The 282,857-nt window shown below is 50.7% G+C and overlaps 6 protein-coding genes across 20 annotated transcripts; 3 read left to right on the top strand and 3 right to left on the bottom strand.

The window, feature by feature from the left end:
* Positions 1-32,185: 32,185 nt before the first annotated feature.
* POU4F3 (POU class 4 homeobox 3) lies at positions 32,186-33,920 on the top strand. Its single transcript, XM_069867592.1, has 2 exons — positions 32,186-32,349; positions 32,966-33,920. Exons 1-2 carry the CDS (start codon positions 32,230-32,232, stop codon positions 33,872-33,874), a joined length of 1,029 nt encoding a protein of 342 aa, XP_069723693.1. The 5' UTR covers positions 32,186-32,229; the 3' UTR covers positions 33,875-33,920.
* A 101,688-nt stretch (positions 33,921-135,608) lies between these two features.
* On the top strand, positions 135,609-148,499 carry LOC138726268 (endothelin receptor type B-like). Its single transcript, XM_069867888.1, has 8 exons — positions 135,609-135,640; positions 139,487-140,014; positions 143,608-143,720; positions 144,163-144,367; positions 144,815-144,964; positions 145,723-145,856; positions 146,454-146,562; positions 148,288-148,499. Exons 2-8 carry the CDS (start codon positions 139,565-139,567, stop codon positions 148,435-148,437), a joined length of 1,311 nt encoding a protein of 436 aa, XP_069723989.1. The 5' UTR covers positions 135,609-135,640; positions 139,487-139,564; the 3' UTR covers positions 148,438-148,499.
* Positions 148,500-150,259: 1,760 nt separating this feature from the next.
* On the bottom strand, positions 150,260-158,947 carry LOC138726291 (DNA-directed RNA polymerases I and III subunit RPAC2-like). The gene is made up of 5 exons (XM_069867933.1): positions 158,877-158,947; positions 154,554-154,651; positions 153,357-153,433; positions 151,928-152,010; positions 150,260-151,607 (listed from the first exon to the last, which is right to left on the bottom strand). The coding sequence occupies exons 1-5, from the start codon at positions 158,913-158,915 to the stop codon at positions 151,560-151,562; spliced, it is 345 nt and encodes a 114-aa protein (XP_069724034.1). The 5' UTR covers positions 158,916-158,947; the 3' UTR covers positions 150,260-151,559.
* Positions 158,948-159,207: 260 nt separating this feature from the next.
* On the top strand, positions 159,208-179,878 carry VAMP7 (vesicle associated membrane protein 7). The gene is made up of 8 exons (XM_069867927.1): positions 159,208-159,298; positions 164,009-164,167; positions 167,009-167,066; positions 167,679-167,816; positions 173,847-173,937; positions 174,454-174,521; positions 177,095-177,187; positions 178,021-179,878. The coding sequence occupies exons 2-8, from the start codon at positions 164,022-164,024 to the stop codon at positions 178,087-178,089; spliced, it is 663 nt and encodes a 220-aa protein (XP_069724028.1). The 5' UTR covers positions 159,208-159,298; positions 164,009-164,021; the 3' UTR covers positions 178,090-179,878.
* A 1,587-nt stretch (positions 179,879-181,465) lies between these two features.
* LOC138726248 (SLAIN motif-containing protein-like) lies at positions 181,466-209,213 on the bottom strand. 2 transcript variants are annotated; one of them, XM_069867836.1, is made up of 9 exons: positions 209,196-209,213; positions 204,918-205,642; positions 193,319-193,455; positions 190,464-190,613; positions 185,921-186,061; positions 184,225-184,542; positions 183,897-184,034; positions 183,270-183,588; positions 181,466-182,599 (listed from the first exon to the last, which is right to left on the bottom strand). In XM_069867836.1, the coding sequence occupies exons 2-9, from the start codon at positions 205,622-205,624 to the stop codon at positions 182,533-182,535; spliced, it is 1,977 nt and encodes a 658-aa protein (XP_069723937.1). In that variant the 5' UTR covers positions 205,625-205,642; positions 209,196-209,213; the 3' UTR covers positions 181,466-182,532. The 2 variants fall into 2 exon arrangements, with proteins under 2 accessions (XP_069723937.1, XP_069723938.1); XM_069867837.1 differs by lacking the exons at positions 190,464-190,613; positions 209,196-209,213 and having other exon boundaries at positions 204,918-205,745.
* A 2,889-nt stretch (positions 209,214-212,102) lies between these two features.
* Positions 212,103-262,065, bottom strand: ZNF185 (zinc finger protein 185 with LIM domain). Of its 14 annotated transcripts, none has more exons than XM_069867809.1 (31): positions 261,872-262,064; positions 251,665-251,740; positions 250,278-250,416; positions 249,671-249,730; positions 247,184-247,222; positions 246,417-246,491; positions 245,285-245,359; positions 244,561-244,641; positions 242,874-242,957; positions 241,123-241,161; positions 240,415-240,498; positions 238,416-238,490; positions 237,237-237,317; positions 236,642-236,710; positions 234,960-235,043; positions 232,697-232,741; positions 230,762-230,845; positions 229,434-229,532; positions 227,347-227,445; positions 226,158-226,271; positions 225,290-225,370; positions 224,526-224,627; positions 223,308-223,466; positions 220,899-221,012; positions 220,188-220,283; positions 218,976-219,077; positions 216,795-216,863; positions 215,668-215,748; positions 214,905-215,007; positions 214,106-214,204; positions 212,105-213,292 (listed from the first exon to the last, which is right to left on the bottom strand). In XM_069867809.1, the coding sequence occupies exons 2-30, from the start codon at positions 251,687-251,689 to the stop codon at positions 214,106-214,108; spliced, it is 2,457 nt and encodes an 818-aa protein (XP_069723910.1). In that variant the 5' UTR covers positions 251,690-251,740; positions 261,872-262,064; the 3' UTR covers positions 212,105-213,292. The 14 variants fall into 14 exon arrangements, with proteins under 14 accessions (XP_069723915.1, XP_069723913.1, XP_069723919.1 ...); XM_069867811.1 differs by having other exon boundaries at positions 223,308-223,463; XM_069867810.1 differs by lacking the exon at positions 261,872-262,064 and adding an exon at positions 256,005-256,027.
* Between the last annotated feature and the right edge of the window lie 20,792 nt (positions 262,066-282,857).

Here is a 282,857-nt window from a genome sequence, read left to right as displayed (position 1 = left end):
AATGCTCAGGACGGAGTGAAAGGAAATATTTCTGCACTGGTCCCCAGGGGAAAAAATTCCCCCTGGCTTGTGTCTTTTTGCAGGGAAATGTTGTTTTGTTGACAGCGAAACTGAATTCGGGGCTGGCAGGAGAAATCTGTTTGGATGAAATTTCAGTTTGGAAACAAACAGACAAATAAAAATGAGCAGAGTTGATGACAATGAAGTTCTGTTCACTTAGTTAGAATATGATATTTTCATTTTATTTCCACATCGACTTTGTTCTAATTCATTAAACTTATTTTTCTTTTAAATTTTTCTTCTTTTTTTTTTTTTTTTTTAGGCCCAGTGAAAACACATGCATTAGAGAATCACAGAATCATTAAGGTTGGAAAACACCTCTCAGCTTGTCCAGTCCAGCTGTCAGCCCAATCCCGCTGTGCCTGCTAAACCACATCCCCAAGTGCCACAGTTACATGATTTTTGACCCCCTCCAGGGATGGAGACTCCTGGTCTTTCCTGCACTGAGGGGCCCAAAACTGAACGCAGGATTCGAGGTGCAGCCTCTCCAGCACCAAGTCCAGGGGGACGATCCCTTCCCTGCTCCTGCTGGCCACCCCATGGCTGATCCAAGCCAGGATGCTCTTGGCCTTCTTGGCCACCTGGGCCACTGCTGGCTCATGTTTGGCCACTGTTGACCAGCGCCCCCAGGTCCTCTTTTGCTTGGCTGCTTTCCAGCCGCTCTTCCCCAAGCCTGGAGCTGCGCAGGGTTGTTGTGACCTGAGTGCTTAGCTCAGTTATAGTGCTATTGAATTGGAATATCCCGTTCAACCCAAGTACTGAGCCAGTCTCCCCCCCTCCAAATATTTCTCCAAATACCATCTTTTGCAGGATAACCCAATCTTAGCCTTTTCCATCAAACAGAAATTCAAGTTCCTGCATGTTTCTCACCAATGCACCTGTAGAATTAACTGTCCCAAGTAGCCAAGACATAAGAAAGCATCAAACCTCCTCCTAGAAGTGGGGCTTCTGGCAGCCCCAGTGGTGGAACAACATCTTATTGCTACCAGTTCTTGTCACCCAAGCTTTGGGCTGGATCAGTGCATCTTTCACTCTGGTTTCCTCCATCTCTCTTTCCATTGGAGACTGGGATGTGGAGCAGGAGAAGAAGATGGGAATGTGAGCACGACATCTGGCTTTGCAAGGTTTTAAGTGCTGCTGCAGATGAAAAACCCTGGAGAGACTGGCAGTCTCGAGATCATCACGTCTGTGGAGAAATGTCCACTTTAAACCAATGGTGTTTCCCCAAGGATTTAACAAAACTAGACCTCCTGATCTTCTCTCCTGATCTTCCAGGGGAGCCTGGTGGGGCTCATAGGCTCCATCCGATTCCTGCTCCAAGGCTTGCTTCCCAGATGGACCTGTGCTTGCAGAAGGACTGTGTTGTCCCCTTCACACTGCGCTGTTTGGCTTCCCCGCCTGAGTCTTGCTTGCCCTGCGTTTTATTTCTCAATGGACAAGCTTAACAGAGATGTCTTGGGTTTTTAAAAATAGTTAATATTTAAATATTAATTGAGCCATTAATTACATCTGAGCCCCAGAACAAAACAGCTGTGAATAATTAATGAGAGGGCCTATGGTAAATGCCTCTAATAATTCACAAAGCAACAGAACCAGGTATTTTCAGAGCATTCAGTGAGAGGAGAAGTGGGGGAGAAGGAAGGCAAGCAAATGCAAGCACCTTGAGGTAAGGGGCTGAAGAGAGAAATGAGGCATTATAGGCTGTCTGGTGCTGCTATTCCAAGGCTTTCTCAGCATCATGCGTCTCTGTAGCATCCAGTTACTGGGGAGGTGATTTCCTCCAGGATTTGTAGTGGGGAAACTGAGTCACGGGGAGGCTGAACCTCCCACAGATGCAGACTTAGGAAGATGACCAGGACTCCTGGCACACCCTCCGACAGCTGCATCTCAGGTGTTTTGGACTATAGCTCTCTGAAAAACATCTCTGGCAGAGGTCTTGGTCTGCACAGAGGTGGCTGCTGTCTGAACAACCTGCACTGCAAAAGAAACCAGCTCGTGAGCAGGAGGAAAGCTTTTTTCATAATTTCCCTTCTCCCTTCCTCTGAGGTCATAGAATGATAGAATGGTTTGCTTGGAAAAGACCTTTGAGATCATTGAGTCCAACCATCCCCGTCCGCTACTAAACCAGAGCCCTGAACAACTCATCTGCCCGTCTTTTAAACCCCTCCCCCCGGGATGGGGACTCCACCACTGCCCCAGCAGGCGTTCCAGTGCCTGAGAACCCTTTTGGTGAAGCATCTTTTCCTAATACCCAACCTGAACCTCCCATGATGAGGGGAGCTTCACGCGCCCACTCTGGAGGCTGCAGCAAGGAGGATAATGCTCTGTAAATACATGCACATACTTTGCAGGGTCCGGTAACAGACCAGCATAGGATATTTGCACTTAATAATTGTAATACTTAATTATAGGTGGTTTGAGCCTCAAGTGAGGCCAAGGGCGTCAGCACTGAGCACACATGGCCAGACGACGATCCCTTCTCGGCCTCCCGGAGCTGGGCATCTTAATGGTCTCTTTGTGCTTCGGTTTGTTTGTGCAGGAGAGTGTGACTAATGACCCCATTCACGGACCAGCTTCTCACTGGTGCTGGCGAGGTCTTGGAGGCAGAACTATTTCACCTTCTGTAACCACCTGCAAGTCTCAGAGGCAATTGCTGCATCTCAGTCCGTGGCTGCTGGAGGGAGGATTCATCCCAGCTGCCTCAGCAAGGCACAGATCATGCTCTGGCAGCACTGATCTCGCTCCATAGCTGAGAAAGCCCAGGCAGCAAGTTTGGATTTACCTCTAGGCACTGCCATTACAATCCAGAATTCAACTTCTGGCCCCGCAACAGGCAGCGTAGGGCAGCATTTTATTGCTCTTGGCTACAGTGAGTAACAATTGCATCTCTGGCAGAAAGCAGGCTCTCGCGTATGCTTCATGACCCCATTTTCCAGTACCCCAGCCTCTGCTGTTGAGTAATAACCCCATCCTCACTCTGTGGTTGATTGACAACCATTAAATGAGGGCAGGTTGCCATCCTCCTTGCGAGCCCTATAGATACATGACACACACGCCACTGATACCAAAGCAGCCTCTCTTTGCAAGGGCTGAAAATGATACAACTCACCATGTGCTTGAAAATTGTGACCCTATCAACCATTTTAACAACCGTGTAATCAGTGAGCATCAGGACCTTGCGAATGAAGCGGTGCTGGTCTCCCCAAACCACTTAAAGTGGTCGCTAAATGTGTCTTTGTTCCTTTTAACAGATGAAAAATACACTTCTTCCTTAGCTTATTGACCTCCTCCCAGTCCGAGAGAGAAGGGAACAGAGCCCTTTCTGTCTCTAACAGCACGATATTCACAACTTCAAGTAATATAGGGAATAACCAACTGGATTGGAATAATTATTATCAATGTCTGCTTCTCTATCTGCGTGGATGTAGCGTTTATAAATTAACCAAAAACACTTGCAAATCTGCACAACCAGTTCCCTGTGCTTCTAATGCTTTCAATTTATCCTAATAGACATTTAATGAATACTTTATAAAGCCTTAGATGGGGGAATTTTAAAATCAATGGTGCTATTTTATTGCTGTTTGTATTATCTTTATTTGGATGGTGTCTTAGCACTCTGATGCCCATTGATTTGAGGCCCTGATCGATGAAACAAGGTTTCAGCTTAAATACATCGAGTTGCACAAGAGAAACTGGATCTGGGGTTAAAGGGTTCTTTCCTAGGTCAGGCATGGCCGAATCCGTGCTCATGGCTCAGCCTAAGGGTAGCACGGGGTGATGCTGGATTGGTGATGGTGGTGATTGTCCTTGCGTGGCTCTCCTCTTACCTCGTGGCTCCTGCAGCCTCTGGGGTAACAACAATCCTCAAAGCAGACAGGGCAATCAACAGATCTGTGCCCCTTCTTTTGCTCAAGCTGATTCAGTCCTAGGCTGCTGGCAATGCTCGGGTGTTTTATCCACTTTCAAATCATGGGTATTCTCCTAAACACCTCTGAAAGCCTTGTGCGAGTGCTAGCTCAGCAGCACTTATGTGTTGTGGTGACTATGCCCAGAACTGATGGATAGATATGAAGCTTGACATCTTCTCCCATCAGTATCAGCTCATTCAGTTCCCCGTTCATCGATTTCCCTTTTCTGTCTCTGGTTCCCTCCAATCTGGCCGAGGGTAGGGGAATCCTATAATGAAATGGATGAGGTCCACAGTAACACCAGTGGGTTTTGGATAGGTTTTGAGGAAAAGCTGTCTGAGCTAGGAGATGTCATGGAGAGTCTTTCTTGGATTTGAAACCAAACTGCAAGGACACCTGATTTTTTTTTTCCCTAACTGGAGATTACTCGAAATTTCATAGAATCATAGAATATCCTGAGTTGGAGGGGAATCACAAGGACCATCGAGTTGAACTCCTGTCCCTGCACAGGACACCCCAACATTCACACCGTGGGGCTGAGGGCTTTGGCCAAATGCTGCTGCAATATTGTCAGGCTCGGTGCCGTGACTGCTTCCCTGGGAGCTGTAACAGGGCTCCACCACCCTCTGGGGGAGAACCTTTTCCCAGTGTCCAACCTACCCCTCCCCTGGCATCTTCCTGCCTTCCCTTGGGCCCAGAGAGAAGAGCTCAGCGCCTGCTCCTCCTCCTCCCCTGGTGAGGAAGCTGCAGAGTGTGATGAGGTCTCTCCTCAGTCTCCTCTTCTCCAGGCTGAACAGACCCAGTGACTTCAGCCTCTCCTCACACAGCTTCCCCTCTAAACCCTTCACCAGCTTTGTGGCCCTCAGTTTGTCAAACTGGGAAGCTGTTACATGAAGTATGACTGTTCATTACAAGAATTATTATTAATTTCTATTTAAAGAATGGAAATATGCAGAACTTAAAGCTCTCTGTGACAGGTTCGTGCAGCTTTGCTGTTCAGCTCATTGTATCACTCATGCAACAGTTGTGAGCCCTTAAAACCATTTTCTGGCAACTTAGGAAGTGTCCTGAATGGTTGTCAGCTACAGAAATTTGAATTACAGGCTGTAAATAAGGTTTAAACAGCAAAACCATATCCCTTTTGTTCTCCTTGGCTCATTTGGGACCCTAGGGTCTCAGTATAAGGTGTGTACCATAAACTTGAGCTTTGGTCTGAACAGCATTGGGGATGTTTGGCTTTGCACTCCATGTAGCAGGGAAGTTTCCTTAAGGATGTGTCATATCCTACCTTAGATTGCTTTAAGCACATCCCTGGACCTCAAAACATGCCAGGCACTTCCCATTGAAGCAACACTGGCCTTCTTGGTAACCTCTAATCATTCCCCCTCATCCTCTCCCTGCCCTCCCTGATCCAGAGCCCCTCCCCAGGTTTCCTGGAGCCCCTTTCAGCACTGGAAGCTGCTCTAAGGTCTCCCTGCAGTCTTCTCTTCTCCAGACTGAACGACCCCAGCTCTCTCAGCCTCTCCTCAAACAGGAGGTGCTTATCTCTTTTAGAAGCCAATACCAGCAAAAAGAATAGAAAGAGGTGTGCCCCTTCCCACCAGGGACAGGTAAAATTTCTCCCTCAGCCAAGAGAAGCTGCTGCCTGTTGATCTACATCTACAATCCTCATTACATTTCAGGAGGTGGTAGTGATGCACTTCCCTGAGAGATCTCATTAATTTTGCACTGAAAATTCACAAGAATAGGGACTGAAAAGGAGGTGTCTCAACTGCCGGACTCAAGTCACGATCACATGCACCCTGGTGTGGATATGGAATTATTCCCAGCCAAGTGGAAGAGCTTTCACAGGAGAGGAGAGGTCTGAGCCGCAGAATAGCCTGAGGTCAGGATTTAGCTCTAGCCTGAGTGACCTGACTTTAAGTCCCTTCAGGAAGTGATGGGAATCCTGCTCAAGGCTTCCCCTGGGATAGTGAAGCTTTCCATTATGAAAAGATAATCTTTTCTCATTGCTGCCCATGTGAACAGCATGTACCTTAGTCCTGTCCTCCATCCACCCTCTTGCTTTCACCTGCTTTACTTGGCCATGCTGGTTTGACTTGATGTGGTAGGTGATTAGGCTTAGGCAAGAAAATCTCAAGTCAGCCCATTTCGGAAATCTTGCTTCTACAATCTTGCGGCAATTTCTTAGTTCAACCCTGTAGCCCCTGTCTGGAGAGCCCGACACTCATGTCGGGGCTGTGGCTCAGCTGCCGCCTCGCGATAATGCATCACTGAGGGCACTAATTAAGGCTCCCAGGAAGGGGTGCACAGCAGGCTCAGCCCATCGCATGTCTGCAAAGCTTCGTGCAAGCCCTCCCTGACCTCTGGACAGCAGCTTTTCCATCTACCTCAGCCTGCTGCTGAGCTCCTTGCTGGCTTGTGGAGCTCTAGGATTGCCCTCAAAGTCCCATAGAATCACAGAGCACGTTGGGTTGGAAGGCACCTCAAAGCCCATCCAGTCTCACCCCCTGCCATGGGCAGGGACACCTCCCACTGCAGCAGGGGCTCCAAGCCCCATCCAACCTGGCCTTGAACCCCTCCAGGGATGGGGCAGCCACCACTGCTCTGGGCAACCTGGGCCAGGGCCTCCCCACTCTCACACCAAAACATTTCTCCCTAAGATCTCATCTCAATCTCCCTTCTTACAGCTGAAAACCTTTCCCCTCATCCTGTCCCTGCCCTCCCTGATCCAGAGCCCCTCCCCAGCTTTCCTGGAGCCCCTGTCAGGACTGGAAGCTGCTCTAATGTCTCCCCACAGCCTTCTCTTCTCCAGACTGAACAACCCCAAATTCTCTCATCCTGCCCTGGTATGGGAGGTCCTCCAGCCCTTGGATCATCTCCGTGGCCTTCTCTGGAGGTGCTCTAACAGCTCCATGTCCTTCCTGTGCTGAGGACTCCAGAACTGAATGCAGGGCTCCAGGTTTGTCTCACCAGAGCGGAGCAGAGGGACAGAAGCCCTTTTCTGGCCCTTCTGGTCCCACTGCTTGGGATGCAGCCCAGGACACAGTTGATTTCCTTGCTGCACTTGCATATTGCCAGCTCATGTTGACCTTCTCTTCCCCCAGGACCCCAGTCTTCTCCTCAGGGCTGCTCTCAATCCACTCTCCTCTCAGTCTGTGTTTGTGCTTGGGATTGCCCTGAACCAGGTCCAGGACCTTGCACCTCACCTTGTTGAACTCCATGAGGCTTGCATAGGCCCCTCTCCAGCCTGTCCAGGTCCCTCTGGATGGCATCCCTTCCCTCCAGCATGTCAACCGCACCATCTCAGAGCTTTCTGCACCTCCTCAGGGCAACCTGTCTCCTCTGGAGTTGCTGGGACCCCCTTGGGAATACATGAGCTCCAAGGGCTGGACCTCTCTCTTTCAGAACAGAAAGCTGATGTACCTGGTTAATGTTCTCCACTGTCCCTGCACACCCTTTCTTTGCAGCTCTCTGGACTTGTTGTCCCTCCAGCCTTTCTCTGCCTCCTGCATGGACATGCAAACATTTTGGAATTCAAAGATCTGCCTCTCTCTCCCCTGCCCTTCATCTCCAAAGTGCCTGCAGGGCATAGACCAGGTTAATCTTCTGGCTGCTAATCTCCCCAGTGGCAAGGGATGAGAAAAGGGGCAATATGGAAAGGTCTGAGGGTCAGCCCATGGCCTCGAGGACTTTTAACCCTTTCCTTCCCGAGGCATCCAGACTCTGCCTGGAAGAATTCTGCCTGTCAGAAAGGACATAGAAGATTTATGAATGAAGGTCAAATAAACCACCCCACTCAGATAAATAGCAGGTCAAGGGAAGGGATTCTGCCCCTCTGCGCTTCTCTGATGAGACCCCATCTGGAGCCCTGTGTCCAGTTCTGGAGTCCTCAGCACAGGAAGGACATGGAGCTGTTGGAGTGAGGCCGGAGGAGGCCACGGAGATGATCTGAGGGCTGGAGAACCTCCTGTACAGGAACAGGCTGAGAGAGTTGGGGTTGTTCAGCCTGGAGAACAGAAGGCTGTAGGGAGACCTTAGAACAGCTTCCAGTCCTGAAAGGGGCTCCAGGAAAGCTGAGGAGGGGCTCTTGATCAGGGAGGGCAGGGAGACGATGAGGGGAAAGGTTTTGATCTGCAAGAGGGGAGATTGAGATGAGATTTTAGGCAGAAATGTTTTGCTGTGAGGGTGGGGAGGCCCTGGCCCAGGTTGCCCAGAGCAGGGGTGGCTGCCTCATCCCTGGAGGTGTTCAAGGCCAGGCTGGGTGGGGCTTGGAGCCCCTGATCCAGTGGGAGGTGTCCCTGCCCATGGCAAAGGTTTGGAACTAGATGGGCTTTGAGGTCCTTTCCAACCCAAACCATTGCATGATTCTACAATATTACCCTCATTATGTCCCTCCACCTGCCTTCTGAAAATTATTCCCTTGCTAGACACTTTCCTCTCCGATGGCTAGAGAAGATCTCAGGGGCTCCAAAGGCATCTTGACACTTTATTGTTCCTGCTGTTTTGGTGGTAAAATAAAAAACTCTGTCTGTTGTGCATCCAAGTCCGAGTCCCTGCCACGGTCATGGAGGTGCCTGTGAACTCTTGACTGAAGCTGACCTTGCCTGACCTGAGTCTTCTGGCTGCCATTGTGTGCTTGCTGAACTTAACAGCTTGCAAGTCCCTTGCAAGCAATGAGCCCATTTAAGATGGTTTTCTCTCAAACTTCACATCACTTTTCAGCAAAGCTAGCTGTCGTCTCATGGTCCAAGAGCTCCTGCAGGCAAACTCAGGGGAGATGCTCCTAGGCCAGGTTGTAGGGCCGTTCTACAGACGGTCAGTCACCTCTAGGCTGCTCACCTGACTGCTATGAGGAGCATCTAGGGAGATAAAGTACTGAACATCAGGCTGTAGGCAACTGAAGCACCAGGGAGTGCACTGGGAGTGCTGTTGCCCTCTATGAGCAGAAACAGGGGGTTAAAAAAGAGGGGATAAGTACCTGAGACATGGGGTTGCTTTGATCTCATTCCCCAGGAGATGCTGTCAAAGCACAGACAGCTTTGTCTCCTCTGAAAGGAGCCAAACCTGCTGAAGGGGTAAACTTTCCCTGCTTTAGATGCCTCCTCTCCACTTGGCTGACGCCTTGGGCTTGTTTCCCCGGGAGAAGTGGGGACAAAAGCTGCTCCTGTCACCAGATAGCCTGGCAAGGGGAACGGGCAACCTGCCTGGCCCTGGCCAGCAGCTCGGGGAGGGTTTGTTGGCAGCCAGGCTCTCACCGCCTGGAAAACCCGGCTGAACTGCTGCCCAAGTGCAATTTCGGCTGAGCCCTCCTTTGTCCCCAGAACAAAACCAGCCTGCACCGTACAGCTGCTGCCGCACACTCACAGGCCATTGTCACTGGGGCTCTGGGTTAAAATTGTCTCTTGTTTCCCACCCACGGCTGTTGGCGCTGACCCTGCACCTCCGGAGTAGCCTGCTTGGACCACCTCACCCCTTGACCAGGCTGGGCTTTTCCTCCTCCGTGACCTTCAGGGGTGGGAGAGGAGAGGGAGCAGGGCTTGGGGGTGCCGGGCAGGGGGTCAAGGGTGGGGATAAGCGTTTGGAACAGCAGTGATAATACACGAGTGAGTTGTGGAAGTATCTGGGACTGGGGGATGAGAAATTTATACATTCAGGCAAGCATTTCTGCCTGCGGGTCTCCCAGAAGCAAAGCAATTTACTCCAGTGGCTTTGACACTCAGAATTATGCTTTGATTTTTATTCTTTTTTTTTGCTAATTTCATAGAATCACAGAATCATGGAATGGTTTGGGTAAGAAAGGACCTCAAAGCCCATCCAGTCTCACCCCTGCCATGGGCAGGGACACCTCCCACAGCATCAGGGGCTCCAAGCCCCATCCAACCTGGCCTTGAACCCCTCCAGGGATGGGGCAGCCACCACTGCTCTGGGCACCCTGGGCCAGGGTCTCCCCACCCTCACAGCAAAACATTTCTCCTTAAGATCTCATCTCAATCTCCCCTCTTACAGCTCAAAACTGTTACCCCTTGTCCTGTCCCTGTCCTCTCTGATCCAGAGCCCCTCCCCAGCTTTCCTGGAGCCCCTTTCAGGACTGGAGCTGCTCTAATGTCTCCCCACAGCCTTCTCTTCTCCAGGCTGAACAACCCCAACTCTCTCAGCCTGTCCTCATACAGGAGGTTTTCCAGCCCTCAGATCATCCTTGTGGTCTCCTCTGGCCTCACTCCAACAGCTCCATGTCCTCCCTGTGCTGAGGACACTGGGCTCCAGGAGTGTCAGGGTTCAGGACACTCCAGTGGTTCTGCAGGGCCAGCCCCTGCCCCCAGCCTGGTGCAGCTCCTTAAACATTCACTGCAGTGGGTCCTGGTGACGTTAGAGGATTTCAGATTCAGCCCATGCTGGAGATGCTCGCTGGATGCATCCTTTCCATCATAGCCCATGCTGTCAAGGTGAACAGAGGAATTGTCTAGCCCAGGCAGGAAAGATATTCCTGTTTGAGGTGGTCTCAGTGAGGCTGGCGTGGGTTTGGTGTTGGTGAGTGGCCACTGGCTATGGCTGAGGGGGTAAGGGCAGAGTGTGGGGAAGAGACGCAGTGAAAGTGTATTTGCAGTCAGCTGGACTCTTCTCCCAAGTGACAGGGGACAGGACGAGAGGGAATGGCCTCAAGCTCCACCAGGGGAGGTTCAGACTGGACATCCGGAAAAAATATTTCATGGAAAGGGTCATTGGGCACTGGCAGAGGCTGCCCAGGGAGGGGATTGAGTCCCCTTCCCTGGAGGGGTTTAAAGGACGAGTGGACGAGGTGCCAAGGGGCATGGATTAGTGATTGATGGGAATGGTTGGACTTGATGACCTGGTGGGTCCTTTCCAACCTGGTGATTCTATGATTCTATGATTCTAAACACCTGCAGATTCTTCTCCCCAGCAACAAGTGGTTGGATGAGAGGAAATGGCCTCAAGTTGTGCCAGGGGAGGTTTAGATTGGATATTAGAAAAATGTCTTTACTGCAAGTGTGGTGAAGCCCTGGCAGAGGCTGCCCAGGGCACTGGGGGAGTCTCCCAGATCTTGCCTCCATCCAGGAGTGTCTACAGGGCTGTGGACCTGGGAAGGCTCCACAGTCACAGCACAGGCAGCACTCTCAAAACAAGCACAGGCAAAACCCTCTGGATGAATCTTTGCCAACACAAAAAGCCACTTTGAATGCTGACATGTCCAGATTCAATGCTTTTTTTGACAGCACATGTTGGCACGTTTTTCATTTCCCAGTGACTGCAAGAACAGAGCTTGCTGCTTCTGATCATAAAAACATTCCAGGTAGCTGGAAAAAAGTTGGAATGGAGGGAGCAAGTTTCTAAATGATCTTATAAGCTTCATTTCAATCCCATATCATTTACATATAAGCTTTTTTTCTTAGAATCATAGATTGGAATCATAGAATGGTTTGAGTTGGAAGGGACCTTAAAGATCATTTAATTCCACCCAGGGAATGGGTGGGCAGGGGCACCTCCCACTGGATCAGGGGCTCCAAGCCCCATCCAGCCTGACCTTGAACACCTCCAGGGATGGGGCAGCCACCCCTGCTCTGGGCAACCTGGGCCAGGGCCTCCCAACTCTCACTGTGAAGAAATTCCTCCTTACTGCCCCTCTCCAATTTAAAGCCATTCCCCCTCATCTTATCACTACAAGCCTTTTTAAAAGTCCGTCCCCAACTTTCTTGCAGCCCCCATCAGTTACTGGAAGCTGCTCTAAGGTCTCCTCAGAGCCTTCTCTTCTCCAGGCTGAACAACCCCAACTCTCTCTGCCTGTCATGCACATCTGGGTTTTCTTTTATATTCTGTTTAGAAACTACAAAAAAAAAGAAATCCAAACCTTACCAGTTTTCCTAAGGAATAGAGAATCCAGTTCAGAGAAACATGAATTGTTTGTGTATGTATGGCTGAGATAGTTTGGGCATGTAAAGGACCAGGATGACCTGTCTAAGGAGCCCCAGAGAAGTGAGTTTTGTTCATGTAAAGATGTTTCCTCTAGTCTAGCTGCAAGGTGGAGTGGAAAGCCCAATATTGGAACTACGCAGGAAATCAAAATAATTATTACTTTAATTAAATCATCACAAACTGACATATCTTGAGTAATTAAAAACCCAAAGACAAATTTTATTTCAGAAAAAAAAAAGCAGCGGTGAGAGAGTAAACATGGGCTAGAGGTCAAAACCTATTTGGTTTTAGGTTCTTGGTTTTCCAGTAAAGAAAGGAAGTTTTTTTAAGGAATCAGTGTTTCCCATCAATATTTCTATTTAATCCCAAGAAATTAAAACTGTTGTGGAGAATGTTTGGTTTCCCACTTACACAATTTCTTCAGGGGCTCAGGCTGGAAATAATCAGCTTTCTAGGAGGAGGACTGGGAGCATTTTGGCCAGCCTTACAGCTGGGGGTGGATCTCTAAGGTCAGGATCCAGGGCTTAGGTCCTGGTTTGGAGGTTTCTGAAGCCAAATCAACTGGGAAAGGGTGCAGAGGGGCTGCCCACCCTGATGTGTTTCGTGGTCTGTGTGGGATTTTCAATCCAGCTCAGAGTTGGCATCAGCAGAAGGTGACAGGGATGCTCTCACATCACAGAGATGCTTTTGTACACAGGGGATGCTCTTGTAGGCAAAGATGCCCTGAGGGCGCACCAGGGATGTCCTACAAGGACCAGAGCAAAGGATGCTCTGATTTAAACCCATCAGCCCTGCTCCTGTTTTTTGGAATCGTACCCTGTCAGAGGGGATCTCCCTCCTCCCTGCCAGCTTCTCCTCCCTCCCTGCATGGCCTCCTCCTCCCCTCCCAGGAGCTGTGCAAGCCCCAGCTCCTCCGAGGGGTAATTGAAGCAGCACATAGAGCATATGGCCAAGCAGGGATTCCTGCTGGTGCACCAGCTGTGAACTGGGTGCTGGGAGAGAGCAGGCGGCGAGAGGCTCCCGTCTCCCTGTCTGGCTGCCTCCCTCTGCCCAAGCAGTTTTTCAGATGACACCTCTTAAGGAGGTTCTGCCTTTTGGGGTCTCACTGGCTGTCTGGGTGCTGAGGGAGGAGGGATGGGAAGCACTCAGGGGTTGATTCTAGGCATCTCTGCCTTGCTTTCATCCCCTGGCATTCAGGTCCCCCTTGATAGCATTGTTTTCTCCCCTGTCCCCCAGCCCAGCTGCTCTGTCCCCTCTCCTGCACCGTAGCAGCTCTGCTATGGGATTCAGGGTCCCAGGTGGGGCTTTGGGGCAGCTTCTGGGTTTGATGGGCACCTATATCCTCTATGCAATCCCACAGCTACCTCTCTGTGCTGTGAGCTGCCAGGGCAGGGAATAACGGAGGATGAGGGACACACGGATATTACAAGCTCTCAGGACACACCAGGGAACATCTTTCAGATGTCCCCATGGGGCCTCCTCAGACACAGCAAAATCTATTACCATGGAATCAGTTTTGGCAGCAAAAGAATTTTGCAGGAATGGCAAGAGCTCTTCATGCCAAATTTACCATGTCTGGGACATCTAATTAAAATGAGTGCTGCCCCCGCATAGAGGGGCTTGGGAGGTGGCCACCCTCCAGCATCCTGCCCTGTCCTCTGCCCCACTCCCCAAATAACCTTTGTCTTCAAGGCTGCCCCTCTGCCTTAGGTAAGGACCCATGGAAGGAGGGTCCAGGACAAGGAGGACAGCAGCCCAACACGCACCGCGGGCTCTGTGTCCACGGAATCTGCAAGGACAGCAGTGCTGGCTCAGTGCAACGGGGATTAAATTAGGACAGTGGGTGGAGAGAACACCTACCCTCCTGCCTGGCAGAGAGGGGGTCATGCTGTCCTGGCAGGGTCAGCAGGCTTTCTGGTGTCCCTTTTCAGATGAGACTGTGACACTGGCTCTGTCTGGATCCAGCCACCATTCAGCCTTGAAAAACCACAAGGGTTACCAGGGAGTGGCATTTTACCACCAGTATGTGAGATGGTTTGAAAGATCGTAGAATCATAGAATGTCTTGAGTAAGAAGGGACCTCAAATATTGTCTAATTCCAACCCCCTGCCATGGGCAGGGACATCTTCCACTGCATCAGACTGCTCAAAGCCCCGTCCAGCCTGGCCTCATGAAGAAGATGGGGAGTGGGTAAAGCCAGGTAAATCGAGGCCTCAAGCCTGCCAGCACTAGCTCCCCTCCTGCCCTGCTCACCTAGCTGCAGAGGACCTCTGGGCGCAGAGAGGTTCGGGGGAATCAGACCTCCTTCCAGCCCAGAGAGGCAGGTCCTGACCTAACCCGTCTTCTTGCACAGCTGTGAAGATATGGTGGGCTGGTCAGTCCCATTTCAAAATGGGACACGTTTATATGTGGAGATGGGGATGGTGGTGGTTCTCCAGGGAGTGGATCAGAATTTGGAATCTCAGATGCTTACAGGTGGTTGGGCAGTGTCAGTGTTGTCCTGGTTCTCCAAAATGCTCATAGCACCGACCTTGACATGCACACCCATCTCCACCTGTATCTTGCTGCTCCTACGAACCTTGGGGAGCTCATGGGTGTTCTGCTGGTCACTGACATCACCTCTGACTCCTACCTCCTCGTCTGAACAAGAAAATACTGTAAAGTACTAAATGCTTGCCTGTTCCACTCCTGTGACAAGGAGTAAATGGCTCATAGGGTTTCCCAGGGTGACAAAACAAGATCCCTGCTCACAGTTGCCTTGCCTGTTCTGCATTGCTCTAGCCAAGCCATTCAGCCACCAGATGCTTAGGAGCCGTCCCTAGGAGACACACCCTGACCTGAGGAGCTGTTGAGGATGGATGTCACCACCCTAGGTCCCCCCAATCAATGTCTGCAAGAGTAAGGTCTGTGTGAGTGCTGGCGTAGGAAGGTGGGAGCTTTTCCCTGAATCCTCCAAAGAACTTGTCTTTTTATTTTTCAGGATAGAGATCAAATCTTTCCTCACTCATTGCCCTGAATCCACTTTTGGCTCTGGTGCCTGTCTCCAATGGAGGGACATTCCTTCCATTTCCAGGGATACCACAGCCGTCCCCTTAGCCACTGCTAATGGCTTCAACTTCTTGGTCAGATCTGGGTTCCCTCAAGCAGTGAAGACTCCCTTCTCCCATCTTCCATCACTCTCATCTCTTCCTGTCCCCAGGACTGGGGGCTAGGGCGGTTGGTTCTTCTCCCCTGTTGCTCAAATGGCTTACCCTGGGAAGGATGATCTAGTATTTCACCACTTCCATCCTCGCTCCACCACTGTTTGGGCAGCGTTGAACTTCCTGAGTACATGTGATATACTCTTAAACCCATCAGCTGGTGGTGCCATGGCCTTGTGGACTATGAGATGGAGGTGGGTGGTCCAAGACATCCAGGAACCAAACCTGAACCACCTGGCTCACAGCATAACTGCAATTCCCTCCGAGGTGGAAATATTTGGAACATCTGTAGTCTTCAGGATCAGATCTCTGAGTCCTGACGGGCTGAGGAAGCAAAAAAGACTCCAGTTCCTCCAGCATCTCATCTTCCAGGCTGATTGCAGAGCTTCTCCCTCTGGGTGGAAGGACAATGTCACAGCCACCCATTCTGGCCTCCCAGCTGGTTCCCCATGTAGGGGAGGGGGCAGGGGGAGACTCTTTATTGAAAGGAAAGGGGCTTCATTTGGACCAATTATTCTCAAACTGAGGTGGAGGAAGCCGTCATTTCAGCGCTTCCTTTTTTTTCCCTCCTTTTACATTTGTAGTACGTGTTTTTTTAACACCCTGGCAATGGCTGAATATCACACAAGTGCCCTGTCAAGAGAGATATTCAATAAACACTTGACACCCAAGCTCAGGAATACATGGCCCATGGCAAACATGAATTATTCAAATGGAAATCAAGATAATTTTGCTTCTAACTCAGAAAACCAAGACTCTCTCTTTCCTTCCTTATTTTGCCTCTCTTCCTCTATTCATTTTCTTCCTTTTCTTCCTTTTCTTTCTTTCTTTCTTTCTTTCTTTCTTTCTTTCTTTCTTTCTTTCTTTCTTTCTTTCTTTCTTTCTTTCTTTCTTTCTTTCTTTCTTTCTTTCTTTCTTTCTTTCTTTCTTTCTCTCTTTCTTTCTCTCTTTCTCTCTTTCTTTCTCTCTTTCCCTTTCTTTCTCCCTTTCTTTCTCTCTTTCTCCCTTTCTTTCTCCCTTTCTTTCTCCCTTTCTTCTCTCCATTCTCTCTTTCTTTCTCTCTCTTTCTTTCTTTCTCTTCTTCTTTCTTTCTTTCTTCTTTCTTTCTCTCTTCTTCTCTCTTTCTTCTCTCTTTCTTTCTCTCTTTCTTTCTCTCTTTCTCCCTTTCTCCCTTTCTCCCTTTCTCCCTTTCTCCCTTTCTCCCTTTCTTTCTCCCTTTCTCCCTTTCTTTCTCCCTTTCTCCCTTTCTTTCTCCCTTTCTTTCTCCCTTTCTTTCTCCCTTTCTTTCTCCCTTTCTTTCTCCCTTTCTTTCTCCCTTCCTTCCTTCCTTCCTTCCTTCCTTCCTTCCTTCCTTCCTTCCTTCCTTCCTTCCTTCCTTCCTTCCTTCCTTCCTTCCTTCCTTCCTTCCTTCCTTCCTTCCTTCCTTCCTTCCTTCCTTCCTTCCTTCCTTCCTTCCTTCCTTCCTTCCTTCCTTCCTTCCTTCCTTCCTTCCTTCCTTTCTCTCTTTTTCCTTGTAATTTCTTTCTTAGTGTTTCTTTCTGCACCTCCCCTCTACACCTGCCTTGCTGGAAATCCTAACTGCATTAATTTCTAGGGATCTCCCTTTGCTGAATAAACCAAGGTGAGGACCATAAGGAGTCTCCTTTGGATGAGGACACAGTATGCATGTTTGTCCCCTGTGGCTGCTGTATCCCCTCAGGTAGGGCTCATGAGCAGTGGGACCCCCATGGCCGGGTGCCATGGAGTTGTCATTGCAGCTGGAAATTGCAGCATCCAGCCAAAAACTCACCTCGTAGTCAAACGTAACTCGTTTGGGAGAAGTGGGAAGTCACAACTGGCCTTTGGGGTGTCTTTCCTTCATGACTGGGCCTTTCCTCCGCTCAAGTCAGTCTCCTGTCAGCAGTGGGATTTGGTAGAATGGGGTGGGCTTACGGCACAAGAGCTCTGGGATGCTGGAGTTTCATGGGCAGAGCTGCCTGGGGAACCCTGCTCTAGAATGGCCCAGGTTAGACTCATGGAACTGAGGACTAGCAGCAGGCTGAAGAGCTGGAAGAACGTGCAAGAACTGGACCACAAAGAAGAAATAGGAGTGACGCCCAAAGCTAGAGGAAAAGAGGGGATGCCTATTCCTGCCTCCGCTCACCATCTCCCTTCCCGTTCCTCTCCCTCTACCTCTCTTATTTCTCAGAAACGTGGTTTCCAGCTGACCAGCACAAGGTGGTACCAAAAGCATTGGTTTATGGAAGCTCTACCCCAGTTTGGGATTAATGGGACACTGAAGCCCTGTTGTTTACTGAGAAGAGCCAGCAGTGACTCTAAGGAAGAATTTAGAAACTAGATACCTTGACAAGAATTATGGGCAGCAGAGTGGGCATTGTTTCCTCCCACCATCTGGAAGGTCAAGATAGAACTTCTAGGCTACACACATTTTGAGGTGTGCAAACAGACAAAGCAATACTGTTCCCATCAGTAAGTGCAGTGCTTTAGGAACAACACAGCTGTGAGATGAAGCAGAGAAGTATTCCTAGAATCATAGAATAGGTTGGGTTGGAAGGGATCTCAAAGCCCATCCAGTTCCACCCCCTGCCATGGGCAGGGACACCTCCCACTGGATCAGGGGCTCCAAGCCCCATCCAACCTGGTCTTGAACCCCTCCAGGGATGGGGCAGCCACCACTGCTCTGGGCAACCTGGGCCAGGGCCTCCCTCCCACAACAGGAACACATTTCTTCCTAAGATCTCATCTCTATCTCCCCTCTTACAGCTCAAAACCATTCCCATCATCCTCTCCCTGTACTTCCTGATCAAGAGCCCCTTTCAGTACTTGAAGCTGCTCTAATGTCTCCCCACAGCCTTCTCTTCTCCAGGCTGAACACCCCCAACTCTCCCAGCCTGTCCTCGTAGAGGAGGTGCTCCAGCCTTCGGATCATCTCTGTGGCCTGCTCTGGACTTGTTCCAACAGCTCCATGTCCTTCCTGTGCTGAGGACTCCAGAACTGGATGCAGGGCTCCAGGTTTGGTCTCACCAGAGCAGAGCAGAGGGGCAGAATCCCCTCCCTGTCCCTGCTGGTCCCACTGCTTGGGATGCAGCCCAGGACACAATTGGCTTTCTGGGCTGCACTTGCACATTGCCAGCTCATGTTGAGTTTCTCACCCATGAGCTCCCCCAAGTTCTTCTCTTCAGGGCTGCTTTCAGTCTCATAATCCCACCAGCATTGAGTGAGGTCTCAGTCACCAGGTCCTGGCGGACCCTTATACCAGGTAGGACAGTGAAGACACTTTCCATGGCTGCTTTCATCTGGTTAAAGCTGTTAACTATTCTATGACTCCTCTGCCTCTTCTCTGAAGTAACATCTCCCCTGGGTGGGGGTAGGCTCAGCCAGCTCCATCCTTCCTTCCTCTCCATTTCTCCAACCCTGCTGGCAATGCTGGAGTTTCCCCACTCCTAGTGAATGGCCGTGGTTACTTGTGAGGTTGGGACTGGCTGTCAGCCAATCACAGCCCAGCAGCAAGGATCTAATAGCCCCGGCGCCAGCCATTTAAGAGGAAGGAGAATATAGGTCATCAGTGACATCATCTCTCGGAAAGGTTGGGGGGGGATTGATAGGAGAGGGGGAAGCAATCGTTTAAATTTGGAGAGGAGCTAACTGGAAATTTGGGCCATCAGGAGAATAATGGAACGAGAGGAAGAGATGGGGATATTAATAGAGCTGGTTTCTGTAAGAGCTGGAGCGAGCAGCAAGTGATGGAGAACCACAACGAGCCTCGGCAGGCATGTATGTGCCAGAGCAGGCTGAGTGGCCCCAGGGGTCTAGGAGCATCAGACTGGATTCCTGAGTGGCCGTGCAAAATCTCCCTCTGCATCCCAGGAGCCCAGCAGGTCTTTCCTTCCGCTCCTCACCCAGTGGTCTTCCATCCCCCCTCCAACCCGTCCTGACCAGCTGCCCCTGCCTCCTGACCAAAGCAACCACTACCCCAAGAAACCATCTGAGAAACCCCAGTGAGTCTGGTGTGGAGCTTGGTGTGGGTCTCACTTGCTCCTTTTTGCCCAACCACTGGTGCCATCCGAGCCCAGTTCCCTTCCTCCACAGCTCCGCCGTGTTTGCACGTGAACTCAGGCAGATACAACACCCCAGGTGACTTTGAATACATTTGTAGATCAAGATCCTCAACAGCCTCTCCATGGTCACTCAACAGGGAAACAGACAGATTATGGTATCTCCTCAGAAACGTTCAAACTTCACTATACAAAGCCCTGACCAACCTACTTTAACTGGCTCTCCTTCAAACAGGGTGCTGGACCTCCAAGTATTTCTTCTATACCTGCAACTCCATGTCCCTTCAAAGGGAGGAGGATCTGCAGACACCATTCCTCCTGGAACGCAACTTGGACATCCTTTTCCAGAGGGTGAAACAGCTCCAACTTGCCCCATCTCCCTCGCTTGATAGACATCTGAGAGGTACATGTCCCCTTGGAGAGGGGCTCTTGATCAGAGAATGCAGGGACAGGATGAGGGGGAACAGTTTTGAGCTGAAAGAGGGGAGATTGAGATGAGATCTTGGGGAGAAATGTTCTGGTGTGAGGGTGAGGAGGCCCTGGCCCAGGTTGCTCAGAGCAGTGGCGGCTGCTCCATCCCTGGAGGGGTTCAAGGCCAGGTTGGATGGGGCTTGGAGCCCCTGATCCAGTGGGAGGTGTCCCTGCCCATGGCATGGGGTGGGACTGGATGGGCTTTGAGGTCCTTTCCAACGCAAATCGGATTCTATGATCTCAGAGCAGAGCTGTGTGTCTGGCTGTGTCACTCAGTGGAAGAGCACTGGAGATCAGCTCTCTTGGGTGCAGAATCTCTCTTGGCAGCATCATATACCACCCGCGCACTCCCTGGTGTGGTTTGACCCGAATCAACTGGTACCCTGCCACAGGGAACTGGGGATGCACTTGGGGCATAACTCAAATTCCAGAAAGCAGCCTGCATAAGCCAAGGGTGTCCAGCAGTGAGACCAAACACCAGTCACAGGTACATTAAATGCTCTTCACTTCTACCAGGTTCTCACTGTGCCTGATCTGTGACAGCCTCAAAGATTTGCCCACCACCTGAGTCTTTGCATTGCTGCGCTGCTGTTGCATCACGATGGAGGAGAGGGAGAGGGGCAGTGCTGCCAGCTGAAAGAGGTGGAGGAGTTGAATATGTATGAAGAGGGCAGGGAGGAAGGAAGGGGGTGTTCCCCTTGTTAAATATTTACCATCCCAGCCGCATGTTGTGATATTTCCTACCCTCTAGGAATTCCTAGGGACTGGCAAGGTTGACCAGAGAGGAATAGGGGTTTTCTCCCAGCCTTCTCTGAGCAGCAAAATCCTGTCCCCACACCAGAGGTTTTGGGGGCAGCACTGTCCCTGGAAAGGTCTGGCCTTTTGGGGAGGACACAGAGGCAGTTAATCCTGCTTGTCAAGGCAGCTGGTGGTGCCAGGGTGGGCTTGGACAGGCTCTAGGAGAGCTGGCCAAAGCAGGGACCTGGGATTCCCTCTCAGCTGCAAGGCGAAGGAGAGAAGTGCTTTTTTCCTTGTGGAAGAAAGTCTAATGGGGCAGAGTTTATGAGTTCACTTGTCCCTTTTCCCTTCTCCTTTCTCAACCCAATAGCTACAGCAGTCATTGTGGACTGTCTTCTGCTTTGACTGAAGGAGGAGTTCAACCATCTCTTTCCTTTTCTTCATCAGCATCCTCCAGTGACCTCCAAACTCTGTGTACAAATATCTGCCCTTTGATCCTGTACTTGGGTAGAGCCAGTGGCCCAACTGGAGCTGCTTGGGCACATGGGGTGGGAATCACTTTTGGTGTGCATTTAAGTACTACTGGTGTATTTTTTTTACAGTGCTAACTTCTGTACTCTTTGTCTGACGTGGAACCTGGGTCAGTCATTGTGGATCTTAGTTGCTCTTTGTTGACCTCAATGTGGTTAACCGTGAGCACAGTGAGTTCCCAACTAGCAGTGCTGAATTCCCCAAAACCCAAAGTCACAAGGATGTGAGTCAAGAGTCCAGTTGACAGACTCAGGACATGACCAGAAATGTTTCACTCACTGGCTTGTCTTGATAGAGGCATCAGGACATCACTTCATCTATCATTTTCCAGCCTGTATAGAGGAGCTTTCCAAGCTGAACAGAAATCTTTGATTGCCTCTTTTCTGCTAGAGGAGGTTTCCTGGTCACTACATGGGGTTTGTCACATCTTTGGTGGCTTGTTCCTCACTGCTGCATCTCTTTTTCCTGCTTCCAATTTCCTGGTGTTTCATGAAGGTAATGGTCTGAGGTCTTTGTTGCTGTTCCTTCCTTCATGGCCTTAAGTTGCATCAGGGGAGGTTTAGATTGGATATTAGGAACAATTTCTTTACTGACAGAGTGGTGAAGCCCTGGCAGAGGCTGCCCAGGGCGGTGGCGGAGTCTCCATCCCTGAAAGGGTTCAGAAACTGTACAGATGTGACACTTCAGGACATGGTTTATTGCTCACAGTGGGGTTGGACTGGATGAGCCAAGAGGTCTTTTCCAACCGTAACCATTCTATGATTCATGTTTAATTACTTCAGGAAGGGGGGCAGTACTTGACAGCCCTGGTCGGTACACTGGGCTGTTGAATTGCTTTCTGAACGTGACTCAGGAAGGACACGGCTCAGAAAAGAGAAGGGAGATGGTGGGAGCCAGGCTGGCACTGCAGTCATTTGCAGTGTAGATGTCACCAAACCAGCTCCCTGCTCACAGTCATTCCCTGAATTTTCCTGCTGGTGCCAGCGTACCAAAGACAGTAGCATAAAGTAGAGAAAGAGATGCTCCACAGCCCCTTCCCAGAGGCTCTGCCAAGTTAATTGTGTTAATTTGTGCCACAAATACACATGAATAATGAAAAGAGGGGGAATATCCCACAAACCAAAATAGTCCTCAAAGAGGGAGGGATTATGTGAGGTGGCTTTGCCTGCTCCTCAACATTTCATCAGGCAGCAGGTTTCAAGGTCCCCTTGCAACCAGGGAAGCGTTTTGCATGTTTTCCCTTAGTTTTCCAAGAAAACTGAGCTGCTGAACTGTGCAAAGGCAACAGCACGAGCTAGGGCAGATCCCCAGGACAGGAAGCAGATCTTGTAAGCACCCAAGCATCTCCCAGGGGCAGATTGCTCAACCACTTGCTGTTCTCTTTGCTTGGGCTAAGGGACAGTTGTCTTCTTGGGAACAGAACTGCTAGTAACAAAAGCTGTAGTGGAAACAGCCAGAAGCTTTGCAGCATCGACTACTGCTCTTTTTACTCGGTCTTCAGGCTGGGCTACACTGCTGTGTGGAGGGACCAGGGCTGGATGTAGCTGTGGGGGTGAGGAGGAACCCAATCTGTCCATCCCATGGAGGACAATCAAGGAGAAGCATGTAGGGTAGAAGTAAAACCTCTTGTGCCTCTCCTCACACACCTCAGCCATACCCAGCTCACTCAGAGTTTGTCCACCTTGCACGCTAATCATGTAAAAGCTTTAGGAGGCTGGTGTGGGGCTGGGCTGCACAGGCTGGGTCCCTGCAATTGTTTGCACGCCACCTCTGCTGGTGGCCACAGGCCCCTCTGCTCTCCTTTGCACACCCCACGGATCCCCATCCCGCTCGTTATCCCACAGCCAACATCCAGGCCAAGGCCAGACCCTCCTGCAACTGAAGGGCACCTTTGCACAACCACCAAGACCCAGGGCAGGGTGGGTCAACACCTCTAAACCATGGACATGGTCTCAACAATAGCAATAACTGCTTTTCCTTGTGGGCAACTGAGGAAAATGTCCCCTCTGAGGCACAGAAAAAGAAATTTTGACTTTTTATGTAAAATAAAACTGTTGCTGCAGGGGAAGAACCCCTGTTTTCCAGTGAAGAGCACAAGTTCCCATAGAACACTGCCCCTCTAGTCCACTCTGGTGAGACTCCACCTGGAGCCCTGCGTTCTGTTCTGGAGTCCTCAGCACAGGAAGGGCATGGAGCTGTTGGAGCAAATCCAGAGGAGATCACAAGAATAATCCCAGGGCTGGAGATCCTCCCATATGAGGACAGGAGTTGGGGTTGTTCAGCCTGGAGAAGAGAAGGCTGTGGGGAGACCTTAGAGCAGCTTCCAGCACCCCTGAAAGGGGCTCTGGGAAAGCTGGGGAGGGGCTCTGGATCAGGGAGGGCAGGAAGACCATGAGAGGGGAATGGCTTTAAGCTGCAAGAGAGGAGATTGAGATGAGATCTAAGGAAGAAATGTTTTGCTGTGAGGGTGGGGAGGCCCTGGCCCAGGTTGCCCAGAGCAGTGGTGGCTGCCCCATCCCTGGAGGGGTTCGAGGCCAGGTTGGATGGAGCTTGGAGCCCCTGATCGAGTGGGAGGTGTCCCTGCCCATGGCAGGGGGTGGGACTGGATGGGCTTTAAGATCCCTTCTAACCCGACCCATTGTGTGATTCTATGGGGCTTCATGGTCAATCCTTGATTCCTTGATTCTATGAACACCTGCACTCCCCATGAACGAGCTAAAACCTGCCCTTTGCAGCCTGTCTGGGCTTCAAACGAGTGTGCTGAGCACCAGTTACACAATAGAAAGGGCTCAGGTACTCTCTGGCTGCAAATACATTTGATACACTGAAAGGGTTGCAGGAGCGTATCAGACGAAGTTCCTTACTTTGCTCAGGCAGCCCATCAAATATTTAACGGGCTGCCATAGGCAATTACATTAGAGGAGAGAGTTAAACACCCCCTACCCTAGGGCACCCCCCTGCAATGTAAATCAAACAAATTGGACTCTTTTCACAATTGACACACACGATTTTACTTACTGTAAATAATTTAGTATTAAGAAGTCGAGCTACACTTTGCCCCATCTGGGTTTTCTTTTCCCCTGCTCTCTCCCGTGCTCCGCAGAGGTGAGCGGCGTGGACTCCGTGCTCCTAATGCAATAGATGGAGTGGAGGAATTTTGCTGCCTGGGTGAGCTGTTATAAGATTCCCATTTCCTAATGGAAGAAACCACACTCAGGAAACTTGTGAAGTTGCCCATTTAAAACAGGCAGAGATGTTCCCTGCCAGCTAAGATGGGATGGGAAAAACCCCTCCCTCCGGAAGGAGTTTGTTCGACGGCTGCTTGGCATCTCCTGGGGTCATAGCAATCTCCTATAAAAGTTGGCTAAATGGCTGCACTTTTTAATTAAAAGCTATCTTTCGTGATTAGGCTCAGCGGGGTTTTAATAAGGATTTTTACAAGCTGGCTTGCAGAACTAGCCTGCATGGAGAGTCTTTCTCTTACACCTAAAGTGCTAGACCTGTGCATTAAATTACGCTGTGCTACTCAGGCTAAGGAAGAGCTCTCGTTATCATCAGGAGCTATTTCTGTATTCCTCTCCCAGCCTCCAGGAAAACAGGTGTTTTGAAAGCATAATATTTTGAACCACAATTTGATGTCTTTTTCTAATTCCAGCATAGAGTTTGGGCTCCCCTGAGCCTTCTGCCACACCACTGAGTCACACGAATCATAGAAACGTAGAATCATAGAACCATTTGTTGGAAAAGAACTTTGAGATCATCGGGTCCAAGTATACCTGTCCACTATGAACCAGATCCCTGAGCACTTCGTCTGCCCAGATTTTAAATTTCTCCAGGGATGGAGACTCCACCACTGCCCTGGGCAGCCGTCCCTGAGCCTGAGAACCCTTTCCATGACGATTTTTTTCCTAATATCCAATTTAATCCTCCCCTAGCGCAGCTTTAGGTCATTCGCTCTCACTATAACAGTTGTTACTTGGGAGAAGAGCCCAGCACCCACCTCACTCCAACCTCCTCTCAGCGAGCTGCAGAGAGCGATGAGGTCTCAGCCTCCTCTTCTCCAGGCTAAACAGCCCCAGGTCCCCCAGCTGCTCCTCATAAGGCTTGTTCTCCAGCCCCTTCCCCAGCTTTATTCCCCTTCTCTGGGTGTGCCAGACACGAGGTATTGCTTCAGCACGTCATGATTGTGCTTGTGATCTCAGACCTAGTTTAAATCAGCACAAGAACCCTGCGTAGGTAAAATGTTCTCCTAGATGCTGTGGGCCTCTCTCAGAAGTGAGACAGATTATAGAGTTTAATTTAGGAACACTGTGGGGGAGCTCTGGATCAGGGAGGGCAGGGACAGGATGAGGGGAACAGTTTTGAGCTGAAAGAGGGGAGATTGAGATGAGATCTTAGGAAGAAATGTTTTGGTGTGAGGGTGGGGAGGCCCTGGCCCAGGTTGCCCAGAGCAGTGGTGGCTGCCCCATCCCTGGCGGGGTTCAAGGCCAGGTTGGATGGGGCTTGGAGCCCCTGATCCAGTGGGAGGTGTCCCTGCCCATGGCAGGGGGTGGGACTGGATGGGCTTTGAGGTCCCTTCCAACCCAAACCCTACTATCATTCTGATTCTATGATAGTTAAAAAGTTCTTGGGGCTTGATTTTCTGTTCCTACACTCAAGCAGGCAAGTCAACCTGATGATGGGGTGCAGACCTCTGGCAGGTGGAGCCACTTACACATTTTCTGACAAAACCACTTTCTGTCAGAAATCATCCATTCCAATGAGACTGAAGCATTTAATCCCTATACATCTTAATTTTGATGGATGGATTCTCCCTAGGGTTTCCACCGATGATGTTGGGCTGTGTCAGAGCTGCCAAGGAGAAGAGCAAGGCTGAAGAGATGTGCTAACATGGTCCATAGCCCTGGGACAGCATGGATGCTGCCAGAGGCCTTGGAAAGCTGCAGGCAAGGATGGGATGGCTGCTGGTAGTAAGAGCAATTGGCTGTTTGGGGCTGAAGTTAAGCCAAAATTCCCAGTGCACTAGAAATTCACTATTTTTTGGTTAATTCCACTTGCTCAGGCCTTGGGAAGGACCAGAAAGAAAGAGGAGAGGCTGAGAGAGTTGGGGTTGTTCGGCCTGGAGAAGAGAAGGCTCCAAAGAGACCTTATAGTGACCTCCCAGTACCTGAAGGGGGTCACAAGTTATCTGTAGAGGGACTTATTACAAAGGCCTGGAGTGATAGGATGAGGGGCAATGTCTATAAACGGGAGAAGGGAAGACTTAGATGGACATAAGGAGGAAATTCTTCACAATGAGAGTGGGGAGGCCCTGGAACAGGTTGCCCAGGGAAGCTGTGGCTGCCCCATCCCTGGAGGGGTTCAAGGACAGGTTGGATGGGCCTAGGAGCCCCTGATCCAGTGGGAGGTGTCCCTGCCCATGGCAGGGGGTGGAACTGGATGATCTTTAAGGTCCCTTCCAACGCAACCGATTCTATGATTCTATGATTCTATGATTCTATGATTCTATGATTCTATTTACAGCCTCAGGTTATAGCAGGGAAGGTTTAGATTGGATATTAGGAACAAGATCTTTACTGAAAGAGTGGTGAAACCCTGGCAGAGGCTGTCCAGGGCAGTGGTGGAGTCTCCATCCCGGAAGGGGGTCAAAAAACATGTGGCCGTGGCACCTGGGGACAGGGTTTAGCAGGCACGATGGGGTTGTGCTGACGGTAGGACTGGATGAGCTGAGAGGTCTTTTCCAATGATTCTATTACTCTACTTGTCACACTAAGCAGATGGAGGGAGAACCTCCATGCACTGATTTCCCGATCGCTGCATCCCCACACAGCAGCTTTTCCAGGATCTGTCCTGACAGCCAGTCCATACAAGAGGGCAGCTGTCCCCTACTGTCTCTCCCCACACCTTGGGGTGATGCTCACCCTAAGCTGCCCACCAGCATCGTCACCTTTCCCAGCCCGTTGCTGGCAAACCTCTCTCAGCTGGCATGGAATGAGCCAGCCCTCTGCTGATGAGAAGAAAGTGGCAGCGGTCACCTGGGGACAGAGCCACTTGCAGCCAACACAGCTGCCTGCATGGGAAGGGCCCCTGTGCTCTGTTGCTCTGCAGAAAGTCCTGTCCCTTTTCCACAGGATCCTCTCCAGTAGACAGAGGGGAAAGCCATCCCCTCGGCTGTGTGTTAGTGCTGGGAGCTGTTAATCGCTGCCAGCTGATTTAATTGGTAGCTAGAACACACAGACCCCATTAAAGCCCACGAGGGTGCCAAAGGCTCTCATTCAGGCACAAATGAAGGAGCAATCAAACCCACTTAGGTAATAAAAACAGCTGGAGTCTGGAGGCAACTGCCTGAGGCATCAAACCACATGGCAGGCAGGACAATTCTCTAAAAGTCTGCATTGAGTTGCCCTTTGATTGAAAACGTGGGGATTAGGTGGAGCGTTGAAAGATTTTATTGGTTGGAGACTGGAAGCCAGATGGAGAAACTATGGGTCATCTTCAAAAAGCAACAGCGAGATGGTGTCTTGAGTGCAGACCTTGCTGGCTGGAGTCTGCAAGATTAGATTCCAGTGGGAATGACAAACAAGAGCATCTCTTGCACTGGCTGTGGATGTCACGATACTCACAATATCCCTGACCCCTTTTCCTAATTTTGTGGCCACAGCAGATGACCACAACCTCTGACCTTCACAGGGAGAAATGATGGCATGAAGAGCTTTCTGGCATTTCATTTCTATATAGGGATTTGTCACAGGAGGGAATCCCAAAGCCACCAGCCAGGCTGGGGTGGCAGCTCTTGGTTCCTCTGAGAGAGATTTCAAAGGATTCATTTCAGGAGGCTCTTTATTCAGTGGTTTTAATTGCTCTTAATCACAGAGATCCTGACTCTCCTCTCTTTTATCCTGAGTATAGTGAAATACCTCCTTCTTCACAGGAGTTACTGGCACGGGTGGATGGGAGAGGGGAGTCTAGACGATTGCCTTCATGGAGCGATTAGGAAGGAAGAGACTGCATTCAGATTGTTTAGTCTGGAGAAGAGGAGGCTGAGGGAGACCTCATCGCTCTGCAGCAACCTGAAAGAAGCCTGGAGTGAGGTGGGTGTTGTTTTTTTTCTCCCAAGTATCAAGTGATAGGATGAGAGGAAATGGCCTCAAGTTGCACCAGTGGAGGTTTGGAGTGGATATTGGGAAACATTTCTTCCCTGAGCGAGCGGTGAAGCCCTGGCAGAGGCTGCCCGTGTCAGTGGTGGAGTCTCCATCCCTCGAGGGATTCAAAAAACATGTAGTTATGGAACTTTAGGACATGGTTTAGCAGGCATAGTCTCAGGCTGGTCTGACAGTTGGTCTGAATGAGCTGAGAGGTCTTTTCCAACCTTAACAATTCTATACACATTGCAGGGCTGCCCCACGTACCTCAGGAAAGCCAGAGCTGAGCACCAACAATCACCCAAAGGTTTGGTCCCTTCCTTGCCGAGTCCATTGTCAAGATTCAGAAGCTGAAAGGGCTAAAGAGACAACCAGCACACCCTTGCTGTGAAGGTAGTCTAGACCTTAGTTATTATCACTGCTGGAGAAACCTTCCTTTTTCTTTGGTGTTTCACTTTGATTTTGCCCATCCTGGTTGTACAACATCATTTTTTCCCAAGGCAGGAGGAACCTGATAACCCTGCTAGGGCCAGCCCACAAATCCATGTAGGAGCTGGTAGGAGGACAGGTTCATCCATGGAATAGAGCTGGTGGCCCCCTGTGTCCCTACTTGTGCATGCACACCTGTCTGTGTTTCACTGTCGGTGCTTGCTGGGGGAGCATCTCTTGCTCAAAATGTTCATTGCCAAGATAAATCCAGCCGAGGGCAGGATACTCAGAGGTGCGATAAGGAGAGACTCAAAGAGTGGAGACTTGGCCATGTGGAAAAGAAGGTATGTTGAACTCTGTTACACAAGGGAGTGAAGGAGGGGGAATGCCATTTACTTCATCTGTTTCTTATCTAATTTTCCCAGGTGAGCACCCAAGAGCCAAACATAGGACTGGCCTGGGACTTCTCTTCTGCTGCTCCACCAGTTGTTTCAGTGGTTGCAAGTGTGAAAAATGAGATCAGAAATGGCTTCATACACTGGAAAATGTATTTCTGTCCTGCTTGCTGAGCTTGTTAGCCTTGTGCTGTCCTTGGGGTCTGAGTTCATTCAGGTCCTGAGCTTCCTGAGGTCGTGGAAAACCAGCTGCTGAGCCCTTCAAAGAGGAGTCACATGTCTGATTTCCCTCTGCTCCAGCTGACTCTTTGAGTGATGTGCGGAAGAGGAGCGTGCCCAGGTCTAATCCCTGAGTCCCCACATTCTGGGGCAGAGTCTGAAGCCAGGTCCTTGCAGCCAAACGCAGCATGGCACGAGGTGTGCTTCCTTGGGAAGAGTTAAATCCAGGGTTGGGAACTGAACTGCTCTCTCCAGCCTTCCTTCTCTGAGCTGCTGACATGCAGAGAGTGAGAAGAAAGGAGATTGAGGGGTTGCTGAGGAAAGCCTAGCGAAAGGAAGCAAGAAACACCCTGGCTGTCGTAAGAGAGTTAAGAGTCTTCTGAAAGGGAGAGAAACTACCTGGGACCCTGCAGAGGACCCAGGGAGGACAATTCCCCTTTGCAGTAATTCAGCCTGGGTCTCCATTGTACAGAAAGCTTCCAGGGAACCTCTCTTGCAGCGGCGCTTCTCTGCCTATCACCTGATGCTGCAATCTCTCCGCAAGCAGCAGAGAGGAGACCATGACTCAGAGAGCTGCGCCGATAGAAGGGGAAGAACCTTCAGAGCTCCTGCCTGCTCTTGCCTGGGGGTGTCAAACACGGAGCGTGTTGGCAGGTCACACTGCAGGGCCTGGCAGCCTCTGGCAGGTGTAGGATGCTTTAATGAGCAGAAAGATTTAATGAGCTCCACACCTGGACCATGGTGTGGAGAGACTGCCCAGTGAACTTCTCCCAGCTCTCACACCACTAGGAACAGGGCTCTCCTTACAGACCACAATGCTGACAAGGTTCTTCCCCGCAAAAGACCACTTAGGGGAGGTTCAGATTGGATATTAGGAAAAACTTCTTCACTGAAAGGGTTCTCAAGCGCTGGAACGGCTGCCCAGGGAGGTGGTTGACTCTCCATCTGTGGAGGGGCTTAAAAAACGGGGAGATGAAGTGCTTAGGGGTATGATTTCGTAGTGGACAGGTACAGTTTTACTTGATATCTCAAAGGTTTTTCCTACCTAGAGATTCTATGATTCCAGAGACAGGGTTTAGCTCCCACAGCCTCTCCTCCATCCCTCTGCACAAGCAACGTGCCACATAGGTCTAGTTTAGGGACCTCGCTGCTGCAGAAACATCACTGTTTGCTGGCCATTCCTGTAAGACACAAGGAAGAGGGTGATGGAGCACTGGAACAGCTGAGCCTGACAATATTCCAGAAGCATTTGGCCAAGTCCCTCAGCCCCACGGTGTGAACGTTGGGGTGTCCTGTGCAGGGCCAGGAGTTGGACTCGATGGTCCTTGTGGGTCCCTTCCAACTCAGGACATGCTACGACTCTATAAGACTGCGATGAGGTCTGGATTTTCTTTTCCTCATGACGCTTGCCAACCCTGTCTGGCCCAAGGTGCCCAGTAGGATCCCCATGAGCAGGAACTGGGTGGGCTTTGAGGTCCCTTCCAACCCAAACTATTCCAGGGTTCTATGATTCACGTCCCTTTTGGCAGGGCTGGGAGCAGTCAGAGCAGTCGGGGCAACCACGTAACCTCACCCTCGGTGACAGGATCTGAGCTCGGTGGCCAGAAGGGAGGAGAGGGAGGGAAAGACCATGAGCAACAGGCAGCCTGGGAATTTATTTGGATGGGTAAATCCAGAGGCAGAAAGACCATCAGTGATGAACTGGAGAGGGGAGGATGGAGAGATTAATGGCAGGAGGGTTTGAGTTATCAAACCAAGCAGCTTCAGAGAAACAGGACAAAAAGGAAGCTGGTGAAATTTTTCTGTATTTTATTGTTTTTTCTTACAGTTTTTAACCTAAGGTACTTTTTCTCTTTGGAGGGGTCGGGGGGCTCAGGGGTTGGGAAGGCTCGGGGCTGCTCTGCTCCCAAATCCTCCCAGAGCCACGGGCAGAGCTGGGCTGGGATTGGGCAGAGTTAGAGAGGAGATGGACAGGGATCGGGCAGGGACTGGGCAGCGATCAGGAGGGATCGGGCAGCGTTAAATGGAAACGGGCAGAGACCGGGAAGGAGCCAGGCAGGGACAGAGCAGAGCAGGACAGGGATCGGGCAGGGATCAGGTAGAGCAGGGCAGGGATGGGAATGGGATGAGGCAGGGATGGGGATGGGATGGGATGGGATGGGAATGGGACAGGGAAGGGATCAGGGATGGGGCAGGGATGGGAATGGGACAGGGAAGGGATCAGGGATGGGGCAGGGATGGGGATGGGATGAGGCAGGGATGGGCATGGGATGGGATGGGATGGGATGAGGCAGGGATGGGGAAGGGATGGGACAGGGATGGGGAAGGGATGGGGCAAGGATGGGACAGGGATGGGGCAGGGGTGAGGCAGGGATGAGGCAGGAGGATGAAGCTGCTGCTCGACTGTGGCTTGACCTCTGCCCTGACAACCGGCTGGGGAGAGGATGAGCCTTAGTTTTTGGGGTTACAACCTGCTGAGGTGGGGGGGGATAAGCCCCAGTTTGGGGGGTACAACCAGCTGGGGCGGGTGGGGAATGAGCCCCAGTTTGGAAATAAAACTGGCTGGGGGGTGGGTGGGGGTGAGCCATAGTTTGGGGGGTACAACCGGCAGAGGGGGGGATCATTCCCAATTTGGGGGGTACAACCTGCTGAGGGGAGGGTTGAGCCCTAGTTTTGAGGTTACAACTGGCTGGGGGTGGGGGGAGAATGAGCCCTAGTTTTGGGGGTACAACAGGCTGAGAGGGGGGATAAGTCCCAGTTTGTGGGGTACAACTGGCTGGGGGGGGAATAAGCCCCAATTTTGGGGGTGCAACCTGCTAAGGGAAGGGGGTGATCCCCAGTTTGGGGGGTACAACCGCCTGTGGGGAGGGGGTGAGCCCCAGTTTGGGGGTTACAACTTGCTGGGGGGTGGAATGAGCCCCAATTTGGGGGGTACAACCTGCTGAAGGGGGGGTGTGAGCTCAGTGCCCGGGGGCGGGCGGTGGGAGGTGCCTCCCCAGGCCCGTCCAATGGGGCTTGGGGGGCGGGGGGGCCGGGCTATAATGCCATTGATGCCGGGCGGCGGAGGAGACAGACAATACCGCGCCCCCCCGGAGCCGGGCAGCCCCTGCCCCGCTCCTTTCCTCCTCTCCTCCTCTCCTCTCCCCACCATGATGTCCATGAACAGCAAGCAGGCGTTCAGCATGCACCCCATCCTGCACGAACCCAAGTACCCGCACCTGCACTCCAGCTCCGACGCCATCCGCAGAGCCTGCCTGCCCGCCCCCCAGGTAAGATGCACCTGGACTGGGCTGGGGGGGAGGGCTCCCCGCGTCCCCCCCCGGCTGGTTTCGGGGGCTTCACACCCTGCGCTGCTCCCTCCTCGCTTCCCCGACGGCTGCCGTCGGGGATCACCTGTCCTGTAGCTTTGGGGGATGCTCTGGGAGGGGGTCTAGGGGTGCTGGGAGGCGGTTTAGGGGTGCTGGGAGGGGTTTTAGGGGGGATAGAAGAGGGTTGGGGGGGCTGTTCCTGCCTCCGAGGGGGTCTCACAGCGGGGAGAGGGGCTGGGGTAGCCAGGAAAGGGGCTGCCAGCTCCATCCTGGGGGAGCAGAAGCTCTGCGGGACCCCCGACAGCTCCATCCCTGCTCGCATTCTCCCATTTTCTGGGTGTGCTGGGGTCCCCGCTCGCAGATCTTCCAGTTTTGGGGAGGTCTTCCCCAGAGGGAAAGGTGGGTCCTGGGTGTCCTGCACTTCGCTGCTGCTCCTTTGGGCTTTTGGGGGGACGGGATGGATTCGGCTCATCTTCCCCGTCCGGGACCTCTGTAACACTGCTCTCCTCATAACCTTCTTTGGCTCTTTCGGTTTGTTCTCGCTCCCGCTTTATCTCCCTCTTCACCCCGTGTCCAGATCCAGGGTAATATCTTTGCGGGCTTTGACGAGACCTTGCTGCGAGGCGCCGAGGCTCTGGCTGCTGTGGATATCGTGTCGCAGAAAACTCACCCCTTCAAGCCAGATGCCACCTACCACACCATGAGCAGCGTGTCCTGCACTCCTACCTCGTCCTCCGTCCACCTGCACCACCCGTCCGTGCTGACCACCCACCATCCCCACCACCACCACCATCACCAGCCCTCGCAGGGCCTGGACGGCGAGCTCCTGGACCACCTCAACTCGGCTCTCCCGCTCGGAGGGGTGCCGGGGCCGGAGGTGGGCTCCACGCCTTCTCACCCTCACTCCCACATGTCGGCCATCAACCACATGGCCCACCACTCCCAACCCATGAACATGTCCCACCCCCACGGTCTCGCTTCCCACGCTGTCATCTCCGGCCCCGAGACGGAGACGGACCCCCGGGAGCTGGAGTCCTTCGCCGAGCGGTTCAAGCAACGGAGGATCAAGCTGGGGGTGACCCAAGCAGACGTGGGCTCCGCGTTGGCCAACCTGAAGATCCCCGGGGTCGGCTGCCTTAGCCAAAGCACAATCTGCAGGTTCGAGTCCCTCACCTTGTCCCACAACAACATGGTGGCCCTCAAGCCCATCCTAGAAGCCTGGTTGGAGGAGGCTGAGAGGGCCCAGAGGGAGAAAATGACCAAACCCGAGATCTACACGGCGGGCGACAAGAAGCGTAAGCGCACGTCCATCGCCGCCCCCGAGAAGCGCTCGCTGGAGGCTTATTTCGCCGTGCAGCCACGACCCTCTTCGGAGAAAATCGCCGCCATCGCCGAGAAGTTAGACTTGAAGAAGAACGTGGTGCGCGTCTGGTTTTGCAATCAGAGACAGAAGCAGAAAAGGATGAAATTTTCTGCCACCTACTGAAGAAAAGGGCTGGGAGGGCAGAGGAGGGGGATGCCTGACCCCCTTCCAGCTGAGGTCCTGGCCCCCAGCCCCTCCGAAACGGGAAAAGGTTTGGGGTTGTTGTTTGGGTTTTTTTCTGTTGTTGTTGTTTTATTTTGTTTAAAAAGAAAATGGGGGGGGAATAAAAAGGAAAAAAAAAAATCTAAAAAAAAAGGGAAACCTGCCCAAAGTGAAGCGAACAGTTTGGTGCCTGCTCCTCACCCCCTGGGCGAAGCGGCCTCACTGTTAGGACTGGTACAGACTGCTTTTGTAGATAAAACTGGAGAGAAAAAAAAGAAAAAAAGATGGAGAAAAAGGAAAAGGCAAAACGAGGGGGGAGTTTTGGGGTGCCCGGAGTCAGGGCAGCAGCAGCAGCAGGGTCTTTGTTGCAGCCCCTCGCCCCTTCCCAGTGTGGCTGGGAGCTGCGACACTGCTCTCAGTGCCCGCTCCTCTTCTTTTAATTATTTTAAAAAGAGAAAAAAAACCACCGTTAAAAAAGAAATAAGAAAGAAACGGAGCTTGGAGCCGCCCTCAATGGCTGTAAATGTGGGGGTGCCGGCCCGTGCCCCCACTCGCTGCCGGGGTCCCCCCTGCACACTCGCACACACACGCACTTGCATGGTTTTGTTTGCTCGCCCTATCGCATTTTTGCAATAATATTTCTGTTTCTACCTCATCGGCTAAATCAAAAAAGAAAAAAAAAATAGGGGGGAAAAAAGGATAACAAAAAAAAGGAGAAAATAAAATAAAGAGAAAATTAAAAAAGAGAAAATTAAAAAAGAGAAAATAAAAAAGGAGAAAATAAAAAAAAAGAGAGAAAAGAAAAAAAGAGAGAAAAGGGAAAAAAAAGAGAGAAAAGAAAAAAAAGAGAAAATAATTTTAAAAAAGGATAAAAAAAGGAGAAAAGAGTTAAAAAAAAAAAAAAAGAAAGAAAATTCCGGCACGTCCCTGGAGTCACGGTTTGTTCGGGGAAAATGGAGATTTCTTTTTGCTTTGGTTTCGCTCAAACTGTTCGATCCCCGAACGGTTTCACTGTTAAGGATCCTTCGCTTCGACAATCAAAGTCTTTTCGGGCTCGAGGAGCGGCGGGACCGGCCCGGGGCGGCGGGGGCGCGGCAGCCCCGGCCCCGTTCTTTGCGAGCAGAGAACTCTGCACTTTCTAAGGCAAGAATATTATTTTTTTTTTTGGCTGTTTTCCTTGCATATTTAATAGAGAACTTTGCCTCCGTTTCCTTTCCTTTTTTTTTTTTTTTTAATTTTAAATTAAACGATTATTTTTTTTCGTTTCGCTGTGTGTGTGCTGAATGAAATTCGGTGTCTGTGTACGCTGCAGCATTTCAAATAAATCATGCACGTTTTACCTCAGCCTCCCGGCCTCCTGGAGTTACTGGAGCCCCTTTCCCGGGAGGCGGCGAGCTCCAGCCCGGCGTCCCCCTCCTCTTCCGCGGGGAAAGCAACGAAATTCAACTAAAGGGACGGAAACGCATCTAAAGGGAAAGAAACTCAACGCGAGGCAACGAAAGGGAACGAAAACCGGGACGGAGCCGCGTTCCCCGAGCCGGGACGGAGCGAGGGGCGAGGGGCCCCGCGGGGCTGCGGCCGCGCTGGGGCTCAAGCGGGGTCCGGCGCGGAGTTTGTGGGTGTTTTCTCGCTTTCCCCGGCCAGGATTAACCCAGAACGGGCGTGTTTCGAAGCTCCACGTGTCTGTCCCGAGGTGGGATTCACTTTGGAGCCCGGACGGCCCCCCCCCGGGTTAAATTCGTTGAAGCGGACCCCGCACCGCCCGGCGCTGCCGCTAAACGATTGCGGGGCCGGGCGGCGCCTCTCGGGGCCCCCCGACGCTTTCCCGGGGGGACCCTCCAGGCAGCTCCCCGGCTCTGACCGGGATGCGACTTGAGACGGCTGGGAAAGGGATAATTTCCACTCCCGGCTCCGCAATTCCTTGAGTTTCCTCTCCCGCAGCTGCTCGCATGGAAACGGCTCCCAAACCGGAGGGAGAGGAGGACCCATCCCCTCCGATCCCGGGGGATGCGTGGAGAAAGGAGGGGGCTTGGTTTGTTTTTTGGTTATTTTTTGTTGTTTTATAACTTATTGGAAGCGGGGAAAAAAAAAAAAAAAAGAAATACCCAGCCGCAGGGAGCTGGAGGCGGAGGGGGAGGGAGTGAGGATGATGCGGGGCTGCATCCCGACGGCTGCGGGACGGAGCCGCTCCCGATCCCGCAGGTTTGATGGGGAAAAGGATAAATGAACCAAAAGAGAGGTGGTGGTGGAGAGGGCAGGTGCAGCCGTCGGAAGAGTCACTTCACCTGAGCGAGCGGGGTCAGCTCGGCGAGGGGGGACCCTGCGCGCCCCCCCCCCCGGGCTCGGACACCCCCGGCCACCCCGCTCTGTTTCCTGGGCGCTTGGCAAACCCCATCCCCGCCTTTGTTCTTCCGCTCCGCTCCTGTTTTTTCCACGAAGTGGAGAGCGCATTTTCATAAATAGACCTTGGCCAAGTGCTGGCGATGAAATTTTAATGAAGGCTGGATGCTGAGTGCTGCCCGGGGGGGCCTTGGAGAATCAGCTCCGCGCAGCATTAGCAGGGCCCTCTTCGCTCTCCCCCTCCTCTCCCTCGCAGACATCACACGCTCCACTCTGCTCCTCGCCTCCCCGTTCCCCCACCCTGGTCGCCCCCTTCTTCGAAGCCCGGACCCCCAAGTCCTGGCCGGGATGGGGGCGATGGGGCTGGGGTCTCCGCGTGGGGCTGGGGTCGGTGCCCGGGGCTGGCGGCTCGCAGATGCCGCTCTGCCCCCGCTCTTAAAAAGTTTGCGAAGGCGAGCGATGCAATATTTATCACCCGCGATCATAAAAAGGCGAGTCGGTATTTCCCAGGCACAAATGCAAAGCGCTCGGCTCAGGAGCCGGAGAGGCGCTGGGCAGCCCGGGGCTCCCCCACCAGTGGGGAGCAAAGCCCCCGCTCCTCGGACGCCACTGCCGGCCGCCAGGTAAGGGGGCATCCAGCCTGGGAGCAGAGCAAAGGATGGGACATCCCTGGGCAACGAGCAGCGGGAGCCATGGCCACCGAGCTCCAGTGGCTGGGAAGGGTGGGCAAGCGGCACTGGGAGCGGTGATGAGACCTGGCGAACTCATCACACCCAGGGGACCAGACGGGAGGCAGCCTGGGGCTTGATCCTGCTCCTGTTTCTGCTCCAGCAGTGCCCTCTGTGCCCAAGTCGGGCTTCGGGATGCACGGCATGGGGTGGTCTGCGAGGAGGTGGTCAGGGAGGCTGAACCACGCAGCCTGATTTCCTCACCAGGAAGGGAAACAAGGTGAGGAAGGATGTTGACAGCTGGGACCATTAGTGGTCCCATCTCTCCATCCACAAAGCTTGTAGCTCTAGTCCTCCTGCAGAGCTTTAAATGATATGAGGAATCGGCAAGGTGGTCACCTTTTGCATCCCACCTCCTGCTCCTGGATAGGCAGCTCCTGGGCACAGGTCAGGGAAAAGCTGCTGGTCCTTCCTGGCGGCAGGTGTGGGAGCCAGGACTGCCCAGGTACAGGTCCCAGCTGTGGTCCTGCGTCTCCATTTCTGTGTCCAGCTCCTGCTTTCCAAGGCATCATGGCTGGGGAAAGGTTGGTGGGAAGGGGTGGTGAGGGAGCCCACCCCAGAGGGTGCCGAGCTTCCCAGTTGTCCCCTTTCTGGGGCAGCACATGCAGGTGCCACCGCAAGCACTCCAGCTCAGGCTAGATACCTAAAGGGAACCCAAACACCTCTGAATTCAGCCTCTTTGAACAGGGTGAGGCTGAGGAAAACTCCAGGACAGGGACATCAGGTAGAACCCTGGAAGAAAGAAAAAAAAAAAAGACACAGAGGTGTCACAGGCACACACCCAGTGCCTGGAGTGCAAAGGACACCCCTGGACCGGGATCCTAGGGCCAAAATAGCATTAAATGAAAGGAATATTGATTGGACTGGACACTCAGCTCTCACCTTCTTTTCTCCCTTTGAGGTTTGATATCTGAACTCACCTCAAGATTTACCAAACCAGTCACTTTGGCAGCAGGTCCACCTCTAAGCATGCTCATCTACCACTGATGCTGGCCCAGAGCTGAGTGAGAAGATGATGGTCACCCTAGAGGACTTGGTTCCTAATCTGTCTTCAAGCTGGTGGAACGGATGGGGATGGGGTGGGCCAGACCTTCTCCCTTCCCACAACAGTCCAGCCAGCAGATGATTCATCCTGGGAACTCAAAAGCACCACACACAGTTAATTTACCAGGGATTTGAGCATTGATACAAATGCATTTGGGGCCCTCAAAGCGTGGGGTACAGCTGAGTGTAGACCTCTAGGTTCCCGCTGTGGTCAGTGGAGTGGGACCGAGGAGTCTACAGCGCAGTTCATCTCTTTGTAACATCGACTTCCGAAGCGGGGTAGGTGAATGGTACTATAAAGTCATCTTACTCACCTTAAAGACTATAAAGATGCTGAATGACCAGCTCAGATGGAGACATCGATAAATGGGGACATGACAGCTTAGCAGATATGAGTCCTAGTGCTGCAGAAGCTTTCTGAGGAAAGTTGCCCGCCAGTTCTGGGCTGCTGAAGCTCTCAGACATCACCCTGGGAGCTGGTGCATGATCCTGTACAAGGGTGTCTCCTGCAATACAGTGCTTACTTCCAAGCTCTTTAACTCCATATCACACTCTTTTATTTTTTTTCCCTGCTATAAAAGCCAAGACCCTCCAAGAATCTGGGTCTCCACGACCCTTAAGCATACAGATAAATGATCCAGGCCAGCGTGTCCATGCCACCGCTCACCAAAGTGTGCAGGGAGGTGTTTAAAGTTACCCACGCTCTGCTGAACTTGAACTCCAGGCAAAAGCAGGTGTGTTTGAAGAAACCTTGGGGGAAGCACTGTCCTCCTTTATGCTGTAGAGCAGAGTCATTTGGGATGGAGCATGGCTGTAACTCTGCACCCGATCCCTTCCACTGCACCTCCTTTCACAGGCACAGGGGCCGTGGTTCCTAAGCTACTGGGTGACAGCAAACGAGACCAGCACAGCTCTTGTGTTGGTATCGAATCACGCAGCCAAGGGGCTGATTTCCTCACCGGGAAGGGAAACAAGGCAAGGAAGGTTGTGGATAGCTGGGCTGTCTGGAGACCATTACTGGATCCCATCTCTCCATCCACAAAGCTTGTAGCTCTAGTCTTCGTGCAGAGCAGTAAAGGATGAGAGTGGTGAGGCACTAGAACAAGTTGCCCGGGGAAGTTGTGGCTGCCCCATCCCTGGAGGTGTTCAAGGCCAGGTTGGATGGGGATTGGAGCCCCTGATCCAGTGAGAGGTGTCCCTGCCCATGGCAGGGGGTGGAACTAGATGATCTTTAAGGTTCTTTCCAACCCAAACCATTCTATGAGTCTATGATGCTATGCTGGGAATCAGCAAGGTGGCCAGCACCATCATCCATCCCCAGTAATGGCAAAAGGCATTGCCTGATCCCAGAGGGATAACTCCAGACTAACAAGGGTGTTGCAACCAGGGATACATGATCCCCTTCATTCAAATATTGCTAGCACGTCACAGCTTTGCACTCAGCTTTGGGTCTGGAGGAGAGAAAACGCTCCATGTTCTTTAAAAGATTCCTGCCTTTGAAAGCCATAGAGGTAAAGGGTGCCCCTGCTGACGGACTCTCTTCTATTATTCTATGTGTTTTAGTGCAGTGCAGAGCAGATGTATTTTTAAAGAGGCCGGTGCTTGAAGTAGGCTCTATTCCACTACAGGGGAAAAAGGAGTAAAGCAGTAATTACAGGCTTCATAGGTGCCCGAGCAGGGAGGAGGACAGCCCGGCTGGAGGGGGAACCCAGCAAGAAGGCTTGCAATTACCCATCTTTGGAAATTGTTTGGGAAACAGAGCAGGGCATGGCATGGGGCAACCCCCATGGGTAACTGCGGGGTAGGGAAGCAAACAGGACAATTACCATAGAATCATAGAATGATTTGGGTTGGAAGGGACCTCAAATCCCACCCAGTTCCACCCCCTGCCATGGGCAGGGACACCTCCCACTGCAGCAGGGGCTCCAAGCCCCATCCAGCCTGGCCTTGAACCCCTCCAGGGATGGGGCAGCCACCCCTGCTCTGGGCAACCTGGGCCAGGGCCTCCCCACCCTCACACCAAAACATTTCTCCCCAAGATCTCATCTCAATCTCCCTTCTTTCAGCTGAAAACCATTCCCCTCATCCTCTCCCTGCACTCACGGAGCAAGAGCCCCTCCCTGGTTTTCCCGGAGCCCCTTTCAGGGTTGTTGTACATCAGTGAAAACACGCTCTGCGAAACACCCACCTACATTCATAGGTAGCAGGCACAGAACAGTTGAGTAAGAGTTTCTACAAACACACATGCTTTTTTTTTTTCTTGTGCAAAACAAACACCTTCCTTGTCTGGTGTAAATAAAACATCATTCTTAATTGACATTTTCATATTTCTCAGAAAGCTCTTCTCTTCCTATAGCTGCTGGAAATGTTGGTGAGATGCTGCAGATGAAATATAGATTTTAGCTCTGATCCCACCGTCCTCAGGATCCTAAAGTTTCTGCAGTCCCCTCTGAGTTTCCCTCCTCTCTGATCCACCCGGTGATCCAAAGCCAAATCCCACAGCCCTTCCTTAGAGCTTCTGGCTAAAACTGAGGGGCAGTTCCCATAGGGTTTTAGTGGGACCGCTGGTAAGCAGAGTGCTATTCCTGCCAGTGAGGGCTGGGGAGAATAAGATCTTGGTCTCTGCATGGGAAAAGCACTGGATTAGGCTTATTAGGATCCCTACTTGTCCCTGGGATGAGTGTGTGGAGCATGGAGCTCTGTTTTTGCATCAGAATCAAATGCTGAAGCTGCTCATACTGCTGGCAGATTGAGCGCCCTAACTCCTGATTTTGGTAGCAAGAGGAGGATGCTCAGAATGCGAGGCTTGGAAATGCAAACCAGGAGATGCCATCTCAAAGATGAGTGTCAACCAGCTCTCTCTGTTGCTTTCTGGAGCTCCCACCCTCTTCTGACCAGACTGGGTGGCAAGCGGCCTGATTTCTGTGGTGCAAAATGAAATACCCAGGGCATCAAAAGCTGAAGTCCAGGATTATTCACCCACATTTGAGTGTCAGGATGCAGTAACACAGACAAATCCCTCCATTTTAGCTTCCCCCCACCCCCGCGAGCTCTTCTCTCCCTGTGCATCCCTCTGCCCACTGAGATGTTTCCTCTTCTCTCCCTCCTCCCCTTGCCACAGTGCCCTGACTTTATCTGACAGCACGGAAAGAATTTCCTCACCTGGCATAGCTGAGCTCTGGTGAGAACATACAACACAGGGCCTGATGCTGCACTCCCTGCTCAGTTAAAATCCCCAGCAACTTCCCCAAGCTGGGGAAGGGGTTTGGTAGCAGAGAGACAAGAGAACACACAGGAAACCTGCTGCATGAGTGAAGAGCAACTGATCAGTTGGGGATGATCCAAGGGCTGGAGAACCTCCCATCCAAGGACAGGCTGAGACAGTTGGGGTTGTTCAGCCTGGAAGAAGAGAAGGCTCTGAGGAGACCTTAGAGCAGCTTCCAGTCCCCTTTCAGGACTCCAGGAAAGCTGGGGAGGGACTCTGGATCAGGAAGGGCAGGAACAGGGCGAGGGGGAATGGGTTTGAGCTGCAAGAGGGGAGATTGAGATGAGATCTTAATGAGAAATATTTTGTTGTGAGGGTGGGGAGGCCCAGGTTTCCCAGAGCAGTGGTGGCTGCCCCATCCCTGGAGGGGTTCGAGGCCAGGTTGGATGGGGCTTGGAGCCCCTGATCCAGTGGGAGGTGTCCCTGCCCATGGCAGGGGGTGGGACTGGATGGGCTTTAAGATCTCTTCTAACCCGACCCATTCTGTGATTCTATGATTTCCCATGCAGGACTTTCAGTACTTGCATTCCAGACACTGGGGATTTTGACTGGGGTCTTGACTAGCCCATCCCATGGGGCATGGTGGCAACGTCTCCTAGGCTGAGCACGGCTCCTGTCGTGCCACAGTCTGTGCCCCAGGACACACCAAAGGGTGTTTCCCTCCCAGGCTCACCCATCTTTCCAGGTGTGGGGGACACACATCTAGAGGGGTTCCCTTTTCCTGCTGCGAGGACCATTTGCTCCTTCAGAACGACCCTTCGGCACAGACCCACTCAAATCTCCCTGCATGGAGGGAGCAGATGCCGAACGTGCCCGGGCTTTGCTCCGCTCTCCCATCTCCAGGAGCTGGGGCCGAGTTGCTCTGCTCGGGCAGACCAACCAAGAGCAGAGAGGCACTGAGAGAGTCTCAGGCTCCAGCCTCTCCCAGGAGAGACCCAAACCTCCCCGCAGGGAGCCAAGGAGGCAGCTCAGCCTCCCTTGCCTGGGCTAATGGCTTCTGATGGCTCTTCCCGGAGCTGCTTGAATTGCCTTTGCCTCGGTTTCTCCCTCACAGGCTGCTCTGCCCAGCTCCTCTCAGGCATGGTTTCAGCTCTCTGCATCTCCTGCAGCCAGCGGATGGGAGTGCTGATGACCTCCGGGTTCTCGCATGGATTTTTTCCTTACCCTGGCTGTGCCGTTTGGTTCAGATCTAAGTGAGCTTTTCAAGCGCGCTGCTTGTATGTCTTTATTTAGAGGCACAGCTTAAGGAGGGGGTCGGAGGGGAAACGGCTCAGCTCTGGATGCACTCTGTAGCCAAAACCATGGGAATCTTCTGCTCTACAACTGTTCACAGCCCCCAACAGCTGCGCAGTACAGCCAGCCCCGTCAGCAGGACACGGGGTCAGTTCTCTGGCCGTGACTAATTCATCCCGAAGTGCAGCCCCTCTGCTTGTTACCTTTGTGCTGCTGTGTCCTCTGGTGCAAAGGCAGGTGGACAGACAGGGACACATCCCTGAGGGGGATGAACCAGCCAGGGGGCAAGGGGAGGGGGGTGGGCAAGCTGATGGAGAAGCTGAGCTGCGTTTCCCATGGCTCGAGGAAGAGTCCAGCTCTGTTGTGACACAGGGAGTGAAAAGTGGTCTGTTGATTTGTGATACCAGCTTATGAGATCAAGGTTTCCCCTGGCAAACTTTGAAGCCTGGATTGAGTTTTGTTCTCAGCTACGTTGAAATCGTGGTGATCATTCCAGGCGGCACGGACATTGCCAAAAGCCAAGTCTCTGGGAGTCTGTCGGCCTGTCGCTGGGATGTGCAGCCGCCTCTCGAGCACAGGCAGTGATGCCCAGGGTTACTTGGCTCCCGGAAGCAGGGAGTGAGCAGGGTTCCAGTATCTGGGCATGGATCTCCAGGCTTGACTTCTTGCAGAAGTTGCCAGAAGCTCCTAGTGACTGTGAGGGATCAGAAAAGTAGGCTTGCCTTTCACCCGAGAGCAGGTGTCCCATCAAAGCAACACGCTTTGTCCATCATGATGCCACAACAACCCAGCTGAGGGCAGGGACTTATAGACAATCACAGAATCATGGAATCGGTAAGGTAGGAAAAGACCTCTCAGCTCCTCCAGTCCAACTGCCAGCCCAACCCCTCCGTGCCTGCTAAACCACATCCCCAAGTGCCACATCTACACATGTTTTTTAACCCCTCCAGGGATGGAGACACCACCACTGCCCGGAGCAGCCTCTGCCAGGGCTTCACTGCTCTCTCAGGAAAGAAATTGTTCCTAATATCCAATCTGAACCTCCCCTGGCACAACTTGAGGCCATTTCCTTTCACCCTATTGCTTGCTACCTGGGAGAAGAGCCCAGCATCCTCCTCGCTTCAGCCTCCTTGCCAGGAGCTGCAGAGAGTGATGAGGTCTCCCCTCAGCCTCCTCTTCTCCAGGCTAAATAGCCCCAGGTCCCTCAGCTGCTTCCACAACCCCTGGGCTTCAGCCCCTTCCCCAGCTCCGTTCCCTTCTCCAGACACGCTCCAGCCCCTCAAGGTCTTTCCTGTGCTGAGGGGCCCAAAACTGAAACAAGGATTCAATGTGCAGCCTCACCATCACCGAGACCAGGGGACAACCCCTTCCTTGCTCCTGCTGGCCACCCCATGGCTGACCCAAGGCAAGATGCCATTGGCCTTCTTGGCCACCTGGGCCACTGCTGGCTCATTTTCAGCTGCTGTTGACCAGCACTCCCAGGTCCTTTTCTGCAAGGCAAAATGGACTTATGGGCTTATCTCTGTGATGTACCTACGCTCAAGTTCTGATCAAAGACTCTCGACCTTCTGCTACCCCAAACCAACCCTACAATCCAGTTTAAACTCAACATTTTCCTTTGCTCCTTGCCTGGAAGGGGGCTGTTAAGCAGCTGCCATGCTCTGCACCAGAATCAGCTGCATTAACCACTCCTCTTGCCGGGGGAAGCGGCTGATTTTTGCCACGATGGCTGCGCATCCCCCTGTGAACGACTGGCTATTGTCAGATACTGACTGAGCCAGCCACATGCTTCATAATGTCAATTGTAGTTCAGTGTTAATTATTTATGATAAAACTTCATAATGTGCTGTTAAATGGGCTGCAGGATATTTTGGTTAAATTAAGGGAACCTTCAAGCTCCCTCTGTAGGGCCGTGCTCTTCAGGCCTTGCTGAGAGCGAGGGTTCAATTAAAGCTCAGGCGTTGTGGCCCCTGCGTATGGCCTCTGATTAGTGAAGCCGTGGGAGCGTGGAGATCAGTTCAATATCTCAGCTTTGTTGTTTCCAACAGTAAAATTCTGAGGGAAGCAACGACTGAGAAGGCTCCAAAGCTGGCTCTGCAGAAACTTCTTGAGTCTGCAGAGAGCCTGAACCACCACTTGCGCCACCTCCTGAGCCTGGGCTTGTCCCAGGTGCACACAACCCATGGCCAACCAGCTGTGCTTCTGCGTACCTGAGGATGCTGCTGTGGAGAAAGTGCCCGCACACACCTTGCATTGCCTTTGCATGGCCAGCTCTGGGCAAGCAAGCCATCCTTGGTCCCCTGTATGGACTGTTCTGTCAGCCTGAACTCCAGCTGCTCTTATACCACACGGATGCAGCCCAGTGGGGACACTCCTGCTGCCTTTGGCTGCTGAAGGCAACTGGTCTCCAGGCAGCTTGTCCTGCCCTTCTCGGGACACAAGTCCTCGATCCATCTCCCCACGGCTACCTCTGCCAAGCTAAGGAGTGAGCACTTGGTCTGCTTGGCCGTGCAGGGCTCAGATTCATGCAGCGGCCCTTGCATAGAAGTGAGGATAGATGATGCTTCACCAGCCCTGACAAGCTGGTTAACTGGGCCCCTCACCACAAGAAGGATGTTGAGGCTCTGGAGCAAGTCCAGAGAAGAGCAACGAAGCTGCTGAGGGGGCTGGAGAACAAGGGTTAGGCGTTGTGGCTGAGAGAGCTGGGGTTGTTTAGCCTGGAGAAGAGGAGGCTGAGGGGAGACCTCATTGCTCTCTCCAACTCCCTGAAAGGAGGTTGTGGAGAGGAGGGAGCTGGGCTCTTCTCCCAAGGGACAGGGGACAGGACGAGAGGGAATGGCCTCAAGCTCCACCAGGGGAGGTTTAGGCTGGACATTAGGAAAAAAATTTTCACAGAAAGGGTCATTGGTCACTGGCAGAGGCTGCCCAGGGAGGGGGTTGAGTCCCCTTCCCTGGAGGTGTTTAAGGGATGGGTGGATGAGGTGCTGAGGGACATGGTTTAGCGATTGATGGGAATGGTTGGACTCAATGATCCGATGGGCCTTTTCCAACCTGGTGATTCTATGATTCTATGATTTGTTCACTAAAATCCTCAGATGCTTGGAAGTCCTTCAAGTCCAAGATGTGACCTCCTCTCACCACCCCACAGCTGAGAGGAGGCACTGGGGTTGAGCAGCTCATAGGTGACTTTCTCCCCAGAGGGGATTTGATTCTGTCCATAAAAGAATTGCAGAGAACAGGGGAACCAGACCTGTGATCAAAACTAGCGCTCAGGAACCAGACTCTGCTTTTACAGACGTTTACTTCAGTGCCCGCTTTCTTTAAATGCAGCTTGCCCTCAGTTTTGAGAAGGGCAGATGAGAGCCCCAAGGAGGGAGGAGAGGTTCTGGGTGTCTGCCTGTCCTTCCACCACAGCCTTCCTTTCCCAGAAGGATGAACTTCATACCCTGCACACTCAGACAGCCCTGGACCTTCCTGCATGGTGACTGGCAAGGTCTGAGCATCAGCCAGCTCTGTCAGGGCAGTTCTTCTTGTCCAGCACTCCATGCCCATTTCTGAGTGAAGCCACCTCACCCAGGCTGAAGCGAGGTCCACACAAGCCTCTCCACAGTCCCTGTTGCAGCTTTCAGCCCCTCACAAACCTCCCAGCTTGCTTCCCCAGCAGCACCTGCACGCTGGCCTTGCTGGCCCTGCTGACCCTTGTCGCTCGAGTTCTGCACGGCTCTCACACCAAGTGTTTTGGGGACCAGAGCTGCCCCTTGGGTGGCCCCTGGCACAAAGTGGCTGTCGCAGCTTGGCTCCCTGGCCACCTGCTGTGCTCTAATTGCATTACAGGGCGTGTTTGCTGCACTTTATAAAGCAAAAGGCTCCTGCTCTGCCCTGCCTGCTGTTATGCAGCATGTATCCAGGTAGGAGCCCTAGCTGGGAAGGTTTAGAAGAGTCCGTGGCTGATGCTCTGCTGGAGGTGGGGTTGGTATAACACCCTGGGATGGGGCATGAGGTTTAACAAGGCCAAATGCCGGGTCCTGCACTTAGGGCACAACAACCCTGAGCAGCTCCAGACTAGGAGAAGTCTGGCTGGAAAGCTGCCTGGAGGAGAAGGACCTGGGGGTGTTGGTTGACGGCGACTGAACATGAGCCAGCAGTGGCCCAGGTGGCCAAGAAGGCCAATGGCATCTTGGCTTGGATCAGACACGGCGTGGCCAGCAGGTCCAGGGAGGTTCTTCTCCCTCTGGACTCGGCACTGGTGAGACCGCTCCTCGAATCCTGTGTTCAGTTCTGGCCCCTCACCAGAAGAAGCATGTTGAGGCTCTGGAGCGAGTCCAGAGAAGAGCAACGAAGCTGCTGAGGGGTCTGGAGAACAAGAGGAGCGGCTGAGAGAGCTGGGGGTGTTTAGCCTGGAGAAGAGGAGGCTGAGGGGAGACCTCATTGCTCTCTGCAACTACCTGAAAGGAGGTTGTGGAGAGGAGGGAGCTGGGCTCTTCTCCCAAGTGACAGGGGACAGGACGAGAGGGAATGGCCTCAAGCTCCACCAGGGGAGGTTCAGGCTGAACATCAGGAAAAAATATTTCATGGAAAGGGTCATTGGGCACTGGCAGAGGCTGCCCAGGGAGGGGGTTGAGTCCCCTTCCCTGGAGGGGTTTAAGGGATGGGTGGACGAGGCGCTGAGGGACATGATTTAGTGTTTGATAGGAGTGGTTGGACTCAATGATCCAGTGGGTCTTTTCCAGCCTGCTGATTCTATGATTCTGTGATTCTATGATTCTTTTCTTGCCACTTTGCTGAAACATCCTTTTCAAGCACCTGGATCACTGAACAGACGCAGGTGCTCAACAGGAATCTAGGGTCTGTCTGTGAAGCAGACACCTCAGGGTGAGGTTTTATAGCATTGAAGTGTTTAATGGGACCCTACAGCCCAAAGCTCCGTGGGGAACTCAAACTTAAGTTTAAGTCACCTTCCCTGGAGGTGTTTAAGGAACGGGTGGACGAGGTGCTAAGGGACACGGTTTAGTGTTTCATAGGAATGGTTGGACTCGATGATCCGGTGGGTCTCTTCCAACCTGGTTATTCTATGATTCTATGATTCTAAGAAGGGCCCTGAGGGCGACTCCCACACTTCAATCCTTTCCATCCATACTTTCACTTCATTTTTTTGACAGAACTACGTGTTGTGCCAGGGGAGAGTTAGGTTGACCCCAAGGAAATGTTCTTCCTCCAGTGGGGAGCCCTGGAACAGCTCCCAGGGAAGCAGTCCCAGCACCGAGCATGACAATATTCCAGAAGCCTTTGGCCAAGTCCCTCAGCCCCACAGTGTGAATGTTGGGGTGTCCTGTGCAGGGACAGGAGTTCGACAAGATGGTCCTTGTGGGCCCCTTCCAACTTAGGACATTCTATGATTCTACAATTCTGCGATGCCTTTGGTGACTCCAGCCCTCACCACCCTTCAGCAGCTGGCGTTGAAGCTCAGGTTTGCTCCCAGAGTCCTTTCTCTTCCTCATTTATGGACAGATGCATTGGATTTAACTCTTGCCTGATCAAACGCTTTCCAGCAAATGGTTAAGGAGCTGTTTGTAGGGCTTGTAGCTCTGTTCAGTGGTTAATGGTGCTCTGCTCTGCCTGCTTACTGGTGGGTTTAGACCATGACATCCCAGCTCCCTGCCTGGAAAGGGGCCCAAGCCATGAAGTCCTCTGAGGGTAACTTGGTAAATGCACCTTTCATCAATCCCCCTGCAAACTGGGCCATACCCCAGTGCTCCCCCTGCTTGCTGGGAAGCCTGTGGGGGTGCAGACGAAAACAGCAGTGAACCCCACGTTGAGCTTTACTCCTGCAAATACCTAAACACTTTCGTAGTGACCTATTTGCTCTAGCAGGGAGCACCATATCTGGACTTGATTTTAAGCTACTCCAAAGCCTCCAGTGGGCAGCCACCTGCACTGCAATGTTCATTTTCAGAGTCTGCTTGTGACTCCTATCCTGTGAGGAGACACAGCTGGCACAGGGAAGTTGGAGGGGAGTATGAAAGACCTGAACTTCCAGTACTGACAGCTGGGGAGGGGCTTTTGATCAGGGAGAGCAAGGAGAGGATGAGAGGAACAGTTTCAGCTGCAAGAGGGGAGATTGGGATGAGATCTTAGGCAGAAATGTTTTGCTCTGAAGGTGGGGAGGCCTTGGTCCAGCTTTCCCAGAGAAATAGTGGTTGCCCCATCCCTGGAGGTGTTCAAGGCCAGGTTGGATAGGGCTTTGAGCGACCACATCCAGTGGGAGGTGTCCGTGCCCATGGCAGGGGTGGAACTGGATGAGCTTTGAGGTCCCTTCCAACCCAAACCATTCTATGATTCCATGATTCTGTGATTCCATCTTTCTCTGTGAGACTTGGTCCAACTAGAGCTATGCTGGGCTGGCACAGATTTATGAGGGGACAGAATCCAGACATTGAAAAGAAGAAAGGATAATTTCTTAGAGTCATCAGGGAGCACCACAGAAAACTACTTCTTCCTGTAGCTGTTCCCAGCATGATAGCCTTCCTTGTGCATGTCATTTTGCTCACCCAAAAGCCTCAGCCTTCTCCTGCCACAGGTTTCACCCCATAGTATTCCCAAGGTCTTCAATCCTTTGCCATGAGTTTTCCATGGGAGTAGAAACTAATCGAGTAAAGCATGCCATGTCCCCAGATGGAGAGCAGGGAAGGAGATGAAGTGAGGTGGAAGGACCCTAAAGGAGGCTCTTCTGTTGGGTCAGTCTCACACTCCTTGAAGCATCATGAGTTTCATGCCTTGGAGCATCTCAAGCCTACTATGAAGTAGGGGAGAAGCAGCTCCCACAGGCATTTGTCAGCAACATCATCTCTTGACCACGGAGGTGAGAGCTTCCTAAGGCTGACGCTGCCACCCTGGCACACTCAGGTCGGCAATCATAGCCTGGTCAGTGTTTGTGCTTGTGGGTCCTCAGCAAGACGTGGTGTTCCCACAGGGCTGAATCAGGCTGGTGCTGCAGAACTAAGGCCCCAACTGTACTGCACTTGCTGTGATGGCTACAGTAACCCAGAGTGATTTTTAGGTGCTCTAGGCAGATGTTTTTTGAAGTCTCGTTAAAGAAGCCGATTGACACAGCTCTGACAGAAGAGGCATTTTGAACTCTTACCCGAGTATCCCCTTCGGCCATGCAGTTTCTTCCCATTCTCCCGCCATTTATTACTAATGTATTGAATCGACATGGCTTGCTATAGCGCTCATGAATGAGGGAACATCTCTCTCCCACGACTGATGGATCAATGTCCTTTCAGACCAACTTTCACGCCTACAATTTCTGCCAGCCTTGCTGTTTCCTTGCAATTTCTACTGCCAAGAAAACTACTTGATTAGTACAGGTTTGAGTCTACACCATGAAATGAGGCTTCCTTTGTGCAGGTGAGAATATAGAATCATAGAATTATAGAATAGTTTGGGTTGGAAGGGACCTTAAAGATCATCTAGTTCCAACCCCCCTGCCATGGGCAGGGACATCCCACTAGATCAGGCTGCCCAAGGTCCCATCCAACCTGGCCTTGAGCACTTCCAGGAATGGGGCAGCCATGGCATCCCTGGGCAACCTGTTCCAGTGCTTCACCACCCCCATCTTGAAGAAATTCCTCATATCCAGTCTAAATCTGCCCTTCTCCAATTTAAAGTCATTTCCCCTCGTCCTATCACTCTAAGCCTTTGTAAACAGTTCCTTCCCAGCACCCTTGTAGCCCTCTTCAGGTACTGGAAGGTCACTATAACGTCTCCTCAGAGCCTTCTCTTCTCCAGGCTGAACATAATGCGAGAACATCTTCTCCACTGGTGTTTACCCACCTACCTTCTTTGCAGTCAGCAGCTGGGCTGGAGCTGCCCCTTGTTCCAGTGGGTGTTGTGGTGGCATCACTCTAGAATGATGTCAAGGTCCAACTCACCAGCTGTGACCTGGAGACTGTGGCTTGGGGAAGGCAAGGACAGGGGGAAGCTCACCCTGTGAGGAGGGAGGATGAAAGGGAAGCTGCGTGTCTCTTTTCTAAGCACTGATGGCATGCAAAGTGTTGGTGGCCAGGGACACATCACAGTGTATCGTACTCTTCTTGCTGCGTGAGGTTGGAATCGGGCAGTCACTTGCATGTCATAAGCCATGACAACCAGCACAAAGGATTTGATAAAAACCCACTGCCGGGCATATTTTCAAAGGAGGGAACGTAGGGGAGAGAGGACCTGGGCTGATTGGCAAGGAGTTGGTTTTTGCTCCCACCACATCTTCCATTCTGGCAAGGCAGCTTGCTCCTGAAAAACAAACAGGACCTGCAAAGGGAGTGTGGATACAGAGAATAGAGGGATCCACTTAAACTGGGAGGAAGTTGCGAATGAGTGACTGTGCACTTTGCAGGGAATGGAAATGCAGCTCGCCTCCACGCCAAGCCTTGATGGCTTCATTCTGCTTTGTAAGGCTCTTAGCTCCTGCGGGCTGGAGCCAGCCTTCCTCTGAGGGCTGAAGAGGGAGAGAGGGAGCCTCCTGCAAGCCACACCAAATATTCAACCTAGTAAAAATCTCTCCTGTTCCCAGGTCTCAGTTCTGCTCTAGGTTATCAGGGCAATAGATGCTCTTTGCCCTTGGAGGGATCCAGGTGAAGCAAAATGCTGCCAAAAGCAAATACCTGCCCAGTGCTCCAAGTCTCCCTTCCAAAACACAGTCACTGCCTCGGTATTGCCCTCTCATGGGAAGAATAAAGGGCCTAGCAAACATTTCCATAGAAAGATCTTCTGCCCTCATGAGCCTCTGCTAAAATCTTCATTAGATCGCAACGCTCCCTGATGATCTTAATTCATCAGTTCTGAAACCTTCCCATGAACAAAAGGAGATATTGAGGGGTACAGGGGAAGAGGGGTGACTGAGATGAGATCTTAGGAAGAAAAGTTTTGGTGTGAGGGTGGGGAGGCCCTCGCCCAGGTCGCCCAGAGCAGTGGTGGCTGCCCCATCCCTGGAGGAGTTCAAGGCCAGGCTGGATGGGGCTTGGAGCCCCTGATGCAGTGGGAGGTGTCCCTGCCCATGGCAGGTGTGGAACTGGATGGTCTTTGAAGTCCCTTCCAACCCAAACCATTATGTGATTCTAAAAGAACTGGGCATGAGAAGTGCTGCGGGATTTGAGCTGCTGGGTTTAATTACTGCTTGGTGACACAAATTAGGGTAAATGCTGGTCCACGGCAGTTTTTGATGAAAGCAGCCCTCCCACAATCACCTCGCTATCCCCCTCCCATCCTCATTGCAGCCCCAGGGAGCACACGTACAGCCAGAGATGTGCCTTCAGCAGATCTACACCACATTTTGACCGCCAAGCTGAGCCCAGCTGGGCACTGAGGTCGTGGTGTCAGGAGGAAAAGCAGGTCTTGGAGGCTTCCTTGGAGGTGGCCAGTGCAGGAGATCTGTGGATGTCCCATCTGTGTCTAAGCCTATTGATTAAGGTCTGACACTGCCCCTCATCACAGAGGTGCTTTTGATCCAACATCTGAAGTCCTGGTTTATCCCTCATAATCATGAACCAAAAAAAAGATTATTAACTGAGGAAGGCAAGGCAAGGCAAAAAGCATCCTCAGACCGCTGCAAAAGAAGAGTTCCTGCCTCCCACCCCTCTGGGAGCCCCGGCATTTGCCCATCCATGCTTCCATGATGCACAAACCTTTCCCTCAAGCTCCCATCTCAGTGCAAGAGAACTCAGTCTCGGTAATATTTTAGCAGCTCTGGGTGGAGCACAGCCCTGGCCAACAGGGACACCTTCTGCTCTCACCATGCCCAACTTCAGGTCTCTCTTGGCTCCTTCCTACTGTGAGTATTTGTGTGGAAAGAGGAACTCAGAGCAACACAGAAGCTCTGATGGGAGACCAGCAAATGGCAACTGCTCCAGCAACAGCCCCCTGATCCGCTGTCTATGTGCCTCATCGCAGCTATGGAAGAAAAAAATGCTCCCACCGATGGTGCCAACCCCTTCTCATTTTGGAGAGCTCTTTCCTTTCTTTTTCTCTTGCCTTTTCTTTTTTTTTTCTCAAGCTTTTCTTGTCCTCTTTTTTCCTTTTCTCTTTCTTTTCTTACACCCCCCCTCTTTGCAGCCTCTGTTCTTCATCCATTATTTAGACTTTTCTGACTGTAACAGCAACATTCGCCTTGTATACCTTGTGTGGGGTTTAAAATATAGATAAAAGCAGAAGGTCAGACTTGAAACACAGATTCTGACGGTTGCTGCTGACTTTGTCTGGAAGCTACAAAATCTGGAGCTGTCTGTGCCCAGTGATGGTATCGGTACAGTTGGATGTTCTTTTTTTTTTTTTTTCCCCTCTGGTTGATATTCCTGCAATCTGTCTTGGTATTTGATGTTTTCATTCAGCCTTTCAGTTTCTAAAAGTTCTGGGGCTCGGCTGCCTGCAGGACAGGGGAGCTGCACTCAGGCAACTTTTGCTTGGAGGCTGCGGATCTAATCCTGACCAAGAAGAGTAGCTCCTGCAAAGGGCTGCGGCTCTCCTGTCCGAAACAAGGCAGGGAGGAACAGGCAGGTGTCTCCATCCAGGATCCAGCAGCCCCTAATTGGCACCTCCAGTAGGAGACTCAACAAAGCTAAGGACTTTCCCTTTCAATTATAAATGCCTCTGTTTCTTTTATGTTGGCGTTCTTCAGCCATTGAAGTAATTGGATTTCAAGGACAAATGTTTGGGGGAAACAAGTTTCAAAGTCAATGTGTGAACGGTCCCAAAAAACATACTTTCTGTTTGAACGGCACCAGGGCAGCCGGGGAGAGAGTCTCTCCTTCCAACCAGGAGCGAGAGCTGTGCCATGTGAGAGAGCTGACCAATTGCAAATGAGCTCCAGGTTTGAATACGCATGATGGACCCAGAGATCTGCTAACGAGACTGAGAACAAGTGATGAACAAGGGAATCGTTCACCAGCTAGAGACATTCCTCCAGTACAGAGAAACAGAGGAACATCAATGAACAAATTGTGATGATGTGTTATTCACTTATGTTTGATGTTCCAAAATATAGAACCATGGAATGGTTTGGGTTGAAAGGGGACTTAAAGCCCATCCAGTTCCACCCCTGCCATGGGCAGGGACACCTCCCACTGGATCAGGGGCTCCAAGCCCCATCCAACCTGGCCTTGAACACCTCCAGGGATGGGGCAGCCACCACTGCTCTGGGCAACCTGGGCCAGGGCCTCCCCACCCTCACAGCAAAATATTTCTCCCTAAGATCTCATCTCAATCTCCCATCTTGCAGATCAAAACCATTCCCCTCATCCTGTCCCTGCCCTCCCTGATCCAGAGCCCCTCCCCAGCTTTCCCGGAGCCCCTTTCAGCACTGGAAGCTGCTCTAAGGTCTCTCCACAGCCTTCTCTTCTCCAGGCTGAACAACCCCAACTCTCTCAGCCTGTCCCTGTACAGGAGGTTCTCCAGCCCTTAGATCATCTCCTCTGGCCTCCTCTGGACTCACTCCACCAGCTCCATGTCCTTCCTGTGCTCAGGACTCCAGAACTGGATGCAGGGCTCCAGGTTTGGTCTCATCAGAGCAGAGTAGAGGGGTGGAATGCCCTCCCTCGTACTGCTGGTCCCACTGCTTGGGATTCAGCCCAGGGCACACTTGGTTTCTGGAGTGGGAACAAACATTTCTGGCCCATGTTGAGCTTCTCACCCACCAGCACCCCAAGTCCTTCTCCTCAGGGATGCTCTCAGTCCATTTTCTGTCCAGCCTGTATTCGTGCTTGGGATTGCCCTGACCCAGGGGCAGGCATTGGCCACGATGAACTTCATGAGGTTCACACAGGCTTACCTCATATACAACACGTAACATTAGAAACAAGGAGGCCCACCCTCCCAGATCCTAATATCTTCAAGTTACTTGTATCTGAGTCCTTTATTCACTTTACTGATGCTTGAATGTGAAAGCTTCTTGGAAGATATCTACACTGCAGAGGGACCTGAGTGAAGAGGCTTTATCTTTTGATGGTTAAGAGAAGTCCTAGGGAAGAAATCACCTTATAAGCACTATCAGATGTCAAAGCACTGAGCAATTTTGAAGGGCAAGAAAAGCTCATGAGTCGCAGGGAGCACCCAGAGGAAGAGCTGCAACTAAAATGCAAAATGGGGTGGTATTCCTGTATAGAATCATTGCATCGTTAAGATTGGGAAAGACCTCCAGGCTCATCCAGTCCAACCGCCAGACCAGCCCCACCGTGCCTGCTACACCATGTCCCCATGTGCCAAATCTACATGGTTTTTGACCTCCTCCAGGGATGGAGACTCCACCACTGCCCTAGGCAGCTGTTCCTGTGCTTCACCACTCTCTTAATAAAGAAATTTTTCCTAATATCCAACCTAAACCTCCCCAGTGGAACCCGAAGACTTTTTTTCTTGTCTTTTCACTTGTTACTTGGGAGAAGAGATCATCACCCCCTCACTATAACCTCCTTTACAGGAGCTGCAGAGAGTGATGAGGTCTCCCCTCAGCCTCCTCTTTTCCAGGCTAAACAGCCCCAGGTTCCTCAGCTGTTCCCACAATCCCTGTTCTCCAGCCCTTTCCCCAGCTCTGTTCCCTTCTCTGGACATGCTTCGGCCCCTCAAGGTCTTTCTTGAACTGAGGGACTCAAAACTGAACCCAGGATTTGAGGTGTGACCTCACCAGTGCTGAGTCCAGAAGGACAATCCCTTCCCTGCTCCTGCTGGCCACTCCATGGCTGATCCAAGCCAGGATGCTGGTGGCCTTCTTGGCCACCTGGGCCACTGTTGGTTCATGTTCATCTGCTGTCAGCCAGTATTCCCAGGTCCTTCTCCTCCAGGCAGGTTTCCAGCTGCTCTTCCACAAGCCTGGAGCTGCACGGGGTTGTTGTAACCCAAGTGTAGGACCCAGCACTTGGCTTTGTTGAACCTCATATTATTGGCTTCGGCCCATGGATCCAACCTGTCCAGGTCCCTTTTCAATAATATAAGCTTAGTGACAGAGGGATGAGGGAATCCTCAGCAGGGCTGATGGTCAGCAGTAGATGTCTGGCTGCTTGGTCTCCAAGATGGGGCAGCAGGCGAATGTGATCCTCAGAAAAGACATTTGTTTTTCATGTCAGTGCAACTCATGTAGGTAGAGAAATGCACTGAATAAAAGTCAGGAATGTTCTCAGAGTTGGCTCAAGTGCCATTTTAAATGAAGATATTGATGGAGGGACACCAGCCATGCCAGCCAGCATTTACTAGGAACTGGGCGGGAGGGGGTTATCCTGTGTTTTGCCTTCTGAGAGGTTAAAGGCACGTGTTCTTACCCTGCACAGAGTATTTATTCCCTCTGTACTCGGCACTGGTGAGACCGCGCCTCGAATCCTGTGTTCAGTTCTGGCCCCTCACCACAAGAAGGATGTTGAGGCTCTGGAACGAGTCCAGAAAGGAGCAACAAAGCTGGTGAGGGGGCTGGAGAACAGGCCTTACGAGGAGCAGCTGAGAGAGCTGGGGGTGTTTAGGCTGGAGAAGAGGAGGCTGAGGGGAGACCTCATTGCTCTCTCCAACTACCTGAAAGGCGGTTGTGGAGAGGAGGGAGCTGGGCTCTTCTCCCAAGGGACAGGGGACAGGACGAGAGGGAATGGCCTCAAGCTCCGCCAGGGGAGGTTTAGGCTGGACATCAGGAAAAAATTTTTCACGGAAAGGGTCATTGGGCACTGGCAGAGGCTGCCCAGGGAGGGGGTTGAGTCCCCTTCCCTGGAGGGGTTTAAGGGATGGGTGGATGAGGTACTGAGGGACATGGGTTAGTGATTGATAGGAATGGTTGGACATGATGACCCGGTGGGTCTTTTCCAACCTGGTGATTCTATGATTCTATGATTTACAGATAACAAAGGGATTGGCTCTCTTAAAAACAGGCCCAAGACTTCCACTCATCAGCCAAGACAGGAGCTATCTCAAGAGCTGTCTCTCTCCTCAACCTACACCCTTTATTATCACTATCGGTTGGCTCAGGCAGCGGTTGCATTTGCAGCGATCTGCAGCCTAGGTGCAAGTTTCAGCCCGCTTTGTGGAGGCAATTGTGTAATGGAGCTGGATATTTTAATAGCAGGTATTGTTAAGGTGTCTCTGTAGCCCATCTGGCACTCTCAAAATAACTTTTTTTCACACTAGCCTAAGGGAAAATGTATCTGTCAGGATACAGCTGGCTGTGGTTCCCTTCCAGGCACTGTCCTTATCCTAGCAGGATTTGGAAGGAAACAGAGAACGTCTCCTCAGCTTTGGTGGTCGTTGGTGAATACGGGGGCACCGCTGACCCCAGCGAGACAATGGCAGCTGGGGTGAGTGAAAAAGTCTGGACAGTCCTGTTCCTCAAAGGTAGCAACTGCAATCTTTGTGTCTGAAATGCATCATCCAATACTCTAACGGTCAAATTGTGCAGGAGTTGAGTGATATTTGGGACATAGATCAGTCTGTGCTGTGTGGTTCCAGTAGCTCTACTGATGAGACCCATCCGTGAACAAGTCCATCACCGGGGAGTCGGACTCCTCCTTTTGGCATCCTGAATATGGAGCGTTTCCTTCACTGTGCCTACAATGGCAAGACACCTGGCAAAGTCTTTACACTGGACATGAGAGAAAATGCAGATATACAAACACAATCATTTACGAGAGCAATAGGGAAAAAAAGGCATTATGAAAGTGTGTCCCTCAGACAGAAGCTGTCAAGCCAAAATCTCTGGACTGGGGGACCATAACAGCATGACATGAATTGAAATTGGCCTGTTGTGGGTTTATGGGACCTTCAGAAAGAGCATCGAGGAACATCTCTACAATCCTCAAGTTGATATCAACAAGTTGGCCTAGCCTCCACAATTTTCTCTTCCCAGGATCTTAAATATTTAAAGGATGTTTGGTCAAGCATTGGACCAGGCTGCCCAGGGCAATGGTGGAATCCCAAACCCTGGAGGGGTTCAAAAACCATGTGGACGTGGCACTTCAGGATACGGTTTAGCAGGCACAGTGGGGCTGGGCTGGCAGTTGGACTGGATGAGCTTAGGGGACTTTTCGTACCTTAATCATTCTATGATTCTATAAAATAAAGAAGTAAGACTTCCAATAAATCCAGGAACCATGGCTCTGCTTATCAGAATTGATAAAACTGACATCACTAAACCCAGAAAGTTTTGTGCTAGGATTAGGGGACTCTTTATCAACACAAATGTCTCCTTTCAAATCTCACTAAGTTCTTGGCCTCAGTAGCAGGCTGGCACTGAATAATTTTCCACTTTTTAAGTGTCTTCGTTCTACCAGTGCTCAGCACATTTGGGAATCCATTTCCATTCTGATGCGTTGAGCGTTGCCTTTCTGACACTTAAAGCTCAGTGACTGTCCCTCTGCTTCAACACTAAAATATAAAACCCACCGACCATCCTCCTGCTCCTGACAAGGCTGATGAGGATTGCCAGTCCCTAGTGCTATGGGAAGGAAACTTGGAATTTTTACCTAGAGAACTTTCCTCTGGATTTGGTAACGAATGCCCAATGTTGCAAGTTGAGCCTCATTTGTCTCCTGCTCCCCATCCTGACAGATACCAAGTGGTCCTGCTGCTGGCTGTGGGCACTGTGACACCCCACTTTTCCAAGGTCAGGTCCTCTGCGGCCAATAATGTCTTAGAAGCCGATAGTTACTTCTGTTTTCTTCCACCGGTACTGTCCATTTTGCCTTTGGCAAGCATTGATTTTCCGCAATTCCCCGAAGCCCTTATAAAGCAGCTGCCAACACGGCTCCCTCGTGGGCCACTTCTTTTATTTGTTGAACAAAAGAATCATCAACATTGTCTTCAGTGATGTTTGGGGAGTGGAGTCTGGGACTAGGATTCCGAGCTCCCTCTCCTGGCTGCCGGATCAAAAGGAATAGCTGAAAAGTCCTGCGCACTTAGCAAATCCGAATTGCCGGACCCCGGCTGAAGGAGGAAGAGCCCTTCCAGATGTTTTGCAGAATTTCAGTTTTCAGCATCTTTCTTCCCCATTAAATACACTGGAAAAAAGTTCAGGTGGAACATTTTGGAGAGAAGAATTAATGATCCATGTGCTGAGCCCTTTTCTCTCATCTAAGCGAACAGATCTCAGTGGGGAAACAGCATTGAGAGGTCCTGCAAGAAATCCGTGGTTGTATCTCACTGTCAATTATTGCTGAAATCTCCCTCCACGGAAGAAAGTGTGGAGAGTGTGGAGAAGGAGACTCACGTCTTGACTGTTCTGGCTTAACAGGGCAAAGAGAATCCCCCAATTCCTCAGAATCACAGAATCACAGAATCACAGAATGGTTTGGGTTGGAAGGTACTTTAAAGCCCATCCAATTCCACCCCTTGACATGGGCAGGGACACCTCCCGCTGCATCAGGGGCTCCAAGCCCCATCCAACCTGGCCTTGAACACCTCCAGGGATGGGGCAGCCACCACTGCTCTGGGCAACCTGGGCCAGGGCCTCCCCATCCTCACACCAAAACATTTCTCCCTAAGATCTCATCTCAATCTCCCCTCATGCAGATCAAAACCATTTCTTCTCATCCTGTCCCTGCCCTCCCTGATCCAGAGCCCCTCCCCAGCTTTCCTGGAGCCCCTCTCAGTACTGGAAGCTGCTCTAAGGTCTCCCCACAGCCTTCTCTTCTCCAGGCTGAACAACGCCATCTCTCACAGCCTGTCCTCGTACAGGAGGTGCTCCAGCCCTTACATCATCTCGCTCCAACAGCTCCATGTCCTTTCTGTGCTGAGGACTCCAGAACTGGACACAGGGCTCCAGGTTTGGTCTCCCCAGAGCAGAGCAGAGGGGCAGAATCCCCTCCCTCCCTGCTGGTCCCACTGCTCTGGATGCAGCCCAGGGCACGCTTGGTTTCTGGGCTGCAAATGCACCTTGCTGGCTCATGTTGAGCTTTTCATTCCTCAGCACCCCAAGTCCTTCTCCTCAGGGATGCTCTCAGTCCACTCTCCTCCCAGCCTGTAATTGTGGTTAGGATTGCCCTGACTCAGCTGCAAGGCCTTGGCCTTGTTGGACCTCAAGAGTTTCACGCAGCCCCACCTTGCCAGGTCCCTCTGGATGGCATCCTTTCCCTCCAGTGCATTGACCGCACCACACAGCTTGGTGTCATCTTTGAAACAACTTCACTGTTTCAGCCCCTTCTCAAACAAGACCTAGAAGAATGAGGAGTAGAGACAGAAGTGATAAATACGGCCAGAGGTACATAATCACCTCCTCTTTAGAGTAATTAAGCTGCCATCCTTCTTCCATCAGATATGGTAACCTTGTGGTGCACGATGGCCATGAATCCTCCCACTGCTCTCCTGTGACTGTCCAGTACCCTACATCTCTCAACTCTTCCCTTTCTGCTGCAACAACTCACTCTCAGCCACCTGTTTTGTCCTCTGGCATCTGCTTTATCTTCTGTATCCCACCTCAGGACTCATTTTGAGGCAGAAAGGGCCCAAAGAGAACTGTGTGAGCTGGAAGTGGATGGATGTTGGGGAGAGGGATATGTGCTCATCCTGGAGCTGGGCTCAACCATGGCATTCCATGAATCATAGAATCATAGAAACACTAGGTTGGAAAGGACCCACTGGATCATCGAGTCCAACCGTTCCCATCAATCACTAAACCATGTCCCTCAGAACCTCATCCACCCGTCCCTTAAACCCCTCCAGGGAAGGTGACTCAATACCCTACCTGGGCAGCCTGCTCCAGTGCCCAATGACCCTTTCCATGAAAAAAATGTTTTCCTAATGTCCTGCCTGAACCTCCCCCGGTGGAGCTTGAGGCCATTCCCTCTCATCCTGTCCCCTGTCACTTGGGAGAAGAGCCCAGCTCCCTCCTCTCCACAACCTCCTTTCAGGGAGTTGTAGAGAGCAATGAGGTCTCCCCTCAGCCTCCTCTTCTCCAGCCTAAACACCCCCAGCTCTCTCAGCCATTCCTCATAAGGCCTGTTCTCCAGCCCCCTCACCAGCTTCGTTGCTCTTCTCTGGACTCGCTCCAGAGCCTCAACATCCTTCTTGTGGTGAGGGGCCAGAACTGAACACAGGATTCGAGGAGCGGTCTCACCAGTGCCGAGTACAGAGGGAGAAGAACCTCCCTGTTCATGTTCAGTCGCTGTCAACCAACACCCCCAGGTCCTTCTCCTCCACGCAGTTTCCAGCCAGACTTCTAGTCTGGAGCTGCTCAGGGTTGTTGTGTCCCAAACGCAGGACCCGGAATTTGGCCTTGTTAAACCTCATCCCATTGGTCTCAGCCCAGCGGTCCAGCCTGTTCAGATCCCTTTGGAGCCTCCCGACCCTCCAGCAGATCAACACTTCCACCCAGCTCAGTGTCATCTGCAGACTTGCTAAGGGTGCACTCAATCCCTTCATCCAGGTCATTGATAAAGACATTGACCAGGGCTGGACCCAGCCCTGAGCCCTGGGGACACCACTTGGAACTGGCCTGGAGTTAACTCCATGAGTCACATTGCCCATCTTCAAGCCAGATCCAGAGCAGGTAGACAAGGTGGTGGATGCCGATGGCATGAGTTACAACCGCCTCTCACTGGTGTATTTCATGACCAACTCCTACTTGAGAGAGACTTGTTCTGACAAGACGGGAAAACGAGCTTCACAGTGCGGTGACGGGTGGCTCAAAGGAGGAAGAGGCTGCAGATGTAAAAGGGAAACGAGAACTTAGCAACAAGGTCACCTCCACTGCCTCAGGCAATCTGAGGGATGACAAAAGTTGAGACATGTAGCACATCATCAGAAGACAAAAGCCATCCCTGGAGGGCAGAAATACAGGAGGAGTGCACAGCATACAAGAAATTTAATGTAGGGGAAGCTACAAGGATTGCTGCCATTTAAAGGACATGGTCCTGGGTGGATAATAAAGCATAATGGTTCACAGGAACCTTGACAAGGGTTCTTCGGAGACATTTATGCTCCAGATCTGGCACTGAATCCTCACCACCTCTGATGAAGAGCACATAAAATCAAAAATTATTGATGGGATTATTCTCCGAGTACAGAACATCTTTCTGCTCTGCCCACATCACCCAAGTCCTTTGGAGCTGGACGGGGATTTGTAGTGAACCAAAACACAAGGTTCAGTGAATCTTTCCCAGCACCTGAGCTGCACAAAGTACACAGGGAAGCAGCTTGTCTTTGTCTAGGAACTAGATTAGTTCTCTCTGCTGAAGACTTGTGACTGTCCCTTTCCACATATCCAACAGTTTCAGCCTAGAGAAGGCTCTGGGAAGACCTTAGAACAGCTTCCAGTGCTGACAGGGGCTCCAGGAAAGCTGGGGAGAGGCTCTGGATCAGGGAGGGCAGGGAGAGGATGAGGGGGAACAGGTTTCAGCTGCAAGAGGGGTGATTGAGATGAGATCTTAGGGAGAAATGTTTTGCTGTGAGCGCAGGGAGGTCCTGGCCCAGGTTTCCCAGAGCAGTGGTGGCTGCCCCATCCCTGGAGGTGTTCAAGGCCAGGTTGGATGGGGCTTCGAGCCCCTGATGCAGTGGGAGGTGTCCCTGCCCATGGCAGGGGTGGAACTGGATGGGCTTTAAGTCTCCTTTCAACCCAAACCATTCTGTGTTTCTATGATAAGTGCAAATGGCCTTAAAACCAACAGCATGCGAGATGCCGCTGGCTCTAATGTGGGAGAGCAGCTGGGATGTGCACAGGTTTTCCAGAGGCACAGGGGAAAAGCAAATGGAGGGTGTCTAGATCTGTTCTGCAAGTTCTAGCAGAGCAGAAAATCGGACATTATTCAGTGCAAAGTGCTTGGCACAGACAGAGTAACTGGGAATTTGCTTCAGGGTAGCATTGCAAGCTGCATCAAGACACTGCATCTGGAGTTGGTCGGAGTCCTGGGCACACAGGATGGCCCTCGTTGTCTTATTGCTGCAAAACAGAGTCATCCAAGCTCTTCTCCAGAGTGATGAAGAAAGGCACTCTCGGAGGCATTGAATCAGTGCTTCCCAGCCACAAGGGAAAATATAAAAATTAGGAAAAATTCAAGTCTGAAACCTATGGGCTGCCAAGACATCCTGCGCTGGGTGCCGGTGACTTTCTTCAGCATCTTGGGGCTCTGCTGGCTCCAAGCTCACTTGGCAGCACTGGATGAGCATCTCTCACTCATACCTTGGGTGGGTGCAGTGTGTTAGCACAGAGGTGTCTACAAAGAAAAGTAGGTTTGCATTTCTGCTGGAACCTCCAGGATGGAGCATCTCACCTCACAACTGCCTACAGACAATGGTAAAGGCAAGATTCACCTAAGGGAGATGGATTCTGAATAGCTGGAGCATTTTAGGGGAATTCATTCAGGCATGTGGGCAACTAAGAAGCATTAAAATCTTCCCATCCTTTCTTATCAACCCTGTTCTTTTGAAATCCCTCTCCTGGGTGCCTAATTCTCGTGGGATCCTTAAAGATCCCACCACGGAACAAAGGTGTCTTTCAACTGCAAACAAAAGCAGAGTTCAAGTGATGTGTGGGCAGCTTGGAAGCTGGAACCACAGCAATATCTTTCAGTGAGGCAGCTGTATTTCCCCTTTCTATCACATGCATTTAAAAGCTTTTAAGAGAACAATCTATCCCCTCTGCTGGCAAAACCACGGCAGGGCTGTTCTTCAGGTCCTTAAATCATTCTAAAATATAGAGCAATATTGGTTTAAAAGCCTTTGCTCTCTCCTGGCTGCAGGAAACCTCAGCACAGCTCAGCAAAGCTCCCTGCACTTGTGAGACACCAGCTCAGGGGCTTCCTGGGGATCCATTAGAAGCCAGGAAAGGGCTGGGCACTGCCTGACAATGACAACGCATTGGTACAAGCAAGGGTTTTCTTGCTACGTCACTTCTGGACAGTCACGCAGGACTGCATATGTAGCCCAGACATTCTTGTCTTTGTCCTTTAATATGTTACATTTCTGTGCTTAAGGTGGTGTTTTATACTTGCCGAGCTGCTTAAGGACAGGAATGGCTTAGCTGCAAATCCCAACTTCAGAGTGTGTATGTACCCAAATTCCTGGTTATTCAAGCAGAGATTTGGCTGCAACTTTCTTTATCCTGCCAATCTCACACAGGCTTTGTTTCAAGCCCAGGTACTTCAGTTCTCCCACTACAGAATCATAGAATGGTTTGGGTTAGAAAGGACCTCAAAGCCCATCCAGTTCCACCCTCTGACATGGGCAGGGACACCTCCCACTGGATCAGGGGCTCCAAGCCCCATCCAACCTGGCCTTGAACACCTCCAGGGATGGGGCAGCCACCACTGCTCTGGGCAACTGTTGTGCAATACATTGCCGTGCGCTCTCAGATAGAGGGACAGGGCTGGTTAACTGGGAACACTGGGAAGATCCAGAGGGCAGTACCTCCTGTCCAGGGATAGGATTGCATCTCCCATTTTATCTTCCCCTTCCCAACATCTGAACCTCATGGCTGCTTTCAGTCCCTTTGGCAGCGCTCGGCAGTGCACAAGCCAGCATGGTCCTCCTGGGAGAGTCAGCTGCCTCTCGTAGTGCCAGAGGTAGAGTCAAGATTCAGCCACAGGAAAAAAACCTAAAAAACTTTGCAGAGTTCTGGATATACTTCTTGCAGGCTTGTTGTAAGCATGTTGGGGACCTGTTCCTGGCCAGTTGAAAGAGTAGGCATAGCCTGGGTGGAAGGAAGAGGCTGGAGGAGTCATCAAGGACATCAGGATGTAACCAAGGGCATCAGGATGTCACCAAGAACATTAGGTGTCCTTGCCAGGGCAGCAGTGCCTCTAGATGCCATCCCTTACTGTCTGGCCTTCCCAGACCATCCAAGACATGTCGTCCCTCCTGATTTCCTGGCTCCCTTCCCCTGTTTGTGCAATATAAGATACAAGGGAAGGATGACAGGAGAGTGCCTCTAGTGAAATATGGTCAGGCCATGTCACCTACCCAGCACATCCCTTACAGAGAAGTCGAGTCCTTTACCTACTCACCAGTCAGGTGAGGAGAAAAAATGCTTGCTGTTTTCCTAATCAGCCCTGGAGTCAGCCCATCTTCCCTGTGCAGCAGGGAAACTGTAGCCTTTGGTTTGTTTCTTTTGGGTTTAAACTCTGGGGTCCTGCAAGAAGCCTGCATAGCTGCTGCCTCCTAGGAGATCAGGATGCCTGTGCAGAGCAACAACAGACCCTGAGAGCAGGGCTGCTGTCGTGTCTCAGCTGCCCAAGGATGCTCTGCCTCTGGGTTCAGGGCTCAACTGAGATTTCACAGCCTAGAGACTCCATTGCAGGTCTGGACAATCATAGAATCAACTCCCATTTGATCAGGAGACTCCAAGCCCCATCCAACCTGGCCTTGAACACCTGCAGGGATGGGGCAGCCACCACTGCTCTGGGCAACCTGGGCCCACAGCAAAACATTTCTCCCTAAGATCTCATCTCAATCTCCACTCTTGAAGCATGAAACCATTCCCTCCATCCTGTCCCTGCCCTCCTTGATCCAGAGTCCCTCCCCAGCTTTCCTGGAGCCCTTTTCAGGACTGGAAGCTGCTCCAAGGTCTCCCCACAGCCTTCTCTTCTCCAGGCTGAACAACCCCAACTCTCTTAGTCTGCCCCCGTACAGGAGGTTCTCCAGCCCTCACGTCATCTCCGTGGCCTCCTCTGGACTCGCTCCAACAGCTCCATGTCCTTCCTGAGCTGAGGTAGAGAAGCCTCTTTTCCCATTTCATTCCCCACGACATCCTTGGATCACAGAGGAGCGCTGGAGCATCAGTCTGGTGAGAAAACTGCCTTGGTTATGGGGTGCAGCGTGGAAACAGCCCATCTCAGGCTGGAAATGGGGCAGAAGGGGCCATGAAGCTTAACAAGAGAGAGGAGCAAGAGGATGGTTCTGCCACTTGCAGTCAGAGCTGCACTCACTAAACCATCCTCTGGCAGGGAGTGAGGAGTCTGCTGCAAACGCAGCCCAGCACGGCAGATGCAGAGGGTCTCTCCTGCTCACCTCTGGGCTTTCCTGCACCCCAGGTTGTTTGCTGAGTCAGGCAAGGTCACCTTTCCCTTCCTGCCCCCTTCAAAAGGGCTTTGGATGGACCACAAGGTCTATCTCTGCCTGACCTCATCTCCAAGTTGCTGAACTTTTTGGGCTTAGCCGTGCCGCTGCCAGGGATCCTCCCTCTCGTCAGCGCTCACCGCTTCATTTATCTGCAGGATCAGTTGTAGCCGTATTGATTTTCCTCTCTCCCTCTCCTCTCTGTGTTTGCTTTTTGAATTATGCAGCGGTGCAGTTTTTCCTCCTTGCGAGGAGCGAGTGAATTGCGGAGGATCAATTGAGCCCTGACATAGTTTAGTCAGGAATCCCCAGTAGGGGCCAGAAGAGAGAAAGGAGAAGGGAAGCTAATGAAGACAGGGTCGATCAATCCAATCTTGGTGCAAAGGAAAGAAAGGAAAAGAAGAGAGAAAGGGGTTTGAATAATCAGCCAGGTTTCCTCCTGCAGTTCTCAGATCCCCCAGTCTCAATCAATAATCAACTTTGACACTCATTGCTTTAGAAACAAACACAGAAAAATCCCCTTAAACTCAACTAATGTTAGGCTTTATAGCATGAGAACAGCCAATGATGCCCTGGTAAAGATGAGGATAGGGATAAGATTTCTTCCTCTTCCCTTTTAAAAGTACATATTATGAAGGCTGGTTAGATCTTGGCTGAGCTGAGATGAAAGGAGTGCAAACAGGGCTTTTAGTAGTTTTGTTGTTGCAATTATTTTGCCAATAGTAATGATTTCAAGACAGGACGGAGGATCTTTGATGCTATGCTGGTGACATGGAGGGGTGGACAGAGAGTTGTTGGGTTTGTTCCAGCACTGCATGCAAATCTAGAAGGAAATTGAAACCTCCCAGAGGTGTCCAGACAGTAGCTTTGTTCAGCTTAGAGCATGCAAATGAAACACAAGAAAGTGTCTAACTGAGGCATAGGAACTACAGCGCGCAGGATGAGAGAATGTCCCGAGTTGGAAGGGACCCACAAGGACCATCGAGTCCAACTCCTGTCCCTGCACAGGACACCCCAACATTCAAACCATGGGGCTGAGGGCCTTGGCCAAATGCTGCTGGAATAGTGTCAGGTTCATGTTCGTGACTGCTTCTCTGGGAGCTGTTCCAGGGCTCCACCACCCTCTGGGAGAAGAACCTTGTCCTCATGTCCAACTTAACCCTCCCTTGACACATCTCCCTGCCATTTCCTCGGCTCCTGTCACCGGTTGCCAGGGAGAAGAGCTCAGCACCTGCTCCTCCTCCTCCCCTGGTGAGGAAGCTGCAGAGCATGATGAGGTCTCCCCTCAGTCTCCTCCAGGCTGAACAGACCCAGTGACTTCAGCCACTCCTCACACTCCCCCTCTAAACCCTTCACCAGTTCTGTGCCCTCCTCTGGTCCCTCTCCAGCATCTTTAGATCCTTCCCATACTGCTGCACCCCAAAACTGCCCCCAGTGGTCAAGGTGGGGCTGCCCCAGTGCAGAGCAGAGGGGACAATCCTCTCCCTCGACCAGCTGGTGATGTCATGATGCCCCCCAGTTACCATCTGCATGTTGCGATAGCACACAGCAAGAGATACTTAACCATTTTCTTAAATACTGTGCCTGGAAAGCTTATTGAGACTTTCCTGTCTGACAAGAGTTTCTGCACTAAGTCTCCACAAGCAGGAAAAGAATTTCAAGAGGTCTTTGGAGATCCTGCTCCATCCACATCACTGCTGACTCCAAGAGCAGTGTGAATTGTCCAGGTGTGCCTTGCAGCCAGCAGTTACCTCCCATGAGCAGCCAGCCCTGCGGTCATGCTGTGCCCACCACAGTTCCCTGGAGCTTGTGGGAACCAAACCTGTGAGTTCTCCAGGCTTTGGAAATCAAACCTCCCCAAAGCCCTGCTAGGAGTCCTGTGGGAGAGCGTACCTGCCTCTAGGCTGCGTTGTATCCAGAAGGATAGGCTGCTTCTGGTTTTTCATTAGTAATAGTGCAACTCAGGTCAAGTTCAGTTCCTAAAGATGTAGGGACCCAAGATCTGAAGCTACCAGCAATGGCCTCAAGCTGCATCAAGGGAAGTTTAGACTGGACATTAGGAAAAACTTCTTCACAGAAAAGGTTATCAAGAACTGGCAGAGGCTGCCTCAATCCAGTGATAGAGTCCCCATCCCTGGAGGTGTTTAAAAGATGGGTAGATGAGGTTCCCCGGGGACATTGTTTAGTAGTGGGCAGGTACGGTTGGACTTGATGATCTCACAGGTATTTTCCAACCTAATGATTCTATGATTCTGTGATCTGTTGTAGAACTGTAGGAAACCTTGGAGGACCACCAACATAAAGGTCATGGGACAGATATCTCTACAGCTCCGTTCCTGAGTTTTCAGTCCTGCTGGGAGCAGCACTCTGGTTTGAATCCATTAATTTGCACTCACAGTGGCATCAAAATATCAGGTAAGCACTGCAGGCATAGGTGGGAATTCTGGACTACTGACTGTGGATGCTTGGTCTCTGTATCAGGGACTCATGCCAGAAGACAACTGAATTACTAGGAATCAGAAGGTTTTCTTTCCTTCTCCAAAATAACTTTAGCCAAATAGAATCTCTATTTTTGGTGACAAAAATGTTGGGAGAAGACCTTATGCAATTTTTAGAAGAAATACTGATATAAATAATTATTCCTTTCCCTGTCATCCACACTAGAACTGACAACCAGGAGCTGTGTTTCCCATCCCATTCAGTGTTTCCCATGATGCAGGAGCTGATTTAGTCCCTCTATTCTGTATTCACCTCTATTCTGCAGGAACATTATAATCCCTGAGACTCCTCAACCCAACAGCCTGACTTCAGCCAGCAGGTTCAGAAGTTACTAATGAGAAAGGCTGAGCCTGGCAGACTTGAAGTCAAAGCTATTGATGGGAGGCCAGAATGGGTAAGAGAGGGGAGCTAGCAGAAAAATAGTTCAAATTCAATGGCTTCCCTGATTAGACGCTAGGAAAAAAGCAATTTCAAAGATCTGTGCTTCCTCCAACATTTGCCTCATAACATGATCCAGCAGTTTGCCCAGGTGGCCAAGAAGGCCAACAGCATCATAGAACCATAGAATGGTTTGGGTTGGAAGGAACCTCAAAGCCCATCCAGTTCCACCCCCTGCCATGGTCCCCCACCTCCCACTGGATCAGGGGCTCCAAGCCCCATCCAGCCTGGCCTTGAACCCCTCCAGGGATGGGGCAGCCACCACTGCTCTGGGCAACCTGGGCCAGGGCCTTCCCACCCAAATCATTCTATGATCATGTACTGAAATTCAACCTTTGCTGGTGTCACTCGTAACATCCTCGGACCTTGCTTTCCTGTAGTGCCAGAGCCAAAATTCAGACAGGGAGTAGTGACCCTTCCCCCTTCAGCAGATTAGGCACCGAGACATTTTCTTGGACACCTTCTGTCACATCTGGCTGGTGTTTTCCCTGCTGGCCATGACCTCTGGCATTCAAATGATTCCATCTCCGTTGTCGTATAGCTTCAACAGGCTTTCCTCTCAGCTTCTTGCCCAGTCTGTCCACTAAGGGAAGGTGACCTCCAACTCATCCTGGGAGCATTAATCACTGGACTACGGATGCCTGAGGAAGGCAGGAGACCAGGCTGGTCCTCAAGCAACGTTACGGAAGTAGCTCCTTCCTCGCCTTCTCCCAGAAGTTGTTCCACATTTTCTGCTAATAAGGGCAGGGGGAGAGAGAGAGAGACAGAGAGAGAAGAGGAGAAAAACTGCTCTAAATTATTCATCGACAATATCATTATGTGTCATAACAGTGTGTCTGTGATGGGAAAGAGTGAGTGTGGCAGGGGCTGGGGTAGCACAGTCCAGGCTGCACAATACCGAGATCTGATTAAATATTGATGTGCACTAATTGGCTACAGGGTTTCAGGACAGCTTGGGCTTTGTTGGGATCATTTGTATTCTTGCTTTGGAAATGGACCCCCACACACACATAAACCCAACATTTTCATGTGCAAGTCTTCTCCCTCCTCCTCCTCTTTTCATCCACCCTCCCTCTCTCCCTCCCCTGCTTCCAGTCCTCCCGATCCCCCTGTGTGTGTACAAATTAACATGATCTTAACCTCTCCTGATTTTCTACAGCACTGACATGCTGCCAACACCTCTGTGCAATTAGGCTAAGCTTGCAGAACTGCTTTTTGGTGCAGAACACAGGCCTTGCCCTTGTGGACTGTCCTCTCTCTGCATCTGTGCCTGGCCTCTTCTCTTAGCCCTTTTCCTGCTCTCACCCCCAGAGCATGTGGAAAGTCCTTCCCAGGCATTTTTTCCTTCTGCAGTGCTCCAGGCCTTGACGTGGAGCCTCCTATGGCTGCCCCCATAGGTCTGAGTGCAAGCCTGGCAAGTGTGTGCGGTGTGAGGTGTAGTAGCTTGAAATTTATGAGCCAGGTCGTTTCATGGTTTAATATAAACATCACAAAGTCTCCAGCGCCTGGGCTGCTCTGCCCACATCTCCAGCTGTTCTGAGTGTCTCCAATAGATCCATCAACCAGTGGTACAACAGTAAGGTCCCTCTGCCTCTCCCCTTGCATAGAATCATGGAATGGTTTGGGTTGGAAGGGACCTTCAAGCTCATTCAGTTCCACCCCCTGCCATGGGCAGCAACACTTCCCACTGGATCAGGGGCATCAAAGCTCCATCCAACTTGGCCTGGAATCTGGCATCTAATAAGCGGGTTGTTGCAACCTTGATTCTCTGCCCGTCGGCCATTCCAAACCAAGAGCTGCCCTACAAACATCAGCTTTTCAGCCACAAGGATGCTCCCTTCAGGACGCCCCATTGAGACTCATAATCATACTGAAGCCCTTTCTCCCTCTGACACCATCATAAAAGAAAGGCTGAGCTGTCTGGAGCCAGTAGATGCTCCTAGCACAACAGTCTCAAAGCAGGGGATACCTCCTGCAATGCTTCATGCTTTGCTAAATGCCTCTATCAAGGCTTTTGGCATTTTAATGATGATGTTTTCAGAAAAAAACATCCAGGTGAACATCCCAGGATCAGATCAGATGGGCTAGAGACCTTGCTAAGGAATTAACTGGAGCTGATGACTTTTTTTTTCCAGTTCTCTAAGTTCCTGGTTTTTGATAGTTCTGATTAAATTTTTAAAGAAAGAACAGCACGCATGATCTACACTGTCTTTCAGCTGAATGGCTGAGAGGTATAGTTTGGGGAAAGGTATTTGCTAAAGGTAAAATCATAGAATCATGGAATTGCTTGGTTTGAAAGGGACATTAAAGCCCATCCAGTTCCAACCTCGTGCCATGAGCAGGATGCTTCCCACTGGATCAGGTTGAGATATAGATGGAGATATACATATATAAAGATATTTCCCAAGCTGCTTTCAAATAAATCAGATGGCACAGAATGAAGTGAGGACTGGACAAAACACCTTATGTGTTATGTGCTGTGGTGTCTGCTTTGCTGAACATGTCCAGGAACACCCTGCTCAGTTTTAACACCAGTGAATGATTACAGGACTACCCAGAGGGGTCTGGTTAATTCAGCCAGTACATAAAGAACAAGGCGTGTGTTCATGAGAGGATGGTGTATCAACATAAAATGACTTGTATCTTGGAGTCCACGGTCATTTTCACAGAGGTCTTGCTTCCATCGAGATGAATGAGGATTCTCACTTTAGTAAAGCACATTGGAATAGGACTTGGGCAATCATAGAAACGTGGAATGGTTTGGGTCAGAAGGGACTTCAAAATACATCCAGATCCAACCCCTGCCGTGGGCAGGGACACCTCGCTCCAACAGCTCCATGTCCTTCCTGTCATCTCCTTGGCTGTCCCGGGTCAGGATACAACTGTAGGAATCAGGATTGAAAAGAATCAGCCAAGATTATCAAGGGGTTTTAGCAGTTTATCTAATGTCTGCTATGGAAAAAAGTACCTTACCATGGAAGTACTTTGCCTGGTTTATTCTTCTCTGGATTCCTAGTAAAATTATCCAAAGTGTTCATTGATTTTCGCACTGATTTATACTAATATTATCTTTTATTTTACCAGATCGTTCTTTTTGTGTTTTCTCTTTATTCCACCTTTGGGTACCTCTCCTGAACAAGTGATGGCACAGTTCTGGGGGTAGGTTGTATAGAATCACATTGAGGTTGGAAAAGACCTCTCAGCTCATCCAGTCCAACTGTCAGCCCAACCCCACCATGCCAAATAAACCCTGTCCCCAAGTGCCACAGCTACACATTTTTTGAATGCCTCAAGGCGTGGAGACTCCTCTAAGCCCTGGGCAGCCTCTCTTTTTGTAAAGGAATTTTTACCAATATCCAACCTAACCCTCCCATGGTGCAACTTGAGGTCATATCCTCTCATCCTATCACCTGATACTCGAGAGAAGAGCCCAGCACCCACCTCACTACAACCTCCTTTTAAGGAACTGCAGACACTGACGAGGTCTCCTCTCAGCCTCCTTTTCTCCAAAAATCAATTAATTAATATCATTTTTGTTTGAAGGTATGTGTGGAATATAGAGGCATCTCAATAGAGTTATTCTTGTTAGGAAGCATGGAAAATGGATAATAAACAAAGCATGGGGAAAATCATGCTAGTAGATTGTGTGTCTGGCTAGTTCAGGCTATGACTCATCAGCCCATCAGATACAGGATAGCTTCAGCCTGTAGATATTCCAGATTTTGCAAGGTAGCTAAATCCTAGGGAAACTAAGGAATAGAAGCACATGTCCAGGTCACTTAGCAAAATCAGTGACAAAGCTAAGAATTGAGCGCATATTACTGTGAGGGTGGGGAGGCCCTGGCCCAGGTTGCCCAGAGCAGGGGTGGCTGCCCCATCCCTGGAGGGGTTCAAGGCCAGGTTGGATGGGGCTTGGAGCCCCTGATCCAGTGGGAGGTGTCCCTGCCCGAGGCAGGGGGTGGGACTGGATGGGCTTGAAGGTCCCTTCTGACCCAAAGCATTCTATAATTCTATTAATCTTCCCTGCTGATCTCTACTGCCTGATTTGGCTGATCCCCTTTTGAACCCACGCAAACATTTACCATGAGCACTGCAGCTTCACTCTGCCATGTGAGTTATCATGTCCTCTCACTAGTTTCAACCATGTCACCTACATGAGGAGGATCCCAGATTTCTTCTAGAAGAGACAATGAGCAGGCATTCCTGCATCCAATCCATGGATGGTGGTTTGCACGGAAAAGGAGGAGGCAGCTCCAGTGTACACGAGGGATTTGGCCAGCCTCTGCCTGACCCAGGTGATTTCTAAAGCGCCTGTGCTCTTGGGATGAAGCTTGGGCTGTTTGTTCTCTTCTCTTCAACGATCCTTCTCCCCCTTCTTTGAAATGCTTTGCATTATTCCTTATAAAAAAAAGAGTTTAGTTAGTTTGTTTGTTTATTTATTTAGGTCTAACCCTTCCCTCCCCTGTCAAATAACGCCTGTTCAAAAGAGGCCATGGGCACGAGTCTCTGGTGGATCCCACGATGTGGGGGAGGTGGAGAAAATGCCTGATTGATGATCAGAAAGGAGCAATGTGAGTTGAAAAATAGAGGGTTGGGATTAATTTTCAAGAGGAACAGGCCCATCTCAGCAACTGAAATGCTACCAATTTTTTATTTAACAGAATCTTTTCAGTAGAAAATATGAGCTCTTCTGTCCTGACTCGTTCACTTGTGTTTTGTTTTTTCTTTCCCCTATTCCTGCTTGCTGGCACTGCATGGGGAGGTTGTGCTTTTCCTCTTTCGTTCACACTCTTGAATTTGGTGAGAGGTGTGGGGTTAAATGAAGACCGGGACTTCAGATGTCTGAACATGTGTTTAAGGCTATTACTGGTCTACCAAGCATTGCAACATGTTTAAAGCTATGGTGATGGCTTCTCATCAAAAGGTCTCCACTCTTTTCCTCTCAAAATGTTTTCCTCAATCAACACAAAAGCCCCTGGCAAGGATAGGGCTGGGGAAAGCAAGGTTTGCTCTCCACATCTTCTGAAGAGCTCCTGGGTGACCATTAGCCATTGTTTCCAGCTCCTGCCAGTGGTGAATGAGAGTTTCTGTCTTGCATCTCCCATGTCTCTTGCTCACTAATTTAACAAGACCAAGGCCCCTAGGTGAAATTGGAGATTTAAAAAACTTTTGAGATGTAATTTTTTTCTTCCTATGCGTATCTTGCTACCCAGCACAGCAGAACTCTGGGACATTGAAGCTCCTTTATTATAAAGATCTGGACGTGACATTAGCCTCCTCCACTTACTCTGGAGCAAGACCATCTGAAGAATGGAAAGAAGAATGTGCTGCATGATGCTGCTCGTGAGAAGGGTGGACGATACTGGGTTATAGAATCATAGAATCTTTATGTTTGGAAAAGTCCTCTCAGCTCATCCAGGCCAACGATCAGCCCAACCCCAGCATGTCTGCTAAGCCATGTCCCCAAGTGCCACATCTACATGGTTTTTGAACCCCTCCATGGATGGAGACTCCACTACTGCCCTGGGCAGCCTCTACTAGGGCTTCACCACTCTTTCGGCAAAGAAATTGCTCCTAATACCCAATCTAACCCTCCCCTGGTGCAGCTTGAGGCCATTTCCTGTCATCCTATTGCTTGTTACTTGGGGGAAGAGATCAGAGCATCCACCTCACTCCTCATGGGACTTGTTCTCCAGATCCTTCCTGAGCTCCATTCCTAACAGGAGGGCACTGGCACTGCTGTAACTGATAGGGGAGTGGAAGAGCAGGAGGACCTGTTGCTGCACTGGAAAGCAGTCAAGAAAAGCCACAGGTGTGGTTAGAAACCGTAAGGCTTGGACTCCCCATTTTCAGCCTGGACCATCAAAGGCATGTTGCAGAGGTGAGCTGATCAGGTACAGCAAATGCCTGCAGCAGGAAAGAGTTGTCTTGGTGAAGAGATAGAAGTTATAGCTGGGGAGTGTGGAGAAGTATAGCTAGGAAGGAAGTGGAGGCTGATGCAAAGATCAGTCAAAATGTCCTGCCACCAATATGAATGACAGCTGGCATCCCAGGACATGTCATCAGGATGTATTGTGTGCCCCAGTGTTGGTGTGGAAGTCAGTGGAGTAAGAACAAATGCAAAGTCCTGTCCCAAGAAGAATTCTATGATTCTATGATTTCCAACCACCCCAAAAGCAGACTGGCTAAGATTCAGAGCTGCTTTGGGCTTAGCTGGCATTACAACATCACTGGAGATGCTTTAAAAGTCACCTTCCATGTACTATAAAATATACATATAGTGCAGTTTCCCCATCTTACTTGGTGCCGTGTTACAATCTGTACAACAACTCCTTTTTCTGCTCCCAACCTCTGCCTCGCTTCCCGGTGGGATTTCTTTATTTGCAGGTTTAGAAGCAGGTCCCATCACCTGAGCAGCCCCAACATTGCTCAGTGCTTCTGCTAAAAGGTTAGCAGCGTGGCGGCCGCCTCCAGAACCAGTGCATTCTAAGAGGGGTTTGTACAAGCCCCTGCACTGAGGCACGTCAGAAGAGCTCAACACGTCTCAGCTCATCTATGGAGACAGCTGCCCATCTGCAGCAGGCTGGCACCTCAGTGGATCACTCCATCCCAGCTGGAGTCTCTCGGTCTGCCCTGTGTATGTGGGCAGAAGGCAAGTTATTCAGTAAAAAGGCCCGTGTGGGTGACCATGATTTATTCTAAAACATGGTTTCATTTATAAACCATCCCACTGGTTTTGTGGTGCCTGTGCCTGACAAGGAGCAACCCAACATCTGCATCAGATCTGCCTCTGCAACCACCAGCACAGCATTTGCTGCAGTTTGTACAGATCGACGATGCATTTATACACTTTGTTCACTACTAATGCTGCTTAGCAAGAAATTGAATGAGAGAGTGTTATCCATTTGGGTTAAAACCACCAAAGTGTGAAGATAGCAGCTCATTGGCAGGTACTGGTATGTGCATGTGGGGCGGACTTGGAGTAGGTCGAGGGCAGGGATTCTGCCCCTCTGCTCCGCTCTAGCGAGACCCCACCTGGAGCATTCATCCAGTTCTGGAGTCCTCAGCACAGGAAGGATATGGAGCTGTTGGAGGGAGGCCAGAGGAGGCCACAGAGATGATCCAAGGGCTGGAGAACCTCCTGTACGAGGACAGGCTGAGAGAGTTGGGGTTGTTCAGCCTGGAGAAGAGAAGGCTGCAGAGAGACCTTAGAGCAGCTTCCAGTGCTGAAAGGGGCTCCAGGAAAGCTGGGCAGGGACTCTGGATCAGGGAGGGCAGGGACAGGATGGAGGGAATGGTTTTGAGCTGCAAGAGGGGAGATTGAGATGAGATCTATGAGACTTTGTGCGTGTATGTGAACACGGGTTTGTGGTCCTTCACCCACGTGTTCTGCTGCGTTGATGTTGTGCGTGTGTTCATGTGCATGTGTTTGCATGCATGTGTTTGTGCCTTGACATGCTGCTTCCCAAGCCATGGGGAGACAAGGACACGACCCATTTCAGCTGTGCGCTATGTTTTTGTGTACGTGCAAGTGCTGGGCTTCTGTATTGGGCAATCTGTGCGTGTGTCAGGGGTATTAGAGATGCGATGTACAAGGAGGCTGGTGTTTCTCACAGGGGCAGGCTCTCATCTGCTGCATTACAGCTTTATCCACAAGCTCCCAGAGTGGAAATCTTGCTACGACTCCAGAATGTACCAGGGAAAAAAACCCACCGACAACAATGCATGTTTAGGATCCATTTACCAGGGGGATTCTTTTTCCCCCCTTCTCTTAATCCCTCTTGAGCTGAGCGAACGTGAGCAAAAGAATAAAAAACACACACACACAAAAAAGAAAGGGCGAGAGCGAGGGAGAAAGAGGATTTCCTTCCAATCTGCTCTCTCTGCCCGTGATGGAGTCTCATTCCCATAATCATTTTGACAGGTGTGCAATGGTTGAAAAGTTGGGGGGTACAAGGGCGAGGCGGGGAGGGGGAGTGCCAGAACCCCACTTGTGCGGCGCAGGCGGCCCAGTGCGCCCAGTGTGCTGATTAGACATGACAAGCACACCTGCCGTCCCTGCCGCCCCGCAATTAAAGCCTCTTTGAGGTCCCAGGAAGTGACCGCATTAGAAAAGCCCCTCGCAACCAGCTCCTTAGCATATTTCCAGTGTCATTAACGAAGCGGCAAAGGCAAGGCACATCGGCGGAGGGCTCTGACATGACCCGTGCTCCCTTCCCGCTCGGGGAGGGGATGCAAAGTGACTTTTAAAGAGGAGTCTTTTTTTTTTTCTCCCCCTTTAAATTTTATTTCCAAGCCCCTCTTGCTGCTCCCTCCCTCCTGCTCTTGGAAATGTTCCATCTTCACCAGGGTCGGCAGGGGGAAGGGAGCCAGAATTCATTAAAGACAGAAAAGGACTTTGCTAAAATGGGGCGGCTTCTGAGAGGAAAAATCACTTCTGGATTCCAGTGTGTATTCTTGCTCTGCTTTCCCTTCTTCCTCCTTTTTCTTGCATCCTCTTCCACTCCTCCATTGCCTCCCTGTCCCTCTTTCCTCTCCTGCATTCTGCTCTTGACATTTCCCCCCAGTGTCCCTTGTCTGGCTGGTTGTGGCCACTGCAAGTGGTGGGGAGCAGGTGGTGACTACCCAGTGCACATCCAGGAGACCCTGGTGGAAGCCAAGTCACCTTCGGAGCACCACGCGAGGCCGGTGTTTCAGGCATCCACACCAGGCATCCATCCATCCACCCATCTGTCCTCCAAGGGCAGCCCAGCCTTGCAACTCCTCTCCAAGATAGGAGAATTCCCCAGGGCCAGACCCACTTACCCTATGACATAGGAGATGTCCTATGGTTCACATGGCCAAAGGACGTTTGTGAGCTTGTTGTACCCCCAAGACTTGTGTCCATGTAAGCCGAGGGGCTTCCAGCAGGGGTTTCTTCAACGTTCATAAGACTTCTGGGTAAGGGAGGCTGCGTTCCTTGAAATTCCTCATTCTTCATCACAAGTGAACTCCTAGACCCATCTCTGTTTTTATTCCTTTCATGCTCTTTCATGCATCTCCTGAGCTTGCTGGAATCCCTTGCTGGCTTTTGCACCCAGCACTTTCTGCCACGCTGTAGAAGATACTTAGAAGATGCTTTCCCTTTCCTCCATAAGCTGTTTTCACCTTCAGCCTCTGGCCTGCCCTGCTGAATGTTTTCCTCACTTCCCTCCTAAAGCAGCACTGACTGCAACATCCCTCGCTTGTGTAGGCACCCGGACCTTCTCTTTGGCCAAGAAACACCGTGATCCACCATGACCTTGCCACACTCATACCAACCCCTCTACCACTGCAGGATGGGGCCATGTATCAAAGGCCTGAAGTTGCACCAGGGGAGGTTTAGATTGGATATTAGGAACAATTTCTTCACTGACAGAGTGGTGAAGCCCTGACAGAGGCTGCCCAGGGCAGTGGTAGAGTCCCCATCCCTAGAAAGGTTCAAAAACCATGTGGCTGTGGCACTTGGGGACTTAGTTTAGCAGGCACGGTGGGGTTGGGCTGCATGAGCCTAGAGGTCTTTTCCAACCTTGACAATTCCATGGTCCTATGGTCTGCAGCACTAGAGCTGTGAAGGCATCGTATCACCTGCAGCGTGTGGTGGGCAGGTGAGTGTGACTATTGAGAGTAACAGTCCTGACAATAATAAATAATGCACAGGGAGCTTTCCTGCGAAAGCATTCAGGGTTGTTGGACACAGCTACAAAACCCAGGCCTTGACAGCAGAACAAAAGGGTCCCTCAGGGAGCGTTGCTGATTACTTTGTGAGCAGTGGGGATTAGCAAAGCCATTTTAGCAAAGTACTGATAGGTCCTTCAGCTCCGGAGTATTGGAGCACTGCAGAGGCTTTAACGGACTCGCACGCCAGCGCTGCAGAGGTGAGTTTGGAGCTGTCTCCATTTCACACAGGCAAATAAGAAGCACACAGCAGCTTAAATAACTTCAGGGGTAGAGCCCCAGGGTCATATCCTGGCATAACTCAGGGCTAAGGCAGTAGCTGGTGTCACTCTACTCAAGGACACGTCTTCAGTGAGTGGCACTCACTGTGGAGCAGCATCCAGCTTCACCTTGGCAATCCCCAACCCTCTACCGATTAGCATCAATGTGTCTTCTGGTGATATTGGTGGCACCTAAGCAGTAAGACAGGGCTGTACAGTGCTGTGGCATCCCCTGAGCCACCAGTTCCTCAGCCTGAATTAAGCACATGGGTGTCTAGGGAAATTATATTGGTAAATGATGTGCCTGACTCTGCCTAACAGCCCCTGTGAGGCACCGCTCTGCTTCCAAACAATACCAGCTACCCCCTTGGTCCCTTTCCCTTCCAAAAGTTGAAGGTAGGCTCACAGCAAACTGGTCTATTGGTGGGGTGGGAATAAGGGGCAAGGAGATACCCTGCAATGGGATAATAATGGGCAGAAAGAATCCAAAACGTTGATTTGTTGAAAGTTCAAATATCCTTGCTCATTTTTTTTCTCAATTCCTTCGAAGTATCTGAGCATAAATCTTGAAAAATACTTCAAGCATCCACCTTGAGGCTTTCCCTTTGTGCCACCAGGGCACTGAGGACAGCAAGCACTGGCTCCAAGCCTAACAGACCCAAACCGTGCTGAGTGAAAGAAGGAGAGGAGGGAGAGTGACAGCTGTGGAAAGAAATAAGGCCACGAACCTGAAATAATAGCACCAGAGGGATGGTGCCCAACGCCTGCAACTGCGGATGGAGGCTGGCACAGCAGGTCCCCAAAAGTGACTTCAGCTCATCTACCTCCAGTGGTGAATAGTGAGGAGTCTAGTTGATTCCCTTCATACCCAGTGAGAAACAGCTCCAGGGACCTGCCAGGGAACCCTCTGAGGATGTCCCTGATGTGACAGCTCTCTCCTTAGATCATGAGGGAAAAAAAAAAGCAAGTTCAGTTTCTCACACATCATTGGAGAAGTGAAGGTGAAACCCACCCTCCAGGTACATAGACAACCCCACTGCATGGCCACCTTCAGTCACCACTACAAGCTCCCTTAGGAGAACCCTCGGGAAGGGGAGCAGGGATGCACATCAAGCAGAACCTGCCAGTGTGCAGCCACAATACTCTGTCATAGTATAATAGAATAGAATCTCAGAATGCCTTGCATGGGAAGGGACCTCAAAGTACATCAAGTTCCAACCCCCTACCCTGGGCAGGGACACCTCCCACTGGATTAAGTTGCTCCAAGCTCCATCCAACCTGGCCTTGAACACCTCCAGGGATGGGGCAGCCACCACTGCTCTGGGCAACCTGGGCCAGGGCCTCCCCACCCTCACAGCAAAACATTTCTCCTTGAGATGAGATCTTAATCTCCCCTCTTGCAGCTGAAAACTCTTCCCCCTCATCCTCTCTCTGCCCTCCCTTATCCAGAGCCCCTCCCCAGCTTTCCTGGAGACCCTTTCAGCACTGGAAGCTGCTCTAAGGTCTCCCCAGAGCCTTCTCTTCTCCAGGCTGAACAACCCCAACTCCCTCAGCCTGTCCTCGTACAGGAGGTTTCCCAGCCCTCGGATCTTCTCTGTGGCCTCCTCTGGACTCGCTCCAGCAGCTCCATGTCCTTCCTCATGCTTCCTCCAGCCTGTCCTTTGCTTGGTGACAGAAGAGAAGAAGACAGAAGACTGAACAGGAGCAAGAGGTGGATCACAAGATGAGCAGAGAAAACAGAAGACGAAGAGGAAAGAAAGAAGTGAATGGAAAACAAGAGCTAGAGGAGGGGCGCATAGTGCAGGAGGAGTGAAGCAGAGCCTGAGGATGAGCTCTGGGCCCACATCGTCACTCCAGGTCCCCCCAGGGGACAGGTATCCAGTCTGCCCAGCCGCTGTTCCACAGTAATGGTTAAATCAATGTGTTTACGGATGATGACACTAGAGTGACACACAGTGGAGAAGCCTCATGAAAAAATAAACAGGTAATAATCACACTGCGATGCGCACACTCCACTTCTCATTATTGCAGGGAAAAAAAAAAATAAAGCCCATCAGCGCTTCAGGAGATTAACCATTCGCTCCCTGGATTGGGATCCTGCCCGTGGGGGCGGGAAGGGGAGGGAAGGGAAGGGGAGGGAAGGGAAGGGAAGGGTTTGGAGAATAGCTGGTCCTTGTACAGGAGGTGCTTCAGCACTCAGATCATCTCCGTGGCCTCCTCTGGGCTTGCTCCAACAGCTCCATGTCCTTCCTGGGCTGAGGACTCCAGAACTGGACTCAGGGCTCCAGATTTGGTCACACCAGAGTGGAGCAGAGGCGCAGAATCCCCTCCCTCCCTGCTGGACCCACTGCTTGGGATGCAACCCAGGACACTTTTGGTTTCTGGGCCAAAGCGCATGTTGCTGGCTCATTTTGAGTTTCTCATCCATCAGCACCTCAAGTCCTTCAGGGCTGCTCTCAATCCATTCTCTGTCCAGCCTGTAACTGTGCTCTAGAATCACCATTACCTGTTCTACAGTAGACGAACAAGAGACACTTGATAAAATTATCACCAGATAGCTTAAGAAAAAACTGGTGCTTTCATGCAAGAGTGGAACTCACTCTTGTGTGCAAGAGTGCAGGATCCTGGGGGGCTAGAGGCAAAAATGAATTCAAAGACGTTATTGGTGTGTTGGAGAGAACCCGTATCACAGTTTGTCTATCCACTACTCAGTCTTCCCAACACAACTTCTTTAGTTTTGAGTATCTGAGAAGATGCTGGCTGTGATGGTTTTGTACCCAGGGCAACACCAGCTTCCTCAGGGTTGCAGTTCACTGTTTGCACACTGACAGAGTGTGGTGGTGTGGAAACAGGACTGGGAAAGGACACTCAGCTCAGCTGCAAGCAGTCATTCAACTGGTCCTGTGACCATCAGAAAAGACCACATCTCCCCACTCACAACAAACCCCACCCATTCTGCAGGCATCCAGACACTGTCTCACCCTCCAACAAGCTTAAAATTTGCATACAACAGTTCAAGTCCCCAAACCTGTGCGTTTCAGGAGGAGAGCAAGGGAGACTGAGAGCATCACAGTTACCGTGGAGTGAGACAAAAGCTGATGTTTCTTATGCTGCCCCCACCTCTCTGCCTGCTGTGATTTCAGGATATGAGGTCTTTACTTTGCTAGGGAACATTTAGATCTTAAATAGTAAGAGGAAAACGTGGAATATCCACCCAGGAGTCAAGTTACATGGTGAGAAGGGGGTAAAAAATCCTTCCTACCCTCAAAAAAAAGCTTCAAGAGAAATACTAAAACGTGGTGCTTTTCAGAATAAGTGGGATGTAAAATGGCAATAACTAAACCATGTCCCTCAGCACCTCGTCCACCCGCCCCTTAAACACCTCCAGGGAAGGTGACTCAACCACCTCCCTGGGCAGCCTCTGACAGTGCCCAATGATCCTTTCTGTGAAATATTTTTTTCCTAATGTCCAGCCTGAATCTCCCTTGGTGGAGCTTGAGGCCATTCCCTCTCGTCCTGTCCCCTGTCCTTTGGGAGAAAAGCCCAGCTCCCTCCTCTCCACAACCTCCTTTTAGGTAGTTGTAGAGAGCAATGAGGTCTCCCCTTAGCCTCCTCCAGGCTAAACACCCCCAGCTCTCTCAGCTCCTTCTCATAAGGCCTGTTCTCCAGCCCCCTCACCAGCTTCGTCGCTCTTCTCTGTACTAGGGAAGCTAGAGAAGGGCATCACACCAGCCTCACATCAGCCTCAGGAGAGCTGTGTCCTGTATAGCCCATAAGGAAGGTCTGGACAGCATGGACAAGGGCAAGAAGCCATCGATTCTGTTGCCTGCAGTTACCTCTTTGCCTCCACCCAGAGCAAGCCCTGCCGTGAACGTGAGCAAGAGCAGAGAAGGACTCTGCAGTTCACCCAAGCATCCCTCAGTGTCACCATCTCTGGATAGTGCTGGAGGCTGAAGGATGACCTCTCCTCCCCTGCCTGCAGCTGGGAAGCCGTGTGCCCGTCTCCTTCCACTTGTCTCATTTCTTGAATCCGTTGACTCTGGAACAGCTTCAAAGTGTCAGTGCTGGCCGTCTCCCAGGGAGAAGGAGCGTTTTGTAAAATGTTAACCGTGTCCCTATTCATTATGAAGCCATGAAAGGCCCACAGCATGGAACAATCACTTTGCTGCTGCGTAATGGAACAGCTTCTCCGCTTGGGCGGCCGAGACAGTCAGCTCGGGCCAAGCTGAGGGGCACGTAGCCGCTTTCCTCCAGCACAGACACCGCCCGGGGCACTGCTCCTCAGCCCACTGGCATCCAGGGCGGGGAAGGGTGGATGGGGACAGCAGTTGAGCTGTCTCTCCTCCACCTGAAGGTGGGTGGATGGAGGGTGGAGGGAGAGGGAATCATAGAATCATAGAATCATCAGGTTGGAAAAGACCCACTGGATCATCAAGTCCAACCATTCCTGTCAATCACTAACCCATGTCCCTCAGCACCTCGTCCACCCATCCCTTAAACACCTCCAGGGAAGGTGACTCAACCCCCTCCCTGGGCAGCCTCTGACAGTGCCCAGTGACCCTTTCCATGAAAAATTTTTTCCTGATGTCCAGCCTAAATCTCCCCTGGGGGAGCTTGAGGCCATTCCCTCTCGTCCTGTCCCCTGTCACTTGGGAGAAGAGCCCAGCTCCCTCCTCTCCACAACCTCCTTTCAGGTAGCTGTAGAGAGCAACGAGCTCTCCCCTCAGCCTCCTCTTCTCCAGGCTAAAACAGGGAACAGAGGAAGAGGTTGAGCTACAGCTCCTTATTTGTTTAACCAAGATAACAAATATTAGACATAATATTGGTTTGTGGCAGGAACTGGCAGCTGCCGCATCTAAGAAGCTCAGATGCCACCATGGTGTGCGAGGGCTTGTGATGTACCCATACTTCAACTGGCCAGCAAAAACATACATGCAGGCACATGCCCTCTGCTTTCTTGGCTCCGAGCTCTGCTTACATCCCTGACAAGCACACAAGCAACGTGGCTTCACACAGATTCTCAAGACAGGACTGGTTTGCCCCGTATCATGGCTGGTTGCCACTGGCATCAGAGGCGGTTGTAGTTCTTGACTGCAGTAGAAAAGCATTCTGCATGGAGAATTTGGACCTTGCCCTGAATCTGCTCAGATGCTCCCACCCAGGTGCTGTCCAGGCTGTGTGATGCCCTGGAGGATACAGACTGTTGCCCACTCGTGGTCTTACTCAAAGGTTGAGCTCGTTGACTAAGGTTCCCCCGGCTCACCGCACGGGATCCTTTGAGTTCAGCCCCACACTACGATACGGTGGAGGAGCCTCAAAGCCTAGAGAGGGGCCTGTTAGCCGCTGAAAAGCAACTGAAATCCAAACACACCCTGCCCTGAAGCATCTATGTCAGCTCCTTTTGGGAAGGATTTTGTTGAAGCGGCGGGGATTACATTAACGGCTCTCATATGCAGCACTACTTTGTTTGGGATGTTAGACAAGCAAATCAATCAGCCTCAATCCAACCCTGAGGAGCAGATAAACGTTTCTTCCCTTTATTGTGAAGAGCGGGAAACTGAGGCACACAGGGATTTAAGTGGCTTTAAAAGAAAGAAAATGAAAGATGATAATCACAGAGCGAGTCAGCCACAGAGAGAGGGATTGAACACAAACCTCCTGGGTGCCAGCCATCAGCTTCAACGACTTCTGACTGCCGGACGGGGCTGCCCAGCTCTGCCAGAGCTGCCGAGCGCTGCTCCACCGCGGGCTGAGATCAGCGTCCAGCTTCTGCTTCTCCTTGCAAGATGGGCAGGTGGGCAAAGGGCTCCTGGGCAGAGACACACGGGCAGGCAAGACAAACAGACAGGAGAGCTCAACGCCAATTCTGTCTCAGCACGAAGGGGAAGGTGGCGGGGAGAAGACAAGGTTTTGTTAAGACAGTGGCCGGACCCTCAGGACCGCGAGCTCATCCATATTTCAAATACCAGTTAGGCAAACAAAACAAGAACCAGAGAGGCAAGCAAGGAGCCCGTTTGTCATATCAAAAGGGGTTTCAGTGGTACCTTCCTTGCCCTCCTGTCCCCTTGAAGTTTGTAGCTGGGGGGGAGAAGGGACAGCTCCCTCTCCAGCCGAATGGCTCCCTGCCACTGCTGGAGACGGCCTGTGTGTAATTAACCTCCAAGCCAATCCCCCAGTGGTGGCTGCCAGGCAGATCAAAGAACTCACACATCTTTGTCTGAAACCGGCAGCCAAGGGGAGCTGGGAGGAAAGCAGAGTAGGAGTGGGAGAGAGAGCAAGAGAGCGCGCGTGTGTGCTCCTAATTGATAAAAAGGGAAGAGCGTCTTCCTCCGAGAGATCTCAAGCCCCATCAAAATGCAGGAGGAGAAGAAGACAACGAAGGGGAAAGAAAAAAAAGCTTTCCTTTCCCTTACAGGAGCACGCCAAAATCCAACTGCTTTCAAGAGAAGAAGTGGTGGCTGCTATGGGGGTGAGGTGACCCCCTAGCCAGGGCAGGGAGGAGAGAATCATAGAATCACAGACTGGTTTGGGTCGGAAGGGACCTCAAAGCCCATCCAATTCCAGCCCCCCGCCATGGGCAGGGACACCTCCCACTGGATCTGTGGAGAGGAGGGAGCTGGGCTCTTCTCCCAAGTGACAGGGGACAGGACGAGAGGGAATGGCCTCAAGCTCCACCAGGGGAGGTTCAGGCTGAACATTATGAAAAAATTTTTGACAGAAAGGGTCATTGGGCACTGGAACAGGCTGCCCAGGGAGGGGGTTGAGTCACGTTCCCTGGAGGTGTTTAAGGGACGGGTGGACGAGGTGCTGAGGGACATGGTTTAGTGATTGATGGGAATGGTTGGACTTGATGATCCAGTGAGTCTTTTCCAACCTGGTGAGTCTATGATTCTATGATCGGGTAGAGAGGGCACTGGAGAGGGCAGCATTGGTCGTGGTGTTGCTGCTGCTTGGTGGGTGCGTAAGCCAGGATGTTGGCTTCCAGTTTTGCTCAGGGTGGTGAGCGTGGAGGGGCTATTCGCGATTTACTGCAGGGATCCATTGCGAGGCAAAGATCTGCAGGAGCACTCAAAAGGACAAGGTCAGCCATCTGCCACATCTTCTCTTGCAGCACCAGTAAAACAGAAGGGTAAAAAGCAGCACGGTCTACATCTAACCTTGCGTGTTCTGGCATTGGGTTTAGTTAATTTGTTTTCCTCTCAACTGCATTTTTTCAAGAATTTCTCAAACAAATAACTAGGCCACTGATGAGCTTCTGGCTGGAGCTCAAACTACTGGTCTTGACAGAAGGAATCACCAGATGCGAGAGGCACCAGTGTCAGAAGATGCCAGAAAGAAAACTACGTTGTGAGAGATGGCTGGATTTGACAGGTAGGTAAAGCAGCTTGACATGAGAAATGGTTGAACTTCGCAGATAAATGGAGGGAACTATTGGTGCAGCTTCTGGGTCCAACATCTTGGTCGGACTGCGGCACAGGTGTCTGGGCTACTTCTGCAGTCAGGATGATTGGGAGGGAACATATTGCCTTCCCCTGATGGGACAGATGGTGCATCCTGGTGTCTCCAGGCATCTCCCCAGTCAATTCTAGCACTGAGAGTGCAGGCCAGAGGTCTTTCCTAGAGCCTCACAGGCAAAATTCACCTCACACAGATTCATCTATCCAAAACCAAAGCATTTGAGTCTGAGCACTCCTTTGCGACTGGTGGAAAGGGATAGCAGTGCTGCCCAAAGCTAATACATTCACTCTGAATTTGAAGTGTGAGACAGAAGGGAAAAAACACCTGCCAAAGGGACTGCTCTTTTTCTATTAATTGCAACAAAAAAACTTGGACTTCCCAAGAACTGGAAGATACATCATACACAACACAGACCATGATATTTTATTGAGTTGTTCCTGAACCGAGTTGGACAGTTTCTGTTTGGCTGAAACACAATTTCAATAAACAGAGTATTCCTTGATCCACAGAATTCAGTGAGGTTGGTCTCATCTTGGCACCATATCGAGGGCTACATCCACACGAAAGTGTAGAGATGTAGGGATGAAAATACAGAAATCTCCATATGGAACCTCCTCAAGGGCAGGGCAGTCCTACAGCCCTGAGCATTCTTGGGTGGCACAGATATGGTGGAGGAGAAGCTAAACATGAGCTGACAACTGTGCACTTGTAGCCCAGAAGCCAACTGTGTCCTGGGCTGCATCCAAAGCTGTGGGACCAGCAGGGACAGAGAGGGGATTCTGCCCCTCTGCTTCACTCTGGTGAGACCAAATCTGGAGCCCTGCATCCAGTTCTGGAGTCTTCAGCCTAGGAAGGACGTGGATCATGGGAGTGAGGCCAGCAGAGGCCACAGAGGGTGGGGCCCAGCCCACCAAGCTTCCCAGAGGAGTGGTGGCTGCCTCATCCTTGCAGGTGTTCAAGGCAAGGTTGGATGGGGCTTGAAGCAACCTGATCCAGTGGGAGGTGTCAATCCCCAAGGCCACATTGGAACTGGATGGGCTTTGAAGTCCCTTCCAATCCAAACCAGTCTGTGATTCTATTGCTCTAGGCATGTACCCCAGTAATTCCTCACATTTTCATTTACTCTTTGTTATTTTGATATAGACAAAGTCTCACTTGGGATCAGAGCAACCTGATTTGGTTAAGTTTTAATTTCTTAAAATGCACTAAATAAAAGCAGTGAAGGAAAAATATCGATTATTTACTGTAATGAAAATTGGTGTGAGAAGCACCCCACATCCACCTGCCTCAGGGAAGTGAAAGTCAGTTCATGAAGAAGGAGAGAACAGGTTTATTATCTCAGTTGGCCCATGTTTTCCAGGGCAGGAGTCTCATACTTTGTTTTGCTTTTAATTTAAGAAGACACAAGTTTTAATAGAAGCTTGCTGGTGATCATGTATTATTGTATTTAGACCATCAACACGGGTGTAAGTGATTGAGAAGGGAGAAAGCAGGAGTTGTTTGTAGATATTGTGCCCTGGAAATATGCAAAGAACCTTCAAAGGGACTGCATGACCTGATAAAAGAGCATATTAAAACGGGGCAACATGTCAGGTTACGTGCACGATGTGTTAATCAGAAGCCTTCGACTGATGGACGGTCTCAGCTAATGCTGAAGAAGGGGTCACCAACACACTTTAAAACAAAAGCAGCAGCCTGAAGCTTATGCAGCCTCTACCACGTGGATCTGAAAAGAAATAGAGCTGAAAACCAAAAGAAATACACAGATGAGTCCTCAGCACATCCCTGTGCATGCGCACGGTTGTGGGGCACAGGTTATGCAGAGTGTCCCTTCTTCCAGTGTCTGGTTTTTCAGCTGGGGAAACCCATATGTCTATTCAGCTTCTTGTGGAGGGCAAAAATGCCATGATGAAACCCTGACATGCATGGCAGGTACGTGGTTTGATGGTGCCCAGGAATACACTTAGAATCATAGAATGGTTTGTGTTAGAAGGGACTTGAAATCCCATCCAGTTCCAACCCCCTGCCAAGGGCAGGGACATCTCCCACTGGATCAGGGGCTCGAAGCCCCATCCAACCTGGCCTTGAACACCTTCAGGGATGGGGCAGCCACAGCTTCCTTGGGCAACCTGGGCCCAACCTCCCCACCCTCATCGTGAAGAAATTCCTCCTTACATCTAGTCTAAACCTGCCCCTCTCCAGTTTATACCCATTGTCCCTCATCCTATCACTCCAAGCCTTTGTAAAAAGTCCCTTCACAGCTTTCTTGTGGCTTCCTTCAGTTACTGGAAAGTTGTTATAATGTCTTCTCGGAGCCTTCTCTTCTCCAGTCTGAACAACCCAAACTCTCTCTGCCTGTCCTCATATGGGAGGTGCTCCAGCCCTTGGATCATCTTTGTAGCCTCCTCTGAACCCATTCAAACAGTTCCATCTCTTTCTTATGTTGAGGATTCCAGAACAGGACACAATCCTCTAGATGAGGTCTCACAAGAGAGGAATACAGGGGCAGAATCACCTCCCTCAACCTTCTGGCCACGCTTCTTTTGATGCAGCCCAGGACACGTTCACCCTTCTGGGCTGTGTGTGTGCATTGCCGGCTCATGTCAAGCTCCTCATCAATCAGTGGGAACTGCTTTTAGTCATAAGATTTCCACACACTGTGCTTTTGCCTTCAAAATCTCTTCTTTGCCCTGCCCAGGTCTGGGTTAAGCTCATGCTCTGCTCCTTCAAGTCCAGAGCACCTAATGAGGTTGTGCTCTGACTGCGTTTTTTCCTCCTGTGTTCATCCTGCCCCACTCCAGTGATATTGCAATAATAGATGCCGTAAGGCTTTCCTGACCCTGAGATTCCCCCAGGCAGAATTTGTCAAGTATCCATTGTAAACCATATTAATGAAACAACTTTTATTTCATTAAAGTCAATTATTGACTCTCCCATGTGCTCAGCATTGCTCACTCAGTGACTGGTATAAAATGATTGGATTTTGCATCAAACCACCTGACTCAGAGCAGGGACTTCAGATATTAGCTGGCTTTCTGAAATCAGGGTGCTGTTACAGGGTAAGCAGCCAGGCTTGTGGTGAGCTAGGAGCTTGCGGTCATTTGGGTATTTGTACTGGGCACCTCCGAGGGGCACAGGGGTCAGGTAAGAGCAGGTATTTGCAGTTCCGAGAATTTAGGGCTGCAGTTTTCCTTCTTTATAGCAAATCTGCAGTAATGTCATTATAAACTGTGTTCAGTTTTGGGTCCCTCACTACAAGAAGAACATTGAGATGCTGGAGCGCATCCCGAGAGGGGCAACAAAGCCAGTGAAGCAAAAGAAGAGCAAAAGAACTATGAGGAGTGGCTGAGGGACCTGAGGATGTTTAGCCTGGAGAAAAAGAGGCTGAGGGGACACCTCATCACTTTCTACAACTACCTGAAAGGAGGTTGGAGCAAGGTGTGGGTTCATCTCCCTGGTAGCCATGGACAGGACAAGGGGAAATGGCCTCAAGATGCACCAGTGGAGGTTTAGGTTGGACATTAGGAGGAATTTCTTCACTATAGGGTTTGTCAAGCATTGGAACCAACTGCCCAAGGAGATGGTTGAGTCCCCATCCCTGGAGGTGTTAAAAGGCAAGTAGATGTCATACCTGGGGACAGGGCTAAGCAGGGCTGGATCAATGGTTGGACTCAATGATCTTAGCCTTCTCCAACTAGAACAAATCTATGATTCTATGAAGCTTCCTAATGAACTTAATCAGAGCTAATATTTGGGCTGTGGACGTGCCTGTGGAGGACAAGAAGACCAGGAGGCAAGCAGTCTGCAGGTTAGCAGGTAAGAGGTTGGGGTTTGGGTGGTGTTTTTCTGTTTCTTTGTATTTTGCAGGAATAATTTTTATGCTCTAAACTAGCAAATTCCAGAGGTTCCTTCCCATTTGTGCTGTGGAGTTATTTTTCTATTAATTAATCATAGAATGTGCTGAGTTGGAAGAGGTCCACAAGGACCATCGAGCTCAATTCCTGTCCCTGCACAGGACAACACCAACATTCACACCATAGAACTGAGGGCACTGGATAAATGTTTTTGGAAATGTCAGGCTTTATTTAGTCTCATTTCTTCCCATGAACAAGACTCATACTATACAAAAGTCTCATTTCAGCATTTCTCTTTAAAAAGAGGGCATCTGTTTCTCTAGACTCACTAGATGCCCCTTCCAACCAGCCTGAGCGTCACCTCCCTTGCCTAGCCTGAGGGCTCAGCACCCATCCAAACAGCCGTATCTCAGATCCCCTCCCCACGGGCTTCCAGTGGGGCTGTCAGATAAAAGAGGACTTGTTCTCCCACCGTTTTGTAACAGCACCCTAAACCCTATCATCAATCCAGCCCTTTGTTCCCACAGCTCGTGCCTGCAAAGAGATGAAAGGTGCTCCAAGAAAACAAGTTACTCCACAAACAGAGGAACTAATGAAGCCCAATTCCCTGCAGGTTTGCCTCTTGTAGATGGATTCTCTGATATCTGGATCAGTGTGAACTCAGACTAGAAGATGTCCCACACCTAGGGTTTTCCAAGCGTCTTTCTTCTCCCAGGTGGATTCTCCAGTGTCTCATTAAGGTTGAACATGTGCTGCAGGCTTCCCCCCTTGCAGGCTGTTAGTAGGGGTTTGGTGTTACCTCTGTTTGCTTCACTTCATCATACCTTTTTAGACCACATTTATCAACCACAGCTAAATGGCGTTAACGCTGGCCAAAGAGTTCAAGTGTTTCTGCATGGAAAGGCTGGTGGTAGATGCACACACTCAACTACGTGATTGCATAGATCTTTTCTCCTTGGAAAAGAGATTAAATGTAAATGTTCTGTTTATATGCCTCACAGACTTGCAAATTACTCCTGTTTCAGGCTGGCCCCAAACCAAATGGACACAAATTTTCAGCTCAGCCCATGAATATAAGACTTCCCAGCCATGAACAAACTCAAAGCATGGTCCTCTCCCTCCCTCCAGCCCCATCAGGGATTGCAGCTCCAGCAGGACATGAAGATGTTGGTACCAGCAAGTGCAACCACAAACGTGGACTCAGGAGGGCAGAGCAAATGAAGATATTGAAGCAAAGACAAGTCTTTATAAGAGTGTTTGCACAAACCAGCTTATAGGCAGGTGGGAGATCAAAGCCGATATTCATCCATAGCCCTTACGCTGTGGATACTGCAGTCAGTGTGGGTCTGGCCAGGCTCATGGTGCTCAGGGATGGTACTTGTTGCAATCTCATTAGAAACCAAATGCTGAATTGTAGATTGAATCTCCTGGTGAGAAAATAGCATCATAGAACCGTTAAGGCTGGAAAAGACCTTTAAGATCATCCAGTCCAACCATCAACCTAACACCACTGTGGCTACTAAACCATGTCCCCAGGTGCCACAGTCACTGTTTTTTAACCCCTCCAGGGATGGATACTCCACTACTGCCCTGGGCAGCCTCTAACAGGGCTTCACCACTCTGTCAGTGAAGAAACTTTTCATGGAATCCAACCTAACCCTCCCCTGGTGCAACTTGAAGCCTTTTCTTCTATTCCTATCACTTGTTACTTGGGAGAAGAGACCAACACCCTCCTCACCACAACCACTTTTCTGGGCACTGCAGAGAGTGATGACATCTCCTCTCACCTCCCTTTCTCTAGACCAAGCAACCCCAGGTCCCTCAGCTGCTTCTCATAGGACTTTTGCTTCAGCCCCTTCCCCCAGCTCCGTTTGCTTCTCCAGATGCACTTCAGCCCCTCAATGTCCTTCATGGAGCGAGGGGCCCAAAACTAAACCCAGGATTCGAGGTGCAGTCTCACCATCGCCGATCCCTTCCCTGCTCCTGCTGGCCACCCCATGGCTGATCCAAGCCAAGATGCCATTGGCCTTCTTGGCCACCTGGGCCACTGCTGGCTCATGTTCAGCCTCTGATGACCAACACCCCAGGTCCTTTTCCACTGGGCATCTTTCCAGCTGCTCTTCCCCAAACCTGGAGCTGCACAGGATTGTTGTGACTGAAGTACAGGACCCGGCGCTTGGGCTCGGTGAACCTCATCCTGTTGGTCACAGCCCATGGATCCAGCCTGTCCAGACCCCTTTGCAGAGCTTTTCTGCCCTTGAGCAGATCAACACTCCCACCCAGCTTGGTGTTATCTGCAGACTGTCTGAGGAAGCCCTCAATTCCTTCATCCAGATCATGGATAAAGACATTAAACAAGACTGGTCACAACACTGAACCCTTGGAACACCGTTTGTTTCCAGCTGCACATAAATAAAAGGGCAGAGAGCTTCCAGTGGCAGTCACAGTTGTACGGGAGGGCTCTCTCTTTTGCTGGAGCAGAGTAACATGGCTCATGTGCATGGTGTGTGGAGATCAGGAGAGTGCTCGCAGTCACAGGCGACGATGGTGGGGTGTAGCCCTTCCACCGGGGACGAAGGAATCAGTATCAAAATCAATAGCTCTTCTTCTCTGAGAGGAGAATTATCTAAGCGGGGAGAAGTGGTTCCCTTGCAGCTGGTTGGTTTTGGTAATCCATTATTAATGCTTGAGTTACAGGCCTGGCACTCTCAAAGGTCATGTTGGTATAAGAGCACATCAATTGTTTCCAAACATTTCCCCCTGCAGCACCTTTGCCATGTTCAGTGGGGTTCACGTGGCAATTCTTGTTAGCCTTTGCCTGTGGTTTTGCTCTGTCAAGGTCTCCAAGAAGCCTTCTTCGCTATATTGTGATAAAATCTCGATCCGAGGGCAAATAGCAAGACACACCCCATCCCTTTGGGGCTGCATTTCATCCGTGTCAGAGAGAGGAACCTGCTGAGAAGAACTTTGTCTTTCTTGCTGCACTGAGGTGTGGGTTACTGAACAGTCTCAAAGGGAATCAAAGGTATCATAAGCAGGAAACCTGAAGGGAAAAACTAAGGATGCAATTTAAAGGAAGGATGCTGAATTTGGATGGAGTCGTGGTTTAGTTTAGAAGTTGTGATACTGTTTAGATCCAGACTCAGCCATATTGACATCTAGTACTCATGTGGCTTTGAAGAAGGTGAGTGAAGCTATCTTACATCATTTACTCTGGGAAGATTCCTGCCTCTTTGAATGCATATCTCTGAAGAACATCTCTAATTCTCTGAGAATAGCTGTAGCACTGCATGGAATAGCTCTGAAGCCAAATCCCAAACCCAGATCTACCTTCAGACATGAGCCTGCATCTCAAACCCATCTTTACCACTGGTCAGCCCCAAAGAACCTGAACCCTAAGAAAGGGTAACTGAAGTTTAACTGAGAAAAAGATGATAGAAGCTCAAAGGAGCTCTCCTCCACCAATAAAAAATGAAATCAGTCAACAGTCTAAGGAACTCTCCAGAGTCAATTCTGAAGCCACAATGGGATACTCGAGAATTTCCTTCAATATGTTTTATGGTATTAAATATTTACCCTCACCTGTAACACTCAGAATAGGATAGAAAACATTTGCTTTTGTACCCAACATTGCAATAAAATCATCACAGAATTACAGAACAGTTTGGGTTGGAAGGGACCTTAAAGATCATAAGGTTCTAACCTGCTGCCATAAGCAGGGACACCTCCCACTAGATCAGGCTGCCCAAGCCCCATCCAACCTGGCCTTGAACACCTCCAGGGATGGGGCAGACACACAGGCAGCCACCTGGTAACTTGGGCCAGGGCGTCAACACCCTCATCATGAAGAATTTCTTCCTAATGTCCAGTCTAAATCTTCCTCTCTCCAATTTAAAGCCACTCACCCTCATCCCGTCACTACCTGCCCTTGGAAAAAGTCCTTCCCCAGCTTTTTCATGGCCCCTTTCAGACACTGGAGGGTCACTATAAGGTCTCCTCGGAACCTTCTCTTCTCCAGGCTGAACAACCCCAACTCTTTCAGCCTGTCCTCATAGCAGAGGTGCTCCATCTTTGTAGCCCTCCTCTGGAACTGTTCCATGTCCTTCATATGTTGAGGATTCCAGAACTGGACACAGTACTCCAGGTGGGACACAATATTCCAGGAGAGAAGTTCTCCTGCAGTCAGGCACCTCCTTCCCAGTGAGCGCAGAGCAAGGCTCTCTTTAGTACTCAAGCTACATGCAGGGCAAGTGCCTCATCTGGGAAGGACACTGAAGAGAAGGTGATGACATCTTCAAACTGAGCAAGCGCTCCTCTCAGCCACCAGATAAATGAAGTCTGCTCTCCAATGGGGCTGGAGTCTCTGATATCTAATGAGCTAGAAGGGAGGTATTTGGGGTATTCAGAGCCTCTGCTGGGTAGATTTCCAGGTGTCTTGAGGGCCAGGCTCAGACTGGAGCCCATCAGTGACCAAGCATGCATCTTGCAGGAATGTTTGCAAAGCTACAATTACTCCAAAGTGCATGTGTGAATTGTAGATTTTTGTGGCCGGTCTTCAACTCAGTCAGGGCGCATGCACGACTCTCTGGCACAAGGATCATCTTCAGGATGTGTGGTTTAGTCCCTCTTTCTGTTCCAGTTGAAGTAGGTAATGTGAAGGTCACGTTCTCATGGAGAATTCATTTCAAACAAAGTCAAATTCAGCCAATTTATTTCAAGAAGCCACAGGCTGGCACCTTGAAGATGCTACATGGTGGAGATGCAATAGGGACTTGCACTTCTACAGAGCTCTCAAGACATACTCTGTCTGTATGGAAGGTTGAAATTCTCCTACCTCAAACTGCACTTCCCTACATCTTCTCCACAGAAGTTTCCATTATGCTAGAAGCCACCTCACTCCCTTCTTAGCCATAGAAGGCAAAGTCTGCAGTGCAGCATGTGGAAAAGGGGGAATGGTTTTGAGCAGCAAAAGGCGAGATTGAGATGAGATCTTAGGGAGAAATGTTTGCTCCGAGGGTGGGGAGGCCCTGGAACAGGTTGCCCAGAGCAGTGGTGGCTGCCCCATCCCTGGAGGGGTTCAAGGCCAGGTTGGATGGAGCCCCTGATCCAGTGGGAGGTGTCCCTGCCCAAGGCAGGGGTGGGACTGGATGGGCTTTGAGGTCCCTTCTGAACAAAATCATTCTATTGTACCATGATTATACCATGAAGTTGGACATAAATAAAGGGCAATTCAGATAGTGCTGAACTAAACTTGGCATGAATAACGGGCAAGGTCATCTGTGGCATATCCTGAAGAACAGGTGAGACACAACTTCAGCTGGTTATGGTTTAGGCTTGATCCACCTTCAGAACAAAGGATGAACTTTCCGAGGCCTCCCTCCAGCATCATTTACCATAATTTTACTGGGCTTCTATATGTGCCCTCTATAAAACTGTTCCATCTCCATCAGCATTTCATGTGCTGCTCCCCTATCCTTCACAAAAGCATTTACTCCTGGAAGTGGTGGAATCCATATGGGATGGGGAGACAATCTGAAATGAGATATCAGTGAAGTCTCCTTTTTCCGTGGACAAGAAGAGAACATGGATGAGAGCAAATTCCAGCAAACTGTATGAGCAAGGGGGCCCGGCTCCATTTTTCCAGAGGATCTGGTGACCTTACCAATAGCTGTGCTCAGAATTGTGCTTTTATCAATAGCTGAATATACTCAAGCCAGCATTTAAATGACTCACATTAATGTCTCTGTTCCTCCTTTGCCATGTCATGAGGTCACCTATCGCACATGTTAATGACCCCCAGGGTGAGAGAGGGGGTTCTGGTGTCTGGCCCACACTCCTCTTTATTCAGTCCCCGTGCATGCCCCAGGTTTTCGCCCTTGTCACTTATTTTATTCTGAATCCAAACACTGGCACACAATGCACTTGACCTTTGCCCTTGAGGGAACACACTTGGGATGAAGGAAGAATTCACTCTTTATTCCTTTCTAATTCTAGTTGTTACTCTACCAGCATGGACAAATCCCCTCTCACACAATAGAAATCAAGTCGTCTGTCCTTGCTGGTTCTGGGACTTTGGACAGGGGTTCCTCTTCCTGCCTCAGATGGTCCAGCCTTTGCTTGTGTCCGGTTGTCACATTCTACAGCTGCAGCAGCAGCTTCAGAAGGGATGAGCGGGATGGGGTTTCTGCCCCTGCCACCCTGCTTGTGTGCGCCAAGAACCTGGCAGAGGTGGGTAGCTGTCTTGACCTGCACGTGTGGCACATTTCACAGCCCAGCACGACTTCTTGCTTCTTTGTGGGTTTCCTGAGGATGTTCATCCACCATCGATGTGTGGCCAATGTGGGGTGAGCTCTGGGCTGCAAACATTTTATGAGGGAGATCCAGCTTTCAGAACAGGCAGGCAGCCAAACCATGGTGGACACCTAAGGAGAAATAGTAGGTTCAGGCTCTGCCATTTCATCCTATTTCCTCAACAGTCCAGACCCCTGGGTTCTGCACCCAGGACACGGCAGACCTGGCTGGATGGACAGACTGGGTATGAGAGGCTGGAGAGCAGCCCTGTGGGAAGGGACCTGCTTGTCCTGGTCCTGGTCCTCGATTGCAAGTTGAACATGAGCCAACAGTTCCCTGGCAACCAAGGGGGGCAAATATGTCCTGGGGCACATCCAGCACGGCATCGCCAGCCAGGTGAGCAAGGGGATTGTCCCCTCTGCTCCGCACGGTGGCCCCAGCTCGAGCAATGGGGGCAGTTTGGAGCAACACAGGATAAAAAGGATGTGAAGCTGCTGGAGAGTGTCCAGAGCAGGGCACGGAGTTGGGGAAGGGCTTAAAAGGGAAGAGTGTGAGGAGCTGGAGTCACTGGGTCTGTTCAGCCTGGAGAAGAGGAGACTGAGAGGAAACCTCATCGTGCTGTGCAGCTTCCTCACCAGGGGAGGAGGAGGAGCAGAAGGTGCTGAGCTCTTCTCTCTGGCCACCAATGACAGGACTTGAAGGAATGGTAGGAAGATTTGCATGGGGAGGGTTACATTGGGCATGAGGACAAGGTTCTTCCCCAGAGGGTGGTGGAGCCCTGGAACAGCTCCCAGGGAAGCAGTCACAGCACCGAGCCTGACAATATTCCAGCAGCAATTGGCCAAGGCCCTCAGCCTCACGGTGTGAATGTTGGGGTGTCCTGTGCAGGGACAGGAGTTGGACTCGATGGTCCTTGTAGATCGTTTCCAATTCAGGACATGCTATGGTTCTATGAAATGAGCTAAGATCTATGCGTACTAAGAGCATCACAAATACTGAGTGCAGAGATGATGCCTAGATTAGAGTATCTACCCTCACGCATAACAAAAAGCAGCGTATAGAAGGAGATAAACTGAAAAATAAGTTCAACCTGTGGAGAACACAATCAGTTTGGAGAACACAGTGACAGAACAACCACCATCACTGCTCCTGAGAAAGTGTCCAAGCAAAGAAAAGCTTGCAAGAGGACAAGACAGAGCTGCAGGGATGCTCATCTGGACCTTCTCTAGTCTGCTGGGACTCACCTGTGTCCACATCAGACAGAATCATAGAACCATTAAGATTGGAAAAGACCTCTGAGCTCATCCAGTCCAGTCTTCAGCCCAACCCAACCGTGCCTGCTAAACCCTGTCCCAAGGTGCCGCAGTCACATGCTTATTGAACCCCTCCAGTGATGGAGACTCCCCCACTGCCCTGGGCAGCCTCTGCCAGGGCTTCACCACTTTTTCATGAAAGAAATGTTTCCTAATATCCAACCTAAACCTCCCCTGGCACAACTTGAGGCCATTTCCTCCTATCCTATCACTTGTTACTTAGAGGAAGGACCAGCACCCACCTTGCTACAACCTCCTTTCATGTAGTTGTAGAGGTCTCTTCAGCCTCCTCTTTTCCTGACTAAACAACCCCAAAGGTGGGTGGGAATGCCCCAGATATCAGCCCACACCTTGGGCCATTCCATCTACACCAAACCAGCACATGAAGAGCCTCATACACTCCTTGACTTTTTAGCTGTCCATCATCTGCATGGAACACCCCAAGGGAGAGACTCAGCTGGAGCCAAATCACTTAACCCTCTGATTTCCCTGTTTTCCCAGAGAACCAGCGAGCCGCCTTCACCATCTACAAGCATTTATTCATTCTTTCTTTTTCTTTTTTTTTCCTTCCTGTTGTGTTAACAGAGCATCTAATGTGACTAAATAGGACAACCTGCTCTCCCATCCCCATGAAAAATAAATGATGTTCTTTCTCTTGACTACCTTCCCCCTCTCGCCCCCTCCTGGCACTTTTCCCACCAGGCAACACTTGGACTTGTCCTCCCTTGGACAGAGCTCATGGAGGGGCCTGGGAACCTCCCCCAGCCACATCGCAGCGGTGGGAGCCATTGAGCCAACCAAGTGCGATGGAGGCAGCAGTTTGGGGGGAGCCAGAGCAGGGTGGGAAGGAGGACGAAGGAGGTGTGTGCACATGTGGGGGTGGAATCTATGTGCAGAAAGCAGCCAAGTGGCAGCTTACCCTGTTAAATATTAATCATCTCTGCTTCTGCAATTTCGGCAATGCGTCTAGGCCCACCACTACTGAATATTTCATTAACACCACTCACTTCCAACTGCACTTCTCCCACTTTTCTTTCTCCCTTCTCCCACCCCTGCCCCCTCTTCCTTCCCCTACCACTGCCAGCCATGGCCATGACATCCATCCTCTAACCCCACACCTTAGACGTCCTGCTGGTGAGCACCAGCCCAGCCCTGCTCCATCCAGAGTCCACCGATGGTGGTGCCTGTGCAGGGAGAAAGTGCTGAGGCTATTCAGGGGAAAGAAGATCATCAACTCCACTGGGAGAAAAATATAAGTGCGCATCAACAAGTCCCATGCTAAATAATACATGAGGCAGGTCAGGGTAGAAATGCTGACTCTGGGCTGGGAGCTTTTTAAACCACATAGTCTATGTTTCTTCATCACTGGCTCACTCCGTGAGAGTACTTTGGGAGTGCAATCAAATGTGCTAGGGTGAGCTTTGCTGGGCCTGAGCAATTTTCACCTCAAACTCCTAATTGCAGTTTTCCCCTGCCCACTTCTAGCAGAGGAGCCCACATGGTCTACAGAACGGCGTGTGGCTGCAACCAGACAGGTCACTGGCAAGGTCTGAGACTAGAGAAGAACCATGCAGGAGATACAAAGCTGTCTACCAGGGGAACCAAAGCAAGACAATGTTCTGATGCTCTAACCCAGACTTGACGGCTCAGTGTGCAAGTTTAGCCCTCTATTGTCCCCAGACACAGGTGCCTCTTACGAACACCTGCTTCACAGAATCACAGAATCAGAGAATGGTTTGGGTTGGAAGGGACCTTCAAAGCCCATTCAGTTCAACCCTCGGCCTTAAGCAGGGGCATCTTCAACTCAAGACCTGGTCTTACCTGGTCTTACGAGGAGCGGCTGAGAGAGCTGGGGGTGTTTAGTCTGGAGAAGAGGAGGCTGAGGGGAGACCTCATTGCTCTCTATAACTCCCTGAAAGGAGGTTGTAGAGAGGAGGGTGCTGGCCTCATCTCCCAAGGGACAGGGGACAGGACAAGAGGGAATGGCCTCAAGTTCCACCAGGGGAGGTTTAGGCTGGACATTAGGAAAAAATTCTTCACAGAAAGGGTCATTGGGCACTGGAACAGGCTGCCCAGGGAGGTGGTTGAGTCATCTTCCCTGGAGGTGCTTAAGGGACGGGTGGACGAGGTGCTGAGGGACATGGTTTAGTGTTTGATAGGAATGGTTGGACTCGATGATCCGGTGGGTCTCTTCCAACCTGGTTATTCTATGATTCTATGATTCTATGATTCAATCAGATTGCTCAGGGCCCCATCAAACCAGGATACCTCTGACCTCACTGAAATACCTGGATGCAAAACATTTCAGCCTGAGCTGGTCCTCTTTCCTTCCCCACCACAGGTCACGCCCTGTGCCAGTCAAAACCAGGCATCTAAGACAGGTTACATGGGTCTCATTTCTCTCCACTAGCCTGGGGTGTTTACCTTGGACTTGGACATCTACTTTTCAGATATCTCATGAAAGGTAAGACAAACCACCCTAAGATCATTAGCCTGGGTGAAAAGAGGTAAAAAGGAGCAGGCAATTATTATATCTGAGGTACTTGAAAGACTTTCTACCTGCCACTGCTTCTATGCCTCCTCAGATCACAGAATCATAGAATGTGCTGAGCTGGAAGGGATCCACAGGGATCATCGAGTCCAGCTCCTGTTCCTGCACAGGACACCCCCAACATTCACGCCGTGGGGCTGAGGACATTGCCCAAGTTAGCCACCCCATGATGTGCAGTGACATTGCTGGTGCCACATCACAGACTCACCTGTAGAAAGACACTCGGGCATCGGCTGGTGTCATTCATTCCTCCCAGACAGGTTTTAATGCTGTGATCTGTCAAGAACCAAATAAAAACCCAGATCTTAATCAACATCTGAGGGAACGCCCCAAGCCAATGGTACATTTGTTGCAAGAGAGGGTTTTATGTGCAAGTCTCATCGAGGGATGAAGCTGTTCCGTTTGTGTAATATATTAAATAGAGAGTGCGCTAGAGAAGTCACTTGAAAATATTGAATGAGATAACTTCATCTGATTAATGTAGCATGCGTTTTCCCCCCTTTTTATTAAAAATTCACAAGGCTTCCCATCCCTTATCTCAATTAAGCAACTTGTTTGTCAGGATTATTTGTTACGCATTTTCATAAACATTTGATGAATTATATGCAAACATCTCACTAATGTATTAACAAGGCTGAGGTTTTAATTACACAACACTCGAGGAAAGTGGGCTTAAGGCTCCTCCAGTGAAGTTAATTGTGCTTCCTTGCATGTCTGTGCATTGCAATGGGAATTTTCCTCTGGGGGAAATCACATTACAGTCTATAATGGCAACACACCCACCCAGCCTCTCTGCTAGCACCAGCTGGCCAAGCGTCACTCGAGTCACCCCCTACAAGAGCTTCCCCAGCCTTTACTGCAAATTCAGCTCAAACTTTGGTAGTGAGAAGAGGAATTGATACAATCAGTTCTACATCAGTTCTTTCTCATTATAAGACCTGCACTTGGGTCAGGGCAATCCAAGCACAGACACAGGCTGGGTGGAGAATGGACTGAGAGCAGCTCTGAGGAGAAGGGTGTGGGGCACAGGGGAAGGAAAAGCTCAACATGAGCCGGCAGTGTGTGCTCCCAGCCCAGAAACCAACCATGTCTTTGCTGCTTCCCAAGCAGTGGGACCAGCAGGGAGGGAAGAGATTCTGCCCCTCTGCTCTGCTCTGGGGAGACCAAACCTGGAGCCCTGTGCCAAGTTCTGGAGTCCTCAGCACAGGAAGGACTTGGAGCTGTTGGAGCAAGTTCGGAGGATGTGAGGGCTGGAGCACCTCCTGTATGAGGACAGGCTGAGGGAGATGGGGTTGTTCAGCCTGGAGAAGAGAAGGCTGTGGGGAGATCTCAGAGCAGCTTCCAGTGCTGAAAGGGGGTCCAGGAAAGCTGAGGAGGGGCTCTGGATCAGGGAGGGCAGGAATAGGATGAGGGGAATGATTTTCAGCTGCAAGAGGGGAGATTGAGGTGAGATCTTAGGGAGAAATATTTCTCTGTGAGGGTGGGGAGGCCCTGGCCCAGGTTGCCCACAGCAGGGGTGGCTGCCCCATCCCTGGAGGGGTTCAAGGCCAGGTTGGATGGGGCTTGGAGCCCCTGATGCAGTGGGAGGTGCAGTCAATTTCAGCAGCTAAACCCAAGCAGCTTGACTCCCAACTCCCTTTTCCCGGCTTCGAGGGAAAGGGAAAAAGAAAATGAGAGGAAAAGACTTGCATGTTAGAAACTAAATCTAAAACAGATTTAATGAAATAAGGATAAGGATAAGGATAAGGATAAGGATAAGAATAAGAATAAGAATAAGAATAAGAATAAGAATAAGAATAAGAATAAGAATAAATTAAACTATAATGATTGTTATTTTAATTATTATAGTATTGATAAGATAATAATATGTCATGTACAAATATATCAAATCATGCCCCTACGCCACCCCTCGATGAGTCCATGTCACCACAGATGCTGTAGAGCAGACATACTAAGTGGCAGGAGGGAGCTGGGCTCAGGAGCACACGGATCCAGGATCGCGGCAAAAAGACAGACGAGTCCCTCACTGGACATCGGGCATCGAAGAAGAGAGCGAGAACCCGTGATCCCTCAGTTTTATCTCCTGTATGATTTTCATGGGGTAGATGCCCCAGGGTGGACTTGGTTTCTGTCAGAATAAGTGTAAGCAAAGGCGTCTCTGCACCCCCGTGCTCCAAATTACCCCTTCTAGACAGAAACAGCATCTGAAACACACGCTGCTCCCTTTCAGAGAGTGAAGATGAGACTGAGCTCAAGTGAGAAAACAGATTCTGCTTCAGCTCAAGCCTGAACACCTGATTTTAGACAGGCAACAATTTCAGATGTCTTTTCTACAACCAGCTGCCCCCTTAAGTAGCACAGAGCCCTTTTCTCATTCTCTCTTTTGGAAGTAATCAAAATGTTTCTTTGTTTCTTTAGGTCAATGACTGCTACTCCCTTTGATTAATATAGTGAGCATGTAATGCTAATTAGAATATCAGCCATTCATTATCGTGTCATTTGTTTTGTGACATGTAACCAATAACAGGTCTTAGAGTACTTGTTCTAAACCTCACGCATTTCTCTTGCGGATTTGTCATGGTAGCACATGCATTCAATTACTGCTTTAATCCAAATAAGCAAAGTTTTAATGGTGCTTAAGACAAAATTAAAAAAAAAAATAAGTTGTTTTAAGATTCCTGTTCCATGGACCAGCAATTCCCCTTTCCCGGCACAGCTTATCCAAGTTTTGAAATGCCTGAATTTTCCCGCTAAGGGTGGTGACGTGACCATTTTTGCCATCACAGAGACACACATGAATGTCCAATTTCAGCATGGGAAGGACATGGATCTTTTGGAGTGGATCCAGAGGAGGCCACAGAAATGATAAAAGGCCTGGAACACCCCACCCCTATGGAGAGAGGCTGAGAGAGTTTGGGTTGTTCAGCCTGAAGAAGAGAATACTCCAAGCCGACCTTTGAGCAGCTTCCAGTGCTGAAAGGGGCTCCAGGAAAGCTGGGGAAAAACAGGGGCCTGTAGCAATAGGACAAGGGGTTGTGGTTTTAAACTAAAAGACGAGAAGTTTAGACTAGATCTCAGGCAGAAATGTTTTGCCTTGAGGGTGGGGAGGCCACCGGCGCAGTGGTGGCTGCCCCATCCCTGGAGGGGTTCAAGGCCAGGTTGGATGGGGCTTGGAGCCCCTGACCTAGTGGGAGGTTGTGGAAATGGATGAGCTTCAAGGTCCCTTCCAACCCAAACAATTCTATGATCCTATGCTCCAAAAGGTGCTGTATTTCCATTTTAAAAGTAAATCAGAATTGTGAAGAATGAACATCAGGCACAAACTGCAGGAGGGTATGTTGAGCACAGTTCTATGAATCCATGAAGGAGGGATTCACAGCTGATGTTGGTAAGAGGCATAAACAGAGGAAGTCCCAGAAACTGTGAACATCTCCACACTCTTAATATGCTGCTGAAACCGCTGTGAGGGGAATATGCTGATCCTGACCTTGATGGAAGGAGGACTTGTTTCTCCGGAAACCTTACAAATCCTAAGAATTTTCTGGAGAGGGAAGGGAAGAGTCTACCAGGCGTTAAAGTGTTCAAGGCCAGGTTGGATGGGCTCCTGAGGAACCTGATCCAGTAGATTTCCTTACTCACTGCAGGGGGTTTAGACTGGATGACCTTCATGGTCCCTTCCTACTGAAACCATTCCATGATCACTCTGACACCAGGAAGGGGGACAAAATCAGTCCCTCTACCTCCCAGACCCCTTCCTGCTCCCTCCACCACCTGGATGCCAGGACTCATTGCTCCCTAACGAGACCAACAGCTTCCGTCTAGGCGTGAGCTGTATTTTCCTTTCCCATTCCCATTCGTGGCAGCCAGCGAATACAAATCAAGAGCGTTAATATTCTCATTACATTTCAACGTAATGGGCTTTTTTAACATCCAGAATCAAAGGCACTTCTCCACCAGTAGATATCTAATTTTTTCATCTCTGCATTTCATCACGCTCTTCGTCCTGCTTTCTTTTTTTTCTTTTTTTGTTTATCTTATATTTTTTCACTTCCAGCCAGGCAAAACCACCAGGGAGGGTCCGTGCCTGGAAAGAAATGCCACTCACAGAGGGGCTGGGAGGCCTTCACATCATTAGATGATGGTGAACTCTGAACTTGTGATTTGGAGGCTGTGTTTGCGGGAGAGGAGGCTGCGGTGGCAGCAGGGATGAGGCCAGGGTGGAGCGTGGGGGGAGCTTGATGGGGCCTCTCTAGCGGATTGCTGGCCTACCCAGCACAGGAACGCTCAGGACTTCAAATCGGCTCCAGTCACTTTGAAGCTCCTCTCTCTTAATCTCTCTCTCTCTCTTTCTCTCCCTCGCTCTCTCCGTCTTTTTCCCCCCTTGCATCTATGAATCATTCATGGCTTTTTTTTTTCCCCCTCAGAGGTTCCTTTGCAATAAAAAAAAAGGAAAAAGAAGAAAAAGAAAAGGGAGAAAAAGACACACAGGCTAACACAAAGCCCTGCCTGTGTTTATGTTCTTCTTGCTCTGTGTAGCTTATTATCACCAATGTTGAACAAATTACTTACACGATGTTTGTGATGCACTGCCTTCCCTCGGAGTGATGCTTGTGATAGGGCCGACTATTCTGTTTTAAATGTTAATGTTCAGTGGGGCTCCACGTTCAATGTAAATATGTGGTGAATGGTATTTACATGGAACAAGGAAAGGAGCCCGGCCCAGGCGCTGGAGCTGCCTAATGCAAAGAGGAATTTGCATATGTGTTTGGCTAAATCCAAGGATCCAGAGACTGGTGCGCACACAGTGATCACAATCGGGTGGGAGAAGAGCTTTTTGCTCTATGTGGGTACCTACAGACCCAAAAGAAAGATTTGATAGCCTTTGGGAGTAGCAGTGCAAGCACACAAACAACACAATACCTAGTCCTGAACATGAGGTGCTTTGGCTTTCAGAACACATCTATGCTCCCAAACTAACCTAGGAAGGGGTTTGGTCCCATGTTTATGCTTGCACCCATGTTCACTCTTGGACTTTGTTGAAAAGAATGGTTGAACCTGACTTGCCTGTGGAATCAGTCCCGGGTGTGAGCCACCCCTGATGCTGCTTGGATCTCACCTTGGAGAGCAACAGCGTGCACAAGGCCAACAAGAATCATGATAGTTCAATTGGAAAAGACATTTGAGATCATTGAGTCCAAACGTACCTGTCCACCATTAAACCATAACCCAGAGCACCTCGTCTGCCCATTTTTCAAACATCTCCAGGGATGGTGACTCCACCGCTGCCCTGGGCAGCCATTCCAGTGCCTGAGAACCCTTTCAGTGAAGACATTTTTCTTAATACTCAATCTGAACCTCCCCTGGAGCAGCTTGAGGCCAAAAGTGAGAATTCTCCTTGTCTTCAGAAGGATGAGTCCACAAGTACATCCTATAGAGATTGCTTCTTTCTGGTAGCCCAGGACTGGCTCCTGTTCTGCAACTGGGATCAGGCAGGGGAAGAAATAAGAAAGAGCAAAGGCCATTGGTAGGTAGACACTCACCAGAAGGGCTGGAAAGGCCCTAGTTCCCTTGTGAGGAAGAGGGGTTGGGAGATGGGTTCAGAGAAACCCATCACCTCCGAGTAGGTGAGTAGTGGTGTTTAGCAGCAGGGGACCTTAAAGGGACCAGCATCAGTTTTCAGAAGGATCCTTTGGGTCTTGGCCACCCCAACATCTGTTGATATCAATTGCCACCTCTTGTGGTTGTAGCCAATACCGGCACTAAGGCTCCCAACCGCAGCAAACCTGAGCTTAGGAGTTCACAGAGCTGCATCAGAGGCAGACTTGCTCAGGAGCTGCAGCTCATCACTCTGAAGAATCTGAGCGTATCTGATCTACCAGAAAGAGTTTGCTTTCAGAAACCCAACTGACTTGCTGAAGTCACCAAACAAAAGGCTCTTCACCACCCTACAAGACTGGTTCAAATGCTCACATGTTGTTCACATGTCTCATGCTTCCCTTCTCCGCCCTCTAACAAGTCTAATCCTGGATTTGCAAGAGACAGCTAATGCAACATTCTGTTTGAGTCCTGGAGCACCCCTCACGTCCTCAAAGCGAAAGGACACTCCAGGGGATCCACCTCTCAGGCTGATGCAGAAAACACTGAGATGTGAAGGGTGGATGTGGTTGCTCAACGTCACCCAGCTGGAAGAAAGTCATCTCTGGTGCCTGGTGTGGTACTTCATGCTGCTGTGAGGTTAGGAATGGGGGCTTCACTGCGTTTGGAAGGAAATTTAATGAGGATACCCAGCTTTCCTCAGCTCCTGGAAGGCCAAAGTAGATTGATGGAGGGTTAATGCCACTGGATGGAGATTTTAAAATGCAGGGGGCTTCACACAACACTTGTTCCCCGCCGACATCCAGACTTGGCAGCAATTAGGTCCTGGTGCACTTAAGCATACAGCTACCTTCAAAATTTCAGCCTCTGAAGCTCGTGAAGCTTTGTAGATATTTGCTTAATGATATCTCTGAAGGGGGGAAAGAGCATTTGCCATCACCATGTGCCTCCCAGTCACTTTCAGGATCCCCAAGGGCTGGTTGGTGCAATCCCATTTCTAGACTGAAGCCCAGTCTAGGTTAAGTGGTTCATCTATCTTGACATGGGGAATCCCTGGATGGGCTCAGACTTGAAACTGCATCCTCTGCTCTGAGCTCACCACTTGGTCATATTTCTAGACCACATCCTGCGAGACACCAGAAGAGGCTTATAAATGAAGGAGACTCTTTTGGCACTCTCACCAAAGACCATCATTTCTGAGTAGCACAGTTTGCCCAGCCCAAGCAGAGACTCCTATGTTCCCACTCTCTGTTCAGACCTCAAAAGCAAAAGCTTTCTCCAGCCCAGCGGAGCCAGCCCCATACGCAGTGGTTTTATTAGATGAGATATATGACCTATTTAATATGTAAAAAATAAAAAGCTTCAGTATTAATAATAAATATTTAGGGCTGATTCCAGCTGTTCTTGTGTAGCTCTGCAACTTACCATTTACCATGGATTTTGTTTCCCAGGAAAACAGTTCTACTGATGCAACATTTTGTACATTCCCGATGTCTTAGTTCTGTCTTTATTTTATATAAATTTTACATAGCATAGAATTATGGAATGGTTTGGATTGGAAAGGACCTTAAAGCCCATCCAACACCCTCCCATGGGCAGGGACAGCTCCCACTAGATCTGGTTGCTGCAAGCCCCATCCAACCTGTCCTTGAACCCCTCCAGGGATGGGGCAGCCACCACTGCTCTGGGCAACCCAGGCCAGGGCCTCCCCACCCTCACAGTAGAACATTTCTCCCTAAGATCTCATCTAAATAAACTCAAGTCAGTGCTTTCACACCCCTCAAGCTCACCAGCTTGAGAATTCCGTCATGGGGTGTGAAGAAGTCACAAGCAGAGAGAGGACACGGACTTTTGGAGCAGAGACCTGGATTGTCCCAAGCAAACCTGCAGGCATGGGACACCCTAAACTCCCCATAGCTGGAAGCTAGAGAAACACTGGAAGCTGGTGAGGGGGCTGGAGAACAAGTCTTATGAGGAGCTGCCGAGAGAGCTGGGGTTGTTTAGCCTGGAGAAGAGGAGGTTGAGGGGAGACCTCATTGCTCTCTACAACTACCTGAAGGGAGGTTGTGGAGAGGAGGGAGCTGGGCTCTTCTCCCAGGTGACAGGGGACAGGACGAGAGGGAACGGCCTCAAGATCCGCCAGGCGAGGTTCAGGCTGGACATCAGGAATAAAATATTTCACAGAAAGGGTCACTGGGCACTGGCAGAGGCTGCCCAGGGAGGGGGTTGAGTCACCTTCCCGGGAGGGGTCTAAGGGACGGGTGGATGAGGCACTGAGGGATATGGGTTAGTGTTTGATGGGAATGGTTGGACTTGATGATCCAGTGGATCTTTTCCAACCTGGTTATTCTGTGATTCTATGAATTGCCTCTAAAGACACCCTTGTCTGTTACTCTCCTCTTCACAGCTGTGACCCACAGTAGGTGCAGAGAGCTGCACACACCAGGGACACAGCAGAAATTGGGACATGTGAGGAGACCTTAGCCAAGCAGATATTGGTTGGCCCGTGCTTCTGGTGAGGGAATAGCTCCTGTCCTGTGCAGATGAGGCTTTGAGAAGAGACAAAAAGGCTTCTGGATACACAGGACAGTCATTTTAACGAAATGCTGAACCTACACTATGGGTATGTCCGCAGTCTCCCCCAGTTCCACCACTAGCCACCTGCCTGCTGTATCCAGCCCGTAATGCAGCATCCAGAGCATTCTTCTGACACCTTTCCTCTTTGCCAGCACCCTCCTGGTGGGGTGGCTGCAGGGCTACTGACGGTCAGCCCCGAGCTCTATCACCCCCTTATGCTGTTGCAGCAGAGCCTGGGGCTGGGAACTCACCTCCCACCTCTCCCCAGAGCAGAGACAACCACGTTCCGACCTGCCAGCCCTCAGGGTGTGCAAATGCCCAGGGTGCAATCGTGGCTGGGAGCCCCACAGCAGGGCTCGTTGTGGCAGAAGATGCTACACCTACATCTCACCATGGAATTCCTCAACTGAGCCCAACAGATCCCTGGGAGCAACAGCCCTCCCGCAGCCTGAGGAGCATCGCTCGAGTGCTTTTCATCACAGCTTCTGAAGAAAACCCTACTCGCCCACGCTTGCAGGGGTGGGCAGCTACCCCTCGTCCCAACCATCTGCTCTGACTGCAGGACACGGTGAAGCGGAGAGGGAGGGATGGACGGACACCTCCCGCAGGGCCACTTCAGCTGCGAGTCCCCGACAGAGCAGAGGGCACCAGCTGCAGAGCCGGCTCCAGAGCTGAGTGGGGGATAGAGAACAAAGGTGCTGTTTGTCCTAACCCCAAAAACCAATTAAAAAAGGCTTTCCCAAGAGCCTTGAAGGAAAGGTATTCAGGTACTGTGCCTGAACACCAACATCTTCAACATCAGGGAGTTCCTACCTTCCCCTGCCCTTTGCCCTTCCAGTCACTTTAAAATAGAAGGAAATCTTGAGACAACAGGAGCTTGGTTCCAATTGAGGTGGCAATGGGGGAAGAAAAACTAATTTTCTTGGACTTATCTATTTACATGCGAGCCAAGCACATACCTACAGGAGAGCTGGGGAGGGGCTCTTGATCAGGGAGGGCAGGGATAGGATGAAGGGAATGGTTTTGAGCTGAAAGAGGGGAGATTGAGATGAGATCTTAGGAAGAAATGTTTTTGTGTGAGGGTGGAGAGGCCCTGGCCCAGGTTGCCCAGAGCAGTGGTGGCTGCCCCATCCCTGGAGGGGTTCAAGGCCAGGTTGGATGGGGCTTGGAGCCCCTGATCCAGTGGGAGGTGTCCCTGCCTACGGCAGCGGGGTTGCTCTAGGAGAATGTATGAATTGCACCTGCACCTTGGGAGAGAAAACTGGATGAGAGGAAGAGCATACACAAGTATTAACCACCAGACTTTAGGGAAGGCTCCTAAAACTTCCTCACTTTCTGCTCAGAGTCCACAAATACATGAAGAGCACATGGAAAAGCATCAGATCTTCCCAGGCTATTGATTTTTGACTTTCATTCCCTAGGCCGTTAACTTCGGATCAGGCAGCCTAATCTGACCTGATTCTTAGATCTTAGGCCGATCAGTCTGACTAAATGTCACCTGCCCAGCCCTAATGCAGTGCCTAATGGGCCATCTGCACATCCTCAGGGACCTGAGGATTGCTAGGAGCTCGATAAATCATTGGGAAGCATATCGGTATCTGAGGGTTTCCTGGGCTGGGGAACGGGTTCCCCCCATGCATTTACAGTGAGGCACGAGTCTGAGTCAAGGTTAAAAACAGGCTTTGGAAATCAAGCTTGGAGTTCAAGTGCAGAAGGGACTCTGTGCACTTACATTGGTTTCTAGAAAGCAAAGATTGGTCCAAACCCAGGTAACATCCAGCATCACGGAGGGGACCTGGGGTCTGGCACCCAGCTAGGAAACCAGGAGTGTGAGCAAGAAGCAGGAGGCTTGTGTCCTGCCACAAACCTGCAGAGCTCGCTTGCACTCATTTCTGGGTAAACCCGGAGCAAACTGGTAGATTTGCTCCAATGCGACCCCATCTGGAGCCCTGTGTCGAGTTCTGGAGTTCTCAGCATAGGAAGGACATGGAGCTGTTGGAGGCCACGAAGATTTTCCTTGAGTCTTGGGTTTTAAGTCTGTGTGACCAATGCAGGTGAGCCAAAACACTTCTGGACCACGAGATGCTCTTGTCCTCTCCCTCTATCCAAGCCTCTCTCCTTTTCCCTTCCCCACTAGCTTTCAATTATTTAATTTCCCCTCCCCCCAGCATCTGAAAGCCAAGCGTCTTAAATACAAATCACCTCTCCAAATCATTACGTGCAGGACCTTTCAGCCCTCTTCAGAGCAATGGGCTGTGAGTAATGAGCTCTGCTGAGAGTTTGCTGGATTTCACATACAACAGATGTAAAAGATGGGGCTGGAGAAGGGGGAGGAAAGGGAGAAGGAAGCCAGATCCAGCTGGGGAGATGAAATATTTGCCACTCACCTTTTCCTACATCTGCAGCAGGCAGAGGAGGTCTAGGTCCTCCTACACTTTCACAGTTGGCTTCTGAGCTGGGACCAAGTGGATGAACAGGCAAAGTGCAGCTGGAAATTTAAATGCTAAGCCCTCCAGGAGCTCAAGCATCCTTCCAGGGGCTGAAGTCCCACCCTGGACCTTTCCCTCCACACATCATGAACGAGCCATTTCCCAGGGGTTGTCCTCTCCTTGCTGTTGCAGCAGGAGATTCTGAGGCACAGGTTGTGGGGTTGTCAGAGATGCCAGGACCTGGGCTTCAATTCAGGTCCTCTTGCTGTTTCCAGGTGATGCCCAGGGTGACAAAGCCTGCACAGAAATCTCACTGCTGAGACACTGAGGACAGGCAGAAGAAATGGCCACAGGCCAGGCTGGATCCAGATAAAGCTCAGTGCAGAGATGGACAATCCCTGAGCTCACCCAAACTGGTCAATTCCAGCCTTTGAAGAGACCATCATGGACACCGCTGAAGGCTGAGTACCTCAACGTGCCTTCATCCCCAGTTCATTTGGTGGAGAGGCAGATACTTGGGGTGAAAAAAACCTATCACAGAACGTCCTGAGCTGGAAGGGACCCACAAGGACCATTGAGTCCAACTCCTGTCCCTGCACAGGACAACCCAACATTCACACCATATGAATGGAATGAACCTGGTGGAAGAGATTCTCTGCCCCATCCAGGCTGCATCTCCACCTCCCCTTCCACACACTGGGCAGATGGGCTTTAATCTACCCAGCACCCATGCTACCCACAGCACCCGACAAGCCTGAGGGGCAGAATGCCATGCGGGTCAGAGTCACCAAGGCCAAAAGTGGCTTTGCATCCAGACGTACGATGCTACAAGGCTCAGATCCTGAAGGTATCAGATGATGCATGGAGTGGTTTCATCTCCTCGCACCAGCCTCCAGCTGCCAGGAGCGAGCAGCACACCCACGCGGGTCTCCCTGCCAGGAGAGCAGGCTGCCTCTGCTCCATGCCCTCAACTCCTGGGGGCTCTTGGGACACCAGCAGAACCAGGTGAGGAACTGCTTTCCCTGGGAGGAGGAGGAGCACAGCTCTGCTGCCTTCCCAGCCCTTCCACTGCCCCTTTTAGCACCCACACCCAGACCACACGGTTTGCTCCCTCCAAGGCTCTCCTGGCTCTCCCCACGGCTTTGCTCTGCCTCCAGCAGCACTGAACACTATCAAGCTCTCCCACACAGAGCAAAATACCCTCCACCACGTCAAGGAAGACCCCAGCCCCCAGCACTGGGAGAGCCAGACCTGGGCAGGGCTCACCCTCCCCTTCCTGCCTGGGGAAAGTTGGGGTTGGAAGGGGTTGGGTGGGGGGAGAAAAAAACGAGAGCAAACCCTTTTGCCTCAGACTTCAAAGTCATCGTCAGCAGGAGCCTTCGGAACAGTTTAAGTACAAAATGAATTGTTTTAATATTTAATCAGTCTATAATAGGCCTGGGGATCCCAGTGGAGACGGTTTGCAGTTGAAAGGATGTCCAAACTGAGTATCCCCCCACTCCAGAAGGGACAATGGTCCTGCAGGAGCCCCTGCCCCTGGGACACACCTGAGGACAGCCTCCTCTTTACAAGCTCCCCTTGATGCGGCGCAGCACCTGGAACCGGCTCCCACCCACTCACCTGCCAAGTGCTGTGTGCTTTGAGAGCCATAAACGCAAATCCTCATCCTGGAGGAGAATGATTTAATTCTCTGATGAGCTCAGAATAAATTCCAGCCTGCTTCCCTCCCACCCTCTAGCACCATTCCAGGAGAGACCAAGCCCCTCAGCCTGCTGCAATCCCTCTGCCCTGTGGGCCCTCCCAGCCATCTGAAGGACAGAGTCCCAAACGTTGGCATTACTCAGGCTGGGAAGAAGCCCTTTGCCTTTCTGTGCATTTGGGATTCTTGGATATGCAGGGAATATAAACCAGATTTGGCTCAGCTCTGCCTCTCACGTCCAAGATCAAGCTGTGGTCACTGCCAGGCTGTTGCTGCACCAAGTCCAGCTCACACAAGTGGGGTGCAGCTCTGACCCTGCTGTGTGACCCCCTGGAGCCTCGCCTGAAGGGAGGGATGCCAAGGGGCAGGCAACACTGGAAAGGTCCTTCCACTGCCAGCAGGAGCACCTAAGACTGGTGTGCTCAGCCCCCTCTCCCTTGCTGGAGTTAGAGCAACACCTTCTGGCCCTAGAGATCCCACACTGTGCCTGGGGTTGCCTTAACACATACCAGCCTTTTGGGTGGTCCAGCAACAAAGCAGCCCCGCTCCGCTTCGCAGGTTGGGAGCCACAGGCATGGAGCCTCCAAGCACCCTCTCCAAGGCCTTTAAGTAGATCTGAGCCCACGTCCCAAGCACACCCTCTCCTCAGTGATGTACACTGTCCCCAGGCCACAAGGGACATAGAATGCTTTGACTGTTCCAGCTGCCTCCTTTTCCCTTGGGGAAAAGTTTCTGTCCTCACCAGGAGCCGGCAGGAATTTGCTCGGTGCCAAGTTCCAGCATCACACTCACATACAGAAGCTCCTTCAGTCCTGGGCAGAGCACTTAAGTGTGATCCTAAAGCAGCTTCTTCCTGGGTGCTGGACTCAGCCACACTCTCCAGCAGAGGGAAAGTCTCACTCTAAATTTCTGGAAATCTTCATTTAAATAACCTGAGCTTGGAAGACTGGAACAACAGACCCAGCAGAGAAATCAGCTCCTGTGCCACAGCTCTCAGCATGCAGCTCGCTCTGCTTTGGCCAGGGGCCGCTGCTTATTCATGCAAGAACCACCAGCAGCTGAAGATGCGACAGAGCAATGGAGCGTTTGGAGTAAAGCAGAGCTCTGCTTGTTGCTATGAACAGAATAATCGAATGGTTTGGGTTGGAAGGGACCTCAAAGCCCATGCAGTCCCAACCCTGCCATGGGCAGGGACACCTCCCACTGCAGCAGGGGCTCCAAGCCCCATCCAACCTGGCCTTGAACACCTCCAGGGATGGGGCAGCCACCACTGCTCTGGGCAACATGGGCCAGGGCCTCCCCACCCTCACAGCAAAACATTTCTTCCCAAGATCTCATCTCACTCTCCCCTCTTGCAGCTGAAACCATTCCCCCTCTTCCTCTCCCAGATCAAGAGCCCCTCCCCAGCTTTCCTGGGGCCTCTTTCAGGACTGAAAGGTGCTCTAAGTTCTCCCCACAGCCTTCTCTTCTCCAGGCTGAACAACCCCAACTCTCTCAGTCCTTCCTCATACAGGAGGTTCTCCAGCCCTTGGATCATCTTTGTGGCAATACAAGAGCTTGGATCTTGCCAATTCTGACAATGTGAAGTATCTCCCACATCAAGCAGAGTTAAGGGTAGGGAAGTGGGTAAATGGTGGTGTTCCCATCCCAAGCAACCTCCAGGAGCACATCTCCAAATATCAGATGCACCACAGGCTGCTCCTGCAGCCCTGCTGCCCAAATGCTCAAGGCAATACAGGGTTGCCACCACCTCAACTCCTGGCAATCTCACATAGACTGGAGGAGGAAAGGAGCCCGCACTGTGATAGCTGATGGATTTATTTCTTCTCACCTTGGCACAGGGGCAGGTTTTCCCCCTACACCAGGAGCTGGGACCCCTGCAGGCACTTGCAGACAGCGTGAGCAGGAGAACCAGAGAGCAGCCACCGTGTGAGCGACAGCAACTGGAGGGACTGGAGATGCCCATGGAGGAGTTATAGCCTGTTGCAGAGGTGATTTTCCCCGAGAAGGACAGTGCATGCCCAAAGAAAGAAACAATTCCTGTATTTTCAAGACACCTCCACCCTGAAAAAGCCTTTCTCCGGAGTGGGGTCATCGTCGTCCCCGCCGCCCCCCCAATTTGCTCCTTTTGGCAGGGGGAATCCCCAGAGTTACCCCACTGTGGGGCAGCCTGGCCCAGCCCTTAAGGAGGATGCTACGAAAAGGATCCTGAGGAGAAATAAATAACCCTAAAAACATTATCAATCAGGGTTATGCTTCCATTAGTTGCCCAGAGAATCCTCTGCCCAGAAGCAGCCTTGGCCTCGCAGGTTTCGAGTTACTGCAGTTTAGCTCTCGGTAACCTGCTGGATGTAATAAATAACTCTGAGTCCTGCAGGAGAGCTGGGACCATTAAACATGCCAAGTTATTTTTACAGCGTTTCTTATAGGAAGGGGGTATGGAATCTAAACGCTACAGGCAGAAGTGGAGCTGAGCAAGGTCTTTAATCACTTTCCAACCAGCACCATCTTCTGGCCAACAGCAGCCCCTTGCCCTGAGGCTGGAGAGCAGGCAAACAGCCCAGGGCTGAAGGTTCAGGCTGGAAGAGCTGCGTGGGCTTCAGGGCTTTGGGAGCACCAAGGATTGCAGACCTTCTCCCTCTGGGCTGGGGACCTGGAGCAGGGTCAATCAGCGCTGGTGCGAAGCACAGGGAGGGGATTCTGCCCCTCTGCTCTGCCCTGGTGAGAGGAGGTGGTCGAGTCCCCATCCCTGGAGGTGTTGAAAAGGCAAGTAGATGAAGCGCTTAGGATGTTATTTAATAGTGGACAGGTACGGTTGGGCTTAATGATCTAAAAGGTCTTTTCCAACCTAGGGATTCTATGATTCTAAGAGACCCCATCTGGAGCCCTGCGTCCAGTTCTGGAGCCCTCGGCACAGGAAGGAGCTGGAGCTGTTGGAGCGAGACCAGAGGAGGCCACGGAGATGATCCGAGGGCTGGAGAACCTCCTGTATGAGAACACGCTGAGAGAGTTGGGGTTGTTCAGCCTGGAGAAGAGAAGGCTGCGCAGAGACCTTAGAGCAGCTTCCAGTACTGAAAGAGGCTCCAGGAAAGCTGACAACAGACTTTTTAGCAAGGCCTCTTGTGGCAGGACAAGGAGCAGTAGTTTTAACCTAAGGGATGGGGAGATTTATGTTGGATATAAGGAAGAAAATTTTTACAATAAGGGTGGGGAGGCCCTGGCCCAGGCTGCCCAGAGCAGTGGTGGCTGCCCCATCCCTGGAGGGGTTCAAGGCCAGGCTGGATGGGGCTTGGAGCCCTTGATCCAGTGGGAGGTGTCCCTGCCCATGGCAGGTGGGGTTGGACTGGATGACCTGTAAAGGTCTCTTCCAACCTCAAAGAATTCTGTGATCCTACAATTCATTTCCAAACCACCATCTGGGTTTGTAACTTCAGTTCCCTCTCATCCTATCCATGGCTCCATATGCTTGGGATCTTACACATGACAAGTGTGGGCAGGAGGACAAGAGACAAGGAAGAGGTTGACAGCACAAATGAAGCTACCTGACCTTATTTTTCCTTTTGAGAAAACCCATAGTGATGAGACAGCTGTTTCCCCACTCACCGACCTCCACCAGCAGGCTCTGGGGTTTCACCATCACATCCCAGATCCCTTTGCTTTAAGCCCTGGTGCCACCACAAGTAGGAAGTAGGCAAGTATCACTTGAGGGCTCCAGGAAGGCAACCACCCCGTTCCTGAGCAAGCCCAAGGGCCGGGGTTTTGAGAGAGACACAGTGGGTCAAGCGCAGACCATTTTCTACAAGCAAGGCCTTGCAGTGGTCACCAGCAAGGGAGATTTTGCTCCTGCTGACCCAGCACCTCATGGGGCAGGGACACCTTCCCTCCACCTCCTCCTGCCCCTGCTCCTGGTCACTACTGATCCTAGGAAAAGGCAAGAAGCAACCAGAAATCTATTTAGGGATTCAGGAACACAAAGTCAAGCCTCCTTCCCTCCTACATCATGTTTTCCCTTCAGGAAGTCAATCTGGCAAGACCAAAAATAGCTACCTGAGCGAGGTGATGACCAAAGTAGTCCAGTCAGGGCCAAAACAAGCAGTAGTTATCTCAAAATAGCTCTGGCAGCATCCCGCTTCCTGAGGGGGGAGGGAAGGGCTCCTCGCACAGCCGTCACTCCAGTTGCCACCATAGCAATCACAGAGCAGCTCTTCCAGTTTCATGGGAAAGTGAGAGGAGGAGTCTTCCCATGTGCTCCTTTGCTTGGCACTTGGTACTCCTGGCACAGCAGCTGGTCCCTCAGGGACCCCATGGGCCACTGTACACCCTCCAGACCTACTGTCCTTCAGCCTGAGACTGCGTCTACAAGGCACTGTCTTCCACCTTGTGTCCTGGCCTCGCTGTCCTGCCAAGGACACAGATACAAGAAGTCTTTGCCATCTCCTTGGTGGACACTCAGGAGAGATACTTGAGGTGGTGCAGCTGCCCAGACAACAGCAGGACACACCAGCAGCCAGTCTCAGCTTCTCACTCTGCCCATACAGGGGACACCATGCCTGAACGAAGCAGCTCTGTCACTGTTACGTGTAGAAGACTCCAGACTGCCTCATCCACAGGGAGGACATAAGCCCTCATTCCTAGTCCCGGCTGCCACGAGTGCTAGCAAAGCTTATAGACACAAAGAGTAACAGGCTCATGCCAGGGACTTTTCTCCTAGCCCTGAGAAGATGCACAGCCTGCTCGATCCAGCCAGACTATATCCATGGCGAGGTCCGTATCTAAGCTGCACATTGAGACCCTCCTGGATCCTTACCAGCTCACAGAGCTCACCTGAAGTTGTTTGGATGCTTCTCCTTGACCCAATCTGAAACGAGGCCAAGGACAATTTCACCAGCATAATAGGACAAGCGGTTGCCTTCCAGAACCCAGAAATATTCATTAGCACCACAGCTTAGCCACAGAGGCTCAGCCAAAGTCTGCAGCACAAGAGCACAGAAAAGACTATGGATTCATCACAGTGTCGGTTGAAGAGCCCCTTCTCTACAAGAAAGCTGGGGAGGGGCTCTTGATCAAGTTGGGCAGGGGTAGGACAAGAGGGAATGGTTTTCAGCTGGAAGAGGGGAGACTGAGATGAGATCTTGGGGAGAAATGTTCTGCTGTGAGGGTGGGGAGGCCCTGGCCCAGGTTGCCCAGAGCAGTGGTGGCTGCCCCATCCCTGGAGGGGTTCAAGGCCAGGCTGGATGGGGCTTGGAGCCCCTGATGCAGTGGGAGGTGTCCCTGCCCATGGCAGGGGTTGGAACTGGATGGGCTTTGAGGTCCCTTCCAACCCAAACCATTCCATGGTTCTGTCTGAAGTGCATCTAAATTTTTGAAAGGCCCAAGAGCAAAAGGAGTTTGCACTCAGAAGTTTCAGTTTAGCTTTGCTTTGCCTGGAAATACAAATGCTGCAGCCCTGCAGTTTGTTCATGGCAGGGAACAGGGCTGGGTCTGGCTTTTCTCTTTTGAGACCTCAGCCAGCACCTGCTCTGGTTTTGGTACAAAACCTGCAATGTTTCTTCTCCCTGCAGTCCTCTTTGGTCATACCTGGTCCTGGTTTGGAGTCCAGGGAACACTCTCTGCACTCCAACAGCAATGAAGAAAGGAATGTGATTCACCTCACCTGAAGCAGACTCTACAGGGAATTGATTGTTGTCAGGACTTGAATGTCTCCCCTTGATGAGACTACAGGAAAAATCCATGCAGCCTAACAAAAGGGGAAAAAATGGGCCCAGGTTGCTTACAAACCCCTGTGGATATGTGATTGTTCAGCATTTTTGGGGTGGACCCTACATCCATCTCCCTGAAAGACAAAGCCAAATGACTGTTAGAAACACCTGCCGCCTCCTTGCTTGGCTAACATTCCTGTAGGACAGACAAGAAGCTTTTGAGTTGTCCATAGGTCATGGTTAGCCTTCTCAGATCAGCTTTGAGAGGAGCTGGAGCCAAAGGGTTTCAACGCAGCATGGTGTCCGTACCAGCAGCCTCCAACCACCAGATGGATGTGGTTGTCCATTCCCTCAAAGTCAGCCCTCCAGCCAACCATCCGCTGCAGAGCCGAGGACAGGACTCCACTGATTCCAGAGGATAGAATCATAGAATAACCAGGTTGGAAGAGACCCACCAGATCATTGAGTCCAACCATTCCTATCAAACCCTAACCCACATCCCTCAGCGCCTTGTCCACCCGTCCCTTAAACACTTCCAGGGAAGGGGACTCAACCCCCTCCCTGGGCAGCCTCTGCCAGTGCCCAATGACCCTTTCTGAGAAAATTTTATTCCTGATGTCCAGCCTGAATCTCCCCTGGCGGAGCTTGAGGCCATTCCCTCTCATTCTGTGCCCTGTCACTTGGGAGAAGAGCCCAGCTCCCTCCTCTCCACAACCTCCTTTCAGGTAGTTGCAGAGAGCAATGAGGTCTCCCCTCAGCCTCCTCTTCTCCAGGCTAAACACCCCCATCTCTCTCAGCCGCCCCTCTTGTTCTTCAGTCCCTTCCCCAGCTTCATTGCTCTTCTCTGGACTCGCTCCAGAGCCTCAACATCCTTCTTGTGGTGAGGGGCCCACAACTGAACGCAGGATTCGAGGAGCAGTCTCACCAGTGCCAAGTACAGAGGATGTGGAGGCATGAAGTGTCACACTAAGAATAGGGCAGTTTCTTGAGTCACAGCAGGGCTGTCACACCCCATCATCAGCATCACACCTGACACAGACCTGCACTCCCAGCTCAGCACCTCCTGATGCTGCAGCACCTCCTCCGTAAGTTAGAGATAGAAGTATGAGGGAAACGGCCAAGCTGTCACAGCTGACTGGACATGAAACACGGCTAAGCCTTGTCAGGACACCGAAAAGGCATCACTAGAAACCATACTGTCCTACATACTCCAGCCAGTGTCCTCTCCTAGAATCACAGAATCACTAGGTTGGAAAAACCTAGTGATCAGCGTACGTGGGAAGAGAGCAGGTGGTGTGTGCCAGGACCCCTTTAGTTCGTTGCCGTTGTCACTACCTCTCCATCCCAAGCAATCAGCCCTAGGAGTCATTTTCTCATTGTTCTGTAGCAACAACATCCATGGTTTCCAGAAACAGAGAGAGAAGGAAGACACAAGGAGTTGTTCTACCATTCTTCCGATGCACCCTGTGTGCAGGCTCTGTCTCAGTCCAACAAATACATACACAAACAGACAGACAGACACTGGGACTTCCAGCAGTCCGGGTCAGCTTATGCCAATGACCCCCTATCTTCCCATCCAGACAGGCAGGATACGAGCAAACCAGTGGCTTGAAAAGAAATTAAACTCTGGAAAAATGCTCTGGAGAACAAATTCCAAAGAAGTCCTTTCTTCTCTGCAGTTCATTGACACTTTAAAAGAAAAGATTCATGTCCTGCCAGTGAAGCTGAGATAAGCCTTGCAGACCATTGCACTTTCAAGAAGGGCTTGGGGTGACATTTTCTTGTTTGAGTTTTGGCTTCTGCATTTCTTCTCCCAGCACACAGTGATGTCTCACTGAGATGCTGCCACTCCCACTCCTTTCTCCACTGCTCATATTTTGCCCGAAATTTTCCATGGTGGCCTAACTGCTCCTAGAAGGAAACCTAATGTGAACCAAGGTGTTCAACGGTCCTGCTGGAGACTGTGGTCACAGTATCATATGCTTTGGATGAGCCAGTAATGTATGTTTGCAGCCCAGAAAGCCGACTGCATCCTGAGCCGCATCCCAAGCAGTGGGACCAGCAGGGACAGGGAGGGGATTCTGCCCCTCTGCTCCACTCAGTGAGAACAAACCTGGAGCCCTGCGTCCAGTTCTGGAGTGCTCAGCACGTGAAGGACATGGAGCTGTTGGAGCAAGACCAGAGGAAGCCACGGAGATGATCCGAGGGCTGGAGAACCTCCTGTACAAGGACAGGCTGAGAGAGTTGGGGTTGTTCAGCCTGGAGAAGAGAAAGCTGTGGGGAGACCTTAGAGCAGCTTCTAGTCCTGAAAGGGGCTCCAGGAAAGCTGGGGAGGGGCTCTGGATCAGGGAGGGCAGGGACAGGACAAGGGGAACGGTTTTGAGCTGCAAGACGGGAGATTGAGATGAGATCTTAGGGAGAAATGTTTTGCTGTGAGGGTGGGGAGGCCCTGGCCCAGGTTGCCCAGAGCAGGGGTGGCTGCCCCATCCCTGGAGGGGTTCAAGGCCAGGTTGGATGGGGCTTGGAGCCCCTGATGCAGTGGGAGGTGTCCCTGCCTGTGGCAGGAGGGTGGAACTGGATGGACTTTAATGTCCCTTCCAACCCAAACCATTCCATGTTGAGCTTCTAATCCACCAGGATGAGTCATTGCCAGGAAGAGCAGACACTGCCTCTACTGCTTCCTCCAGGTCTGTGGGTGCAGGGGGGCAGCTCTTCCTTCCCTAGACCATCTCTTTGACTCTTATCCTACCCTCACCTCTGGCATGAGCCTCCTTACCATGACAAACTGCAGTTTTGCCAGCTCTCTCCCTCAGAACTGCCCTGCTTCCACCTCAGCTTTGGGGATGGTGGGCTAGCAGATCGCTATCACTGCGACCACCAAGCCATCCCAATACAGAGACACACCAGTCCAGTGCCCTTCTTCTCTCTTTAATGGGAGTCATTTGGAAGCCAGGCAGGGATTTGAGCCTGGCAATGCTGGAGAGGTCTCCTCTAGCCCTAGAAGCTGCTGGCAGAAAGGATTCCTGGGCAGGAAGGTTCTTTTTTAAACTGTGTTTCAGGGCAGAAGGTTAATTAAGTAGCAGGGTAAGGAGGAGTCATTAAATCTTCCTGCATGGTGCTGTTAGCATAACAAGGGCAGAGCAACAAGGTTAAAGCTGGGATTCTTGTTTTCCCATTGCCTTCAATTAACCTCTCCATGTTTTTTCAACACTCCGGGCCCCAGAGATAGGTTCTGGGTGCCTCTCAGAGGCTGTTAATTAGAGGAACACAGAAACAAACTTTCTTTTAAGTAACTAGCATGATCATTTTGGCTTTTAGCTTAAAATAAACAGGCAGGACCCAGCTTGCCCTTTGAGCAATGCCACTGTCCCATCAAAGTTTAGGAGGGTTCCAATAGTTTATTTCTAATTGTTCTATTCTTGCTTTCATCTCCTTGAGTGGAAATTGCTGAAGGCTCATCTCAGACCTCAACCAGCGAGATCCCTTTGCTCTGCACCCTGCAGCACCGCACGCAGCAGGCACAGCTAAGGCAGCATCTTCTGAAATTGCAGGGTTGGTGGGAAGAAGAGTTTCCCACCACCTTTCTCCACACACCTAAAGGTGTCGGTCAATTAGCCTTCAAGGGTCTGTGGAGTGTTGGCAGGGCAATTCAATGCCAATAGAGTCAGAGCCCCCATTAACTGGCAATCAGGGCTGGGATCTTAACTTAGTTACCCAAAAACAGGTGACAGCAATGAGAAATCATGGAATGTTTCGGGTTGGAAGGGACCTTTACAGGCCATCCAGTCCAACACCCCTGCAGGAGCAGGGACATCTTTAGCCAGGTCAGGCTGCTCAGAGCCCGATCCAACCTGACCTTGAATGTTCTCAGGGATGGAGCCTCCTCTATCTCTACCCTCTATCCTCTACCAACCGGGGTCAGGGACTCACCACCTTTATTGTAAAACCTTTCTTCCTTATATTCAGCCTAAATCTCCCCTCCCTTCATTTAAAAACATTGCTCCTTGTCCTGTCACAACAGGCCTTGCTATAAAGTCTGTCCCCAGCCTTCCTGAAGCCCTTCTCAGGACTGGAAGCTGCTCTAAGATCTCCCCGCAGCCTTCTCTTCTCCAGGCTGAACAACCCCAACTCTCTCAGCCTGTCCTCCTACAGGAGGTGCTCCAGCCCTCGGATCATTTCAGAGACGTGCAATGGATCTGTGGGATACATGAAGAGCAGGCACATCTTAGAGAATCACAATACAAAAGCTCTAAGCCACAACCTAGGGAGAATTACTCGCTTAGTATTGACACCAGCGCCATGACTTGGGACAACATGTTAGGTGTGCCAAACTGCACAGGATGGGGAGCAAGCACCTGGCTGCAGGATTCAATTCTAATGTTGATTTTTGCCTAATCTCATGCAAAGAGCATCTCCCTCAGAGATCTTTGACAACCTCATCCTGCCTCCACTGATAGGCAGCAGGCTCTTACTCTGGTGGAATATCTGTTCCAGGAAAGGGAAAGACTTTACCCAAGCTTGGCCAGCTGAACCCTGCCACAGCAAAAGTTTTGAATGAAAAGGCTCATGAAGCATTTGGATGCATCTTCCAGTGCCAGGACATCTTCAGCACAGCGGGTTGTGAGAACAGACAATTGTGGGTGGAGGTAAGGCGATGGATGAGATTCTTTCTGGGATTCCCTGTTGCAGAAGATTTCTTACCTGTGAGGAAGAGTAGGTGAGGAAGATCAGATAAGACTGATGGTGATTTATGGTGAAGCAGACAGAAGAGTCTGGAGAGGTCCAGGTGTTTTTCTTGCTGTGATAAAGTCCCTGGCCCAGTGTAGGAAGTGGTGGTTTCTCCTATAGCTTTTACTCATAGCACCAAGACACCATTTTTCCACTTGACTTCCACTTCATCTGCTCTCTGTCAGTGCTCTTTCCTTCCCTGTCTTTGATCTACCTATAGAAGACTGGTGAGATTCTCACCACACAGCATCACCTAGAGGCATCTCAGCAACCTGACCCAGGCCCTTCCTTCCAGAAGCTGCGTGCAGAGCCCACAGGTTGTCTCACCTGCAAGCAAAGTGAGTATTTTCAGGGCCCACATTGAATTCATTGGCGGAGAGACGCCTCAGTATAAAGGGACCTCCCATCAGCTCATGTTAAGCACCTAAACAGAGGGCATCAATAACTACCCATATGCTGTTGCCCTACCTTGAAGTCCGAAGGAGATTTGTGGGTGATCAATGAGAAATTCACCATTTCAATACAGGATGGGGATTGATGTGATTGAGAGCAGCCCTGCAGTGAAGGACTTTGGAGTGCTGGTTGGTGAGAAGCTCAATATGAGCTGGCAACATGCGCTCACAAACCAGAAGGCCAACTGTATACTGGCTGCATCAAAAGAAGTGTGGCCAGCAGGTCAAGGGAGGTGATTCTGCCTCTCTATTCCTCTCTTGAGACCTCATCTCATATTGTATCCAGTTCTGGAATCCTCAACACTAGAAGGAGATGGAGCTGTTGGAACAGGTCCAGAGGAGGCTACGAGGATGATCCGAGGGCTGGAGCACCTCCCATACAAGGACAGGCTGAGAGAGCTGGGGTTGTTCAGCCTGGAGAAGGGAAAGCTCCGGGGAGACCTTATAGTGACTTTCCAGTACCGGAAGGGGCTACAAGAAAGCTGAGGAGGGATTTTGTAAAAAGGCATGGAGCGATAGGACAAGGGACAATAGGTATAAACTGGGGAGGGGCAGATTTAGACTAGACATAAGGAAGAATTTCTTCATGATGAGAGTCGTGAGGCCCTGGAACAGGTTGTCCAGGGAAGCTGAGGCTTCCCCATCCCTGGAGGTGTTCAAGGCCAGGTTGGATGGGGCTTTGGGCAGCCTAGTCCAGTGGGAGGTGTCCCTGCCCATGGCAGGGGGATTGGAATTAGATGATCTTTAAGGTCCCTTCCAACCCAAACTACTCTATGAATCATCATGTCCACAAAAAAGCCTTCTCCTCATTAGTCTGTAGCAGCAGGAACCACATTGCGCAGCTCCTGCGTGCTGAAGCCCACAAAGCTCCCCAGAATACAACATTTTAAAATTAAGCCCTCCAAAAATACCTGAAACTCCTTTCCTTCTCCAACCCTCCTTGCTTGTGGGAGTTCACGGAGGAGAGAGAGGCTTCCTGAGACAGGATATCCACGCACACACTGTCCTTAACTCCACCATCAAGATGGATTGGCCATGGTGCGGCCCCACACTGGGGTAACAGTCTCATCACATGTGCTGCTTGTGACCCAGTGGCTCTCCTGCAACGTGCAGCCCACCACAGAGGGCCAGTGTCTCCTCCACACACAGACACTATTGAGAAGCCTCACATGAAGTCAGTCAGTCCTAACACGCGTGACTGGGTTTTGTCTCCAGGCCATCCTTGATTTACAAGGCACCTCCTCGTTTGGAGATTTTATTTCCCTTCCCCTATCAGTATCATTCCAGCTCCACTCCAGCAGGAAGAAAACCTTCTCTGAGCCCTTCCATACACCCGTGTCACTTGACTCACTCTAGACCCTGGTGGCAAGTCTCACGTTGCCTCTATCAGCACATCCCCTCCAGCATGAAGCTCACCTATTCCCACCAGATGTTGGCCATTCTGGTGGGAATAGACATTCCTAAACATAATGTGTTGGATATTTAGGATGGCTACCAAGGTTACCACAAGGACTTAGAGGTCAGTGGTGTTAAGTTCAGGAATGGAACCAAGAACTGCTATGAGCTGTTGGCATGAACAACAGGGCATTAAAAAATAGAATGTTTTCTTCTGTGGATGAATGGATTTTTAACTTACAGTGAATTTATAAACCCAGTGGCATCCCAAGCAGTGGGACCAGCAGGGTGAGGGAGAGGATTCAGCCCCTATGCTCTCGTAAGAGCCCACCTGGAGTCCTGTGTTCAGTTCTGGAGTCCGCAGCACAAGAAGGATGTGGAGCTGTTAGAGTGAGTCTGGAGGAGATCACAGAGATGACCCGAGGGCTGGAAAACCTCCCATACCAGGGCAGGATGAGAGAATTCGGGTTGTTCAGGCTGGAGAAGAGAAGGCTGTAGGGAGACCTTAGAGCAGCTTCCAGTGCTGAAAGGGGCTCCAGGAAAGCTGGGAAGGAGCTCTTGATCAGGGAGGGCAGGGACAGGATGACAAGGAACAGTTTTCAGTTGAAAGAGGAGAGATTGAGATGAGATCTTAGGGAGAAATGTTTTGCTGTGAGGGTGGGGGACCCTGGCCCAGGTTGCCCAGAGCAGTGGTGGCTGCCCCATCCCTGGAGGGGTTCAAGGCCAGGTTGGATGGGGCTTGGAGCCCCTGATCCACTGGGAGGTGTCCCTGCCCATGGCAGGGGGTGGGACTGGATGGGCTTTGAGGTCCCTTCCAACCAAAACTATTCCATGATACTAGGATTCTTTTACTCACTTTCTCCAGAGGAAAACCAGAGCTCTGACTGTCAGAGGAAAGTGTCATCTATCAGATGCTGGGGGAGGTGCCACACACTCATGTTCTCCTTTGCCTTCTCTTGCTCCCAATACATTTTTCCACTGGCTTCCAGGCATTTTGCACTTTACCCTTCCTGACTTTCTCACTGGGAAGCAGCCAACCAAGACTGTTCTTTCTGCAAACCGCAGTGAGGGGGGTGGTGCGGGTTGGATGTGAGGAATCACATCAGTGTTGCTGCCCTCATAATTTTAAACATCTAAATTACATATTGTTTACCAAATCCATCTCCTGCTGTACTTCCTCTTTCCTGGAAAGGTCATCAGTCCTTGAAGAAGATGAAGTCTGCACTGGTGGTTCTTCAAGAAGAGGCCATTAATCTTTATGTAATTATCTGAAATTATTTTAGGAGCAATAACTTTATCCAAACTTTTCTCAGAAGGTGATTAAGAGGGAATGGAAGTTAGGAGACACTGAGAAGCAGTCCAGAAATATTACCACTGAGTTTCTGGGCACCATCGATGTTGCTGCCTCTCTGGTAGCATCTTAATACCCCAGGCAGATTGTTCCCTAAGTCCAAATATTCACATCTTCCATGATCAGAACCGCTTAAATGAAAACATAACCCCCCAAAGTACATTAAGATAATAAACAACATTCAGACATTAACCAAAAACCTAAATTCACCTTCCTTTTCTATCAAATTAATGCAGCTACTGCATAAATACACAAAGGGTTATTGAAAGCCTGAAGCATTTCCATAGGAAGTTTGCTCCTCTCTGTGAAGCCCCACAATATTGTCAGTTTGAAAGCCAACAATATTTAGACTTCAGAGAGCCGGGAAAGGGATATTTAATCTGTCTTTCCATCTCAGCCCTGCTGCCAGGCACAACAACCTTCAACCAAGCCCATAAGCTAAAAGCACCAGTGCTTCCAACAGGGGTCCATATGGGATCTTCCCAAAACAGCTCGGGGAGATGCACCTCATCACTAATAAAACCCAGAGGGGAGAATGCTGGCACAAAACACATGTGTTAAGGGACTAAATTTCACTCCCTCTTCCTGCACTTCCAAGTAAGATATTTGCACTAAGGTGGCCAGGACAATCTGGCAGGGGAAATTTGGCAGGACCTGCTCTGCTTACCGGCAAAACATCATTGGGTGGTTTCCTTGAATAAGACAGAAAGCTACAGGGTTCCCAGTAGGAAACATCTCTGCATCCATAGCCCTAAGTAGTGCACAGTCATTAAAGCAACACAGTTGTTTAGGCTGAGCCTTCAGAGCTTACACAAAATTTTTTGGGTTGGAAGGCACCTTCAAGCCCATCCAGTCCCACCCCCCTGCCATAAGCAGGGACACCTCCCACTGATCAGGGTGCTCAGGGCCCCATCCAACCCAGCCTTGAACATCTCAATGCCTGGTAGATGTTTCCTCTCCTTCTCCAGGGGATCCTTAGGATTTGTAGGGTTTCGGGAGAAACAAGTCCTCCTTCTGTCAAGGTCAGGATCAGCATCCTTTCCTCCCACCGGTTTGAGCAGGACATTTGGAGTACAGAGATGTCCACAGTTTCTGTGACTTCCTTAATGACTCCCTCCACCCATGACGTTATCCTGAACTCTGATGGATTGCAATTAGGGCCTTTGCTAAGGCATCTGAATATGACAGGAGCCTTCTGCTCATTGCAATCCCAAATTTATCCCATGTCAAGCAGGAACTCGCATACACACACGCACTCTCAGGCATGACGCTAGGACATAACGGATAACTTTCAAAGAGAAGGAGCTGGCAAGCATCCCTTTCTACTTGTGACTACAGTCCTGGAACTCCCCACACCACATCAGCCAGAGCTGCAAACGCCCTATCACCCCCATCCAGCTCGACTTCACTTGGCCCCAGCTGATAAGAAGGTTATGAGCAAAAAACATCAAGTGCAGGGTCAGCATGTGCCCGTGGGAACAGCGGTTGCCTGGCTTTGCAGCTCAGAGATGTTTTCCCGAGACATCCTCTCCTCCAACAGGAATGAAGAGCCCCAGCACACCAAGAGTTTCAAATAAGCCTATTTCTCCACTCACCCATCCTGACCAGTGGGGAGGGATGTGGCTGCAAACGAACACCCACACACAGGCAGATGCAAGGACTCAGTTCTTATGTTCTAGCCCTTTGCAAAGGGGAGCATCAGCAAAGTTTGGTGGGGTCCAACATGGACTTGGTAGAGGGAGTATTGCATCCAGTTCTGGAATCCTCAACACAAGAAGGAGATGGAGCTGGTGGAACAGGTCCAGAGGAGGCTACAAAGATGATCCAAGGGCTGGAGCACCTTGCATATGAGGACAGGCTGAGAGATTTGGGGTTGCTCAGCCCAGAGAAGCAAAAGCTGTGGGGAGACCTTATAGCTATATTCTGCTACCTGAAGCAGGCTACAAGAAAGCTGGGGAGAGACTTATTGCAAAAGCATGGAGTGATAGGACAAGGGGCACTGGGTATAAACTGGAGAGGTGCAGATTTAGACTAGACGTCAGGAGGAAATTCTTCACAATGAGGGTGGTGAGGCCCTGGAACAGGTTGCCCAGGGAAGCTGAGGCTGCCCCATGCCTGGAGGTGTTGAAGGCCAGGATGGATGGGGCCTTGAGCTCCCTGATCCAGTGGGAGGTGTCCCTGTCCATGACAAGGGATTGGAATTAGATGATCTTTAAGGTCCCTTCCAACTCAAACCACTCTATGGTTCTATGTTGGTGGTGCAAGATGACTTGTACTGCCTCTTGGGCTGGGGACCACTGCCAAAAGTATGGGGGAAAGTGGGATTCTCCATCCCACTGCTTCAGAGCTTTCCCAGGCCCATAGAGAATTATTTCAGACTACCCATAAGAAAGGACATGAGTATAGAGCAGGATAGCTGGTGGTCTCATCAGTTGCTCTCTTCACAGTCCATTGCTACACTGGTGTCACCAGTGGTTAAATCTGGGGGATATCAGCTTGGAGAAAGCAAAGGATACAGCAAAGCTCAGGGATCAGCAGCACCAGAGAGCCTGACAAGAACAAAAACTTTTCCTGCAGGACAGCACCCCTGGAAAGATGCCAGAGCTCTGCACCAGCACTCAAGAGCTCCTGGCAAAACAGGCAGGGGGAAGAGAATGATGGCAGGGGGACTTCAGGAGTTCAGCTAGAATGCAGGCACAGATTTTGGGGTCTTTTGGTTGTTGGGTTTGTTTTGGGTTTTGGTTTTTCCCTACCTACCCCTTACAATCCTAGAATCATGGACTGGATTGTGTTAGAAGGGACCTCAAAGCCCATCCAGTCCCACCCTCTAACACGGGCAGGGACACCTCCCACTGGATCAGGGACTCCAAGCCCCATCCAACCTGGCCTTGAACCCCTCCAGGGATGGGGCAGCCACCACTGCTCTGGGCAACCTGAGCCAGGGCCTCCCCACCCTCACACCAAAATATTTCGTCCTGAGATCTCATCTCAATCTCCCCTCTTGCAGCTCAAAACCATCCCTCCCACTCCTCCTCTCCCTGCCCTCCCTGATCCAGATCCCCTCTCCAGCTTTCCTGGAGCCCCTTTCAGCACTGGAAGCTGCTCTAAGGTCTCCCCACAGCCTTCTCTTCACCAGGATGGACAACCGAACAATCAGCCTGTCCTCGTACGAGAGGTACTCCAGCCCTTGGGTCATCTCTGGGGCCTCCTCTGGACCTGCTCCAACAGATCCATGTCTCTCCTTTGATTTTGTTTTGGGGTGGATTTTTTTCTTCCTCTAATAACACCAGTGAAGATACCAGTTAGAGATACAGCCCCTGGGCTTTTGTTATCCATGCCCTAGAACTAAACCCAAGCCTTCCTGGAGGATCACTAAACAAATCTACACTGAGCAGTTTTTCACTCACATCCCTAGAGAAGGGCATTCCTAAAGGATTTGCTCATGCAGGTCCCCAGCAGCATCCTCTCCAGAATGTTTTACCAGTTTGATTTCCTGAAGGCCTGTCTCTGAGTTTTCCTAATCAGGTTCCAGAGGAGACCCATGGTACCCATCGTCTGCATGGACATCCTCTTCTCCCAGGCACCACTGCTCTACTGGATGTTGCTTCCCACAGCACACACCCTGCACTTGGGGGCCTTGATTCACTCCCTGGGACATATGGGGCACGGGAGGGGAGGGAAGCAGATCCAGCCCCCTGGCTAATTAGCAAGATTAATTAGTCAGGCTCAAAGTCATGTTGACTGAATTATATTGTTCCTTATGAGCACTATAACTTTTCATTAAGTTGTTTCAGAGCAGTTCCTAGAAGCAGATGGGTCAAGACTGGAGGTAGAGAGGGTGGGCAGAGGAACTGGGAGAGAAGAGACGATACAGAGGAGCTGGAACAAGCAATGAGATGGTCACTGTAGCAGTTTCCCATTGCTTCCTTAAGCAGAGTCCAGGAGGCTGACTTGGATGTGGCTTCTCCCTTTAGAGACAAGTTCCCACCACCCACTCAGCCACAAAGTCCTCTTCCTCATCCTCTCTCCTGTCACGAGGCACCTTCCCATCATCAAGGCACTTCAAAACCCAGTGACTCCCTCAAGGGCAGGGAACCAAGAGGGTACCCCAGCCTCACCAACCAGGGCCAACATCACACTACCTGAGCAAGCAGAATAGATCATGGCTGGAGAAGGCATCCATGTTCAACCAAGAGTTGAAACCGTTGAGTGAGGCTGTGGAGACAAGGCACATTTTGAGGTCAAGCCTGCCCACAGGTCAGAGTACGGCTCAACAGAGCACCTAGCTGAGCAAGCACACAGCTAGAACTGAGCTGGAGAGTGGGGCTGCTACAGCTGAACTGAAACAGAGACTATGGGTGGGGTGGGCAGCTCAAGTGAGGTTGCTCATGGTCGTTAAGACCAACTAGTGACCTATGAGCCCTGACAGCCACCTCCAGCCCAGTCCTGGATACATTCCAGGGCAAGCAGCTGCATTCATTTTGCAGGAGGGTGAAAGGGTGGGTGGGTGTCCATGTGATAGGGGGTGTGAGATGAACCTCTTGGATGATTCTTCCAGCTCTCTCACTGGTCTATGACCATACCTGTGTGATCTGATTCCTTTCATATGATCACACAGGAAAACCAGAGCACAATTGACTCTTTGTGGGACAGTTCCAAAGTTACTTAGATGATCCTGATTATGATGATCATGATTAGATGATCTTTAAGGTCCCTTCCAATTCAAACCATTATTTATCTGCTGGTTAAACCCAGTGGTTCAGGCTGGAAGAGGAAGTAATTGTTTTTCTTTACCACTGCTTTAAGTTCTAGTGGATTTGACTGGAAAACCATCAACACAAACCCACAGTTGGTAAAGCTACAAGGGATGGGTCCCCTGATCTGTCTCTCTCTCCAGACCATAAAGACATGCTGATCACACCAGTACCCCGATTACTTGCGGTGACACAGTATCATGGGACTTGGCTTCATTTTGGTGTTGCATCAATAAAGAGTTAAACACTGGCTCGCAGGCAAAGCCGTGCACTGGGATGACTTAATCCAAGAGGAGCAGGAGGCCTACAAATAAAAGGCCAGGAACAATCTCCATTTTGGCTCAGAGCTCTGGAGGACTATCTTAGAGTCATAGAATCATAGAATGGTTTGGGTTGGAAGGGACCTCAAAGTCCAAGTTCCACCCCCTGCCATGGGCAGGGACACCTCCCACTGGATCAGGGGCTACAAGCCCCATCCAACCTGGCCTTGAACCCCTCCAGGGATGGGGCAGCCACCCCTGCTCTGGGCAACCTGGGCCAGGGCCTCCCCACCCTCACACCAAAGTATTTCTTCCTGAGATCTCATCTCAATCTCCCCTCTTGCAGCTCAAAACCATGCCTCCCACTTCTCCCGTCCCTGCCCTCCCTGATCCAGAGTCCCTCCCCGGCTTTCCTGGAGCCTCTTTCAGCACTGGAAGCTGTTCTAAGGTCTCCCCACAGCCTTCTCTTCACCAGGATGGACAACCGAACTCTCAGCCTGTCCTCGTATGAGAGGTACTCCAGCCCTTGGGTCATCTTTGGGGCCTCCTCTGGTCTTGCTCCACCAGCTCCATGTCCTTCCCGTGCTGAGGACTCCAGAGCTGGACACAGGGCTCCAGGTTTGGTCTCACCAGAGTGGAGCAGAGGGGCAGAATCCCCTTCCTCCCTGCTGGTCCCACTGCTCGGGATGCTTTTTTTATTTACACTTCTTTTGACACTTTTGATCTTGATATGTTAACAAGGAGTTCCTGTTCTTCTGGGCTATTGCTCCTCTGAGCTTGCCATGTACGGCATTACCCAGTCTTGCCAAGCCACCTTCTGACACCTGCACGGGACTCAGTTAAGCACAAATGGCACCAGAAAGCCAAACTGATGATATTTCCATTAAGGGCAGCCTGTACAGCGTGGATCCCATGAAGCTGTTGCTTGCCTGCGTGGTGCTGCAATGCTGGTTGCTGCTGGATTGTCCTGTGCCTTAATTCAGAAGCAGTTTCTTCGTTCTGATGATTTAAGTGACCTTTCACCTCAGCCTTAAAAAAGAATTGAGTTTCAAGAACACCAGTTGACTGTACAAGAAGATTGCTCTTTTCCTGGGGGTCTCTGAAGGGGGCTGGAGCCACCCTTTGTCTCTGGTGGAACAGAAAGGGCCATTCATCCCGCTGTCACATGCAGGAACATGACTGTCCCAGAATAGGACCGCGGGATGTCTCCTCAGGGGTTGGGGAGGAGAGGTGCCACACAGACTCGTGTGCACTGGGAAAGCAGCCAAGGAAACGGCGCAGCTCTCCAACCAGGCCAAAGGGTTAACGGAGCCAGCGACCGATCTGCCGTGACTCCTGTTTGAGGGGCACGTTTCCTGGTGTGTCTGGAGAGGGTGAGCGTGCAGAGGGGAGGCTCGCTGAGGGGCTGCTGAGAGGTCACCTCCGGGCACTTTCCAAAGACACCAGCCAGTAATGAACTTGTTTGGTCCCCTCCAGCCCAGACCAAAGGCCCAGCCTCCACGTCACAGGCATCTACCAAGGTACAGAAACGCATCACTGAGGTCCAGAGTTAACTAGGGACATGTGGTTACAGTCATGGAGACATCCATGTGCAATGGCCTCAAGTTGCAGAGGGGAAGGTTAGATTGGTTATTAATTAGGAACAATTTCTTTACCTAAAGAGTGGTGAAGCCCTGGCAGAGGCTGCCCAGGTTGGTGGAGGAGTCTCCATCCCTGGAGGGGTTCAGAAACCATGTAGATGTAGCACCTGGGGACAGGGTTTAGCACCACGGTGGGGCTGGGCTGATGGTTGGACTCGATGAGCTGAAAGAGCTTTTCCAACCTTCTATGAGTCTATGATTACTGACCAAAACAGGGGGTTCCAGCTGACTGTCCCTGAAGCGCGGCCAGAGATGAGCTGTACTCATCCAGCCCAGCCCATTCACTGGCTTTACCCTGTGTTTCCACCCTCAGAGGCTCACAGGGTCTGCCACACACTAAGATGAGAAGGGCAAGCAAGACTGAAGCTGGAAAAAAGAAAGCAGTCTAATCGGTACATGGCAATGTCATCAAAGAAAGTGAGAAACAGAATCCTCAGGTGGACTCCATAAGCAGCCTTCTCCCACCAAGAAATCATAAAGTGATGGTTGCAAATAAAACATTCAACTTAGAAATAAAAACAAAACAAGCAAACCAGATCCCTCAGCACCTGCACATCACCTGCTTCTGGCACCTGACCTGGTAAAGTGCTGTTGGGGACATGGCCATGTGCTCTCACATCTCTGTCTGCAGAGAAGGCTTGGGCCAGGACTTGAGAGATGGGAGGGTGAGAGATCCCTAAGATGGATCCCAGTTTGGGATGCTTCATAGGACAAAGAGAGAAGAGGCTGAATGGAGGTTTTGTTCTCCACTCTTCTGAGTGAGGAGTTGTCTCTGATAAACAAGTGTAGGCAGCAAATAAAGACGTCACATTTATCCACAGCTCTGATTCATCAGATCTTCAAGGAATCATGGAAATGATTCGGTGGAGAAACACAGATCATTTGCTTTCACACAAAGAAGGAAGAAAGCTCCCAAACAACCACCATAGATGATCTCTACCCTGTTTACAAACCTTCATCACTGAGAAAATCCGGACTGGTCAAATTCTTACTGGCATCTTCAGCCAAATCTCAAGATGAGTGAGACTTTAACCCGTTGTGTCTGAGTGGGGGTCCAGGAAAGCTGGGGAGGGGCTCTTGGTCAGGGAGTGCAGGGATAGAATCATAGTTTGTGTTGGAAGGGACTTTGAAGATCATCTTGTACCAACCCCCTTGTGATGGGCTGGGACACCTCCCACAAGAACAGGCTGCCCAAGGCCCCATCCAACTTGGCCTTGAACCCCTCCAGGCATGGGACAGCCACCACTGCTCTGGGCAACCTGTTCCAGGGCCTCCCCACTCTCATAGTGAAGAAATTCTTCCTTATGTTTCGTCTAAATCTGCCCCTCTCCAGTTTATACCCACTGCACCTCGTCCTATCATTTTGTAAACAGCCCCTCCCCAGCTTTCTTGTAGGCCCCCTTCAGCTACTGGAAGGTTGCTTCCACAGGATGAGGGGAGTGGTTTTCAGCCCAAAAAGGGGAGATTGAGATGAGATCTTAGAGAGAAATGTTTTGGTGTGAGGGTGGGGAGGCCCTGGCCCAGTTGCCCAGAGCAGTGGTGGCTGCCCCATCCCTGGAGGGGTTCACGGCCAGGTTGGATGGGGCTTGGAGCCCCTGATCCAGTGGGAGGTGTCCCTGCCCATGGTAGGGGGTGTGGAACTGGATGGACTTTAAGATCTCTTCCAGCCCAAACCATCCTATGAAAATATTTCTGAACTATCAAGGACCTCAGAACAAGATGAAAATCTCCCATTCCTGATAACAGCTTTGTTCACCATCGTGATGAGAAGCGAAACTTTCCTTTCCAAACTGATGAACGAAAGAGGCTGGGAGAAGTCTCGTCCATAGGCAAAGAGACAGGCTGTGCAGCAGCACAAACCATCTACAGGTTAATACAGTTTGAAGAAAGACAGGAGGAGTCTTATGAGAGCACTGCTTGTGATCTTCTGATCAATGGCAGTTCATAGAATCATGGAATCAGTAAGGTTGGGGAAGACCTCTGAGCTCCAATCCTCAGCCCAACCCCACCGTGCCTGCTAAACCATGTCCCCAGGTGCCACGAGCACTTGATTTCTGACCCCCTCCAGGGATGGAGACTCCCCCATTGCCCTGGGCAGCCTCTACCAGGGCTTCACCACTGTGTCAGGAAAGAAATTTTCCCAGTGCCCAATCTAAACCTGCCCTGGTGCAACTTGGGGCCATTTCCTCTCATCTTATTGCTTGTTCCTTGGGGGAAGACGAAGAGCAGTGAGGAATCATTGAGCCAGGACCATGCCCAGAAACTAGACTGGATGTATGGCTGATGGAGGAGGCTGGTGTGACCCCCCAGCAGCACCTGCTGCTCAGCCATGAGATAATCTGCCATGCGTCTCTAAGCAATCCAATGCCACTTTACAGACACTTCAGGATGCAGAGAAACCACAGCAAAATAAAACCAGAGCTGGCATGTGAAACGGCACCAGGGCAACTTCTTGTAGATGAGAACAACGTGTAAAACCTGTTCCCAGCCTGCTTTACCTAGACCAGGTCTCAGGGACACCAGGAAAGCAAGAAGGAAAGCAAGGCTTGTCCTTCCCCAGCAGCTCAGCGAATACTTCTAACATTTTGTCCTTCTTGCTAGAAGGGAAACCTCAAGACCCCTCTACCTTGCCTGCAGTACCTTTCTGGCTCCTGAACAGTTCCTCGAGAGCTCCAGGTGGAGCAGCTGGCTTTATCCACCCTGAGCAGCGAAGGCTTTAATGTCTTTTCTCCGCAAAGGTGGTCAGTGCTGCAGCTTCCTTGATCAAAGCACAGGCACGGGGATTCTCCAAGCTTGCCACTACAACCCACTAAGCAGGCACGCTGCTCTGCGGTCAGCAGCCTTCCCCCAGCAAACTCCCTCCCCCTCGAGATTGTATTTGTTTATTATTTTCATCTCTTTCTCAGAGCTGTCCTGCGTTTCTCCCACTTGGCCCTCCTCCTCCATCCCTGTCCCGCGCTTCGCCTATTGGTTGCAGGGGCTGCGCTCAGGGGCAGCCCTGCAATTTTCTATATAACCACCCACCCCACTTGGAGAGACCTCAGCAAAGCACGAGAGGGAAGAAACATCCCCGGAGCACGAGCCCCCGCAGCACAGCAAACTCCAGGATCTACAACACAGTGCCCACAGGACCTGCCCAGCTGCTCTTAAAGAAAGTGACCCCAGGAGCATCCAAGGTAGGTAACAACTCCAATGAAAAGCTTTGCTGTTCCATGTATTCATTTGCAAACAAAATGATGTCCTGCTCTGAGGAGGGATTTGCACGTTTTTCAGTTCTCCCCACTTCAGGAGAGGTGATGAAGGGATCACGGTCCTGAACAGGCAGGCAGGGAGAGTCTGCACGAGAAGAAATCCAGCACATCTCTGGGGGAAGGTCCCTCTGCTTGTGGACCAGGTTGGGTTCAGGTCAGGGAAGCAGTTGGGGATGTGGTGATGTCTTCTGCCTTTCTCTCCTCTTTCCCCCACCTGTGGCATCTTTGCTGCAAGAGATCATACAATCATAGAACACAATCTTGGAATGGTTTGTGTTGGAAGAGACCTCAAAGCCCACCCAGTCCCACCCCTGCCATGGGCAGGGACACCTCCCACTGCATCAGGGGCTCCAAGCCCCATCCAACCTGGCCTTGAACCCCTCCAGGGATGGGGCAGCCACCACTGCTCTGGGCAACCTGGGACAGAGCCTCCCCACCCTCACAGCAAAACATTTCTTCCCAAGATCTCATCTCAATCTCCCCTCTTGCAGCTGAAAACTCTTCTCCCACATCCTCTCCCTGCCCTCCTTGATCAAGAGCCCCTCCCCAGCTTTCCTGGAGCCCCTTTCAGCACTGGAAGCTGCTCTAAGGTTTTCCTGCAGCCTTCTCCAGGCTGAAAAAACCAACTCTCTCAGCCTGTCCTGTACGGGAAGTGCTCCAGCTCTCTGATGCTTATTTGCCCAAAAGTTCTAGTTTTCTAGTTTGAGTTTGGCAAGGTTAGCCTGGCAGGCAAGCAAAAGCAGAGCTCCTCTTGAAGGCAGCCTGCCCTGCTAAGGCTGGACAGCAGGCAGCAGCTCAGGGGAGGCTGGTTTGAGATGAGGACACAAACTAGGATGTGCTGACCTGTCCTGGGCTCCCAGGCAAGAGGAGTTTTGGGGCCCCCAGCCCACGTGTGGCACATTTCAGATGGCCACAGGCTGTGTGAGGTTATGGTGATGGTTTCCAGCCTCTCTGGGAATCGTTCTGAATTGTCCATATCATGACTAGTATTCCAGCTGTGATGTGGGCTCAGCACAGTGTAAAGGGTGTTTCCACTTTCGTGGGTCTAAGCTATTTGCGAGCAGAAGAGCCCCATCTGGGCAGGTGGGGTGGGGATGGCTCCTTCAGACACCAAGTCACTTCACAAAATAATCAGCAACATGAACAAAGCTCTATGGATTTTGGGTCAAGCCGTGCTGGCTTTGTCTTCACACCCGCTGATCACCGAACAAGCTTCTTGATGCTCCCATGCCTCAGTTCCCCCCAAAAGTGAGAAAGGGTTACACTTTCAAGCAGTGCGAGATGTGAGAGACAGCACGGAGGGGAAAAGCAAACAGGGGAGAACCAAACAGGCTGTTGAACTGGAGAAAACTAGGCTTCTCTTTTACTGATTTACTGGATTTTAAGGTGAGATGAGGGAGAAGTGTTTTTTTCTTTGGCATTTTGCAGCGGCGTTTGTGGCAGGGATGGGCAGGATCCAGTGAGCCGTGTCCTGTGATCCTTACTCACATGAGCTCTTCTGCCAAACACCCAGGGGCTGAAGAGCCACGCTGGCCTCTGAAATCCTGCATAGGGGTGAGCAGGTAGGGGCAGCCTGGTGCTGCCGATCAGAGAATCACAGAATGGTCTGGGTTGGAAGGGACCTCAAAGCCCATCCAGTCTCACCCCCTGCCATGGGCAGGGACACCTCCCACTGCATCAGGGGCTCCAAGCCCCATCCAACCTGGCCTTGAACACCTCCAGGGATGGGGCAGCCACCACTGCTCTGGGCAGCCTGGGCCAGGGCCTCCCCACCCTCACAGCAAAACATTTTTGCCTAAGATCTCTTCCAGCTTAAAACCATTCCCCCTCGTCCTGTCCCTGCACTCCCTGATCCAGAGCCCCTCCTCAGCTTTCCTGGAGCCCCTTTCAGCACTGGAAGCTGCTCTACGGTCTCTCTGCAGCCTTCTCTTCTCCAGGCTATCTAACCAGCCCCAGGTCCCTCAGCTTGTCCTCATAAGATCCCCCACACCCTTCACCAGCCTCATTCCTCCTCCTCAGGAACTGGTCTTTCCCAATCTTCATGATTCTGTGATGACCTTTCTCCTGTGGTTGTGGAGCAGCAGCTTAGCTGGTCCTGCCTGAAAGCATCATCTGAGATGTGCAAAGCAGAACCCACTCTGGTGATATTTATTAGCCATGCTGCTGCCGTGGTGAGCTTGAGAGACCTTTTACTGTGCTCAGCAGCCAAAATTACAAACAGCACAGAGAAATTTATCTTCCAGAGTATTGAGTTGGATGAGCACAGTGGATTTGGAAAGGAAGTGGTTCAATTAATGATGATAAGGACGAGGAAGGAGGGGCTATGCTGCTTGCACATAAATTGGAAGAAGGTGTCACGCAGCAATATGGCATTTCTGGAAAAACTCTGGTAGTATTTTTCCATCATGGTCCCCAGCAAGGCTGAGCTGATTCTTTTTGCTTTGCACTGCAAGATGTCGTGTGGTAGGCCCTGGAGTCTGCTGAAGATGGGATATTAGCACAGCTCCAGTTTTCCCATGGCACCCACTGGAAGATAAGGTGTGCTTATCTCTTATCCTGAGGTGGGATTTGCAGAATGCCCAGGTGTGCAGGCGTCAACAGGGCAGGTGCCCAAAAACTGTACTTCAAACAGAAGCATGGATCAAACAGGCCAAGGACATGGATCTGTCAGACCAAGCCCAAAGGAGACTACGAGGATGATCCGAAGGCTGGAGTGCCTCCTGTACGAGGCCAGGCTGATAGAGCTGGGGTTGTTCAGCTTGGAGAAGAGAAGGCTGCGGGGAGATCTTAGAGCAGCTTCCAGTGCTGAAAGGAGCTCCAGAAAAGCTGGGGAGGGGCTCTGGGTCAGGGAGGGCAGGGAGAGGACAAGCGGAACTGGATGGGCTTTAAGGTTCCTTCCACCTCAGACCATTCTATGATCCTATGATTCTACGAAAAAAATGAGAAGCATGGGGTGGGCATAAAGAGTTGTGCTTGGCAGAAGAATGAGATTTGCCTGGGGAGTAGCACCACCGACCTGGGAAAGCTCAATAACTGGTTCAACACACCTGTTGGAGAAGAGGCAGGTACCCTCATTTGCTGAAATACAGTGTAAGAGGCTGAACAGGCAGCATGTGTCCTTTTAGCTTATGTTTCTGAGCAGGCGTGTTTTATTTTAGCTGCAAGACTCCCACCCACAGGAGTCAGCTGCTTCGACTAGATGGGACCTGCTGGTGAGCTCGTGAGGGGGCTGGAGAACAGGTTTTATGAGGACAGGCTGAGAGAGCTGGGGGTGTTTAGCCTGGAGAAGAGGAGGCTGAGGGGAGACCTCATTGCTCCCTACAACTACCTGAAAGGAGGTTGTGGAGAGGAGGGAGCTGGCCTCTTCTCCCAAGTGACAGGGGACAGGACAAGAGGGAATGGCCTCAAGCTCCACCAGGGGAGATTTAGGCTGGACATTACGAAAAAATTCTTCACAGAAAGGGTCATTGGGCACTGGCAGAGGCTGCCCAGGGAGGTGGTTGAGTCACCTTCCCTGGAGGGGTTTAAGGCACGGGTAGACGAGGTGCTAAGGGGCACGGTTTAGTGTTTGATAGGAATGGTTGGACTCGATGATCCGGTGGGTCTCTTCCAACCTGGTTATTCTATGATTCTGTGATTCTATGACCTGATCTGGCACTATTTCTGATCACTGTGAGGATGGACTTTCTCCAGTGATAGCTTTCAATCAGTCTTATCTTCTTCCCCCTTCCTCTGCTAATGGAAACCTCTCCACTGTACCTTTCTCAACCTGTAGATCCAACCAAGACCCAAGCAAGGACATCCCGTGAGTGCTGTGAGGACTTCTGCACCCAGATTTGCCATTTGGTTCTTGATGGCGAGAACCCCAGCTCCCACCACTCTAGCCATTTTCCTGATTTGCCTCTTCTCCGGGGCACGTGGCCAGACCCCGAGGGCTTTCCAGGAGAGCACCATCCCCTTTGAGGTGCTCAGCCAGGAGCAGGCTTACAGTCTGGTCCAGCCAAGCCGGTTCCAGGATGCCAAGGTGTTGAACCACTCGGAAAGCCTCCCCTTGAGCACCAGCTCAGAGCCACCCCTCCTGCCAGTGTGCGTGAAGCCTGCAGATATCAGACATGTCTTCAAGTACATCAATACCATCGTGTCCTGCACCATCTTCATTGTTGGGATCATCGGGAACTCCACACTCCTGAGGATCATTTATAAGAACAAGTGCATGAGGAATGGGCCGAATGTCCTCATTGCCAGCTTGGCACTTGGAGACCTTCTCTACATCCTCATTGCTCTGCCCATCAATGTTTATAAGGTACGTTCCATGCGGCAAGAGTATGACAGCAGCCTGGTAATTGCAGGGACAGTGTCTTCTTCCACCTGCTTCAATGTTCTGGGGAATATCTCTCCTTGGCTTTTCATTGCAGGCTCCATTTTTGCAAAGGAGAGGGTGGAGGATGTTCCTGCTCTCCAAGGGATGAGGAAAACATAACCAGACAAAAAGCCCAGAGTGCATTCCTGGGAAAATGAGATGTTCTCAGCTACAGCTGGGTTATGCACACCCAACACAAGCACTCAACCTTCCACATCTTTTAAATCTCATCTAAAATGACAAAAAAAGAATCACTCACAGTCTCCTGACGTTACAACCCAATGTTTCTTTTAGTTGAGCAAAGATTATTGTTCTTGTGCACTGGGGACACTTCTTCCAGCACAGTTCAGTTCATCAGCCTCAAGCAAATAGCTTTTCTATTCGAGCAAAACACGAAAACCCATCCAGGAACGAGGCAGAGGCTGTGTAATAAAATAGGGACTTCTTTCAGAGACACTGGCATCACAAATGATCACAGGGACACGAGCTCTGCATGGTGTGCTGGGGCAGAGAGGACCGGACAGATGTGGGCAGCAGGATCATAGAATGTCCTGAGTTTGAAGGGACCCACAAGGACCATCGAGTCCAACTCCTGTCCCTGCACAGGACACCCCAACATTCACACCGTGGGGCTGAGGGACTTGGCCAAATGCTGCTGGAATATTGTCAGGCTCAGTGCCACAACTGCTTCCCTGGGAGCTGTTCCAGGGCTCCACCACCCTCTGGGGAAGAACCTTGTCCTCATGTCCAACTTAACCCTCCCCTGGCACATCTTCCTGCCTTTCCCTTGGGTCCTAGAGATAGGAGACCCCATTTAAGAGCAGAAGTTGTGTTACAACATCTCTGAGATGTGCCTGGGCTACCGCAGCTCTTTCTCACACAGAGAGACATAGTCTGGTCTGCCAGAGCCAATGGTTTGAGACACATTTTGGTGAGCAAAAGCCAATATTTCCTATAAAGGGTTGGAAAGGATGCTGTGAGGTGAGGGCCCCTCACTTCACATTAAGACATTAAGGTCCTGGAGCGAGTCCAGAGAAGAGTGATGAATCTGGTGTAGGGGCTGGAGAACAAGTCTTACAAGGGGCAGCTGAGGGACCTGGGGTTGTTTAGCCTGGAGAAGAGGAGGCTGAGGGGATACCTTATTGCTCTCTACAACTACCTAAAAGGAGGTTGTATTGAGGTGAGTATTTGTCTCTTCTCCCAAGTGATAGGTGATAGGACAAGAGGGAATGGCCTCAAGACTCGTCAGGCGAAGTTTAAATTGGACATTAGGAAAAAATTTCTTCACTGGAAGGGTTCTCAGGCACTGGAAGAGCTGCTCAGGGAAGCGGTTGAGTCCCCATACTTGGAGGTGTTTAAAAGGCTGATAGATGAGGTTCTTAGGGATATGATTTAGTAGTGGACAGGTACAGCTGGAATTGATGATCTCAAAGGTCTTTCCCCACCTAACGATTCTATCATTCTATGACTTGCAGCTCAGCCAGATTTGTTGGTCAAAGGGAAGCCTTAGCCTGAGAAGTGGAAACTCAGTGCCAGAAGGGTCTTGGACTGAGCAGACGGGGTGGCAGGGGGGGAGAAGGCAGAGGAATTTGAAGGAGGAAGAAGGTGCGTATGATCTGACAGTGAGAACAACCAGATAGGGCTGGTAGAGGGTCTCAAATAACTGCAAATAGATACGCTTGAAGTGAAAACAGATTGAAAACTATAAAAGTTCTTTAGCTCAATAGGTTCTCCATGAGCTGGACAATCCCTGCTTTTACAAGAACACAAATCCACGCAGAGGGTTTCACTCCTGTACAAGACAACACAATAGCTTGGGGCCAGCAGTGCTGACCCAGGGGAAGGTTTCCCTGGCCAGGGAAAGAGTTTAAGTCCCACAGCATTTGATGAGAACAGAGTAAGAGCAAGGTATCTGCTGGACCTGCCTCCACAGGATGCAAATGTTTCTCCGCTTTAGGGGAACTGGGCTGCACGGTCCTTCCGTCATGGTTATATCACCCACAATATCAGGGCGGTCGGGTTGGTTTTAGCCTGGGCTCCCAGAGAAACAAGGTTTATCCGACAGAGCTGTGAGGACACGGGTCTCACAGCCCTTCCCTTCAGGATCTTTTTGCCCGGTTCTGCCATATTTCACAAGCCTCTGTGGCAGGAAGGTCCTGTGAAACGCAAAAAAGGGCATGTGGGACCAGATGGAGGCTTTAGGAATGATCTCACTGCAGAAAGCTGACAGATAAACCAGTCACAAGTTCAATACCCAGCTCTGTGTCCTGGTCAGCCAAGAACTGGGGTTGCACTGAACCTTGTACAGAGTTCCTGTCTTAGACCGACGGCATCATCTACAGGACACCTCCTGTCAACACAAGCTGCTGCCTTGGAAACACTTGGCCATCTCTTGGAGCTGTAACCGGCACAGCTTGCAGCCAACACAAAGAGAAGTCAATATTTCATCCAGGCTAAAGACAGCATCTTCAGCGGTGTTGCCTGCCTTGTAACAGGAAAACTGCGTCAACTCTTAAGAGCTGTGACTCCCTGCTCTGGTCACACTTACATTGACAGTTCCTGACTGATGTTCAGGGTTTCCTTAGGCCACCTGAGCAACTTCTTCCTTCTGTCCCTCTTGTTTCCAGCCACCTCCTGAAGGAGGAGATGTTGCTTGTTTGAGAAGCCCAAACTGACTCTGAGCAACCTGGCCCTAAGAGCAGCCCGGTTGCCCCATGGTGTGTCTCCCTTATGACACAGTAGCAGATGAGACAGGTCGACTATCCAGGTCTGCAGACCAAAGGAAAGGGTAGAGTTTGTCAATTGCCTTCACCTGACACCCTGATTTTCAGGAGAGCTTCTGGATGAATTTGTCTTGCTGTTGAGGCCAAACTAAAGAGCTTATGCAGGAGGGTGGTTCTGAGTCTGGGTAACCTTGGGAATGGCTCAAGGTGTCATGAGGATATAAGGGTTGTGAACCCAGGCTCACTATCATCCTCATGAATGAGTGGCCTAGGTTTCTTCTGCCTTCGGGACCTCTTGTCCCCACTGATGCTCTCTGCTTGCCCCAGCTCAGCGTGGCACCACAGCACGTGTTCTACAAGGAATGTAAGTGTGGTAGGGGCTCAGAGTATGGTAAGGGACTACATAGCTTTGAGAGCTATCTGAAAGAAACTGTCCTTGCTGGATTTTGGGTGTTTCAGACAATAACACCCGTTTTCCCTCTGGAAGCAACCCAAGGTCCATTGTGGAATCACCCATCAATCCACTAGGATTCTGATCCATCCAAACCCACCCCCGGTAAGGATTAAGAACCCGGTGTCTGGTCCATCTTTCCATCTATGTAACAGCTCATCTCCCCCTTGGGAAGCGAATGGTTCCCAGTACAACACAAAACACCAGAGAGCGCACACTGCACAATCCTAGGGGACGTCACCTCCAAGCACTCTCAGCTGCTCTTTGTGGGCTTCTCACACCTTATGGGTAACCACCTGCTATTCTGGGAAGCTGGACAGGCTCTCCTGAAGCAGCCTATTAACCCCGCAGTTCTTCCCCAGCTCCTGGCGAAGGACTGGCCCTTCGGCGTGCAGGTGTGCAAGCTGGTCCCCTTCATCCAGAAGGCCTCAGTGGGCATCACGGTCCTCAGCCTTTGTGCTCTCAGCATCGACAGGTAAGAAACAGCTCCTACCGCTGCACTGCCCAGCCTGACCCATGTGAGACAACAGCGTGTCCCTTCCTGCTCACCAAAAGGTGGCTCAGTCCCAGCCTAAACTCAGAGATCGGGAGAGGGTGCTGTCATGTAGAGTTGAAATCCAACAGGAACTGCTGGGAAAGGTTGAGGGGAGGATGGTGATGTGCTGGAACAACTGCTGCGGTGGTGGGAAGGGTGGCACCTCCGCAGTGGCGCATAGGCATTGGCCAAGGATAGCTACTATTACATTCCTCCATCGAGCTCCTGTTTCTCTTCTTTCCCATTCCACTGAAGGGCTGGAGGAGGCAGGTAAGGGGAAGGGTCTCTGGGGACATCTCGGAGCTGCACTTTCTCAGTCCCTTCCTGACAGCTTCTTTTCTTCCTCCAATCTGCGCCTCTTGTGTTCCCACACGTTGGACAGGTACCGAGCAGTGGCATCCTGGAGTCGGATCCAGGGGATTGGAATCCCCATGTGGAAGGCGGTAGAGGTGTCGCTGATCTGGGTCGTGGCCATCGTGCTCGCAGTCCCTGAAGCTATAGCCTTTGACATGGTGGAGCTCAGCTACTGGGAGCGACACTTGTGGGTGTGCATGCTCGCCTCCGAACAGAAATCCAGCTTCATGATGGTACGTACTGCAGCCACCCCAGCGCAGGGCAAGGGAGAGGGAGACACGGGAAACAAGGGTGTCCTCCCTCCTTGAGGACATGACGACATGGCCATGCCCTGGAGGTGTTTGAGGCCAGGCTGGATGGGGCTTTGACCAAGACTGAGGTAAGATCTTAGGAAGAAATGTTTTGCTGTGAGGGTGGGGAGGCCCTGGCCCAGGTCGCCCAGAGCAGGGGTGGCTGCCCCATCCCTGGAGGTGTTCAAGGTCAGGTTGGACGGGGCTTGGAGGCCCTGATGCAGTGGGAGGTGTCCCTGCCCATGGCAGGGGGTGGAACTGTGTGAGCTTTAACCAACCCAGTCCCTTCCAACCCAAACATTCCATAGTTCTGTGGTTCTAGGCCAGCATTGGATCAGTTCATGGCCCAGGTACAGCCCCCCACCTTTCCAGTTGCTTTTTCCCTTGCAGTTCTACCGTGATGTGAAGGATTGGTGGCTTTTTGGCTTCTATTTCTGCCTTCCCTTGGTGTGCACTGGCATCTTCTACACTCTCATGTCATGTGAGATGTTGAGCAAGAGAAACGGCATGAGAATTGCTCTGAATGACCACATGAAACGGGTACGAAAACCAGGAAGGCAGAAACTCTGCTGTTTCCCAAAGAGGGGGGGCATTCTGTTGGAGGGGGGAACACTCATCTGTCCCTGTAAAGGACACGTAGGAGCTGACATCACCTCTCAGTGGTCAAAGGATGCTGGCACATCGACACAAATGCATGGATCAGACCAGGAAGAGGAGCCTCCAGCTCTGCAACCTCCAGTCTTGGGGACAACCCCAAACCCTGTGGCCATAAACCAGCTTGATTTTCATTTCCTTATGGTTATTTATCTCTGTGCCAGCCCAGGTCACTGCGAACGAGACCAAATGCTGAATGTGCCACCTCATAGACCAAGGGGTGCAGGGAAAAGGACAGTTTACTGTCCCCTCCCATGCTTTGCAGGATGATCCCTCGAGACAGACCTGAGTCACAATAGCATGGTGTGAAGGGTGGATGGATGAGGGCCCCATGTCCCAGGGGGTATCACCCCAGCAAAATCACCAGGAACAATGGTGCAAAGGGGCGTGAAGGAGTCTGGTCCATCTTGTGCTGCTGGAACCCTACTCCTTTCTGCAGTTTGTCTCTCAGACTCCTCCCCACGATGCAGGATTTGGGAGGTGCAGGTTGTGCTTTAGTCTCAAATGGGGTTCCCAGCCACCACCAGGTTACAGAAATTACTTGAAGAGCCTTTGCTCAGAACAGGGAGATGGTGCTTTGCTCTACTCGCTTTCCAGTGCTCAGCCAGACCATCCCTTCTCTCCTGCCCACCTTCTCTTTGCAGCGCCGGGAGGTGGCCAAGACTGTGTTCTGCCTCGTGGTGATCTTTGCGCTCTGCTGGCTGCCGCTCCACCTCAGCCGCATCCTCAAAAAGACCATCTATGACCAGACGGACCCCAACAGATGTGAACTGCTCAGGTAGGGGCATCAACAGGAGGGTTCTGTGCTGGGAGCCCCTGCAGGCACCAGCAGAGGCTCTGCTGGCTGGTAGCACCTTGTTTCAATAGCTCCTTTCTAGGTGGCGTTGCTCTCCTGAGAGGCACAGAGAAAGGGTTTGGGAACCCACCCCCATAAGAAGGGAAGAAGTTAAAGACTGAAATGTCTCTAGAAAGCTATGGGTTAAAGAGGCCTCCTGGGCAGAGAAAGGTTCCCCACAGGGCTAAGGGGACTGCATCACATCTGAGGGCTGTACACACTTCTTGCTACTCGGCAAGCATCTGCCTTTTGCTCTTCTCTTTACCCATCAAGCCAAGATCAAGTTCTGGCCACACGCTGCTACTGTGCGCGAGTTTGAGAACATCAGGGTGACCAGGGGAAATCAGATCTCATGCTCTCAATTTCCTTGGGGAATGCTCCTCACAAGCAAAAGTGTTGTGTGGTTGCAGGAAGGATGGCTTTGTGCTCACCTCCATGGAAGTTCCCAGGCCAGGCAGTTGGCAGGCAGTTTGGAAACCCTCCCTCAGGTCTCCATAAGCTTTCAACACACCCATCCTCTTCTCTCCCCTCCCGCCTCAGTTTCCTCCTAGTTATGGATTACTTCGGGATCAACATGGCCTCTCTCAACTCCTGCATCAACCCCGTGGCTCTCTACTTCGTCAGTCGGAAGTTCAAGAACTGCTTCCAGGTAGGCTTGACCCTTCCAGAGTTCATGGCCATGGTGACCATTATCAGACACCAGTCCCAGGGCCACAAAGTCCCACAGGCCAGGCATGGCGCAGCCAGAGGTGCTTCCACCACAGCGAACCTCGGTGTTCGCCTCATCCTGTAAACACCAAAATTGCTCTCCAGCTTGGTGTTGGCCAATACATCCAGTAGAGCAGGAGCAGAGGCAGGTCTGGGCCTTGCAGCTCCTGGCTGCCAACGTCCTCATCAAAGACGTGCTGGAGCTGCTAGCAGCCAACAGGATTCCCCTCTTTGCTCATCTACTGATCACATTTCCCTTCCCATATTTCTTCCCTGCTAGCTGCCTCTCTTCCCAGCTTCAAGTACACTAGAGGTCACTGCCCTTTTGCCAGCGTAAGACCTAGGAGAAGCCAGAAATGTCTTTCTGGATCAGAAGCATCCCCATAAAACATCAGCCCAGGGACTGGGGCTGCTTTAAAATTTGAGCCTAAGTCACTCAGAGATAATTTTCAGGAGTATCACACAATGTCCTGAGCTGGGAGGGACCCACAAGGACCATCAAGTCCAACTCCTGGCCCTGCACAGGACACCCCAACATTCACACCGTGGGGCTGAGGGCCTTGGCCAGATGCTTCTGGAATATTGTCAGGCTCGGTGCCGTGACTGCTTCCCTGGGAGCTGTTCCAGGGCTCCACCACCCTCTGGGGAAGAACCTTGTCCTCGTGTCCAACCCAACCCTCCCCTGACACATCTTCCTGCCATTCCCTTGGGTCTTGTCATTGGTGGCCAGAGAGAAGAGGTCAGCACCTGTTCATCATAGAATCACTAGGTTGGAAAGGACCCACCGGATCATCATGTCCAGCCATTCCCATCAATCACTAAACCATGTCCCTCAGCACCTCATCCACCCGTCCCTTAAACCCCTCCAAGGAAGGTGACTCAACCCCCTCCCTGAACAACCTCTGCCAGTGCCCAATGACCCTTTCCATCAAAATTTTTTTTCTTGATGTCCAGCCTGAACCTCCCCTGGGGGAGCTTGAGGCCATTCCCTCTCGTCCTGTCCCCTGTCACTTGGGAGAAGAGCCCGGCTCCCTCCTCTCTACAACCTCCTTTCAGGTAGTTGTAGAGAGCAATGAGGTCTCCCCTCAGCCTCCTCTTCTCCAGGCTAAACAACCCCAGCTCTCTCAGCAGTTCCTCACAAGACTTGTTCTCCAGCCCTTCCTCCTCCTCTGGTGAGGAAGCTGCAGAGCATGATGAGTTTTCCCCTCAGTCTCCTCTTTTCCAGTAGTGGAGCCCTGAGAAAGGAAGAGGATGGGATGGGATGGGATGGGATGGGATGGGATGGGATGGGATGGGATGGGATGGGATGGGATGGGATGGGATGGGATGGGATGGGAAGGGAAGGGAATCACCTCACAGCTGCTGTGGCAAAAGGAATAGTTGAGCCCAGGCAAACATCCCCTGTATTTTCTGTGCACCAAGACAAGGAAACATAACTACCAGGGGTACCCAAGGCTTCAGTATGTTCATTTTCTATCCACACCAGCCCTACCTTGGAACCCTTGCTCCCAGCAGATCCCCAGCCAGGCTCAGGAGCACAGGCTGCCATTCCCAGCCTGGCACTGCACAGCTTGACTTCCCAACACAAGTGAGGGAGCATTTCCTCCTTTTTGACCCTGCAGCCCATGCTTGTAACCTCTCCCTCCACCCTCCTGTCTCCCCACAGTCCTGCCTTTGCTGCTGGTGCCAGAGACCAGCTCTGAGCATCACCCCGACAGACGAGAAGGGCTCCATTGGGAAGTGGAAAGCCAACGGGCAGGAGCTTGGGCTGGACCGGAGCAGCTCCCGCTTGAGTAACAAGTACAGCTCCTCCTAAAGCCGAGCCGCCCGCGGGGCCGAGAGGAGAAGGCACTGGGCCAGGACCCCGCCATTTCTTCCACGTGGCCATTTTTCTGGCTGGGTTTGAATCATTTTTTGCCTTCGTGCTACAACCCACCTGGAAGGAGCTGCAGCATCGCACGGCCCCCGGGACTGAACGCAGCCTCTGAACCACGCTGCTCCATCACAAGCTGCCTCTGGAGGAGGGGGAAGAGGATTCAGATCCTTGTAGGATTTTTCATTTCCTTGCAGGAAAACCAAGTGACGTATGGCCATTTGTCTTGGGTGGGAATGCGGGATGGGGAGACATGCGTGAAAATGGAAGGGAGGCTGAAACGTGGTCACTTTGAGATGGATGTAGGATGAGGTGGAGGAGAGGACCATGAGGGACCATTTACAGCTGAAAAAGCCGAAGAAAAGCTTTGATAACATCCCTTAACATCTCCCTCTGTGTGTCCCTGGGCAGAAAGCCAGGATAAGATCCAGGCACCGTAGATGTCTGGTAGATCATCAATGAAATCTCCTCCTGTTCATGGTAGGGAGGGAAGGGCAGTAACTCAGCTTCATTGTGTGACCAACCTCACCCGGGGAACCCTAGAAGTCCTCCTCCTCTTCACCTTTTCCCGGGAAATCTGCTCCAGGCTCCCCCCCGGGGATAACATTCGCCCCACAAGACACTGATGCCACTTGACTGCACAGCAGCCAGGAGCAGGTAACCTTGGTGTCATCAGCTCCAGCTTTCCCCTCCCCAGGAACAAGTGAGCTCCTGGCTAACTGCACACGGTTGCTGGCCCAGGGCTGTCTTTCTAGGGAAGGGTTTGTAAGTCAGGGAAGACAGGGGCTCACCTTTCCAACCCCCTGTGAAACCAGGAAGCAGCAAATTCTCTGCCTGACACTGGATACAAGGGAGATGATCCAGATGTTCCAGAAGAGCATCCAGCCTTGATCCATGGTCTTCAGCAGCTGGGAAGAGCACAGCCTCCTTCAGCCACTGGCTCCCAGGAGGGGGATCGCCCCCGAGACCACAGCCTGAAGGGAAAGAAGGAGTGTCCTACATTTTGATGTCAACAAGGCCGAGCTCCAATGGGACAGTGGGGCTGGACCCCAGAGATGCACATCCTCATGATCAAAGTAAGGTGGAAAAGGCAACAAGGAAGGTCTGGTCTCGGCTGAAAGAGCTGCTGGAGCTAACTGCAAAATGACAAAGAGCTTTCATAAATTTACTATTGAAAATAATTCATCCCCGAGTGGTTTTCCAGCACATTTTCCTAAAAAATCATGCTTGCTGAAACTTTAAGAAAACTTATATGAGAAAGTTTTTTTATGACTTTACTGTTGTTTTTTTCCTCTCTCTTTCTTCTTTTCACTTTGTCACGAGGAAAAAAAATGGAGAGAGGAAAAAGGAAGAATACAAAAGACCTGTAAATAAAGCAAAATCTTTTCCAAGTCTTGGCTTTTTCAGCTTGGCTTTCATTGAAATGCCAATGTTTTACACAGAAATTGCATTTTTGAAAGACAAAGGGGTTTCAATGACAACAGCAGGACTGACGAAAGAGGGGGGACTGAGATGAGATCTTGGGAATAAACGTTCTGCTGTGAGGGTGGGGAGGCCCTGGCCCAGGTTGCCCAGAGCAGTGGTGGCTGCCCCATCCCTGGAGGGGTTCAAGGATGGTTTGGATGAGGTTTGGAGCTCCTGATCCAGTGGGAGGTGTCCCTGCTCATGACAGGGGGTGGGACTGGATGAGCTTTGAGGTCCCTTCTGACCAAAATCATCCTGTAGTTCACTGATTCTGTGCTTGCTCCTACGCAATGAGGTGAAACTATGCGCCCCTACGGCATCCCCAAAACTTGTATGAAATCGTGCTTTAACCACCAACGGGTTTCCAGCATGAAGAAACCAGGCCAGACAGGATTAGCCAAAGTCAAAGCACCCACCCACTACAGATATGAGACCATGTTGGCATGGGCAGGATGAATCCAGTGCAGCAAACCAAGCAGCAGGGAAGCCTTACAAAATGTAGGGTTTTAGCTGGCTTCTTGGCCCAATCATGTGTGAACCCAGCCCCCTTGCCAGCCTGTCAGAGAGACCAAGTCTGTCAATTTGTACTTGAAAGAGCAATTTTGTAGAGGAAACCTTACATTTTACATCCTCCCTCTCACTCCTCTGTATGTTAATAAAACACGTTGGTGTTTGAAAGGAAAAATCTCTGGGTGTTTCTTATAAAGCAGCAGGGGAGCTGCGAAATCTGCTAAACACATAACTGAGCATCAGCAGGTTCTTTTGGTAGCTGCAGACCTCTGCCGGAGGAAAGCGGTGTCCCCCCTGCACAGAGCACGCCGGAAAGGTTCAAAATCCTCTGCCCTGCGTGGAGCAAAAAAACTCCTGCCATTTCATGCCACATTACACTTAACAAAAAACTTCCACTTAGCTGCCAGCAGATCCAAACAAAGTTGAGGTTTCAGTTTTGTACCCTTTCAACCTGCACATGAGGAGACGTCTGGGCTTGCCTTTGTCTGCACTCCTCAGGGGGTCAAAAAAGGCAAGTGTTTCTTTATTCATCTCAGCCCCTAAATGAGCAGAGTATCGCTTTATAATGATCTGTTCAAAAAGAAAGGCTGGCCACGGCTGTTGGAGTCAACTGCACTGGTGCCTGTAACAGAAAGATTTCATAGAATCATGGAATAGTTTGGGTTGGAAGGGACCTTAAAGCCCATCCGGTCCCACAGACAGTGATGCCACCCACTGGATTGCATCGGGAGAGGTTGCTGCCTCTCTAAAAGCTGGATGTTACCGCATGGAACCCCTTTACTCCCTATGGACTTGGGGCAGACTGACCACGCACCGAATACCTGCAAACCATGTGATCTGAAAACCCTGAGCAGGAAACAGCAAGGAGAGGGAAAGAAAGAAGATGGAAAAGCTGCCTTCTAGCCATCATTTTCCACACCCGTGTCGAGCTGAATGCAGCGTCGCCTCCACAGCATCACTTCATACACTTTATTATTAGAGAAAATACAGGTTTGCATCAAAGCATCGTAGAAAAAAATAACCAAATAAAAACACAAGGAGTTCAACACGCAGACACTACAAACATCCACCAGGACTGTCATCCCCAAACGTTATTGCATCTCTTCCTCCCTCTGGGCTCTGTATTCCTTCATGCTACTCTGCAAACAAGAGCAAAGGACAAACGTTAACAGCAGGTACCTGAGTGACTCAAGTACCACAGTGCCACCAGCCCGGTGTGCGCTGTGACTGCTCTGTTCAGCGCCTGGAAAGGCGGAGGGACCTGAGAAGCTCTGACAGAACTCCAGGTACTTTCAGAAGTCACAGAGGTTCACAATGTAAGGGAAAGGGAGCCAAGCTACAGCTCAGGTCAGGGACAGAATGATTCACATCCGAAGTGTCTACAGGTCACAGCCCACCCCTTCTGCCTCTGAGACCAAGAGGTAGAAAAGGCCCCTGAGCAATTCAGGAATAGTCTCACCTCAAAGGTGTTGAGCACATGTTGGCAAACACCCATCAGGTCGTTCAGCCCTTTCCGGAATGGCTCAACAGCAGGAAGGGCCCCTTTAGGAAGGAAGATGTGTTAGTGAGAGGGGAGGTGGATTCCAAAGGGCTGGTAGCCCTGTCCCTCACTGCTCTGAGGCAGTGTGGTTGATACCACCATGGCCAGGGACAGTCCTCGCAATCAGGAGAGTCTCATACTCAGGGGACGCGACCACGTGCTTCCCTCCACCCGGCCACCACCAGCAGCCTCAGAGCTGAGCTCAGTGTGGTGGTGCAGGCCACGGCCCAGCAACAGCAGGTGCTTATCCTGCAGTTAATCCCATGGGGAAGAGGTTCCCTTGGCAAAGCAAACAGCCTGAGCACTCATTAGTTTCAGGAAATTAAAAGAGTCAGCAAGCACAAACTAGACACTTGCTTCCAGGAAGTGGCTTCCACATATTAGCCAACAGGAAAGCTGGGGAGGGGCTCTGGATCAGGGTGGGCAGGGACAGGATGAGGGGAATGGTTTCAGCTGCAAGAGGGGAGAGTCAGATGAGATCTGAGGAAGAAATGCTTTGGTGTAGAGGGTGGGGAGGCCCTGGCCCAGGCTGCCCAGAGCAGTGGTGGCTGCCCCATCCCTGGAGGGGTTCAAGGCCAGGTTGGATGAGGCTTGGAGCCCCTGACCCAGTGGGAGGTGTCCCTGCCCATGGCAGGGGTTGGAACTGGTGGGCTTTAAGGTCCCTTCCAAGCCAAACCATTCCATGATTTTATCTGATGCTCAAGGGAACAGTCCCATGAGGAAAGAATAAAATAACAAGGTCCCCCTCAGCAGCAGACAAAGCCATGGAGCTGCAGGGTGGGTGTGCTGGGAGGAGGGACCAACTGCAAGAGGCTCAGAGCTGTCAGCACTCAGGGAACAAAGTCCTCTTTGGAAGGCAAGGTGAAAGATGGAACAGACTGATGAGGCTTTTCAGAAGAGCTTTGGGTCATAACCTGAGGACCAAAGCTGCAAGACAGCCAAGAAGGAGAAGCAGAAACAAATTATCTCATTGCAGCCACATATGTCAGCACATTCTGGCTTTGCTTTCCAATCTGCTTGCTGATTTAGGAGCAGATAGAGCACTCATCACCTGGGACAGTGAACAGCAGATCTACGCTACTCCTGTGCCTACTGCCAGCCAACCCAAATAACTGGGACCAGGCAAAGGCCGTGGGCTTGTGGGGTCTCAGCTGGTTCAGCCCAACAGCTGGGAGACAGAAGAGCTGTGGCACAACAGCTCAGAGCAACAGCATTGCAGGTGGCAGCAGAGAAGAGAGAGAAAAGTGCTTTTCTTTATTTAAAGGACTCATAGTGGAAACCTGACAACAGGAGGGGGAATTCCAGAAAAGAAGGGCCCCAGCCACAAAGGAAACATGCACACCAGTACCTCTGGTCTGGATCCGGAAGTTGATCTTGCTTTCAGAGGGGTGTGTGATGCAGTAGCCACAGAACTCTACATCAGGGCTGCAGGAGGGGAGAGAGGAGAAGACAGCAGTGAAACCCAGGCCGATCCACAGCAAATCTCAGGGAAGGCAGAGGCTCAGGCCACCCAGACCTGCTGAGGCTCAGGACATTCCCGAAATGACTGAGAGTCTTATGGAAGGGATAGGCTGAAGGAAAATCACCTTCATCCATCTCTGAGCTACAGCTGGAGCTTTGCAAAGGAAAGACATGACTGGCACGATTGTAGGCACCATCCTGGCACCACCAGAGGTACACTGGCAGGCCTGAAGAGATCAAACAGGGGATCCTGGATGCTTGGAAACCCCACTGTACACGAACCTGTTGCAGTTCTGCTGGACATTAATAGGGTTTGGGGCACAGCAAGGGGTTACTTAGGAGGTTTGCAGGGTGCAGGCATCTGCCTTCATAAGCTGAGGCGGTTGGTAGAACATTCGTGCACCCGATAGAAAGAACAGTCCTGTGCAAGGACCCTGAAGGTTCTTGTCATGGTGGTTTATGAGAGAAATTCACACGTCACCTGCAGTGCCACTGTCATTTGACATGAAGTCCTGAACTCCTGCTGCAATTCCTCTAAGGAATTCCTCTACATAAACTCTCAATGCTGTGCAGCTCAATCAAACACAGCAACTAAGGTGAACCCATTTGTATATTTTGATGGGGGCAGCAGAATAATAAATTCCCAGCATCAATTCCTGCATCTTCATGCAAGAATGAAAGACGATCAATTGGCTTAATGCTGGCTGGTCCTTTTCTGACAGCACGTGTCCCAGGAGCAGACAGAGACTGCCCGACCACGTGTTCTTACACAGAGCTGTGCAAGACTTTACCCAGGGCCAAATAACACATACAGGCTGGCTGTTCCCTAGGGGATGGGAAGCTGGAAGCCATGAATTGTAAGACAGTGGACACAGCAGAGGCTTTTCCAGCCAGACTCATCCCACTGAATGCAAGCAAGGAAGTAAGGCGGGTGTGAAGGTGGCAGCTGGGGCCAGCCAAGGCTTAAAAAGACCTTAAAAGGCATGTAGAGAGGTGGTTTCTGACCATTTGCAACACTTCAGCAACAACTGAGATGCAGATTAGAAAGGAGAAGGCCAGCACAGGAGACAGAGGCTCCACTTACTTCTTCATGACCATGTATCGAAGGGCGTTGCCAAGCGTGTGGTCCTCATCGTGCAACACAAACGTGACGCAGTCTCCATCTGTCCCATCTGCCTGGACCTGCCACAAATGGAGAAAGAGATGCTGTAAGTCTCTTTGAGGCAATGAACACCAGGCCAAGGGTGAAGAATGAATCATTGTGTGCAGCTGAGCTCACTGCACCAGAGTCACTGGGAGGGCCTGTAGGTCTGGCTGGGCCATCTCCACAGCTCAGGTCTTGGGTTCTGCGCAGTTACCAAGAGCAGAGGAGGAAAAAGTGCAGAATTAAAGACCCCAGAGAACTCTCCCTGGTTATCAAAGTGCCTGTGCATCCTTCCTCTCCACAGGAGAGGAACCCAAAGAAACCTGTGGCTTCCAGGGTGGAAAAAGGCTGAGAGCAACTGTTTCAGGTTGGTGAGATCCCAGGTTCCGTCACTGGCCCGTGGGGCTAGACAGGAATGAGAGGGACAGTCAGAAAATGCTGTTGTGTGTCAGCAGGGAAATCTCATCCCAGTTTGAAAGCAAAAGGAGCTGGAAGCCCAAATTCCTGTGCAGGGGATGAGCCTGGGGAGCCCACCAGCTGCAAGGAATGCTGCAACACCAGCAGCCAGCCCCTAATCCTCCCGCTGCTTTCGGTTTGGGTGCCTATAAACAGCTTTGCCAGCCAAAGCTTCCTGAGAAGCCTGGTTTGGGACCCCTCCAAACCCCACAAGTCGCCTAATTAATTGCTCAGCTGTCAGAGGGCTGGTGAGCCTCTGCCCTCTCCCTCAGCTCCGCGCAGCCACTGCGGAGCCAGAGGCGCCCAGACAGTCCCAACCGCTTCCCCTCTCGGCAGCAGAGAGGTTCCAAGGTTAAGTGCAGGGCTGGGTTAAGACAAGCGCTGCTCTCATTGCATCCTGCCCATAGCCAAATCCGCAACCGCTCCTGGGGATTTACAACCCCTCTCAGCACAGTCCCCTTCCTTCTTCTGCTGCCACGAGGACTTAACTCAGCAGTTCCAAAGGGACACGCAGACTGATTTTCCACGGAGAAGGAGATCACCCAGACCCGCAGGACAACTCGAATGCAGGCTTCCTGCACACCGGCTATCACAGAATCATAGAATCACAGAACAGTTTGGGTTGGAAAAGACCTTAAAGCCCATCCAGTCCCACCCCTGCCATGGGCAGGGACACCTCCCACTGGATCAGGGGCTCCAAGCCCATCCAGCCTGGCCTTGAACCCCTCCAGGGATGGGGCAGCCACCCCTGCTCTGGGCAACCTGGGCCAGGGCCTCCCCACCCTCATCATGAAGAATTTCTTCCTAATGTCTAATCTAAATCTTCCCCCTTCTCACTTAAAGCCTCACCTCATCACTCCATGCCCTTGTAAAAACTCCTTCCCTAGCTTTCTTGTAGGCCCTTTCACGTAGCAGAAGGTTGCAATAAGGTCACCCTGGAGCCTCTCCCCAGAGCAGGGTAGGTGCGGTACAGCAACACCACAGCGAGAACGGAGAGGTTGGACTGACAGGGTGTCACTCACATCCCACATCCCAGAAACAGTTAAGTCTTCCTGAAGAATTAAAATAAGGCAGTGTGGCAAACCACCTCCCCTTGGTGTGGAAGGACGACACAAAAGTGGCATTTCTCAGGACACTCGGGCAGCCAGCAGCGTGGATGAAATGAGCACTGGGGGCAGTTTTGGGCACCATAGGATAAAAAGGATCTAAAAGTTAAAGGAGAGCGTCCAGAGAAGGGCACGGAGTTGATGAAGGATTTAAAGGAGAAGCGTTTAAAGGAGAAGCATGTGAGGAGCAGGTGCAGTCACTTGGTCTGTTCCGCCTGGAGAAGAGGAGACCAAGGGGAGACCTCATTGTGCTCTGCAGTGAGGTTGGAAAAGCCCTCTCGGTTCATCCAGTCCAACCATCAGCCCAACTCCACCGTGCCAAATAAACCATGTCCCCAAGTGCCATGGCCACATGTTTTTTGAACCCCTCCAGGGATGGAGACCCCCCCACTGCCCTGGGCAATCTCTGCCAGGGCTTCACCACTCTTTTGGTAAAGAAATTTTCCCTAATATCCAACCTAAACCCCTCCTGCTGCAACTTGAGGCCATTTCTTCTTGTCCTGACCCTCGTTATTTGGAAGGAGCAACAAAATAAGTAAAGTAAAATACATCAGTCCTGACCTCTAGCTGCTTCTGTTCCCTGTAGGGCGACCTCAAACACCAAAATGCCAAGAAATTTACATAAAAGGTTGGACTCGATGATCCGGTGGGTCTCTTCCAACCTGGTTATTCTATGATTCTATGATTTCTCCCTGTCTCTCTTGTTTCAGGGAACACTGCTGGCTCTCCTCAGTTCCTTTTCCTGCTGCTGCTCACAGACACTGCAGCAGAGCAGCCACCCCACGCCAGGGAAAAGCAAATGGGTTTCCAGGTAGCAAAAAGCCAGGCAGGGCTGTGTAGGTCTCTACATGGTGACAGCTCAGGACAATTCCAGGGAAGCAGCGGCTCGGAGCCCAGCTGGAATCCTGTGGCTACTGGTGTTCCCTGGGGTCAGTACTGGGCCCAGCCTTGTTGAGCATCTTCATCCATGACCTGGATGAGAGGACAGAGCACATCTGCACATTTGCTGATGAGGCAGAAAGGGAGGAGCAGCAGATCCACCAGAAGCAAGACCTGGACAGGCTGGAGAGTTTGCCAGGAAGGAATCTCATGGAGTCCAACCAAGGGAAGAGAAGAGTCCTGCACCTGCGGAGGAACAACCCCTGCAGCAGTGCCGGTGAGGGGCGTCAGTCTAGAAGCAGCCACGCAGAGAAGGACCTGGGGGTCCTGGAGACACCAAACCAACTGTAAGCCAGCAACGTGCCCTTGGCCAAGACCAAGGGTCTCTTGGGATGCATGGAGAAAAGCGTGGCCAGCAGGATGAGGGAGGTTCTCTTCCCACCCTGCGCTGCCTCAGGGAAGCCCCATCTGGAATCTTGTGCCCAGTTCTGGGCTCCCCATCTCAGGAGAGACGAGAAATAACTGGAGAGAGTCCAGCAGAGGCGATGAGGGGGCAGGATCATCTCCATTATGCAGAAGGGCTGAGAGCACTTGGTCTGTTCTGCCTCGAGAGGAGCAGAGAGAGGATCCCATCAATGCTGATTGATATCTGACAGGCCAGTGCAGGAGCAGGGGGCCAGACTCTGCTCAGTGGTGCCCAGAAATGGGACAGGGGGCACTGGACACAAACTGGACCGTGGGAAGTTCCACCTGAACATGAGAAAAAATTTCATTCCTATGCAGGTGATGGAGCACTGGAACTTGTGCCCAGGGAGAGTGTGGAGTCTCCATCTCTGCAGATATTCCAGCCTGCTTGGATGTGCTCCTGTGCAACTGCTGAGATGCTCCTGCTGTAGCGGGGGTGGGACTGGATGAGCCCAGAGGGCCCCGTCAGACCTGCTGCTCTGGTGCTGCACTAGGAAATCACAGAATGGTTTGAGGTGGAAGAGACCTTAAAGATCAGCTAATACCAATGCTTCCTGCCATGGGCAGGGACACCTCCCACTGGATCAGGGGCTCCAAGCCCCATCCAGCCTGGCCTTGAACCCCTCCAGGGATGGGGCAGCCACCACTGCTCTGGGCAACCTGGGCCAGGGCCTCCCCACCCTCACAGCAAAACATTTCTGCCTAAGATCTCATCTCAATTTCCCTTCTTACAGCTCAAAACAGCTCCCCCTCATCCTGTCCCTGCACTCCCTGATCAAGAGCCCCTCCCCAGCTTTCCTGGAGCCCCTTTCAGGGCTGGAAACTGCTCTGAAGTCTCTCTGCAGCTTTCGCTGAACAACCCCAACTCTCTCAGCCTGTCCTCACACAGGAGGTGCTCCAGCTCATGCATCATCTCCGTGGCCTCCTCTGGCCTCACTCCAACAGCTCCATGTCCTTCCCGTGCTGAGGACTCCAGAACTGGACACAGGGCTCCAGGTTTGGTCTCAGCAGAGCGGAGCAGAGGGGCAGAATCCCCTCCCTCCCTGCTGCTCCCACTGCTCGGGATGCAGCCCAGGACGCGGGTGGTTTCTGAGCTGGGAGCACACGTTGTGGCTCATGTTGAGCTTCTCCTCCCAGTCCTTCCCCCCAGGCCGCTCCCGACCCCACCACCCTCAGCCCGTGCCTGTGCCCGGTCGCCCCCGGCCGTGTGGAACCTCACGGGACTCCCAGAGCATCGGCGGCCGCCGCGGGCCCAGCCCGGATCCGCCGCTTCCCGGTTCCCCCGTGGCTCTGTCCTCGCTGTCGCCGTATGTCCCAGGGCGAGGAGCGGCCCCCGGTCCCCTCAGCCCTCACTCACCGTCTCCAGCGCTGCCTTCCTCTCGCCCTCCTCCGCCATGGCTGCCGGACTACAGCTCCCGGCAGCCCACGCGCTGGGGAACGCACTTCCGGCGAAGAGGACCCTAGCTTCCGGCGTGCCGCGTAGGGAGGACTACAACTCCCGGCAGCCAACACGAGACGGGGACAACGCTCTTCCGTCCAAGAGGGCGCCAGCTTCCGGCGTTTTGCGGACGGAGGACTACACCTCCCGGCAAACCTCGCAGCGAAGTTAACAACTTCCGGCAATGAGCACTACATTTTCCGGCGAGTAGAACTACAGCTTCCTGCGGTTTTGGCGGCGGGGACTACAACTCCCGGCAGTCCCCGCGGCGCCCCGTCGGAAGCGCATCGCGGCGGCCCGGGCCGGGGGGGCCCTGCGAGCGGTCGGTGCCGCGGCGGGCGGTGAGCGGCGGCGGGGAGGGCGATCCCGGGCCCTCCGGGGGCGATGAGCGGCGGGGCCTCCCGTTCCTTGTGGGGAACAGCCGCGGCCGGGCCGGGCTGGGGGGCGGGGAAGGGCCTGCAGGTCCGGGGCCGGGGCGGGTGGGGCGGGGGCCGCGTCCCGGGGCGGCGGCTGCGGGGGTCACTGAGGCCTGAGGGGCTTCCTCAGGGAGGGACACGGGGCTCTTGGAGCGAGGCCGGAGGAGGCCACGGAGATGATCCGAGGGCTGGAGAACCTCCTGTATGAGGACAGGCTGGGAGAGTTGGGGTTGTTCAGCCTGGAGAAGAGAAGGCTGCAGGAAGACCTTAGAGCAGCTTCCAGTGCTGAAAGGGGCTGCAGGAAAGCTGGGGAGGGGCTTTTTACCAGGATCTGGAGTGATAGGATGAAGGGGATTGGGTTTGAGCTGCAAGAGGGGAGATTGAGATGAGACCTTAGAAATGTTTTGGTGTGAGGGTGGGGAGGCCCTGGCCCAGGTTGCCCAGAGCAGGGGTGGCTGCCCCATCCCTGGAGGGGTTCAAGGCCAGGCTGGATGGGGCTTGGAGCCCCTGATCCAGTGGGAGGTGTCCCTGCCCGTGGCAGGGCGTGGAACCGGGTGGGCTTTAAGGTCCTTTCCAACCCAAAGCGTTCTATCATTCTGTGATCACAGCGGAGCTTTCAGCTGAAGTGCTGGGAGGAAGCATATGTTACCTCTCTGGAGAGCTGCTTAGTCTGTAGCTGTCATGTTTAGGTTCTTCACCCCTTCTAAACACTGTTGGAAAAGGTGTTAGGCCTGGAAGAGAAGCTGGATTAATTCTCCTTGACAATTTTTTTCTGTAGTGATGAAGCTGATGTGCCTGCGGTAAGGAAAGGCAGAGGAAAAGCTGAGCTTCTGTTAAGTTGGTACTCAAATGTGCTGCTTCTCAAGCTTAAAATGAACAAATAAACACCAGGACTTAATGTTGGAATTTCCTTTAAAGAAATAATAACTCCCAGGTGCCAAGGAAGGGTTAAAGGGAAGTCCAGGACATAAACGATTTTCTTATTGCAGTCAGGCTGTTTGCAACTTGCAGAGTTGCAAAATCCACACTGGTTTCATTTCTAATGCCAGTGGCAATGTGACACCCCTGCTTTCTGCAAAGAGGATTTCTGGGGCCATCAGTGGTGATGTCCTCCATCGCTCGCTGGTGCTGAGGCTGAGAACCTGCTGGTCCTGAGGAGGGGCTGACAAGTGCCTCTCAGCTGGGAGGCATGAACACAGTCATCTGGCTTCACTTCTTGCCCCAGCTGGCATAGCTGCTGTCCCGTGGCTTATTCCATGTCAATGAAGTCAGAACAACCAACAAGCTGGTTTGTGTCTTGCTTGAAAATGATAAATCATCCTTCTAACGGTTTTAAATGCCACGGTGAAGGCTGAACCCGTGTCACATGCTTTAAGAAGCTGCAGGATTTTCTGCGCCCTCCTCAGTCAAATATCAGGGATGCATAGTGTGAAGAACTATTTCCTGCTGCCAGAGCCTGACCTTGGTCTCTGGTTTTGTTCTTGCTCTACAGCTGGTGAGGAATCCAGCCTTTCTGCTCTGCCTTCTTTCTCCTTGGGTATCTTTGCACTGAGGAGTTTCCTGAGAATGAGTGGAAGGGGAAAAACCATCACCCTTGCTTTTCCATGTTCTGTACCTTCCATGGTCGTCTTCAGGTGTCCGTGGACATTACTTAATGGACCACAACGCTCTGGAGGTTGGAAGATTATTCTCCTCTTGGATGTACAAGAGTTGGGGCTTTTTCTCTGACACAGACGGGGTTGGTGATGAGCCTGTGGCTGTGGGAGGAAACAAAACCAACCCAACTCTTCGTCATCTCTTTGTTTTATGTGAGCTGGAGCTCGTTCCGGGCAGGAAGGGGTTGAGACAGGACAGGGGAAGAGCTGATTACAAACCCCGGTGCCTTCACCAGTAGGGAAGGGTGCTCTGCTGGGTCTGGGTGCTCTTCGATCCCTTCCTTCCTAGCAGGTGTGTCAGCTGGCTGTAAATCCTGGGGTTTAAATCCCTGAGTCGTGTTCGGATTAGGTTGGCACCTGGGTGAGAGCACTGGATGGGAAAGAAGTGGGTGCAGTAAGTGAGGAGAAGGGAAGCTGTCGTATCAAAAAGAGCAGCAGGATACGCAGCTGCCTTTGCTCTGACCACGGGTCTTGCTCTGAGAGAGGGTAAGTGAGAAGCAAGCCATGCAAAGCAGCATGAGGAGCTTCCTCCAGGCCCTCGATCAAAGGGAGGAGGCACATCTGTGAGTTGCAGGAGTACCTGCTCTGGGCCAGGAGGAAGTGAAAGCGGCAGATCTGTTTTGGGGAGCTGCTGCGAAATGCTTGGGTGCCTCCTCCCCCTTTTGATTATTGATGCCCCTTTGTTGTGTTACTGGTCAGAAAGAGTTGAAGAGAGCAACTTCTCTGGGAACTTGCACCTGCACGGTGTGAGGCTGTCTGGTGTGTTCTCCCTTCCCCTTTAGAGGCACTGAGAACTCTCTTGTGTCCTCTAGAGCGCGCTTGGCTGGGTGCTCTGCTCCGAAGAAGTGTCCTTTGAGACCTCCTACTGCTCTTCTTCCCACTTTGCTTGCGGTGTCCCCTTCTCCAGACTCATCCTCTGCCCTTCAGCTGTGCTGGCTCTGAATACCTCAGTGCCACCAGGTGGTTGTGGCTTATCCATGGAGAGTCTGCTCTGAATAACTCCATCCGTTTATTCTTTTTCCCTCCAAGCTGAGCTCTTAAGCCTGCAGGATGTTTTGGAGATTACCTGCCTGTTGCTGGCCAAGCTTAGCCTGACAAAGTGAGCTCTGATGCACCACCCCACGGTGGTGACCACAGCTCAGCTTCGCAGCCTGGTTAACAGCTCTGCGTTCCTCCGTGGCCTCTCTGCCACTGTTGCAGCGATCCTCTGTGCATCAGTTCCAATGAAAGCCTAAGCTGATCAGAGCAGATCCGTCTGCACAGCGCTGGTACGGAGAAGATCAATAGGTCATGGAATCTCAGAATCGTTAAGGATGGAAAAGACCTCTCGGCTCATCCAATCCAACTGTCAGCCTGACCCCACCATGCCTGCTAAACCATGTCGACAGGTGCACAGTTTTTTAACCTGTCCAGGAGACTCCATCGCTGCCCTAGGCAGCTTCTGCCAATGATTCACTGCTGTTTCAGTGAAAAAATGTTTGTAATATTCAATGTAAACCTCCCCTGGTGCAACTTGAGGCCATTTCCTCTCATCCTATCGCTTGTTGCTTGGGAGCAGAGCCCAGCACCCACCTCATTCCAACCCCCTTTCTGGGAGCTGCAGGGAGCAATGAGGTCTCCCCTCAGCCTCCTCCAGGCTAAACAGCCCCAGGTCCCTCAGCCGCTCCCAGAATCCCTGTTCTTAGCCCCTTCCCCATCTCCGTTCCCTTCTCTGGACACGCTCCAGCCCCTCAATGTCTTTATTGTACTGAGGGGCCCAAAACTGAACCCAGGATTTGAGGGTCTTTCCAGCTGGAATGTAGACGATTCTAGACACAAAATGATATGAGGGCAGTCAAGTGCAAAGTGAAAAATAAGACTTGGGGGCTTGCAGAGTCTGAAGTCTTCCCAAGTCTTTCCTAAGCAGAAAAGAGGTTTATGGATGGAGCGGATCAGCTGTCGCAGCTGAGGTCTGACATGGAGCTCACATGTTAAAGCTTGGCGCTGTCAGCAGATTAATAGGATGGTGCTTGAGCTGATTAAGTGTGTCCCACTCGGAGAGAGCAGGCATGCTTTTCTGACTCAAGACTTCACAGCAGTGAAGGTCTCACTCCTCAACAGTCCTGCACTGGGAAGGGTAGGTTTGATGTGTATAATGAGCTGCTGTTAATGAAGCAGAGAGAAAGGCAGTTCCTTTCTAAGCTGGAGCCTGCTGGACACTAGCAGGGGTTTCAAACAAGCAAGAAAATCCTTAAGGGTCCATTGAAGTGAAAAAAATTGTACTGATAGCTAGAAATCTAGGTGGAAACAAGGTTGGCATGATTCATTGTGAGTTTGTTTCTGTTAGAGACTGGAGCAAGAAAAGGTTCCTCCTAGAGGCTGTTGTGGTGTTGGTGTCATTCAGAACAGAACCTAAAAGGGGACATGAGAGCAGCTTTCTGGTAATGGTATCCGTCTGTGGGATTATAGAATGGTTTGGGTTGGAAGGGACCTCAAAGCCCATCTAGTTCCATCCCCTGCCATGGGTAGGAACACCTCCCACTGGATCAGGAGCTCCAGGTTCCATCCAACCTGGCCTTGAACCCCTCCAGGGATGGGGCAGCCACCACTGCTCTGGGCAACCTGGGCCAGGGCCTCCCCACCCTCACCACAAAATATTTCTCCCTAAGATCTCATCTCAGTCTCCTCTCTTGCAGCTCAAAACCACCCCTGCATTCCCTGATCCAGAGCCCCTCCCCAGCTTTCCTGGATCCCCTTTCAGGACTGGAAACTGCTCTAAGGTCTCCCCAGAGCCTTCTCTTCTCCAGGTTGAACAGCTTCAACTCTCTCAGCCTGTCCTGGTATGGGAGATGCTCCAGCCCTTGGATCATCTCCGTGGCCACCTCTAGACTCTCTTTTGCCTCCCTCAGTTATGTTGAGGGCTGAGAGAATGTCATTAGGATTACGATGCTTTATCTGCTCAAGAACGTCAGTCTAACTTTGAACGTGTTTTCATTTCCAGGTGGTGTGCAGTCATGGCCATCCTGTTTGCTGTCGTGGCAAGGGGCACCACCATCCTTGCCAAACATGCCTGGTGTGGGGGAAACTTCCTGGAGGTGACGGAACAGATCCTGGCAAAAATACCATCCGAAAACAACAAACTGACCTATTCCCATGGGAAGTGAGTAATGTTCCATCCTGGTGTGGAAGGAGGGGCCGGTTAATGTGCACGAGGATTGGGATAAATGGGGTGTGGCCAAGTTCCTATTTTTTTGTGCACTTGGCTCAATACCCACTTTTTTCTCCCCAGAACTTTGCAGCATAACCAGGATTTGATTTTAGCTGGAGCAGGAAGGACCGAGGCAGTTGATATGAAATCAAGTGTTCTATTTTTATACAGCTCCAAAGTGAGCTGGAGGGGGCTCAGCTGTGGATACCAAACTGTTGGAGGCTTTGGTATTCAGCTTGTGGAGCTCTTTGCTGGCTTTTTTGAGGCTTGAGCACAGCTTGAAGTGAAAACGTCACCCTTTTCAGCTCTCTTGTGGATCCTGGTTGCTTTAAGGGACGCTGGCAAGTGTAGAGTCATCCTGAGGTGCCACAAACTGAGTTTGGGGAACAGAAGGATTTTTTTCCAGGTTTGTACAAAGCTCTGAGCAGCCCTTGGCCGATGCTGGTGGAGCGGAGGGATCCGATGTTACAGCATCTGTCACTGTTGACTTTTCTGCTCCTGTAAAGTCAAGAGGTCAGTGTGATGGTGCACAAACTGAAGAACCGTGGAGAAATAAGTGCATTGAGAGGCATCGGGCCCCAGTTCAGCTCTGTCTTTGGAACTGGCAGTGTTTTGACTGCCTGAGGACTCCAGAGACACCAACTAGGATAGTCCTTCTGCATCGTCCCCTGGTCTCTCCCCCAGGGACTTCCAGAGCTCCCACGCCAGGGCAGGAAGCTGTCAGTCCTGTGGTCTAAAGTACTTTGGATGCCAAATCTTTTTCTACTGCCATCATTTTAAGCATGCAGTCTTTTTCTGTTATTATTGTAACTTCACCTTGAGTGCTGTTCCACCAACTACACAGCTGAGTTCAGGGAGCACCACAGTGTGTTTTTAGAGATGGGAACTTGAGCTGTGGTACAGATTGCTTTGCTCTTTGCTGGGGAGCACTGAGAGGTCGACAACTGGTGCGGCTACGCTTGCAAAGCGTGCTGCAAGGTGTGCAATCTTTTGCTCGTTAATGACCGTTTCCTTAATGAGGATATAACAAATGGGGCAGATCACTGTGGTTTGTGGTTCCTCTGCTGTGCGTGGTTCTTTGAAAACCTGTAGGTGTTGCTCTGCAGCTCCGGGCACCGAGCTTGGCATTGGAGCTTCTCCCCTGCCCGAGTCGGTTTCCCCTGCCCAGTCCTACACCAGCTTCTTTCCTGTGATTCGGGTAACCACCTCTTCGGCCAGGATCTGCCACCCTGCCTTCCCTCTAGGCGAGGAGAAGGAAGAGTTCCTAGCCATCCCTTTGTGGGGATCAACTGTTTTCACACACACGTACTTGAAGCTGGTGACTTGGGCTGTCAGGAGTGAGGAGTTTGGTTTGTAGAGGTGCAGAACAGCTGCTTCTTTCCCTTGATCGTGGTAGCGGGCTGGAACGTGAAAGCTGTGAAGCCGAGTGGGCACATGGAGTTGTGGTTCTTCCTGTTTGTAGGATTTTAGCCTGAGTCCCAGCCTATGGGCCAGAATATCACGAGGTTGCTGCAGGTGAAGTTTTTGCAGACGCTCCAGTGCTTGAAGGGATTGGATCCATGACGTTATGTTGACATCCATGGGGGTCTCAGACCAGCTGAGAGAGAGCTCCAATTATGACTTATTCCCTTCATTCTCTTATAGTTCCTTCTGGAGTGATAACATCCGGGGTATCAGTCAGCCCAGCTCCTTATCTTCTTTATTTTTCATCAGTAGCGTCGCTGGCAAGGGACATGGTGGGTTGCTTTGCCCCCCTGCCGGTGCAACCTCCACCAACATGTAGGGATTTGAAAAACTCCAGGGTCACACATCAAGCTGTATATATATCTATATAAATATATATATGTATGTGTGTGTGTGTGTATATATATACATATAAAAAAAAATCTTGTGGTCTTTTTGCAACTCTGTTCCCCTTTTGTCCTGCTGTGCTTATCAGAATGTGTCCTGTACTGGAGCATCAGGTGGTGGGGAGAGGGCAACACAGTCCAAAGCACCAGCTAAAACCAGGGAGTTGGACTAGAAGGCTTTTTTTTTTTTTTTTTGCTGGGCCTAGACTGGAAACCATTTGATAGGAAACTGTTGCTTTGAACTGGTTTGCACTGTTGCTCAGGATGTTGAGCATTGCATTTAACTAACATTAGTGTTCACTCAGGCATCTTTACGTGAACAGTTAACCCAGCCTTGTGATTTGAGCCTGCTGAGCCTGATTATTGTTCTCTAATTCATTTTCTGCTGGGGTTGCTTTTGTCTTTTGGCCTTTGCGATGGAAACCAAGGGCACCGCAACCCTGTGGTCACACAAACACAGCTGACAAAGCTGTCGTAGCACCAGTGAGGTTCACTGCAGGATTCTCTCTGTGGTCACTCCAGTTAGCTGCTGTCCTTGTCATGGGTGAACTGATGCATGGGTGCTCGGATGCACCTTGAGCAGGGCTGGATCTTACCCCTGGGTACCCTCTCAAGGGTTGGATTTCCAGGGAAGCAGCTGGAAGAACGTGGAACTGAAGTTGTTTGGCAACTGAATGTCCTGCAAAGGTCTTGCTGGGTGCTGTGTCGTAGGCGAGGCTGGTGATTCTTGAACACGTGGTGATCTCTTGTTCAGTGGAGTTTATAGGAATGGAAACAGCTGAACAGCTGGGATACGCTGGTGTCTGTGATTTCCTGTAGAGTGACTGCAATTTGCTCCTCTGTTTTCCCACCTTTGACAGCCCCACAGGCAGCAGTGGCTTCTGGAGGACGAGTCATGTGGCAGCTCCAAATGACCTGTTTTTTTCCTTTCTCTTCTCGGCAGTTATCTGTTCCATTACATCTGCCAAGACCGGATTATATACCTCTGCATTACAGATGACGTAAGTACTCTGGTCACAGCTATTGCACAGCCAGGCTTCTTCCAGATTTTTCTCTATCCATATGGGCTTTTTCTCTATCCATATGTCAAAGAAAATCAATCCTAGGTGCTAATCCAAGGTGCTGCCTTTTCCTGTTAGAGCTACTGCTCGCGTTCCCGTTCGCATCAGTTCCTGCTTTGAACTCAAAGCCTGGAACTCGAATACCTGTGCCTAGTTAGTTCGTTCTTGGTTTTGCCTAGTTCCATTCTTCGCAGCCCCCGGGCAGCGCAATCCAGATGCAGAGGCCTTTCATTGCCAGTGAGTCATACATAAATACTCCTCAGTTCTGGAAGTGCTGAAGCCAAAGCTTCTCCCTCAGTAGAAAAAAGTACTAGGTGCAGCATCAGAGCTGAGAGTATCCCAGTAAAGGCTGCTGCCAACCCATGTCCATGGCTGAAATCCGGCTGCCGTTCAAACCCCAGGATAACCCGTCAAATCCCACATAACACTAATCTCAGTGTGCCTGTTAAGAATTGATAATTACAGTTTCTCTACAATGGGCTACGTGCCCTGTGCACCTCCCTGTCCCTGACCTGACACAGCTCTGGATGTGCTCTGCTCTCTTCTTTCCAGGACTTTGAACGATCCAGAGCCTTCACCTTCCTGAATGAAATCAAGAAGAGGTTCCAGACCACGTATGGCTCAAGAGCACAGACAGCCCTTCCCTATGCAATGAACAGCGAGTTCTCCAGTGTCTTAGCCGCGCAGCTGGTGAGATGTGTTGCTTAACAAGATTTTCCTGATGAGCCAAGCTTCTCCCCAGAAATTCTCCCTGTATTCTCCCCTGGGACTGCAGCACCATGCTGAGTCTGGGTGTAAAGCCAGGGGAGCTGCTGTTCTCTCCACACTCGCTCTGAGTTGCTTCACTCCTTCAGGGCTGGGGGGTTAATAGCGACGTATTAATGGTTTGTACTATGTGGCTGCCCTGGAGATTAGACCTTAATGGTGATGTTTGAATTACCAAACCTAGCTCCCGTTGAGCATCCAGTGCAAGGTAACATCTTGCTGAAAGCATGTTATTTTGTTTCTGTTAAACTCGACCTCAGAGATTGAGTATCTGGGATCCCTCATCACCTCTCACTTCTCTCCCCTTCACCGCATGGTAATTCCAGCGCCGCGTGGCTGGTGACAGGGTGTTTCCGTGTGGTACTGCCTCCTTTCCAGGAGGAGGGAGAACAGGGCTTGGGTTGCAGTCAGATGAAGTGTACAGAAGACTCTCCAGCTGGCTCTTACAGAGGCGCCAACAATTTCCATTCCCAAGATGGGCAGGAAGTTAAAGAGCAGGATAAACAATAAATGTATCTGCGATGAGATTTCCTTGGACCCTTCCAACTCCAGAAATGAAAAGCAGGAGGGCATTACGGAAGTGAGGGGAATACTCCTCCCACCCTCACCTTGCATTTTCCAGCTGAGGATGCCATGGTGGCAAGGGCGATGCTGGTTTCCAGGTCTCAGCACTGAATGCACTGAAGTCTCTGCAAGAGGAGATGATTCTGGTCAAGAAGGAAGGTGACCCCATGGCAGCAAGGTGCACGCAGGCACAGAACGACAGCACGTGAGCAGCAGAGCCAGGCCTCCTCCTGCCCGCTGCTCCGGTGGTTTCCTTGTCCTGGTGGAGCCCGGTGGCCCCTCTCCTGTGGGGTGGGAGGGGAGCAGGCTCTCCTTGCTTTTCCGCAGGCAGCGTAATGTGGTGCTTACAGCTGCTGGGACTGGACATCACTGCCCTGTGGTGTTCCAGCATGCACTGTCTGATTTCATCGGCTGTGATGACAGCTAAGCTAAAGCAGAGTTGTGAATGTTGTCATTAGGGCATGCGCACGATGCTGTCAGCGCGCAGCAGGATGCTGTTCCTCCTTAAGGAATTACCAGGTTTCAGAAGACTCGATTCTGGCTGCTGTGGGTCTGTTGTTGTACTTCTGAAGGGCGAGGCTGGACTGGAATCTCCTTAGGACAGGAGGGAATGGCCTCAAGCTGTGCCAGGGGAAGTTTAGATTGGACATTAGGAAAAAATTCTTCACAGAAAGGGTTCTCAGGCACTGGAATGGCTCCCAGGGAGGTGGTTGAGTCCCCATCCCTGGAGGTGTTTAAAAGGCAGGTCAGGGAGATGAAGTGCCTAAGGACATGATTTAGCAGTGGACAGGTACAGTTGGAATTGATGATCTCAAAGGTCTTTTCCAACAGATTGATTCTGTGATTCCCTCAGGAAGTGCAGAGTTCTGTGCCTGTTGTGCTTCCCGCAGGAAGCTGATACAGCCCTGCTGCTGCCATCCCAGTTTCACAGAAGCGCTTTGTTTGCTGTCTGTTGTATTTGAGGTATGGCAAATCTCCCAGCTGCCAGGCAGGAGAGGTTAGAAACAGTTTTATTGCTTTGTTTTATTCCCAGCAATGGGTAGGGACTGCTCCTGACGTGTTTCAGTGCACAGCAGAGTGTTTGTATTTCCGTTTGGCTCCCTGCAGAATGGCCAGAGCACTTCTTGATGCAGTGTTGACTTGATTTGCAACCTGGGTCTGTAAACACCACCCTGGCCTGCTCCAAGACAGAGGTTTAGGGGGTGAGGAGGAGAAAAATTGTTGTCCTAGGTATGGGATCAGGCTGCTTTCAAAATCTGAACTGCTAATGTAGTGGGAATAAAGCAGCTCATAGTTCATGGGATCATGGAATGGTTTGGGTTGGAAGGGACCTTAAAGCCTATTGGGTTCCACACCCCCTGCCATGGGCAGGGACACCTCCCACTGCATCAGGGGCTCCAAGCCCCATCCAACCTGGCCTTGAACACCTCCAGGGCCGCCAGGCCTGTTGCTGGGTGTAATGTCAGATTAAATTAATGGAGTCAGATGTAAAAGAGAGATGGAATAGTTTACTGCCCTGTGACTCAAGTGATCGATTGCCTTGTGAGTGCATGGGTCCTCAGGCTATATGTTCTAAAAGGAAAGTGTTTTGAATCTTCCCTTGAAGACTCCTAGGAGTCCTTAATTGACTACAAATGACAGGGCTTCAGGAAAGCAGAGGAGGGGCTCTTGATCAGGGAGGGCAGGGATAGGACGAGGGAATGATTTTGAGTTGAAAAAGGGGAGATTGAGATGAGATCCTAGGAAGAGATGTTTTCCTGTGAGGGTGGGGAGGCCCTGGCCCAGAGCAGTGGTGGCTGCCCCATCCCTGGAGGTGTTCAAGGCCAGGTTGGATGGGGCTTTGATCCCCCTGATGCAGTGGGGGGTGTCCCTGCCCATGGCAGGGGGGTTGGAAGGTCCCTTTAAGGCTTTGAAGTCCCTTCTGACCCAAACCATTCTATGAATTTCCTAACCTGAGCAATGTTGGTTTGGGTTGGTTTGGGTTTTTTTCCAGGACCTCCCTTGCATTTAAGTTCTCTTCAGAATATCGGCCTTCAGAGCTTGGGCACAATCTGTACCTGGGGCAGCTACAGCTGGGGCTGTGCAGGCGGTGTAGGAGACTCTGCTGTGATTGGTGAGCATGTCAGCGCTGCTGCTGTTCTCCAGGAAGGGCTCAGCCTTTTTCCTGCTGCTCTGCTGGAAGTGCTGGCTTTGGTGATGTTCCAGGTGCCAGTGGAGGGGGCCTTTGCTGCTGAGCCATGGGCACAGCCCTTGCCTGCAAGTATAGAAACTAGGTAGGCTTTATAGCAGCCTGGAGTAATCATGGGCACGTGCTGAGGGGCAGGGTGAGCTAGGGCTGAGGTGGGTGAGCACGAAGCGAAGATTTGCGTGTGCACTGCTGCTTCCTGGAGTTTGTGAACACAGCAGGTTGTGTCGGCACCCTTGGTGACTGGCACAGGGGATTTGGAGCGTATAGAGTTGTATTTCCTTGCAGAAACTGTTCTTTGGCTCATTCAGCAGGTAGAAAGCAATGAATGCTAATGCCCGTGTGGCTTCTGAAGGGCCTCGTGCATTGTGTGTCGTAAATTAGATTGACTTCCTATGCGTGATAGGACAGAGTTCTTCCACCCCAGGCTCTGATATGTGGAGACTGAAGCTGCATGAAGTGATGACTCATTGAGCTGTGGGCTGTTCAGGGCTGGAATAAGCTTAATGAATTCTTTATCGGAAGAGCCAGGCAGTCCACAAAGCCACCATGTTGGTAGTCTTCTAAAAATTTCCAGTTTTCCATCTCCCTAAAGCACAAGAGGAGCTGCCTACCTCGGCTTCTGCACAGGGATAGACACCCAGGCACCAGCTGAAGGAAACACGAAAGCTCTTCCCTCCAACAGCTCTAAAAGTTGCTGAGATGAGAGCCCTGCTGATCAAACGTTGCGTGTGGTGCAAGAGCAGGGCTGGTATCTAGGCGATTCCCGTGCCTTAAGGAAGGTGTGAGGCTAAGGATGGAGGAGGAGATGATGTGGGGGCTTGGAGACCACGCTCAGCTCAGATGTGGCACATGATAATGCTGTAAATGAGGCTGTGCTTCCAGTAAAACCAGTGACCAGCTCTAATTGTGTGCCAGTTCTGCACCTGCTCTTAAAAAAAACACTTTCTGCATCGAAGATTCCGAGGAGCTATTGCGTTCAGTGCTATAACCATTAACTCTGACCAGAGTACGTGGTTCCTGGTGGTGTTGGAGTCTCCTGCTCCTCATGTTGTCAGAAATGGATAGAAATTGAACACTGATTGAGCAGAAAATTAAGGTGGGTGGTAATGAAGTGGAGCAGCCATGCTCTTGTCCTGACCTCTGCTGTCCATCTCCATAGACGTTTTGTGTTTAAAGCAGAGAAGCCTTGCAGAGGCCTTCAGACATGAGTGCCATGGCTGTGAGCTTGGAGGAAAACAGCTGTTTGTCTGAGACTTACGAGAGACCAGTTTCCTTACAGGAAGTTTAACACAGCCAAGTGCCAGGTGTCCTGCACCTGGGTCAGGGAAATCCCAAGCACAAATCCAGGCTGAGCAGAGAATGGATTGGGAGAGCCCTGAGGAGAAGGACTTGGGGTGCTGGGGGTGAGAAGCTCAACACAAGCCAGCAATGTGTGCTCACAGCCCAGAAACCACCGTGCCCTGGGCTGCATCCTGAGCAGTGGGACCAGCAAGGAGGGAGAGGATTCTGCCCCTCTGCCCCGCTCTGAGACCAAACCTGGAGCCCTGTGTCCAGTTCTGGAGTGCTCAGCGCAGGAAGGACATGGAGCTGTTGGAGCGAGTCCAGAGGAGGCCATGGAGATGATTTGAGGGCTGGAGAACCTCCTGTACAAGGACAGGCTGAGAGAGTTGGGGTTGTTCAAGCCTGGAGAAGAGAAGGCTGCGGAGAGACCTCAGAGGAGCTTCTAGTCCTGAAAGGGGCTCCAGGAAAGCTGGGGAAGGGCTCTGGATCAGAGAGGGCAGGGACAGGATGAGGGGAATGATTTTCAGCTGCAAGAGGGGAGATTGAGATGAGATCTTAGGGAGAAATGTTTTGGTGTGAGGGTGGGGAGGCCCTGGCCCAGGCTGCCCAGAGCAGTGGTGGCTGCCCCATCCCTGGAGGGGTTCAAGACCAGGCTGGATGGGGCTTGGAGCCCCTGATCCAGTGGGAGGTGTCCCTGCCCATGGCAGGGGGTGGGACTGGATGGGCTTTGAGGTCTCTTCCAACCCAAACCATTCTGTGAAGGGGTCTCAAAGGGAGTGGGACAACAGGAGCTGTAGGCAGTGATGCTTGACTGCATGGGACCTGTGATGACAGCAGTGACTTAATCCAGGAACAGCAGAACTTTGTTATCTAATGCTGGCGTCTCCTCAGTTTCCCTCCATGGATTCTGCAGATCCTTTTACCCTGGGGGTGCTGGCTCACACTTCTCTCTCCTGCCAGCCTGACTCATGCAGTCCCCAAAGATTCATTTGTGAGCCCAAAACCAGGAAGAGCAGACTTTTAAGTGAATTCCCCATCACTCCTGAAGGGAATCATGTGGAATGGATGACCGGAGTGTTGCACAGGTTTGCACTGTGTCATGTTTTTCAGCTTTTTTCTGTGGGGCCAGAGAATGGAGCGTGCTTCCTTAAGTATCTGAGAAGCCAGCAGGTGAGCTCCCTCTCTGTGGACGAAGAGCATGCCCCTGGGGCTCTAGCTCATGTTTTTTCTACTCACCGTAATGCACCAGAGGGATTTGGTGTCGGCAAAGCTGCTGGCAGATGCTGAACTATAGCTGGGAGGTGGCACACACAATCCTCCCTGGTGGGCCTAGTGCACAGCAGAGTGGCTCCTGGCTGCTCGTCTCCTCTCCATGGGAAGAGCAATTCCAGCTGCTGGTCTTTGACATCTCCTGGTGTACTGTTTCCGGTTCACAGGCCTTCCTCATCTGTGGAATTCCCTCTGCATCCCTGTAGAGTTGCCTGCACGCTTGGGGAATGGCGGGGCTCTCTTTACACATTCTAGAGACGGAGGAGAGAAGGTCTTGAATGCTTGTTGCCTTTATAAGTTGTGGTGGGGGAGGTGGGACCACTGCTAACAGCCAAGGCATTCAGTGAACCATATCTCACAGATTCTGGTCTTAACTTTCCTTCCTTACTGCCAGTTCCCTGGACTTTCCAAAGTGGCTCTTTTTTTTCCTGGGCACTCTGGAAGCTGCAGGTACCTGGCAGGAACAGATGTGCTCACTGTCATCTGTAAGCAGCTGAGAAAGTCAGGTTTTGGTCTGTTACCCACTTGTAAATGTCACTGCTACTTTGAAAACTCACCTTTATGTCTGTGCTGGTCTCTCATGACCAGGAGTTTGGTTTTTTGCCTTAAGGAGCCGAGGGTCCGTGCTGTCACTGCCTGTTCCTTTGTTACAGAAATACCACTCGGAGAGCAAGGGCACTGACCAGGTGGCAGAGACGCAAGCTCAAATTGATGAACTTAAAGGAATCATGGTTCGAAACATAGGTAATTGCCTTCCCTCTGTGCCCCGAACGTGGAGTTCTCTGGGCTGGCAGACTCTCAGGGAGAAGTACCGAGAGTGGAGACGTGGGCGATGGCCTCTCCAGATGAGGAAGGGGCTGGGGGAGCTCAGAGTTCGCAAGCTTGGGTGGAGGGTGGCACATGGGCTTGAGCAGCCTGTTTAGAATGAACCGGCACAGCTCGTTGTAGGGTGCCACGCTCTCTGGATTCACTCTGCTGGGCACCGAGGCTTTCCTGCAGCTGCTGGAGGGGGAAACACTCCTCGGGAGCTCACTTCTCTTTTGCATGTCATCTTCTGGTTTGGGTTTTGACAAGTCTGACCACTTAAAATAGAGGGCTGGGTTTGGAATTGACCACAGCGGAGTCAGGTCAGTCCCAAAACATAGGGGTATGAGACTCTGCTGTTGCGTGGCCATCTCTGAATGGCTGGCTTGGGTATTGGAAGCAGCTTTTTGCACTGCAGTTGCACCTACAGGTTGTTTTTTTTGTCTCTTTCTCCAGACCTTGTGGCACAAAGAGGAGAGAAGCTGGAGCTGCTGATTGATAAAACAGAGAACCTTGTAGATTCGGTAAGTCTGAGGAAGGAGTTAGAAATATGGTCACTGGTTCAGTTGTGCTCATCAGGGAGCAACAGAGGCAGAGACGCAGCACCTAGAGCTGCTCCTAAACAGATACCAACGCATCCTGATCTACAGGAGATCCTTCCCTGTGTCAGATACAAGTCATGTCTTATTCCCAAGGGGATGAGGAGGAGCGGGTGCTGAGCTCTCCTCTCTGGACTTGAGGGACTGGCAGGAAGATGGGCCAGGAGAGGGTTAAGTTGGACATTAGGACAAGGTTCTTCCCCAGAGGGTGGTGGAGCCCTGGAACAGCTCCCAGGGAAGCAGTCACAGCACCGAGCCTGACAATATTCCAGAAGCGTTTGGCCAAGTCCCTCAGCCCCACGGTGTGAATGTTGGGGTGTCCTGTGCAGGGACAGGAGTTGGACTTGATAGTCTTTGTGGGTCCCTTCCAACTCAGGACATTCTGTGATTATCCCCCTCCTTATAGCTGTTCCACAAGCTGCACCTTGCAGCTCCTGCAAAGAGAGTGAAGGTATCCCACGCCACGTCTGGTCTGTATCCTGGTGGGATCTGTGGGTGGCTGCGTTGCTTCCCAACTGCTCCCAGGACCAGCGCCCTGCTGCCCCCTCCTGCTTAGGAACCTTCAGTGGGATGTGCCTGTAGTGTGAATGTCTTCCAGCCCCATTGGTGTCCTAGGAGAGAGAGGTTGTGAGACTTTAGAATAATGGGCTGTGTTTCATCAATCCTGTTACCAGTCTTGACCAAACACAAATGTGTTGGAACCCTCCCAGCAGCAGCAGCAAGAATCATAAAATCATAGAATCACCAGGTTGGAAAAGACCGACGGGATCATCGAGTCCAACCATCCCCATCAGTCACTAAACCATGTCCCTCAGCACCTTGTCCACCTGTCCCTTTAACACCTCCAGGGAAAGTGACTCGACCCCCTCCCTGGTCGAGCCTCTAAGGACTCGCTTTTGGGAGGGAGGTCTGGTGGTCCGAGTGGCTGCTCCTCTGGAGAACCTGTCTGGGCTGAGGTTTTGTGTGGTGGGAGGCTGCTTCCACAGGTAGAAACTGAACAGCTGAGCAAGATGAGCGCTCCCCAAGTTCACCTGGCAGGTGAGCATGGGAATTGGCTTTGAGTCAGAATCACAGCGTGTAGGGATGGACTTCTGCCTGGTGTAGCCTTATCCCAAAAAATTGGGAGGTGGCTTGTGTGGAAGTGACAGGGGACAGGACAAGAGGGAGTGGCCTCAAGGTCTCCCAGGGGAGATTCAGGCTGGACATTAGGAAAAAATATTTCACGGAAAGGGTCGTTGGGCCCTGACAGAGGCTGCCCAGGGAGGGGGTTGGGTCCCCTTCCCTGGAGGGGTTTAAGGGACGGGTGGACGAGGTGCTGAGGGACATGGTTTAGTGATTGATGGGGATGGTTGGACTCAATGATCCGAAGGGTCTTTTCCAACCTAGTGATTCTATGATTCTATGAAACACCTGAAGATAACCAGCAGAGCGTGCTGCGGGTCTGGCTCGCGGCGGGTGCCCGGCCTTTCTGTGGGCAGGCAGAGCCCTGCATGAACATTCAGTGACCAAAACCTGGTCTGAATAGGTGGAATTGCAGGATGCAGAGAGGAGACTGGGGACAGGGCAGCCACAAGCTTTCCATAAAATGTAGCAAGGCCGGATATTGGAGGAAAGTTCTGGCATTAAAGGGCTCAGAGAAGAGGAGGCTGAGGGGAGAACCTCATCACTCTCTGCAGCTCCCAGAAAGGAGGTTGTGGTGAGGTGGGTGCTGGGCTCTTCTCCCTTGTGATAAAGAGATAGGACGAGAGGAAATGGCCTCAAGTTGTGCCAGGGGAGGGTTAGATTGGATATTGGGAACAATCTCTTTACTGACAGAGTGGTGAAGCCCTGGCAGAGGCTGCCCAGGGCAGTGGTGGAGTCTCCATCCCTGGAGGGTTTCAAAACCCATGTGGCTGTGGCACTTGGGAACTGGGTTTAGCAGGCACAGTGGGGTTGTGCTGAGGGTTGGATTGGATGAGCTGAGGGGTCTTTCCCAACCTCGATGATTCCATGACTTGCCTTGCCCCAGCAGAGCTGCTGGCAGGAGCAGCACTGGCTGTCTTGTTCTGGCACATGTATTCACAGTTATAGAGTTGTGTGTGTGACAGGGTGTGGTGAGAGCAGTAATTCCATAAATATTGAGGAGTGCTTTAGTTCCCAATAGGTTGGAAGCTGCAGGAGAAACCCCCAGAAGTGCTCTGAGGTAAACTGCTCCTTGTGGGCAGCCTGCAGCCTTCATGGACTTCTGTGTTTGTTCCTCCCAAGCCAAGCATGGGACGGCACAGCCCCAGGCTCTTCTGGACTTGCTCTGATGCTCTATCTTGCCCTGAAGTGTGTGGGAGAGGTTTCTCCTGGTGCCTTGTGTGTGTAACAGAAGGGATTAAGTGGCTCTGGAAGTGGTAACTGCAGTGGTTTGGGTTCGAGGGAGGTAGGAGCTGGGAGAAGATTTGGCATCTTGGGGTGCAGCCGCCTCCATGGCAGCGTCAGGAATTAATGCTTTGTTTCATGCTTTTTCATAGTCAGTCACCTTCAAAACCACCAGCAGGAACCTTGCTAGAGCCATGTGTATGAAGAACCTCAAGCTTACCATCGTCATCATCATCGCATCAATTGTGAGTACGGAGCGCAGTGACCTTCAGCCTATTTCTGTCTTTAGCCCCGCGCGTACTCAGCTCTGAGCCTGGAGGGGCTGTAGCTGTAAAACGGGGGGTTCTGATGGGCGTGTGTGAGGTGAGCATCGTGCCAGGCAGCTTTTCTTGTCAAGACAAGAAAACCTTTCCAGACGAGTGCCCGTCCTACACAGCTGCCTTGCCAAAGTGCTGAGTTTATGGCTTTCTGGGCCTTAGTCCTGCTCTTTTCTTGTTGCTGAATGACGTAGTGGCTGTTTTCCAATGTGAGGCCCAACTCCAGCCCATAATAAATACGAACGGTGCTAACATGAGGATGCTGAGGTGTAACTGCAGGTGAGGTGTGGAAAGTCCTTTGTCGGCATTGAACACTCATTTCTGTTGTGCTGGAGAACAGTTTTTATCCCCACGTTGCTGTGAGGATGTGGAGGAAGAGGCGCTGGCACCGAGTTTAGGAGTTATTTAGAGGTTTGATAACCTGGGGTTTCCAAGCTTGTTTTAAGGTGTGTTCAGAATTACTTAAAGTCTAGTAATTATTATAAAAATGGTTGCAGAACTCCCCAAGTCGGCAGCAAAATAGGTTTCCTGTAGGTAGGTACTTCCTAATTATTCAGTGGTATTGAGCCCACAACATTCCAACCATCAGTAGATGATGTAAATGGCTTAACGCTCATCAAAAAACCGCTGAAAGGAAAAATACAACTGTACCTGAGATGAGTGTCATAACGCAAAACACGTTTGGTTGCCAGGCCAAGCCTGCAGCTGGCTGAGGAGCGGAGGAACCGTTCTCCACTGGCGAGGCTGTTCTCTTTCTCCAGGTTGTCCTCTACATCATTGTATCGGTCACCTGTGGCGGGCTGGCCTGGCCAAGCTGCGTGCAGAAGTAACGGGAAGCAGCCGGTGCCGGTCACTTGGAGATGAGAATCACAGGAGCGTGAAGAAGCAACTATGGAATAACTCTTAACCTTTCACTACTGACACTTTCTCATCCTTCCATCCCTCCAGGACGTCAGACTTTTTTGCCTTAGCACCCAAACGGGCCCAGTCAGTCGCTGCTTCCATGGGGCTGTGACCTCAAGAAGGGGCTGGTTTCAATTACTTGAAGGGATTTATGTGTTTCTTTTCTTGTCCCAGCTCTGAGCTCCTCAGCAGGGTGGGGGCTGCTCCCCGCGCCGCGGGGCTGGGGGTGTTCTCGCCGTGGAGAACGGTGGAGCAACCGCCCTACGTGAGCGGAAGGGCAGGGAGGGCTGAGCTGAGCTCACCAGGACAGACAAGAGAGAGGGGGTGGTGCATTCCTGTCAGCCCTGGAGCTCCAGGTGCCTCTCCCTGCACATCTGCCCTCAGCAAGGGGGTTCCGTAGCGTTTCAACACGGAGAGGTTGCAAGTGTCATAGCAGGAGGTGTAAAAGTAAAGGGCTTTGGGCTGGGCTCTGACAGCTGCAGGCGCTGCTCCTGTCCGGAATCTCCCTCTTCCTGGAGGCAGTTGGGTCACCACAGCATTTAGACACGGCTGCCTCTTCATCCTCACTTCTTCCTCATCTCCCCCCTTGCTGTGTGGCTGACTGCATCCATAAAGGAGGTGGTTGCATAGAGTTTGGGGTGCAGTCCCGTATCTGCTTTCTCACACGTTATTTCTCCTGCTCTTTGGAGGGGTGACTTGAATCAATCCTAACGTTATCACTCGCAGAGGTGAAATTGGGGGCCAAGGCATTGATCTGGTGGGGCAGGGGTGCAGAAGCTTGGGCTCCTACGCGGAAGGCGCCTGCTAAAAGCTGAGAAGGGGCAGAGGCTGGAGGTGGTGGCTGCGGCTCTCCCTGGGGGCCTGGAGCGGAAAGGCGCTCACGGAGGACACGGGAACCTGGGCTCCCTTGGAAATGGAAAATAAAAAACCAAAGCCAAGCCCAAGGCTGCTGACCAAATGTAGGAGCAGGCACTGCCCAGGCTGGGGCTGCTGTCGCTGCCCCTGCAGCCAGACAGCAGAATCCTTAAGCCGGACCTGGTGACGAGAGCCACAGCGGCTGTTGCCTCGGGGGTGGCTGTAGGGCCTCGGCCTTGAGTCCTGCAGGCCACTGCCCGGAGAAGAGAGAAACAACAGCCACCTCAGAGGGTTTCAGCTGCTCTGCAGAGGAAGGTGCAGCTTTTCGACCCAGGGTGGGGGCTCTGACGGGTGGAAGCTGTCAAGGTTGAACTGGAGCACAAGGTTGGTGCCGGGGGTTCCCTGTGCTCCCTCCCTGTGTTCTTGGGTTACGTTACCCTGACCTTGGGGCAGCCCACAGGTGCTGGATGGAGTTTGCTCTGACCTTGTCTCCTTCTTCAGCTTTGTCTCCTACGAGGCTGAAATGGAACTAAGTGTTATCAGCCCGTGAGAGCCAGAGGGGGTGGTGGCTCGGGGCAGGGCTGTGCCCACCAGCATCACTTTCTACTCGTGTTAATCAAATATAAAGCTTAAAGAAAGATTTCCTTCCCTTCCCCTCCCCTCCTCCTCGTGCAGCCGCCCCAGCTCAGCGTACGCCCGTGCATGTGTAGGGATCGTCGATGTTACCGTGTGCATTTCTATGATTTCTTGTCTTACATACAAATACTTTTTAAAGAAAATCCTTCCTTCCCTTTTACAGGATGCACTGAGGCATTAGCGTAAAAGCAGTTAACGTGATTCAAATAAATTCCTGTACAGAAAGTAGGTTTCTTCCTTTGTTTTGTTAAAGGTGGGGCTGCCCCTGGATGGGGACTGGGGGTCAGAGGTCCTCTGGGGGGTCACCCTGCAGCTCCAGGTGTGGGGTCCTGCCCCAAGGCTGCTTGGAGGAATCACAGAATGGTTTGAGTTGGAAGGCACCTCAAAGCCCATCCAGTTCCACCTCCTGCCATGGGCAGGGACACCTCCCACTGGATCAGGGGCTCCAAGCCCCATCCAACCTGGCCTTGAACTGCTCCAGGGATGGGGCAGCCACCCCTGCTCTGGGCAACCTGGGCCAAGGCCTCCCCCCCATCACAGCAAAACATTTCCCCTTAAGATCTCATCTCAATCTCCCCTCTTGCAGCTCAAAATTGTTCGCCCTCGTGTCCCTGCCCTCCCTAACCAAGAGCCCCTCCCCAGGTTTCCTGGGGAAGCTGCTCTGAGGTCTCCCTGCAGCCTTCTCTTCAGGCTGAACAACGCATACATCACCTGCCTTAACTACACTGTAACTGCAAACGATATGAACGCTTCTCCAGAAATGTTTAATCCCAGGTAAAGAAGAAAAACTCTGTTAAATCCCTCACTGAGCAACATCCGCTGCCTCAGCCGAGGAGGCTGCAGAACAAGGCCCTGCCTGGAAAACACAGGTTTGCTCCAACCTTGGCCTGTAAACCCCAGTGAAGACCAAAGAACTCAAAACAACGGAGAAACCAAACCCAACTGTTGCTGCTTTTTTCTCTCTGTAGACAGGGAAGGTAAAACAAGCTCAGTGTGACCAGGTACCATCTTTTCCACCTCATGGAAGCATTAGAAAAGAAGCTTCGCCATAACGGAAAAGCCAGGCCAGTGCCACAAACCTGGAAAGTGTGTCTGGGGGGAGGCAGAAGCCTATTTGTGTAAAACCATTTGTCCCTGGCATTTTCACCTATGGGAGGGAGGGGCTTCTATTTGGAGAAGGCGGAATGGCTCCAGGTCAGTCTCCTCTGGGTGCTCAGAACAGGACCCTTCCTCTTTGCCCTGGGACTGGCTCCAAGCTGCTCCAAAGCAGACAGGGGTCCTTTCAGCTTCAGGAAAAATAACAGCATAAAGTGACAGCTGGAGTTTGCAGAAAAACACGGTGCTCATTTGAACGAGCAAACAACATGCAAGGATGAAACCTTTGCTCCCAGCCAGTCACCGGCTAACGGCTGTGCCAGGTGCCAAACCCAGCCCTGGGCTCCCAGCAAAGCGACACCGACTGTCTCCTCCACCTGATTTTCCTTTCTAAAGCAAACCTGATACAAACCGTGATCCCTGCTGGTCACATCCTGCTGCGCTGCAACTGACAAACCTGGTTCCCCAGATTTCATTCTGCTGTTGTCCTAGAAAAGACAGGAACTAAGGACTGTGAATCAAGTTCTCTTTTGCTAAAACCCATCTCATTCTAATGAGATCCAGGAGATTGAATGCAAATAGCAGTACCTGCATCGTAAGAGACTCCCTCCAAAGCCCCATTTCCCTGTGCAGCACTTTAAGAGTTAAAGCAGGTGTTGGTGTAGCCCAACCTGTCATAAAAAGCCTCATTCCTAGCACAAAAACCACTTGGAAGTCAGGCTCAGTGTTTGAATAAAGCAGATCTATTTCAGCACCATAACATTTTATTAAACTACACTATCAAAATCACATTGATGGCAGGGAGAACATTGCTATCAGTGCCTATTTCCTGTACTAAGACTTTATTCAGAGCATCCAGCACTTGCTGAGGAGAAGGACACTGGAACAGAATCCATCAGAGCCAAAGAGACAGTACAAAACTTCTACAAAAACAGGGGCAGTGAGGGGCTCGCTGAAAGAGCTCGAAGGGAAACACTTCAAGTTGGATCCGTTGAGGGGGTGTTAAAAAGATAACAGTTAACGGCTGTTTGTAAACTTCCTCATCCGGGATGCGAGGATGCTGATAAACAGCAGGTTTTGAACAGCACCTATGTTCCAAAAAAGCTCACACACACACACAAATATTGTGTGCTGCTCCTTCACTTGTGAACTGTGACGCACACGCTTGAATACGACACCTTGAAGTGTTCTACAGTTATAAAAACCTGCTCCAATGCTGCCAACAAACAATAAAAAGTAGCAGAAATACATTCTATACAAAGTAAAAAAAAACAACCAAACCCAAACAGTTGAGTTCCAGACAAACAGTCGAGTACAACAGTAAAAAGTCTTACTTCTACCTATAGAGCTACTCCTAGTCTCCCCGAGCCACTGCTGCGCAAACTCCGTATCAGCAGCCCAAAGCTGCTTTCTGGTGCCAACAAGACGCCCAGCGAGCGTCCTCAGGAGCCGGTCACGTACAAAGCTTTGTGACAAACCATCCCAAGGGCTGCACGCGGAGGTTTGTATGGAATAAGGCTATTTCCAGTCTTCGTGTGAAGACCTGTATCCCAAATAAGGTGTTGAACCGTGGAAAGGCAGTGAAGCGGTGGTCTCTGCTGCCCCTAAGAGGCCTGGCTCTTGGCAGAAGAGCAGAGGCTGAGGACAGTTGGACTTCGTGGGAGAGGAACTATGTACAGAGTCCGCAGGGGGATGGGTCTTCGTTTTCAAGTAAGGTTCTCGCGCCCAGCCAGCTGGGGGTCTGCTTCACAGAGGCGTCGGGAGTGCATCTGCGCTTTGGGGCCTCAGTAACACCCCTCCTTCCAGGAATCGTCCTCGGTGGCCTGAGGGGTCTGTGCTGAGTGGGGAAACCTTTCGAGAGAGAAAATCAAGTTGTGCTGGGGAGGTTTAGATTGGATATTAGGAAACATTTCTTTACTGACTTGAGTGGTGAAGGCCTGGCAGAGGCTGCCCAGGGCAGTGGGGGAGTCTCTATCCCCAGAGGGGTTCAGAAACCATGTGACCGTGGCACCTGGGGACAGGGTTTAGTAGGCACAGTGGGGCTGGGCTGACGGTTGGACTTGCTGAGCTTACAGGGCTTTTCCAGCCTTAATGATTCTATGATTCTATTTTCCTGGATAATGAGCTTCATTAAAAAAAGCCCTTATTTTGTAAACAAACATGTGGAATGGCTTGGTCACAGACACCAGGGTAACAAGGGGTTTCCTCCCCCAGAGCTGCTGAGTCCTGGCCCATCAGTTCACACTGCACACACAGAACTGAATTGCAGCCGTATTTAGAGGAACTGCAACCTTTTGCTCCTTAGCTCGGGGCAAAGTACTTAACCTCCACAGATCTTTCCTCACTGCCCTTTCCTCAGGGCTCCCCACCACAACTGAGGTTAATCAGCAGCTCTGCCCCACCTTGATCCCCATGACAAGCTTTTAAACCAAAGATGAACTCGCTTGATGAAAAAAACGTTTCTAATGGGTGAGATAAAGGCAGACATTGAAGCCTGGGAGGCTCCAAGCCCCACTCTTACCTCCTGGAGGGCAGTGTCGCTTTGCTCTTGGCCACTGAGGTTCCTCCAACAGACGTGCGCGCTCTAAGGGCTGAGGTTTTTGCCACAGTGACCACGTTACTGCTTCTCGTAGTGCAACTGCTGTTGGAAGAGCTGGTACCAAGCGAGGATGCCTGCGGTTTTCGAACTCCACTAACAGGACTGGTGTAACTGCAGGCTTTTACGGGCTGCCTGGCTGTTAACAGGGAGTTTGTGCACGACCCTGCTTTCACCGGCTGTCGCACCGTTAAGGGAGACTGCCCAGCACCGGAGGAATACCTGAGCTTACTGGGAGCCAGACCTAGACACGGAACAACAACAGAAAAAGCCAGTTAGCAACAGGATTTTAAGAACACTTCAGGATACGGGGCCTCTTAAGGGCCTCAGGTTTAGTGAGATAGGCTAAATGGACAAAAGGAAATGGTAGCTGCCCCATCCCTGGAGGTGTTCGAGGCCAGGTTGGATGGGGCTTGGAGCCCCTGATCCAGTGGGAGGCGTCCCTGCCTGTGGCAGGGGGTTGGAACAGGATGGCATTTGAGGTCCCTTCCAACCCAAACTATTCCACGATTCTACAACTGCAGCAGTGCCTAGAGAAGCCGTCACACTGACCTGCTGACCGCTGCTGGGTTCTTGGAATTCGACTGCTTGGCACCTGCAGATCCGACTCCAAGCTCCGACTGCTCCTTACAGACTCCAGAGTTCGAAGGCTCGTCCTGGCCAGGTTGGGCATGCTGTGGCGCATCTCCTCTGAAAACAAGAGTAGATCATCTGTGCGCTGCCAGAAGTGGCAACAGACACGTGCAACGCTTCGAACTCTTGAAAAACATGCACTTAAAAGAAGACAAATCCGTAGCTTCCATTAAATAACATTTCTGAAATGCACAGGTCAGAAGTATTGTCACTGACTCACACCAAAGCTCACAACTACCCTACTTACCTTCGCCGTTCGCATACTTGAGCCGGTCTTGCATTGGACTTGGCACAGATCTCCTCGGGGGACGGATGCGGGAAGTAGATGACCTGCCATAATCTGCACAGGAAGAAGGGGACTGACATCGGGGCGAGCTGAGCGGAGACGGCGAGTATCTGTGAGCGCTGCGGTACGACAGGGAACAGTCGTAGTCATCCTCATCCTCGAGGCTGTATGTATCGAACTCCTGGTCGCTGTAGGTGCCTCTTCGCAGGGAGTGAAGGGAGGCACTGGAACTGCGACGCGATACAGACGCGGAGCTAGAGGCACAGTCCTGGCGGAGGCCTGGAGGGAAAGGAAACACAGCTCAAAGTCAGCTGACTTTAAAAGAGGAATTCCAGCTATAACACAGATTCAAAATCAATGTTTTAATCAGCAGTCTGCTTCACCTTGGAAGGCGAGCCAGGTTAGTAACTTTCTACTGAAGATGCTCACAGCTCTGAATTGGAACAGTGTCACCCATTCAATTAGTGCTGCTCAATTACAGCAAAGAGTTAATATAAAAACTGACCTGGATTCCTCCTTATGGCACACACACACAAAGCTGTGACTGTGGACTGTGTTTACCGCTCCAGCTCTCTTACACTAACATGGGAGAGGGGTCTAATTTACAGTATAAATGTTTTAGTTCTACTACTTGCACACACACCAGCTTTTCAACACATTCGAACGTCTGCCCCACATGAAAATGCACCAGCTTTTTGCTGACATCTACAGCATCTGACCGGTGTAGAACGGATCCTCCCCCAACTGAAAACCTCTATTTAAGTCTTCTGGCTAACCTAATACAAACAACTTCTTAGAATCATAGAATCACAGAATTGTTTGGGTTGGAAGGGACCTCAAAACCCATCCAGTCCCACCCCCTGCCATGGGCAGGGACACCTCCCACTGCATCAGGGGCTCCAAGCCCCACCCAGCCTGGCCCTGAACACCTCCAGGGATGGGGCAGCCACCACTGCTCTGGCCAACCTGGGCCAGGGCCTCCCCACCCTCACCACAAAACATTCCTCCCTAAAACTTCATCTCAATCTCCCCTCCTGCAGCTCAAAACCATTCCCCCTCATCCTGTCCCTGCCTTCCCTGATCCAGAGCCCCTCCCCAGCTTTCCTTGAGCCCCTGGAAGCTGCTCTAAGGTCTCCCCGTAGCCTTCTCTTCTCCAGGCTGGACAACCCCAACTCTCTCAGCCTGTCCTCGTACAGGAGGTTCTCCAGCCCTCGGATCATCTCCATGTCCTCCTCTGGACTCACTCCAACAGCTCCATGTCCTTCCTGAGCTGAGGACTCACCAGAGTGGAGCAGAGGGGCAGAATCCTCTCCCCAGTCTTTCTGGTCCCACTGCTCGGGAAGCAGCCCAGAACACGGTTCTTCAGGGCTACCTGCTGAGTATGTGTTCAAGGGCACTTACATATTTAAAAAGCAGGGTGGGTAATGCTTTTGACTACCCTTCTTAGATAAGAGGTGTCACCTTGGGGATGTCACACAGCTGCTAAGTTTCAGTGCCAGCATTTTTAAAGGGAAGCTTCTACGAATCACAAACATTTCAAATGAAGTTTCACATTCTTTTCTTTCTTGGTTAAGGAGAACTAGAAGACCAGTTGGAATCCACCTGCATTCCTCTACAATTCTAAAATCCTAACACAAAGGAGGTAGCTGTCACATACTTTCTTCCTGAAGGCGCGCCATGACCTGGACGTCAGTCAAGTCCTGCAGTTTATATCCCATGGAGATAGAGTCGTCAGAGGTGCTCAGCTCGCTGTCCACGGATGACTGGGAGCTCAGGGCAGAATGCATGCTCAGGTAGCCTTCAGGAGGGAGGAACAGAAAAAGCATTCAGGCATCCACACACAAAACAGGAATGAACAGCAGAGTATTTATTCCTGCAACAACATCAGTTACGAAACTGAGGTATGGTTGCTAGAAATAATGAAAAAGTCAGAAATTACATGAGAACACAAGGCTCAGTATCCTAAACTGCAATTTTTGGGAGGCAGAAGGCCTCTGTACAGGGAAAAAAATGTGGACTTCTGTCTGGAAAGTGGCAAAGCAATGCCTGGTCATTCTGAGCTTAGAAACAGGCTTTAAAAGGTCGACGTAGTTTCTGCTTCTTTTGAGAAAAGGACAACTATTGATCTAGATGTTAAGCAGCAAAGTTACACACAGTCCTTGCCACAGCTCTGTGGAGCGTTCGTGGGAGCAGAAGGATCCAAGCGGCCTTCAGAGTGCAGGACCTCAAACATCAGTCATGCACTCTGCTTACGCTACGTGGTGTTTACACCAGGCTGCCTCCTCCCCATTCCTGAGGTTTATCCATTGTTTTCCCTGTCATCACAACCCAAACACACTCTCCCGGTAAAGGATATCTCTTATTCACACTGCAGGGCATAAAAAACAAACTAGAAGGATCTTTCCACAAGTCAGGCATTAGGAAGAGGAACAAATCATTTTCCTTTTGAGTAATAATAAAAACATCATCACAATCATCATCAAGTGCAATCTTTTACCTGTCAGTCCTTTCTCTTAAGCCAAGGGAGGCAGTATTTGCCACGGTATAAGCATGCTGCTGCTCGCTACTGGAAAAGGGAAATGGGAACAAGTCATGCAGATTCAGAGCTATCCCGACCTTGTCCTTCTGGCACGGGAGGCCGGTGAGCAGCTCTCTGCACAGGGTTGTGGGATCACAGCTGCCTTTGTGTCTCCTCAGACCCTGCTCTGCATGGCCTTGGGTTGACTGTTACAAGGTCCAAGGCTCAGCACCTCCTTGCAGTCAGCTTCTCGCGATCCGCAGATGCAGGCGAGGAGAGGAGAAGCTCATGACTGTTCCATCAGTGCCAATTTGGGCTCGGGGCGGTGCCTCAGAGGGAGCACACAATGGTGAGCATCCCCGCATCCCCTTTTTCTAATGTGTAACTGCCATACAGCTTTGTGTTAGCAAAAAAACATCAAACCAAAACAACCCCCAAACACATGTTACTAGAAAACCTTATAGAAACACAGAAGGATGAGTGAATGTAAAACCTCTGCAGGGCAAATGTGCTTATCTGTGCCATATGTCACAAAATACCATAATATCCATAGAATCAATGAATGGGTTGAGCTGGAAGGGACCTCAAAGCCCATCCAGTTCCAATCCCCTGCCAAGGGCAGGGACACCTCCCACTGCATCAGGGTGATCAAAGCCCCATCCAACCTGGCCTTGAACCCCTCCAGGGATGGGGCAGCCACCACTGCTCTTGGAAACCTGGGCCAGGGCCTCCCCACCCTGACAGAAAAACATTTCTGCCCAAGATCTCATCTCAATCTCCCCTCCTGCAGCTCAAAACTATTCCCTCTTGTGCTGTCCCTGCCCTCACTGATCAAGAGCCCCTCCCCAGCTTTCCTGGAGCCCCTTTCAGCACTGGAAGCTGCTCTAAGGTCTCCCCACAGCCCTCTCTTCTCCAGGCTGAACGTGCTTCTAGCAGAACTAGGATAATATGCATAAACTTCCCCATAAACATCAGCACACAGACATGTAACTTACAGTGCTATTTTTAAAGAGAGTACATTGTTACTTTAAATTAATTCCTGACAAGGCTGCCATTAGTACCATATAGATTTAGACCCATAAAAAAAAAAATTCACAATCTGACATAAGACCAGATGAAGCCAGCAGATATGCAAGAGCCTGTGAGAGCACTTAACATCACTTTCCACTAGAGTGGGCCTAACAAACAAAAAATCTGCTCAAGTAGGAGTTTTGAGATCATCACTTCAATAAAAAGCCCCACGTAGGCTGTGGCACACAAGCCGGTAACTCAGGAATAGAAGTCGGCCTCCCAGGGCATCCATACGACGTGATTCGCTGCTGATTTCTGCTGTAGCTCAGGCAGGTTTGCCTGCAGTGTTTGAAGGCAGCACTCTGACTGAAAAGCTCTTGACAATTATGCTAGGAATTTTGTCTATTCTCAGCAAAACATCTAAGGACCATTACTGAGCAACCCTTTGAATGGCCTGAGTTGGAAGGGACCCAACGAGGATCATCAGGTCCAACTCCTGCCCCTGCACAGGACACCCCAACATTCACACGGTGGGGCTGAGGGCCTTGGCCAAATGCTTCTGGAATATTGTCAGGCTCGGTGCCGTGACTGCTTCCCTGGGAGCTGTTCCAGGACTCCACAACCCTCTGGGGAAGAACCTTGTCCTTACATCCAAATTAACCCTCCCCTGGCATCTTCCTACCATTGCCTCCAGTCCTGTCATTGGTGGCCAGAGAGAAGAGCTCAGCGCCTGCTGCTCCTCCTCCCCTGGTGAGGAAGCTGCAGAGCACAGTAAGGTCTCCCCTCAGTCTCCTCTTCTCCAGGCTGAACAGACCAAGTGCCTTCAGCTGCTCCTCACACTCTTCCCCTCTAAACCCTTCCCCAACTCCATGCCCTGCTCTGGACACTCTCCAGCACCTTTAGATCCTTTTCATCCTGTGGTGCCCAGAACTGCCCCCAGTGTGGAGCAGAGTGGGACAATCCCTTCTGTCAGGAAAAAGCAGTAGGTTCCCAATTGTATTTCCTCACCTAGTTTTGAAGAGAAGCCACTGATGACACAGAAAACACACCTTTGAAGTGCGAGCATAGAATGAATTTCCCACATGGACACTGAGCAAGCTGCTCTGCACCAGCAGGCTTTAAACTGCAGGGCTGTACAAAAACAGCCAAGGAGGGGAAGAAAAACATTCGCATTCTTTCATCAGTAAAAACTGTTGTGGCTCAACACTGCAAAATGAACTGATTATGGGTTTTATTACAGAAACTTCAGAATAGAGCACATCTGGATTCTGTAAAGGGATATTGTGTTTAGTTTTTAAGGGAGGCTATTGTTAAACATGTTTCATTTGAACAGCAGAGCTCTGTAACTCTTAGAAATAAGATGAGACTCAAGACAATCAAGCTGACCTTAAACTCACATTCACACGCAAAGGCAGAGCCACCCAGTAGATGAAGGGAATTCTCTCGCACAATTCCACAGGGACAAAGCCTGTTCTGTGCTTGGCTTTTGATGTGGTGCCCCTGACAGCTTCAGCAGAGCACACGAAGAACTCAGGAATGGCAAAGATACTTGGTTTTCACACCATTTCTGTGCGAAAAGGGGTCAGGCAGCCAGATCGCCAACCAACCTCAGAGCAGGAACTAGGAACCAGTTGAGAGATTTCTCCTTGCAGAATTCAGCTTGCAAAAATAATCAGTTGTAGGTGCATCCTTTTGTTTACAAAAAAGAGAAGCGTTTGTTTCTATTTACAGCAGAAACCCAGCTAAAGCAAACCTGCAGCTGGGAAAACATCCACACGCAACCCTTTATTTTCCCTAAAAGAGGTCATTTAGCATCAAATCTCAAGCCAGAAACCGTTAAACATGCTTTCTGGTGTTAAACATGCACATTAGGACACAGCAATTGCCACAAAAAAACCCAACCAAATCCAGAAGGACTTATAATAAAGCCAAGAGGCAAAGTATTTGTACCAGGATAAACGGAGGATGCATCAAGGATAAATGGGGCTCTGGAAAGAGCCTACGTGGACTCCTTAGGCAGCAGCCTTAATGCCAAGGCAGACCCAAGGCCAAGCCGTTTAAAAGCTGCATTATCCATGCCTACAAATCCCGGCTGCTAACAAGGATTTTGTACAAGTTGCCCCTGAGGTGGGAAATCTTAGTCCACACACAATTAAGTCTGATGGAAAGCTTCTGTTATCTTGCGTTTAGCCGCCCGCTCAGCCCATTTAAACGCACATCCTGGAGACTAAATGTCCGGTCGTAGGGCACGAGGTTTCTTTCTGCTGCCTACTTTAATCAATATTTTCAAAAGAAACTTGACAGATTCTAAAGGCACAAAAGTGAACCCAAGTAACTTCATGAAGTTAACCCCTACAAACTATAATATCAGTCTAGAGCAGCAGCCTTTTTGCCTCGGTGGTCATTTTCTATTTGAAGTCACTTAAAATTAGTAAAATTTATAGATATATAAAGTTATAAAAACAAAACCATGCGATAATTACAAGCCATTTAGAATGCAAGGTTTTCTCTCACGTAACAGATGAAACCCAGATCAGTAAATGAGCAAATCAAAAGGAGACAACCCCATGGGTGGACTTGCATCTCTTGACAACCTTTTCGGATGTCATTTAGTCACACTCCTTGCATTTTAAACGCGGCAGGTTCGCACTGCTCTACTGACGTGCCATACCTGAGCTGCCACAGGTTAGTAGTGCTTTGTTAGTCGATTTGAGATGCCCGGGAGAGTTTAGTGCATTGCTACAGGAGCCTGGCTCTGTATTCAAGTTATGTGCGCTTGGTGATGCCAGCGGACTGCAATACAGGTTTTTCCATCTACTGGCTAGAAGGAAAAATACAAAAAAGCCATAAAGGTTAGCAAATTATTTTTTTTAAAAAAAGAGCATCAGACCAAACAAGATTAAATATCGTAACAGATGTACTTCAAATAAGACATTCTGATAGCGTGAGTTCCGAGATGTAGTAAGCGAAGCAGACCCTGTTGCCTTGCTCACTCTTCCCTTTCACTTGTTTTGTCACTCCCAAAGAATTCCAAGGGTAACTACTAATAAACTTGGCTTTAAGGAAGCCACACATCTCTGAAAACTGCAGTGCTGGCCTTCAAAGATGCCTGCTTTTATAAATATCTCTCACTTCTAACACCCCATCTTCATTTTAAAGAGCGCCACTGAACTTCATGTTTACACACACGTTACTTTGAATTTTTAACACTGGAATCCAAACAGCATTAAACCACAGAAGTAAGGAGAGCAAATTAATCTGAAAAGCCACCATTCTGAGTGATTCAGCCCAGACTTGCATGCAAGTAAGTGAAACAATCAAAGCAGCCAGGTAGCAAAATTCAGTGCATCCATGCTTACTGAGGCTGGAAATAAGCAGTGACAATGCTAAGAAAAAGACTCTTTCTGTGACCTGTAGACTATTCATGGGGCTGCTGAGCTGCTCAGCAAATCCTCACCACTGAGAGAACAGCTAAGAAAACAGAATAATGGAATCATAGAATGGTTTGGATTGGAAGGGACCTCAAAGCCCATCCAGTTCAACCCCAGCCCCATCCAACCTGGCCTTGAACACCTCCAGGGATGGGGCAGCCACCACTCCTCTGGGCAACCTAGGCCAGTGAATAATGAAGATTCACAATATAAATAATTTTCTTTTTTATTTCTCATCCAAATATGAAGTCAGACTATTTTAGTTAAAAAAAAATACTAACACAGTACAATTAAAGCCTGATGCATTTGAGACAAAGCAGAGTTAATCAAACAAATCTTCATTCAAACTTTTAGGTGCAGATAGTTTATAGCATTAAATGAAGTTTGTTCTCCAACTACAAGCAGTTATCTCAAATCAGGAATTTCAAGGCTGAAAAATAAGCCTGATTACTGTAGTGCAAAAACACTCTTAGTATGAAAAGATAAGAAAAAGGCAAAACAAAGCAGTGGTGCCTCAGCCTCCAGATCACGGAGGTCAAACTGAAATCAAACGATTGTGTTAGCACCACAGACAGTCAGCGCGTACAAACCCTGGGCAAACAACAGCTCTTGCACCCAACCGGGGCTGCATTTCCAGCAGGTAAGAACATCACTGCACTTCAAACACTGATTCCCTCCAAAGCTCCACTTTTTCAAGCACTGCCAACCGCTGCTTCCGCATTTAGATGATCATGAGAGGCTGCAACTCATCCTGCTCTGCACTGCTTTTCTGTGATGATCTGTTATGAGAGAGTAACAGAGCTCCTCATCCCTCCAGCCACAGGGTAAGCACAGCTGCCAACAGCAGAAAGCTGTAGGACAGAAGAAGGATTACCCACTCCAAACCCCTCAGGGTTTTGGCCATCAGAAGTTCAGGCCATCATTAGAGTGCATTTGAAAAGCTGAAAGTAGGAAGTTGGACTGAGATGATCCTCAAGTTCCCTTCCAACCCAACTCACTGTGTGACTCTAGGATATGCAGATGGATTCCAGGTGAGAGACTACGTATAAACAGAACAACCTTCTCAGGTTTGTAGTGATGTGCACCATGCATCTGCTCTAACAGCTCTGGCATCAGAGCTAACCCTAGACAAATACTTCTGTGCTTGCAAAAAGGGACAGCGCACCCATAACCACCAGAGCCCAGAAGATGGACTATGGTGGTCGTACACGACCGCTGGACAGAACGCTCTGTTGCCTTTCCATTTCAGGCAGATGGAGGAAGAGAGTTTTCCCTTCATGCTTTCCCACAGCTGAAAGCCACCATGAAATGCCGTCAGGGGATTATAAAACAGGAAGAAAAACTAGGTTTCCAAGTGACACCATTTCTTCAAGTTAGATTTTCCTGTTTCATTACTGGAACCTTTTAGCATCAGTTTTATCCAGTTAACACTACCAACGGTAAGGACATGCACCAACACAGTAAGGTGCATGGTAGGGTAGATATTCAAGGTAATAGGATAAGGACGATCCACAGTACTTGAACGTTTTACACAGAAAAAAGCTGCAACAGTTTCACATGATTCTCCCTCCCACTCCCTAGAAGCACATCTTTTCCTCTCTGTAGTTTTACATTAAAGGTGTTTAAATATTTTTAAAAAGTCAATTAAGAGACTGAAAAAATAGTTTAGTGTTTCATCTCTGAATGTGTCTAAAAAAAACAGAAATCAAGGTGGTCCATTTGGCAATTAATTAGAAACGCCTGTATTTGAGTCTTAAAAAATATAGAGAGGCAAAACATCGCAGTGGGGTTTGTTTTGCTCATTATTTGTAATTAGCACCGCTCTCTTACTGCTTACTGAATTCTCTCTTACCTTCAGCAGCTGAGGCATCACCACAGTAAATCAAAAGCAGGGGGGGTTTTACTCGGTGACAAACAGGGCTGTACAAACAGTCACCAAATTGAAAGCACCGTCCCTGCAGATGTTCTGCAGATGTTCTCCACTACAGCGACTGGAAACTTTGGGTCCCCCTTTGCTTTACTATTGCTCAATAACGTAAAGGATACAGGTGGAAATAGAAGACACCTGAAGCAGCAAAGCTTCCACTTTACATACCTTGGTCAAGCCTGGTGATAAGGCTTCTGCAGGCGACCTCTGTCTCAGGACCGGGATTACCCAACACTTGTCGGCACCACTTGAGAGGAGAGTCTGTTTTCTGTTCTATAACAGGTTTTCTTGGGGACACGTAGAGCCTTTGCAAGGATTGGAAGGAGACAGCAAAAACACTTATTAACTCAGAGCACGCAGCCACCCAAGTAGCATTTGCTAAAGTCAGCTAACAGCAAGTAATAGAAACGTTATCCAAATTAAATATGGTGGGGAAATTAAAGTTTCAGTTGTATGCTATGACATAGAAACAAAACTTACTATCACAGTATTAAAATTGACTTAAAGATGGCTTCGCAGAGAAATCGCACGGCCTCTGCCAGGCTCGGTTCAGGTCTGGGCTGGTGAATACTGCTAAGAGGGAAGTTGTTGGCATAGTTACCATCCCCCATCACCCTGGCTCTCCCTCTGTTCCTCCTCCCCAAAACCCACCTCACGACAGAGGCAGCAGCGAGGAGGAGGTGGCTCTAACCTGAGGTTCAAGGTGACAACTGCTGTATTTCTTGTTAAACATCCATTGGTATTCCACCTGCACTCATAGAATCATAGAATCCCTAGGTTGGAAAAGACCTTTGAGATCACCAAGTCCAACCATACCTGTCCACTACTAAGTCATATCCCTAAGCATTTCATCTGCCCATCTTTTAAACACCTTCCTAGGCTTGAGAACCCTTTCAGTGAAGAAGTTTTTTCCTAATGTCCAATCTGAACCTCCCCTGACGCCGCCTGAGGCCATTCCCTCTCGTACTATCACCTGTCACTTGGGCAAAGAGACCAACAGCCACCTCTCCACAACCTCCTTTCAGGCAGTTGTAGACAATAAGGTCTTCCCTCAGCCTACTCTTCTCTAGGCTAAACATCACCCTGCAGGCAGCGGCTGTCTCCTCCCTTCTCCCAGCAGTACTCCAAGACAGTGGATGAACAGTGAGAAGCCTGCTCACAGACTTCAGGGTAACTGGAAACACCAGGTAACTGGAACACGTAGAACATTTTCAGGCAGTTAGGAGGGATGACTGTATGCTTCCCCTCCCTTTCTTTATTGTGAAGTTAGAGGAATTCTCCTAAAACCAAAGCTTTTGACAATTATGACAGACCTCGCATTGCTGTGCATCTCCATCCAGGATTAGCTTTACCTACAGACAGCTTTAATCACCTTAGAGCCTTCGATTATTTACAGCTGTGTGTGAAGTTGCATCTTAACCACATTTCATAGAATCGTTCAGTTGGAGAAGATCCTTGAGATCGAGTCCAACCGTACCTGTTCACTACTAAATCAGATCCCTGAGCACCTCGTCTGCCGATCTTTTAATCCCCACCAGGGATGGGGACTCCACCACCTCCCTGGGCAGCCCTTCCAGTGCTTGAGAAACCTTCCAGGGAAGAATTTTTCCTAATACCCTGTCTAAACCTTCCCTGGCACAACTTGAGGCCATTTCCTCTCATCCTGTCACTTGTTATTTGGGAGAACAACCCAGCACCCACCTCGCTCCAACCTCCTTTCTGAGAGCTACAGAGAGCAATGAGGTCTCCCCTCAGCCTCCTCTTCTCCAGGCTAAACAACTCCAGGGCCCTCAAACACTCCTTAAAGGGTACTTTTCCCAAGGAGAAAATTCCTCTCATGAAAGGCCAAAGGGCACAGGCACCAGACTGAAGAGCAACTCCACTTTACAGATCTCACATTTGGATTTTCAAAGTCAAAATATACCAACAAAAGAAAAAAAAACCCAACACCCTCTATTTTAACTTTTTTAACATTTAAAATTTTTGTGAAGGGGAGAAAAAAACAGAAATTGGTTCTGTGTACATATAGAAGTTGAACAGCTTTTAATTCTTGCCTGTCACCTAAAGAACAACATTGACAGGCAGAGGGCATGAAACCTCCGCCAATCGACAGCACAAGCGAGGTAGTGGTGGCAACAAGAATTGCCGTCATCAACAGAATCTGCCCACCGAGACAATCGGCTCCCTGCGTACAGTGATAGGTACCTCACTTTAACCTCAGAGTTCCAGCTAAGTCATCTTGATACACTGGTTGCTCAATCTATTCCCTGCTGCTATGAATGCATTCATAGAATCATGGAGTGGTTTGGGTTGGAAGGGACCTCAAAGCCCATCCAGTCCCACCCCTGCCATGGGCAGGGACACCTTCCTCTGGATCAGGGTCTTCAAAGCCCCATCCAGCGTGGCTTTCAATCCCTCATGTCTGCATGTGCTCCAGTTGCCTCTTACCCTCTCTTCCAGCACTCATGCAGCAAGGAAGATCAAGTCTTTCTGCTCCAGTTACTTTTTCACAGAGACATCTCTTATTCAGTTCACACAACGCTCTTTCCCCAACAAAACTAACATAAATTGTCAGCTGTTTTAGCAATGATCCCATTAGTCTCTGAAAACCCTTCACGTTTAAAAGGCACAGAAGCATACTGTGGGATTCTTAGTTGCCAAAAAAGCAATGTTTGGCCAAGATAAAACATACAAAAACCTGAAAGGAGGTCGTAGAGAGCAGGGTGCTGGCCTCTTCTCCCATGTGACAGAGGACGGTACAAGAGGGAATGGCCTCAAGCTCGGCCAGGGGAGGTTCAGGCTGGACATCAGGAAAAAATTTTTCACAGAAAGAGTCCTTGCGCACTGGCAGAGGCTGCCCAGGGAGGGGGTGGAGTCACCTTCCCTGGAGGGTTTTAAGGGACAGGTGGATGAGGTGCTGAGGGACATGGTTTAGTGATTGATGGGGATGGCTGGACTCGATGATCCCATGGGTCTTTTCCAACCATCCAACCATCTTTTCCAATCATAGATTCTATGATTCTAGGATATTTAAAACCAAAGCTCAGCCTAACCTATTGCCCTGTTTCCTGTCCAGTATCCAGAGAAGGATCCATGGAGAAAGGATCAATCCAAGTGCTGCACTGAGGCAGCAAGCTGTCCCAGACTCCCATGCTTCTGCAGTTTGGGGCTGTTAGATCGAGCAATTCTATACACAACAGCTCAAAACCGTATTTTCCAGCGAAGTTATCCAAACTCTTTTTGTAATTCCTACCTGCTTTGAGCACCCACAGCACTCCACCACATCACTGAAGAAGGGTGAGGAACCCCTCCATCCCCTTTCTCTGAAAATATCACTGGCTGTTTACCCCCAATATGACCTGGTTCCTGGGTGACAAGGATACAGGTGGAAGGCAATTATTCTCTGTTGCCTTTTGACTCACAGCTTCACAGGTGGGAATAATCTCCCTCCTCTGGCCACATCCATCTTTTCCAGAATCACAGAATGGTTTGGGTTGGAAGGGCCCTCAAAGCCCATCAAGTTCCAGCCCCCTTCCATGAGCAGGGTCACCTCCCACTGCATCAGGGAGCAGAGATTCTATCTCTTCAGCCACATCTCCTGCAGAAGCTTTTTCAGACCATGCTTTACACAAAACCGCATGCAAATAATATCTTCCAAAAGCTAATTTGCTATTGACAAAATAAATGCTGAGAAATGCAAACACAGCTATTCCCAAATGTGTGATGTTATCTTTTATAGAAAACCCTACGAGCACATCTCACTGCACTTCTGTGTGGGTAAACGAGCACTGCAACAAGTCAGATCCAATATAACAGAGTGCTCGCTGTCTCACTGGATTTATCTTACAGTTCAGAACAAAAAAAAAGCAGCAATAAAGCCATCAAACAGAAAAGAGGCCAACAGCCTCCTCAGGGCAGGTCACTGTTCTCCACAGATTTTAGGTTAAGGGAGAAAATCCTACTCTACTTCAGGCAGCAGTTGCTCTCCCAGCTCCTGAAGGGCTTCCAGCTGTGTTTCTACCCAGGACCGTACCAGCTGAAAACGTGAATGCTTCTTGGATTACTCGAGCTGTTTCCTCACAGTGAAGCACTGCTGCTTCCCAGGGTGCCTGAGTCCCCCACACAGCCAGAGGACCCACCTTTTTCAGCTGAGGTCTATCAGCAAGACACTGTCTCACCATTTCACTGACCCCCAAGTAAGGAAAATTCAACTTCTCAGAGCATTGACAGGCAACTTATAAAAATTTCTGGTTTGATTTCAGAGGGTCAGGTTTGCTGCCTTTTTCAGTAGCTTTGGGGAGGGTTCAACATCTTTAGCAAGGTAACTTCTCACAGCTCAGTGTCACAGCTTATTCCTCTGGAGCTCTGCACACCATCAGCGAGAAACCAAACACACCAGCCCCAAAACTAGGAGTGGAGCTTCCTCTGGACACAGCAATAAGGACCAGAGTCACCTTCCGATAGGTGCATCCTCCCTTGGCCACCGTGGCTGTCACAGCAGATCCTGAGTGCACCAGGATCCTTGTGCTTCCTGCTGAACCAGGTTTTCTTCTGATCAGGCATTGGTAGAGGCTGCCCAGGGCACTGGTGGAGTCTCCATCCCTGGAGGCGTTCAAAAACCATGTAGAGGTGGCACCTGGGGACATGGTTCAGCAGGCACAGTGGGGTTGGGCTGACAGTTGGACTGGATGAGCTGAGAGGTCTTTTCCAACCTCAACGATACCACAGTTCTCACGAAAGAGGTTTTTGAGACAAGCTAAGCTCACTCTGCTCCGTTAAGAAATATGAAGAATTTCATTTCTGGTAGTTTTACCCTCTTTTGATTTGTCAGGTTAAGTCAATCCAATAAGCATTGGCAAAAAGGTGCTCAGACGTGCTGTTAAGCACACATGCGACCGGTGGTGTCCCAGCCAGCCAAAGCCTTTTGGGTTAACAAAACACCCGATACTAAATAAGTTTTGCCTTGCATTTTGTCCCTAGAACTCAGAACGCACCTCACAGCCAAAACCACTGTTTAAAAGGCGAAAGGTCATGCTTTGAATCTTTGCTCTTGTCAAGCTGCACATAACAACAAAGAACTTATTTAGATGGTTAGAAGGCCTAAGACAAAATCCAGACAGAAAACCTTTGGGCGCACATTCTCAATGTGATGTATTGAGGGTTTGCTGCACGACTTACTAAACAGCAACGAGAACGTCTTCAGTGAGGATCATCTTCCAAGAAGACCAGCTGTGAGGAAACCCTTCCATAAAGCATCTCTAGTTTCATTTACCGGTTTCACTTTCTCTATATAAAGTAATTTAGGAAATGCATCTCTGGGAAAAGCCAAGTAGTTTTAATGCAGCAGCAAGCACAGCATGAGATTTTTCTTCCCTTATGAATTTATGGCATTCTTTGCACTTTATTCTGACATATTCCAATGTCCCAAGCGCCAAGTATCTCCTAAGAAAACTATTTTTCTTCTGGGGTCGATGTCACAGGAGGATTTACAGGCATTCATAGCTACTGTTGTTTGATTTTGAAAATGCTAATTTCAATAAAACCCTCCATAAATCTGGAAAATACCATTACAGCTTTCTCACCTTGCACGCTGCCGTGAGAAAAGCTGTTTCACAATCCAGTAATGCATCGGATCAACTGTAAGACTACCAGCCAGGATTGCCTGGGAATTTAACATCCTAATCACGCAGAATATTTGCCCCAGTAAATCCACAGCTCACAGAGGAGAGTTCAGGCTGCAGAAAGGTCTGTAACCAGCACATTAAGAAATTAAACCAAAAGCAAAATGAACCACAGTTCTTTAGACAGATGCTGGGGTTATGAGACGTCTTCCACAGCGCTTGGCACCAGGAGTTACAGCAGTACCACAAAGCCAGAGGTTACACCAATCCTCAGACCTGGGAGTTTTACACATCAAGGCAAGGACAAAGAGACCTAAGGTAGCTCAAAATGTTCAGACCATCACTGGTTTACAACATATACCCCCACAAAGTCCTCAGTAGGCAGCTAAATTCTCCTGTAAGGCATGTATTTCACAAAGATAATGCATTCGTTGTCCTTTCTTTGCCTTTAGAGAGTGGATTTCCAGATTTATCACTGTGCTTATGTTGCTCTAATCTCAAACACTACTGCTGAACAGAAATACCGATACCAACAACATTGTGTTGTGGAAAGCAACAGGGAAACAAGACTGTCCAGGTCTTGAAATGACAGAAACAAAGGAAAGAATAAGAAAAATCCTATGGAAAGCACTCTATACAAACATTAAAGTATAAGCCTTTATTCCCAAGAAACTGAAACTGGAAAGAAAGACACAATCACTGCACCGCAGAAGGCAGGAGAAGCCCCATTTTTTCACATCTCCCTAGGGATTAATCCTGCTGGGCAAAGCACCAGCGCTCCAGTCATGGGGCCGCAGGGGCTCTGAACACAGCAATCACAGAACCTCTCACCACAGTCGAGAGTCCGTATGGTGAGGAAAAGGCTGGGGGGACAGACATGGTGCCATGTTGTCGGCAGAAGGATGTGAAGCAGCATCTCTAGTCCGGCTGCAGCCATGCACAGCAGAGCAGACTGAGTACCGTGCCCACACCTAATCGTACAGAGCAAGCCATCAGCCAGCACCTCAAGCATTTCAACAAGAACTCCACGATCCACTGGGAGGTGTCCAAGCCCTTGGCAAGGAGATTGGAATTAGATGATCTTTAAGGTCCCTCCCAACTCAAATCATTCTACGATTTTACGCCTCTCCCATTAAAGCCATCTCACCCAAAAGGCTGTACTTTGCACACAAGCGTCAGACAAGCAGGTAGGTTTTAATTTCGGCTCCCTCCCCTCCAGCAGCGCAGGCTGCTGATGCGACACTGTCCTGGTGCTGCACAGAAGGATTTGCGGAGAGCTCATCCACCCAGAGACCAGGCACGGCCAGCAGGCACAACAGAACAACATAACGATGACCACAGTCAGCACACGTGGCTAACCTGCTCCTCGCAGGTGAGGCCACCGGGTAACGTTCTCAAGAAGCCATCTGTAAGGTACTTAATGCCACAGAGCTACCTGATCCGTGGTAAAAATCCCTCTAGAAGGTTTTCATTAGGTGACGTGTCTGAGGACCTTGCAAATTACTATTTCCAAGTCATGTAGAGTTCCGCCAGCAAGGAAGGATCATGGGTGAACTATGGCACGGCTTGTGGAAATGTACGGATTGATTTACACAGAGAGCAGGGAGTTAAGAGCTCGCCTCAAGAGGCAAATGATGCAAACCTTCACGTGATGTTCTATTGTATAATACCTGAATTTTGTGCAGAAACCCATTCTGTGGTAGAACTTCTCCACAAAACCTGTTCCTATCTCTGACAGTACAAGCTAACAAGGATGATACCTTCCAGTACGGTGAATTAAATGCCTTAAGGCATTAATACGGAAGCCACAGGATGTGGAGCTAAGGCTGAAAACAGACACTCCTGAGAGGCTCCTAAATAGTAACTTATTTCAGCAAACCACAGATTCACAGAATCACAAGAGTGGTTTGGGTTCAAAGGGACCTCGAAGTCCATACAGTTCCACCTCCTGCCACGGGCAGGGACACCTCCCACTGGATCAGGGGCTCCAAGCTCCATCCAACCTGGCCTTGAACACCTCCAGGGATGGGACAACCAGCATTGCTCTGGCCAACCTGGGCCAGGACCTCCCCACCCTCACAGCAAAACATTTCTTCCTAGTATCCTGCGCTGCAGAGTAACACAAGGGAGTGACCGGGTAACCCGCAGCTGGCAAACAGTTCTGAGTCCAGGTTAAGTATCACGTGGAAGTCGACGACATGGAGAGCAGACTTTCACTTGATCGGGTCTCCAGGATATTTACAATTTTGAGTAGCTATTTGAGAAAGTGACCTACGAAAGCAAGCCAAGGGACAGGCAGCATAGCAGGACAGAGTTACAGCTGCCGTGTGTGAGGAGCACCCTGTTTTTCAAAGGGGTTCAGCCACAGCAATGCTGTTTAAAACAAAACCTTAAGGCACACAGCTCTTGCTGAAGCCAAGGGAAGCTGCACAGGAATGCTTGCAAGTTGGAACCAGTAACTGCAAAACAGCACAGAAGCCAAGACGCCGTCTGCACCTTGAGAGAATGGTCACAACATCTGACCCAATCCCCTGTGCTCCCTCTTGGCAACAGGCTTTGCTGTCACCACAGCAGCTCACACAGCAAATATAATCACAGAGCACTCTTCGTTGGAAGGGACCTCAAAGCCCATCCAGTTCCACCCCCTGCCATCAGCAGGGACACCTCCCACTGCATCAGGGGCTCCAAAGCCCCATCCAACCTGCCCTTGAACACCTCCAGGGATGGGGCAGCCACCACTGCTCTGGGCAACCTGGGCCAGGGCCTCCCCACCCTCACAGCAAAACATTTCTGCCTAAGATCTCATCTCAATCTCCCCTCTTGCAGCTGAAAATCTTTCCCTTTGTCCTGTCCCTGCCCTCCCTGACCCAGAGCCCCTCCTCAGCTTTCCTGGAGCCCCTTTCAGCACTGGAAGCTGCTCTAAGGTCTCCCCACAGCCTTCTCTTCTCCAGGCTTGAACAACCCCAACTGTCTCAGCCTGTCCTCGTACAGGAGGTGCTCCAGCCCTTGGATCATCTCTGTGGCCTCCTCTGGCCTCGCTCCAACAGCTCCGTGTCCTTCCTGTGCTGAGGACTCCAGAACTGGACACAGGGCTCCAGGTTTGGTCTCACCAGAGCGGAGCAGAGGGGCAGAATCCCGTCCCTCGCCCTGCTGGTCCCACTGCTCTGGATCAGCCCAGGACACGGGTGGTTTCTGGGCTGCAAGCACACGTTGCGGCTCATGTTCAGCTTCTCATCCTCCAGCACCCCAAGTCCTTCTCCTCAGGCCCCTCCCAATCCATTCTCTGCCCAGCCCGTGTTTGTGCTTGGGACTGCCCTGAACCATCCCCAGCCTTCACCAGGGGCCTCAAACCTGCTAAGAAGTCACGTGGCGTACACACAACAGAAACAACCCTGTGTGTTTGGAGCTGTTCTTAAAACTAGAACAACTTGAAGAGACAAGAACTAAAGCCTCTCATTTTGGAAGTGTCCGGGCTCCCCACCCCCTATTTTAAACACTTAAATACTTTGAAACAACATAAAATGAGTTCCTAGTGTTCTTTAATGTATAAAGCATCCTCCCCTCGACTAGATGATAATAAAGCAGTCAGGAAACCGTAAGGACTGGATACAAAATGAATCAATTCAGCCGTGACAGGAAAAACAAAGCCACTGTGAATTTCCCAGAAAGTACCAAAAATCTTAAATATCAAAGCACGCATGATGTGTTCCAACACTAGCTACGGCTTTTTCCTAATGTATAGTATTAAAATGTGTGTATAATGCACATGATATTAAAGAAGGGCTGCAAATATACCAGTGCAGTAAGCTGCTCCCTTTGAGCAATACTCTGCTCAACACATTTCAGTCATGCTTCCATCCAGGGTGTACAGAACTTCCCCCAGTCAAAGCCACCTTATTAAAGCTGATCCTAAATTCATACAGCATTAAGGCTTTCTGGTGGGGGAGGTTCTTTTTCTAAACCTCAACCACTGTTTTCTGGTTCCTGCTGACAGCAATGCCTGGATACCTGCACGGACAGCATGTGAGCCATGTGCTTCGGAAGAGCATTTAGGACAGCTGGCAATAAGCACAGCCAAGCACTGCTGACTGCACACACAGCATTCATTCTCCACTTCCAGTTTAGCTGAGGAGCTCTGGGACAAGAAGCCGTCGTAAAAACAGCTCCTTGTTTTACTAGGGTTGTTTGACAAGAGGGAAATAAAACAGACAGAAGCGATGCGAGATGATCAAAGGTAATTTATGATAATGGTTCTTCCACAAGAATTCTAATACCCTTGTTAGTGAAGCTCCTTGGGGTGCCTCTTTTTAATATGTTAGCCTACAGTAACCAAATTTAACAAGAAAATAGAGGGATTGAAAACAGGAAGACCCTACAAGGTCTAGTGAGAAAGGAACTGGGTAAAGGAGAATGACCTCAGCCACCAGCTCGAGGTGCAGTTCAGGAACTGAGCCCTGGGGTGCAGAACCTCTCCCAACTCCACTGGAGAGCACTCTCTGCCCCTGTACAGAGAATCATAGAATGCTTTGGGTTGGAAGGGACCTTTAAAGCCCATCCTATCCAACCCCACTGCAGGAGCAGGGACATCTTTAACCACACCAGGATGCTCAGAGCCCTGTTCAACCTGACCTTGAATGTTCCCAGGGATGAGGCCTCCTCTGACTCCCTGGGCAACCCGGGTCACTGCCTCTCTGCCCTCATTGTGAAAAATTTCTTCCTTATATCTAGTCTAAATCTCCCCGCCCTTAGGTTAAAACCATTGCTCCTTGTCCTGTCACAACAGGCCTTACTAAAAAGCCCCTCCCCAGCTTTCCTGGAGCCCCTTTCAGCACTGGAAGCTGCTCTAAGGTCTCCCCGCAGCCTTCTCTTCTCCAGGCTGAACAACCCCAACTCACTCAGCCTGGCCTCATACGGGAGGTTCTCCAGCCCTCAGATCATCTTTGTGGCCTCCTCTGGACATCTTAGACTCCCTCTGGTTTCTTTACCCAGTCAATATAGTCTGGGGAACCTCTTACGTCACAGGCTATATAAACAGGAATAGAAAACTAGCTTTTTACATTAACATGGAAATAATGAATCTTGTCTTCCAAACTCAACTTGCTAAAAATATTCCCTTTTTTATTTAAATAAATCTGCTCAAACTGCTGTTCAGGTTTGCTAAAGAGTCCAGTGACCAAGTTACAAGCCAGTATTGGGGTTGTAAAAGAAAGCTCGCAAAGAAAAAACCAATGTTTTTAACACAACCTTGAATTTAGACTTGAGGTTACTAAGCTCCATTCCATTAACAAAATTTTCCCCTCACTTATAACAGATAATGAATCTCTGGAGTTTTAAGATTTGTTTTGCATTCACCAACCACTCTGCAATGCTGTCTTCACTGCCAGATTAATCTCTAGCTACACAAGTTTGAGACGCAATTTGCAGAAGCCTGCAGCTCTCCTGCAAAGCCTTAAAATGAAGAACTCAGGTAAAATCTCAGATCGCAGCTATTGCAGGAGCAGGAATTGGCCTCAAACTTCAACTGGCCTTGGGAGGGCATGGGAAATGAATCTGCTGACTCACAAACCATGTTCTGAACACGGCTGCTGGTGAAGCAGAGAGTCCTGCACGGGGAGGTCAGTTAAGGATTACATCATTGATCTGCTTCAGTTCATGGCTCTAAACAAAAGAGAAGGGTTACCCGCCAAGAAACAGCATTCAGGAAATGGAACGCTTCATCGTCTTCGATACCAGTGAAAGCCACAAACTCCAGATGGTCTAAGGGCTCAGTTTGACAAAATTCTGATTTAAATAAAGCGTCTGGCAGTTACATACAAAGTTTAAGAACTCCATTGTTTGCTCAACTGCATGTGTTACACATCAATAAACTAACAAGGAAAAGAAGCTCCCTGTGCCTACTACAGCAGCACCAGCAAGAAAGGGGGAAAGCCAAGCCTTAGTGTGAAACCAATTTTATACAAAAATAATGCTCTGGCATAACGGCCTTAAAAACGAGAACAGCTGATAGCAAGAGCTGCATTCCTGCTGCTAAAAATCACAGCTCTGGGTAGAAATCACTTCATAATGACCACTGCACACCTGAGCACAGAAACTCCTGACTGCAGCAGCTCAAGTTCCATGTATTACCAAAGTTTTGGGATACGTACCAGGTATCATCTTCTTCAGGGCAATATCCATGTTCTATCACTTTCACTTCAACCAGATCTGCATTATTCAGAAGGTTTTCTAGATCTCCACATGGGTCATTGGGATTTTGTTCATTCATTTGAATCGCGGAACCAATACCTGCAAGGACCAAGTTTCCCATCAGCTCTGTGCTATTGCTTGTATCCACATGTGAAGAGCATCCAACGTGATCATCGACCTTCCCTTCCACCTCGCACCTGCCGGAAGATAATTCTTCGGCAGCATTGTTGTAACTATACTGCATTTGGACATCTCTGTCTTTTTTTAAGCAGTTGTTGTCTCCTTCCTCTCTTATTTTGCTTAGCTGGTTCTGCAGATCTGCCATGATTTGCAGTTCCTGCTTCTCGCTTATCACATTGATGCTATTATTAATTTCTATCCCATTAAGGCCAGAGTCATGGTTATCCACACCGGTATGGATCTCACTCTGCGTGTTTGTCCCAAGCACGCTCCTGCTGCTCTTCGTTCTCGGGTGCTGATTCTCTATTTCCAGCCTCCTCACCAACTCCCGCAGCTTTCGCATCTCCTCCAGCTCGGGGCCAACCTCCTCAGACACCGGCTCCGTGCCGGGGCCCATGGCAGAGCTCTCCGTTGAGTCTCGTCCTAAGTCAGGCTCCAGGGCATGATCCTGCTGGATGACGGGGGCATTTCCAGGCACTACCATCATCCAAAACGCACCGTCCCACTGCACGACAGGAAAAACATATAAAAGCTCTGCAGAGATGCACAGTATTTTACACAAACTAGAATTAAACACCAAAAATTCTGACCTTTATAAGCACAAACTAATGACACTGGGGTAGAAAGTGGTTCAATTTAAGCCAAATCTATTATAAAAGAACAAGCAAAATCCATATGAAACATTAAAACTAGTAGCTTGTGTTGGTGGAAAACACCTAGGATGTGCAACTGTTATGCTACAGATGAAGCTGTATAGAAGGAAGCTGATTTAATCAAAGACAATAGTTTAGTTTCCATCTGTTTACAAACCAAATACATGACAAAAGCAGGGATTGAGCAAAGTCAGGAAACATAATTAGCAAGGCGCTGAGACGACGCCAGCATTAAGAAAATGGTAAAAACATCCTCTGATCACCACGTTTAGCCTGGAAAAGCAGAAAAACATGAAAACATTTCTGAATCAACTTATCCCAAAGACAAACGAGTGACTGACTACAGGAACTGCACCTACATGAAAATAATTATAACAGACGCCTCTGCTGGCATATCTCCCTGTTACAACTGGAAAGAGAGGCGCAAGCTGATGCAAACACAGTGAAAAACAGAAAAAACCCTGATAAATACATCACACCACAGATTACACATTTTACAAAACAAAGCTCTCTCCTGCTTTCCCGGCCATCTGTGGCTGTGCTGACCAAGGTAAGAACACACAGGTATTCGGGCTTCCCAAAAGCCACAAAACCCTGCTGCACTGAACCCAATGTCCTACCACATGTGGAGAAGCCGCAGCAAGCATGGATTTTCCCTACAGTTGTGATATACGTAAGTTTTCGGTCTCTGTGATGCACTCATTTCTGAACTGACACCTCATCGAACACCCCGAAAACGAGATGAAAGTTCCACAGAGCAGGTAAAATAGATAAACCTAACGAGTCATAAACCTTTCTGGTTTGCAGAAGGAAGATAAAGAGCTGGACTGACCAAGAGAAGGAGTCAGGTGACAGAGCCGGTTCATAGTTTAAAGGACTGCACAACTGCATTTGAGCCCAAATTTTTGTGGCTGTGGATGTTTCTCCTCTTGTTGGCTGAAAACTTCTGGTTTTAAGGCCAAACTGCCAACAGGCACAGGAAACCACAAAAATCCAATATCACCCAAAGTACACGAGGCAAGCAAGGTTAAAAACACAGACAATCATGGGATGGTTTGGGTTGGAAAGGGCCTCAAAGCCCATCCAGTCCGACCCCGTGCCATGGGCAGGGACACCTCCCACTGGATCCAGTCATGCAAAACCCCATCCAACCTGACCTTGAACCCCTCCAGGGATGAGGCAGCCACCACTGCTCCGGTCAATCTGGGCCAGGGCCTCCCTACCCTCATACCAAAACATTTCTGCCTAAGATCTCATCTCAATCTCCCCTCTTGCAGCTGAAAACCATTCCTCTCATCCCGACCCTGCCCTCCCTGATCAAGAGCCCCTCCCCAGCTTTCCTGGAGCCCCTTGCAGGACTAGAAGCTGCTCTAAGATCTCCCTGGAGCCTTTTCTTCAGGTTCAACTACCCTAATTCTCTCAGCCTTGGATCACCTCTGTGGCCTCTTCTGGACTCTTAACAGATCCATGCCCTTCCTGTGCTGAAGACTCCAGAATGACCTGTAAGTGAACAGAGCTGACTGCAGGGCGTATCAAACGCACCTCAAATCACGCCCGTAGGAAGCGTTGCTGAAGTCATTTTGATCTGGGGAAAAGGGATTTAATTTGCCGTTACCAGGCAATCCCATTCCTACTCATAAGCCCATTTTGAAAATCTCCTTGCATGCATTGTCACTCCTACGAACTCATCCAATCTCCCAACGCGTACCAAACCCAGCAGGATTCCCAGACCTTCCCAAGCTGCGGCTCAGTAACACGCTGAGGAAGGACATGCCGGCAGGGAGCCTGGGACCTGGGTCTCCCTCAGCTCCTCCCTGGTCAGGGTGGATCACAGCATCTCCCCCCAGAACATCGGTTCCCGCTTCACGGGGGGGACTACAGGATCTCCCCTGGGAACACACGTTCCCATCAGCCAAAAGGGACCACAGGGTCTTCCTGGGGAATCCTGGCAGCCAGCAGGGACCTCGGCGTCCCCTTTGGGAACCCCAGTTCCCACCAGCAAGAGGAGTCCCTGGGGTCTCCTCTGGGAACCCCGGTTCCTTCTGGCCGCGGAGAACCACGGGGTCTTCCCTAGGAACGCAAGTTCCCATCGGCCAGGGAGGACCACAGCCTCTCCTCCAGGAATCCCAGTTCACACCCGCAAGGGAGGACCATGGAGTCTCCCCCAGGAACCCCAGTTCCTGCCAGGCAGGGGGGACCCTGGGGTCTCCTCCATGAACCTCGGTTCCCGCTGAGGCCGAGGGGCCGCAACTGGCACTTTCATTCCTGGCGGGAACGAACAGCTGGAAACCGCGCAGCCTGTTCCCACGTCCAGTCAGTCCAGCACCACCCGGACCAAACCGCGTGGACGCGGGAGGAAAAAACCAAACCTGCAGAACCGAATTCCACTGTAAAATGGGCTGGGGAAAAAGGAAAAACAACAAAACGGCGAGCAGAGAGGCCCCATTCCAGGCTGTGCCGTGCGGAGACAATAATTTAGAGTTTTCCCGACAGACATCGGGGTTTTTGCGGCAGGAGAACGGCTCGCCCGCCACAGCCAGGGAGCAAAGCCCCCCAGGAGCCCCCCGATCCCGGGGGAGGCTCTGGATGCTGGGCAGGAGACCCTGAGGGGAGAGGGACTGAGGGGGCTTAGAGGGAATAGAGGGGGTGAAGGGCTGGGGGGGGGCACTGGGGAGGGGGGTGGAAGGGGGAGTGGGGGGATGGAGGGGGGAGGGAATGGGGGGGTGAAGGACTGAGGGGTACTGGGGAGAGGGGAGAGGTCTGGGGAGGGGATGGAAGGGGGAGTGAGGGACTGGGGGGAGGCAATGAGGAGGTGAAGGGCAGGAGGGGAATGGGGGCGATGAAGGATTGGGGGGAGACTGAGGAGGGTGTGGAAGGGGGAGTGAGGGGATGCGGAGGGGAGGGAATGGGGGGTTGAAGGGCTGGTGGGGGGCTGGGGGGAGACTGGGGAGGGGGTGGAAGGGGGAGGGAGGGAATAGGGGTGGAGGGAATGGCGGGGCTGAAGGACTAGGGGGGACTGGGGAGGGGGGAGCGGTGTAGGGAGGGGGTGGAAGGGGGAGTGAAGGACTGGGGGGGAGGCAATGGGGGGTTGAAGGGCTGGGGGGGACTGTGGAGAGGTGTAGGGAGGGGATGAAAGGGAGAGTGAGGGGATGGAGAGGGGAGGGAATGGAGGGTTGAAGGACTTGGGGGGACTGGGGAGGGGATGGAAGGGGGAGTGAGGGATTGGGGAGGGAATGGGGGGGTGAAGGACGGGGGGGGCGAGAGAATGGGAAACGGGGGGAATGGAGGGAGTGAAAGACTGGGGTTGGGAGGGAGGAAGAGAATGGGAGGGAGGGCTGAGGGGGGTTGGGGTGGGGGATAGTGGAGGGGCGCCGAGCCCAGGGCCCCGACCCCCCATCCCCGTACCTGCCGCCGCCCCGGCGCCTCCGCTCCCAACGGGCGGGGGGCGGAGCCTCCGCGCGCCCAGAGCCCCGCCCAGCGCCCCCCCCGGAGGGAGCGCGCGTGCGCGGGGGCGGGAACGGGAACGGGGCGGGGGGGAGAGACTGAGAGTGAATGAGTGAGTGTGTGAGAGAAAATGTGAGTGTGAGAGTCAGTGTGTGTCTGTGAGAGAGTGATTGTGAGAGAGACTGAGAGTGAGTGAGTGTGTGTGTCAGTGTATGAGTGAGTGAGTGTGAGAGAGTGAGTGTGTGAGAGTAAGAGAGTGAATGTGAGAGTGAGAGTGTATGTGAGTGACTGCGAGTGTGCGAGCCTGACTGTGTGTGTCTGAGAGTGAGTGTGAAAGTGTGAGTGTGAGAGAGACTCTGAGTGTGAGTGTGTGTATGAGTCAGTGTATGAGTGAGAGTGTGAGAGGGAGTGTGAGTAAGGGAGTGTGTGTGTGACAGAGTGAGTGTGAGAGAGACTGAGAGTGAGTGTGTGAGAGTGAGTGAGAGTGTGAGAGTAAGAGAGCAAATGTGAGTGACTGCGAGTGTGTGAGCCTGACTGCGTGTGTCTGAGAGAGAGTGTCTGAGTGTGTGTGTGAGAGATTGTGAGTCAGAGTGTGAGCGTCCGTGAAAGTGAGAGTGTGAGAGAGACTGAGAGTGTCTACGTGTGAATATGTGTGAGAGTGAGGGTGTGTGAGTCGGAGAGTGTGTGAGTGTGAGAATGTTAGAGTCTGAGAGTGTCTGAGTATGTAAAAGTGTGAGTGTGTGTGAGAGAGTGAGTGCAAGTGTGTGTGTCTGAGAGTGAGTGTCAGAGTGTGAGTGCGAGTGTGAGCGTGACTGGGTGTCAGTGACTGTGAAGTGACTGAGTGTACAAGTGCGACTGTGAGTGTGTCAGTGTACATGTGTCTGTGACTGAGTGTGAGGCTGACAGTGTATGACAGTGAGCAAGCGTGTGAGCATGACTGCAAGTGGGTGTGAGAGTGAGTGTGCGTGAGTGTGAATGTGTGAGAGTGTGTGTTTATCTGCGTGAGTGTGTGAGTGTGTCTGTGTGTTAGAGTATGAGGGTGTGTCTGGCTATGTGTCTGGCTGTCCCTCTCCTGCAGCGTGCACAGCTGAGCCGACAGCGTGTGCTCGCAGCCCAGAAACCACCCATGTCCTGGGCTGCACCCCGAGCAGTGGGACCAGCAGGGAGGGAGGGGATTCTGCCCCTCTGCTTGGCTCTGGTGAGACCAAATCTGGAGCCCTGTGCCTGAGTCCTCAGCTCAGGAAGGAAATGGAGCTGTTGGAGCGAGTCCAGAGGAGGACATGGAGATGATGTGAGGGCTGGAGCACCTCCTGTACGAGGACAGGCTGAGAGAGTTGGGGTTGTTCAGCCTGGAGAAGAGAAGGCTGTGGGGAGACCTTGGAGCAGCCTCCAATGCTGAAAGGGGCTCCAGGAAAGCTGGGGAGGGGATCTGGATCAAGGAGGGCAGGGATAGCACAAGGGGGAACGGTTTTAAGCTGAAAGAGGGGAGATTGAGATGAGATCTTAGGGAGAAATGTTTTGCTGTGAGGGGGAGGCCCTGGCCCAGGTTTCCCAGAGCAGGGGTGGCTGCCCCATCCCTGGAGGGGTTCAAGGCCAGGTTGGATGGGGCTTTGATCACCCTGATGCAGTGGGAGGTGTCCCTGCCCATGGCAGGGGTGGGACTAGATGAGTTTGAGGTCTCTTTCGACCCAAACCATTCCGTGATTCTATACCTGTCCCTGGGGGGGAACAATGCCATTGAACTCTTGGTGATGATGGCACACATAGGTGTCAGAATAGCAGCTCTCCTCAGCTGATCTGAGGAAAGGCATGAAAAAGGGACAGGCAGGACCTCCAAGAGCAGCGACCCGGGCCTCTGTCTGGACCAGGGGTGATGTTTCAGATCGGGGCTCACTAGCACAGATGGCACCGTGTGGATCGAGGCTCCCTTCTCCCCACGTAGCATCAGCTTTTAAAGCAACCAGGCTCTGAATTGTGTGGAGAGTATCAGTCCACATGTTTGCCGAACCCCTCCCTCCTTTTGAGAAAACTCCTTCTTGCTTGTACTGTCTCCTCTCTCTCACTGCTACATCCTCCAGCAGAGCATTCATGCTCTCCTATGGGTTACTGGGATCGCATTACATGGTGAGGAAGCTGCACGTGAGCTAAGGCTGTTTATTAGAGCTGTTTGCAGAGGTGAAACAATTGCTACAGGGAAACGCAATGCTGAGGAGAGACGGTGCCAAACATCCAATGGACAAATCCTGTTCCCCGTAAGGCCCCGTACCCATCAGGAACTCTGGAATCAGTGATAAGTTGTTATTGCTGCAGATCATCTTCTCAAAGTCTACCTGTGTTTACTGGCCTGTCTGTTTTGGTGTTTTAAGCAATCTCCCTTTGGCCGTGGCAAAGCGTGACACGCAACAGCCGCCGTACCCGGCCTTCCCCGCTGCAGTGCAGGTGCCGGGAAGGAACCGCTGGCTGTGGTTTCAGAAATGAGTCATCTGGGGAGCCGAGATGCTTTGTGACCCCCTTTCTGTTCAGAAAGTAACATCTCTTTAACTTCTTGATAACACAGAAACGTGGCAGCCACCATCAGCAGGCGTTTTGGGTACCACACCTTCAGGACTGCTGGGGCCCAGGGGGTTGGTGCTGCCCCGGTGGGACCAAATGCACACGGACCCGGATTTACAGTCTCAACCTGAAGCTCAGCAGTAGAAGAGCTGTTACTGCTTTCTGCTGGAGTTCCCCTCATGGAGTTGCTTCTAAGTTCATGCCTGTAGTTCAGTTAAATAACTGACATAGTGGCCTAAAAACGCGACGCAGCACTTGCGCTGTAAAACGCTCCCTTGCCAAGCTTCACAGGCCCACCAGCTCCCACCACTAAGCACGTACAGGATCCCCTGGCTAAGAGCAGCCTGCATTCCAGCCTTTGCTATCACCTGGTTCTGCGTCAGAGCCGCCCCCGAGCTGAGGTGGGGGCTCTGCAGACAGTCCTAAGGCTGTCAGAGAGAGGAGTCACCCTGGCCACACGCAGAGCTCTGCATTTAAGGCACGAAGGCTGACTTACAGGGGTCGGTATTCAGCTTTCTCAGCCTCTCAGCAGCTGAATTAAAGGCTAAAATTATGCGATTCTTACTTTTAGTAAGTACAGCATCTGCCAGCCATTCATCGTTATGGTTAAGTGTTTGCGCTGTAAATCATGTGCAGCAGTAAAAGGCGCCTTGGCAAGCGGGGGAATTCCGGTTTCAGCCAAGCAGAGCTCCGTGTCAGGAGAGGCAAGGGAGATAGCGGCTCTCCGGCACGTTTTGTATGGCCACAAGATACCTGCCATCAGCGGCCAAGTCAAACTGCCAGGTGAGAGGGAGCGTTATCTTCCCGAACAGACAGCAGGCACGCGTGCTGCCGCAGTGATCCACTAGGGAGAGGGCAGGGAAGGGAAATGGAAGCCGACACACAACTCCAGTATGATGAGTCTGCAAGTGCTCCTGAAAGCCCCTGGAAAGCAAATGGAAATCAGGCAGAAGCTATTTCTAGGCAGAATTTGAGGGTGAGAGAAGCAGAAATAGTCTTTTGCGAAGAACTGAATTCAAACCCTCCCAAGAATCCACATTTAGTGTTTAACTCTCCTAGTATCCACTTGCTTTGTGCCAGCTCACACGCACGGAGCTGCAGCCTGATTGTAGAAATGAAAGGGAAAAGAAAGTACGGAAAGGTTTCTGGCAATTAGCTCCGATAAACCCAGAGCTCTGCCTGAGTTCCAGCACCGGAACACTCTGGAATCACAATGAAGTTAAAGACAGGTGGAGGGGCTCAGCACCTTTGGAAAATCAGCCCACTTATCTCTGTAGGTGACACTGCCTTATCTTGTTAACGCTGGCACTTGTCTTGCATGCAGCTGACAGCACAAACTAGTGGATGTTAAAGTCATTGTGATGAGGCAGCAAGAGGGGAAAATAACTTGAGGAAAGGAGGGAGCAGGAATTCTGCTATCTTAGCCAGTCAGGAACTGCTAGACACATTCCAATCCATGCTGCTGAGGACTTTCCACTGGCTGCTTTCTCCAGCTTTGCAAAACCCTGCAAGCAAATGAAGAGAAAGTGAACATGGGAGCTGGGTGCCGCACAAAATCCTGCATTACAGAGGTCGCTGGAGCAGATAATGGTGCAGGAATGGGACAGAAAAGGCTAACCAGTCACATTGCATTAAGAGATAAACAAAGCCACCGCTCATGCAGCAAGGCAGGTGCCCCTTTCCCTCCTCCTCTCCATCACAAAGCAAAGGGACGAAGCGAGGCCCCTTTTTATAACCTCAATGCAGTGACAAGGTTTCTGCTTGCTGCTGTGGTGACTCCTGCCCCGTCCATGTAACCTGACAAAACAAAACGATATCCAACCCAATTCCTTGTTGATGTGTAGGCAGAATGTGGTTCTCATCTCAAAGGATCTTTATGTAATGCAGAAACTCGCGCCTGCCACGCTGCCTCCTTGCTGGAGGAACATTCCAGCTGCCAGCAGCAGCCAGCCCCTGCGGCAGGGTAGCCCAGGACACGAGGAGCAACTCCTTAATTACCTCTGGAGCAGGCTCTGAGCCTCTGAAGGACATTGCTGTCATCACTCAAGCCAGCCCTCTGCTCATCTCCTCACATGCCGCTAACACAGCCTGTTTATCACATTATGGCTGGAGATTCTGGCTCTGAGCACCCCCTGGGAGCAGCTCTACCCTGTTTCTGGCTAATTCTGCAATGAGGGTCACTGCTTCCCACTAAAAAGCCACGGGAAAATCCCTGCATGGGTCACTCTGTGAATGTGAGGGTTAAATGTTCTTCATTCAGCAAACTCACAAGCGCTGTCATCCAGCCATTTGTGCGGACACTGCGGAGGGACGCTCACCTAGAAGAGCTTCTCGTAGCACTTGTCACAGTGGACAATGTCCCGGTGGATGAACATTTTATCCAGAAGGTCTCCCATTGCTTTGTGGCAAATCCCACACTGCCAAAGGGAAAACAAGGGGGTCAGACAGTAACCAAAGCACCATGCAGTAACGACAGCGTGGGGAGAGCAGGAAAACAAACAGTCCCTGGTTTATTTTATAAAGGTGTGAGGATGCCCAGGCAGTGACAGAATCATGGGCTGGTTTTCGTTGGAAAAGACCTTGAAGATCACCAAGTCCAACCATTAATCCAGCCCTGCTAAGCCCACCACTGGACAATGTTGCCAAGTACAATATCTGCTTGTCTTTTAAACCCCTCCAGAGGTAACCTTTGAGGCTAAACTTTCCTGCAGTAGACAATGCACTGCGGGCTTCCTCCTCCCACACTCACCATCTCCACAGGCTTGACTTGCAAACTCTGCAAGGTCTGAGGGATTCAGCAAGACTTGCACTGGGGCACAAAGGCCACAAACAGGTCACAAGGACAGGGACACAAGGAAGGAGGATGCTGCTATTCTGTCAGGTGGCAGTGAAGAATTCTCCTTGTTCTAATATGCATCTGTCTGAGGAGCTGAAAAGCTTTTGGGGATACAACCAACACCTATAAGCGCACAGCTTTTTTGTCCCAGTGTGGATCCAAGCATTTGGCACACAGGATTTCCAAAGTCTGAGGACAGAATTTGCACCAAGATTCCTCCTCCACCACTCTGTTCCACAGCAGCACAAAGAAGGCAGTCGTTAGTTAAGGTGTTTATTTACCCTGAAACAGTATTCATGGCAGCAGATGTTAAGATGCTCTATTATGATCTTCGGGCAGTCTCGGATCTCACGGCTGCAGTAACTGCAAATGGGGTCAGAGGACCTGGGAGGGAATAGAAATGGGAATTCCACTCTAACACAAGCTGCTTCTAGTCCCGGCACTTGTACCAGAAGTTTCTTAGCTAACAGCAGCCCCACTCTGTGCCAGCTACTTGCTGGCAGGTATTTTCCAGAGGTCATTTATACATCATAGAATTATGGAATGGTTTGGGTTGGAAGGGACCTCAAAGCCCATCCAGTTCCACCCCCCTGCAGGGACACCTCCCACTGCATCAGGGGCTCCAAGCCCCATCCAACCTGGCCTTGAACCCCTCCAGGGATGGGGCAGCCACCACTGCTCTGGGCAACCTGGGCCAGGGCCTCCCCCACCTCACAGCAAAAGATCTCATCTCAATCTCCCCTCTTGCAGCTCAAAATTGTTCCACGCCCTCGTCCTCTTCCTGCACTCCCTGATCCAGAGTTCCTCCTCAGCTTTTCCGGAGCCCCTTTCAGGACTGGAAGCTGCTCTGATATCTCCCCACAGCCTTCTCTCCTCCAGGCTGAACAACCTCAACTCTGTCAGCCTGCTCTTGGCCTATCTTCAGGACTTTCTCTGGACTCGCTCTTCATCAAACATGTACAAATATTCTAAAAAAGCAAACTCTTAAAATCGTTTCTTTTTAACCGTTTGCTGAACCCCCAAGGCAGCCCCAAGCTGTCGTACCGCTGCAGGGGAGCGCTGGACAGGTAGCTGTGGTGGCTGTAGGCTGATCTCTCCAAATCGGTCAGATCCCCAAAGCTGCCACTGGAGACAGAAGGAAACAGTCAGCGCTTGACAGTGATCCACGGGAAGAGCATCTGAGATGTAATCATTAACTTGAAGCTCTAACGGCAACACCCTAGCTGCCTGTTCCTTGGAGAGAAGGTTCATCCTTGCTAACCAGCTCTGAGAAGGCATTTCGTTAATAAAGAGGGCAGCACTGATTGATGCAGCGGGGCTGTCAGCAGCAGCATTTCCATCGCAGTATCCAAGTGCTCCCTCTCTACTTGCCTGTGGTTTTAGACACTGCAGCAATTCACATCTCTTTGGTTGTTGGCATCCACCTTGCCAACCTCTAGGAAAGGCTGGAATTTGCAATCAGCGACCTCAGCAATGCCGACACAGCACCAAGGGAGGATAAACGTCAGCAGGGAGGCAGCAAACCGGGTGTAAATCACCTGCCCCATCAGTGCAAGCACGACGTACACAGGGCCAAATTCTGCTCTCAGTCACACCGGTGTCAATCAGGAGCAGCTTTATGTTGTCACCTTTGAGTGGAATACAAAAGGCTGAAGACTTCAGCTTAATGGCATCTTTTAACTTCTTCCGAATCGGGAATTTTTGACTGAGAACCCTCAGCCTCTACGTTTTTCCCACCAATTCCAATCATTTCTTTGTATGTGCGAGTGCACAGTTAAGCCTAAATATGCAGCCTAAAAACCTGCAGTGTAGCATTTCCATCGTATTTCCCACCTCAGCGGCCAGCCCGCGCAGCGAGGGCGTTAAATCCTCTGCTGGGAGTGGTGGGACAGAGCTCCTCCCGTCACCCCAATGGGACTGGACTGCCTAGTGCCCTGCCGAGACATCCGTCTGCGTTGCCAAAGCAGCACCGCTGCCTTAGCAAAACTCTCTGCCCACCCAGCCTAATAATCCCTCCAGGGCTAATTAGCTCAGGCACAACGGCTGCCGCAGAGCTGACTGTTCCAGCTCCGGCGTTTGCACGGTGTCGGTGTGCGTTAGCCGGCAAAGCCGTGCGCTGGCGCTTTGCAGGTTCATGCAGACCCAGGGCTGCCCCGGGAAACTCCACGTACCTGCCATAGCGTGGGGAGGCTGAGAACTCGCTGCTGTTCACGTATTCCTTCAGAAAGACCACCCCTTTTCTAGGGAGGGATGGAAACAGAAGGAGAAGCATTTGCATTAGAAAAGACTGGAGCTCATGAGAGACCGCGCAGGGACCACATGTGTGCACTTGGACACACAACGCGTGCATGAAAGGCAGTGAGGGAGATGCTGTTGTTCTTGAATAAATACTATCAAGCATTGTTGCTAAATAGCACCTAATAGACCCCTCTAATTAGCCCACCACAACAAATCATGCTAATTAAAAAGAACGGAATGGATACTTTAACTCTCACATCCAGTTATCCTCTGTTTTGCAAGGATAAGTCTCTTTTATATCATGTCCGGATTACGCACACAATAAGTATTTAGAGAGCTGGGGTTCTGCCCGTTAGCGCTAAAGCCCCACTGGCACCACGTTCCTTGCAGCGCCTGTGTTATCGCTGGAACATCTCCAGTGTTCTCTTCCATCATAAACCGCTCCTGGTTTATTTGGGGGCTGGTTTTGCTTACAGAGCTGACTTTTCTTGCATATTCCTCCCTCTTTAAATTTCTAATTTTGAGATGCCATGCCCCCATCTGTCCGAGGGGAGACTCCGTGCCTGCCGGCTCTCTTCCCAGAGCCATGAAATGAACTAATCGAGCTCTTTCTCCACGGTGCATTTTCATTGCTGCCTATAAGCTGTAATTAATCCTCCCTTCTTAAATGAGCAAACCAAGCTGTGCCACAGCTGGGGAAAGGGAAGCTTTGTATGTTAACTTAGCACAGACGCTTCCCATGACAAGTATTTCAGATGAGAGACGGGGTGATGTGCAGGCTGCAGCAAGGCCAGGAGGGCCCCAGCATCACCCGTCAAAGCCTATGTTGACCTCTTACCACCTAGAAATTCCTCTCTAAATTGCGTGGAACCACGCAGCAGTTTTCACCTCTGAGGTGGAGCCTGTGGGGACTGCAAATCCCAGAACAGAGCTCCAAGTTGGCAGCTCCACCGTGACGGGAGGCTGTTTGCTGGCATTCGCAGCAGAGCAGAGTCCTGCCTGCCCCACCAAAGTCCCATACACCCAATGTAGGCTGCTCACTCGCTCCTAACTGGCAACAAGGAAAGTCTTCAAAGAGCCCCACACCCATGGTGAGTGCATACTGCATGGGGAGCTCCATTGTGTCCCTCCAGCTCTGGCATGAGGAGCTCCATCGTGTCCCTGCAGTTACAAATTGAGGAGTTCCATGTCTCTCCAGCTATGGCACAAGGAGCTCCATCGTGTCCCTCCAGCCATGGCATGAGTAGCTCCATCGTGTCCTTCCAGCTACAGCATGAGTAGCTCCATCATGTCCCTCCAACTACAGCATGAGGAGTTCCATCGTGTCCCTCCACCTACAGCGCGAGGAGCTCCATCGTGTCCCTCCAGCTACAGGATGAGTAGCTCCCTCATGTCCTTTCAGCTACAGCATGAGGAACTCCATAGTGTCTCTCCAGCTACAACATGAGGAGCTCCATTGTGTCATAGAATCATAGAATCACCAGGTTGGAAGAGACCCATGGGATCATCAAGTTCAACCATTCCTATCAAACACTAATCCATGCTTCTCAGCACCTCGTCCACCTGTCCCTTAAACACCTCCAGGAAAGGTGACTCAACCCTCTCCCTGGGTAGCCTCTGCCAGTGCCCAATCACCCTTTCTGTGAAAATTTTTTTCCTAATGTCCAGCCTAAACCTCCCCTGGTGGAGCTTGAGGCCATTCCCTCTCGTCCTGTCCCCTGTCCCTTGGGAGAAGAGCCCAGCTCCCTCCTCTCCACAACTTCCTTTTAGGTAGTTGTAGAGAGCAATGAGGTCTCCCCTCAGCCTCCACAAGGAGCTACAACATGCTATGAAGGATTCACGATTTCACCACACTAAAGAGAAAAGGCACAACTCACACAGCGAGCTACATCCTGGTCTCTAAGAAAGGGCACTTGGACAACTCAGCCCATCTCTCCCTTTTGAGTGGCTCTGGCCATCACGGCAGTGACTGCACTCTGAGCCAGAAGCAGCTGAGCAATGTCTCCTGGCCCCGATGCTGAGCAGCAAAGCCTGGCTTGTTACCACCAACCAGGACGCCTGCCTGTCAAAGCTGCGTCACAGCGGGAGCATCACGACCCCCCAGAGCTCTTTACCCGGCAGTGCTGGAATCAGGCTGGTACCCAGAGGCTGCTGGGCTGCTGGACTGGGTGGTTGCCATTGGACTGCAGATCCTCTCGCTCGAACCTGAAAGAAGCCTGGAGAGAGAGAGAAAAGGCTATGGGCACTGGAAACATAAGACAGGACGTGGTGCGAGCTGGCAGCCAGGAGAAGACCCATCACAGCTTCTAGAAGGGCAGGCTAGGAGGGGGCAATGTGAAAGCCCTTGATCATATAGATTAATTTACCTTTTTCACAGACCAAAAGGCTCCTTTCTCTTTTTCCATCTGCCCCGTAATAGTACTACCTCTCTGAAGGAGCGATTTGGAAAAGTCTCATTTCTAGGGCCACGGGACAAAACAAGATCTTCAGATCTAGCTAGAGGGAAGCACGGAGTCTGCATGGGAGAAGCTCCAGAGAGAAATGGCTCAGAGTGTATTGCAGGAGAGCTGCAGATGGGGGCATTGGCCAAAGTTCAACAGCAGAGCTATTCCAAACGGAATGATTTCAGATGCGGCAGGAGAGGAGGGAGAAGGCAGCAATGCTACAGCTACGAACACGTACTCAGAGAACTGCTCTGCCCATCCGCTCGGCAATGAGACCTGCTAAGTCTGCCTCACAGGGGTGAAGCTGATCCTGCCTGGAACCAGTTTTAGGCTATCCAAGGATCTCACGCCTCTGGTTCATGCCCACAACGTCCTTCCCTTTAGAGATGGAACATTCAGCCCTACGCTGGTGCCTCCACACACTGTCAGACGAAGCACGGGTGGATGGCACTTGCCACGAAGGACTGCAGCAGGGCTCCGGCATTCCATATCGGATACTTCCTACCCCTTCTGGCCTTGTTCTGGGACCAGTTCAGTCACTGACATTCTGGAGACAGTGATCCTCTCTCTCAATGTCTCTCTCTTTGCTTTTAGTTCCTTGTAGCCAGTTTCTGGTCAAGGGAGGGCAGCTGGGAACCAGCCCTTCATTCTCCTGCCCCTCTGCTCTGGCACCCCACATGGTAAGACATTTCCAGATGACAGACCCTGCGCTGGGTAGCTTTTGCTAAAAGTGGTTTAAGAATAGTTCTGTGCCTCTAGATCACACATCCACTGCCAGGAAACCATTCACCTCTCTCTCAGCTCTTGGCTTGGATCCCTAGCTTCTCTTCCACAGCAATTCTGTGGCCGTTTCCCTCACAACCATCAAGACTATCCATTTACCTGGTGCTGTTATAGTTTAAGGTGTCCATGTAGAACGGCACCCTGTGGCTTCTCTGGGAAATGGACATGGTGGTATCTCTGGGAAAGGAGTCGTGGCTATGAAAGGAAGTGATACAATCTCAAGCACCGAACTTGGCCACGTGAGGGATCCTCACAAGTGGTGAGAATCTTGACTAAATGTCCCTGCATCAAAATCACCCACACACCACAGCCATCCACACAAAGAGCACTTCCCTGCACATGCCTGGACCCAGGGAGTCAGTATGAAGTGGGTCAGGACACTTCAGATACTGAATAAATGTAGCAGTGGGGTATTCCTTCTGTCAACAAGTCTGGATTCCCTTTGAATCAAAGTCTCTCTCTGAGGAGACTTTAGAGCAGCTTCCAGGGCTGAAAGGGGCTCCAGGAAAGCTGGGGAGGGGCTCTGGATCAGGGAGTGGGATGAGGGGGAACAATTTTCAGCTGAAAGAAGGGAGATTGAGATGAGATCTCAGGAAGAAATATTTTGCTGTGAGGGTGGGGAGGCCCTGGCCTAGGTTGCCCAGAGCAGGGGTGGCTGCCCCACCCCTGGAGGGGTTCAAGGCCAGGCTGGATGGGGCTTGGAGCCCCTGATCCAGTGGGAGGTGTCCCTGTCTGTGGCAGGGGTTGGAACTGGATGGGCTTTGAGGTCCCTTCCAACTCAAATCATTCCATGAGTCCATGACTTCTTACCGTCCAGCTGTGGGGTTAAATTCAGAGTGTCCCCTGGCACCAGTGCTGTCATATCTGCTGTTCCTAGGGCTGCTGCTCCCATCATAAACTCTCCCGTCGTAATCTGGTGTAGGCCTGGCAAGAAAGTACAAAACCTTGATTACATCGTACAGGAGGCCCTGGAGGTCCCGTGCTGGCTAACCTGAATCCCATCGCAGCAGTCGCTGCTGTGACACACTCTCCCTCTGCTCTGCCCATTTCACCTGTGCTGCTTCTGCAGCTGCAGCGTGCGTACAACACTCTTAGGCCAGGGAAGCAGGCTCAGCATGTACTGCTCGAGAGCAAAGCCAAAGCAGTTCATAAAGCAAAGAATCATAGAACAGTTTGAGTTGGAAGGGTGCTTAAAGATCATCTAATTCTACTGCCTTGCCATGGGCAGGGACTTCTCCCACTGGATCTGGTCACTCCAAGTCCCATCCAACCTGGCCTTGAACACCTCCAGGGATGGGGCAGCCACCACTGCTCTGGGCAACCTGAGCCAGGAACTCCCCACCCTCATCATAAAGAATTTCCTCTTAACATCAAGTCTGAATCTTCCCCTCTTCAATTTAAAGCCATTCCCTCTCACCCTGTCCCTGCCCTCCCTGATCCAGAGCCCCTCCCCACCTTTCCTGGAGCCCCTTTCAGCACTGGAAGCTGCTCTAAGGTCTCCCCGTAGCCTTCCCTTCTCCAGGCTGAACAACCCCAACTCTCTCAGCCTGTCCTCGTACAGGAGGTGCTCCAGCCCTCGCATCATCTCCATGGCCTCCTCTGTTACAAAAACTCCACCTCCTTCTTATGTTGAGGATTCAATGAATCTATCGTCAATATTGTCTCCTTTCCCAGCACTCACCCAAACCACCACTACGCCATCTGTCCCGTGGCCCAGTGCCCAACTGGCCCCTCTGGGTGCGAGACTCATACGTTTTCCCTTTTCCGAGACAGAACTCATTATTGGAATGGCTTTGACCTGCGGGCAGAGCTCAGGCTCTTTCAGTAGAGAAATAACCTTATAGCTTACGGTCATTTTTTGCTTTCAGGTGCCCTGGGGCACAGATTATGTTTATATTGTCTATCAGCGCTTTGATCCTGATTGAAGCTTCAGGCAACTGTATAAGTTAATGTTAAACAATGCTGCAAGACACTGCAAATCAACGGTGCATTAAAGAGAGAAAGAGGGGCAGGCTAAGCTCATCGTGAGATGAGGAAAACCCTGCTCTGGGCAAGACTTGCTTCTGGTCTGTGATATAAACCGAAGAGTGAAGCACGAGTTTAAGACAGACACAGCAGCGTCACGTGGTGCCTCAGGGGGATAACGGGCTGTGAAGCACAATAGAAGCCCATCCTATTTTTTTTTTTAGTCCCTGTATGCAAGTGCTTCCAAAAGCAAAAGAGAGGTTGGTGACACCAACTTGCTGAAAAGTGCTCAAGGAGGTGAAGGCTACATTCAGATCGTGTGACTGCAGAGATCTACAGCGACAGCAGTTGTACGTGTACAGCCTGGCTCTTCAGTCACTGAGGACCATGAGAGAGAAACCCAGACTGCTCCTCAGTCATCAGTGCAGATACAGAGGAGAAGCAGATGTGGTCTCTGCACATCTATCACCTTTCCAGATTCCATGTCAGTGGGCTGAACACAACCTGACAAGAACTCCCCGGTGTTACAGAGCAATTATCAGCTTGGATCTCCTGAATCCCTTCTTCAGCCCTTCAGGTCCCAAAATGATCTTAGAATCATGGAATGGTCTGGGTTGGAAGGGACCTTAAAGCCCATCCAGTCCCACCCCTGCCATGGGCAGGGACACCTCCCACTGGATCAGGGGCTCCAAGCCCCATCCAACCTGGCCTTGAACCCCTCCAGGGATGGGGCAGCCACCACTGCTCTGGGCAACCTGGGCCAGGGCCTCCCCACCCTCACAGCAAAACATTTCTGCCTAAAATCTCATCTCAGTCTCCCCACTTGCAGCTGAAAAACGTTGTCCTTGTCCTGTCCCTGCCCTCCCTGATCCAGAGCCCCTTCCCAGCCTTCCTGGAGCTCCTTTCAGCACTAGAAGCTGCTCTGAGGTCTCCCCACAGCCTTTTCTTCTCCAGGCTGAACATCCCTCTCAGCTTGTCCTCATACAGGAGGTGCTTCAGCCCTCCAATAATTTTCATGGTCTCCTCTGGACTCTCTCCGACAGCTCTATGTCCTTCCTGTTCCGAGGACTCCTGAACTGGACACAGTTCTTGTTCCATGTGTTGTGAGTCCTGGCAGCACTCTCTCTCCCTCTGTGACAAAATCCTGTTCACATTTCCTGATGCAGCGATTGTACAACCTGGACCAGAGCATCCATTCAATATTTCTGCACCAGCAGCTTCCCCGGTCTCTGCATCCCATCCCCAAACCCTCACCTCCTCGTGCTGAACGCCTGGCTGTCCACGTAGGATGGAATCCTGTGACTGGGTGCCAACACGCTGGTGTTGGGAGGCTGGCGGTCCATGTACAGTGTCATGGGATGCTGGGTCTCATATGAACTGAGAAGACTCTCCTTGGAGCTGAAGTTAGACCTGCTAAAGAATTGGAGCCAGTTTGACCACAATGCCAATGACTGTAGCCGGCTCAGACAAGTGTTCAAAACTTGCCAAGGCTGGATCACGCTTCTTTCTGCTGCCAATGAGGAAAACCTGGGACACCATGCATTAGTCCTACAAATGTGGAGAGCCAAAGCGAGTTGGATGGTAGGTGAATTTTTTGCTGGGAATGCTGCAAGATTTAGCAGTCGTCTAAGTTAACTTGTTAACTGAAGTTAACTAAGTTAACTAAGTTAACTGAAATGAAATACAAACAGCTCTGCGTAGGTGGAATCATAAAGTCACAGACTTTCCTGAGTTGGAAGGGACCCACGAGGACCATCGAGTCTAAATCCTGGCCCTGCACAGGACACCCCAACGTTCACACCGTGGGGCTGAGGGACTTGGCCAAACGCTGCTGAAATATTGTCAGGCTCAGCGCTGTGACTGCTTCCCTGGGAGCTGTTCCAGGGCTCCACCATGCTCTGGGGTTAGAACCTTATCCTCATGTCCTACTTAACCCTCCCTTGACACATCTCCCTGCCATTCCCTTGGGTCCTGTCATTGCCACCAGAGAGAAGAGCTCAGTGCCTGCTCCTCCTCCCGCCATGAGGAAGCTGCAGAGCACGATGAGGTCTCTCCTCAGTCTCCTCTTCTCCAGGCTGAACAGAACAAGTGATTTCAGCTGCTCGTCATACTCTTCCCCTTTAAAATTCCCCCAACTCTGTGCCCTGCTCTGGACACTCTCCAGCAGTTTCAGATCCTTTTTATCCTGTGATGCCCAGAGTTGCCCCCAGTGCTTGAGGTGGGGCCACCGCAGTGTGGAGCAGAGGGGACAATCCCCTCCCTCGCACAGCTGACGATGCCGTGCTGGATGTGCCCCAGGACACGGAGTGAATCCTAATCCTAATACCGCTTTTTTCAGTCTTGTTTGACTAATGTTTGCTGAGTAAGTTTATGCAAGTGCAGGACTTCAGCCAGCGTTTCATCAAGAAGCAGGGATAGCAAAGGATGAGATACGAAAGCCACCGATGGGCAGACAAAAAGGTCCTGTTGTACCTGGCGGCCACTGGGTTAGGCTCGTAGTGTCTCCAGTCTCCTGGGCTCTCACGGTGACTCTCTGAGGTGGGGTGGGTCTGTTGTCCGTAAGCTGGAGTGGTTCTGGTCAGGGAGGGAAAAGCCCATTAGCAGAGTTAGCGCTTGTGTCTTAACCTGCCCATGGTGGGACATGCCGGCAGTCACGTTGGGATTGTCACAGAATCAATAGGCTGGAAAAGACCTTTGAGATCTTCAAGTCCAACTGCACCTGTCCACTACTAAACCAGATCTCTGAGCATGTCATGTGCCCATCCTTCAAACCCCTCCATGGATGGGGGTTCAATCACCCCCCTGAGCAGCTGTTCCAGTGCCCAAGAACCCTTTCAGCGAAGAAGTTTTTCCTGCTGTCCAACCTGAACCTATCCTGGAGCAGCTTGAGGCCATTCCCTCTCGTCCTATCCCCTGTCACTTGGGAGAAGAGTCCAGCTCCCTCCTCTCCACAACCTCCTTTCAGGTAGTTGTAGAGAGCAATGAGGTCTCCCCTCAGCCTCCTCCTCTTCTCCAGGCTAAACACCCCCAGCTCTCTCAGCCTCTCCTCATAACACTTGTTCTCCAGCCCCCTCATCAGCTTTGTTGCTCTTCTCTGGACACGCTCCAGGAAATGTTATTTTCTGAACGCACCAGTCAAGAAATGAGCATTTGTAACATCTTTGAATGGGGTAACAAGGAGAACACAAGGTGTGTGGGACAGGGGTAAAGACACGCTTGGTCCCGCGGCTCCATACCTTTCCAGCCACGCATCAGATCCGTCCGCACGTTGGGTCTCTGGAGCAGTGCTGCTGCTTTCTCTGAGCAGAGAGCTGGACCTGCCACAACAGGAGACGATTATAGCCCGCACAAGTGCCACTGCGCGCAGAACCAACGCGGGATGTGGCTGCAGCCCCTGGTGAACATCCTGCCTCAAGGCAAGGACAGTACCCTTGCATGGGAAAATGCCAGATAATCCAAAGGGATGTGTGAAAAAGCAGAGTGAAAACACAGATCTCTTCAAAAATAACACTGAAAGGAAGGAAAAATAACGCGCCTGACGAGCATCAGTTAGCAAATTTACTCTTTCCAAATGTGACATTTTAACTCTGGTTCTTCAGCTGTGACTGTTATGGTTTATCTAGTTCCTCTACATTACATTTTGGACCGCTACAACCATGACTTGACCTCATTTGGTGCCACCTCAGCAGCATTAGAGCCACTAGATAAAGCCGCTGCAGAGCCACCCTGGATTTACAGCTGTCTGCATTAATCTAGGGAAAAGTTTGTTCACTTTTTGTAGCTGGTTTTGTATTTTCAGGCACGTCAAGCCCTCTGGGAATACTGAAAACCCTGTAGAAAATCTGAACGGCTTTAAGGTCCCTTCCGACCCAAATTCTGTGATCCTAGCTCCTGGCAATCCAGCTGGACAGTGTGTGAGGCCTCCAGGTAGTGAGGACGTTTTCTCCCAGGCTTTCATGGTAAAAGGTTCTCTCAGTAGAATCGGGCACAGAAGGGGAGCCTGGGAGAATATTTTAATGACGTGTGAATGTGGGAGAAGACAAGTAAGGAATTATTCCTTATCCTCCGGGAAAAGGCAGGGGCAGCAGTTATCTGATTTCTTACCTAGTGATGCTTGTGTCATGTTCAGTGTGTTCCTTCAGCCTGGGAGGCTCTGAGCGGACACCATAGTCAGGAGGTTCCTGTCCCTTCTCAGTACGGTTGTTTGAGTCCAAAATCCTACAACAAAGATCTGTGATTAAGGCAGCAACAACAAAGGTGCTGGGGTGAACAGCCATCCATTCTCCAGACAGGAGTCATCAGGCAGGGAGCTGTAGACACTCTGTGGCCAGAGCTATTCCAAACCACCCTGATGGGAATCGTGTTCAAACCCCTTTCTAGCTTGCAGGATGACAGCTGAAGGCCTTTCATCCAAGACTGTTGCAGAAGGAAACCCACAGGCATAGGAGAAAGCACTCACATCAGAATTCCTCAGGTTGACAGTTGCTTCTAACACCTCAGGACACACTCAGATATGATTTTGCAGCATTCATAAATATTTGGATAGCACTTGCTGACATCTCTGGGCAGCAGAAGCTAATGTCAGCGCTCTGGTACCAAGGGAACCTCGCTGGTGCCAAAGGACCCGTGTCACATGCTGTTAGTGTCAAAAGTGTCTCTTGGGCTTCACACACAGTGTGAGTCTATCCCATCCAGCTGGCTTTTTCCACCAGCTTGGGTGGGATTGCCTGCTGTAATCATAGAACCATAGTGTCCTGGGTTGGAAGGGACCCACAAGGACCATCGAGTCCAACTCCTGGCCCTGCACAGGGCACCCCAATGTTCACACCTTGGGGCTGAGGGACTTGGCCAAACGCCGCTGGAATATTGTCAGGCTCAGCACCGTGATTGCTTCCCTGGGAGTCCACCACCCTCTGAGGGAAGAACCTTTTCCTCGTGTCCAATCTAACCCTCCCCTGGCATCTTCCTGCCATTCCCTCAGGTTCAGAGAGAAGAGCTCAGTGCCTGCTGCTCCTCCTCCCCTGGTGAGGAAGCTGCAGAGCGTGATGAGTTCTCCCCCCAGTCTCCACTTCTCCAGGCTGAACAGACCAAGTGACTTCAGCTGCTCCTCACACAGCTCCCCCTCTAAACCCTTCCCCAACTCCGTGGCCTTGATAATGTGCCACGGTCAAGTCCTCACTCCTGGGTGCAAAGCGGAGAAGCTCTTTGCATGGTCTCCATTACATTGGGAACAATAAGACGTGAAGAATTATGAGGTGAATAGATCCTGTGGCGAGTCCTCTCGACCACTTACCCTTCTTGGATCAGCTCTGGTTTATAGTCGTCAGAGGTCTGTGTGGTCTCGTGCCCCCTTTCTCCAGGGGTGTTCTCCTCCTTGAAATCCTGGGAAGACCTGGAAAAGGAAAAGAAACTCCAGTTGTGGCTATCAAGAATAAACACCTGAAAACTCAGTTCACTGCACACTGAGAAGTCAGTCCTAAGGCTTTGGTGAAGGATATTCCAAGGGTTCTGCTGTAACCAGCGCAACGAAGCAGTGACTTCGGCACGGCACAAAGCACTGCTTAGCTGCTGGGAATTCAACGGATGGGTCAAGCAGCAACACGCTGGACTTAGCTCTTTAAAATACCAGTCCAAATTGTGTTTTCTGCTTTCTAGCATGAATGTAGACGTGCAGGTTATCAGATTATTTACTGTGGCTGTATCGGACATCAGGATGTGCGTGCCAGGATGGGCACCACATCTGATATGGTGTCTGATAAAACCTGAGACTGAATTGGAAATCTTCCTCCTAGTCCAACATTCTTGAAGATTTTTTGGCAGCCAGTCTCACTCACTGCATTTATCCAACGGTACCGCTCTACCCAGCTTCAGCTCCCTTCGCCTGTCTAGCTCAGGCTCCCTTTTCTCGGGACGCAAGCTGACTTTGCACCAGACCTTTGGAGTAAAGAAGCTGCTGCCTCTCAGCAAAGAGCTGAATCTTCTGGAGAAGGTGTCATTCCAGTGTGCGAGGTACAGAGATGGATTCTGAGGGAATCACTTGGAAATTGGCTGTGTTGGAGCCAACAGCTCCAACTCAACAGCTCCATTTAGCTCTGCCTTTTCCCTTCAACAGGAAGGACCATAGGAGGTGTATTTTGCTGAGGAAAATGACCTAAGTCACACCAGCTGGACTGAGAAGATATGTGGCCTGTTCAAGACCTGCTGCTAATTCATTGTGCAATTCAGCAACCCATGTACAGCTGGCACCTGAAATAAGCTTTCAGTGGAGGTCTCTGAAAGGGGTGGAATAAAATAGTCAGCATTTCTAGAAGGATCCTTTTTCCATCATCTATAGCATTTTCAGCTGCAAGAAGGGAGACTGAGATGAGATCTTAGGGAGAAATGTTTTGCTGTGAGGGTGGGGAGGCCCTGGCCCAGGCTGCCCAGAGCAGGGGTGGCTGCCCCATCCCTGGAGGGGCTCAAGGCCAGGTTGGATGGGGCTTGGAGCCCCTGATCCAGTGGGAGGTGTCCCTGCCCATGGCAGGGGTTGGAACTGGATGGGCTTTGAGGTACCTTCTGACCCAAATCCATAATTCTATGATTAGAGGGAGCCTGAACCACTGTGGCAGAGCAAACCTTTCTTTCCTCAGCAGAATCCTGGGGGGACAGTCAAGTGACTCCACCCTCACTGCAAATCTTCTGGCAAAACTCTTTTTAGCTCATTGGGTTTCTATTTGCTCACCGAGTGGGACAGGAACCCCTGTGCCTCCACTAGGGTTTTAGGGCACACAGTGCTGTAGAAGCGACAAAGTGATGATGATGATGGCTGCCTGGCTGCTTTTCCTGTGAGTTTTGAGGGACCTTTGCCATCTCTACACTAGGGTGCAAAACCCAAAGTACTCAAAATCTACACCAGTCCATGGGAATGGACTCCCAGGAGTGCACTTCAACTGTCCTACTGCCCCAGCTCACATCTGGCTCTGTCCCTTAGGCTTCTCCCTGCAGAAGGCAAGGGAGAAGTGGGTGATGCACACTTACATCCCATCCCAGGATTTGTACAGGATGCACTCGGCATCTCTGCCCAGACTCCTAAGCACAGGACAGGGGGAGCTGAAGGGAGATCAGGGCTGAGCTGTGCTGCACACGGCAAGGGTAGGGCCAACTGGGAAGAAATTGGGAAATGCCAAATGCATTTGCTCTGTGGCTTAAATCCTCAGTGAACACAGAAGAAAATTTACTACATCAGTGGATACTGGAGAGAGCAGCAATTGAGAGCTGAGATACGTCCCTTATGCTGCTGTTCTGGTCCTTGTTATTTCCTGAGCAATCAGTATTTCCAAGGCTTTCAAGAACAAGAAAGAATATATTAGCAAACACAGGGTTATCACCCCAGGTCCTTACGTCGCTTCACTCCAGTAAGGCTTGTAGTATGGTGGGACCTCAGGACTCGTGTACCTGCTCTCTGGGGTGCTGCTTCTCTCCTCGTAGCTCAGGACAGATCTAATAATAAAAGACAGGCCCATTACAACTTAAACAACTTGTACATGAACCCTTGCACTAGTCACATTCATCAGGCAGTGCGTTTACCACTCACTGCCCTGCACCAGGACTTCTCTCTAGGGACCATATACAGAGTACATAGAATCAGAGAATCCCTAGGTTAGAAACCACCTTTGAAATCATAAAGTTCAACCACACCTGTCCACTACTAAACCAGATCCCTAAGCACTTTGTCTGTCTGTCTTCTAAACCCCCACAGGGACGGGGACTCCACCACCTCCCTGGGCAGCCCTTTCAGTGCCTGAGAACTCTTTCAGTGAACAACTTTTTATCAGCGTCCAATCTGAACCTCCCCGGTGCAGCTTGAGGCCATTCCCTCTCATCCTATTGCCTGTCACTTGGCCAAAGAGTCCAACACCCAGCTCTCCACAACCTCCTTTCAGGCAGCTGTAGACACTGATAAGGCATCCCCTTGGTCTCTTCTCTAGATGTATTTCAATATATCCCAGCTGCCTTTCAGCTCCCTTGCTGCCACTCCAGCATCACTGGAGCACTTCCCTGAATTAGCAGCACAGAAGAAGGCAGTGACTGAACCCCATCAACCACCCACACACCAAGAGGAGAGAAAAAGCTGGGGTGCTTGTCTCATATCATAGAAGATGGAGAGGGACACAACACAACTTTTGTTTACTTTGAAAGCTGTGATTTATACTTCAGCACAGTTGCTTTCATCATAGAAACAAAGAATGGTTTGGTACCTCAAAGCCCACCTAGTTCCACTCCCTGACATGGGCAGGGACACCTCCCACTGCATCAGGGGCTCCCAGTCCCATCCAACCTGGCCTCGAACCCCTCCAGGGATGGGGCAGCCACCCCTGCTCTGGGCAACCTGGGCCAGGGCCTCCCCACCCTCACAGCAAAACATTTCTCCCTAAGAACTTATCTCAATCTCCCCTCTTGCAGCTGAAAAGCATTGTCCTTGTCCTCTCCCTGCCCTCCCTGATCCAGAGCCCCTCCCCAGCTTTCCTGGAGCCCCTTTCAGGACTAGAAGCTGCTCTAAGGTCTCCCTGCAGCCTTCTCTTCTCCAGGCTGAACAACCCCAACTCTCCCAGCCTGTCCTCATCCTTGGGCAAAAAGCTGTGAAAAGATATCTTTCTGTCCCTGCCTCCTGAGATTTCTCTTAATCCTCAGTGTTACTCACATGCCCGCTCAATTTACCTCACTCTTACCTTTTAAAGGAAGATTCTGTGTCCTCTAATGGCACAGAGGCTCTCTCAGTAGGAGGAGAAAGTACATCTGACTGCAAGCTAGACCTGTAAATTAAAAAAAGGAATCTATGGCTTGACAGCTTGCCGAAGGCTTGAGTGCGGAGCTGTATGGAATAACAGCACTGCACTTATTGTATGAGACCAGAAAACAGAAAGTGATTTTCTCAGAGAACCGATTTTCCTTCAGAAAAAAACACCACCATCTCCTTCACCTCTTTTCAGTACTATCACTCTAATTAAGAAGAACAGAGGCTGCTAGCAGAACTAGTGCAGTTGATTTGCCACAGTCCACACGTCTTGGATGACCGTGTCTCTTCTGGCCCTTCACTGGACCAGGGACCTGGGACAAAGTGCAACATGAATAACTTTTGGGAAGATGCTCCTCCATTGCTTGCAGCAGATGTAGGTCTTGGGTTTTACACCATCCAACTGGGAGCCTTGTGATCCTGCTCACCTCAGCTAGGAGGTTTGAAGACATCACTCGCTCCCTTCAAGTCCTTTGGGAAGCCAATACATGGAGTCATGTCCCAAAATAATGGACTAAAATAACTGAAGAAAGCAGCTTCAGTGTGTTTGCTATAAACAGCAACCACTCTTTCTGAACTCTGGGCCTCTGACATTGTCAGGGGAGCGAGCATGATCTGAAAAGCATCCAGGACAGAGGCAGGTTTGAGGTCAATGCCAAAACCAATGATAGAACTGCTGTATCTGCTCCCAGGCTGCTTCTGCAGAAAGATGTGTAGTAGTGAACAGAAAGAACACTGTCCACACTGTTCAGCCACACAGGATTTTCTGGCTCCCCTTTGCTTTGTTCATAGAATCACAGAATGGTTTGGGCTGGAAGGGAGCTCAAAGCCCATCCAGTTCCACCCTCCTGCCATCGGCAGGGACACCTCCCACTGGATCAGGGGCTCCAAGCCCCATCCAACCTGGCCTTGAACACCTCCAGGGATGGGGCAGCCACCCCTGCTCTGGGCAACATGGGCCAGGGCCTCCCCACCCTCACAGCAAAACATTTCTGCCTAAGATCTCATCTCAATCTCCCCTCTTGCAGCTTAAACCATTCCCCTCATCCTGTCCCTGCCCTCCCTGATCCAGAACCCCTCCTCAGCTTTCCTGGAGCCCCTTTCAGCACTGGAAGCTGCTTTAAGGTCTTCTCAGAGCCTTCTCTTCTCCAGGCTGAACAACCTCAACTCTCTCAGCCTGTCCTAGTACAGGAGGTGCTCCAGCCCTCGGATCATCTCCATGGCTTCCTCTGGACTCACCCCAGCAGCTCCATGTCCTTCCTGTGCTGAGGACTCCAGAACTGGATTCTGCTACCAACTGTGCTCTGGAGGAGACCCTTCTTCTCACCCCCAGACCCACCCTCTGCCAGCAGCACCACAAATACCAGCCCCAGTCCCTGACCTGGCAGGTTCACCCTTCCCATCATCCAGGTAGTGAGAGGTCTCGTACTGATGATGCAGCTTCTCTGCAGCACCTGCTGGTCTGTCCCTGCTCACAGAGCTGGACCTGGTGGGAGAGGGAGTTTCAGGGGTCGCAGAACGAAGTTGAGCAAGTCAGAGAACAGAGCAAGAAGCAAAAACGTCAAACATCACATTTTTCTTTCTCAAACATAACATCTTTTCCTCCTTCCTGCTTAGCTGAGTAAATTTCCTCCAGCAGAGCTGACGGGCCGAGACAGAAATGCACCAGCTCACACCAGCACAAGGAAAGGAGCTGAAAGGTCTCTGCCTGTTTTATTGGGTGGATCAGGTCCAGCCCGCTTTGCAGTGCGTGCAAGTGCTTCTCGCAGAACACGTCTGTTAGGGCAGCACGAGGCCAGGAAAAGACCCCTCTCATGCTAACAGCAAGAAAATAAAATGAGTTTTACACTGTTCATAGGTTTACGCTTACTTTGGTGGGTAAAATCCATTGTTGGCTTCTGTGTGTTCAGAGTAACTGAAAAGGAGAGAAAGTAGCTTTAGAAAGCATCTTTGGTTTGGGTCATGTTCTACAATGATTTTCTTACGCGTTTAATAACAGAGAGAGGAAGAGATCCCTAACGCTTCCCAGAGATGCTCCTCAGGTTGTTTGTACAGGTAAAATGGCAAGAAATGGGGGAAACGCAGTGCAGATGGAGCCAAAGGAGCATTTAGTATCTCTGAACACCACCAACATGTGACAGATGCCAGTGGTATAGAGTCATCTGGAAATTCAAGCCAGGACTCATCCAAAACCAGTGGGATACCCTGCAGCCCACAACTGCAGCACAGGCCCCTCCATCTGCACGCACAGAAGGGAAGGAACAGCCCTGACATCCTCCGGCTCGGCTCAGGGGAGCCGGCACAACGGGGAACTTGAGGTGTCTTGATGAAACCACTTCTGTTTTGGTTTCCTTGTTCCCAGGCTGTGGGCAATGAACATGAGTGGCCCATGAGGGAACAGCTCCCACTCAGCTTCTCCTCAGCACCACAGGGTGAGGCTCTTCTTCCCTCACTTCCACCTTCTCGGGCAGGACAGAAGCACAGACACTACTCTTGGGCATTTGCAACCTTTCTTGTCAATCGTAGAATCATGGAGTGTTTTGGGCTGGAAGGGACCTCAAAGCCCATCCAGTCCCACCCCCAGCCATGGGCAGGGACACCTCCCACTGGATCAGGGGCTCCAAGCCCCATCCAACCTGGCCTTGAACACCTCCAGGGATGGGGCAGCCACCCCTCCTCTGGGCAACTTGGGCCAGGGCCTCCCCACCCTCACACCAAAACATTTCTGCCTAAGATCTCATCTCAATCTCCCCTCTTGCAGTTCAAAACCGTTCCTCTCATCCTGTCCCTGCCCTCCCTGATCCAGAGTCCCTCCCCGGCTTTCCTGGAGCCCCTTTCAGGACTGGAAGCTGCTCTAAGGTCTCCCCACAGCCTTCTCTTCTCCAGGCTGACCAGCCCCAACTCTCTCAGCCTATCCTCGTACAGGAGGTTCTCCAGCCCTTGTATGATCTCCGTGACCTCCTCTGGACTCACTCCAACAGGTCCATCCATCCTTTTTTCCAGTGTGGGTGCAGACTCCCTAGACAAGCTGTGAGGTGGGCTGCCACGTGCCATCACAGAACAGGCAGGCCCTGAGTTGTTTCGGTCACCTTCACTGGATCACTGGGAAGCACCCTCCAACTTCACCGAGCTCTCTGGAGCAGACGAAACCAGTGGTTTCTAGTAAAGTCCACCGAAAGCAGTGAAGATGAGCACAGCACGGAGCCCAGGCTAAGCAGCCCCGCTGGCTATCAGCTATTCTGGTTGCCTGCCAGAAGGGCTGGTGGCCACGGGAAGGGTAGGAGCCAGCCTAGGACATGTCCTGGAGGGGCAAGGATGGGTGGTTCTCACACACAAAGGGCAAGCAAAGCTGTGCTGGTGGATTTCATTTGGACATTAGAGGTGTTCAAGGCCAGGCTGGATGGGGCTTTGAGTCCCCTGATGCAGTGGGAGGTGTCCCTGCCCATGGCAGGGGTGGAACTGGATGGGCTTTGAGCTCCCTTCCAACCCAAACCATTCGTGATTCTATGATTTGGAGACAACAACCAGCTCAGCTACACTGCCCTGCCTAGGAGTATGGGATCTTTTACCATTTCCACAACGCCTTACAGTCAGGACACAACTTTTCCTCATCACTGAACTTTTTGGTTTACCACAGTTTACAGGATGCGTGGTTTCCTTTTCTCTTTGGGTTTGGGGGTTTTGTTTGATTTTTGTTTTTTTCTAAGGGGTCTTCTGTGGCAAAACTGAATCGGTGGGTGGTGCGTGAGGACCTAGAGAGACAGCCGAGTGTGAACCTCCCCATGCTGTTACAAAAATTAAAAATATCACATTCCAGAATTCCTTTACATTTGGTAATAAACCCAGAAAATGCAGAAATGACCCACAGAAGTGATCCCTTTTTCTTATCATAGAAACTAAAGAAAAAATTGGAACAAACTAACAAATATTTTATTGAAGAGGACAGTGTTTTCTTTTTTTTCCCCCTTTCTTAAATAAAATATTAGAGAAACTGCTGCAGTGCTGCAAAGCACAGACTGAACCACATTTTTCTACCCGTAAATATCCATTCCGGGTTTTCTGACAGCTCAAGAGCAGTTTTTTATGGTTTGCCCAACGCTCAACTCAATAAAGGAATTTCACACTAACCCTACCTCCCATCTGTGGAAACCACGGTTGCTCTGGGGGCCGGTTCATCCCATGGGAACGTCTCAGACTCTTTCTTCAGAGGTTTGTCACTAGAAAAGGGAAATCAACAGTGAGCTGTGACCTGACAGCACTTATGTTGGGCCACCCTAGAGCCGCATGCTAACGTCCAGCCAGGAAGAGCAAAAAAACGGGGATAAAGCAACATATCCAGATAGGAAGGGCCAAGCTTAGAAACATGGAATCATTAAGGTTGGAAAAGACCTCTCAGCTTACCCAGACCAACCCCACTGTGCCCGCTAAACCACGTCCGCAGGTGCCACGGCTACAGGTTTTGAACCCCTCCAGGGATGGAGGCTCCACCACGGCTCCATCACGGCCCTGGGCAGCCTGGTCCAGCGTCTCTCCCGAGCACAGCAGGTCCAGCGGCAGCTGTGCTTTTCTCCACCCAGGGGTCAGAAAGGCGTTCCGAGAGGCCCACCAGCTGGACCCTGCACCCATCTTTCACGCCCCCAGACCTGTCAAGCTGCGCGTCTGTCTCCTTCCCTCCCTGCCAATTACTCTCTCTCTGGTTTTAGGTGGTCTAAGTAATGAGGCATCCTCTCTTTTCCCTGGGAGAACGACTCACAATTAGGAGCAGCTACGTGACCCAAACGACCCCAGACACAATGAGTGTGCTGTAATCAGGCTGTCCCTGCAGTGACACACAAGGATGTATTCATGGGCTTCAGCTGAATGACCATGACAACAGCCCAGCCTCTACTTTTCTCAAGCCCTCTAGACTTTGCTTCAGCCCAAGATATCGATTTAAGAACACCCCTAGATTTATCGTCACTGATGGAGATGGAGAGTGAGTTGCAATTAACCATACGTGCTACAAAACCTCATTTGGCAAATCCCAAACCTTCTACAGCTGCCTAAGCGCATCGGAGCGAAAGGGGAGGCCACACGTATGGCTCTGCCTGGTTCAGTCCAGGCACAACCAAAAACTCCCAGCAGGAACACTGCCAACAAAAAGAGCCCTGCTAATGCCGAGTATATTTTAAAAACTTGGAATGTTCCTAGTCCAGAGGATAAACACCGAGGCAGGTGGACAAGGTGGGAGTGACCTCTCTCAGGAGGACAAGAACCTTCCCTGCCCTCAGCTGCCAGGCTCCTGTTTCACCCATGTAGCCGCTCAGTGTTCCAGCTCTACCTCTTCACGTGTCCAGCACCTGTACCCACGCCTTTAGGTCTGCAATCAGTTCCTTCTTTCTCAGGTTCTCCTCCACACAACAGAGCTTTTAACACTTTTCTATTGTTCAGATCCCCTACAGGGTGCAGAGGACCAGAACCAACATGAGGACAACCCAGCAGCAACTGAGGTTCAACACATCCCTGGCAGGTGGAAGAAGCTCCCCAGGGAATGGCAGCGGGAGGGCAATTGGAGCAGTAAAACCAAAAGGCATGAAGCGGACTCTTTAGGGACTGAGCCAGAGCGGAAAATCCTTGAGGGAGGAGAAGGGAGAGTAGAGAAAAATGACGTGTTGTAGCCTAGTCAGCAGATGATGCTCTTGGAGAGGAGCCCAGGACCATGACTGGAGAGATCCCATCTGTCTGAGACCACTAGCAGATACTTGCTATTTCTGAGCAAAAAGCAGAGTTATGCCTTATGTTCAGCAGCACAGAGCAGCTTTTCTCAACTTCTTACCCATCCCCATGCTGCAGCACAGTTTCAGATGAGGATTTTCCAGTAGAAGCCTGCCTGCTTTCACCATTTCTGCAAGCAAACCAGCAAGAACAATTAGGTAGGGAGATAAGGGGACACAATATGAGGCACAGGAACTGAACAGCAAGGTGCTTGTTGGAAGCGTGCTCCAAACAGTGCAGGGGCTGGTTTAAAATGAGAATCAGAAAGCCCATCCAGTCCCACCTCCTGCCATGGGCAGGGACACCTCCCACTGGATCAAGGTGCTCAAAGCCCCATCTAACCTGGCCTTGAACACCTCCAGGGATGGGGCAGCAGAGTTTAGGAGATAGGAAGTCCATAGTCTTGGCGCTCACATTCTCATCAGGAAGAACTGGATAATTTCAAGCTGCAGGAGACCCACAGCTTCCATCTGGGTGTATTTCCTCACAGATTGTTAACACTTTTGTAAAGTGCTGCTTTCTTAGACTCCCTGTGTGATAGCGTTTATTGTTCCATGACTGCACTGTGTCCAGAACAACCATGTGTATCTGGGAACCACTACAAGCAGAGCCAAACCCTGCAGAGCTTTACGATGACAAAGGGCCAGCAGCCCTACCTGATTTCAGCAGCAGTGGAGCTTCGCTCTGAAGTTTCACTTGAGGCTGTGACTGTTTGGTTCTGACTGCCTGGTTCAGTGCTGCAAGAGAAAGCAAAGAGAAAAAAGCTGTCATGCCCAAGCAAAGCAGCTCCATGCTGCAGCCAGCCAAGTTTCCTCCCTTCAGGCATTTCTTCCTGAGAATAAATAGAATGGAAACCGAACATCACTGGTTTCAAAGCATTCACTTACAAAGTCATCTTATCAGTAGCATTTTTTCAACTAAAGGCCCTGATATTGCCAGGAATATGTTTTCTGTCGATGATACACGGCAAACAAGGGCAGCGACCAAAGCACTGTTGGCAGGGCTGTGGAAAACTATTTTGACACTTTTTATACTACAATCATGAATTTACTCAAACAGACAACATCGAAAGCAATTGAGAATTATTTCCCTGCGCATATTTGGTGAGGAGTTCAGCGTGTTTGAGGTTTTTCCTTTAGGGCTTTTTCCTTTCAGGTTTTAAACACTTTTTGCAGGATATTGTCCAATCCTTGCAGGACATAATAAGGATTTCAGGCATAAAAACTTTTGAAAACAGCTGTTTGCATCTAAGAGAAGCCTCCCGCATATGAGGCTGACAAGTTTTCTTCATTTCACCTCCTGGAAGGTGTCTATGGATGTCTCTTACCTACAGCTTAGTGGAGGGCCTGATACAGCTGCCAAAGAGCAAAGAAACATAGACTGGTTTGGGTGGGAAGGAACCTCAAAGTCCATCCAGTCCCACCCTCTGCCATGGGCAGAGACACCTCCCACTGCATCAGGGGCTCCAAGCCCCATCCAGCCTGGCCTTGAACCCCTCCAGGGATGGGGCAGCCACCCCTGCTCTGGGCAACCTGGGCCAGGGCCTCCCCACCCTCACACCAAAACATTTCTTCCTGAGATCTCATCTCAATCTCCCCTCTTGCAGCTCAAAACATTCCCCCTCATCCTGTCCCTGCCCTCCCTGATCCAGAGCCCCTCCCCAGCCTTCCTGGAGCCCCTTTCAGCACTCGAAGCTGCTCTAAGGTCTCCCCACAGCCTTCTCTTTTCCAGGCTGACCAGCCCCAACTTTCCCAGCCTGTCCTCATACAGGAGGTTCTCCAGCCCTTGGATCATCCTCATGGTCCAAGACGTCCTGGTTGTGCTGTAACACTTACCTGGAGGGAGACGCTGCTGTCGTCTTTGGCTCATTCCAGGAAGACTCAGTGGTGGTTTTTCTTAGCCCATTAGTACTGACAAAAAAAAAAGAAACCAAACCAAGTAACAAATCATTAAAGACAGGAGATTTTTTTGGGTGTCTTCTCCTGTTCAAGGGTTTGCATGGCAGTTGCCCCTGTGCATGGTTGTGCCCATGTGACTCACTGCCTGCCCCAGCACCAGTACGCTCGGTTTTTAGACGCTGGCTTCTCCTGTCTGCACAGCTGGAGCTGTTTCTATCCCTAGTGTTTGAGTTTGCACTAAAAAAATCAACTTCCTCTAGTGCAGAGACTCAAGTTCAGAGAATTTACAAATTGGTTGCACTGTGTTTGTGTGTGTAACACGCGAGGAGAGGAGGGGAACTGCTTCCCAGCCCTGCCTCAAACCTGCCCCACCACGGCACAAAGCTGCTACCAGAATTCACGAGGCGGCTCCTTCATCCTGAAAATAAAGCATTTCAGGCTGAAAAATCTCATCTATTGGACTCCCTGCTGGGCCCACGACAGACCAGAGTGGCAGAGAAGCTCATGATGCTGCTGCCTGGCATCACGCCACACTTCTGAGTGGGAATAGAGCATTGAAACCCAAATTAACTGAATCTGCTGGAAAACAGAGAATGATTCTCCCTCTTAGGGCAAATGTTGCCTTGTCAGCCACACTTGAGCAGTGTGGATGAGGGGATGGTGTCACTGCTGCCCCTTTGCACCAGGGACAGTCCGTGCTCAGCTGTCACATCCCTGGGGATGCTCCGGCCTCTCTGCCACAGCTCCGTATGGCTCTGCTTCCCCTTGGGCTTCACAGTGACCTGTGACAGGGACTGGGGGCTTGAAACCAGGCTAACACTTCCCATGGAAGCAAAGATCGATTTAAAGATAATGAACCTCAACCGTCTGTGGTCACACCTCTCTATTGACATCACAGCAGAATAATTAAATCTAAAGTCTCACAAAAGCCGAGAGCTGGCTCAGGGGACTGGAAATAATGAGGTATCAAGTATTTCGTGGCTAGATGATGGGGTCAGTTCACGCAGCCAAGTTGCCTGGTAAAAGAAAATCCCTGCTATGTGATGGCTGCTCTGGCTCCTCCTGCCAGTTGTCTTTCCAGCAGTGTTGCCAGGTGCATTCCTGGGGCACACGAGCACCTTGTGAAGACAAGATGGATTGGGCTGGGGAGTGTGATCAGGAGAGGGGTTCAGAGGCAAGTTTACTCCATATAACTCACACTGGCCTGCAGTTCAACCCAGGGCTGCCAGTTGGATGCTTTATGCCACTCTGGCCCCAGCCCTGTGCTTGCCCATTTGTTCTACCAAGTTATTTGAGGTCCTTTTCCATTTCAGATCTTTCCCTTTTTGGAAGAAAAAGGCATGACGATTTTCTGAGAAGACTCTTTTGAGAATCCTTCATCTCTCGCTGGGTTCAGAGAGCTGCAGCCTGGCAGGTCAGTGCTGTCACCTGTGTGCCCAAAGGAGGGCAATGAGGCTGGGAAAGGGGCTGGAGAACAAGTCCTACAAGGAGTGGCTGAGGGCCCTGGGGCTTCTCAGCCTGGAGAAGAGGAGGCTGAGATGAGACCTCATCGCTCTCTGCAGCTCCCAGAAGGGAGGCTGGAGCAAGGTGGGTGTTGGTCTCTTCTCCCAGGAACAAGAAATAGGAAGAGAGGAAATGGCCTCAAGTTACACCACAGGAGGTTTAGATTGGATGTTAGGACAAATTCCTTCACCAAAACGGTTCTCAGGCACTGGAGCTGCTGCCCAGGGCAGTGGTGGAGTCCCCATCCCTGGAGGGGTTTAAAAGAGGAGATCCTCAGTGTTCTGTTTTATTAGTGGACAGGGATGGTTGGGCTCAATGATCTCAAAGCTCTCTTCCAATCAAAAAATTCTATGATTTTCTCTGCAAAGATGGCAATTCAGTGTGCCCTAAAAGCAAAGCCAGACAAGACGCTACTCCAGGATGAGGGAAATACCTGTTGTGATCCAGCGTAAACCTGCGTGAGTCAGACCCAGTTGGACTCCTCCTCTGCTGTCCTTCCTCTTCTTCTATCTCAATTCTTTCAAAAGGCAAAAAGAGAGACAGAGATCACTGCTTCCCATTCCCCACTGGTAGCTAATTCAGGTGGCTTATTCTTGTTTTCCCTTAAGCCATGTTTTCCTTCTGTTTTCCCTAGAGGCAGGCTTTCCCTGCTCCTCGTGCTCCCTGTGCTCTGCTACTGCTGAGCATCCCAAGCGCGTGAATGAGGTAAGATCTTCAGCCCAAATCAGAGGCATTTTGCTGTCACAGTCGCTTTACAAATAGCATCAGCTGAATGCTTAAATTCAAAAGACAGTCCTAGGCTCATTTCCTTATTGTATCGACTGCTTTAGAACTTAAAATACCTGCAGCCTGAAGAGCATTCACTGTGCTGGCTGGAACCAGCCTTCGCTGGAAGAAGACAGGCAGTGAATGAACCTCTCCACATTTCCCAAAGCATCCCCAGGATGGTATTCTTGGTGTTTACCACACCGTGGGCTCTCAAAAGCCAGGACAACTCAATCCAGAGCTTCCTTTTTAAGGGAAGGGTCCCTCCTGCGCTTTGAAACACCCGGGGATCTCCTATCCCAGCACTGAATAGCAGCCCTGCTGGAGAACGCAGATGCACAACCCCAGCAGTACCTCCAGGGGCTCTGGGACCTACCTCTTGGCGAACAAAGGTGGGAATTCTTGTGTTGGGCTGCTGTAAAGGAAGCATCAAGGCAACAGTTAGAAGTTTGGAGGTAAAGACATGCCTTGGGCAGGGGCAGCTGCCCCACAGTCTCCGCGATCCATCACTGACCCGTGTGGTGCGAGGCATTAAGGGGCCATACAACAACAGTTGGTGGTGACCAGGTCTGTTAGACCTGTGCCAATTACAGCGCAGAGGAAATAAAAATAGGAAGAGCAGCTATTTATAACCTGTGAAGAAGCTTCCCCACGGGGCATTTTTAATTGTATACCTTCCTGATGGCTGTTTTCCTTCCTGCACACCAGCCTTCTTCCCTCCACCCCACTTGATTCTCAGAGCATCGGGGGAACTGGCAGCGAGGGCAAACACTCTCAATGTCCTTTTGAATCCGACCCAAGTCCTTCTCTCATTCTGGGCACAGGCGAGTGTTGCTAGCGCATCCCCTCCCTGCTTTCCTCCCACACCACCAACCTCCTGGTGCCTCATTGTGTCACCCTGAGTTATGTCAAGAGGAAAAGGATTCACAGTGAAAGCGTGCAGCAAAAGAAGTCACTCACGTGGCTCCTGGGAGATCTGCTTTTATACACCCACCCAGGAAAGAGATGGACAGCAGAGCCCTGAACAACAGCAGCTCCCACACAACCTTCACTGCACACCCCCACAGCACTGCTAGGTTCTTTTTCCCCAGAGAACCATTTTGAAACTGCAACTAAGAACCTGGATTCCATAAATTCCAAACACAATGTAGAGGCAAACTCTGTACTGGATGCAGTTTATATTCGTTCTGATTCTCCCCTTACACGCAACAAAAATGGAGAGATCAGTGTTAAGAACCGAGTCTGAAAACTGAGGTCTGGATTGCTGACCCTAGGGAATTAGGGGCTACCTTGGTTTTTCTCTTCCTGATATTTCATCCCTCTCAGTAAGGAAGAATCCCCAAGACTCCTAGAGGAGCTCTATAGATACTTGTGGATAGAGAATCATAGAACGATTGAGGTCAGAAAAGACCTCTGAACTCATCCAGTCCAACCATCCGCCCAGTCCCACTGTGCCTGCTAAACCGCGTCCCCAAGTGCCACCTCTACACAGTTTTGGAATGCTTCCAAGGTTGGAGACTCCACCACTGCCCTGGGCAGCCTCTGTCAGTGCTTCATCACTCTTCCAGGAAGGAATTTTTCCCTAATATCCAATCTAAACTTGTACTGTGCAACTTGAGGCCATTTCCTCCTGTCCTGATCCCTTTTCACTTGGGAGAACGGACAAGCACCCGCTGCACCACAACCTCCTTTCCAGGAGCTGCAGAGAGCAATGAGGTCTCCCCTCAACCTCCTTTTCTCCAGGCTAAAAAGCCCCAGGTCCCTCAGCCACTCCCAGAGCCCCTGGGCTCCAGACCCTTTCCCAGCTCTGTTCCCTTCTCTGGATGCGCTCCAACCCCTCAAGGTCTTTCTTGCACTGAGGGGCCCAAAACTGAATCCAGGATTTGAGGTGCGGCCTCACCAATACGAAGTCCAGGGGGACGATCCCTTCCCAGCTCCTGCTGCCCACCCCATGGCTGATCCAAGCCAGGATGCTGTTGGCCTCCTTGGCCAACTGAGTGCACTCAGCTTCTCTACAGACAGCGGCTGAGTCCTCTCCACTCACTGGAATGGCACCCATTGCCTTCACAGAGTCTTGGGCCACCACCCCTCTGTCTCCTGCCCCATGCTTCCACGCTGAAGACTCACCCATTGCTTTTCTTGGCAGCTGAGAGGACGTAAGCGCGTTCCCTGCTGGCAGTGCGTCTCAGGACACTGTTGGCCGCCTCTGTCCTGGAAAGGAGGGAAGGGGTCACATTCTGCTCACACTGTCAGTGGCTGCTGGGTGTAGCACTGAAGAAGCAACAGGTGATCAATGCAGTGGAGCCTCTTCTGTTAACCCTGACAGAGCCCCCACATTCTGGGTGGCAGAAATCCAGCCAGAGCTAAGAGGAGTAAGGATGCCTTATCTTCTTCTTTAGTATCACTCAGGCTGGGCCACAGCCCTTTCACGTGGATACAAAGCATCAGGCAAAACCAAGAATACTTCCTCTTCCAGGGGGATAGAAAGGGTTGCCCTTTTCAAGACCTGGGTTGTTGCAATATTGCAAAGAATGGGACAAAGAAATGAGATACAGGCTTTGTGGCTGACACATTACACGGCCTGTACGTGTCTATACACATATCAGTCCCACCAAATGGACAAAGGGATAAGTGCAGATCTCCAAAAAGGATTCCTCCCAGTAAATCCCCAGTGGGTAAATGACCAAGTTTTCATTTGCAAAAGTCTTGTATCTCAGGAAAAGCATCTTCAGAAACTCAACTGAAAGCAACAAGGACACTGGCCCATTGAGTTCAACTCCTGTCCCTGCACAGGACACCCCAACGTTCACACCGTGGGGCTGAGGGCCTTGGACAGGTGCCCCTGCTTCTGCAATATTGTTAGGTTTGGTGCTGTGACTGCTTCCCTGGGAGCTGTTCCAGGGCTCCACCACCCTCTGGGGAAGAACCTTGTCCTCATATCCAATCTAACCCTCCCCTGACGCATCTTCCTGCCATTCCCTCCAGTCCTGTCGCTGGTGGCCAGAGAGAAAAGCTCAGTCCCTGCTCCTCCTCCTCCCCTGGTGAGGAAGCTGCAGAACACGATGAGTTCTCTCCTCAGTCTCCTCTTCTCCAGGCTGAACAGACTCCGTGACTACAGCTGCTCCTTACACTCTTCCTCTCTAAACCCTTCCCCAACTCCATGCCCTCCTCTGGATGCTCTCCAGTATCTTTAGATCATTTTTATCCTATGGATCCCAAACCTGCCCCCAGTGCTCGAGGTGGGGCTGCCCTAGTACGGAGCAGAACGGGACAATTGCCAGCGATGCTGTGCTGGATGCACCTCGGGACACATTTGGCCCTCTTGCCTACCAAGGCACTGCTGGCTCACGATCTACCACACAGACAAAACACATTCTACTCCTGGTACGCAAACGAGAGCTCTGTCTGGATCTGAACTTAGAAGAAAGTCTCCAAGTGGTCCAGACTCGGAGATGCACACGTAGGCGGTGGGCAATAGACTCTTCCCATTGCTGCCAGGACATCTCTCTTTTCACAAAGACACTACGCAGCCGATGGATTCCACAACCTACTTCCAGCTGCCAAATTAATTGGGGTCTGCTGTCAGGTTGAATCACGTCAGGCTTTTAATTATATCTTGTTGGGAGCACAGTCGCCCGTGGGCATAAATGCGCTCTGTGTAGAAATATCTGCTTATTATTATTTTATTGCAATCAGTCCTAATGGCTCAGCTCTAATCACCATCGAACTGATCCTCCCAGCAAGGATGAGTTAAGCTGAACGAGTCCACTTGTTACTGCCCCTGCAAGAGAGAGGAGGTTACTGGAGGGGATACCTTTTTTTATGTTCATCTGGAGTAAAAGGCACGTCCTCCTCATCCACGTCCACTGATTTTTGCTTGACGTTGTAGGGAGCTCTGGAAAAGAAAGGAAAGGGGTGAGCCAGGGTTAGGGACCCGCCTCTGGAAACTGCAGAGCCCAACGCAAACCAGAAGGCAGGGGATGCGGAAAGGGGTTCAGACTCTACAAGTGTCACAGGAAGGAGAGGAAAACACTTTTATTTGTCACACACGTTGGGAACGTGTGTTCTCACAGGGTTTTGTTTTCTTAGTGTAGGGATTAAGACTAGAGGCTGGTTCACAGTAAATGCTCAGCTGCATTTCAGATTAGAGCCACTGTCTTTGACATGAAAAGCTGTGTAAGAAATGCCAGCGGTGCTGTTCTGCCACAAGGCTCCTCCTTTCTCCCCGTTTCAGAAAGGCCAGCAACGCTGCAAACCAGGTCCTCAGGCTGCAGCCACCAGTTTGCTGCCTTAATTATTAGCAAGTGCTAAAATTTGCTCCATACAAAGGGTGTTATCAGTTCCAAGAAGGCCTTATAGCCCACACAGGCCTGGAGGTAGACTGAGAACTGCTTCAGTTTGTAGGGAAACTTTGTAGTGCTCGGCTGATGAAGCCACACCTGGCCCCACATCCCCGTACAGGTGGTTTCATTGGCGAAGCTCATGTGCTGCTGAGCCTGCACACGGACAGAAAGGGCCCTTCCCCTTCGCACACTCACAGTTTCTTGTAATCCTCAGTGGTCATCCTGTAGCCAGAGGAGGAGCGGCCCAGGCTGTGTCCCTTCGCGGCAGGGCTGCAAGTGGCACAAACCACATCTGTTAACACCAGCCTCCTGAGCTCTCACCCTTCTCCTCCCTCTGCCCTAGGTGAGCTCATGCTCCATATATTGGGGGAAAACAGAGTGATCCCAAAGACCTTCTCTCTTAATTCAGGGAATGTCATTTGATTTAATAGTAGCACTTCCCCTCTTTTCACTGCCTTGGACTAGGATTTAATGTCTACTTTGCTCCCCTAAGTCCCCTGTGAGTTGTCAGAGCCAGTATGGGCATACCCTTCCATGGGATGGTGCTACCCTGACCCAGGACCCACCAGTGAGAAGGGACACCTTATAGAATCCTAGAATGGTTTGGGTGGGACAGGATCTTAAAGCTCATCCAGACCAACCCCATGCCATGGGCAGGGACACCTCCCACTGGATCCGGTTGCTCCAAGCCCCATCCAACCTGCCCTTGAACACCTCCAGGGATGGGGCAGCCACCCCTGCTCTGGGCAACCTGGGCCAGGGCCTCCCCACCCTCACACCAAAACATTTCTCCCTAAGATCTCATCTCAATCTCCCCTCTTTCAGCATCCTCCTTCTCCCCAGATGAACCAAAACAGGGGGGAAATGTGGTTTCAAAAGGTTTCATTTGAGGTGCAACAGCTGCTCAGATCAGAGCCATGCTTAGATCTCGCTTACTACAATTAAATGTGTCTCTCACAAGACAGGTTTCCAAAAAAAACCCCAAACCCACCACATTAACCACATCAAACTGAAGCATTGCAGCTTTGCAAGGATCCCTTGTGATTTGTACCCCACTCAGAACTATTTGACGAATCAACCCCAATTCCATGAGTACTTTCCCAGCCAAGTGCCATCCCATGCTCTGGTGAGACAGTTTGATGCCCTTTCTTTTTCCCTCATCTGCAGGGTGGAGCTGTTAAATGAACAGCCACATCTTCCAGCATCTCACAAGGACATAGTGAGCTCAATGGAAGCCCACAAGCATTGACTAAAGTAAAAGGATGACTAGAAATATATGCAGTATTTAAAGCTCATTTTCATTGAGAAGAGAAAGACACATTCGTACCGTTTTTGTGGTTCATTATGAGATGAAGAATCTGGCACAGAAGAGGTCTTATCGATGGTTCTTGTGAACACTCCTCTGGAGAGAAGAGAGACATGCTTTAGCAGGACAGAGTTTGGAATTAAAATTAAGAGACTTGCAGCCACTCTTTGGCTGAACAGTGTCTGCGTATCCTGTAGGGAGGAATGTGCTGCCTCAGGACAATGAGAATTAGGTGGTCCCTCCTTGGAAAGTCATCTTGAAGCAAGTTCCATCCTCCTACTCCCTGGCCTTAGACACCACTGTGAAATTACCTTGCACACAGGTGTGGGTACGGTATCACAGGGCTGGCTGGTTTGGGATTACAGAAGCATCAGAGTCCCCATGGTCAACAGCCCATGGAATCGTTTAGGTCGGAAAAGACCGTGAAGGCCATCAAGTCCAACCACAAACCCAACGCTGCCAAGTTCCCCATCATACCATGTGTCAGAGGAAGCTGCAGCACACGAGTCCCACCACTGGCGCTGCGCTGATCACATTTTCAGAGCATGATAATTCTTCCATGTATGATCATTGTATCACACAGGAGATCTGATTTTCTGTTAACATCACCACCAAACTACCTGTTAAATAAAATACTCAGGGCTCTCTCTTCACTAAGATACTCCCTGAGGTTTGGAACATTCCTAACTAAGAGGAGAACCCAAGAGATAGCAGTATTTTTTATGTTTGTTGCTCTCCATCTAGTACTTCTTCCCCTATAGCCCAAATATATGCTGCTCTATACCAACCTGATGAGGTAACCAGTCTGAGGCTTGGCGGCAGGAGACCTGTGCAAAGAACAGACATCGGTGAGTAAAGAACCATGGGCAAAACCAGCAGCAGCAGCGTTCAAAGGAAACGTCCATGAGGCTGTCAAGCCGAAAATCCAGCTAAATGGGCCTTGAGGGATCCCTCAGCTGCTGCACCAAAATTAACCTTGGAAGGACTCTTTAAAAATAAGTTCTCATCAGAACAAGCTCTATAGAAGAGTTGTATGGGAAAACTGAATTTTCACAGAATCACCAGGTTGGAACCACCGGATCATTGAGTCCAACCATTCCCATCAATCACTAAACCATGCCCCTCAGTGCCTCGTCCACCGGTCCCTTAAACACCTCCAGGGAAGGGGACTCAACCCCTCCCTGGGCAGCCTCTGCCAGGGCCCAATGACTCCTTCCGTGAAATATTTTTTCCTAATGTCCAGCCTGAACCTCCCCTGGCAGAGCTTGAGGCCATTCCCTCTCGTCCTGTGCCCTGTCCCTTGGGAGAAGAGCCCAGCTCCCTCCTCTCCACAACCTCCTTTCAGGTAGTTGGAGAGAGCAATGAGGTCTCCCCTCAGCCTCCTCTTCTCCAGGCTAAACAACCCCAGCTCTCTCAGCTGTTCCTCATAAGGCCTGTTCTCCAGAGTTAGCCAATTAAATGTAGCCATGCTGACAGCATTTTCTGGCTCAAAAATTAAGTCTGCAGATTGATGGCACGGAGTGGGGAGATGGCAGAGAGATCCTGGTTATCAAAAGTGGACATCACTGTTATCAAAGGAGCTCAGACAGGTTCCCTTTGGCCCTGCCCAGATGGCATCCACTCTTTTCCTACCTGTCCAGGTGCCCTTAGGATCACAAGATGATTTGTTAAGAAATCTGAGCAGGTCTCTCTTCTGATCTCCTGCTCCAGACAGGGCCAGCCATCGGGTCAGAGCTCGGCAGCAAGGCAGGCTCGCACTGCCCATCGCCATGTGCTCAACGTGGCTGCCAAGCTCAAATTTATGCGGTTGCCTTCACAGACACAGAAATGTGAACTCATTCCAGGCTTAGCCAAGCTCTCTGGGTGGGACAAGCTGGGATCGCTGAATACAGCCACAAGCTCTTGTTTCTGTGGTGTCGTCAGAGCAGGCACTGGTGGGGGGTTGTCCATCTCAGCCCATTGTCTCGCTTTTCCCTGGGCACTGAATGAGAGCTGCAGGGAAGCCAAGAAGTTCTCTGGCTTGGCATATGGATGCCTGCCCTCACTCTGAAGTATAAACAGATCCTGTATAAACATTGCTGTGAAGATGCCCCTTCAGATGTCCCATTTCCAATGTCACAGTCACAGAATGTCCTGAGCTGAAAGGGACCCACGAGGACCATCGAGTCCAACTCCTGTCCCTGCACAGGACACCCCAACGTTCACACCGTGGGGCTGAGGGCCTTGGACAAATGCTGCTGGACTATTGTCAGGCTCAGCACCGTGACTGCTTCCCTGGGAGCTGTTCCAGGGCTCCACCACCCTCTGGGGAAGAACCTTTTCCTCATGTCCAACCTAACCCTCTCCTGGCACATCTTCCTGCCATTCCCTTGGATCCTGTTATTGCCACCAGAGAGAAGAGCTCAGCGCTGGCTCCTCCCTTGTGTCCGATAAAGCACCGTGCTACAGAGGGAGGCAGAAAGAGGTAGGGCATGAAGAGAACCCATCCTGCCTACCTGCAACAAGAAGTGACAAGAGCTGGCACAGAAAATAGGAGAGGAAACAGGAAACTGCTCACAGGAGAGTGCAATGCTCTCCCACCAACAGCACTGGAGCTGGAAAAGAGATCTCACACAAGACTAAGACCTTTCCAACTGGTTTACCCTTTAGGACACCAGTTCTACAACCTCCTGTGTTCCTGGAGAGCCTTCGTGTTCTGGCCCTGCAGAAAATTCAGCTCCCACACAGGGCAAAACATTTCTCCCTAAGATCTCATCTCAGTCTCCCCTCTTGCAGCTGAAAATCATTCCCTCTCGTCCTATCCCTGCACTCACTGATCAAGAGCCCCTCCCCAGCTTTTCTGGAGCCCCTTTCAGCACTGGAAGCTTCTCTAAGGTCTCCCCACAGCCTTCTCTTCTCCAGGCTGAACAACACCATCTCTCTCAGCCTGTCCTCATATGGGAGGTGCTCCAGCCCTTGGATCATCTCTGTGGCCTCCTGTGGACTTACTCCAAGAGATTTGTGTCCTTCCTGTGCTGAGGACTCCAGAACTGGACACAGGGGTCCCATTCATCTGCACTAAAGACCTCGGTCAATTCACATGGACTTTGCAGGAGATAAGCTACAAGGTGGCAGCTGGTGAGACATTACAGTGAACAATGTAGGCTCTCCTCAAGGACTGCATTTTTCAACACAATTGCAGCAGTGAGTGGGGGTGAGGAGGTGAAGAAGGAGCAAATATTCGTGAAGAACCAGTGAAAGCATTCAGTGACCCCAGGATGCATCTCCAAAATTACCTGTCATTCTGGGGAGCAATGGGTGTTGAGGCTGGAGATCCCCCACTGGCCCGTGCAGACCTGAGTGAGAAAACACAATGACATAATCAACTCCTTATCATGTTGAGCTGCATTGCTGAACGTGTCAGGGGTGGTTTTGGAGATAGTTAAGAGCAGACCAATTTGGGCTTGGTTTTGTTTCTAATTAAAGAGAAGCCGGTGCAGATGGTGGCATTCTCTGGTACAGGGTGGCTGCAGACCTGGCTGTTTTATCACCTGAACTCCCTCTCATCAAGTCTGCCCCCTTTGTTTGTCACTTGGAAGATGGCAAAACACAATCTGCCTTAAAAAAAACCCTTTTGCAGTTCTCCTGAGACATTAAATCTGCTTGTGCTGCTGGATTTCCAGCTCCCAGGAAAGACCACTTTTCAGAGCTTCTCCCAAGCCCACATTTATCAACATGAAGCAGGAACACCACTACCCATCGGCGTCTCCTGGCACTGGGGGACCCCAGAACAGCCTGGGACCATATGTGTTGCTTCTGCAGCCTAGAGAAGAGAGGACTCATGGGAGCTTAATGAGGGAAAGGGAAGGGAGAAGAGGAGCGGTCCTTGGTGGCCACACTTACAGCGGACTGCTCTTCTTCTCATCCTCAGAGTCTGAGTTATGGTGGTGGATCCAGCTCTTATCTCCTTTCAGGGTGGTGCGAACCTTCATCTGCCTAATGATCCTCCTGCGGTCTTCATCAGTGGATGGAATGGCATGTCCTGGGAGAGGCAGAGGGAAAGGAAGGACAGAGGAGAAGGGTTGCTGAGAGAGGGCAAGGATTCCCATGTCAGCAGGTGAGCCTGCTAAATCTCAGAGGGCCGGGAGCACAGTCTCCTGTCAGTCTGATTCAAAGACTGGATGAGTCTTTCACCACTTCTGGTGAAAGATGGATACATGCTGCCACCCAGACTTCAGGATCAATTTACCCAGACGCATCCTCTCCTCTGCAAAGATGCAGACAGGTTTTCCTCTCCTTTCAGAAGCCTTTTTAACATTAACAAGCCCTTTTCTCCCAGGAATACCAAAGATATTCAATAGGTTCTTTAACCACATCTTTACAAAGCAGTGTGATTCCTCCAGCATTTCCTATCACATCAGCTCTAGCATAAGGTTCTTTGTGAGAGAGTGTGATACACCCGGAGCATGAAGAGTTGGGGGTTAGAGGTAAGCCAGAAAATGCAAACACTCAACTGTCAGAGTTGGAGGAGACATGTCCTTTGGTTCCTCATTTCATAGAATCATGAAATGGGTTGGAAAGGACCTTAGATCACCCAGTTCCAACCCCCTGCCATGGGCAGGGACACCTCCACTGGATCAGGTTGCTTAAAGCACCATCCAACCTGGCCTTGAACCCCTCCAGGGATGGGGCAGCCACCACTGCTCTGGGCAACCTGGGCCAGGGCCTCCCCAGGAGAAAGGGGGAATGTCCTTGTACAAGGGAAGGAAACAACATCCAAGGCCAGGCTGAGAGTGTTGAGTTTGTTCAGCCTGGAGAACAGAAGGCTGTGGGGAGACCTCATTGCGCTCTGCAGCTTCCTCACCAGGGGAGGAGTTCTTCTCTCTGGCCACCAACGCCAGGACCTGAGGGAATGGCAGGAAGATGTGCCAGGGGAGGGTTGGGTTGGACATGAGGATAAGGTTCTTCCCCCACAGGGTGGTGGAGCCCAGGAACAGCTCCCAGGGAAGCAGTCATGGTGCTGAGCCTGACAATATTCCAGCAGCATTTGTCCAAGGCCCTCAGCCCCACGGTGTGAACGTTGGGGTGTCCTGTGCAGGGACAGGTGCTGGACTGGATGGTCCTTATGAGTCCCTTCCAAGTCAGGACATGCTGTGGTTCTACCCTTGGACACAGTGCACGGGGAGAGCAGAGCAGAGATGTTACAGCAGATAAAACTGAGCAAAGAAGGCAAAGGAAAGCCATGTGAGGGGACAGATTCCCAGCAGCTTGGGATGGGGAAAGGAATTACCTTTACTGACACCCAGGGACATCATGGTTCCCAGAAGCACCTTCCCCTGAAGTTACTCTTTGAAGACAAGATGACCCTGGAAGAAATGAAAAAGGAGGAAAACAGATTAGTACTTCTGAGTTTAAAAACTTCAAAGCTTTGTGGAAGGGAGAGCATCACAACAGTGTCACAGCCACAGCCCCTGGAGGACAGGGAGACGGTGGCAAACAGAGTTGTGATTCCTCCCCCTGCCATGTACCTTCAGAACTAAGGATGGGAAAAATCAGATGGGTGTGTTCTCCACACCAGTAAGGCTTCAGGTTGGCCACAATCAATGCGAACTTCCAGGTCAAGGAGGAAAAGCAGGTCAGAGACCTTCGAGGAGAAGGAGCAGCTGCTGAGCTCTTCTCTCTGGCCACCAAAGACAGGACCTGAAGGAATGGTACGGAGATTTGCCAGGGGAGGGTAAAGTTGGATATGAGGACAAGGGTCTTCACCCAGAAGGTGAAGGAGCCCTGGAACAGCTCCCAGGGAAGCAGTCACGGCACCGAGCCTGACAATATTGCAGAAGCATGTGGCCAAGACCCTCAGCCTCACAGTGTGAATGTTGGGGTGTCCTGTGCAGGGACAGGAGTTGGACTCGATGGTCCTTGTGGGTCCCTGCAAACCCAGGACATTATGATTCCATGATTACAGGATTTTGGTAGGAACGGTTGGACTCGGTGATCCGGTGGGTCTCTTCCAACCTGGTTATTCTGTGATTCTGTGATTCTGTGATTCTGTGATTTTGTGATTCTATGAGTTCCTCTTCCTTCCCTGGCAGCTGGATCCCTCCTTCCAATGCCCACGGTAAAGCAGCAAGGAGCAGCTCCTAACTGTACAACCTTGGAGGTGCTCCAAGATTAGGAATGTGCAGAGCCCTGCTTGTTTCATACCTGTTGTTGTAGTTTGTGGTTGAGTTTGATTCAAGTCAGGAAAACAAATGATTTGTTTCAGGTTCCACCATGAACATTAATTTTTCTTAAAGTCTTAAGCAACTGAACAAAGAAAAGAAAGCAGAGCCCCTCAAAACAGCCCCCCTGCTTTGAGATCAGCAGAGTTCAGGTTAATTCAGCGCTTGATTACATTCTAAACAGAAAAGTTTCTTTTCAGCTAAACTGTGGGATGAGCCCTTGTTTTAACCTGGAGAAGAGGAGGCTGAGGGGAGACCTCATTGCTTCCTACAGCTACCTGAAAGGAGGTTGTGGAGAGGAGGGAACTGGGCTCTTCTCCCAAGTGACGGGGGACAGGACAAGAGGGAATGACCTCAAGCTCCGCCAGGGGAGGTTCAGATTGGACATTAGGAAAAACTTCTTCACCGAAAGGGTTCTCAAGTCCTGGAACAGCTGCCAGGGAGGTGGTTGAGCCCCCATCCCTGGAAGTGTTTAGAAGACTGGTGGATAAAGTGCTTAGGAATGAAGCATGGATGAAGTGCTTTGTGGACAGGTATGGTTGGAGTTGATGAACTCAAAGGTCTTTCCCAACCTAATAATTCTACAATTCTGTTTCAGAGGAGAAAATCAAAGGCAACTTCCAGCTTTTCGAACCTGTTATCCTTTTCTTGCCAACACTGTCTGCTGAGCCTGTATTCTTAAGCGACACTGCTCTTCCTTAATAAAAATGCCCAACCCTATCCAGGAGTCCATGAATCTACACTTAGGTTGTTATTACCTGCTGGTGGGCTTGTCCCTGCAACTTTGCTGTGAAGCCACATGCCCATGAGGAACGCTGAGCGCTGATCTCATAGCATCACTTCTTGGCAAAACCTCCTCCTTCGGCTTGTTTCAGCTGAGGATCAACCTGGGCGCATCCACTTCTCATCCAGTGTGCGCTGCGATCGTGAACAAGCCCTCTGCTATTACCCCAGGGCTCCCTCTCCCTTTCACAAACACTCCCAATCATTAATCCAGCTTTCACCATGAGCAGACAGCTCGCCTCTTTTCTTATCCCTCCCAAATGCCTCCTCTCATGCAAATTTAAATGACCCTGCTGTTTAGAGAGAAGTGAAAACTGTAGGATTGTCCCAGATATCCATGAAGAGCTTCTAAATACCTGGGCATCTTGAGACTAAAGGTAGGAGACATGGCTGCAGAAGCACAGCTGACAGACTTGAATCTGGCATCTGTGGGTCAAGAAAAGAGGACAGCATCTCTCACCTGCACATAGAGAAGCCACACAGCTTCTTTACCTCCAGTATCTGAGCGAGGCCGATTCAGGCGACAGCCTCCCCACTGGCTGCAATTCAGAGCTGCACTCAGGGCTTTCTTCTACTTAGAAACATAGAACCAGAGAATCATGTCTCTTCCCTGGAGGTGTTCAAGGTCAGGTTGGATGGGGCTTTGAGCAACCTGATGCAGTGGGAGGTGTCTCTGCCCATGGCAGGAACTGGGTGGGCTTTAAGGTTTTCAGACTCAAACCATTATGAGATTCCATGATTCTACAATCTCTGTAACCCCTGGTTCCAAACACGCAGCAGAGAACTCTCATCAACACGCTTACAAAATGTGGAGAACTCCCCCTCTCGCATAGACCAAAACCTCTTTGGCCTCAAGCTAGACCCATCCCTTCCCTTCTGCCTTATAGATAGAAAATAACCTCTGCTGGGCTGGACGCACCTTTTTCTCCTCTGTTTATTCATTACCTAATACAAAACATCCCTGCTGTGTGACTAGGAACCTCTCCATCACGAATGGACACACAGTAAGTCAATGTCACTTCGGTTTAGATGCACAGAGCTGCTGCTAATAAAGATTTTCTCCCAAACATTCACTACAAATACGAAGTCTGAGACAAAAAAAATACCCATTTAAATAAAAATCCCTATTGTCTCCCTATTTATCCAGATTTTCCTCCACAGGTCCAGTGGGGGCCCTTTGGAGCCAACTGCTGCCTGTTAAGTGTCTGCACACGACCACTGCAATAGCTGCTTGATCCTAATTGACACTCTTGGGTGTCATCGTTATGTAAATGAGCAACAATCCTCCTCCACTTCCCAATCTGAACAGTTATTGCAGGCTCTGTTGCACTATTATGTGTTTCCCAGTTTACTCCAAAATGGCTTTGAAGGATGATTCCCTGGACAACCTTAACCCGCCTCGAGCTCAATGTTTGTAAAGTGCCCTGGGATCCTGAAATAAACACAAGCCTGGCTTGCAAAACACCAGTCGTGGGAGATGACCCCCTCCAGAAACAGCCGAGGTAAGGAACTGCCTCTGGCTGCAGACAGACACCCTCTATTTCCTTGGCTGCTGAGTAGCCTGGGGCTTTGGCTGTGCCACAGGGCTTCTCAGGAACCCTGCTCAGATCTGCGCTTGTGCCATGCCCTGACTCCCTACTGAAACAAACGGTATTGCCCCTCCATGTGGACAGAGCCTTCGCGCTTGAGCTTACGAGAAGCTGTAGTGTCTGACAGTAAAACCTTTCTCCTGGGCAGTGCAAGGGACAGGACCAATGGGAACTTGTGAGCACGACCTGCTTGAGAGACATCAAACCAGCAACAACCCCCCAGAGTGACCACGGTGCCTAAGCCTGCTCGTCAGAGCTCTCGTTCCTCAGCAGGGACAGTGAGACATTGCTACAGGCAACACTTCAGGCACGGGTACATCATAGAATCATCGGATCCTGGGATGTCCTGAGTTGGAAGGGACCCACAAGGATCATTGAGTCCAACTCCTGCACAGAACAACCCCGCGGCTGGTCCCACTGCTTTGGATGCAGCCCAGGCCATGGCTGGTTTCTGGGCTGGAGGCATCCACTGCCTGTTCACGTTGAGCTTCTCATCCACCAAGACCCCCCTGTCCTTCTCCTCAGGGCTGCTCTCAATCCACGAACACGTAACACTCGATGTTCCAGGCCACAGGAGACCCATCAAAACGGGTGCTACGATGGCTAAACTCCTGCTGACAAGGCGTTCAACAGGAGCACCCCAGCACAATAAATAAATGTTCTGCCTGTACAGGACCAACAACCTGTTTGATTGTGTCCTGTGACTGCAGGCTTCCAACAGGGGTGCTCGCTTAATCCATGCTAGCTGCTTATTTGCAGCAGCATGCTGCAAATTTGCTCCCAGGCATGGGGCATCACCAAGACCCTCAATAAACACGGCCCTCGGAATCACAGGCAGGTTCCATCCAGCTCTGGGAAGCCCTGGGGTGCACAAGCTTTGTCACAGAGCAAAACAGACAGAGCCCACACTTTGGGGCCAACCTGCTGCCTGCAGACAGAGCGACTGCCAGTGCGCTGCCTCCCACTGAAGTCACTACCTCTGAAGATCCTCATGAAAGCAATTACAAGCTGTTTAATAAGGAAAGGGGAGCTGAAACCTTGTTTAGATCCTAATCTTCGGGGCGCGTCTGTCCGTGGGCAGGCAGCCAGCTCCACTCTCCTGCACGCTCCGGGCGCGGCGGTGGTCCCGATGCACGTGGTGTTTTTAAGGCAGCTTCGAGATATGTCCCTGTGTTAATGGGACAGAGAGACTTCAGAGAGCAGCTCCTGCTGGAAACCCTCCCCTGCAAGAAACAAGCTGAAGAGCTCGGTTTGGTTGCCAAGGGGCAGGCAACATACACACACGACCACACTGGTGGGCATCATCACCAGTGGTACCAGCAGAGTATCCCAGAGGTGGCTCAGGCACCACAAACTCCTCTCATACCCTTAGCAGGGAGCAATCCCTATGGATCACAGCCCCTGGGCTGGACAAGGGAGTAGCTATAGTTGTGCTCTTCCCTGTCCCCATGGCCCCTGCTCTCCCCAGGGCCAAAGAGGCCGCAGGGTGCTGCATCCCTGCCCACTCATAGAGTCCTCTGCAAAGGAGCTGCTGGACAGCCAGACCAGCACTAATAAATTCTCCAAGTATCTGAAATCAGCAGCCCATCACCTCATTGGGAACGATTCGGCTTTCCGTCTAAGCCACTTAAAAAGACGTAATTATACCCCGGGAGATGAAACACTTATTATCCTTTCAAAGCTGACTGCAGCTCCCATTACCAGCAAACACAGAAGAAAAACCTGCCAGCCACCCTCCTTTTGATGGCTCAACTGCAACTTTCAAAAGTTAATAACAATTTTTTAGCCCTGCTGTTGTCAGGAGTTCGTTGGGCACTTGTGGTAACAGCCCCCTTTGTGCCTAATAGCCGCCTTGCCCTCTGCTCAGCTCGCTGATGAGCTGGCTCCGAGGCTGGACCTAGTTCTGAGGACTGAATGAGTGTCCTGGGAAAGGAAGAGGAGCTGCTTTGATCCTGTAAATGCAGCTTTCCTGGCGAGCGCCACAGGGTGTCTTTAGACTCCTGGACTGTCCACACAGCGCAGGCCAGCTGCTGAGTTCACGTTACAGCTCTCCTGTTCCCAATGCCTCGCTCCCTGGGTGCGAGACAGGATGTCCCTTTGATGTCCATGGCACCAGGCTCACCTTACCGTGCTGGTCCCTCCGAGAGCTGCACGGCAAGGTACTCTGCACTAGGAAACACTGAATCAGTCTGATCCTCTCTGGACAGGTACCCCAAGGGTTACCCAGGGCGCTGCTGCCTTCCCAGGTCCACGCGACAGGGAGTTAAACTGTTGGTGCCTCAAGGAAGGTCATTGACAGATGACAAACTGTGTCCTACATCAGCTTCCCTTATGAAACCAACTGCAAAGCAACCCCGTCCCGCCTGCAGGGATCCAGGACCAACCGCCAGCAGCAGAGACCACCCGCGCCGTCCCCCTGCTTCACAAGGAGCTCTCACGCGCTCCTCCTGTTCCTGGGCAGAAGCACAAAACTCATTTCACTGGCGAGGAAGCTGAGTACTAACGGAGGACTCGGCCAGCGACCTGGACGCTGGCCCTCAGCCACAAACAGGACTGAGGTCAGGCATGCGGAAGAATATCCTCATTTAAGGATAATTGATGCCTATCCTGACCTTCACGGTCCTCAAATTAAAACGTATTTAAAGCTTGCAAAAGGTTTGAAGTTTCTTCCTTTGAACCTCCTAAACTCTGCTGAGAATTTAGTCATCCAGACCTAAACACGGGTCCAAGCCTCCACTCTCCAACCCATACGGAAAACAGTGGGACCTTGGTTTAACACTCAGCACATCAAGCCCAGCTTTCCCAAACCCCCAGGAAGGAGATCCAGGGAGAGAAAGCCTCTCCACACAGGTTATGTGCACCCATGAGGTGCTCTGTCCCAGAAAGGCAGCATTTAGGGTGCAGAACTGCTCCTCCAAATCCGTGCTGGACGGCCCTCCCATGATCCGGAGGAGACGTGGACACAGAGTCGCATTTCTCCTCCGTTTGCCAGAGCGCACAATGCAAACTTTGTGCCCCTGCTCTGCTTTTCTGTCCGCTGCCACCTGATCTGCTGTGAAGCGAGAGCAGCTCCATGGACCTTACCTGATACAGCACGAACCCTGCCAGAGCAATGTTAACCCCTTACATCCATTTCAGCAAATCTGAGCCGATAAAGAGCATTTACGCTGGATTAGCACCTTCTGCCCAGTGGCTGAGGCATTTTAGAGCCAGCAAACTTAAAACTAGGTTTATCTCACCTTTGAACTCTGACTTGAATGACGTCATGTGCCTGGGAGGGATGGTCGCTCCCATCCTGCTGTCAGCACTCGGGGAACACAAGCTCACACTGTGAACTCACAACCTGTAATTCAGGATCTCATCCCACCGCATGCAAGCAGGTGGCCAAATGTGTTTGATGAGAGTGACGGTCGGTTAAACTCTGGAAAGCCAGAGACACAGCCCAGGGACATGGACTGAGCCTCAATGGCAAATCCCACAACGAGTCCTGATATTGGCTCAGCATGAGGAGCAACTGGCTGCAAGTCCAGAGGAGGCTACGGAGATGATCTGAGGGTGGAGCATCTCCCATATGAGGCCAGGCTGAGGGAGTTGGGGTTGTTCAGCCTGGAGAAGAGAAGGCTGTGGGGAGACCTTAGAGAAGCTTCCAGTGCTGACAGAGGGTCCAGAAAAGCTGGGGAGGGGCTCTGGATCAGGGAGGGCAGAGATAGGATGAGGGAGAACAGTTTTGAGCTGCAAGAGGGGAGATTGAGATGAGATCTTAGGGAGAAATGTTTTGCTGTGAGGGTGGGGAGGCCCTGGCCCAGGTTACCCAGAGCAGTGGTGGCTGCCCCATCCCTGGAGGGGTTCAAGGCCAGGTTGGATGGGGCTTGGAGCCCCTGATGCAGTGGGAGGTGTCCCTGCCCATGGCAGAGGGTGGGACTGCATGGGCTTTGAGGTCCCTTCCAAACCAACCCATTCTGTGATTTTATGATACCCAGCTCTGAACAGCAAAAAGGTTTATAATGCTAAACCCCAGCAGAACTGTCAGCCACACAGGCAGGGGGAGGAGCCCTCACATTTCAGGTGATGCTTAGCTTCTCTGGAGGACCAGCTTTTTACTCTCACCTTCCCCTTTCTCCCTGCAGTGGCTTCTTGACACTGTTACACACGTGCTTGGTGATATTTAAGAAGCGCTAGGAGATTTCTAAGGTCAAGCTTGCGAACGACCAGCAATACCATAGTTGAAGCACTCCAGGCAACCTTAAATCGATCCTCCTAGGCTCATGCAATACAATATGTCATCGCTACCTTGTTCAGCGTGTGCAGAGTCGCTCTGAGAAGCCCAGCCACAAGAGCAGGTTTTTTTCTTTTTTTCTTTTATCAGTGTCTACAATTGCCTAAAAAGAGGTTGTGGAGAGGTGGGTGCTGGTCATTTCTCTCAAGTGATAGGTGATAGGACAAGAGGGAATGGCCTCAAGCTGCACCAGGGGAGGTTCAGATTGGACATTAGGAAAACCATTCTTCAATGAAAGGGTTCTCAGGCACTGGAACAGCTGCCCAGGGAGGTGGTGGAGTCACCATCCCTGGAGGGGTTTAGAAGATACGATTTACTAGTGGACAGGTGCGGTTGGATTTGATGATCTCAAAGGTCTTTTCCAACCTAGGGATTCTCCGATTCCCCAGGAACCACTGCTAGAGGTGTATGAGGAGCCAGGTGTCAGCTTAGAGGACAGATAGTTACTTCACCACAGGTGACATCTCCTGCCTCTGCCACAGTTCTTGCAGGATGCACCCAGGTCATCAAACTGTGCGCCCACCTCTTTCAGGCTGGCCAAGGCCACTCTGAATATGAACTGCAGAAGCATCAAGCACTTGCAGCTGCAGCGGAGCCTGCTTGGCTGCGTGGGATCTCTGCAAGGAGCCTGGCACAGAGACAGTGAACTCCTTCCCCAAGCATGGGGATGAAAACGTGTAGTTTACATGGGGAAGGCTGCACAGAACCCATCAATATGAACAACACAGACCCATTTCAGCTGTGTCCAAGACAAAGCTGTAACGCTACAGATGCACCATTATTACTTGTTTTGATTCACTTGCAACTATTTACCCCACAAATAAAATAATTGAGGCCAACTAGATGAACCTGGCAAAGACGTGAGCTATTGAAATCAGGGAAGTGTGGTTCAAACTTAATCAGAGCAGCACACAAACCAGCTTGTCCCAAGAAACCATCACGGAGCCAGAAGCTGTAGAACCCGACACAGCCTGACCACCCTCAAACACAACCACTCGCCGCTGCTACTGCCAACATCACTAGATCATTTTTCACTATACTGGGTACACAGTTTCATTATTCTAATTACAAGGCTTTAATTCCTAATTGCTCAACTAATTTCTGTATTTGAAGAGGAAGAAGGATGTAAAGGCTCTTTACCGCACCCACATGCCATTGACCTTAAGCCTTGATGTCTAAAGATGAAAGCAAGAAGGAAGGAAAAGTTCGTTTAGCTTTCAAAGGCAGAGCTTTGCCTGCACATCATGGCCCCACAAACAGAGCAGGACAGAAAACCTCACTGAAGATTCCCAACATCGCAGAGATGGGACAAAGCTCTGCCAAGAAAAAATGATGTTTTTGTAAAAGGAAACTCAAGTCTGTCATTTGTGGGAATCGGGACGTCTGAGTAAAGCTTGAACAATTTTTACGAACAAATTTAATGCTTGGTTTTGGCTGGATGAATAAAATAAACGCACCCAAGTGCAACATCCTGATCAATCTGATGAGGGAGGAAATCTTAGAGCAGCTTCCAGTCCTGAAAGGGGCTCCAGGAAAGCTGGGGAGGGGCTCTGGATCAGGGAGGGCAGGGAGAGGATGAGGGGGAATGGTTTTGAGCTGCAAGAGGGGAGATTGAGAAGAGATCTTAGGGAGAAATGTTTTGGTGTGAGGGTGAGGAGGCCCTGGCCCAGGTTGCCCAGAGCAGTGGTGGCTGCCCCATCCCTGGAGGGGTTCAAGGCCAGGTTGGATGAGGTTTGGAGCCCCTTGATCCAGTGGGAGGTGTCCCTGCCCATGGCAGGGGGTGGAACTGCATGGGCTATGAGGTCCCTTCCAACACAAACCATTCTAGGATTCTATGATCTCTGCTCCCCAGCTCTCAGCAAAGCAACCTATCCAGCTGAATCCAGCTTATCCTCAAGTTAAGAGTTTGTCCTGGAGCCACCAAGGGCCAAGCAGAGGGGTGGGGACCGGGAAATGGAGAAGACGCCAAGCTTGGACGCAGGATGAAGCAAGGACAGAAGGAGGTGCTGTCTCCTCTGTACCAGCTTTACCACTCCCATCCTCTCCTTTCCAGGGTGCTGATTTCATACCAATTCAGAGAGAAACAAGGCAGAGCAGAAGAGAGAGAAAAACCTCTATCTGTGCCCCTCTCCATCGCATATGGGTCCTGGGGAGGCAGGGCTGGAGGGGCAGAAAGCAGCGCACCTTACACCAAACTTCTCAAGAGCTTGTTAAGGGTCACTGGCTCAAATTTTACCCCTGTTGTCTGGACCCTGCTCATTCCTGCCCACAGAGAAAGGGCATTGGGCAGGGAGGGAGCGCAGTGATCAGACAGGGACAAGCAACAAAGACCTGCACCCAGACCTCCCCTCTTCTGCCTCATCTGTGCACTGTAGGAACATCATGGAACACCCGAGGACTATTTCAGGTCCACACTTTGGTCCAACACAGCACAGCAAAGAGCATCATTTCACCATGCAGGAGGGGGATCTAAGGTATGGGGTCAAGTCTCCTTCATCTCTGCCAAATCCCTGCATCACAAGGTTAGGAAAGGGCAGCCTCTCCTTCCTTTCTTCCTCCTCCCCTGGCAGAGAGAGCAGGAGAAGCTTAGAGAGAAGCAGCAGCCCAGCCTCCCCTGCCCAGCCCTACCTGTGGAGCCTCCTCAGCTGCAGCTTCTCCCCAAAAGACAGATGTGGAGCAGTCTGCGAGCAATCTCCAGGCACTTTTGCCTACCAAGGGCTGGCAGCAGGTATCTCCGATCCTCCCTGGCAGCAAAAGCAGCTGTGGGCGAGGCTGAGCGCTTACCTGCCAGGCGGGCCGAGAGGGCTGGCTCCTGGAAACCAAGCCTTGTTTTGAGGAGGAGACTTGGGTGTGTTTTGCCCTTCAGGGGAATCAAACAGGTTTCTCCATTCAGAAATGGCATGGTCTGCCCTCCCTGTGAGCTCTCCTCTACATTCCTCGCATTCTCCAGCAAATGCCACCTTCCCCAGCTCTGTGCTGCCAGTGGGACAGTGGAGAGAAGCCCCTCAGCTCTCATCCGACTGGATTTGTTGTCACCAAGCACTGCCAGCCAGGCTCACCCGCAGGAATGGGGAGCAGGCACCCCTGTGCTGCTCAGGCACCGCGAGCCCTTGGAATCCGAGCGAGCCGCTGACAGCAGTGGTACCCAGGTACATCAGGAACTAGCGCTGCAATTAGAACTCAGCACTGATTGTCTAGTTCTAACTAATTAAATAAGGTAGGCAGTTGTGATTATCGCCATTCATTGCAGAGGAAATTGCCAGGTCTTGCTCAGTTTATTTCCCGTTCTAATTGCTGTGGTCACTGCAAGATCCCCGAGGCCCAGCTTTGGTGAGTCTGGACACAGCCAGACCCTTGAATCCACATTTTGCCAATTCCTAAAAAACAGTGGTTGGGGATGTCAGTTTAGAGCATCTCTGAGAAGTGAGGGCTTCTTGCCTGGGACTGCTACAGACTGGTACAAAGAATCAGAGAAACATGGAAAAGGTTGGGTTAGATGAGATCTCAAAGCTCATCTAGTTCCAATCCCCTGCCATGAGCAGGGACACCTCCCACTGCATCAGGGGCTCCAAGCCCCATCCAACCTGGCCTTGAACCCCTCCAGGGATGGGGCAGCCACCACTGCTCTGGGCAACCTGGGCCAGGGCCTCCTCACCCTCACAGCAAAACATTTCTTCCTAGGATGTCATCTCAATCTCCCCTCTTTCAGCTCAAAATCTTTCATCCTCTCCCTGCCCTCCCTGATCCAGAGCTCTTCCCCAGCTTTCCTGGAGCCTCTTTCAGCACTGGAACCTGCTCTAAGGTCTCCCCGCAGCCTTCTCTTCTCCAGGTTGAACAACCCAAACTCTCCCAGCCTGTCCTCATATGGGACATGCTCCAGCCCACAAATCATCCTCATGGTCTCCTCTGGGCTCGCTCCAACAGAGGAAGGTGATGAAGCCACAACCTGTCATCTGTCGGGACCTCTCCCAGCACACACTTTCTCCTGCCCCAATGATCCCATTTGAAGCAACGTCGAGTCTCCTGTGCTCTCCTCGCAGCTCCATGGCAGATCTGCTGCAGGGCAGTGGGCAAACCCCCGCGGGCTGGGTGGGGATGTGCTGTAACAGGGCTCAGAACCCATCCCTGGCTCCCAGCAGCACAGCACAGATAACGTCTGAAAAGCCCTGATGCCAGCGTTGTTACTCCAATCCCAGATCTTCCTCTACGATCTCTCCTTCAGCTGCAAGACCAGCAGCAGCGCAGGCTCAGCTGAGCTGTCTTCCCCAGAGGCTGCCGGTGATCCCAGCTGAGATAAGCACAGGAGGGAAGACATAATGTTCACCAAGCCGCACCCAGAGCATGGAGTGGGCACAGAGAGGTGTCGGCTACTAGAAGATTTAAAGTGTTTAAAGCGAGCTCTTTAAAACACAGCCCAGACCCTGCCTCAGTGAAGCATCCTCTGCTTCAGCGCTCCGGCTGACAGTGAAGCTTTATTTTCAGTAACCCCTGAGTCATCCCATCGTTTGCTGAAAGTTTGTTCAGGTTCTTTGCTGAAATAACAGTGACTAACAGCCCCACCAGCCTTTCGGAAGCCACAGGCTCTCTGCCAAGTGAGCAGATGAGACACCCCAGGGTCAGAGGACTATGTTTTTTTTCCGGTGCAAACACACTGTTCCACAGTGAATGTTCAAACAAATGAACAAAACAGCCCCTATTATGAGCGCCTTAATATTAAACACCAGAAGAAACGGATAAGGAGATACTAAAATGGTGCACACAGAAGCCTAGTGTGGTTTTAGTACAGACAGAATTGTAGAATGGTTTGAGTTGGAAGGGACCTCAAAGCCCATCCAGTTCCAGCAGAGACACCTCCCACTGGATCAGGTCGCTCCAAACCCCATCCAACCTGGCCTCGAACACCTCCAGGGATGGGGCAGCCACCACTGCTCTGGGCACCCTGGGCCAGGGCCTCCCCACCCTCACAGCAAAACATTTCTCCTTAAGATCTCAACTCAATCTCCCCTCTTGCAGCTCCAAACCGTTCTACTCGTCCTGTCCCTGCACTCCCTACACAGACAACTATTTTTTTGATCTGGCACACGTACAGGCTAAAGCACGAGTTGTCTGTCAGCATCGCCCTCTTCCTCAGAACAAAGGAACACAGTAAAGAACTGCCTTTCTAATTAACTGAGAGACATGGGTGCAGTATTAAGTAATGTTTTGTTATTAGCCTGAAAATACAAGTCCAAGCATATGTACAAAACATCCCAAGACAGCTCTTAAAGTCAGGGGTGTGGTGCCAAGGTGGAACAGCAGAGAATGTATTTCCGAGTTGGTGGCTCCATCACCTCAACTTGGATGGGCAAGGTTGTCACTGAAATACACGCCGCATAGCACGTAGCCTAGCAAGATAGAGAGAAGCGCAATGCCAGACGCTTCCCCACAATGCAAATGTTCAAGCCCCATCAAAGTCAACTCTCTAAAGCCTCCCCAATCTCCAAGCTCCGTGTTAGCCCTCCTGATGGCACCCAGAGCCCTGCTGACTCAGCAGTGACCTGACACAGCCTTCTTCCTCCATCTCAGGAGTCACCTCCCTTGCTGCTCCAGTCTGAAACCCATATCTGGCTTCTCCACAGCGTGTTAATGCTGTGGGAAGGCTCCTGAGAGAGAGGACAGAGACCTTTCATTTCACCTCAGTTAGCCCTGATTTCTGGTGCGAAGGCTTCCTTTGGGATTCCAGGCTTGCAGGCTGGGAGCTCTAAGGCTGTTGCACAGCAGCACTTGTTGAGGGAAGGAGAGCATTTGCCTTCTCGCTGCCAGACATCACACTGGCCACTGAGCTTCTTGGGTGTAAAGGGAGAGGAGAGTTAAGGCTTGTCTGGGAAAGCCACAGGAGAACCGCAGTACTGCTACAGCTGCCACACATGGACAGCCCCCACTGGAATAAAAGGGACTTGGTTCTGCTACACCTACTCCTCTTTTTGGCCGATTTCCTATTTAATTGGGGTACAGGTTCATTTTATTTAAGAAGCCATGATTTACTTGTGAACTGCAGTCCCAGGGAGAGGCAGGAAGTCGCAGCTCCTTCCCCTTACATCCACGGTCCCTCCAGTGCAGGGACTCATGTCTCCTGCTCCACTGCAGCAACGCTGGTGCTTCAGCCACTGCCTAGTCTGGAAGGTACTGGTTTATCCAGCAGTTAAACCCAAGACCTACCTACAGTCCCCAGTGTCTCTGTCCTATCTGTTTTACAGCAGCATAGCCCTTTGCTACTGCTTTCTCTCACAGTAATGTCATTGCAAGGAGAAGCAAGCTCACACATTTCAGACACTCAAGGACTCCACAGGAGGAACACCAAGGGCAACATCACATCTCGAGAACACCACACCCTCATCCCCACTGAGCATACAGCTGCCAAATACCTCCTTCTGTGGAAAGAGTAAAGCAGGGAAACTCTTCTAGTCAAGGTTGCTGATAAAGAGGAGCAGAGAAGTAGAAGCTCCAAGGACAGTGTGAACATCACTGGACTGGACTGGAGGCTGGACTGGAGGCTGATGTTGTGCCCATCTACAAGAAGGGTTGCAGGGAGGACCCAGGGAACTACAGGCCTGTCAGTCTGACCTCAGTGCCAGGGAAAGTCCTGGAGCAGGTGATCTTGAGTGCTATCATGAAGCACATGCAAGAGAACCGGGTGATCAGGCCCAGTCAACACGGGGTCACAAAAGGCAGGTCTTGCCAAACTAACCTGATCGCCTTCTATGACAAAGTGACTCGGCTGCTGGATGAGGGAAAGGCTGTGGATGGATCTTCCTGGACTTCAGTAAAGCCTTTGACACAGTTTCTCCCAGCATTCTGCTTCAGAAACTGTCAGCCTCTGGTCTGGACAGGCGCACACTCTCCTGGGTGGAAAACTGGTTGGCTGGAGGGCCCAGAGAGTGGTGGGAGATGGAGTTAACTCCAGCTGGAGGCCAGTGACAAGTGGGGTTCCCCAGGGCTCAGGGCTGGGTCCAGCCCTGTTCAATGTCTTCATCAATGACCTGGATGAAGGCATCGAGTGCACCCTTAGCAAGTTTGCGGACGACACTAAGCTGGGTGGAAGTGTTGATCTGCTGGAGGGTCGGGAGGCTCCAAAGGGATCTGAACAGGCTGGACCGCTGGGCAGAGTCCAATGGGATGAGGTTTAACAAGGCCAAATGCCGGGTCCTGCACTTGGGGCACAACAACCCTGAGCAGCTACAGAGTAGGAGAAGTCTGGCTGGAAAGCTGCCTGGAGGAGAGGGACCTGGGGGTGTTGGTTGACAGTGACTGAACATGAGCCAGCAGTGGCCCAGGTGGCCAAGAAGGCCAATGGCATCTTGGCTTGGATCAGAAACGGCGTGGCCAGCAGGTCCAGGGAGGTTCTTCTCCCTCTGGACTTGGCACTGGGGAGACCGCTCCTCGAATCCTGTGTTCAGTTCTGGGCCCCTCACCACAAGAAGGATGTTGAGGCTCTGGAGCGAGTCCAGAGAAGAGCAACAAAGCTGGTCAGGGGGCTGGAGAGCAGGTCTTATGAGGAGCGGCTTAGAGAGCTGGGGGTGTTTAGCCTGGAGAAGAGGAGGCTGAGGGGAGACTTCATTGCTCTCTACAACTACCTGGAAGGAGGTTGTAGAGAGGAGGGAGCTGGCCTCTTCTCCCAAGTGACAGGGGACAGGACGAGAGGGAATGGCCTCAAGCTCCGCCAAGGGAGGTTTAGGCTGGACATTAGGAAAAAATTTTTCACAGGAAGGGTCATTGGGCACTGGCAGAGGCTGCCCAGGGAGGTGGTTGATTCACCTTCCCTGGAGGTGTTTAAGGCACGGGTGGACGAGGTGCTGAGGGACACGGTTTAGGGTTTGATAGGAATGGTTGGACTCGATGATCTGGTGGGTCTCTTCCAACCTGGTTATTCTATGATTCTGTGATTCTATGATTCTATGATCACAGACCTCACAGGGAGTGCATTTCCCAATTAACAGCAAGAAAGACAGAGCATATTAAAAAAAGACTTGAAAGAAGGAAATCTCAAGAATAGTTGCCTTCCAGGACTGGCAGAATATGGAAAAGGATTTTCTGACTTTCTCACTTGGAGAAATATAGCAGCCCAGAAACCACCCGTGTCCTGGGCTGCACCCCGAGCAGTGGAACCAGCAGGGAGGGAGGGGATTCTGCCCCTCTGCTCCGCTCTGGGGAGACCAAACCTGAAGCCCTGAGTCCAGTTCTGGAGTCCTCAGCCCAGGAAGAACATGGATCTCTTGGAGTAAGTCTACAGGAGGCCACAGAGATGATCCAAGGGCCAGTGCACCTCCCGTACGAGGATGGGCTGAGAGAGTTGGGGTTGTTCAGCCTGGAGAAGAGAAGGCTGTGGGGAGAACTTAGAGAATCTTCCAGTCCTGAAAGGGGCTCCAGGAAAGCTGGAGAGGGGCACTGTATCAGGGAGTGAAGGGATAGGATGAGGGGAAATGGTTTTCAGCTGCAAGAGGGGAGATTGAGATGAGATCTCAGAAAGAATATTTTGCTGTGAGGGTGGGGAGGCCCTGGCCCAGGTTGCCCAGAGCAGTGGTGGCTGCCCCATCCCTGGAGGGGTTCAAGGCCAGGTTGGATGGGGCTTGGAGCCCCTGATGCAGTGGGAGGCGTCCCTGCCTGTGGCAGGGAGGTAGAACAGATGGGCTTTGAGGTCCCTTCCAACCCAAACCATTCCATGACTCTATAATTCTGTGTCTAAGACGTTACCAGAGTTAGGGCTACTCCATGCTATGGGCACTGTGGCCTGTTATGTGCACACACAATAGAGTACAAGTGCACTGGTGTAAACCACAGCTCTGTCTTTTATTTCCTGGTGATGAGAGTAAGACTGGAACACATTTCTTTCTTGGCCAACCATGCAGACAGCTTACCTTGAACTGGAGATATCCGGGGCTGTGGTGCCACAAGTCACCATACTCCCATGCTGCCAACAAAGCTCAGCAAGAACGTCCACAGTGCTCAGAAGCTTCACAGGCAGGGACAACCAGTCCCAAACAAATCTTTGTGGCTTTAACCCAATTAAACTCTTAGATAAACCACTCTTCCCAAAGTATCGCTGGATGTCACTCACACCAGCCTCATAATTTTCCTCCTCATAATTACAGGAGCATATGCAGTTTTTAATGATGTGACGTTTCAAAATCACAGCAGTGGCCAGAGGCAGGAGGTTTTTTGCCAGCAAGTGGCCGGGCTGTGTGACATCTGGAAAAGCACCACACCGTGGGGCCACCGAAACGCAGCACCACCAGCCCACGGGCTACAAGAGCATCCAGGAAGTCTGCAGGCAAAGTCAATTCACTTCACTTCATGGAGACAATCAGATCAGGAGCATTGTCCCTCCAGGTCTGAAGGGGTTTAGGGATAAAAATTCTAGATCTATGTTAGGAATTCATTCAATACACAGTGTGGGTATTGAATGTGGGTAAGGGGAGTGAAACTGGGTCTTTTTGCTGATACAGAGCAATAACTGAAGCCCAATGCTTCTTCAAAGCTAGGAGACCTGTAACTCATACCAGCGCAAGAAGCAGCAGCTTTTCCAAGCTAGCAGCTACAGGTTATATACTGACAAATTCATGATGTTGCTGAGAAAGTCACCAAACTCGGTCTCACTGGCAAGACCAGCCTCATCTGGAAACAGCACAGCCAGCCCGCACAGTGCTGGAGCAAACCCTGCATGGGCTGAAGGGAACAAAAGTGAAAAATCCCTTATCCTCATCTATCCACGAGCAGAATCACAAGAAGGGTGATTTTTTTTCTTCTGTACCAGGTAAAAACCAAGAGGGTCTGGTTTGAAACCTGCCAGCCCTGCTGCAGGTCAGGACTCCCTCCTCGGGCCCCGAGCCAAAGCTGCAGTTCAGGCTGTCACCCAGGTGTGCTGGAGAAGCCAGCCCAGCCCAAAGCACAAGGATCGTCCCATCGCTCTGTTTAAACAACACAACCTCCTCTAGGGCCCTGCATATGGTCCTGCAGCAGGGGAGGAGGAAGAAGCAAGTCAGAAGAGCCTTTTTTCACCAACTGCAGTTAGGATACCTTATTCATCTGTAAAAATTGTAGGTGAATTTCAGCCTGGAGTATCCGACCTTATCAGGAACTGGATCCTCCCTGAATATTCTTTAGGAGGAAAGCACAAGCACCTCTCATAAAAGTGTTGCAAAGTTGGCACTGGTTGATCCTTGTTTCACTGCTGTTTATGTCTCCCCTATATTCACAGAATAATAGAATGATGGAACGGTTTGGGGTCAGAAGGGACCTCAAAGCCCATCTAGTTCCACCCCTGCCATGGGCAGGGACACCTCCCACTGCATCAGGGGCTCCAAGCCCCATCCAACCTGGCCTTGAACCCCTCCAGGGATGGGGCAGCCACCACTGCTCTGGGCAACCTGGGCCAGGGCCTCCCCACCCTCACAGCAAAACATTTCTCCCTAAGATCTCATCTCAATCTCCCCTCTTGCAGCTCAAAACCATTCCCCCTTGTCCTGTCCCTGCCCTCCATGATGAAGAGACTCTCCCCAGCTTTCCTGGAGCCCCTTTCAGTGCTGGAAGAATTCATTCTTCTATTCTTAGCACACTGCAAAGCAAATAATTTGGGACCAGTGAGACATGAGAATTACATCACACCAGGAAGCTGCAGCCACAGAAACCACTCGTCAGCTGGAGCGAATGCCCAACAACAACAGATTTAAAGGACTCTGACTGTTTAGTCAAAAAAAAACCCACACTAAAAATAATTTTAAAACATCAATAATTTGACCACAGTGTTAGAGACTTATCCAGCAAAGAATGCGACAAATATGAAGAGCACTTGCATCCAAGAAATAAATCCAGAAAAATGATGCCTGAGCTACACACTGGACGCTTGCTGAGGAGAGTTTCATGCTGGGGGTGGGCTGGTTTGGGGCGTTCTTGGAAGAGCAATGGGCGTTAAAGCATGCCAGTGCTCTGAAACATCACCAGACAAGCTCTCCATCTCGTGAAACTTCACCAGACAAGCTCTCCATCTCGTGAAACATCACCAGACAAGCTCTTCATCATGTGAAGTCCAGAAGAGATCCCTTCGTGAAAGCCCAGTGGGTGAGCCATGCAGAGGGACGGGCAGGAACGCTTACAGCTGGAACGCTACCCTGCAGTCTCTTCTTGCTAGGGTAAACCAGCCTGATCCAAGCTCTCTTTGACCATGGGCACACTGCTACCACCTCCAGAAACAGCCAGTTTAAAACCAGCCTGCATAACGCTACAGTACTTTCCTTTCCAGAGTTGCAGTACACATACCTTCAGAAACAGAGATGTCTACAACGTAGAAATCAGCTCAACATTCAAAATCCAGGCAATCAGTTCTATGGGAAGGCGGCTCTAGCAAGTAGCACGGCAATTCTTGTCATTCTTATGACAGCAAGACACCTGCCCAGAGGCACGCAGCCTCCCTGACCAGTCCAGCTGGTACTGGAACAGTTACTACAATAAATCATGGAATCACAGAGTGCTTTGGGTCAGAAGGGACCTCAAAGCCCATCCAGTTTCACCCCCTGCCATGGGCAGGGACACCTCCCACTGGATCAGGGGCTACAAGCCCCATCCAACATGGTCTTGAACCCCTCCAGGGATGGGGCAGCCAGCACTGCTCTGGGCAACCTGGGCCAGGGCCTCCCCACCCTCTTAGCAAAATATTTCTCCCCAAGATCTCATCTCAATCTCCCTACTTGCAGTTCAAAACCATTCCCATTGTCCTCTCCCTGCCCTCCTTGATCAAGAGCCGCTCCTCAGCTTTCCTGGAGCCTCGTTCACAACTGAAAGCTCCTCTAAGGTCTCCCCACAGCCTTCTCTTCTCCAGGCTGAACAACCCCAACTCTCTCAGCCTGGCCTCATACAGGAGGTGCTCCAGCCCTCGGATCATCTCCGTGGCCTCCTCTGGCCTCACTCCAACAGCTCCATGTTGAGAGTGTTGCCTCTCCAGAGGGGCAGAATCCCCTCTCTCATTCTGCTGGTCACCTATCTTTAATAGTTTTCTAGCATTTTCTAGCCACAAAAAATCAGCCAACACCACTCCAGAGCCCTGAACGCACTGGAACATCTCCTGGCTTTTCAATAACACTTTCTCCACATAACTTTGGCCCCCATCCTTGCACTGAAGGTGGAAGGTGACTAATCCACCAATCCTTTGGCCCTCCACCAAGGGGACAGAAAACCAAAGCCTCAGTAGACACTGAGCAGAGCTGTGATGAGTAGAAGGGTGTAAAACCACTACACCCATTTGTTACAAGGGAATCAAACTGGTTTTTCATGAGGTGTCATTACAAAGCGCTGCCAAAACGCCAGACCTCACCTTCCTAATAGCAGGTAGCAGAACAGAGCCGCATAGCCCTGGAGAGGTAGCGCTAAAACACGATCTCACCTGTGGTCAGGAAGACACACCTGCATGGGGGGGTCAGGAGCGCCCGGCACTGAGACAAAATGATCTTGTCAGCAAACGCAGGGTGAAAGAGCAACCGTGGCAGAGCGCCAGCCGGCTGGCACTGCTGAGGCAGTAAAACAATGCGTGCAATCCTGCAACAGAAACACCTCAAACACGCTCTGTTGCAAGTAGAGAGATGCCAGTTTTTTTCTCATCACCAGCTCAGCAAACTTCCTCTGGGCGCTGAGGCAAACAAGTTGTTTTCCTTCTCCCATACCAAGGACCAAATTGCACCATCACTGGCATCTGTGCAGCTGGCCCTCTCCAGAGGTTTGCACAAGCGTCAGCGAAACTCAGTACACAATCCTCCCAAGAGGCCAGCCCACTCGTGTCAGGCTTGGTTCCATGGGGCTAAAAGGGCTGGAAGCTCACGCTGGTGCTTGGAGATCAGGAGCATCAGCAGATTGGAATAACGCGCGTCAGGTTCTCCTGAGTCAAAAGGAGCCCCTTTCACAGTTTCCCAAAGGGCTGTTTGGGCACCATAAGGCATTGTGCACTCGGAGCCCAGAAACCACCCGTGTCCTGGGCTGCAACCTGAGCAGTGGGACCAGCAGGGAGGGAGGGGATTCTGCCCCTCTGTTCCACTCTGGTGAGACCAAACCTGGAGCCCCGTGTCCAGTTCTAGAGTCCTCAGCACAGGAAGACATGGAGCTGTTGGAGCGAGTCCAGAGGAGGGCACAGAGATGATCTGAGGGCTGGAGCACCTCCTGTATGAGGACAGGCTGAGAGAGTTGGGGTTGTTCAGCCTGGAGAAGAGAAGGCTGCAGAGAGACCTTAGAGCAGCTTCCAGTCCTGAAAGGGGCTCCAGGAAAGCTGGGGAGGGGCTCTGGATCAGGGAGGGCAGGGACAGGATGAGGGGAATGGTTTTGAGCTGCAAGAGGGGAGATTGAGATGAGATCTTCATGAGAAATATTTTGGTGTGAGGGTGGGGAGGCCCTGGCCCAGGCTGCTCAGAGCAGTGGTGGCTGCCCCATCCCTGGAGGGGTTCAAGGCCAGGTTGGATGGGGCTTGGAGCCCCTGATCCAGTGGGAGGTGTCCCTGCCCATGGCAGGGGTGGGACTGGATGGGCTTTGAGGTCCCTTCCAACCCAAACCATACTATGCTTCTAATATTCTATGCTTCTTCCCCCTCTCCTTTCTCCCGGGTGAGCAATAGATCACTCCTCTATCTCTCCCACTACTTATCAAACCAAAACCAGTCTCGGGTCAGCAGAATCAGGAGCTGCAGAAAGAACAAACCAGAAAAGGAAAGTGAGAGAGATGAGAAGTTTGACAAGAGTGCTACAGGAAGTCTTTGAAGTCCTCAGCAGCTGCCACGGAGCCTTACCGAGAATGACAGCTTGTTACTGCGTTCCACCCTAGATATTTGGAAGGAAATGTTGACAATGGCAATTTTGCTTTGTGGCCTCCTGCTTGCTTACTGACACACAGAAAGACAGAGGTGGCAAAGAAGTGGTATGAGAAATACATCACAGACAGGAAACTACAGAAGGATCCCACTGGCTTGCCCAGAAAAAAAACAAGATGGGATGCACGCAGGTGCTTATCAAGATGAGAAAATGATTTGAGAGGAGGTAGCTTGATCAGGGATAGCAGAGGCTATGAACAAAGCAAAGTTCCTCCTCTGTTGTGGCCAGGGTATAGGCACAGGGATGTTAGGCTCCACCAAAGCAACAATGCCTCTTTACTTCTGTTTTCCAAAACAGAAGTCAGTCAGCCTGCCAGAAGAAACACTGGGAACTGACCTAATTATATAGGGAGTACCAAGACAAGCCAACTTCAGCATGATGCAACGCTTCTCTACGTGCCCAGCTCTGGGAAACTGCTCGCCCCCGTACAAGCAAAGCTCCCTTCTGATTAATACAAGACACATGGGGGGAAATCATATTCCCTGCTGGTTTTTATCCAGCAGAATTGAACTTCCAGCTCCTCTAGTTTCTGCTACACCTTCAGGTTGTTACCTACACCTCTGAACTGCACAGAATTCAAAGGCACAGGAGATGAGTAACCCTGCACTGGAACTGTGTCCAAGGACTGAAAGACAGCACTTTGGGGACTGATCTAGCTGGGAAATGCCATCTAGAGGCCAAAATGTGGTTTTGCCTAATTTTCATGCTCGACTCCCAAGTAATCATAGTGTTCCATTCACTTTCAGCGCAGTCCTGTTCTCTCATCACCTCTCTGCATGAGCACAGCGTTACCTCTGCTCTGTAGATGAGGACATGAAGTTCTCTGCTGTGCATGGGTCCCAACAGCAGTTCCACCTTCTCCGTGCAGCACTGCATCCGAACTAGAACACGCTGTCCCCCAGGGCTTGGGGCTTGCAGCTGCCTCTCCCACACACAGCAGAGGTGCATGCCCGTTGCCCGCTTTTGCAGAAGGTCATTCCTCCAGAACAGAAGTACAAATTTAGTGTCACCACACAACAGTGTGAGTTGGAAGGGACCTCAAAGCCCATCCAGTTCCACCCCCTGCCATCGGCAGGGACACCTCCCACTGGATCAGGGGCTCCAAGCCCCATCCAACCTGGCCTGGAACACCTCCAGGGATGGGGCAGCCACCCCTGCTCTGGGCAACCTGGGCCAGGCCCTCCCCACCCTCACACCAAAACATTTCTCCCTAAGATCTTATCTCTCTCTCCCCTCTTTCAGCTCAAAACCATTCCCCCTCGTCCTATCCCTGCACTCCCTGATCCAGAGCCCCTCCCCAGCTTTCCTGGAGCCCCTTTCAGCACTGGAAGCTTCTCTAAGATCTCCCCACAGCCTTCTCTTCTCCAGGTTGAACAACCCCAACCCTGTCTGTCTGTCCTCTTACAGGAGGTTTTCCAGCCCTCACATCATCTCCATGGCCTTCTCTGGACTCAGTCAACTCTGTTACAAAAACTAGAAGTGGGGCCAGCTTTACAGAAAGAAGCAAGGAACAATCACACTCCAGTCCTTCCTCACCCCTTAAAGCACGTGCGATGTCTGGCCTCTTACAAACCAAACCTGGGGAATAAAGTCACATCTCTCAGCCAGGGGCGGTTTCACCACAAGTGCTCTTTTTGCACATCACAATTTTTTTCTATGTGCAGAAGAGGTGCTGCCACACACTTACAGACACAGTGAGGGAAGAAAAGCTCTTTTCATTAACACTGGATTTGTGCTAGCACATCAGTGCATCCCATGGAGGCCACCACAGCTCACGTCTGCCACTGAAATGGGATGCAGGGTGGCACAAGCAGAGTCCACAACACCTGGGGACCACAGATGAACCATGTGCTGCTAAGGAACTGCATTCTAGAATTCACGTTTTGAATAGTTAACCCTTACAGGCTGGAAAAAAGGCAAAAAGAAAGTGGCCAATGGGTGCAAATCAGAACCATGTGAAGTGTCCCAGGCAACTGGCTTGTGTTTACTTCAGGATCAAGCAAAGCAAGGTGCAGTTGGTAAAACCAGCCAACTGCTAAAGCAGCAAATAAGCTTCCAGAAAAAAAAACCCAACATCAAACTCTCCAGAAAACAACTAGAAGTTAAAATAGAACTAATTCCTATAGGATCCTAGCAGCATATCAAGCTCCAAGGCAAGGTTGCTCATTGAGCGAGGCGCTTCCCATGCTTCTGAAACGTGAAACACCAAAACTCCCGGGAAGCCAGGAATGGGCCTAGGGGGAAGTTCCAGCTCTGACCTAAACTCTTCATTTAAAAACAAAACAGAGCTGGAGCACTTGAAAAGACGATGAGGTGAAGTGAAAGACGATAGGGTAAAGAACAGTTAGTATAAATGTCAAATTGAATAGCTTGGTGATCATAATGCTAGGACAATAATTTTCTTGCAGAAAAGAGTTTTTTTCATGTCCTAAGTGTTCAAAGCACCAAACCCCACCATTACCACTGATAACACGTCAGACGAGGAGAGGTCTGTGCCATAATGATCTTCCAACCAACGAAGTTCTTGGGGGAACTGAGCAAACTGTGGTAAATTAGTGTGCACTGACCAACAGCAGCCACAGCAAAGGCTTCTCCCCCATAAAGGGAATGATTCAAATCCCATTTACGACAAGACGTTTAGAACAGGCTCTGCCCTTTCAAAGATGAAGCACAAAATTAGGAATTCATCTCTTCTTGATTTATTTGGTTTATTCTTTGACTAGAAGCAGATTCCTGCAGAAACAAAGGAGTCTGCTTCCTCACAGAGAGAGGCGTGCCTCTTCCTCAGGTTTCCTTCTGCTGCCTCAGCAAGGAGCCAAATCGCCCACCAACCACAGAATGAATAATGAAATCAGCTTCAACAATTTAAGAGATGGCAGAACCCCTTTCTGGCACAAGCCTCTCTTGTATAGCAAAAAGCCAAACCACAGAGAGGAACCAGTCCCGAGAAGTGTTTCATGAACCAGCTGGCAGCTCTGGGAAGAGGCGGCTGTTATCACCGCAGCAACAAAACAGAGGGCGAGGGTGGAGAGAGAAGAAGAAGGAATGCTGAAGTGCTGGATTGGGATTGAAGAGGACACAGCAGAGTGTTTATTCACAGTCCGTAGGGTTCAGCAGTTGTTTCAAAACAAGCAGTCACATCAAAGAAAAGAACTGTTAGCACAGCTCCTACCTGAGTTTTTTTTCAACCCAGAAAAAGCCGCCTTGATAATGGTGAGGAGGAGAGGGGACTTGAGGAAAACCCCCTGTCCCAAAGAATTAGTGACATTTGCTTCAGTGTTGAGATGTCAAAGCAATTACAAAAATCAAGTAGAAAAAAAAGTCCATCTTGGACTTCTCAGGCCTCAGCCCGGCGCAGGTGGGGGTAGCTCTGCACAGTCCTCTTGATGGCTTCATCCAGGCTCACCACTGGTTTGTAGCCCATGGCTCTTTTGGCCCGTTCACAGCTGTAGTAGTGAAACGTTCCAGCTAACGCTACCCGCATGGGGGTGAAAGTGGCCTTGATGGTGACCAGCGGACTCAGCAGCCACAGCACCAGAGACAGGAACAGGGCCAGGTAATAAGCCAGCCAATAAGGAATGTGGTACTTGGGAGGGTCGTAGTTCAAGCCAGTCAAGATACGGGACATGAAAGTCCAGAAAGGAATGGGTTCATCGTTTGTGATATGAAAGGCCTGAAAGACAGGAAGACAAAAACCCAGATGATGAAATCATTATGGCTTTCACACATTTGTCTGTGATGTCCTGTTCATGCTGAGGACACCTCTGACTTGGCTGAGAACACATTTCCATGAGAAACAGCATTGCACCAGCCACCTCTGTCTGAAAAGCAATGAACTCCTCCTTTGCTAAGAAAGCCAGCAATTTCTGACACTCCAGAGGTTAAGATTGCGCATAAATGGTCAAACAAACCAAACGACACAAACATGTTAAAGCATCCTCGCTGCAGGTACGGCGCATGCCCAGAGCACAGCGATGCCAGGAAAAGATATGCAAGTTTATCCTGCTCTAAACTCTATCGTAACAGCTAAATAACTGTTCCTTATGTAAGCATCTTGGTTGCCCACAATTCTGCCTGGATTTCTTTTCAGAGTTTTATAGCATGAAGTGAAAGCATATTGATACATCTTAGTCCATGTGGTTGCACACGACGGTCACCAGATGGGCAGCCACTCACTCCACCCGCAGACAAAGTGACCCGTGTGTGTTTCAGCTCTGCTCATCTCCAAGACAAAAAACAGCACAAACCACAGAGCAGGCACGTGAGGCCAAGCAAGGCTTGCACACGAGTTCCAGTCCCCTCGATGGGTCCTTCCTTACCTTCCCACACAGGGGAGAATTTTCCTGAAGATTTTCTGCAGCCAGGATGTGTCCATGGACCACGTTTTCCACATAGGTGAAGTCTACCAAGTTCTTTCCATCCCTGCATAAACAAAGGGAAGAAGCTTAGCCCTAAGGCAACTTAGGCTGGGAAAAAAAAAAAGGAAAGACTTCCACACAAGATATATTTAGTCCAAGTCTCCTCTTCTCCTGCTCTTTGGTGCTGCAAGTTCAGGCTATAACCTGTCGGAGAGATGAAATTGCTACCTGTTATATTGGAGATGGGAAAGGTTGTAACTGCCTCAGCTCCTGTCAAGGCCCTCACAGTTTACATTCCTGTAACAGCACCACTCTTAAACCTCGACTTGCTGAGTTTTTGAGTGTTGCAGGTTCTACATGTCTCAGAATCAGCAGAGTGATCCACAGAGGCAGGAAAAATCCAGAGTGGTAACTAGCACCAAGGAAGTCACTTAAGAACAAGCTTATGGAATTCTAACTTAGTCCTTTAACAACCCAACTTCAGCCCAGGCTGAAGCAGTTTTAACCCACTGTGTTAAATCTATTTCTACACAGGTACGGAAAACGAGAACTAATGTGCGTATCATGTTCAAGAGTCCAGCTAAATCAAACAACTGGTTTGTTACAAAATCCTCACCACTCTCATTTGGTCATAAAACCAGCATTGCTGCAATCCAGCATTCTGAGAAAGAGTGGTTTTCATTTCCTCCGTCCATGGAGAAGTGGCTATCTTATTGCTTTTTTTGGAAGGGATATAAGGGTCTGTATGGTGGTGGTAAAACTCAAATGAGGAATGTGTCTTCAAGTTGGAAGAGAATGCAGACTTGCACGAAGTAGAAACATTGACTTTGCATAGGTTTGCTGCTCACAGAGCAGTTTGATATCAATTTGGATGTGAACTGTAAGGAAGAATAAGAACAAAAAACAAACCCCAGCACCAAAAAACCCACAGCCCTATTCCCTTCCTTCCTTCTGCCCCAAGAACATCTTCACGTGTGCAAACACAAACATGAACCAGCTCCTTGCATATGATAAAAATCAATTATAAATTAAAAAGCAAATTTCCTTTCAAGAGCATAAAACAACCAATAAAAATATCCTTAGTAGTAACTTAAACAATTTCTTGCTCTGAAGTCTCAGTGTTCCGCTAGAAGCTCTGCAAGGCTCAGTAACAAGGCAAATATCCTTGATCTTATAAATAGAAATATTAAATTTTGCCATTCCTCAGCACAGGAAGGACATGGAGCTGTTGGAGTGAGGCCAGAGGAGGGCACAGAGATGATCCGAGGGCTAGAGCACCTCCCATACGAGGCCAGGCTGAGAGAGTTGGGGTTGTTCAGCCTGGAGAAGAGGAGGCTGTGGGGAGACCTTAGAGCAGCTTCCAGTCCTGAAAGAGGCTCCAGGAAAGCTGGGGAGGGGCTCTGAATCAGGGAGGGCAGGGACAGGATGAGGGGAACGGTTTTGAGCTGAAAGAGGGGAGATTGAGATGAGATCTTAGGCAGAAATGTTTTGCTGTGAGGGTGGGGAGCCACTGGCCCAGGTTGCCCAGAGCAGTGGTGGCTGCCCCATCCCTGGAGGGGTTCAGGGCCAGGTTGGATGGGGCTTGGTGCCCCTGATGCAGTGGGAGGTGTCCCTGCCCATGGCAGAGGGTGGAACTGGATGGGCTTTGAGGTCCACTCCAACCTAAACCATTCTGTGATTCTATGATATAGTCTTTTAACTTGCAAGGACCTCAAATACCAGAAGGGCATTTTAATTAAATGAGCAGTGAGGAATCTGAGCTCTCTCACCTTTAAAAGGACAGCTCTTCAGACAACGCAAAGACAGTTCAAACTTTGTCAGCTTTCCCCACTAACATTTTTCTCACATTAGGAACACTTACCAGCTTACTGCACGAGTCTCTAATACAGAAGAACTTTTAAAAAAAGAATCCCAGATCACAAATGAAAACTTAACGAAATGTACTTTTTTCTGTGCCACACCACCACTACTGAATTAATACTATTCTCTTCCAATAGGGGTCTGTAGGTTCAGCATCAATGTTAACATAAGCTATATAACATCTGCGCCTTGCTCACCCAATGATGAATTTCATTTTGCCACTCTTAGCTGCCTGGATGAGGATGGGAACCAGCTGAGGGTCTCTAGGACCAAATATTCCATGAGGACGAATAGCAGTGGTGAAGAAATTGTTACTTGGGTCGTTTGCACTGAGCACTTCCTGTAGGGAAAAGAGAGCTAAATCAGGAGAGGAAGACTGGGAAGAAAACAGGACTTAGTAATGTATTCCAAGATCACCACTAAAGGGGGTGGGTGTTCCCCCATCTCCTTGGGAAGACATCAGTGGAAGAATTACTGCCCATCCATATCTTTACAAATGACCCTTTGTTCCCATCTTCTCCCACTTCTCTTTAATGAGAAAAACAGACAAGAGTCTGTTTTCATTATTGAACATTTAATGAATTGATAGGCAAAGGAAAGAAACTCCTCGCCTATCTCATTTAACACCGGAGAAACCAGAGGAGCTTTGAAAGTTTCTTCACTCCATGGATTCCTTATGGACATGCTGGAGAAAAGAAGGACACTACAATCTGTGTCTCTCATCCATCAGCAGAAGATTTCAATCACAGACAATTCCCAATATCATTTGGAAGGCGTGTGACCCCATTTTCCCAGCAGCACCGAGTGTTGAGCAGATTCAGCAAAGCACCTTTGAAGAAGATTTCATTCTACCAGGAATTTTCAAACAACGTGTTCTGCTAATTCACAACAGCTGCTGGATTTTCCGTTAAAAACCCAGGAACACCACATACAAACAATCACTGAATACTGTCGCTGTGTCACCCAAAACAGAGACATAACTAGAAGCATATGGGGCTAGATTCGATTGCTACTCATAAACTCCCACTTCGTTAGTTCCCTTACCTGCAAAGCAGTTACACTTATGAATGAACTGACATTTTCATACGCTGTGTTCTCAATTAAGCTGTTTCCAAGGAACGCGAAATAAAATTCTTAAAGGCTAATACTCGACTTTAGAGGACACACTGTCAGCTTCAGCGTGGAAGCAAGTCTAAGATCTTCTTGCACAAAAAAGTGCATGTTCTTTCCACATCAGGTATGTAAACCATAGAAAAAATGTTAGAAAAAAATCATATTTGCTTTGATTTCAAGCATCATCACACCATGTTGAAGCCTCAAGACACTGCAGCATTAAGCACCAGAAACAGAACAGATACTGGTGATCGGCCCGTGTCCAAAGCAAGGGACGTTCAGATGTGGGGAAAATTTTTTGCTCTTTTTTAACAAGCACGTTTCCAGTATATGGCCAAGAGCAGCACCTTACAACCGTTCTTAGGCTGTCACACCCCGAGACTCAGCCCCCAGCTCCATCTCATCTCCCTCCAGTGACCTGTTCACAATTCCAACTGTAACCTCAGGCTGCAGACTGGGTAAACGTGGTTCTGAAATAGCCTTTCAGGAGGAAAAAGGACTGCAAAAAACTCCCCTCAACGGCTCTTAAAACAAAGCTGAATCAGTTTAGAAACAGGATTATTACATGGCTCTTGCAGCAAAAGCAACATCTGCCAGTTCTTTCTTTCTCTAGAAACAACCTCCGCAGTGCAACACCTTCAATTTCAGTTGTAATTTACATCACAGCAGTATTTTATTCTCTTTTTATACAATAAATATACTCCTTAGTAGTTCCAGCAGCCCAGGAAGACATAGCTGACTACTTATAAATCTGGACTGCTAGGAAGCTGCTGGGACAGCACCCCCTCAGGAAGCCCATCAGCATCCCTAGGGAAAAGGATGCAGGTCACCCGTGAAAGGCACCCACAGCAGCCACCTGCCACACTGCTCTGTAACACAGCAAATAAATCCGCAGCTCGCCAGCCTCCATGCTGAGAATAAGATGGCTAGAATCAGACTAGTCTAAAAGAAGGGAATTGTGTATTTCAGTTATGCCCTGGAAACTCCGGCAGGCGCTGCTGCACATGTCCGATTCTGTACAGATTTTTTTTTCGACTTTAAGAACAAGATACCTCTTTTCAAGGTGAGACTGATTCAGGAGAACAACAGGGATCTGTTCAACCTTGACGAGTCTGTCAAGTCCCCTAGGGCAGGCCCAGTTTTCAGAAGGGCAGTTTTAAGCATCAAAAATAACAATTTTAACCCTATGCTGACAAATACCTTCTCCTGGAGGATCTTCGTCTCTGTGTAGTAGTCAATGGGCTTTTTTGCATAAGGGAGGTCTTCTGATCCATTTTTTATGTCTGTGCCCTCAAAGACTACACTGGCGCTGCTAGTCAACACCAGTTTCTGCAACAGATATGAAAAAACACAGTTGTTTAAAACCTAAGACAAAAAGGTCATTATTTATGAAGAAAGACTACAGACAACAATGATATTTAATCAGCTGATTCTACAGATAATAAACCAAGTTAGAAGAACACAGGCCAGTAGATAATAACCTGAAACTGCAATTATGAAAACTCCCACTCTTTTAATTGACTCTGTCCCAGTGCTTGGTGCTACCTAAAGGAGGTTAAAACATTTCAACAAAGGTTCAAGGCAGCCAGACAAGGGGAAAAGATCTCCAAGAAAATCTAAGTGCCCACTTGGCTTGGCACATTTTAGCACTTTACAGGCAAGGAGTAATTTTAAGATATATTTGCTCATCCTCATGATAACAACATCACAGTGGATTAAACTAAAAAAGAATTCTTATCTTGGATATTTTTGTTGGATAAAAACATATCCTAGTGGATTCAAAAGAAGGCAGTGCTGCATTTGAGTAATCAGAAACATGTGGTTTTAAATGAAATATACATTGTAATGGAGAGATGATCCAACAAGTTCCAACAAGACTTAGCTCCACACTGTGACAGAATCCAGACTAAGCCTGAAGGAAAACACCACGTGGAACAATCCCTTGTTACACGAAGGGGTAAAAAAACCAGCACAGAACAGACTGTGGGGCTGGACTCCAGGGTTATAGACACCATTTAATTCTGAATATTAGCACTTCCCTATTAGTACGTGGGCACTGCACAAAACTCATGCTTTGGAGGCAACATCTCTGTCCAGAATAAGTAAGGGATAGTTGTGTGCATTGCACTTGAAAATGTGCTGAGAATTTAAATGAGCACTCATGTAATATCAAAATAACATAGGGAGAAAGAAAATAAAACCCACAGCCTCGATGAACAGCAGCCTGGTTTTGTTTGGCTCCTTCTTTTGCAGACAATTGTCTTTCTAAACCAAATTATATGGAGATTACAGCATGAGTGTGTTTCTTCTCATTACACATCAGAATTCACACAGGTAATAAATGCCATGAATGCTTCCACTGTTGCAAAAGCAATCTTTAGAGCTATCCCCTTATTAAAGCAT

This window comes from Phaenicophaeus curvirostris, chromosome 13, assembly GCF_032191515.1.
Source record: "Phaenicophaeus curvirostris isolate KB17595 chromosome 13, BPBGC_Pcur_1.0, whole genome shotgun sequence".
Taxonomy (NCBI): Eukaryota; Metazoa; Chordata; class Aves; order Cuculiformes; family Cuculidae; genus Phaenicophaeus; species Phaenicophaeus curvirostris.
Note: the sequence above shows the minus strand (reverse complement) of the source record. Positions and strands in the feature narration are given on the sequence as shown.

What these genes read in the sequence shown, in the direction of transcription:
- POU4F3 (XM_069867592.1), top strand. Translation starts at nt 32,230, where the DNA reads ATGATGTCCATGAACAGCAAGCAGGCGTTCAGCATGCACCCCATCCTG. An exon ending in CCTGCCTGCCCGCCCCCCAG is followed by an intron (nt 32,350 to 32,965) that starts GTAAGATGCACC and finishes CCCCGTGTCCAG; the next exon opens with ATCCAGGGTAATATCTTTGC.
- LOC138726268 (XM_069867888.1), top strand. Translation starts at nt 139,565, where the DNA reads ATGGCGAGAACCCCAGCTCCCACCACTCTAGCCATTTTCCTGATTTGC. An exon ending in TGCCCATCAATGTTTATAAG is followed by an intron (nt 140,015 to 143,607) that starts GTACGTTCCATG and finishes GTTCTTCCCCAG; the next exon opens with CTCCTGGCGAAGGACTGGCC. An exon ending in AGAAATCCAGCTTCATGATG is followed by an intron (nt 144,368 to 144,814) that starts GTACGTACTGCA and finishes TTTCCCTTGCAG; the next exon opens with TTCTACCGTGATGTGAAGGA.
- LOC138726291 (XM_069867933.1), bottom strand. Translation starts at nt 158,915, where the DNA reads ATGGCGGAGGAGGGCGAGAGGAAGGCAGCGCTGGAGACG. An exon ending in GGAAGGCAGCGCTGGAGACG is followed by an intron (nt 154,652 to 158,876) that starts GTGAGTGAGGGC and finishes CATTTGTGGCAG; the next exon opens with GTCCAGGCAGATGGGACAGA. An exon ending in CGATACATGGTCATGAAGAA is followed by an intron (nt 153,434 to 154,553) that starts GTAAGTGGAGCC and finishes CCCCTCCTGCAG; the next exon opens with CCCTGATGTAGAGTTCTGTG.
- VAMP7 (XM_069867927.1), top strand. Translation starts at nt 164,022, where the DNA reads ATGGCCATCCTGTTTGCTGTCGTGGCAAGGGGCACCACCATCCTTGCC. An exon ending in CTGACCTATTCCCATGGGAA is followed by an intron (nt 164,168 to 167,008) that starts GTGAGTAATGTT and finishes TCTTCTCGGCAG; the next exon opens with TTATCTGTTCCATTACATCT. An exon ending in CAGAGAACCTTGTAGATTCG is followed by an intron (nt 174,522 to 177,094) that starts GTAAGTCTGAGG and finishes GCTTTTTCATAG; the next exon opens with TCAGTCACCTTCAAAACCAC.
- LOC138726248 (XM_069867836.1), bottom strand. Translation starts at nt 205,624, where the DNA reads ATGATGGTAGTGCCTGGAAATGCCCCCGTCATCCAGCAGGATCATGCC. An exon ending in CAAGTATGCGAACGGCGAAG is followed by an intron (nt 184,035 to 184,224) that starts GTAAGTAGGGTA and finishes TCTTGTTTTCAG; the next exon opens with AGGAGATGCGCCACAGCATG. An exon ending in GCGACACTGCCCTCCAGGAG is followed by an intron (nt 182,600 to 183,269) that starts GTAAGAGTGGGG and finishes CTCTCTCGAAAG; the next exon opens with GTTTCCCCACTCAGCACAGA.
- ZNF185 (XM_069867809.1), bottom strand. Translation starts at nt 251,689, where the DNA reads ATGATGTCCCTGGGTGTCAGTAAAG. An exon ending in CAGACTGGTTACCTCATCAG is followed by an intron (nt 246,492 to 247,183) that starts GTTGGTATAGAG and finishes TCTTCTCTCCAG; the next exon opens with AGGAGTGTTCACAAGAACCA. An exon ending in CAGGCGTTCAGCACGAGGAG is followed by an intron (nt 221,013 to 223,307) that starts GTGAGGGTTTGG and finishes CTTTCTTGCCAG; the next exon opens with GCCTACACCAGATTACGACG.